Below are 288,358 nucleotides of genomic sequence, written 5' to 3' on the forward strand. Positions count from 1 at the left end.
TAATATAAGCTAAAACGATGTAGTAGCAGTGTTAACATAGTAGCATTATGATTCGTAATCAGAAACTTTTATTCCACGCTATTCAATACTACATTTTTGCTCTTTAAGTTAGAACTGGCAATATTTCTAGCATTAACTAGTTACTGCTATATTAACGTATAGTTTGAAGTGAAGCTACATTAGCATAGAAGCTACACAACTGCTGTTTAAGTAGCTGAGTAAGACATGCTAACTCTTTTTAGCGTAAAATCCACACAATGTGTGAACCAGCTTGTTTGAACCCAAAACTATATTTTCTCTATAATAGAGAAAGAAGCTAAGACGATAAATGACTTGTGTAAATTTAGTTAGTTAGCAACATCTATTTGTGATATACAACATGTTAGCGACTAAAAAATGCTAAGCTAACTGATTCAATCGCGACATGATCAAAACGTCTGGCACCGTTTTTTTTAAAAGCTGTCCAGAAAGATTACTGACCCGCAGGTCGGCGCTGAACCGGTCCCGGACAATACCAGGACGAGCTTCCTCGCGCGGCGGCGCTAACACTCGCGAGTTTGAGGAAAAATCTCCAGAGGACGGAGGAAGCTGACGGAGGGAAAAACAGCCCCGCGGTGAAGAGGTGGAAATGGGTGGCGGCCCAGGAACCGGGGCACTTCCTGCCCTAATCAGAAGTCGGAGAGTTTCCTTTCATTGTCGGTGCTGTGGACCCGTTAAGCCCTACGTGCACACACACACACACACTCACACACACACACACATGAAGCCGCATCACAACATGATCTCAGAGGTGCCCCCCCGACAAACACAACGACAAGATCAATATTCGTTCTCTTATCTTCCCCGAGAGCACTTTATGAAAAACCCGCCCTGACCTTCCAGCTCAGGACCTGGTCTGTCCTGGTCTTACCTGCAGCGACACGTCTGCAGCTGCAGGCTAATCTGACCGTGACGGTCAAAGGGTGTCCAGTTCTGCTGATTAGCTCTCGATCCCGGCGCCCGACGTCGCCCTGGTGAGAAATCCCTTCGACACCAAACATCCTCCTGGACTCGGACGCTCGGATCAAGAGGCAGGAAAATAAAGTCGTTCGACGACATTTTCAAGATCGTGTTTTTGATATTTGATTCTTCTGTAGCTTCACCGGAAAAAAAGGAAGATAAAATAAATGGGTGGATGGATGGTTGACTTAATAAGCAGATGGATGGATGGATGAATAGTTGGATGGAATTGATGGATGGATGGATAAATAGGTGGATCGATAAGTGGATGGACGGATGGATAGATGGATGAATGGATCAATAAATAGGTGGATCGATAAGTGGATGGACGGATGGATGGATGGATGGATGAATGGATGAATAAATAGGTGGATCGATAAGTGGATGGACAGATGGATGGATGAATAAATAAGCTGATGGATGGATGAATGAATAGGTGGATCGATAAGTGGATGGACGGATGGATGGATGGATGGATGGATGAATGGATCAATAAATAGGTGGATCGATAAGTGGATGGACAGATGGATGGATGAATGGATGAATAAATAGGTGGATCGATAAGTGGATGGACAGATGGATGGATGAATAAATAAGCAGATGGATGGATGAATAAATAGGTGGATCGATAAGTGGATGGACAGATGGATGGATGAATAAATAAGCAGAAGGATGGATGAATAAATAGGTGGATCGATAAGTGGATGGACGGATGGATGAATGGATCAATAAATAGGTGGATCGATAAGTGGATGGACGGATGGATGAATGGATCAATAAATAGGTGGATCGATAAGTGGATGGACAGATGGATGGATGAATAAATAAGCAGATGGATGGATGAATAAATAGGTGGATGGATAAGTAGATAGATGGCATTGACATGCCCGAAATAAACAATATTAATTCATTCATTCATTAAGTGGATGGATGAATAAAAAGCAGATGGATAAGTGGATGGATGGATGAAAAATGCGATGCAGGATAAGGGGATGGATAAATAAATAGGTGGATGGATGGATTAATAAATTGGTAGATGGATGGGTTACTAATATGATGCAGAACAAGGGGATGATAAATAGAATGTGAACAGATAGATGAGTGGATGGATTAATACATGGATGGATGGATGAATAAATAAGCAGATGGATGGATAAATAATGTGATGCAGGTTAAGGGGATGGATTAACAGATAAAATATACTGGACGGATGGATGAATACTGTAGGTGTTTAGGTCAATGATGAGAAACATAATTAGACAAATGGATGGATAAATAGATAGATGGATAAATAGATAGATGGATGAATAGACAGATGGATGAAAGGAAACTATGAATGAAATAAATGATGGTTTGAAGAAACTCATTAATTCAAGTTTGAAACATGTAAAGCTCATGCATGGTCAGCGGCCCCCTATTGGCAGCGAGAAGAACTACATGCCACACTCACTATGAATGTTACTTAACAAAACTATCTTGAGTTCAACTTGTGGAAAAATACTGTTTGACTATTTAAACACACTTTTGAAAATGTTACGAAACCAAAACTGACATTTGTTTTTACCACAGGAACGACACAAGTGAGAGTCAAGACTCTTGAAAGTGTTTGTATTTTAATATATTTAATATTTTAAAAATAATTACCTGAAGTCCAATACAGAAAGTAAGGACGTACAAAAGTTGTTGATTAAATTCAATTAATTTAAAATAAATGTTAGATGGAATAAATCATTTATATTATTAAGATGATATTAAAGTCAGGTTATGTTGAAATATTATTGGATTGAAATGGGATTAAACGATTGTTGTGGAGCTTTAAAAGGGTTCTGGTGGAAGTGGGTCAAAGCGTTACATAAGAACATTCTTCAACAGCACGACGGTGACGTCGTCCTGTAGCCGAGACGCGTTTGGAGCCGAGGTCCGACTTCACACGGACTCGTGGTGAGTTCAGGAGCATGTGGGACACACAAAAGCCAGGAATGCGGTTTTTCCAAAAAAAGAAAAGAAATGCTTTTATTGGGAGAGCTACGAAAAATGTACAGTACAAAGTTAACAGTCTCCATTTGTAGTGAACCGACTCCCCGAAAGAAAAAAAAAAAGAAAATCCAACAACAACAACGACTCTTGTTGTCTTTTTTTGTCCATTTGTTACATTCAAAAAGCTTTACTTCTGATAAAAGTAGTCAAAAGTACATAGTGCGCGTCCCCGTGTACCTACTATGTACAAGCCAACGAGAGATTGAAGGAGGAGGAGAGAGAATCTGAAACTACATTCATTTCAGCTGGTGTAGAAAAGATGCAAAAATACTTTTATTTGGTTAATTTAAGGCAAAGACGGCGGGGGGTGAGGGGTCGGGGGTCAGGGGGGCATAGAGAGAGACCCCCAACAGGCACTAATACTGGGACCGCTACATTCTCGAGCACGTGGCTGGAATCACAGTGCCAACAGAAGGAAATAGAAAAATACTTTTTTGGTTAATTTTCGTGGACTCTTTGAATCTAAAAAAAAAAAAAGAAGGAAGTTTGGACGGTCTGTACAACCACGGATACATTCTAGTGAAACTAAAAAAAACGAGGGAAGCTTCTACAGCATCGAAAAAAAACAGCAAATCAACTTGAATAACGTAAACAAAATTAATGAAATAAATATCACATACGTTTCTCTTAAATTAAGATTTGTTTACTCATTTACAATAAAAATAACCAAGTGAAGTTACAAAAAAAAAAAAAAAAACAGGAGAAAAAACCAAATATATATTACTGTGAAAAGAACATACACTCCACTTTATGCAGATTAATAATGGCGATCATAATTTAAACATAAAAGAATATAGATCTATTGCTTCATCATACTTGATAAATACAGTATGGACGACCAACGCAGCCTATACTTTTCGTGTGTTCACAAGATAATAAATAAGTTAAATAGTCCATAGTCAGTTTCTGCACCGCTATGCAAATCACTCAGCTAAAAAAATATATATTCAACCGTCAGCAGTGATTTCCCCCCGAACTCTTTCAACAAAAAAAAACCGAGCGAAAGCGAGCCCACCGACCGCTGGGTGGCGCCGGGACGAGGGAGGGTCTGGAATGGAAGTTTTTTTTTTTTAGTTTTTGTTTTTTTCCCCTCCTCTCCTCGGAGAAGGATTGGGAGGAAATCTGAAGCTTCTTCTTCCTGTCAAGTCTTGTCACTAATCCCAGGCTTGCCTGAAGAGCAGAGGGCGGCAGGCGGCTGTGACGCGAGGGGAAGGAAGCGTCCGGTGGGTCGTGGTGAAGGGGGGGGGGGTTAAAAAAATAAAAGGTGTAAAACAAATCAGAAGTCGAAGATTCTTGCACAAAGACCAAAGAAAAAAACTGATGAATTTAATGGATTTTTGGGTCGATCGCAGACATGACGAGTCGAGCCAAGATTCGACATGAAAGTGAATGAAAACTTTTCTCGTTGAATCGTCGTCGTCTGGGCTCGACTCGTCATGTCTGCGACACCTTTTTCATTCATCGTTTTTTCCTCAACTTGTGCGAGAATCTTAAACTTTGATAGTTTCACACCACGTGTCCCCCCCCCCTCCCCCATTAACCCCCCAAAAAACGGTTTCCAACCTCATACCGTGAGCCCTTGGGCAAGGCACTGATGGAATGCCTTCTGTTTGCTAAGAGTTTTTAATAATAGGACTATATTACATACATAAAGACACTAACTAATGCCAGGGTCAAGGACACTTTTGCTGCGGGTGACCCTCCACACTCTTGCCCCCCACCAGGGAGGTCGGAGCCGGGGCCACAGCAACCCCCCCTCATCCTGAGCTGGCAGGGGGTTTTGGGGGGGTTCAGGGATTCAGGCTCGTATCAAGTCCGTCCATAATCCAAGTCAGTCATCAGAAATCGACAGCCTGCTGAAGATCGGCAAACGACGCCCGGCGTCCAGACTGGGCGACTCGGACCCGCTGAGGCTCCCGGACGAGCTGAGGGACCCGCTGGCGTAACTCTCCCGGTCGGACAGGGAGTCCGGGGGGCTCGGCGGGGGCTCGAACACCGGCGACTCGTTGAGGCGCCGCAGCGCCTGCAGGTGGCTCATGTTGTAGGGCGGCGGGGAGGGCGGGCACACCTGCAGACCCCCGTAGAAGCCCCCCGCCGGGGAGTGCTGGTGGTGGTTGTAGCCGGCCAGGAGGGCCTTCAGGTCCTGCCCGGGGAAGGAGAAGTTGATGCAGGACAGGGTGTTGGGCGACAGGACCTCGTCGTAGAAGTTGGTGGTGGGCTGTGGTGGGGGGGGCGTGCGCGACGTGGGGCTGTCCAGCAGGGGGGACTCTAACCCGTGGTGGCTGGAGGAGAACCCGGAGAAGCTGAGGCTGTGGTGGAGCTTTGGTCGCGAGAACTGCTGCTGCTGGGGCAGGAGGAGGGCGTCCCTCTGGCCGAAGCCGCCCTGCTCGCGCCCCGCCTGGGCGTTACTGTTGCTGGGCGCGGGTCGGCGCTCGTCCGCGTTGTGGATGAAGTGGCACCGGGGCCCGTAGGGACAGAAGCCGATGGTGTGGAAGGTGCGGCACGGCTCCGTCTTGTACTTGGGGTGCCGCGACAGGCTGCGCAGCTCGTGGTAGCCGTGCGCGAACTGACACTTCTCGCCGTACTTGCACGAGCCGTTCTCCTCGAAGGGTCGACACAGCTCCGTCTTGTAGCGCGTGGAGTTGATCTGCGCCGCGGGGGGCTTCTGCGGGAGCGCGCCTCCGCCGCCGCAGCGCTCGCCGCCGCCGCCGCCGCCGGTCTCGCTGAACGCGCGGTCGCGGAACTTGTTCTCCTTGTTCATGAGCGGCGTGGTGTTCTCCTTCAGGTACGAGCCCAGGTGCGAGTACTTGTTGTTGATCATCGGCTCCACGTTGCTGGTGGAGTTCCTGCGGAAGAAGCCGGGGCTGAAGGGCCCCCCGGAGCCCGGGGACGCGAGCGGCGCGCCCACCGCCTTCTTATCCAGCAGGCTGTTGATGTGGAGCGCGTTCATGTTCAGGCTCTTCTCCTGCTGCGAGAATAACAACAAAAAAAAAACCCACATTAGACTCAAATAAAAAAAACTCTACATCCTCCCTTTTGGACCTGGACCCGGACTCACCTTGTAAAGCAGGTCCACGTCGTAGAAGGCTGACATGTCCCGGGTCTGCTGCTGCCTCACTGACTCTCTCATGGGGCGGCGAGATGGATCCCTGACGGGCGCTGGTCGGTGCCACGACTGGTTTGAGTTGGAGGGAGAAGAAGGGAAAGTTTCGGGGGGGAAGTAAAGGAGAAAAAAAAAAAGTGTGGCCGAGTAAAGTCCGCAGAAGGTTAAAAAAAAAAGTGTCGGCTGGTGTTAACTTCCTCCCCTGGAGAAGCTCTGGTGCTTCACTGTGAAGCTCCACAAGTTCACATGCGTATAAATGCCTGACGCTGGCCGGGGAGGGGCGAGCGCAAGTCGGCGCAAAACTTTGCGGAGGAGCCGCCTCTCACCCTGGCACGCCTCTCACCCTGGCACGCCTCTCACCCTGGCACGCCTCTCACCCTGGCACGCCTCTCACCCTGGCACGCCTCCTCGCCCCAGACACCCCCCTTCCTCCCCCTTCCTCCCCCCTCTCTCTCCTTTTGAAATCCAACCTCCTGCTCCGACTCCCGCTGCAGGGGTTTTTGAATCAAACCTCAGCTCGAGAAACATCATCATCTTTTCAAACAATAACAAAACTTTTATTTAAAACTTTTTTTTTTTTTTTTAAATACACAAAAACTTAATTTAAAACTTTATTTCCAAACTTGAGTTTCTCATCAGTTGCGAAAAACATGATCGCGTTCATTTCATATAGAAAATAGATGAATATACTTGTGTATTTTTATGAAGTTACTACATAAACAAGTGGAGTCAAGAGTTTTTTTTCTAACTTCTTCCTCTGACTGCAGGAATGTTCCGAGAGCCTGTGACTGCGGGGTAACACTGCCCCCTGGAGGAGAGAACGCGGGAAGTGTAAGTGAAATAGGGGAACAGCACCCCCTGTCTACGAAACATTGTTTTTTATTTATCAGTTACTTTAGATGCAGTTTGAAATATGACGTCACCAAAACATAAGACCTGGAAAAAAGAATCCTCCTCTCGGATATAAAATAGATATAAAAATAAATCTACTATTGTAGTTTTTTTTATAGAAAATATTATATTACCTAAAATTCAATAATCACCTTATTTGATATATGTATTTAATTTCAGTGAATAGTTTCTTGTTGATTTATTATTAGAAATAATATATATTTTATATTATTTTATTGTAGATTGGCAGAATGTATCTTTTACATTTTAAATGAGTGCGTAAGTATAAGTATTACAGGTGATATATTTTACTTTAGAATGGCTGCAAACAGCTTGTTAAACATAGTTATTCTAGTATCTAGTTTAGTCTTTTTTTAAACTTTTTTTTATTTCTGTCTTTGGTGTCACTTAAAGAAACCCTTTCTTTGTAATTACTTCTACTTCTACTACTAATTTTACTTATACTTTTACTACTAATTGTACTACCGTTTTACTAATTAAACTTAAACTACTCATTCTACTTCTACAACCAATTTTACAACTTCTTCTATTCCCACGACTACTACTTATTCTTCTACGTCCACTACTACTTTTACTACTAATTCTACTACTTATTCTACCTCTTCTACTCATACTACTACTTCTACCAATTCTACTACGTCTACTACTAATTCTACTTGTACTTTTACTACTAATTGTAGTACTGCTTTTACTAATTACACTTATACCACTTATTCCAATACTACTTCTACTTTTACTACTTATTCTTCTACATCCACTACTACTTTCAATACTAATTCTACTACTTCTTCTTCTGCTACTTCTACCACTTGTTTTTCTGCTACTTCTACTACTTATTCTACTTCTACAACTAATTTTACTACTTATTCCACCTCTTCTACTCATACTACTACTTCTACTACCAATTCTACTTCTTCTACTACTAATTCTACTTATACTTTTTTACTACTAATTGTACTACTGCTTTTACTAATTATACTCATACCACTTATTCCAATACTACTTCTACTTTAACTACTTATTCTTCTACATCCACTACTACTTTCAATACTAATTCTACTGCTTCTTCTTCTGCTACTTCTACCACTTGTTTTTCTGCTACTTCTACTACTTATTCTACTTCTACAACTAATTTTACTACTTATTCCACCTCTTCTACTCATACTACTACTTCTACTACCAATTCTACTTCTTCTACTACTAATTCTACTTATACTTTTTTGCTACTAATTGTACTACTGCTTTTACTAATTATACTTATACCACTTATTCCAATACTACTTCTACTTTTACTACTTATTCTTCTATGTCCACTACTACTTTTACTACTAATTCTTCTTCTGCTACTTCTACCACTTGTTATTCTGCTACTTCTACAACTAATTTTACTACTTCTTCTACCTCCACTACTACTTCTACTACTACTTTTACTACTTCTACTAAGTCAACTACATCTACTTTAAATTCTTTTTTACTTTTTAGTTATTATTATTGTTTTACTTCTTCTGACCTTCATTTTAAACGGCATATTTAAAAATTATTTTGATTAAAGAAAAACCTTTTATTTTGAAAAACATCTAGTTTACCATCAAAATCCTGTTTTCATAATGTACATTTAAATTGGGTAAGATAGAAATTAAGAAATATTCTTTTAAATATGGCTCAAACAAGTACATGTGTAATCAGTAGAATCCAGTACTGTTTGCTCAGTGACTCCTCATGTGAACCAGGTTCACTCACAGAGTTCATTCACTAAACTGCTGAGCAGACGTCTTGCTCGGGGTCCTCCGTGTCAAGGGGGGCGTTCCACTTTATTTTTACAACCAGATCTGGCAAAACAACTCTTACAAGCTCAAGTGGAACGCAGCACAAGGTGAGAAAGGTCGTGCGGTGGATCGTTGACCTCACTGGAGCAACATTAGCTCCGGCAGAGTTTCTGATTCCAAAATAATAACAAACACTAAATCACTTTTGAACCGACAGGAATCAAGTGATTAAAGTGTAGCGAGAGTTTGTTCAGGAGGAAAGATGTGTGGAAAGGAAGAAAAGAAAGTAAGTTTTAAAGCAGGAATGTTGGAAATGAAGAAGAAAAGGACGATCGATGCGTCACTAAAGGTGTCGCACACTTAAGGGACCGACGTTCTCATGGAAATAAAGTAGAAATACAACAGCATGACCTGATAAAAACTACAATTAAGTGCATGAAAATCAGCGAGATCTCAGGATTTGTTATAACAAGTTGTGTATTTGCATGTGTGTGTCTATTTATTTCTAATGTTTGTTTATTTTCATTTTCACTCATGTTTTCTCAGAGTAAAATCCTTTTTCTTTTTCTAATTTAAACACCTTTTAAGTAGTAATAATAAATAGAACATAACAAATGTCTCACGGACCGATACCGGTTCCCTGGGGTACACCTCAGCAAAAAAAAAATAAGAAGTATATTTACCTATTTATCTTTAAAAAGAGGTGTGACTGCGATATAGTCTTTTCGTTATTTGGTTTGAGTTTTATTCTCACTGTAAATCCTGGAATAATCGTATTATCTTAACTTATCTTAAACACAACCATCTTCATAGGGTCACGATAGAAACATGAACATTGATAAGATTCAAAAGAAGATGGACAGACGAAGAAAAGAGAGGAAATTAAAGAGAAAAAGACAGACAAGATAGAAAAGAGGAGAAGATGAAAGTTTAAACGAAACAGGAAGTGATGAAACGGTAACCATGGCAACACGTTTGCAAACCAAATATGTCTCGGTAACCAGTTTTCAAAACAGACTTCGGATTCGCTGACGGGGGAGTCGGAAAAATAGGGAAAAAAACAAGTGACATAAGAGTTTTTTGGAATCTACTACGAGCAAACCCTAAAATTAGACCGAGGGCTCGCCCCGGGGACCGTTTACGCTCGCGATAAAAAAGCGTCTAATGCGAAGGACAGACGGCGAAGGATCTCACCAACATGTCCCTCGTCCGCAGAAACCATCGCTCTGTTTTTACCGAGGAGAGGCATGTGTTCCCAAACATGACGTCAGCTGTCAGAGGGAACATGGTGACCGGGAGGGAGGGAGGGAGGGAGGGAGGGAGGGAGAGAGAGAGGGAGGACAGAAGCTCTTTGTACATCTGATGAAATGAGCAGCAGAAGAAGGTAAAACCAGGAGGAATCCTGCCGTGAACGTCAACGACAGGAAAAGCTTCGGCTTCATTTAAACTGTCGACCAGAAACATCTTCAGTCATGTGACCTCGAGCACTTGTTTACCAACAATATCACTTCAACCATCTTGTCTCACAAATTGAAGAACCTTTTTTTTTAAAATAAATACAATGAATACAATTATTCATAATAAAATAGTGTATATTTATTTGTTTTTAATTTATTTTTTAATGGTTAAAATACTTGAAACTGTAGTATAATAGCTGAAATAATTGTTAAATATACATTTTATTCATTAATGAATATAGATTAAATACATGATAATATAATAGTAACATTATTATAAGATTTTATTCTACATTAAAGGTGAAAAAATGCGATTTAAATAAAAAATAAAAGGCAAGTCACTTAAATAATTAAAAAGAAAACATTTAAAAATGACAAATATTGATGGTTTGTCTTAAATATATATACATACAATTGTTTTAAACCTAAAATAAATACATTGATGCTTGTTTTTGTGGTTTATTATTATTTTTATTATTATTATCATTTCTCTCAATCATTGTTTCCTTTATCACTGTTTTTATATCAAAATGTTTCCATAGGTTTTGTTGCATTTTATTTTGAAAGTTTTGTTGGTAAAAAATAATTGTCTCCAAATAAAAACGTCAGTGAAGGGTTTTTTAATTGATAAAAAAAGGTTTAAAAAGAAGAACATTCAGGTGCTGAGAGTTGGACCCACACCGGTGCTGGACTCATCCCTGCAGCTCCTCCAGCAGGTCCAGAGCCAGCGAGGCTCTGGTCCTCCTCAGCAGCAGCCGGGCGTGCTCCATGGGGCAGCGGAACTGCGGCAGGCCCGGCAGCGAGTCCAGAGCCCGGGCGGCGCCGAGCGCTTTGACCCGGGCCAGAGCCGAGAGCGAGTCCAGCACCTGGACCTGATCTGCGGGTGTTTGGTTCTGGTTCTGGACCATGGCGCGGAGGTGTCGGTGGAGCAGGTGGACCCACTGGAGCGGCTCGGCCCACAGGTTCAGGTCGCCCTTCTCGAACAGGAAGTCGTCCTCGTCCTGGCGGGAGAGACGTTTGCGTTGGATCGCGGCGTTGAACCGACAACTTTAAACAAACGAGGAAGGTCGTGGGCTCGGTGCCCTTCAGCGCCGCATCAGTGTGAGAACCCTGTTTAGACTGCCGACCCGATTACACTGGAACAACAGAACCGAGCCGATGTTGCGACACAAGTCGTTCCCACTGTCTTGTTTCCAACGACCCGATTAAACGTTCTGACTGTTGAAGAACAACTTCTCCTTGTCTGTAAACTTTTATCTATTTATATAAATCTTATTTTGTTTATTAGAAACACAACATGTTTTAATGTTTATAAACAAAAAGGTTTAGGTTTGAAAAACAAATTATTACTAAAGTATTAATTCAATCTATTACTTGTTTAAAACTTTTTTTTAGGACTAAAGTTAACATTTTTTCCTTTTTCCCCCCGAAATACATTTTTGTGATTTATATTTTAATTGATATAATAATTAAATAAATACATTAACATGCAATAAAATGACTTATAACGTCATGTACTCTTTACCATTAAATATGTTGACGAGTGACTAGTATACAGTATATATACTGTATATTTATACTGCATATACATATATATACTGTATATATACTATATATATATACACAGTATATATGTATATACAGTATATATACAATATATATATATACTGTATATGCATATATATACTGTATATTTAAGTATATATATATGTATACAGTATATACATATATACTGTATATATACAATATCAAGTATAAAATCAAGCTAAAAAAGATTATTGTTTTATTGTTTTCTATTTTTTAAATCCTTTTTTCCCCCTTATATTAACTTAAATCTTTTTGAGGGCCAACAAAAACTCACAAAAACGTGATAAAAATGGAGGAAAAAAATAAAACAAAACCCATGTCGTCACATTTAGAGACTCTGTCAATGAATAATAGAAAGAAACACTAAATCCATCTCCAGGATGTTTGACCTCATCAGGGCCACATTAACACAATCTAAGGGCCACACCTTGGTCTAATCTAGACGGAGAACATTCAGGTCAAGGTCACGTCTGTTGTCAACACTCGACTTCCATCTGTTGCCACGAGACTCGGTTCTTCTCACCAGAGCGGCCTCGTCCGATCCGTCCTCCTCGCCGCCGCCGTCCTCGTCTCCCAGCAGCCACTGGGTCAGAACCGCCGCGCCCGCCGGGACCCGCTCCCAGCGCTTCAGGAGCCCGCACAGGAGCCCCACGCCCAGGTCCAGGGCCACGGGGGGGCACATGGACACGCCGGCCACTTCTGGACACACAACCGAGCATCACAACATCAACACAATTTTGTGTAGTTGTGGAGGAAAAAATGTGTTTTCAACATGTTGTGTTGCGACACAAGCTAGCAATGCTAAGCTAGCAATGCTAATCCAGCAACAATTGCTGTGTCCAATACACTTCTTCAAGTTCTTGTAAGACAGTACACTTACTCAACAGTGTAGTACTGTCTCAAATCAAATTCTGCTGCTACACACTTACAGGAAATGACTCGACAGCTTCTTCTTCTACTACTTTTTAACACTGACAGCACTTTTCACCAATTGAAACAAGTTATTAAGCTGTGTTTTTTTATTGTGTTATTACTGTTGTTTTTGTGCTTCGTGACGTGACCTGTACTCTCTCTCTCTGCTGTGACAACCAGGACCAGGACCAGGACCAGGGACCGGACCACTAATGACGGGGCCGTACTCCGCGAGCGAGGGAAGAGGAAACCCTCGCGAGTGTGTTTACTGTATCCAAAATAATTACAGCCGACGGAATCTTTAAATTGAAAAAAATAAAACACAGAGAAAGTTTGTTTCCGTCTTTTTTCTCGCAGGAAATAATTCCTCCTGCCAAGGAGGACAAGTGTTTGTGTTTGTGTCTCCTGGTTTGGAAATGTCCCGGGGAAACAAAACTACAAGTCATATAGTAAACCGCCGTGAGGGTGTGTGATGCCGAAAATACACATTGAAACACACACACACCCTCACACACACACAAACACACTTTATGACTCACACGATTCATTTATCTTCACATGATCCAGTTTCACTCGCTCAAACTTTTCCTCAAGGATGTCCATTCTTACATCAGTGATAGTTTGTGGTTTGAGTTCCGAGTATCCGCGAGTCTTGTTCACGAGTGAGGGAGGGATTGCGTGAGAGCTGAGCCAGAAGCCAAAACTATTCAATGGATTCGGACTCTCCTGTGCTCACTGAAGATCACAGACATAAGAGTCTGGAGTCGATCTCTTGAGGGTAAAATAACCTGGTGGCCCCTGACCTTAATTTCTTAAAGCACTTACTTAGTGTTTATCTTTTATTTTGAAAGTATTGAAACAGGAAGGAGGTTAGAGAAGTTGCTCTCACGGCTACATCGTGTCATCTTTTCAAAACACGGTCGAATGATCGCAGAAAAAATCAGCAGAAGTCGGTGTCTGGACTCTCTCAGTCATCCAGGAGAGACTCGGAGTAGAACCCCTTCCAGGAGAAGAAGCCCACCCTCCTCAACTCAAACAGGAAGTTCGTGGAATCGACTCAAATATTGTGTCTACTGGTGTGTTACGGTGACACACTGGCCTTTTTTTTCTCACAGTGTGAACGAGGAGATGTGGCTGAAAAGAAGGAATGGAAGTGAAAACACCGGCGACCTCGAGTCACGGCCTCACCGTTGTTTACGGGAAGATCACGGAGAAGGCGAGTGTTCTTCACAGGAACGGACGACACATGTTGTTGTTGTTCGAGCTTTTTCATCCATCGAGTCGAGATTACACTGGATTCTATCTCGTAAATAAGACTCACGACAATCTATGTTTAAGTCACAACCGTATCCTTAATACATAGTAAAATACATGAGGGTGTGTCCTAAATCATGCACTTCTGCATTTACACTTAATATTTTGAGTGCACAAGTGCGTCCCAATGAGCAGTGTGTGAAAATGTAGTGTGCAATGAGCACTCAAATGGCCAGAAAATTGAGTGTGGATCGATGGACCCTTTCCATCCTCCGCCATCCTAGTGACGTAGATGAAGCTAAACTGAAGCTACGTCACTGACGACACGTCTTCAGAGCAGATACCGATGTATAAGTCTAAAAAAACCTAGTTATTTTAACACAAAACAACACAACAACATTAATAACACAATGAAACACAACTTAATGACTTGTTTCAATTGGAGAAAAGTGTTGTCAAGTGTCGGTGATATAGTTTTTAATGTCCGGTTGCGATGAGTGCTAAATAGTAGTAGAAGAAGAAGCTGTCGAGTCCTAGTTTTCAACTAATCAAGACCAAACTTATAAAGTTAGATTCATTTTCTCACAAATACAACTTGAACAACAACTTGAACTGAACTTTTATCATCAACAACTCTTTCACCCAAACCTAGATCACTAGAATGTAACTTTCATCCGAATATATCTTGAACTAATCCGAGCTTCCAAACATCAATCGCTTCTTACCGTCCCTGGATCAGACCTAATGCTAACCAGACTAGCTACTAAACAATCCCTCCATCTTAAAGTTCAACTCATGTGTTGATTTAAGTGCGTCTTAGTGACTCTATTGTATCATCAGTGTCTGTTTGTACAAAACTCTCTTTTTATTGAAATATTGACATTAGAAAATGATCTTAAGCCCCGCCCACTGAAAACACATTGTTTTTCTGGAGATGGACTTTGTTTTACCCAAGTAGACTTCGCTCTCGTAACCTCTCGTTCGCCGAGATCTCTGACGGGGGATACATTTATGAAGTAATAAGTTAAAAACATGGTCATAATGAGGAACTTACTGCATCTTGGAGAAGGAATACTTCAACGTTTGAAAAGTGAATCAGGAGAGTTGGATTTCCAACTTACCCCTTAACCATCAACTAACTGTAGCTTTTACCGACCGCTCGCCGATACCCACTCGCTTCTTTCTGTTAAGTCTAGTCTCTAACCAAGTCTGACCCGACATGACTCGTCGACTCGTTAAACCAGCGACAAACCTTTGATCCAGTTTGTTTGGTTTTTTTCCTTCAGGAGTCTTTTATTGTGTCTACGCTTGTTTGTTTAGAGGAGGAACACAACGGTCCTGGTGGTGTGTTTGTTACGGTAATACAACCACATCTACACACAGACACACACAGAGGTGCGAGGACGCACACTTCAAACATGGCCGGTGACTTCGCTCGGCGACTCCAGTTGTCGGTGCAACGACTCCGGCAGTCGTTCTCCCACCTTGACCGACGGCAGCTGACGCTCAGATAACAGAGGACTTCAAAAGGCTTCCAGAGCCACCGGCCTACACAGCATGGGAAAACAAGAGGGGGCGGTAGGGGGGGCGGTAAGGGGGGCACTTACAGTACCAAAAACACATGGATTGTTTTTCTCCGTAAAATCAGGGCTGAGTCACAAGTCTGCCCGGAAAGAACATTAAGAGTTTGATTGTGGCGCATTAGAGGAGATTTAGGAGGTTAAAGGACTTTCTCCTCGCTCTTTACAGTAACCCCCCCCCTGACCCCCACCGACCCGAACCGACCCCCTCACCGTTACAAACATGAAGGAACATAATAGGAAATTTTAGCTGCATTCAATTCATCCGGAGGTTTCACACATCGCTTAGCGCGATTTCCCTCCTTAAGATTTTAGAGTTTCTCAAGGGGATAGTCTTTCACACTGATGTGTGTGTGTGTGTGTGTGTGTGTCGCCACGTGAGACTCTTGTTGTTTGGAGTGTGTTTTCACACTCAGAAGATGTCGGTGCGATTGTATCTACGTGACGTTTGGATGGTTCAGCAGCTCTAGGCTCATAAACGAGTCCGTCGGAGGGATTTTTGGGGCGAAACTAAATACATTTTCTCGCTTGATTTCATTTCTGATTTAAAAAAAAACAAAGTGCTAAAAACATATTAGTCATAACGGTCGATATCTAACCCCATCTGACTGGGCCGGGTGCGGGATCTTCACAAACAGGAAGTGACTCATCAAACGGAACTTTAGCAGGAAATCAGATTGTGTTAGAAATTAAAACTCGCTCATCGTGTAAAATTAAGATGTTTATTTTAGCTTTTTGGGTTCATTGGGTGAAACGTTTGATTTCAATTCGTTTTAAGATCCACTTAATCCACTTTTAAATGCTCATTTAAATAAAATGTGAATTAAATCTTAAAAAAATAAACCAACGTTTCCAAACCAAGGAGGACCAGTGCTGATCCGGTAAATGTCCGTAATGATTATTAATGTCTGAAAGGTGCAACAACAACAACCAGATTTTCTCTGTCATACTTAAAAACTAAGTCTAACCAGCAATAATGAGTTAAATAAAAAACGTATTTTTGCAGAGAATCCAGTCAATTGCTTCTGCTGAGTCAGAGTTATGTTGACATGCATTTCCATGAAATTATAAAACGTTTTTTTTCTATTTTTTGCTCTTTATACCTGAAGGTCAAGTCGTGAAAATACTTGAACTGTCCGGACGTTCGAAAAATAAGTCCCTGTTCTTATAATGTTTCAGAAAAGATTCTTACTTTAAGTCTCCTGAACAACTCAGGACTATGTCGACGACCAGAGGACTCACTTCTACGAGCGGCTGAAAAACTCTAGACTGGAGCCGGGAAGAGAACGGCAGGGCGAGGTGTAAACGGAACGGAAGGTGTGAAATAAAAACACTCTTTACAGCCTCCACTTCCTCCGTCACCTGACGGGAACCATAGAGGTTCTAAATGCAACAGCAGCCGCGGACACATGAAAGAAACACAAACAACTGGGATTTACAGGCCTTTGGACCGGAGAGGACGGAGTGAGGATCTGTTGCTGGGAGTTTCTTTTTTAACCCCTCGATTGCTGCGTTATCAGCGAGAGGGAAAATAAACACAACATGATTTTAATTGGCAAGCAGAGGTTACTTGAGGTCAAGACACAAGTGACACATTAGAGCAGGGGTTGAGACGTCAAGAAAGATTCTATGGAAGATAAAATGAGGAAACTAGGGTCAAGTACTGACAGTAAGGTCATGAACAAGTTGAATTGTGCGATACTGTCCAAAGATTTTTTTTAGATTTACATGCATCTGTATGTAATTTAAAGATTCAGACTAGAAGTTATTGATTATATTTTGTCATTTATTAATTATTAAAGCATCTACATATGAACAAGATTATTTATTTAAATAAGAGATATTTTCTTTCTTTCACTTTATTCAGGGACAAAGAAATCCACAAATAAGATCATTTAAAATGTTAAAAGTTCTATTTAAATAAAGTAAATAGGTAAACAAACTTTGCCCGGGTCTGCTATAGATGTATACTCAACAGGAGCCGCTATCCTGTTATCATGGGGATGAATGGAAATGAAAGAGCCAAACATAAATTAAGTATTGTTCCAAAAAAGTTTCATAAGATCCCCACATTCTCTGTTTACTCAGCTTCGAGGCGCACTTTTGTAGCCTCTGTGTTAATTCAATAAGTCGCACTAAAGAACAGAAGATCTCTTCCTGAACGTTCAGCCGTCCCTGGGCGTGGACTTTATCTACAAAGCGGTCAAAATAAAACAAACTTTCTTTCAGGAGCTCAACTGTCTCCGGTGATAGAGAGTCAGTGGAGTGAAAACTCGCTGAAGAAAAGACTGAGGAAGATTAAACATTAACCGGGACAGAGTTGACCTCAAAACAAGTAGGTTAAGCAACATTTACGAGAAGTTAATTGGTGTGAACCGATGTGTGTTATTAAAGTACAAACAATATTCAACAGTGTTGTTCTACTCCCTGAACAACCAGCTGGAAATCTATACTATAGATGACCTCATTTCCTGTGACTTGGGGATTGTTTACACAACAATGGAAGCATCTTACCAACTGTTGTTTCCACAAATATATGCTGATTTAAACGTGGAAATAACTTCTCCAACTCAACCTGCTGCTGTGGTGTAGAAATCAAGCTCCTCCACCGAGTCGACCAGAACTACTGCTTTCAATTCTTAGGAAATATATACAAAAAATAGGCAATTTATTTTTGAGGATCTGAAAAACTATAAAAATGCATCGTTTTAAATTAACGTAACTATCCATTTTCAACCCCGGGTGATCATTCAGGGCTGGATATTTCCTGACACCTCCGATAGAAGCAATAGACGAACAGTCGTCAGGGTGATAGATTTGTGTTGATGGGCATGAATACTGACTATCATGCTAAGTAGCTGCTATAACCTATTCAGAGAGTTGAAACGACTGCCATCTTCAACTTGTTAAAACCTATATTGACACAGACAGGATTTCAAGTGTTATAACCTGTGCATATTTTGTAAGTAAGTAAGTAAATCATTTTTATTTGTATAGCGCTTTTCCAGACCAGGGTCACAAAGCGCTTAAACAATCAAAACAATATTCAATAAAGTATATATTTTAAAGATCAAGATAAAACTGATAACACAACAGGAGTTCCAGAAAATCAAGGAAAAGCCTGAACAAATAGAATATTTGCATAATTTAAATATTGGTGTATTTTTTAGGTTGGCTTACAAATCATCTAAAGAAAAGATATCATTTTATAAAAATGTAAAAAATGAACTGTATGGTTTCTAGATTACAAAAGACTTGATGTTTTAACTTTAATTTTAAAACTACATTTAGTTCTGTCTAGTTTCCATTAATGACTCTTTGAATGACTTTTTTCATTCGTATCGTTGAAGAAGATTTTATGTTTTGATTCACACATTTTTAACTTAACTAAGTTTTGAACAATTTGATTCTGACAAATTATTTTGTTGACGTCTTGTACCCTAATCTAAAAAAAAAACAACTGGCACACACCTGTAATCCAGGTACAAACAAAAGTTCTTCACATTAAAGTTTCTATAAATACTATATAAGTACTACTATAAATACAAACATCAAAGTCCTCTGAATGAAAAAGCTCTGCCTCCGTCCATCTTAATAAAGGTTAGAGGATTGATGGAGGTTCAACCGTCCTCATCAACCAAGAGCAGCATGTGACTCGGGTTTAACAGCCGAGTGAGCGCCTGCTGAACGTCCTTCAGCCTGACCTGCTTCCCATGCACCACCCACTGTAAATGAATGAACCTTAAGTGTAAAGTCATAAAAGTGCTTCGGCCCCGTGATGTCGACCTGGAAATGATCATGTCAGCTGGAATCTTCCCCTGAAAAAGGGTTGGTATTGGTCATCCACTTATCTGAGGTCTGTCTGTTTGGGTTTTGAGGACATAGAACGAGCTTCATTAAAGATCTTCTTCACCTCCCAAAAGTCTAAAATTTTGAAGTTGAGTTTTCTCTTTAAATCAGAGTCGTTTTGTTTTGAAGTGATATCCTGCTCAACCATCCAGTTCTTCAGCAGAAATACACAGGAGTTCCAGTTCCACTGAGGTATCGTCCAGGTCTGCCCTGAGACCTCCACCCACCTCACTCATACAAGAAATCAAAGGAAGGAAGGAAAAGGGAAGTAGGATAAGAAGGAAAGAAAAGAAGCAAATAATTACAGAAGGAAGAAGGAAGGAAAGATGGAAAGGAAGTAAAAAAGAAAGGGAAGATGGAAGATAAGAAGGAACGGAAGAAGGAAGCAAAGATTGAAAGGAATTAAAGAAGGAAAAAAGAGAGAAGGAAAGAATGAAAGGAGGATGAAAGGAAGGGAGCTAGGAAGAAAAGAGGGAAGGGAGAAAGATATCGAAAGGAAGGAAAGGATGTAAAATAGTAAGGGAAGTTGGACGATAAGAAGGAATTGAAGAAGCAGAGAAAGATGAAAATACTGAAGAAAAGAAGGAAGGAAAGATGGAAAGGGAAGGGAAGGTGGAAGATAAGAAGGAATGGAAGAAGGAAGAAAATAAAAAAAGAAAGAATGAAAGGAAGTAAAGAAGAAAAGAGAGTAGGAAGAAAAGAATTAAAGGAGGAAGGATGATAGGAAAGAAAGTTTGGACGTCTTCTTTCCAGTTGCTGCCCCCTCAACGCAGTAGAAGAATGAATGGATGATTGACTGAAAGATGAAAGGATGAATGGGTAGAAAGATGGAAGAATGGATGAAGCTACAGTCAGAGTGAATGAGTTCACTGTAGATCCAGGCTGTTCCTGATCATCTCTTCAATGACGGAACAGTGAACACTGGCTGATGATGGAGGTCCAACAAGCCCGTCAAGACCCAATTAGTCTGGAGGTATTTGGGTGCCGGTGATGCCCGACTCAGATCTAGGACAAAGGCTCCTCTGTGGGAGGAAGACCTCGTCTGAACCACTTCAAAAAAACCATCACAGGTCCAAGAGGGCGGAACCTCAACGTTACCTCACAACTCACACTGATCATCAATGATGTTGAATCTGGAACGTAAATGTGTCGAAGGTGTTCGTCGCCTCCATATCAAAGTCTCTGAAGCCCCTCACACCTCGGGAGGGGGGTCACAAACAAACAAACAAACTCATCAACGCTGCTATATTTGAGCTATTTCGGGAGTGAAAGTAATGACTGACCCGAGTTTTAATCTGTGACCAGTGACAGTTGAATTATTCATCGTCTCGCTGCTGTAATGATCAACGTCGACCACATGACTCCACGAGTCACGACCAGGAAACCAGCGCTCTTAGGAAACTTCTGTTGCTTCTCGGGGTCGACCTTTTGACCTCGGACATTTTGAAAGACACCCAGACAAGATATGAAATAATTTTTGTATCCACCATCTGTCGCTCATCACCCAACTGGTGGTGACATCAAGACTAGATCGATCGACCTCTAGTGGAGGAGCTGAGGTCGAGTCTCTCCTGGATGTCTTCACACCCTCTGTGATCCATCATATACTTGTGGTCATATTTAAGTCCAGTCCAGAAGGAGAAGCCTTAAGTCCAGGGATGGGCAATTACATTCAGTGAGGGGCCCTCAATCCAAAGGGACCAGAAAAAATATGATTGGGAAACGAAATCCACAAAGAACGAAATCCAGGTCTCCCCTATTTTTCTCTGATTGGGGTTTTTGTGAGAAATAAAACCCCCAAATGTTGTCGATTAAGATATAAAAAACATTTATTAATTTGATGTTGTGTCACTTTTTAAGTACTTAGAACTATTATGGCCTTAATGGTGTAATTTTAATAGTGTTTTGTGTGTCTTAAGAAAAATGAATAATTCAGAACCAATAAATACAAATTAGAAAGTAAAATAATCCAAAAAATAATTAAAAAAAGATTCAACATTTTCAGTCATCCAGACTTTAATGAAGGACACAATAATACAGTCAAAGGGCCTTATGTGGCCCCTTGGTCAGATGTTTACCTTTTTTAAATGTTTTTTTTTCTTCTGATTTTACTATTATTTTGATTTATTGGCTCTGAAACAAGAAGGATCTGTCTCGCCTTCAGTTAATACAAAACAAGAATTGTGACCTGCTCTAGTAGAAGAACTTACATTTCCCTCGATCCTTAAAACTCTTCACTGGCTGCCAGTTTCTTTCAGGATCAACTTTAAAATTCTGGTTCTTACTTTCAGATCTATTCATGGTCAGACCTTCCATCAGTGATCTGATCCAGACTTACACCCCAGCTCGGGCTCTTAGGTCCGTGGATCACAATCTGATCAAATCCTTCCTGTGACAGACTGGGGTCCTGTCCAGGGTGTCCCCTGTCTCTTTACCCTAAGTGGTAGTAATAGGCTCCGTGACATCTTAAGACATGAACTGGGTCAGACACACCCTTGGTAGAGTGACCCAGTTGGATTATTGTAACAGCACCAGACAGTATTGAGTGTGTTGACAGTAGCACACAAACACACACAGTTCCCAGTCAGAACATTGTGCGTCTTCTCAAGTGGTCGGATGACACGTCCGCTGAGGAATGTTATTTCTTTTGGGGTTTTTAGCGAGTTTCTCATTTACCCCAGGAATTTGTCTTTCCTGGTCCTGGACGCGCGTTTGTTTTTTTTAATTCCAGATTAGCAATTTACAGGCTTGTTTATTCTCCCGGTGTCGTCCGAGTCGCTCCCTCTGGGCGTACGACGCATGTTTAACTTAACAAGTGTAATTTTCCTGATCCTCTCGGAGGCTCCGGCGGCTTGGCAGAGGAGGCAAAGGTCACGCGGAGATGGTTGCACACAGGAATGGGCGCCGAGGAATGGAAGCGGGAGGAAACGGAGGCCGGTTTACGGGAAGTGGATCGACTCCTACACAACGAGAACCTCTGGTCCACCAGGGTGAGCGACAAGGACTCCCCGGTCAGACTGTAATTATGCCCATTGTGTTCTCTTCCTCCAGCAAACCTCTCAAGTCACGGTTCTGAGCCGCAATCCTGAAGGCTTATCGGACCCGGGCTTGTGTTTATGTACACAAAAACACACACACACACACACACACACACACACACACACACACACACACACACACACACACACACACACACACACACACACACACACACACACACACACACACACACACACACACACACACACACACACACACACAAAACATTCTCAAGAAAACTCACACACGTTTTCTTTGTTTGTGTTGTAACTATGGCAACAAATAGAGGTCCAGAGCAGAGGATGCAACCCTGGAACCCTCATCCAGGTCCAGGAGGACACTTTGTTGTGTTGTTGTGTACTCAGTTGTTGTGTTCCCGGATCTTATCGGACACGACAGACACAACAGCAGCAGCGGCCACTGGTTCTACCGGTGCGAGGACAGGAAGTCGCACAACTGGGGTTTTGACTCACTTATATTGTGATATTGTCATGTGTGTGTAGACGTCTAATTGTGTGGTGTTTTATTGCTAATGTCCTGACTTGTTAGTGTGTATAGTGTCGGCTTGAAACAATGTGTGTGTCTGCAGGTTCATTTAATTTGTGTAATAAACCTTACACTGTAATTGTGTTTGACAGTTCATTACAAGTATCTTATGTGGACTTGTTGTGTTCAACTGTATGATTGTGTGAACTCTCACTTTAAAGTGTGTATCAAACTTTGAGGCGCGTGAAACTGTGCGAGTCTACAAATACGTGTGTAAAGATGTGCGACTCTAACTTTGTGTTGTTGACTCGTAGAAAACCGATTGTTACCTTGTGTGCACTTGCATCGGTAAAGTTGTGTACACAAAGTAGGTGTGTGTGTGTGTAACAAAGTGCGTCTACAATTGTGAATGTTTAACTGCGCCGGGAGTTACTGTGTATGTGTTGTTAAACAATGCATGTAATTGTGTATTTGTGTTTACCTGCTTGTGCCTAGTAACATGTTTGCGTGTGTGTTTGTGTGCGTGTGTGAAGAAGTGTGCGTTGGCTGCATCGTACAATTATATAGAAGTGACCACAGGACTTCTCGAAAACCGGACACACAACAACCAAAAGGAACACACAGACACACACAAAGACAGACACACACACGGACACTCCTAACTGCCAGACTAGAATCATCCTTATTCCAGTAAATTCACAGAGAACATATGATGTCACTCACACATAAGGTCTGGCTGTTGTGCGTGTGTGTGTGTGTGCGTGTGTGTGGTTGTCGTCTCCTCCAGCAAGTGTCGTACCTTCACTGAGCAGATGCTCTGGCACGTTGGAGAAGAAGTCGGCAGCTGAATCTCTGACCTCCTGGTCTTCATCTTGAAGCAGCATGAACAGACTCTTCCAGAGAGACAGTGCGCTGGCAAGACCTGTAACACACACACAGACACACACACACACACACACACACAGTGTTTTATAACACTTCACACTCGCTCAGACTATTATAAACTACAGTGTCATGACTCACTAGGAGGGAGTCGGGAACCGGTCATCAGAGGGCTCGCACACTCGGACAGAACCCGGGCCGCCGTCAGCTTCATCTCCGACGGCTGGTCCTCGCCGCAGCACGAGCACACTAGCGCCACCCACTGAGGCAAACAACGTATGGCGTCGACATTCTGTGGAACAAGTTACACAGAAGACTTTAATAATCATTTCTTGTATGTTTGCTAAAAAAATGAAAACACAAACATTGTTGTATTTAAATAACTTAATGACCTTCAAATGATGTGAAGGTCATTTCCTGCTGAAAACTTTCTTGTGAGATCTTCATCTTCACCTTTAGAGGTTGTGTAGATTTTTTTTCCGGTGACATTTGTTATCCAAACAATAGTAAGAAATAACTTAATTCAACGGGACAAACCTCTGCCAAAGAACTCCTTTCATTTGACTATTACAATTTTTATTAAAAGCAAAACATTTCCCACAAACATAAGGAAAAGCAGAAAAATTAAATGACCTTCTTGGAGAAGGTCATTATGATCTTTGAGAACTTCTATACCTGAATTTAAGACTATAAAAAAAAGTCAATATATATTTATAGAACCACATTAGAAGCTTTAAAGCACTTTTCGTGAATTTATTTTTGGGATGTTTAGAAGATATTGTTACTGTCTTTATTTGTCAAATATTGTTCCAATATCACACTCAAAAAACACTCACAACCCAGACTGATCGACTCAGACGTTGGACAAATCACAAGACATTTACCTTGAGGTCAGAGGTCAGCGTCTGTACAAGGAGCTGAGAGAGCAGCGTCAGGGCGGCACAGTGAAGATCAACACTGAAATATAGATAACAATATGATGTCACATAAGATATACAAATAATAATAATAATAATAATAAGACCCACATGAAGTGAAAAAAAAACATGTCACATTCAGGCATTAATGTGATGTATGAAGTGAACGTGACTAGAACATTTTCCTGTCATAAATATGTAAACTTGATATTATAAAATATATTATTTCCTTTACAGTATTGACATTCTAATCTTAAACTCAATAATGATAATACATTTTACGAGGTGGTACGTTTCAGCTCAGAATGACTGCAGCTAGCATTGTTAGCCACAGCAATGCTAAGCTAGCATTTTAAAATATCCTTTTCTTTACTCACTTAACTATTTAAAAACATTTTTCTTGACCCATCATATGTCACAAGGTTGAAAAGTAACGTTTACAAGCCTAACTCGACACCAACATGAGAAAGAGAAAAATTTAATTTGTCTTCTTAAGACCGGCTAAAACATAAATAAAACAGTGTCGTTTCAAAAGAAGATCCTGTACATAAATGGTGATTTAATATAAGAAATTAGAGTTTTACTTTTTTTTAAACATATAATTTAGTATCAAGAGTCTCATTTAAACAATGTGATAAATCAAATTTGAATTTACACAAATATTTGAGGTGAAAATTGTATGTTGGACTTTCTACAAATGTTTTTTTTTTTTTTAAAAAGAGAAAAGATTTACAATGAAATTCCAATAAACATTAAAAAGTAAGGATACAGATCTTTATGTTCTAGAGGAAACCAGTCTTGGACTGACCGGTACAGTGGGCGAGGACAGATGTTTCGACCAAGAATATTGGAGGGAAAAAAAGTGATCTTAACGAATGAACTTGACTGTGAACTTTGACCCCGTCACGTCGCTCTCCCGCCCTTTCATCAGAACCTGTGAATGTCGTGTGAAAACCATCTCCTCCGCTTTGATGAGCGCCACAATAGACGCGTGCTCGCCACAACGGCACGGCCGCCATTCAATCACGTTGAACGAGGGGGTCCATAAAAAAACCCACTGGAAACCCAATCTGCACCTCCGCCCTGATGTTAATCAAAACCCCCCGGGGAGGAGGAGGGAAAGTGGATCTGCGGTGGTCGGAAAACACGCTCAAACACTTAATGTAATGTAATCCTGGGTCCATTGTCCGGGTGAGAAAAGTACATTGGAGGCTTGTCGAGGGGAGGTGTGCGCTTGTCAACCTTATGTAACCAGGTCGAGGGTCGGTGTGTGTGTTTGTGTGAAGGTACAGGTGTGACGAGGAATGAATATTTGCTGTGTCTCAAATCGCATACTACTCTTAGTATACTAGAAGCTAGTATGCATCAGTTTAGTGTACGTACTAACTAGTACGCAAATTCTCCACAGATAGTATGTCTCAAATCAAACTCTGCTGCTACACACTAACAGGAAATGATGCGACAGCTTCTTCTTCTACTACTATTTAATGATGTTTCAACCAGCTGTTTGAACGCTATCGCCACCTGCTGGCAGCACGTTTTGGAACTTTGGAAAAAGAAATAAAGAAAAAATATGAGAATCTAAATAAGCGCGAGATATTTAAGCTGGTATCAGAAGCGAAGACGTGTTTATCCTTCTACTGCTGCGGAAAATGCACCTGTAAGTATATGAATATATATGCATTTACTGTATATATGACGGAACTTCCGTTTAAAACAACACTAAGATGGCGGCTGTTTAGTGTGGTTAGTGTCCATCGAACCATACTCAGTTTTGTGGGCGTGTTAGTACGCCAATTTAGTGTGCACTAAATTTCGCATACTAAGAATTGAGACGCACTAACGCACTAAAAATACTAACTTTTAGTACGCTAGTATGCGATTTGAGACACAGCAATTGAATATCAACATTATTGTCGAGTCTCAAGGTCATCCCCAGAAGTCGGCGTTCAACTCCGACCTCTGCCTTCCGAACCGCTGTTTAGTCTGAGCAGCAGCTGTGAGTCTGAAGAGTCCAGATGTCGCCACTGACCCCTGCGAGCGCTTCCTTCCACGCACGGCGGCTCTGAAAGACGCCCGGCTGACAGCCCGGCATCAGAGTGTGTGTGTGTGTGAGTGAGTGTGTCCGTTTGTTTTCTCCTCCTCGTCCATCAGTCGGAGCGTTACGGGGAGCGTCGACTAAAAGTTGTTTTGACACCCGTGTCTTTGGGCTGTGAATGGAAGCCGCGGCAGGTCGATGCACGTCCTGAGAGGACGTCCGGATCCGCCGACAAAAGAGCTCGTCCTGAACGTGGGATGCATTTGAAATGGTAATTATGGACTATAACGACTGATCTGCACGACCTTACATCGGATGCATCCGGCACCGCCGTCATCGGAAAATATTTAAAACCCAAACAAAATACCAGAAATAGATCATGACAAAAAAAAATGTATCTTGTATTTTAACAATTAATTACGTAATTGTTTGAACGATTGATGAAGATGAAAGAGAAATGATGGCAAATGACTGACTATGTGTTATAAGGTGGAGGCGGCGTCGAAGAACTACAGTATAATTGAAATCAAATGCAAAATAAATTGTGCTTAAAGGAAAATAAATTGTCTTTGTTATTTTAAAAAAAATGTCTGATGTGTGCAAGAATCTATAGCTATTTGGAGATATGGGATATTACTCGTAGAAAAATACAGGCTAAAATGAATATATCTATGGAAGACTCTTGTTATAAAATCTGTGAGCAGAGAAGCAGATGCAACACTAATAGACTCAGGGTACTTTGTTATACACTTTGTTCTTGTTTTTGTGATGTCTGCTGTGAACTGGAACCCAATTTAATAAAGTCAATCTAACCTAATTTAAAATGCAGAAAATTTACTAGTGTAAGTAAGTAAGTAAGTACTTTGTTTTTATATAGTGCTTTTCCAGACCAGGGTCACAAAGCACTTAAACAATCAAAACAATATTAAATAAAATATATACTTAAAAGGTCAAGATAACACTGAGAACAACACACGAGTTCCAGAAAATCAAGGAAAAGCCTGAACAAATAAAAGTGTCTTAAGATGTTTCTTGAAGGAGTCAGTAGATCATCAAACACAGAGATGGTTCCAAAGCTTAGGAGCAACAGTCTGGAAGGATTTCTCTCCTCTGGTCCTGAACCTTGTGTGAGGAACCATCAGTAGATTCTGATCCACAGACCTCAAACATGAATATTTTTATATGGCCTAAAGTAAGGGCTTGACTTGAGACTTTGTGAAACATTTCGTCTTCTTGTGTGACTGTCATCTTTGTTCTGGGACATCTGATTGGAGATTCAGATCAAGAACTTCTATGATTTTTTCAAAACCTCATCAACATTTACATACACTCCACCTTGGAAATATGTGTGTTTCTTGGAGACAGTGATGGACTTGACGCTGGGACTGACCTGTGAGTGGAGTTCTGAGCCACAGTGAGAAGATGCTGCAGGACAACCTCCTCCGTCAAGCCCTGGTCCATCCAGCAGAGTTCAGAGCGGCCGCTCAGCACACACAGCACCTGCAGCACCTGAGGAGACACATCCGTCTTTTTAACTTTCCTTTATGATCCTGCCACTGACTTAAAACACATTCTTTGGCTAAAGGTGTGTGTTGCATTCTTTAGGAGCTATTTAAGAGACGGATTGAGCATCATTATTGTTGCAAAATACCAGGTTTTTAGCAGGTTTTCAGATAAAACCATAGACTGAATCAGAATGTAGTTACTGTAACGTCACATTACACAAAAATGGCGGTCATGGCCATCTTGGATAAGCGGCCTTCAAAGCCAAACTTCAGTAAAAAGGGTCATTTTAGCCAAACGTATTGATAAAGATTAGGAAGTGAAACAAATTCAGCTCCAGACTATGGTGAACAATAACTCGTCAGTCGAGTCAACAAGCTCCTTATTATGCAAATTAGGAAAAACAGATAAATGGGAAAATATTTAAAAGATTCAACCCCTGCAGTTAAATGTGTGTTTAAGACCCAACCTGGCTTTTGTTTGGGCCTAGACATGTAATTTACATCTTTATAAAAGATGTAAATTACATGTATAAACAACATTTATAAAAGTTTTTCGGCTTGGTGTGTGTAGGACATCCAGTCTTTCAGTCTTTCTAGTGGACACTCAATGAACTGCAGTTTCACACTTTCATCTAGGCCTCACTTTCTGATTTGGCTCTATTAAACCTAAAAAATACTTTTTCCTACAAAGCATACTACAAAAATAGACAAGATTCACCAAGTTTAGAGGTAGTTAAATTAGTTAAAGGGTAACTAATGTGAAAACCCAACTTTCCTGACTCACTCACAAGTTTGAAATGTCAAAAGTCTTCCTCTCCAAGTCCCTCATTATGAGCATGTTTTGAACTTATTACTTGATAAAGTTCACCCCCGCCTTAAGTCTCAGCGAACAAGAGGTTACAAGAGCAACAATAGAGGTACAAGATCAATTCATGAGTAACTCAAATCAACACATTAGTTGCTCTTTAAAAAACAATCCTAATCCTTGTTTTGTTTTAGTTTTGTTTTACCTGTTTAAGACTCAAAATAGTTTAAAGTCATAGGGCTGCGGCTAAAAACACCAGGACATCAACTTACAAACAGGCAGAAAAACTGAATAATAAAACCCCACGAGCGAAAGTTTATCATTGTAAATATGTCAAGTAGTTCAAATCCATTCTCTTAGTTTGATTATTCATGTCTGTTTTGATCTCTTTTGATTCACACAGTCAGTGTGAAATATCTCCATATATAAAAAAAACATAATTTATTAGTGATAAATAGACAAACACACTCGCTCACATCACATTTTTAACAATCCTCCAGCCGTGGAATGAAAATAAAGCCAGACCACCTGTGTGTAGTTGTGGCGGCTAAAGGGTTAAACCTGTGGAAAAGAGAGAGATTTCTTCTTGGCTTCAGACGTTCAAACAAACACGTGCGAGGTCGGTGGAGTTGGCGAGAGCGATCCATCAACGCGGCTCTGGTGTCCTCTTCACTGCTGTTGATAATGTATTTTTAACACACCGGCGGGATCCTCCCAGAACACGCAGGAACCGCAGGCGCACAGCTGCCACGGAGCGGGCGAGAGCGCCGATGCCACACCACCAACAACAACCGACGCTGTTGTTGTGACAAGTTAGGGAAAATGAAAGCACCAAACTTTCCCCCGTTTGGCTCACGGTGACCTTAAGACACACATGACTCAAGAACACGAAACCGGCAGAGAACATTCCGTGAAGCATCTCCGTGATGATCGTTTCTCTGCAGGTCACGACCTGTTGTTAGGGTTGTGTGTTTTCGTGTTGAAGACGTCTAGGGCCGGGGTGTCAAACGCAATCACACAAGGGGCCACACAAAACGTCTATTTGCCAAAAGTGTCGCCGAAACAAAGGCAGATTGTGACGTTTTCTTTTTCTTTACCATCAGTTTTACTCGTATTGGTTAAAATGGTTGATTTTCATTTCAAGTCACAACATCAACATGAATGTGAATCTAGTTTAACTTTGGTTTAACTTTGGTTTAACTTTGGGCTAACCATCCGGCGAGGCCACATAAAATGACTTGCCATGGTCTAGAGCAGCTGTGCCAGAACCACCAGTCCGCCAGGCATTTGATACAAGGCTGCAAAAGAAATATATATATATTTCATATCATTTAATTGCTGTTAAATGATTATTACTGTCTGAAAAGTGTATTATTTTGGAGAAAGTTTGGGGGATTTTCTCCAAAGTCCTATTAGCATATTAGCATGCAACTCAATACATGTCAATACGCTACTTTGGTCAAGAATTAATTAAACTAAATAGACTAGTAGAAATGAATAAAAGACGATTCAAGGGACAATCTTGTTTATAGACTCAACGTTGGTTTTTGCAGGTCATGCCATTTTATTTTTGACAACATTTTTCAATCTTGAGGTCCTGAAAAATAATGCCAACCAGTCCGTGGAGCTAAAAAAAGTTTCGGTTCAAGGTTTGTCTCAAACATGGCCGGGGGGCCACCAGAGGTCAATTCTTTTGGGTCACAGGTTGTGGGGTTGTTGTGTGTCAAATATGATTTATATTTTGTTGTTTAATGTTTTATGGATTTTTGTGTTGTTTCACTGTGAATTTGGTTATTTTATTTTATCTATTCCATCTTCTTCTTTTCTTTAAATTCCAAACAGAAATACACAGGACATAAAACAACATCAACAAAAGCAAAAATACAAATAGATAAAAAAAATAATAGGAGATAAATAAATAAATAAGGATACATTGAAAATATAATATGAATAAAGTGCCAGCATACAGAAAAAATGAAAAACATGTTCCAGTTTCCATGTTGCAGTTAGGCAATATATATATATATATATATATATATATATATATATATATTGTTTCAACACTAATAGACTCAGGGACACACTTATTCCTCGTGCTATTAGATTGCATAATTCTGAGTTTGGGGGCGGGATTGGAGTGAAATGATGAATCTATTCTATGTTAATCTTTGTATAATCTTGCACTTTCTTTTGTAGAATTTTCTTCTTGTTCTCGTTTTTTATGAATCTATCGTCTGTGTTGCTGTGTGCTGACTGGAAAAGTAATTTCCCGAAGGAGGTTGACATTGTACATCTTATTTCTTACAAGATAGACACATCTGTTCCACTTTAACTAAACCATTAAAGCTATACATTTGATGCGATGATCTTCATTCCTCAACCATCTGATGCTGATCAAAAGTGGAGTAAGTTTGAGTGACAATCTAAAAAGGTGGACAAAGCATCAGACGCTCCATCTTGTCGTCCACCTCTGCAGCATCTCCGCCGCTCCTCTCTTTACGAGCCGCTTTAACAAGCTCCCGTCTTGCTACACACTCCGCTGCCCACAGACTCCAACACACACACACCAAAAAAACAAACATGCCAGCTCAGACATGGACGACTTTCATATGGTGTCGCATGCAAATAAACAGCGACGCCCACCAGGCGGCGGACCAAACGTGTAGGGCCTCCATCCTCGCAAAAGAAAAACCCTGTAGGTGTTGCTGCTTTTTGGGTTTGTGCGGTGCCACACTTGTTCCTGTGCCCCGACGGCAGCGCTCCAGTTTATTACTGGCAATATCGTGCCTGTAAAAGTATTTTAGGAGCGACACGACACCACAGAGAAGAGGAAGCGTCAACATGTGTCCACCGAGACCACAACGACTAGATCAACACAACATCATCGGGATTCTGTCAAAAGTGGTTTTTTTAAGATCGAAAAAATAAATGATTTAATGGCTTTAAAAGTGTTATTTTTGTCAACTTTACAGGGTGAAAAGATTGGTCACAAAGAGACGTCGGCTCTTATTCCTCACTCCTGGAAGACTCGTCTCCTCCGCCACATTTATCTTGGATCGCGCTTCATTTCCTCAAGATCTTTGGAAGCGTCGCCGCAGTCGCTGCTGCTTTTCCTTCCTCGGCCTCGAAAGGAAGGCAAAGATGGCAACCGGCGTTGGCGTTTTCCTCGGAGCAAAAGGGCGGCTCCGCTTAATAGAGCCGACACTTTTAAAAAAGATTAACAGCTTTCGCCGTAAAAAAAAAGAAAAAAAGGGCACATCCACAACACAAACGTTGTCGAGACAGACACACACTAACACACCCTGAGTGTTAACGACGGCGGCTCTTTATGGAACGGGCCACATCTTCTCTCCTCCAGAACTTTGAGTGAAGAACTCATGAGCTGCTGTCAGTGAGACAAGTGGTGAGTCAGCGGTTTTTTTTGGTTTCTTGGCGAGATCTGAGGCGTACGATCAGCCTCTCACGCAAACCTCACGGTCGCGGGCATTTTACCCATTTGTCGTGAAAGTCAAGGTGACGCTCGAGTGAACGGACACAAAGAAAGATTATTTTCTACGACTATACGAAACTCTTCTATTAAACGCATCAGTTAAATGACAAATCGACCATGTGACACCCCTTTTCTTCTCCTCCTTCAAAGCACTGTTGAATTATTTTTTATACTCCAAAATTACAAAAACATTATTATTAATAGTACTATGTACTGAAGTGATTCATCTTCATGAAGAATTTCTCTTGAATATGTCTTATTATATTATTATCCTTTTATTATGTGTGTTCTTTTTTAGTCATAAATCAACAAAAAGGCGTTGAAATTATAGCAGATATATAACAGATTAATCTTCTTCTTTTTTGAATGTATTTTATATACACATGTATATTTATTTTATTTATTGTTTTTCGTAATTAAAACTTTGTATTTTTTTTCAAATATTGATTTTTGCCTTTTTTTTACTTTCTCGATGACAAAACTTATGGTTTTATTATATATATATATATATATATATATATAGTGTATATGTATACAATACATATACACAAAATATTTCAGTAGCATGTGTCATTACATCCAAATATCCTTAATATATTGTACAATCTTTCCACAAATAAATGACTAAATTGTACAGTTTTATGTTCGACAAAGAAATAATGATTACAAATTAAAAGATGTAATCATAGAATGTGGGCATAATATTATTCCACTAAAAATATATTATACGAATATATTAAGACACTTTCAGTATAATAATAACTATAAGTATTTCAGCATAAGGAAGATAGAAATAGACTTTAGGGTCTCAACAGAAACACCTCCATAAAAACAACCAGACACAACAACCAACAAACGCCTGTAATGTGAGTATGTTTGTGTGCGTGTGCGTGTGCATGTGTGTGTGTGTGGTCTCACCTTGGACAGACACTGGGGGTGTTTCTCTTGAAAGGCTGAGGTCGTGAGGTTGGTCAGGGTGGTCTGGTCCAGCCACTGGGGTCTTTGTTTCCGATCTTCCTCCTGGAGTCTCCTCAGGAGCCCGTCCAGGACCAGCTCCCTCACCTCGTACTGGGGACTCAGCAGGAGGCTCTGCAGCAGCTCGGAGCCGACCCGGGTGTCCCCCCACGGTCGGGGGGTCTCCACGCTGGCGCTCAGGGCGGTCCTGGACAGGCTGAGCAGGTACTGGGTGCTGCCGGGTCCGTGGGCGGCGGAGGGGTCGTCGGTGAGAAGACAAGATGACCTCAGGATGACGAGAGAGTCTTGACGGAGCTTCTTCACGTCGGCATCTACGAAACACAAGACACACTATTTTATTTAAACATATTTAAATCAAGTTACATATGCTTCAGTTTTAGCCATATATATATATATATATATATAATATTCTCATTTGATTGTCTTTGTTATTTTTATGTGTTTAATGTTGTATGTCTCAATATAATGCGTATAAAAGTTATCTCGTGAACTGCTTTACCCAATGATGGAAGAATAAAAGTTCATCAAAATCAAATTAGCTCAACTATGCTATGTTGCTAATAACAATACCATTCTTTTCCTACCATTTCCTCTTTTTTTGTTAAGCAACTAAACTACATTGGCCATTAAAATTGTAACACAAAAAAAGGGGCAGTTATTAGAGCAGTTTTTTAAAACACTGTTTAAAAAGAACCAGTTTGGCCCCCCATTGGATAAAACCAGAAAACAAAGAATTATAATTTGTATCTTGTTGAACACGGAGCATCAGCGACACAACTTTTGATCGGACACGATTCTAGTCGTACATTTGTCTGATGTGGAAGTCTCTTCGAAAAAAACAACTGGTTAATCTGGGATCTGATTGGTTAACAGCAACTTAACCAAGGTGATGAGATTTTTTTTGATACTATACATACTGTATGTTGTGTCTCAAATCGCACACTTGTGAGACAGTACTTAATTGCCCAGTGCTCAATTTTCAACAGCGTAGTTCTGTCTCAAATCAAACTCTGCTGCTACACACTTACAGGAAATGACTCGACAGCTTCTTCTTCTACTACTTTTTACCACTGATTGTAACCAGCAGTAGGAACTCCATCACTGACACTTGACAGCACTTTTACCTGATCGAAACAAGTTATTAAGTTGTGTTTTTATTGTATCTCTAGACATTTACGTCAGTATCTGCTCCGAAGACGTGTCGTCAGTGACGTAGCTTCAGTTTAGCTTCATCTACGTCACTAAGATGGAGGACGTTAAGGGTGGAAAGTGTCCATCGATCCACACTCAATTTTATGGCCAATTGAGTGCTCATTGTGCACTACATTTCCGCACACTGCTCATTGTGACGCACTTGTGCACTCAAAATATTAAGTGCAGAAGTGTGCGATTTCGGACACACCCATAGTTTGAACCAGTTGCTAGAAACACATTAAGGCTAAAACTAGGCTGGATTTTTATTTATAGACATAGCCTTGGCATTGAAATAAGTAGCTTTCATACAAAGGCTGGAGTGAAAGCATATTCAGAGTTTTTTTTCAGAGGGTCCCCAAACCTTTTTTATGCAACGTGGTCCAGTTTAAAGTCGACATATTCCCAATTGACATTCATACACAAAAATAATAAAATGAAAAATACATTCCAACATTGCCAGGATCAGCAGGAGCTCTGGGATTGTTTTTCCGAAACTAGATGATCTTAATAAATGTTGCTAGTTTAGAATAAAACGGGCGTCTTTATGAGTCAAGAGTCACGGTCGCTTGTTTTACTTCTGTCTTTTTTAACAAGAAAACACCTTTCAGACAGAAATAGTCGATAAAACAAATGGGGATTAAATGGATAAACCACGAGTGACCCCTGATGTAGAGAGTGTGTCGATATATTTCATAGGCAGATGAATCGTAACAGCCTTTTTCTGAACACTGTTCCTGTCACACACACACACACACACACACACACACACACACACACACACACACACACACACACACACACACACACACACACACACACACACACACACACACACACACACACACACACACACACACACACACACACACACACAAACACACACACGTGTTGCTCAGAGATGTCCAGAGAGGACAACAGATGCAGACAACAGACACGAGCTTCTATTTTCATGTTCCGAGAATAAGCTCCGTCAGTGTGTGTGTGTGTGTGTGTGTGTGTGTGTGTGTGTGTGTGTGTGTGTGTGTGTGTGTGCGTTAGGAAATGCCCAGCGCTCTGCCAGAGCAGCCACCTGTGAACATACACTCCTGGGAATGAGGAACGCACACGAATAAACACATGTGCGCGCACACACACACACACACACACACACACACACACACACACTTCCCTCTGAAACATAAGTCTAATCCACAGGCAGGGCGGCGACAGAGAAACCCAACGCCGCTGTAAAGCTGTGCTCCGCCCTACAGTACGGCCCTCCACACAGACCCCGCTTTGACAGCCAACTCAATTAGTTCGACACACACACACACACACACACACACACACACACACACACTATGGAACGCAACTCAATCTTACCCTGCACAGTGCGGCTCAAAAATATGGCTCGACAAAAGAGCGGGAAGTGCCGCATTCCTCCGGAGATGGGCCAAGGTTACCGTGGAGACGGGCCAGGTTACTATGGAACCCGATCCTTCAAAGCGGGGGCCGACTAGGCGACGTCTAATGGTTATAATGGGGGCAAAAAGTAATGACACAGATGATGATGAAGGGAGGAGAAAGTGGAGGACGACTGCAGGGGAGGGTTAGCGTGTCCGAGAGAAAACTGCTGTCCGTCACGGGGTCAGGATGGATTTTGTCTTCGGGTTGGAAAAAGATGTTTCTAATGTAATCATGGAAATCCAGCCGGAGATGATTCGTCACATTTACACAAGACGCTGTCGACCAGCTGTTACTTTAGTTCGTTTTGTCTCGAGAAATGGTCGATTCCAACACATGTCGTTTGGTTTCTCTTCACGAAACAAACCATATGTTGTGTGTAGTAAACAATTGTACTCTTTTTTTGGAGGGTTTTACCTACAATGCTTTTTTATTTGAATGATCAACAGGAAAATATTTCTTTCCTTTTTAACTTTTCCTTTTAGTTTGGGTGCGAGAGGTTCTTCACTAATCACAGTCTTTGTTTCTACCTCTTCTCCAGGAAATGTAAGACATTTTTTAGATGATCTCTTCTGCAATTATGTTTATCATGATTGTGTCGGTTATTTTAACGTATTTGTTGTAAATTCTCTGAATAGTTTCGGATGAAAAGCTTAAGATACATTGTAATGTTGGATTCTCTTTACCTTTGGTAGTTTATCCGTTTCTTTGCTATATGTTGGCCTCTAATCTTAAATGTTTTACTTTCTAAATGTTAGATTATCTCTTATCGGATGATTTTTCATTTTATTCGTTATTGTATTTTTGATCAATCATCTCCAAAAACATCATTAAGTTGTGATTTCTGTACTTCGATGTCTTGGACTCTGAAGTTAAATTCCTCCTGTAGTTGCTAATGTTAGATTATCGTTCAACATTAGTTTTAGATTAGATTAGATTTACTTTATTAATCCCTCTGGAGATCTCCTTCTAGAAATTAAGTTTCCAGTTCACAGCAGACGATAGAAGGTACAGCAAGTTTCGTCAAAGCAAAAACAAGACCAAAGTGCAAATTAAAAAAAAAACCAAGTGCAAAGAAGTGACAAAGTGCAAATATGAAGAGTATTTATTAAAGGAAATAACACAAAGACCTAAAAGGATAAAAACATAGAATATCCACTATGTCATTTCATTAGATTTTATTTTCAATTTGTTAAGTTTCCGTTCATTTATTACCTCAAGATTTTCTCTTCACCATCAAATATTCACTGTATTCTTCTGCTTTCCTTCACTTGTTGACCATTTTCTCTTCCCTTTGACATAGTTTTATAAGGAATATGTATGTTATTCGATCTCATTTTCAAAAGGGACGTATCAAGAGTTGTGTTGAAGTTTAAGTGGTACAGATTTCTAGGGTATTCGAAGGTAGAAAAACAAACATGACAGAGTATTGATTGAAATGCGTGTAGCTGCCATGTAACCACAGACAGGTCTGAGGCCTGAAAGTGTGAAGGCGTTGTTCCTGTGAGAGTCGTCTGAATACGATTTTTTTTCATGTCTTCTCATAAACAGCCATTGTTCACCCACAGCTGTGTTTACTCAAATCTCCGTCTACAACGCTTGTGTAGGTTTTTTTCTCAAGTAAGAACCTGCAGCTGGATTACATCCAGTGGCGTTTTTGATTCCTAGTTCATATTCTGGGATCTCGCCGGATTACAAAGAGAGGAAAGTCGTCAGATCTCTCAGGGTGTTTTGATCGCCTGCTAAATGTAGCTCGGGACGGATTTCCTGTCGCTAAAAATCGGTTTAATTACGTAAACAGGGCAGGAATCTAATGAGAAGTAGAACATATAAAGCCAGGGTTGTGAAGAGCGTAAACCAGCTGACCCCAAATGCGTCCCTGAAGCCTCCTAACAAAGAGCTTTGTGGCACAGTCATCGGAAAACAATGGCCACATCTCAGGGCTCCAATCTGCGTAATCCCTCACGAGCACTTGGTCTTCATGGTTGGTGTCAGAAGTGGCTTTTTTTCCAAAACCAATTCTATGCTTAAATGGCACCAAGAGCCCTTCAGCCAGAGCCAGAGTCCTCTTCTTTATATAGTCTTAAATTGCACTATATCACACACTTAACCTACAATTCCGTCTGACGTCCAAGTATGCAGCAAACAAAACATTTAATTACCATCCGCTGCTGAAACGAGACGACACGACCGAGGCATCTATGCGATTCCACCATGATAATGATGGTCGATAAAAAAAAAGAAGTGGACGAGGAAGGAGAAACAACAGAGCTCAACCCAGAACGCCTGAGAGTGGTCGGGCCGACGTCCACCAGCAAATTAGCGCCTGAAGGATACGTTCTCCAAAACAACTTCAAGTCTGAACTTTGGCATGAAAACTATTCTTTTTAAAGCAAACAATGTCCGATAATCGGGAGGTTGGACGTCCAGAAAAGAAAGGCCAAAAGAATTAAAAAAAAAAGGCAACCAAAGGTGAATATTCAAATGTTTTCGAAGCAAATCTGTTTCCATGGAGCAGAAATTAGTTTGAATCCCAATGGCATAGTGGTATTTTGATCCTTTAGAAATAACTAAATAACCAAGATCTATATTCTCGATGACACTCAAACATCACGTTACTTCAATTAGCAGTTTTGATACTTTACTTTTACTACTTTTTACTTTGATTTTACTTCCAGATCTCATGAAATGGAACAGACACATAATGCAACGTTTTCATAAAAGGGCCATTGAACCATTATAAACAGAGAACAATCATGCATGTGGAATGTGTGTGTGTGTGTGTGTGTGTATACATTTGGATCCACTATAACGCCGTCCACAGCCCAGCAAACTGCGGCTGTAAAGACACTTTGCTGTGTCAAGCTAAGAACCCGACTAGACACTCGCACGTGCTCTCACACGCAAGCACACAGCTGGATTTCACATCAGCTTCCACCGTCATTATCCAAACTGTGAAAAACAAGCCCCAGACGCTACGTGTGTGTGTGTGTGTGTGTGTGTGTGTGTGTGTGTGTCTGACAGGCGTAGAGCGCTGACCTCCTTCACGCTGATGGAGTTTTTACAATTTGCAGAGGTCCCTCCCTCTAATTACCCGACATATTGTTCCTACGTAAAGACGTTCGCCCGAAACAGAAACAACTGGTTAGAGACGACAACTTTAGCCTAGTTCACAACTTCCTGAACCCGCGTGTCTCGACTTTTACCACCTCGACAAATACATTTCTGCGTTGACTTTCCAAATATCTAATAAAACCCGTGCCTTGCTCCGCAACAGCGAGATTCAAGTTTGATTGAGATCGACACCATTACTACACAAAAAGACACTTTGTGTCTTTGTGTCTTCAGGTTTTTCTGAAGCAATTTTAACAATTTTTGAATCTTTCAGAGATTGATCGAAAAAGTGCATTCTTATATTTCATATTAGATGGATAGATACTTAATCCCTCCGGAGATTTCCTTCCAGTTCACAGCAGACGATAGTTTCATAAAAACAAGAACAAAGTGCAAATAAAAAGAACAAAGTTCAAAGGATGACAAAGTGCAAATATAAAGAATATTGATCAAAGGAAATAACACAAAGAAAAGTGTTCAGAGGATGACTGATGTATTAAGTAAGTGATTTAGTTAAGGTTAAACCTGGTCAACAGCTAGAGCAACTCAGTCTATAATGTTTTGCTTTAAACACCCATAAAAAACCCAGGGTTTCACTCCAGAGTGTAGGGTCAGACAAACCTTAAGTCTTAAAACTTTCTGTTCGACATCTGGAAACGGCAGTTTGGCAAAACATTCTCAAACACGTTAAGTAGAGAGTTTATACAGGTTAGCAGTAAAATGGATTAGTGACTCATAATGGTTCAGTGTGAATTTAAAGAGACTTCTCTTGATTCCAATTCCACTTACTCTCAAAGGCATAACTCGCAGAGGAAAAAACGTTCTAAACAGTTTCCTAATGAATTTCAGAGCGGTGACTCAATAGAAGATGCCACACCTCACACAAGTGAAACTTGTCCATTAGCGTTCTTAGCCACTGCATATCTGCCACCATCAGTCCAGCGACGAAGGTGTAGCGTTCCACAATCTCACTGCCTTTCGACAGCCCTGTGTCGAGAGCAGAGTTTTTTCTTTGGAAGACGGACAAGTCCATGACACTATCCACACATGCTAGAGTGTTGCAGAGTTGCGCACAATGAGCCAGTATTCGACAATCATTAAACCGAAAGAATACTAAATGTTAAGAAAATAGTAGCTTTCCTCATTCAGACTTACCTTCTGAACCTCAGAGACTCCCAAACCAAATAATCTCCAGGCTGTTTTGCCTGCTGGGCGTATTAAAACAACGTTTTTCTGAACAGCTGACTACAGAAGTCCGTTTGATATTTGATGTTAGAAACCACTTCGGGCAGCCAAACGTGGTGCTAGAAAGCTCACCAGAACTTCACGACCAACATAAATCTTCAAACTTCACTTGCCAGTAAACACATTTCTTAGGTGTTATGCCACTTGGTCAAATTTGACTTTCAAAAACTGGAAAACAAGTTTCTGCGCGAGCTGATGCTTTTCACTTCCAACCTAAGCAAAGTGGATTTGAACTAGACCAGGTTTTGTGTGAGTGTGAAAGTGTGAGTGGAGAGCTACACATTCCTTCATTCTCCCTTTTCTGGGAGACTCTTTTGTTTTACGCTGGACTGGTATTTCTACTTTACTGTAGTGCCATTGGGTTTTCGAAAAAGTTCATCAAGTTCGTCACATGTTTTCTCAAAGTAAGTACTTTTGAATATTATGATAGTAGACTTGTGATATCAAACTGGACTTAAGTGCTTCACTGGTACTGTTGTGCTTAAATTCGAAGTACAAAAACCTTCATAAAAGTGATATTTCTCAAATATCGAATAGAAAAATGAGGCATAATTTAGCAGATTAATTAGAATAGTGGGCCGTTTACCCGGACTATAATTATGTCTGTTAAAAAAATGGGATAAAAAACCCTTTTAAGTAGTAATACATAAGATCAAATGCATTAGATAGTTGTTATAAGAGTGTATTTGGGACAGTATAAACTGAAGGGTCTCGGGCTGCAACAGTATGTTACATATGTGATTCTGGTTCCACAATTTTACACGATGGTTTTCTTTTCGTTGGGGCTTTAAAAAGTACTTTCTGTACTTCAGCTGTAAAAGAATCATTGTCTCCGACCCGCTGTCGTTAAGCATCATTACAGATTCTCGGCTTGATGAGGCTGGTAAACGGGCACATGATTACTATCACTTGTTTACTATCAGTGCAGACGATAATATAAAGAACAACCCTTAAAGCGTGGGGCAAAAAATAACTTGGTCTGCAAGCTATTTGGAGAATTTCGGGTTTTTGCCTTCAGCTCATGCATGTGCCTGGCCAACTTGCAAACAAAACAACAAGTTGTTAGGATAAACAAACTCGTCCATCATGCGGCTCGTAGACACAAACACCGGAGGCTGCGTCACACACTTGCATCGAGCCCATTGACTGCGAGAGGACTGGAGTGTCTGCAGGAAACCAAGACAAAGTGATGGTTGCTGCAGACTTAAATTTAGCTACGAGGAAACGGTGAACCTGATCTGTGGAGAGTTATGAGATCTAGAGCAACTCGCTTCAGACCTCTAGATTCCTAGGAAGTGGTGTCATAACATGATCTTAAGTTTATAATCCATGCGATTGTGTCTTCTCGTTTAGACTATTGTAACAGTTTATTTTCATGTGTTAAGGATCTGTCTCGCCTGCACTTCAAACAAAACTATGCAGGCAGAATTCTGAGCTGCTCTAGTAGGAGAACTCACATTTCCCCGATCCTTAAAACACTTTTAAAGCATGTATTTTAACTGTGTATTGTTTTTCATTGTTTAAGTGCTTTGTGACCCTGGTCTGAGAAAGGTGCTTTAAGAATAATAATTATTTACTTTCTTACTAAATTAATAAAACTATTGTTATCAGCAAAAAGTCACTTAATGGGAAGAAAGGATTGTTGGAAAAATCTACAACGGAAAAAGGCATTACAACTCTGTCAATTCATTTTGAGATCCAAGAAATACTCAATTAACCCAAAAAAATGTCCTTAACAAGTTACATGAATAGTTGAACAACAAATAAAGAACAAAAGGCTAAGAAACTAAAGTCAATGAACCAGATGAGGCCTTGGGCCTACTCTTCTGGACTGGACCGGGCTCTAACCGGTTTGTTTTGCTTTTCAAACTAGTAAGGTACGTCGTTTTTACAAGTTACCTAGTGACGGCCACCAATAGGCCAGGATCACGGCCCTAAGGAGTCACCGGCACAACTACTAAAACAAAAAACGAAATCCCGCCATTTAAAAAAAAACACAACTGGAAGTGTACTGTATTTTGGTCCGAAAAGTTGTTTCTGGTAAGAAAACCATTGTATCCTACTTTTGTTTTTGTTTTGAGGTTCTATGTTATGACGGCTCCACCCACAGGGGCCGATGGAAACATAACACAACAGAGAAGTTGAATCGAATGGAGCACGAACTGTGTATAGATAAAGAACCATAAATGGTCGAAGACTACTCGCCCTCGCCAACTTCTAGGTAACAATAATAAAAAAAAACTTCCATCTCTGAGGTCTCCATTTTTAACAACAAAACAATACAATTCTCCTTTAAAGAATTTTCCTCAAGTGGGAACATTTTCAGAATCAGAAACTTCTATTGCCAGAGTTGTAAACACAACATAGGAATTTGTGTCTCTACAATGAAGTCGATTTTAAACAAGGAAGGGCAATATACAAAAAAAATAAAAAATTATCACAAAATACTTTTATGTTTCATTAAGAAGGATTTTTTGATGATTGATATTGAAATATTTAGCAAAACTACAACTGTTGAAACCCAGAACTGATGTCACATGACTGTTTCAATTTGAGAAAACTTGACCCGATACACGTGGAAAGAGACATTAACCCTAAATAAAGAAACGTATTAATTCTATATTGGACATTAATGGCGGACACAGACCATTTCTTTGTATCCTTCTCTAGGGGTTGCTTCTTGAACCTCCACATCTGGTTACAAGCCAACAGCTCCGTCACACTGCGGGTCACAGTTGCTCGGATCCAGAACCCGAAACTTTTATGACACCATTTCCGACACAAAACAGATTCTCTAATTTGGCTCTGATCTCACATCACAGGCCTGGAACGTAGCGCCGAGGCCGTAGCTTCGCCCGGGCTAAGCTAGCAGCACCAGTGCGATGGAAAGATGAGACCACAGACAGATTTATGGTAATAACACAGGCATTAGAGGTGTGTAAGCTGCAGGCATGCTGCTTATTTGGTTATGTAAGGAGCCAAGCCGCACTAGGGCCGAGCCGGGTCTTGAATCTAAAGCCTTGTTTTGAGAAATCCTCGGTATTTCCACTGTCAAATGCAAACATGTGTTCAGCACATGGTTGACTAAAAACATAAATGCCCCCCCCCCCCTCCCTTTTCTGCTCTCAGCGCGGCACCATAAACTGGGTCATCAGCACAAACCCACCATCTGTCAAAGATCTTGAGCCTTTGGTTTCACATTCCTCCACAGTGGGGACCCCCCGCCACCCCAAGCACATGTGAGCGGACCCGAAGCACCACGCCGGGGCCTCTGAACCGCCGAGCCATGAGGCAAACTTCTGTCAACAGGCCGCCCAAATGGAGGACCTGGTGGACAGCCTTGTGGGACAACCCTTGACGGCTGACTTAGTTAGCACAGCGGGTCCAGTTGGTGCTCATTTAGCTGATCATCGCCCGGAGACTTGCTGACATCGGCAGAACGTATAGGGATTCAGAAACTAAACTATCTAGGAAAGTTGATTCCAAACACGAATTGAACATTATGGTATCATCATGTGGATGTTTTCTTCTCTCCCACAGTGTAATTTTGCTAAATCCATGACTGGAAAACCATCCAATAGTTGAAGGTGAAATTGATCGGAATTAGAGTGAATGGAAGGTAAAAGCTTTTTGATTTACGAGGGATCAAGAGAACAGAAGCGGTCGACTTAAGGTGTGTCTGGGAAAGCGTTTAAGAGGAGCTTTGAGGGTGAGCCCAGGCGTCTCTGAGACGAAGACTCTTGGTGTTGGCTCTTCTCTGGACCGAAGGTTCTGAACTAAATGATCCCGATGGATACAGCTCTCCGGAGTTAGTGACCTTGAGTGTGTTGAACAAATGTGCGCATGTCAAACTTGATCCTTAGTTTGATCCGAATCCAAAACTTTACAAACTAAAATTTTTACAGACATAAAGCAAAGCTTTAATAAAAACAAGGCCACTGGCGTTATGTATCGAGACAAGAGGGAATGACTCGAAAATGGCAAACAAACAAAAATAAATCTATTTTTTGCTTAAGACATAGTAAGTAAGTAAGTAAGTAATATTTATTTATATAGCGCTTTTCGAGACCAGGGTCACAAAGCGCTTTAACAAACAAAACAATACTCAAAAAAGTACATACTTTAAAGATCAAGATAATACTGAGAACAACACAGGAGTTCGAGAAAATCAAGGAAAAGCCTGAACAAATAGAAACGGCTTAAGATGTTTCTTAAAGGAGTCAGTAGATCCATCAAGCGCTAAGAGAGAGAGAAGATCGTTCCAAAGCTTAGGAGCAACAGCCTGAAAAGATTTCTCTCCTCTGGTCCTGAGCCGTGTTCAGGAACCATAAGTAAATTCTGATCCGCAGACCTCAGAGCCCGAGCTGGGGTGTAAGGCTCTATAAACTTCTAAAGTTCCCTCTTGGCTCAACACATCAAGCCTGTGACTGCCCTGTAACACATTTCTGCTCATCAATAATTAATATTTATGCCCTTTTAATGTGAAATCTGTGTGAATATTGTCGGGAAAACGCATACATCAATTGTTTATAATGAATAATACATTGTTTAAATACTGCGGACACATAGAATACTAGCTTATGAGTGTCACTGACTACAAGTGATACAAAAATGTATTTTGGACTGGATTCGTAGAGATAAAGTGAGAAGTAGTAGTACTTTTCATTCCAAGATGAGAAAACATTTTTGCATCTTTTGTATCTGCTAAAGGCAACACACAATAGATCGATCTATCGATACTGTATAAATCCCTTTGGAGAGATCCTTCGGGAAATTAGGTTTCCAGTTAACAGCAGACGATAGAAGGTAGAGAAGTTTAATAAAAGCTAGAACAAGAACAAAGTGCAAAGAAAAAAAACGAAGTGCAAATTTAAAGAGGATAGATCATAGGAGATAAACACGAATATCTTAAAAGGATATAAATATTAACATAGAATAACAACATCCCTATGCCCCCAAACTTAGAGTCATAAAGTCTAATAGAACGAGGAATGAATGACTCCCTGAGTCTATTAGTGTTGCATCATGGGAGGACCGTGTCCTGCTCTATCTGGGTGTTCAGAAGACGACTGTCATCATCCATGATGGACAGTAGTTTGTTCAAAGACTTCAACGTTTAATACAAGTTAAAAAGTTTTAATTTCTCAAGTAGAAACAAAAAAATGCTGTTAAATATCATAAATGGTTACATTGATATAAAGTAATATTTCGTTTTAAAGCCTACTTTTTTAAGTTAGAAAACTTTAAAATGAACGAGAAAAAACTACTTCTGTAGGTGGCAGTGAAAAAAAAGCCATTTATTCAAATGTAATAAATTAATTGCAAATGTTTTAGATTACGTTCAGTTAGACTAGCAAGTAAGTGTCCTGGTATCTGACTTTATCACACATAAAGCATGAGGACGGCCTCTCGTTTTATAGTATGTCTCAAAGGTTGAACTTTGACTCATGGGTCAAGATGAAAGTCTTCTTCACTCACCGTCAAGGAGACAGATCTTCGGGGCGCACAAGCACTGCAGCACATCCAGGAAGGCGCCTCTCGTCACCACGCAGTTGTTGACTCTGAAACAACGACCATATTCAATGAATTAAGAATTGATTATTTGGACATTCTCTAATACTAAATAAAAACTACCATGATAATGATTCTATTCAAGCCTTTGAGTTATGTGTCCTTCAGCATCACAGTTTGATAAAAAGCTCCTTTAATAAAACTTTTTTTTTTAAAAATCCCCCAAAATCCGGTCTGTTAGGACAAATCCGTGACTGTGCAGCCTCCGGTCACCGATCATCCCTGTCCATCACAGGCGAGGGCTCGTTCCTGAGACGCTCACTTGTGCCTTCGAATATTAAATGATGTTGTGGTCCGACTGAAATGACGATGGGTGTTTATTTTTGGGATAGATTATCAGCGTGATCTCGATGAGGGAATCGGAAAATGATCACTTCATTATTTTAACTGCCAAGAGAAGACAGCGGCATTCAGTCTTGAGGCACTGTGAGTAATAGATTCACCAGATAAAACGTGGAATTCTCAGTTCACAGCAGACCATAGAAGGTAGAGACGTTTAAAAGCAAAGAACAAAGCGCGAATAAAAGAAAAACAAAGTGCAAAGAGATAACAAAGTGCAATTATAAAGAGGATAGATCAAAGAAGAACCATACAAATATCTTAAAAGGATACAAAGATTAACATAGAATCAATCATCCCTTCACTCCCCCCATTATGAGTCATAAAGTCTAATAGAACGAGGAATGAATGAATCCCTGAGTCCATTAGTGTTGCATCATGGGAGGAGTGTTCGTGCTCCATCGGTGTGTTCAGAGGATGACATGGAATTAGGCTGAAGAACTGCTGGGTAGAGATTCTGGCCTAGTAGTTCAACAATGGATCATCTAAAAAACACAACAAGGCAAAAGTTGTGTTGCTTGATAAGGAAGCATAGGCTACGACAACTATGACTGGGACTGTTCTTCCTACAGGTTTTCTCGATAAGATTAGATGTACTTTATTAACCCTCTGGAGATCTGCTTCGGGTAATTAGGTTTCCAGTTCATAGCAGACGATAGACGGTAGAGCAAGTTTCATAAGAACAAGAACAAAGTGCAAATACAAAGAACAAAGTTCAAAGAGATAACAAATTGCAAATATAAAGTTCTCCTGCCCCCAAACTCAGGAGTTTTACAGTCAAATAGCACAAGGAATGAAATGAGGCCCTGAGTCTATTGGTCTTGCATCTGTGGTGGTCTTTCTAAAAACTCCACACAGTCAAGTTGCCTCACTTTGGAACTCTTTGATTATCTCTTCTTCCTGTCGATACTCATTAAATGTCCATGATATTTGTGTTGTTTTCCGAATAAACGCAAATAATCCAGACAAAATGCATTAGAACAAAATAGTATATAAGAAGCTTTCAGAGCAAAATGCAACATTATTAATTAAAAGATAAACAATGGGAAAATTGTAAATATGCTAACAAAAAATGCAACTTGCATAATATCTCAATCTCTTTTTGCTTCTTCTTTCGTTCTTCTGAGATACTTTTGAGGTCCCTTATCTACGGAGCCCCAGAGGCAGTACAATTCCTGGCTGAGCTGGAGAGAAACTCTTCAGGAGCCATGAATGCTGATAAGACACTCTCGGCCAATAATATTGACCTCACTTACAGAATGCTCATGATCATTAGATACCAATGTTCACGAGATACGATTATCACAAGGTGCAAAAAATACTTTAATATATACATTTGAGATTTACAAATGTGTATATAACTAATAGTAAGTATGATTTTGATGTTGCATTTTCATTCGTTGAGGCTCAATTTATCATAATTGTCTTTATTGACGGTTTCATATGATAGTTCATGTAATTGTTTTAACATTTATTTTAACGTTACAGAGAAGTTCATTTCATGATGTTTTCCATCCTTTGAAGGGTTATGTGACTGTGATGGTCTGAGAGGATCCACGAGCAGTCACTTCCCAAAACAAAACCCTTCTGTTTCTACACACGAGTGACCGAATGTGTACTTAGATTTGCGGTCGGTTGTTGTAAACGGGCCAAGCGTGACCGTCACATGAGGCGCCCCCCGGCTGAGGTTTAAGCTCCTCACATAAACCCGGTGAAAGTTAGAAGATACTGGACCCTGACATCACACAAACATGGCGGAGAATCCACGGTGAATGAAGAGGAAGGACTGGTGTGTGTGTGTGTGTGTGTGTGTGTGTTTGTGTGTCTCCATGTGTCTGTGTGTGTGTGGGGTTTCAATCAAGGGTACGGTCGCTCTGCTGTGACAGCGCACAAATGTGTGTGTGTAAGAACAAGAGGGACTGTGTGCGATCTTGACGTCACGTTTCATCGCTCGGAGATTAATTACACACACGGCCGCACATCTCTTACACACACACACACACACACACACACACACACACGCCAAGATACGCACACATAAAGAACTGAGAAAGTCTATTCTTCACACTTGACACACACGCTTTCTAGCCTCAACTAACACACATAAAAACACACACACCTACACCCACAGACGTGTGTATGAATATATATGCATAACTACACACAATATGCGTAACAACACATTTAGAGACACACGTCCCAAGGGTTCAATAAAGTTCTATCTAACTAGTGTATGAATACACACATGTACTGTAAGTAATTCCGCTCTCATATATACACACACACAGTCAAAAACACATGTGCATAGAGACGCAGACACACACCAAACTTACATGCACACACACAAGCGCACAAGTAAACACACGTTTGTACACTTATACACACACACAAGTAAACAAACACGTGTACACTTATACAAGCACAAGTAAACGTACACGTATACACTCATGAACATGCACACACGCAAACAGACACCAGTAAACACGTGTGTAGATTTAAACACACACAAGTGTGTAAACTCATACACGCACAAGTAAACAGATGTGTTTACACTTATATACACACACAAGTAAACACTTGTGTATACACTTATAAGCACGCACAAGTAAACACATGCATGTACACTTCTACACACAAAAAATAAACACACATGTGTACAATCATATATACACACACAAGTAAACACAGGTGTGTACACTTATACACACACAAGTAAACACATGCATGTACACTTCTACACACACAAATAAACACACATGTGTACAATCATATATACAAACACAAGTAAACACATGTGTGTACACTTCTACACACACACAAGTAAACACATGCGTGTACACTTCTACACACACAAATGGACACACGTGTACACTCATATATACACACACACAAGTAAACACATGTGTGTACACTTCTACACACACAAGTAAACACATGCATGTACACTTCTACACACACAAATAAACACAAATGTGTACACTCATATATACATAAACACAAGTAAACACACATGTGTACACTTATACACACACAAGTAAAGTAAACACATGTGTACACTCATATGTACACACGTGCGTACACTCATATATTCACGCACAGAAGTACACACGTGCGTACACTCATATATTCACGCACACAAGTAAACAAAAATGTGTACACTTATACACACTAAAATAAACACACGTGTACACTCATATATACAAACACACACAAGTAAACACACATGTGTACACTCATATATACACACACAGAAGTAAACACATGTGCATACACTTATACACACACAAGTAAACACTCATACACACACACACACAAGTAAACACACATGTGTACACTTATACACACACAAGTAAAGTAAACAGATGTGTACACTCATATGTACACACACAGAAGTACACACGTGCGTACACTCATATATTCACACGCACAAGTAAACAAACATGTGTACACTTATACACACTAAAATAAACACACATGTACACTCATATATACAAACACACACAAGTAAACAGACATGTGTACACTCATATATACACACACAGAAGTTAACACACGTGTATACACTTATACACACACAAGTAAACACTCATACACACACACACACAAGTAAACACACATGTGTACACTTATACACACACAAGTAAAGTAAACACATGTGTACACTCATATGTACACACACAGAAGTACACACGTGCGTACACTCATATATTCACGCGCACAAGTAAACAAACATGTGTACACTTATACACACTAAAATAAACACACGTAAACACTCATATATACAAACACACACAAGTAAACACACATGTGTACACTCATATATACACACACAGAAGTAAACACACGTGCGTACACTTATACACACACAAGTAAAAACTCATACACACACACACACAAGTAAACACACATGTGTACACTTATACACACACAAGTAAAGTAAACACATGTGTACACTCATATGTACACACACAGAAGTACACACGTGCGTACACTCATACAGTATATTCACGCGCACAAGTAAACAAACATGTGTACACTTATACACACTAAAATAAACACACGTGTACACTCGTATATACAAACACACACAAGTAAACACACATGTGTACACTCATATATACACACACAGAAGTAAACACACGTGCATACACTTATAAACACACAAGTAAACACTCATACACACACACACACAAGTAAACACACATGTGTACACTTATACACACACAAGTAAAGTAAACACATGTGTACACTCATATGTACACACACAGAAGTACACACGTGCGTACACTCATATATTCACGCACAGAAGTACACACGTGCGTACACTCATATATTCACGCGCACAAGTAAACAAACATGTGTACACTTATACACACACAAGTAAAGTAAACACATGTGTACACTCATATGTACACACGTGCGTACACTCATATATTCACGCGCACAAGTAAACAAACATGTGTACACTTATACACACTAAAATAAACACACGTGTACACTCGTATATACAAACACACACAAGTAAACACACATGTGTACACTCATATATACACACACAGAAGTAAACACACGTGCGTACACTTATACACACACAAGTAAACACTCAAACACACACACACACAAGTAAACACATGCGTGTACACTTATACACACATGTACACACAAGTAATTGGATTTGTCCACACACATACTGTATACGTACTGTATGTACACAAACTAATACACACACACACCTACACACAGTCAAACGCACGTGTGGAGTAGATAATGTGCTCAGACTCTGGAATGAGGGCAATCAGAGAATCCTTGGATTAAAAAGATGCAACTATTGTCATCAGCTCAGTATCTAAATAGTTGCTCGGATCACAAGATAGCGTTCTTTAAAATCCAGCACGTTGACTTGTGTGTCACTGATCCGATCAAACAGACGGACGCTGGAGTCGCTCCGGCGAGCAAGAATGCTCCTCGTCATCTTAATAACGGCTCATCAGTGGAACCAAGCGGAGCCGAGAGCGACCCGGAGTTATCTGGCCCACAGTGTCGGAGCAGAGGAGACTGACCTCTGCCAGGCGGGACCCGGGCGACACCCTTATCTCAGGACTCATCTCCGGGCCCTGATTTTGAGTGAGAGGTCCAGCAGTCCAGGGAGAAAATGAGGGGAATCTACAGAGGGGTTTGGGAGGGGGGGGTGGGGGGCGCACAGCAGGCGGTCTCTTTGAAATGCAAGCCCGGGCAGGACACGGAGCGGACACGGACCGGGAGGGGGGATGACCGGTGAGACAAGGAGTCTTTCTTCTCGGCAGGGACATGAAAGAGCAGGAGGGATGCTTATCTGAGCGCGAGTGTGTCTAGGATTACCGTGAGGCGAGCCACATTCGCTGGTGGAGAGCGCTGCCAAGGCCGTTTCCTGCTGGCAGGGGTCTGTGGGAGTCCGACTGGTAGGATCGCAGCAGGAAGAGAACCTGGACACGGAACCACAGTTTAGATTTAGAACACAAACTTTTGATGCTAAAATAATGTTTCTTGACAACAAGTGTTGGTGGCAAACTGATGACAGAACAATCTTTACACTAGAATGCATACCTCTGCCAAGGAACAAAACAAACAACATTTCTTTGATAGTTCTTAGGGGTGTGTAAAGGCAGGAATCCGGCGATACGATACGTATCACAACACAGGTGCGATGTATTTGTAGTATTTGTCGAGTACTTGACTCTGGTGTTGTAGTATTTACAGACCACATGACTCTTGACGAAGTCGTAACTGCTTTCATTTGTTTTTAAAACCAAAATATGTCCAAACATCAGCTTTAAAAGCTGCTGGAGTCGACTGTATCCTCTTGTCCTCAGTCATCGCTGGGATCTCGTAGGATTTGTAGTGACTCATGTCTTCTGGAAGCGGAAAGTTTAATTGCAAAAAAACCCTGTTAATATTTGCATCTTAATTGTTAAATAAACTAAAAAGTCTAATGTAATTTTATACACATTTTATGTAAATATAAACTATAAAATAACTATCATAGAAAATAAAATAAGTAAGTAAAGGTTGTTTGTAAAGCACCTTTCTAGACCAGGGTCACAAAGCGCTTAAACAATCAGGTCTTGAGATTTTTCTTAAAGGAGTCAGTAGATCATCAAACACAGAGATTGATCCAAAAAAGCAACAGTCTGGAAGAATTTCTCTCCTCTGGTCCTGAAGCGTGTTCAGGAACCATCAGTAGATTCTGATCCACAGACCTCAGAGCCCGAGCTGGGGTGTAAGGCTGGATCAGATCACTGATGGAAGGTCTGACCATGAATAGATCTGAAAGTAAGAACTAGAATTTTAAAGTTGATCCTGAAAGAAACTGGCAGCCAGTGAAGAGTTTTAAGGATCGGGGGAAATGTGAGTTCTTCTACTAGAGCAGGTCAGAATTCTGGCTTCAGAGTTTTGTATTAACTGCAGGTGAGACGGATCCTTCTTGTGCACAGTATATTGTAAGTTTTGGAATAAATATATCAAGCTGTTTCTTTTTATCTGTATTTTCTTTCATTTTCAGTCACATATATACATATATACATATATATATAATATATATATATATATATATATATTGAGATTTATTGTTGATAAAATGTTTCAATATATCAAATACTGCAGGTATAATGATATACCACCCTCTTAGCTAGTTTGTAACAGAGCAGTTTTTAAATCAAGTTTTTTGATCAATAACTACATTTTTCTGAAAATTAATTAAGTACTATTCATTTGTTTTGGTCATTTCTCTAACAGACGGGTTGACAAGTCAATCACATATGGCTAAGCTAAGTTAAAAATATTGTATTTTTAATACTAATATTAATATAATCCATCCTATCTTGGATCTAATGGTGATCTGCTGACTCAGCACCATCTCTCAGCTCCACCTGCGTGTCTCGCTCCATCCTGGACGGTGACAAGTGTGCGATGGAGTCGCTCGACAGCAGATGTCCTGGTGGTTGAAAGTGTTCAAAGCCCGGGACGCTGGCTGGCTGGCTGGCTGGGGTGTATTCTGGGCCTCTGTAAGTATACTCTTTAAGCCCGGGCCTCGGCCACAGACCAGTAGGAAGCCATTCATTACGCTCTGCAGAGAAGGCAACATGGGGAAAAACCAGGCTGACCACGTAGCACCAAGCTTGGCCGCCGAGTCTTGGCCTACCCCCTTGTGTTCTCCTGCAGTCTCTCCACACCCAGGGCAACACCCACTGTCTCCAGGAAAACAGCTCCGAGGAGGACCATGCTCCTCTTTCCTCTCACACCTTTTTTATCCAGAGTTGGAATCAGATATTTTTGGTAAATGAGTCATTCTACGGTGACGGTATAGAATCAAATCTACACCAACATCACCAGCTAGTAGTGTTTTGACACTATTTCAATTTTTTTTTGTAATAGATCTCATCAATCAAACGAGGCAGCTGTCAAACCAGGAATTATGTCCAGATCACAATCCAGTATCACGCTATGGAGACAAAGCTAAAAATATTGTGAGTAAGAATTCCACGTTCAGGGAAGATGTGCGTGAGAAATAGATGTTAGATTTTAATGTTTTATGAGTCCAGAGTTAAGTTAGACATTTACCTTTAAATTAGAGGGATTTCTGAACTTCCGATGAAACAATAGCAACATTTTCTACAAGCAATCTGAAGTATTCTAAGACGGCTACCAGGATCAATCAGGCAAACTCCATATATTCATTTTATGACCTTCAAACCAGGCCTGGGCAACGTGTGCACTTGCAGAACTTAAGCTGTGTTGATGTGGCCCTTGAGAAGTCAAAGATCATGTGGAAACTAACAATTCATTTCTATTGTATATTACTAGTCTCTAAATATGTTTTTTTGTGTGTTTATTGACCCTCAAAATGACTGAATTAATTAAGAAAAATATTTGGAAAAAAGTACTTTTATATTGGAATATGTTTGCATATTCACCTGTATTTCAAAATTTAAATGGATACCATTTGTAGATTCAATTAAAAAAAGGGATTTAAAATTCATCACAACTAGATCACCTGCAACATATATGATTTTTATATATATATATACGGTATTAGAACTGGAAATTACAAGGTTAATACAGAAATTAATTCAATACAATTAAGAGCAGAAGAGCTGAATATGTGTTGAAGAACAATTATTAAATAACATTTTTTTTTTAATGAAAACTCTCGATTAATTTTTCAAATTGTAAAATACTATTTATTTTATCAAATACAATTACATTTTCTGTTTTTTTAATTTTTTTAAATGAATTAAGAATATCCTCTCTATCTACATAAAATTACGTAAAAGTACTTTAGGTTTTTTGTGCGTTTTCTTTAACAAACTGGGTTTAAAATAAAGGCTATTTAAGTCCGTATGTTTGTTCTGCACAAGCAGCCAGAGCTTGAATGAACGTCTATTTAGAAACAGACCATCTCCGGACAACCCTTAAAAAAAGTCAGAATGACTGACAGGGCGGTTTCCAGCGAGTGGCATCACTCAAGAGTCCGGTGGAGCCATTACTACAAAACTCAAGCTCCGACCCCGACACTGGCTGGATGTCGGAGGAAGCCGCACGTCTTCATTCCCTGTCATTCCGACTTCCCAGTTACACCTCATCCACCAGACTGGGAAGTCCCAGCACGGGAGACGCTTGCCGACGTACTCCGGCCCCGACATGGAGAGGAGCTGGAATATTTATAGAAGATGCTGCCTCCCTGTTCCGCCTCCCGAGCGGTGGAGACGTAAACTCCATGTGGGAAGAGAGAGAGAAAATCGGATAAAGGTCAAATCCACCGGCGGGAAAACTATTTAACACTTTCTTGAATCTTCAACACAAAGACGGTGGATGGATCTTAAACTCGAAGGTGTTAAACGTTCCGTTAATAAAAGTACTGGAGTGGGAGTGGGACGGACACTCGACCCGAGCGTCTATTTTTATGTGTGAACGAATGTTGCGACAAGCCTTCCTCTTTGGGACGGCAGAAAATAGCGGCGGTGAATGTGAGGTCCCTTCAGACTCTGTTATCAACGAGCTCCGCTGTCCCTCCCACTGCCGCAACCACCGGCTGACCACACACTGCAGCCAGTGCGCGCACATACACACACACTTACACACACAAACAAGTGTAGGATCTGCGTGTTGTTTTTTTTTTTCTGGTCCAAGTCATGCACTGGATTTTCTGGAGGATCAGACTCAAGACAACGTTTTTCTCAATCAGTCCGTTTCTTAGTGATTAAAGTCCAACTTCTGACTCACTCAGTTTCGTCATCTCAATAAAGTTCATTTCAAATGGAAGACACACCCAAGTTAAACATCTTATTTTAATATTTATGTCGAACAAGTGGTTTTGTTCTGTTGAATATTAGGGAAAGTTATGCTTTGGTGATATATTTTTTGTATTTTTGGCAGCTTTAAAACAAGTTGAATTATTTAATAATTTTTTGCTGATTATTCCCTTATTGTAAGTAAGTAAGTAAGTAATATTTATTTATATAGCGCTTTTCCAGACCAGGGTCACAAAGCGCTCTAACAATCAAAACAATACTCAAAAAAGTATATACTTTAAAGATCAAGATAATACAACACAAGAGTTCCAGAAAATCAAGGAAAAGCCTGAACCAATAGAAACGTCTTAAGATGTTTCTTAAAGGAGTCAGTAGATCCATCAAGCGCAAAGAGAGAGGAAGATCGTTCCAAAGCTTAGGAGCAACAGCCTGAAAAGATTTCTCTCTGGTCCTGAGCCGTGTGCGTGGAACCATAAGTAGATTCTGATCCACAGACCTCAGAGCCCGAGCTGGGGTGTAAGGCTGGATCAGATCAGTGATGTAAGGAGGAGTCTGACCATGAATAGATCTGAAAGTAAGAACCAGAATTTTAAGGTTGATCCTGAAAGAAACTGGAAGCCAGTGAAGAGTTTTAAGGTTCGGAGAAATGTGAGTTCTTCTACTAGAGCGGGTTAGAATTCTCGCTGCATTATTGGGGGGGGTCACACAGGGCTGGGGTCTATCCCAGTCTCTTAGGGCGACAGGAGAGGGACACCCTGAACAGATCACCAGGCCTCTCGCAAGACACACACAAACGTTTGCGCACACACACTTGTGAGTAAATGTTTGTGATTTCCAATCTTCCACTTGATATAAATACTTAAATGGAGCAAATTCTATTAATTTGTATTATTTATTTTACTAATAAACAACAACAAATATAAATTTTAACGTATAAAAATTCTTTATCACAGTTCAATTGTTGTGGAAAGATTAATTAATTTAACCCAAAAATAGTTATATTATATTTAAATTATATTTTATTAAAAAAAAATGCAGCCTGATCACAACGTTTTGAAGAACATCTCCCCCACCTTTATGTTTGACACACACTATATTCAAAGTGTTACCGTAACAGGCTAACTAGCTAGCATTGGTGTATTTTGGTAAAGTCAAGCTACCTCTAGATATCAATACAGATTCAGGATAAAATGTGGACTAGCTAGGATGAGTCACATGACCCTGATCCTTCAAAAATGGATCAGCACCATCTCTGCTATCTCGATGGTTTTCTGCACAAAGAGAATTCTCTTCGCTTCAAGTTCAAACACCGACGAAGCTTTTCACCGTCGACTTGCTGAGCAGCATTTTACGAGCAGGTCGTAATCAGACGTGTTTAATGAGTTTAGGAAAAGTCTGCAGGGTGGTACGGCCCGTCTGAGGAGCGCTGATGGTTTCCAGCTCTGTACTTGGACCGCTAACACTGGTTCCTTGACAATAACAGAGGAAGTCGCTTCTCCTCTAACAGCAAACATCTGTTACCACATGGACACAAACCTACACACACAGTTTTGACGGCCAAACACAACAGTGTTCTCCATGGACACACCTTTGTCTTTTGTCGCTCTTCTCCTGAAGGTGTTAACAACACCTGTCCATGACTTCAATAAGAACAAATAAATCCACTAAAATATTCAAGAATCCTATCAGATAAAATCTCAAAGTCTTTCAAATAACAGGAACTAAATAAGTCTCGGTGAATGATTAGTTAATTCTGATTTCAAGACATTTCTTTAGTTCGCAGTCATTTTATTTTGAAAAGATAAACCAGAAGAGAAGCGATGTGATTCAGTCTAACTTAGCAGACCCGGATGACGGTTCCATCCCACAATGCCTTTCTACACATTACTCCATTTAGTGACGGCTGATTGGTCGCTCACAATACTTTATATTCATTTTTGTATCCTTTTCTTTGTGTTATTTCCCTTGAACGATGTTCTATATTTTCTGGAACTCCTGTGTTGTTCTCAGTGTTATCTTGACCTTTAAAGTATATACTTTATTGAATATTGTTTTGATTGTTCAAGCGCTTTGTGACCCTGGTCTGGAAAAGCGCTATATAAATACAAATTACTTACTTACTTACTAACTATATATTTGCACTTTGTCATCCCTTGCCCTTTGTTCTTTTTATTGCCCTTGGTTCTTGTTTTATGAAACTATTGTATGCCGTTACCTGTGAACCCAATTTCCCGAAGTAGATCTCAAGAGGGATTAATAAAGCCCATCCATCCATCGATCTATGATCTATCTATCATATATCCCTCCCTCCCTCCCTCCCTCCATCTATTTCTGTTCTCTGTTGGGTTGGGTTGTTTAGAGGGAATGCATCTGGTATGTATTGTTAAGATTGCAAGTTCAAATAAATGTTGTTTAACTAACCAAGTGATATATCAAATAGTCACTATTGTGCGGATCTGTAACTGTGTGAGTCCTCGCCTAATATAAGTGTCTTATAAACTTGCAAACCACTGAATACATTTAAATTATCATGTAGATTACTGACCTCTCTGTTAATGTTTCAGAGAGCAGGGAGAGAGTATCAGGTAAAGGGAAAGGAAGCACAAGGGGAGCAGAAGACCTACATGAAGATCCAAATATATACACTTTTAATGACATTTAAACCCTGTTTATTAATTATTCCAGAGTTACAGCCCATTTTTGCCAATTGTAAGGGGGCGCAAAGGGGGTCAAGGAGACCCAAATGCGCGCATGAATGCTCCTCCCATGATGCAATACTAATAGACTCAGGGACTCATTCATTCCTCGTGGCATTAGATTGTTTAATTCTGAATCTGGGGGCAGGAGTGAAATGATGATGATATTCTATGTTAATCTTTGTATCCTTTTTCCTTTGTATCCTCTTCTTTGCGTTATTTCGGACGATTCATTCATTTAACCTGAAAATAGTTATATTATATTTAAATTATATTTTATTTGAATAATGCAGCCTGATCACAACGTTTTGAAGAACATCTCCCCCACCTTTATGTTTGACACACACTATATTCAGAGTGGTACCATAACACAGGATGAGAGACAGGCTAACTAGCTAGCATTGGTGTATCCGAGTAAAGTCAAGGTACCTCTAGATATCAATAGATTCAGGATAAAATGTGGACTAGCTAGGATGACTGTCACATGACAGTCCAGCTCTTTTTGCCAATTGTAAGGGGGCGCAAAGGGGGTCAAGGAGACCCAAATGCATGCACGAATGCTCCTCCCATGATGCAACACTAATAGACTCAGGGACTCATCCATTCCTCGTGCCATTAGATTGTTTAATTCTGAATCTGGGGGCAGGAGTGAAATGATGATGATATTCTATGTTCATCTTTGTATCCTTTTTCCTTTGTATACTTTTCTTTGCGTTATTTCCCTTGATCGATGTTCTTTATATTTGCACTTTGCCATCCTTTGCCCTTTGTTCTTTTTATTGCACTTTGTTCTTGTTTTATGAAACTATCATCTACTGTTACCTGTGAACCCAACTTCCCGAAGTAGATCTCAAGAGGGATTAATAAAGTCCATCCATCCATCTATCATCTATTATCTATCATCTATCATCAATCCATCTATAAAATTAAACTGTATCAATGATAAAATGAAGATTTGTAATCGATCTAAGTGGGACTTTCCAGTGAAAGGATCTTCTATGGCTTTGAAATAAATGTCACACAAAGATACCAAAAAAATTCCATAAACACTTCGCGAGGGAAGGGTCGGGTGGAAATGTAGGGTCAAGGGTCCGGCGTCCACTCCGTGTTTGACTATAAATCAGAATGTTGATGTAAAGTTGACCTGAACTACTGGGAATGTTTACAAAGCTGCAGAGCGACACAAGAGTGGAGTCGACGAGACTCCAGCACCTGCTGGAACATCAGGACGTGACGGTGGAACACACCAGTAGCACCGACATCCACACGAACAGGAGGAGATTTGAAAAAGTGTCCGAGGGTAGGAAATGAATGTGAAACAGACAGATCAGGACACATCTGGACTAACTCCACGCCGCTGCCACGACAGGAAGCTGCACTCTCTCTCCCTGAAGCGACCTCGAACTAGACCCGGGTGCTATCAAGATGAGGCGACCCCGCCGCACGCTCTCGCGTCCGCAACCGAAGGCCTGGGAAAGTCCCTTCGGCCTCCGCCTTCTGGCGCGAGTGTTGATATTACCGGCAGAGAGTTTGGTCGTGTTTGTCGGAGTGTGATGACAGAACTAAACACTGGTATTTACTCAGCGATAACCGCCTTGTCTGGACAGGCTCGGCGAGGAAGCGGGGAGTGTGGGACTGAGAGATAGTGGCCTGAGAGTCCATAAACTGATGTTTTTCTTCAGATAATCTGGACTGTACTCTGGACCGACCTGTATATTTTAATGCGTCAGCAATTATGTGTACAAATATATTTATTTAAGGAATTTGTTCTGTCAAAGTCAAAGTTTTTTACCAACTGTAAGATAAAACCTTTATGGGGTTCATGATACTTAAATGAACAGTAAGAAGCTTTTAAAACATTTAACAAGAATATACTACACACACGTTTGGAGTCCTGTGAAATAAGCTCCTTGGCTGAGGTATGTGTTGCTTCGCTACTTTTCAAGTCGATCTGACTCGTACACGAGTTGGTACTTTTTACTATTTTTTATTTTTCACGATACCGCATCGATATTCAACAGCACTGTATTGTGATCCTGTTATCCCATGGGATACCGGCGATGACTGAGGACGAGAGGACACAGTCAACACCAGCTTTTAAAGCTGATGTTTGGACATATTTTGGTTTCAAAACAAATGAAATCAGTTAAGACTTCGTCGAGAGTCATGTGGTCTGTAAATCCTTCAACACTAAAGTGAAGTACTCGACAATACTACACATATACTGTATACTTGTTATTACAGTATCACTATATATTGTATTGTCGCTACTGTATCGTGATACATATCCATATCCAGATTTTTACCAATACACCCCTGTTTGTTGAGAGTGTTTGCATATGTGTGTGTCAGTGTGCATGTGTGTGTGTGTGTGTGTGTCAGTGTGTGTGTGTGTGTCAGTGTGCATGTGTGTGTGTGTGTCAGTGTGTGTGTGTGTGCATGTCAGTGTGTGTGTGCATGTCAGTGTGTGTGTGTGTCAGTGTGTGTGTGTGTGTGTCAGTGTGTGTGTCAGTGTGCATGTGTGTGTGTGTGTCAGTGTGTGTGTGTGTGTGTGTCAGTGTGTGTGTGTGTCAGTGTGCATGTGTGTGTGTGTGTCAGTGTGTGTGTGTGTGTCGGGGTGTGTGTGTCAGTGTGTGTGCATGTCAGTGTGTGTGTGCATGTCAGTGTGTGTGTGTGTCAGTGTGTGTGTGCGTCAGTGTGTGTGTGCGTCAGTGTGTGTGTGTGTCAGTGTGTGTGTGTGTGTGCATGTGTGTGTGTGTGTCAGTGTGCATGTGTGTGCGTGTGTGTGCATGTGTGTGTGAGCAGACCTGCAGTAAGGTTCCATGGATGTGATTGTGCTGGATTCTAGGTCCTGGCGCCGCAGGAAGCTCCTCCAGGAGGGTCTGGACGGTGGACGGGACTTGTGTGATCATCACGAAGGGGACCAGAGCCCGAGCCGCCATCTCCCTGGTGCGGTACACTGCCGACCTGCCGCATCTGCAACACAAAGTGTCGGCCATGATGGGAAAAAAAACCTCGCTGAAAATGGCGTGTTACGCAACGTGCTGAGAGAATGGAGGAAGTTTTGAAGCGTTATTACTTCAGCGACCGTGATCTACTTCACAGCTGCTGGACTATAAAAACACAGGGATTATCGTTGCAGAATATTTTCATTTCGATATCCAGCTCCATTATGGACAAAATTCTCCCCGCGTGGAAATCCGACCTGCGATTCGTCCGTCAGTTGGCGGCTATTTATACTCAAACATTACGCAAGTTCTTTCCTTCTTTCTCTGAGTTGTTGCCTGAGCGGCTCACGGGCCGATGACGGACAAACCTCAAATCAATTATTCCCCAAAACCGAGGACCACACACGCTTTCTGACCTTCTTTTCTTCTTCGTCAATTGCAGGACGGCGATGCAGAATTTTGGCATGTCACGCTCAGGCTAAAATTAAAATTGTTTAGAAGTCGATTCCTTCTCTCGTGTCAAGGCAGTGGGAACGTTGATGTTTGGGAACGAGTGGATGAAAGAGAGTTGCAGGCAAACTCAATCTAGTCGGAGACAGTTTTGATTTACTCAGAGTTTGCCGAGTTGGCAGATTTCATTAGGAGAAACCAGTCTACAAGAAACGTATTAGAATGTTTATTCTTGCTTAAATGTCATTGTTGCTGGTTCCTATTGCAAGAATTAAGGGAACTAAACATACCAAAGTTGAAAAGTTAGCAAAGCCAAACTTAGATTTTGAAAGACTAAACCTGTTGCCTCAACATTGCAAAAAAAAAAATCCTTAAGGGGATAATTTAATCTGAAAATTAAATAAATAAACACAATTTGAAAGATATCTGTGTCCACTTACTGTAACTACAGCAGTATAACCAAACAAAACCTAACCAAGCCACAGCAAATAAAACATGATTTATGCTTTAAAGAAAACAATACATTTCCTAGTAATTTGCTACCATTAGTCACCCTGGAAAACAGGTAACATAATCAAAATATAAGTACTTTATAAATTAAAGTTTATTATGATTCATTTACAATCAAGCTGCAGTGATGAGTTCATTGAGAGGGACTGGGAGGAAAAGTGACTGGTGTTGGAAAGTCTGGAGCTAATTTTGAGCTTGAAAGTCAGACTGAAAAGTGATTTTATTTTAGTTATAAGACGGGTTTTAAAAACATTAATGCAACTTAGGGGGGGAATATTAGTTTCACTTCAGGAACAGTTTTAAGTCTTGCTGACTAATTACATTTAAGCAATAAAAAGTTTGTTAACTAAATGTGTCAAATAGTTGAAAATTCCTCACCCGAGTTAGATTACTCAGGTGTATTTTTAGTCATAACCACGTCGTTAAGTTGAGAAATGATTTGTGATTTTAAACTGTAATAAAACAGTCAAAACCCCACAATGATGTTACTACCAGATATAAAAAGTTAACATATTCGATGATTTCACAGCTATTAAAAAAAGAGATCAAAACTTCTAAAACATTGGGTTGATCAAAGGATTTGAAAGCCTGAGGGGAGTCACTCCATCCACACTCATCTAATGTCAAAAACAGCAAGAACAGAAGCAGAGAACAGAAGACGTGTGTGTGTTTGCGAAGCGTTTAACCAAAATCCCAATGAGGAACTTGTGAATCGAGTTCAGAGCTGCGAAGGATCACTGGATGAATGAAACTGGAGATGAACGATGAGGGGGTTTGTTAAAGCAACAAGTCAACTGTCAACAATTGGTTTTCCACCTGCTGCTGGCATGTCCCGCACACACACACACACACACACACCCACACACACACACACACAAGCAGACACACACTATGAGCCAACCAAGGACAATGAATCAAACAGGCAACAGTTTGCATTCCAGCGCCTCACGAGCCAGTACACGTACACTCCTCCACACATGCTCTTTCTCTATCCCTCCATCGCTTCCTTTCAGCACACACACACTCTTAATGACCAAAATCTCTGCCCATTCCTCACTTCCAAACCCCTCCCGCCGCCCATTTGGGCCCCATATGTGAACTATCTGTGCTAATTTGTCTCATTGAAACGCTTGCGAGAGGAAATGACAGTTTGGAAGGGTGTAATTTTAGCAACGGGGCCGTCCCTGGTGGGGTCAGGAGGCAGACTGTTGCCTGGCATGGTCGCGGCTCATCTGGGGCTCATTTGGGGGGGAATGGGTAGAATAGTTTCCTCCGCTGAAAAAGGAGGGCACGGTGAGTAAACAAGCTGAGGAGAGAGGGGAAAAAAGTCGGAGGAATGAGGGCGATTTCGGACGTGAAGCGGTGACACATTTCAAATATTCGGGGGCGAGATGATTATCGAGGCTGCAATGCGCTGCCGTTCGTGCATATTTCCTGTTTTTCCCTCAAACTCAAAGTCTGGCAACGGCGTTCACAAAAGTGGTCATTTAGAGGGTTATTAAACGGCCAGCAGCAGCCTCTAATACTTTTGCTTCTTGGCAGAGGGAAACAAGTGAACACAAAGAGAAACTCCAAATTCCATCTTTAACCTGAAGGACAATGGAGACGCCGATCCTTATCCCCTGGACTCACTTTTTTGCCGATATACGTCTTCTACGTCTTTTGTATCTCATCAAGAAATTGCTTTGAAATTATAATAACGCACAGATTAAAAAAAGTCCCCAACATCAGAGCTTCTCAGCTCAGGATTTGATATTTTGATCAAGCTTTTTTTGAGAGAATGTAACACACTATACATTGTCCAATGAATGGAAAGTGTTTTTACCATAACTATGTTAAGTTGAAAGCATTACTTTTCCTAGAATTGCACACATATCTGACAGGATCATCCCTGATCTTCAATGGGGGGCTTCACACCAAACCAGATTTGTGGCACAGTAACTACATATCGCACTGGTTACCATATATACATTTCAAAAAGATCTTTCCATTTTTCTGCCTGATAGAAGAGACATTTTGGGCCATAAATCATCGGGATAATGGAAAATGCAACTATGACTTTATCCTATCCTTGAGCCTTTGCCCTCTGCTCATTTACTACTGGAAAAATTACTGTCCATCATATATGATGACTGCCATCCTCTGAACACTGTCATAAGTGAACAGAGAAGCAGATGGCGTGCACAAAATGCTCCTCCCATGATGCAACACTAATAGACTCATTCATTCTTTGTGATATAAGGCTTTATAAATCTGGGTTTGGGGGCAGGAGTGGAATAAAAGTATGATGCAAGTACTGTAAGTCAGTAAGTAAGTAAAAGTTATTTGTAAACGCCTTTCTAGACCAGGGTCACAATGTATTCTATTCCATGTTAATCTGTGTATCCTTTGTATCCTCCTTTTTGCGTTATTTCATTTTGACCTATGTTTTTTTTATTCTGATCTATGTTCTTTATACGATTGTGTACTTTTTTTCTATCCAAAAAGACACACCAAAAATACCTCCATACTCCACAGGGCCCTCTTGTATTGAAGCCTCGACACGATAATTGTTCCGACAAAAAACTAAATATATCTATATATATCCAGTCATTGAGGGTTAATCCTGCTCATGAGAACTGATACCGGCAAAGTCGTGAACTGAGCCACCGGGAGTTTGCACAGGATTTACGCTGAACTGTGTTGCATCAGTCTATATAGACGTACATTTCTAAACCAAAGAAATGGGACATCTAGAGTCCATGAACGCAACACTAGAAATCTGTGACATCATTGTCAATCAGTCTAATGTTCGAGCAGATTATCGAATTATAAATAAAATATATAAAGTTTCCAAATATATCCCATATGCTTTAGAAGACAAAAGCTTCATTCAAGACAGGAACAGAGGAGGGTTTGAATTCCACCAAAAAAATGGAAAACGGGATGATCCGATACTAATGATTGTCAGGAGGGGGAACATTTAAAAGGGAAAAACAGATTGATGGACGTGATTCATTGTCAGGTCTCGTCTTAAACGAGCCTCTTCGACGTCACCGCGGGTGAAGGTGTGACGCAGGTGGGAGCCGGCCAGAGAAGGAATGTCAGATATGAGGTGGGGAGGGAAAAGACAAGAGATAAGATCCAGCACCCCGGGATAAACCTGATTCATTGCCGCTCATGATGTTCCGTCCGTCATCAGAAGAGGAGCTAAGCCAAGGATAATCCAGGGAGAAGCAGCTACGATAGTATCGGAGTGGGTCGGGGTGGGTGGGTCGGGGTGGGGTGGGGGGGTCAGATCTCCACCGACACGTCGACACACGTCCGTGGAAGACGGGTCTATTGAGAAACATGAGCCAATGAAGTCGAGCTATATTTAAACGTTTCCAACATGTGGCCGTCATTTGCGCGAATGCGCGACCTGCATAGCGAGGAGCGACCCGGCTAAGAACCTGTTAACTGCAGCCACAAGACCGACACGTTCACTGAAATACTTCAAAACACTTCCGCTGCGATAAAAGTTAGACGATCGTCCCCACAAATACTTGCCAGTTAAAGTCTGTGGTGGTTTCAATTGCCGGGTTTCCCACGAACGGAACAAATAAAGACGGATCTTGCGTTCAAATCGTAGTCATTCCACATTATCTTCCTATGTGTTAAAACACGCTAACATGTTTTATCTTCGTCTTAATCACTATAGAAATGTACAGAGTAACATTTCATAGCTTGAATAATAACTGGAAGTTTATACAATTGCAATCTTTGTTAGAGTTATAATAAATATCATACCTTTTTAGGAAAAAAAGAAAAATATCGGTCTTTAAAACGTTTTTTTTGGACATTTTGCACATGTTAAACATGTGTATCCGGCTACCATCTTAATTCCATAACTTGTTTACTGGGATGATAACTAGCAGAATTACTAGGGGTGTGTATTGGCAAGAATCTGGCAATAGAATACATATCATGATAGATAAAGATACACAGAAAATGCACATTATTATGCAATACAATGTGATATTGTAGGAACAAGTACTTAAGTACTTTATACATTTTGTAGTATTGTCCGAGTACTTGACTCCGGCACTAAAGTATTTACAGACCACGTGGCTGCTGACGAAGTTGCAACTAATTTCATTCCTTTTGAAACCAAAACATTTCCAAACCTAAAGTTAAAAAGTCGACTGTATCCTCTCATGCTCAGTCATCGCTGGGATTACGTTGAATTCCATTGCGAAAGACATTATAAATGCTGCCTTCTAGCAGCTGGAAGTTTATTGCAATAAAAAATGACGCAAACACATAGAATATTTGTATGTTAATTGTAAATAAAAAACTTTATTAAAATGTCAACCATTAGGAAACTATGGTAACAAATTAAATATGATTTGAAAATTGTATTTAAGTTATTATTCTTTCAGAAAATAGAGTACTATTGCATATCGAAACAGTATTGCGACATATCGAATATATAGATATTTTCCAAAATCCCTAAGAATTACTATTATAGTGAGACTCCATACTTTCATCAACTGCGATGTAATGTGAGTCGATTCAACCGATTCCAGGCCAATGTATATGAACAAAAACACACAATTTAGAAATAAAAGCCACTAACCGTTACACTCGACAACACCAGTCATCTTGAACATTAAACCTAATATCAATAAACTTTTTATTTAGACTTTTCCTTGCCATGACTGCAACTCACCACAAATAAAACATTGATATTTATTGACCTTTGTCTAAAAATGAGACCAACGGTAGCAAAAGTGAAAGCATTAGGCTTAATAGTGGGACTAACTGAATGAATATATTGCTTCACCTACGTGGCTCATCATGTGTTGAAACTCAGATCAATAGTTCTCCCTGGACTAGTGATCTCATCGTAGTATGAAACTGTAACTCAACAGTACAGCACACGCCTCTTTCATTTATCCTGCCCTGCACAGGAATCTGCTTCTGATCAAATAGATCACCGTCTGGCACGAAAGATTTACAGAAACCACGGAGATCCAGGCCGAGCTCAGGGTCAGTGATGCTGGAAAATGTTTGTCTTTCATTTGTGCGGCCAATAAAGAAAGTCCAGAGACTTATCCATTTGTCGGATCTGAGACGCGTTAAACAACACCAGAGCCGGCAAAACACCTCCGGAGGGTTTTTGAAAATACGAATAAAATAAAAGACGCGGTAAGTATGAGTAGAACCAGAGCAAAGACATGTTTTAATTAATATTTGAAGTTCATGTGATTTATAGAGAAAACAGAATTAAATAATTCAAGTTAAATATTCACAATGATTATATATTTAATATTAAATAAATGCCATATTAAAAGTTGTCTTTTAGAAGGATTTATTTTATACTTTTTTTAAATGTTATTATTCATTAATAATACAGGGTTTCAATGAAATCACTTAAAAAAGAGCAAATTAAAATTCAAAAAATAACAAACAAGGATTGAAGTACAAATAAGTTAATGTACTTTAGTCCATCAAATATTGACTTTATGTACTAATTATATTCAGTGTTTACTTAGTGAGTAGACTGTCCTATAAAACCTTCCCTTCATTCGCTGTTACTCTAGACACCACAGTTCTATCCACCTTGCCTGCACTCTCTTCTTCGCCTCTTATAAACACATGCTTACACTTTAGCATTTAGCTCCACCGTTTTTTTTATTTCCGTTCAGTATTCATCGCTTGATCTTCGCATGACCTGTTGAATGAACTCGATGACAGTTCAGGGCCTCAGAGATAACACTGATAAGACCGTGTGTGTATAAGTGTGTGTGCCTGTGTGTGTCCGGGTCAGATCTAATTTGCAGGTGCAATGTTCTAATAATATTTGTAGATTTCTCCGGCTCAGGAATGTGAAAAATGACGGCCATAACCGCAGCTTCCCATTCGTCCGACGATCCCCTCCTTTCAAAACACGAGTGGGAGTCCAGATAAAGGCCGACATAATCAGGCCGACCGGCACGACACGGCGTAAACAACAACAACGCCGAGCTCCCGGAGAGGAGCAGATAAAAGCCGGCAGGAGTGTTGTGGCTGATCAAGGACAATCAGGTATAGGTGACGGTTCAGGGAAGTGATGCACCAGAGGATCAACAAAGACAAACGGAGAGAGAAACACGTCTGTTGAGACTCTCCGCTGTTTTGTCTCGGAGATACCAAACGATACGGTGTCTATTCTTAGACGGGACTGTGGCTGAGAGAGCAGGTGTGTGACCCTCCGAACAACCGCAGATAGTGTTGCCGCGGAGACATATTAAAAACTCCAGAGATGTTTGGACAAACTCGGTCATGTAGGCTCACGACAAACCAGCTAATCATAGAAACATAAGACTCAAAAGGGTTTTATCTGAATCTAGTGCCAGACTGTAAACAAAAGTGCACAAAAACAGTGCTTGAAGAATGGAAAATAAAGGGGCAAACAACGATACATTACTCACAATCAAAACAATATTTGTCTAAATGTTAGATAAAGACTAAAATTAAACTAATGACACAACAGTAACGTCGTCTTTCGGCCATTAGCTGCTTTCACCGCAGATTTTGTTTCAACTTTTTCATCAAACTTTGAACGTTTAAATGCAATAAACTCTCAATAATGAGGATATTAATGATCTATAATCATGATCTAAAGTTAGAAATTCACAATATTAGAATGTTAGAATGGATAATCTTTGTGGAATATATTAGAATTGGCTAAATAAAATGTTCTAAATGTGAAAGTGAATTGTATTCTAGTATCATTCACTTGTATGGAATCTCACTGCTGCTGCTCCCACAACTACTATACTATAATACATACATTCTAAAACAACCAAATTACTAAAATAAATCAACTTTCAAGTGATTGTGGTGACAAAATTTGTTGATATTGTCAAGTCAACCTTGTTCACGTCGCAAAGTAGGACTTTGTAGAGACTTCAGGAATCTGGAATTACGACGGCTCACTGGTTCAATTCCTGATCAAAATGATAATCAAATTGATTGTGATTATATATTCTGTTACAGTAACAAATATCTGGGTAAACTAGTTAATTGCAATAATAATTAAAATGTGATTGGAAGGCACTTTGTGATAACATGACTTTGTACCATACCTGATTAAAACAAAAACAAAAAATAAAATGAATAAATTGATTGATAAAAAAGCAAAGTAAATGTATAAATAAATAAAAACATGGATTTCAGTAGAATAATAGTTTCATTAAGACTCTATGAGGGTTGAAAAAATCTGGGCAAAGGGTCTTATGTTGACCAGGACACAATTGGTCCAAAAATATTATCTACATATGTGAACACAAATACCTTTGTGTACTTCTAAGAACTAAAGTGGTTTATAAAAATATATATGAAGTGTATATACTGGTACTAAAAAGCCAGTTTAATGAAGGTGCTCTAATCCAGACCTGATAATGAAGGGCAAAAAAGGTGCGAGTCCCAGCGGCGAGGAGGATCCGTCCATGGGTGACGGGTAGAGTCGACTGAGCACCAGCAGCAGCAGGAAGAGACTCGGGTGAAGCTTCACATGTCCGCTGTCACTGTGGACACAAGTCGGTCACATCATCAGTCATCAAAGCATCAGCGTTGGCCCCTTAAAAAACTGATGACTCAGTGTTTATAAAATGCTCAAATAAATAGATGGAAGTGGATTTGAAGCAGCTGGACTATTGATTTATCCACCAGAGTGACTCAGCATATTTCGCAACACATCTTTATTGTGTTACGCCGGTTGCTAGGCCGTCGTACCTGCAGGCGCACATGTCGCAAATTCAAATATACAACAGGCCTCTTCCTTAATTGCGAACCACCCACTCGATCCGGCCGAGTCATCCGCTCGAGATTCCTCTCCTCTCCAAAATTCCGTTCGGTGCCAAGTGACTCAGGCTGGAAAAAGTCAGTCTCCTCCAGCGGTTTTTGAAGTTTCACTTATTGACATGGCGAAGGGGAAATGAGGACAGATCTCTGAAGACGATCGCTGTGTTCCAAATCACGCACTTCTGTACTTACTCTTATTATTTGATTATTATTATTTTGGGTGGACAAGTGCGTCCTGATGAGCAGTGCGCAAAAATGTAGTGCGCAATGAGCACTTAAATGGCCAGAAAATTGAGTGTGGACACTTTCCACCCTTAAAACACTAATTTTACAACAAAACAACACAACAACAGTAATAACACAATGAAAAACAACTTAATAACTTGTTTAAATTGGTAAAAAGTGCTGTCAAGTGTCAATGATAGTTTTTCATCAATCAGTGTTAAAAAGTAGTAGAAGAAGAAGCTGTCGAGTCATTTCCTGTAAGTGTGTAGCAGCAGAGTTTGATTTGAGACAGTACTACACTGTCGAGTAGGTGCACTGTAAAGCAGTGCACTTAGAGAATTGCACTATTTGAGACACAGAAAAAGAGATTTAATAGGAAAATGTAGTGACAGGTCAATGAGGTTTCATGAAACAGCTGGTGAGGTTTCACGATACAATGTTCTCAATTGCAAAGACTAGATGCAAGTCTCTTATCTTCGACTCTCACTAATAAATTAAACCTCATGTCATTTCAAAAGGGAAAGCGTCAACATTAAACTCTGGAAATTGATTTGGATGTATAGAGTTTCCACAATGTTTACATGAAATCAAAACTTTTTTATTCCTAAAGTACACAAACTTCCAGCTGAACTCTCCACCAATGAAAGTTGTGACGCATGTGAATCTCTGAGCTGTGGAGGTATTTGCTGAATCTTCATTTCTAGGTCCATACAAAGAGTGATCCAAAACTGTTTCTGCCAATGATCCACCGTAGATCCTTCACACTGATCATTTAAGCACCTGCTCAGCTGGAGTAGGGAACTCTCTGACAGGATGAAGAAGAAGTGTAACTGCATTCCTCAAATCCACGAGGTCCAGTCTAGAATCTGGTGCCATCTCTGCAACCTCTTCGATCACTGCTCAAAGCTTGAAGCAGCTCTTTTGTTATTAAAAACTCTCTTATGGAGGTTAAAGCAAAATCGAATAACTAAGTTACACCAGTTACAATCGTAGTTACTTCACATAATCATCTGGATTTGACACGAATTCTGAGAGTTTGTGTTTTCTAAGAATTTAGTTTGACCGCAAAAATAACACGCAGAAATATAAACGTATTGACCGTCACTAGTGTTTTTATACACGAAAAACAATATCATTATTCTTAATCAGAGAGAAACATTATAAACATTTTAGGTTTCTAACAGAAGTCACATTCGTTTGGCAACTTTTACGGAGGAGTTCCGGATTTTAAGGACTTTTTATTGTCATTCCATACACTAGGAATAGTGCAAAAATAATATAACCGAGGCCCAGTAAAGATGGAGAGTTAACGGCGTAAAACACAAGTAATAATAATAATAATTATAATAATACACTTCATTAACACCTTCGAAGGAGTACAAATAAATATATACAAAACTAGTGTAGTACTACTGTAGCACAATGCTAGCACTAGCATGTGATATAAACAACAATGACAAACCCTGCGCTGAACTCATAAGGGAAAGAAATGTGTTCCACATCTTACAGAAGATAGTAGTGTAACCTTCAAGCAATGGACGGCCGTCAGTTTGAACACCAACCTTTGATTATATACGCACAGAGTATCTTCCCTGAAAACAAGCACTTGTGGTGACAGAGCTGTTCACGCGTGTCACAGTAGAAGCAGTGTTTGATGTATGCACACTCACCTTTCTTACACACCGTCGGTGAGCCTGATATTTGCTTATGGAGATGTTTTCAAACCAAATGTTTTTTCGTTTTTTTAAAGTGGACACGATGTGAAATTGTTCCGGCTCAATCTGCTGCTGTGGTGGAGAAATCAAGCCCCCCTTCTGTGTCTCAACGTTGTTTTTAGAAACGTGAGGTTCGACATTATGGACAAACAATCAAACTTCTTAACTTCAATTTACTTGTAATTTAGTCTTCCGGGATGTGGGATATTTCATTTTGGGTTCAGGGAGTGAAGCGAATATTGAAACAGTCTGGAGACAACCATCAGTTACTCTGATTTATATGAAGATAAGAACCGCCCGAGGAACCGTGCGATGACTCACAAGCTTTTAGAACGGGAGTTCGGGCCGCGCTGACCAAGATAAGCGCCCATGAACCTCCGTGCTCTCCCAGAACAACTAAACAAAATCTTGACAAGACGGTTACTTCACTCTCGCTCTCCCCGTGACTTATCACGTGTCGACGGAGCCGAAGCCAACTGGGGTCGATTAAAGACGCCACCAGATGAAGCTGCTCAACCGAACAAATTGAATTGAGGATTAAGTGTTTGGATAACAAAAACGGGGGGAACTCACCTTTCCACTGTCGCCGCTGCTTCCTCCAGCTGGCTGAGGAGGAACGGATAAAGAGCAGGGAAGCGAGTGAAGAACTCTCGGCCCGTCATCCTGAGAAAGAAGAAAGATCGGTTGACATTTAGGTTTCTCTTGTAGGACTGTGGTTCGCTGAAGCTGGGGAACAGATAATTCAAAAGGCTCTGGAATGTTCCAGTAAGCCAGGTACCTGAATATATTAGCAGCTAGCAAAACAAGAAGACAGTACATATCTCCACCAATGACAGTGTTAAATAGTTGTGTAGCAAAGATATCGACACACTTAAGTATTGTGATAATTTCCATAAAACATCACTGTGTAAGTAAGTAAGTAAGTAATATTTATTTATATAGCGCTTTTCCAGACCAGGGTCACAAAGCGCTTAAACAATCAAAACAATATTCAATAAAGTATATACTTTAAAGGTCAAGATAAAACTGATAACACAACAGTTATGTTTGTGTTTTTTTTTATCTTTAGTTATATAGCATTTCATATTTTTTGTTTTGTGATTAAACGTCCGGCCACTAGATGGCAGCAGCCATTATATCCGCTGCAGCTACAGGTAAGTAAGTCATTTTAAATTCTGTGAGATCCAAGTTATGACTGAGGACGAGAGGATACAGTCACCTCTAGCAGCTTTAAAAGCTGATGTTTGGACATATTTTGGTTTTAAATCAAATGAAATCAGTTAGGACTTAGTCAAGGTCTGTAAATTCTCACAATAGGAACTGAACTGTTTATCTACGCCCCCCCCCCCCGTTCAGATTGGTGCACATGTGTACAAAAAAAGGGAATGTTGTGAAAGTAAAAAGAATGAATGATATGGAACTTTAAATCCCAGCCACATATAAAAGGAATGAGCTCTGACACCAAAAATACACATCCATAACAGTGGAACTGGTGCTGTTGAGGAGTGCCCTGATTTATAGTCGCCCAACTGACCAGACGTTGCTCAAACACAGCTAATAAAGATAACTTTGGTTTTTTTTTCGTCTGTGGTTTCCTTCGCCACACGTGCTTCATCTTACCTCGTCTCATCTCCACAGGCTCTCCTGTCGTCTACACATTATGAGCTCAATAAACCCATCTTTAATCACATTAATATGTTGACAAAAAACTGTGAATTCCATTGAACAACAACAGATAGAAGAGGCAACGTTTTTTTTGCTTTTTCCTATTAAAACATAAAGTGATATTGTTGTGTTCTGTCATTTTTAGCATGTTGCCAAATAACGTACGTTAGTTTACCATTCTTTATGGTCTGTATTGAACCCTGGAGATTTCCGTTTCACTTTTATCTGAAACGGAAACGATTGACCGGCCAGTCGTGACTTGAGCAGGAAGTGTGAGCAACAGCTGAGCGATGCAGAAACAATCGAATGACAAATCAAAACCTTCTTCAATCCAGATGTTAATCCAGAAAAACAGCCCAAAGCTGAATCATCTGGTTTCATGTCTTAGAATTATTCTGAGTTATTTTGCCCACAGACCGACGGATAAACATCCACGAGAGCTTCCTCGGCGGAGGTAATAATAGACACTAGTATAAACAAACTCATTTTATAATAGAAGACAATCAGAGGTTTGACTCAACACCTCCTACGACAGGTAAACACGGGCGTGTGCAGAGTTTGTGCGTTTGTGCTCCACAACTGGGACAAACTTTATATTTAAAAACGGGCGGTCCCACTGGGGTGACCACCATTCAGCCTGGAGCTCAATAAAGTTTTTTTTATTTAACTCGGCCCGAGTCTAAATCAAGTGACTCCTGGAGGGGGGGAAGAGTCGAGCACATGATCGCACGAGCGGCGGCTGTCAGTGCTGACTTACCAGCAAAGAACACACGAACACTCAAGATGAAGGGGGGGGGTGAGTCACGAGCGTCTTTAAACTGACCCCTTCCTCGCCTTCTGAGGATGATGATGTAATGCCAACGCATGATCATCGCTGGGATATGAGGAATTAAAAAAAAATAAAAATAAATGGAGATTCCACACTCCTAAACCCCCCCCCCCAAGTCCCGCCACCATCATAAGTCTCTCCGTCTGACAGGAGCCAAACACAGAGGTCAGAGGTCATGTCACAGCAGATTAGTTGGGGTAAAAGGGCAGAGGGTCACAAATGGGGAGAAAAGAGACAGTAGGAGGTGAGAGAGGCCGCCTGCTAAAGTTTGCTCGCAGATGTGTGTGTGTGAGTGTGTGTGTGTGCGTGTACATGTGTGTGTGTGTGTCCACTTGAGTACCAGGATACCTGCGAGGCAAATGGCACGAGTTGAGTTGAAGACCTAAACAGAGGTGGAATGTTGTCTCAACATATGTGAAAGTGAGGGTTTTTGTGGCACGAACAAAAGTGAAAGGTGAAGAGAAAAGTCAAGAATGTAGGAAACATTCTGTCCTCGTCGTGATTGGGTCGTCTTTAGAAAACCCGGCGTCTTCTTTGTACGGTCCATTTCATGAGCGTGCGAGAATGTTAAACCGTGACATGAGGAATCAAAAGTGTTAGTTGTGGTTGTCAAAACAAATATGAATACTTTTTATTTTTTATGATCATTTTTTTTCCACTGAAAAAAGTGAGCGACATTGTTAACTGAATGATGTACTTGCTAGCTTAGCACGTGGCTCACAGCGATAAACACTTACTTGTATCTTTGTATATTTTGAAAAATTATACTCAAAAAATGAACAGACTGGGGGCAAGATCTGGCCCTCATGAGGTCAAAGATCATGTAAACACTACTGATTATTATGTTTAGGGGTCGTCCTCTGCTTTTGTCATTTTTGTAAGTATGTATAGCCTCTTTAAAAGAACATCAACAAGCATTTATAAAGCATAATACGTTATATCAGATTATTTTAAAATATAAGTTAATTAAAAATACATAAAAAATATAATTTTAACATGTTATATGTATCAAATGTGGCCCCTGAGGCAATTTAATAACCCCTAACTGCTCCAAAACACATAAATCCAAAATGAAATGAACAAAAGCTGTTATTTCTAGTCAGCTCTATAACAGAAAAAACATTTAATTTTGTCCAATAAAAGCAATAGTTAAGTACATCTGGTCTCTTATGGTAGAAAAGATCAATTAAAAAACCTGAAAGATTACATTTGGTCTCAATAACAACATAAAAATACATTGAAATATCCATTTGTACTGATAATGATTATTACACCAGTGCTGTAAAATGTCCTACTAAATAAATAAACTATAATGTTCACCTGAAGGCATCCAAGCACGCAAAAGTCCTTTAAGACTGACATCAAGAATGAGCTTTAAACGTGGCTCACAGCATGTCTGGGAACGAGCTGCTTGGCACAGGTCTGTGCTCACCTATAGCTGTATATTCAAGCACCGTGATAGAGCCGTTCAAGAGAGGAAACCTTTAGTGTCCTCCGAGGAACTCGTGTCTTCCTACACGCGTGTTGATTCTGTCTGTAATTACAGCCTGCAGGTATGTACAGTACCCAGGTGCAACACTCCGCCGGCCCCGCATGCCGGGCCCGGCGATGACAGCGCGCCAGTGTTCGGTGACAGCGGATGATGTAAAATACTGTGTTTTACACCGGTTGCCGTGGCGACGGAAACAAAAACAAGGAGCGCTCCCCTTGATGGACGAGACCAGCCAGCGGAGTGAAGTGGCTGCAGTGTACACACGAGTCCAGATTGAATTAAAGTGATTGTGCAGTGAAACATATGTGCGTGAAATCTTGAATGTGTCGCGTCATCAGCTGCTGTAGTAACACAGCTGCTCGAGAGCAAGAGGCGGAGCTACACGTGGAGTCAAGGGACGCTACAACAGCGACCCCTGGTGGGGAAAGGCCGGCACACTTTGATACGATTTACAGTAAAGTCATGCAAGTGAAACCATTAGGACTTTGATTTTTTTTTACTAGAATCAAACCTGTTCTTTTTAGAGTGTTCGTCCTTCCCCTTCTTGACTCCAAATATTCTCGTGATCAGAGTACTGAAGAGGAGCGTTGAGGAGTTCCTCACCTGGAGAAACAAGATGACGCATCACAGTTCAGATATAAGAAGAGTTTGGACTTATTTATACTTCCTTTGAAATTAAGCAGATTTTTAAAATTCACTGCAAGAACGCACGATTAAGAAAATCGTGTTTAAATAAATTAAAATGGATTTCATTGCCATTTTCAAGCTGTATTTAACCAACAAAAACAGAAAAATAATCAGAGTTTAAAATTAATTCTAACATTTGGTTTGGTTGTTTAAAGAATTAAAAGAAAAATATACATCTTTAAACATAAATAATTTCCTTATTTATTAAATTTACCTAAAAAAAAAGCTTTTAAAAAAAAAAAAATAATATTACTAATCTTGTAGATACTAGTTTTTAGTTGATTGACGAAGCACCAGTTAGGAAAACCCATTTCTTAATAAGAGCCAACTTATTATTACTGGTTAAGTATCTGAAGGCATCATGGACAGTGTTTATATCGGAAGTTTTGGCTAAGATTTGATTAACTTAATCAATTTATAAAGTCTAATAGATTTCGGAAGAGAAGCTGGTATGTTTTGAAAACCCTCTTTGTCGTGTAGTTAAGTTTTACCCGACAGAAGGAATTCATCTTGACCTCAAGTTCACACATCACTCTTCGTCAAACTCACCGCCCAAACCGGAGAGGTGAATCCGAGAACAGCCGCCTGCATTCCCTCGGAGACGAAGGGGATGATGTTCTCGCCCAGACGGGTGTCCCGGTACAAAGCCCGGAGGATGTTGAGAGCGTGGACCTGTGGAGAGTCAAGACCAGAGTCACTATTAAACTCTAAAAAAGAAAAAAAAAAAGAGTCTGATGATTTCTTATTTGAAAAATATGACATATGCATCTAGTCGTTTGCACTGCATATATATGACTTTTCTCCCAAAATATTATCAATTGAATCTGGTCTTTGAGCAACATAGCACTGGAGAAATGTAGCAGAACATTGTAGATAATCACCATCAGATATTGCAAAGTAAAACTTTCTACCTACAAAATGACTCTCTAGATAATGGAAATCAAGGTATTTGTATTTAGTTATTTACTCTACAGTTCCAAAACAAAGCTAACGTGTATTTTAATAATATTTTCTGTCTTATGTCAGTCGTGCGTCCCGAGCAGACCTGAGGAACGGTGGAGCTGTCCGTGCTCTTGTCGGCTGTCGGCATGGCCAAAGTGATCAGTTCTCTCATGGTCATCTTCAGTAGGCCACAGCTGGACGACTTTGGCTCGGACGACAGGAGAGCCTGTGGAGATGAGACGAGGTAAGATGAAGCACGTGTGGCGAAGGAAACCATTGACGAAAAAAAAAAAAAAAGTTATCTTTATTAGCTGTGTTTGAGCAACGTCCGTGCAGTTTGCCGAGAATAAATCAGGGCACTCCTCAACAGCACCAGTTGCACTGTTATGGATGTGTATTTTTGGGGTCAGAGTTCATTCCTTTTATATGTGGCTGGGATTTAAAGTTCCATATCATTCATTCTTTTTCTTTCACAACATTCCCTTTTTTGTACACATGTGCACCAATCTGAACTGGGGGGCGTAGAAAAACACTTCAGTTCCTTTTGAGTTTTGTAAAGGGGTCACATATTATATCAATGTGGTCCAAGAAATCTTTAAATGTGGACACGTAACTATGATTTAGCTCTCATCACAACTTATAGCACTGTTGAGCAGTGGTCCCCACCACATGCTGGGGCCTGTTACTGGTCCTTAAAGTATTTGTTACCAGAGAAAACAGTATTACTAGGGGTGTGTAATTATTGGCAAAAATGTTGCGATATGATAGCCATCATAATACAGGGGAATACTATAAAATGTATTGTGATATATAGTGATACTGTAGATACAAGTACATATTTGTAGTATTGTCGAGTAGTTGACTCTGGTGTTGCAGAATTTACAGACCACTTGACTCTTGACGAAGTCGTAACTGATTTCATTTGTTTTGAAAACATGTCCAAACATCAGCTTTAAAAGCTGCTGGAGTCAACAGTATCCTCTCGTCCTCAGTCATCGCCTTGATCGTACAGGATAGCTGCAGGGGATGTAACGACTGCTGCCATCTAGCGGCTGGAAGTTTAATTGCAATACATGCAAAAACTGTGAATATTTATATTTTAATTGTAAATAAAAAAAATAAAAAATCAATCAAAATGATTTTATTTTAACACACATTTAATAAAAAATGTATACCATAAAACAACTACGATTTAAAAGCCAAAAAAGAAAGAAAAAAGATTTAAAAACGAAACAGTGCTGAATAAACATACAATATCATTAAAAAAAAAATGCAATATTTAAGTGTATTGATATTTTCTTACACCAGGACACAAGTGTGTAGGTATTTGTTACCGAGCTGCACAGAAGAAAAGAAAAAGGATTTCATTTTTGTTTTATGTTGAAAGGCATTTTATTTTGAAAAAATCCTTTCTTTAAAGTAACATTATCATGTGACGTTTGACATGTCGTTACACCCGTTTTTTGTTCAAGTTTAGCATTAAATTATCGAAAAACAAACTCTAAGTGGGACCATCTTAATGAAAATAGCCCAGCGCTCCACTGCTGGTCGGCCCCCTGAAAACAATGTCTTCGGGGTGAGAAAGATATCGGGGATCCCTGATTTAAAACACTCTGCCCTCCATCTTGAATGATTCACCGTCAATGAGAGAACATGTAATGACATCATGTGTGTGTGGAGCGGTGACAGCGATGGTCGGCCATGTGATAAAGAAATTCTTCTCCGAGCTGATGGGAGCCAGCTGTGTGTCGGGGAGGAGATGGAGATCAATGTGAGAGGAGGAGGTGCCTTTCTGAACCCTTCTGGGTCTGGAGTTGGGAGGAAAAAAAAAAAGGGAGGCGAGCTCTGCTTCTGTGAAGTCTGTGCCGGGTCGGACCAGCGAAGGCAGGCCACAAGTTTCTGCTTTACTCCCTTTTTTTTTTTGTTATCAGACACTTTGCTATCAGCTCTTCCTGCCTCTCCGGCTCATAAATCTCTGACGGTGCCGTGATGTATGGAGTGAGCATCGACTCCACGACACACTCCGACCGCAGTCAATTAGAGGAGAGGATTTTGAGGTCGATATGTGGCTCTGGGCTGTAAAACGACAGATGAAGTCAGAGGAGTCACAGGGTGTGACGCACCTGAGACCAGACGACTGAATCAGTGCCGATAAAAAGACTGAGGTTTGTCATGAACGTTGACATCAGACGAGGTGCGGTGGTGAGTCGGTTTGATCGCAGCACATTATTATTAGAGGACAGCGAGGGGTCAGCGAGAGGACAGTGTGTGTTCTTGTGTCTAAACAATTAGACTCAACTGCACAATGTTGTTCTGGACTGTGTGAATCTGCGTCACCAGATATTCATGTATCGTGTTGCTACACTGTAGATTCACACAAAAGTGTGTACAAGTACAGGAAGACACGTTTGTCGGTACAACTTGTTCACCTTGTTATGCATCAGAACAGATTTCATTCTAATAGTCGTTGTAAACATTCTTTCTGTATGTGTTAAAAAAAAGGAGTAAGAGTAGGGCGGGAGGGCAGCCAAGCAGCATCTCAGCAGGGGAAGAGAAGTGCCATGTTCGGAGGGATCTAAACGCGAGTCGCAGAGTGTAAAATACAAATAATAAGTCAACATTATTGTCAGTGTGAGATTCATTTTTCATCGTATTTCTCAGATTATCAAGGATATTAAATGATTATGTAATTATTGTTTGATTCCCTCGCAACTGCTCCATTCCCATGTTCTACTGACTGACTGATAGCCTTGAGTCTAAAATTAAAAAATTCTCAGACAATACATCAAGCTGTGCAACTTCGTAGTTGACCAAAGTCTTACCAAAACATTTTTACACAGAAAGTTGGTAAGTCAGCACAACTAGAAGTAACACTTGTGCTGTGTCTCAAATCGCATACTTCTCTTAGTATACTAGAAGTTAGTATTCATCAGGATAGTGTACGTACTAACTAGTGCGCATATTCTCCACAGAGAGTATGTCTCAAATCAAACTCTGCTGCTACGCACTAACAGGAAATGACGTGACAGTTTCTTCTTCTACTACTATTTAACGATGATTTCAACCAGCTGTAGGAACACTATCGACACCTGCTGGCAGCACCTTTTGCAAGTTTGGAAGAAGAAATAAAGAAAGAATTTGAGAATTGAAATATTCGTGAGATATTTAAGCTGGTCTCACCACCGTGGACGTGTCATCCTTCTACTGTTGCTGGAAATACACCTGTAAGTATATCAATATATATGCATATATATATGACGTAACGTCCATTTAAAACGTCACTAAGATGGCAGCTGTTTAGTTTAGATAGTGTCCATCGAAACATACTCAGTTTTGTGGGCATTTTAGTGCACCAATTTAGTGTGCATGGCGCACTAAATTTCGCATACTAAAAATTGAGACGCACTTACGCACTAAAAACACTAACTTTGAGTACGCTAGTATGAGATTTGAGAGACAGCATCATTTTTAAGAAAATTAAAGAATTTGCGGTGAGCCCTTTAGTCGAAAAATACGGTTACATCTTTCGTATTTTTAAATTCTGAAAACACCACAGGGAGCCTCTCCTCTGTGCAGCGCTCACCTGAATGTAGAAAGGTATTCCAGCGCTGCGTCTCGTGGCGCACAGTTTGGAAGACGGGTCACTGGTCTTGACCTCCTGCAGGACTTCAGTCAGCCAGCGCGCCGGGAGCTGCTGCAGGCTCCGACTTCCACTCCTTGTACACAAACACACCAGAGCATGTGTTTAACCGCAGAAATATTATGTCGAAAACACTGAGCTGACATCTGCAGGTGTTTTGATACATTAAAAACAAAAACATATGATTTATTTAGTAAGTTAGTTATTGGTTAATTTTAGATACACAACACTTTGATCCTCATACCTTTTTGCCTTTATCGGAAAGGTCAAAGGTCTTAGTTTTGTGCCATGAATCAAGTTTGAAGGAAATATTAAGCAATATTAGTTCTAGAAAGAAAAAAAACAAACATTTTGTTCACCTGTAGATCATACAAAATCTTTTAGCCACCAAAGTCCTGTCCTAAAGGATTTACCAGGAAGTATGACTATGATTGAGAAATTGGGTTTTTATTGTTGAAGGGTGAATGTATGTATGTGTGTGTGTGTGTGTATATATATATATATATATATATATATATATATATATATATATATATATAAATTCTCTGTGTTTGTCTTTCTTTATAAAAAAAAAAAAAAAAGAGCCAAATCCTTTTATTTAACATTATTTGTACTTGTACTACTAGTCTCTGTATGGTTGTTGACATCTATAATCTCACTTACTTATCTTAAACATTAGCATGAATGTAGGTCACCATAAAAAACATGAATCTTCTTTGATATGAACCATCCAGCGGGCAACATACGGTTGTGAATCTCAATAAGACTTAGGACTCTTGATCTTGGGTCGAAAACACATATTACATTTACCCAACTGTCTATAACAGAGAGTAAATTCCTTTCCTTCAACCTTAGTTTTACTTTAATTATCATCTACAATCTCTGTTCCAGAGATTTTATTAAACACTGACATTTCTATAGGTCAATACATCAGCATATCTTAGTGATGTATTCTTCAGATTAGTTTTGCCTTCTGTAATTTTATATTTTGTTGATAGTTTATTTTACATCTTAATATTGGTATAGTTTCTGTCTTTATACGGCATGTTGATTGTTATTTGTTGTTATTATACATTTATACATCCCTTTTTTTTCGGATAATCCCAGAAGTCTGCACAACATAGTATTTTTTTAATTTTGTTATTTTATGACGTTTCTAGAAAGATAGATTGACTTTATAGGGAAATTGGTTGGGTTTCCAGCTCACAGCAGACAGTAGAAGTTACGGTTTCTTAAAAACAAGAATAAAGTGCAAACGTAAGTATAAAGAACATAGACCAAAGGAAATAACACAAGAAAAAAAAGGTACAAAAATTAACATAGAATACAATAACATCATTTTTTCAATCAAGGAATGAACGAATGAATGATTGTTTATCTGTAATCGGTGCTGCTTGGATTGTGAATTTCTCTACGGAGATAAAAAGTATCCATCCATCCATCCATCCATCAACATGAACATTTATCAACTTTGATTTTGAACGAATCATCCAGCTCCACATAAAATAACTACTAGTTTGATACAATTGGTTGACGAAATTAAGAGTTCCATTTTGGTAGCAAGTATCAGTACTAATCCAAACTTGTGACTGAGAACGTATAGATAAATGGCCATTTTTTTTGGTCGTCACCCTCCCCCACTGCCCAACCTCTGAACCTAGGCATAAAAATTGAACAAAAAGATGATTTAATCTTTAAACAATGAACAACAGAGCGTCTATAACGGGCGACAGTGAACTAAAGAATCATTCATCGAACAGACTTGAGCGGATCAGTGATTTTACATGAACCAAGTTATCAGTTAATCTTTTAACAATGAAAACTTAGTGGGAGATTCTAACCCGTCAGGGTCTGGTTAAAACAAACGCTGAAAACCTCTCGCCCTGGAAGAATAACTGTTTAACGAGAGCCAGTCGAGCGAAGAGCGATTTATAGAGTCGTAAGAGCAGCCACGGGTGCGGCTTCGGATCTACGAGTTGAAAAGATATTTTTTTTAAAAAGTAAGGCGCGGTGAAATATGGAATGAATAAGAAAGAGTTAAAAAATGGAGTTAAAGATAGACGGAGACACAAAAGAGTGAGCGTAAAAATGCCAGAGCCAGGTTTCCAAAAGCAGAGCATCAAAAGATGTCGGTTAAACACCCCGCAATCAACACCCTATAACCCGGCGCACAGCCTGCATACCACACCGCTCTGCCCGTCTCGACAAAATAAAACGCACACACACATCCACACAATCCTGGAGGCGACCGACACAGCCTCCTCCGAGGGCAGCGTCGGTGTGCGAGAACAAAACAAGTGCATGTGATGGAGGCTGAAGGTCGACGGTCGCCCACCTGCTGCACGAGTCCAACACGGGAGGAAGAAAGTGAGAAACGACTTCTCGTCCCAGTTTAATTACTATTTCCACAACCAGACCGGTGATTATACACTAAACATAACTTCAAAACGTGTGCTGAAGGCTCCATCATCACACGCTTCTACGTCTACGTTGAAAATTTGCAACACTCAGTCATCCAAGAGAGACTCAAATGTAGACTTTAAACATATTATTAAGAGTGTTTTTTCTACCGACTTATCTCATTTTTTGGGGGTTTTAGACTTATTCTCATATTGGTATCATGTCCTATAGAGTAGTGATGTGTTGATGAAGCTTCATGAAGCAGTGTCATTATTTTCAGAGTCCACTAGATGGCGGTCTCTGCACTATTTTCCTTTGTTTTGAACAACTGTTCTAATGAAACGTCATTTCTAGACTGATGGCGCCACCTACTGACCTCTAAACTACATGACACTGTTTCACGAAGCTTCATCAGACCATCACTAATAAAGAGATGACAGTGTTTAAGATAACACGAGGAACATACATTATGGATGTCAACAGAGACTTTCAATAAGAGGGGATTCTTGCCAGAGATAATTTAGATACTGGAGAACAACCCTACCGGAATGATAATATCGCAATTAGACTTGTCGTTACATACAACTTTAGTTCAGCCCTTGACCTTGATTTCTAAATGAATTAGGTCCCTCTGGTCGTTGACACTCCTGGTCTACACACAGTCTTGGTTGCATCATAGTCTAGGCCGGTTTGGTCTCCTCAGAACCTATGCTGAAACCAGTAGTTGGCTCAGGATGTCTCCGAGGACCTGTAAGTGTATTCGACTGGGAGGAGGCCCCGGGGCAGACCCAGTTCCTCCTGGTATTGTACCATAATGATTTCCTGATCTGGACCTCTTTTACTTCAGCTGCTGCCCCCATGACCCGACAAACATTAACCACCGCAGTAACCGGTAAACGGTTGGTAAGGTTTCATGAAACAGTCGATAAGGTTTCATGATACAGTTCAGTCATTTCGGAGTTCAGTAGGGGGTCGTCTCGGTCTAGAATTAGGGTTCGACAGAATGCATGGTTTAGAGCCAAAGATTAAAGAGCAGAGAGTGCCCTCTAGGGGACTTTAAAAATTGAGATATTGTATCGTGAAACCAGATCAACTAATCAATACCATTAGCTTACACTTCACAATCTGGTCGCGCATTAGAAGTTGTAGATCTTCCTCGAATTTAATCAGTAGGACACGAAACGCAAATGAGATCCACCAGCAAATGTGTCAATAATTGAGCCGTATTATAGCCACAATAGCTCCTGAATGATCGTGTGATTAAAAAGAGCAGAAAATGTGATTCACATGATTATAAACCCTGGTGTGCGGACGATGACGACAAAAATCCGCTCAGTCAGACAAAAGAAAAGTGTTGAAAAACTAGTTTGAAGCAAGTATTGGCGTGTTTTTGAGCGAGTAACCAGAAAATACACGGATAATAAACTGTAATAATAAAAGTGTGATAGTAAGTAAATGTATCAAATAGTTTGTCGTCATCATCTTAGTTGGATTATTCATGTCATTTGAGATCTTACTGTATTCGTGAAGTTTAAATTCCTCTTTAAATAAAGGAGGTACGTAACGTTAAACTGTGATGAAAGGTCAAACACTTGAACATGCATCTCCAGACACAAATCAAACACTGGACTGTAATTTATATTCCCTGCAGGTCCACTGATCTGTCCGGCGTCTCCCGGTGATGAATGATGTCCATTTTTTTTCAAATGCCGCTGGAATTACAGTAGATCACGTCTGAAGCGCGACACCGAGATGACGCTCCGACTTGTTAATTACAAGGCAGAGGAAGGTTCGTCCTGACAGGGAGCCGAGGCCCGCAGCCATCCAGGGAGTATTATCTTTCAAACCCCGGTTGGCCTGGATGTAAAAACACACACCTGCACAGCATGTCGGTGAGACGCACAAAGCCCACATAAGCCAATTCGAAGGCGCCGCGGTGCCGGGACTGCAGGAGCTGCTGACGGAAGTACAGGCCGACCCCCTCCACCTGCGACGGAGAGAAAGTGCAAAATAACATTTTGTGAGGCAGGAGCTGTGATCTTTAATCGGACATAAAACACCGCAGTTTCCTAGATTCACCCAATTATACTTTGTAGAGGAGTTTATGGGCAAGAATCTGGCGAAACGATAACTATCTACACACTTGGACAACAACACAAAACTGTAGTAACAAGGATACATTTGTAGTACTGTCCGAGTACTTGACTCTGGCGTTTTAAAGACCACATAACTCTTGACAAAGTCTTAAGCCCTTGTGTTATCTCAGGGTCAAGATGACCCAGAGCCCCCCCCAAAAAAGTGTTAAAGTGTATAATCCCTTGTGTCACAATGACCTCCGATCCAATGACTGAGGACGAGAGGATACAGCGACTCTAGCATTTTATGAACCTAAAACGGACACATTCTGGTTTTAAAACAAATGAGAGAAGTTAACCCTTGTGTTATCTCTGGGTCAAGTTGACCCCAAAGGCCTGAAAATAATTGTGTTTATATTATCCCTTGTGCTGTCTTTGGGTCAAAGCAAACGACCTTCGCCACTGCAAATCTATGGAAGCCAGGGAAGTCGTTCACTTTGACCCAGAGACAACGCAAGGGATACCACAAACACATTTGTTTTTAGGTTATTTGGGTCATCTTGACCCAGAGATAACATAAGGGTCAACTTCTTTAATTTGTTTAAAGAATGTATCCTCTCGTGCTCAGTCAGGTGGTTGGGAGGGCCTAATGACTGCTTCCATCGAGCGAGAGTAAGTTTAATTGCAACAAAAAAATGAACAAACGCAGTGAATATTTGCACGTTAGTTGTAAATACAATAATTATGTTTTATACAAAAATAATTGAAATATAAAACCATAAACAAATATAATATTTATTTATTTTAACTATGAAAATATAATAACTATAACGGGCTGTTTTTTTTATTAAATTACAATTTGAAACACACTTTATTCAAATGTAAACCATAAAAAGGAGTAAAGATAAAAACACATGACACTGACTGACGTTTGTTCTCGATGATGTGACCGAAGTGAGTCAACATCATAACATCCGTCTTTGGTCGACTCACCAAAAAGGCTCCGGGTCGAGCACGTCAAGCGTGAGAGCGACATGTCAGTGGCGTGACAAGCGTGTTCAAAAAAAGGATGCTGAGACATCCACATAATGGCCACCGTCAGTAAAACCATCCAGTTAGTAATAGTGTCAGTAACATTATTCTAACTATACACACACACAGTGGCACACACTTGTGTGTGTAAACGGGGCGAGTGTGTTGCAGGTGAGGCTAACAGGGCGAGGCGGACGCGGAGCTCCGACTCCCTGTCATTAAGCTGTGGTTTCACCGCCACCACCGAGGCGGCCAGAACCCGACTTAGTCAGGGGTGGCACAGAGGGCACAGGGCGGGGGTGGCAGTAAGAAAAAAAAAGAGATTGCAGGGGGGTGTCCGTAGGGGATGTGGGGGTGAGACACAACATCTAAACTAACATAGACGCTCCACCACGGACGACCGGGATTAGAGACGCCACTGAACCCAGAAACCAACCCTTGGTGTTGGTGCAACGATGATGCAGGATCACGACGCCTTACGAAATAACATCATCTAGGACATGTTGGGTCGTACAGACATTCCCAAGCTAGAGTGGCTCTGTACTTTTTGTACTTTTAAGTAGGAAAATCACATGGTAATAAAAAAAATATATAAAATAAAAGGTTCAAGAAATATTTTCATTAAAAGTTTTGTCTTTTGACTACCAAAGTATAAATAAAATCATTTTTATTTACAAGTAACGTGCAAATATTCACTGCGTTTGTTTATTTTTTCGTTGCAATTAAACGCACTCTCGCTAGATGGCAGCAGTCATTAGGCCCTCCCAACCACCTGACTGAGGACGAGAGGATACAGTCGACTCCAGCATCTTATAAACCTGATGTTTGGACAAATTCTGGTTTTAAAAGAGGCGTTTTAAGGACCACATAACTCTTGACAAAGTCTTAAGCCCTTGTGTTATCTCAGGGTCAAGATGACCCAGAGCCCCAAAAAGAAATGTGTTTTTATATTATCCCTTGTGTCACAATGACCTCCGATCCAATGACTGAGGACGAGAGGATACAGTCGACTCCAGCATTTTATGACCCTAAAACGGACAAATTCTGGTTTTAAAACAAATGAAATAAGTTAACAGTTGTTTTATCTCTTGGTCAAGTTGACCCCAAAGGCCTGAAAACAAATGTGTTTATATTATCCCTTGTGTTGTCTTTGGGTCAAAGCGAACGACCTTCGCCAAATCTATGGAAGCCAGGGAGATCCTCCATATAAAATAAAATCATTTTTATTTACAACTAACGTGCAAATATTCACTGCGTTTGTTCATTTTTTCGTTGAACATTAAACTTCCTCTCGCTAGATGGCAGCAGTCATTAGGCCCTCCCAACCACCTGACTGAGGACGAGAGGATACAGACGACTCCAGCATCTTATAAACCTGATGTTTGGACAAATTCTGGTTTTAAAACAAATTAAAGACTCTTGTGTTATCACTGGGTCAAGTTGACCCAAAGGACCTAAAAATAAAATGTGTTTGTGGTATCCCTTGTTTTGTCTCTTGAACATGATGTTATTTCTCATACTTGACAGGCGTCGTGATCCTGCATCATTGTTTCGACTTTTATTTTATATTCCAATATAGTTTTTAGAAATGCAGCTTTTCAAGAAGTAAGTAATTATTCAAGCCAAGGAGATAATGTAATATTCTGAATGTCAATTATAAAAAAATAATTTGAAAACGTCATATTTAAATGGGATTGTAAATAAATGATGACGAAGAAAATAAATGATTCTGGTTCTAACTGGATCAAGCAAGGTTTTGAAGTATTTGTCACTGACTTCAGCACTAGCAAACAAAAAAGAACATTTTTAATGGATTATTGATATATTGATAAATGTAAATTCAACCATTGCTGCTTGAGTGGAGGAAAGATAAGATGAAAAAACACTTTTACACAGCAATTATTGTAACATATTGTGAAACATTTTAACGTTTTTCTTTACACACAGCTCCTTTTTCCTTTGATTTTAACTTGTGGTGAAAAAACTAGAATACAGTAACAATTTGTTTCTAATTTAGCTTCTGTTTGCACTTGTTTTGTTTAAAATAAACAAAGAAACACAATTATTAATACAGACAAAGTCAATAATCGATAAGACAAGAGACTTTTCTTTAAAAAGAAAAAAGATTCAAATATGGATAAAGGCACAAATAGTTTTTTTATTCCATAAAATGAAAATTATTTAAATACTTTAAATATGACCATAAATATAAAACTTAAATGTGAAACAGTTACAAGGGATTGATAGTTTAAGGGAAAATCTTCAAAACTTTTCAATTTTTAACAAATTGCTTCTTATTTCTTCTTTATTTGTTTAAAATAAACAGAGGAACACAATTATTAATACAGACGAAGAAAATAATAGACAAGACTATTAATTATAATGAATAATCATATACATCTCATGAGCTATCATCTAATATAATAATTAGTAGTAGACTTTGTATTTAAAAAAAATAAAAAATAAAAAAATATGGATAAAGGCACAAATAGGTTTTAATTCCAAAAAATGAAAAACACAAAACTTTTAATATACACTTAAATATAAACTTAAATATAAAACTTAAATGCGAAACAGTTACATGGTTTAATCGTTTTAGGGAAAAAGTTAAACTATAGTTAATGTTTAGAGTTTGTTTCTAAATGTCCGTTAAACAGACTTATTTTAACTTTTAATCAGTTTATAATATAATGAGAACAACAACATTTTATCACGCGTCATCCTACAATTAGGTTTATTTCAGGTATTTTTTTTCGGAATGTTTTTCGGAATGTCGAAAAAAAAAAGCCTGGAAATAACACTTTAGAAATAAACGTAATGACACCGTTCACTACACAACTGTTAAATCTACACAAACAACAATGTATAGAAAGAGCAGCCCTGCATAATTTCCAGTGTTGGGCTTAGACAGCCTGTTTTCTGTCCACATGACTGGTCAACAAACCGGGCCTGACCCAGCAGCCCCAAAGTGGACCAACTGAAACACCGCAGTACGGCTGGAGTGGACCGCAGCGGCACCGAGCCCGATGACTTATCACACTGGACGCCGGCGTGGACTCCCAGGACCGTCCTGACCTCACGCCGGGTAAAAACGGCAGTCGCTGTTAGATGGCCCCGACCGCTGCGGTGCTGAGCTGGGCCACGTTTCGGGGCCATCGCCTCGGCCCTATTTTAAGATCTGCCCCTGAAGGTTCCCGTCCGTGTAACTGTTTAAAAGGGCAGAGCAAGCTTCCTCTGTGGGAGACTTTATTTAGAAATCAACTTCCTGTTTGCAAGTGCGCCTGTTTTTCAAGAAAAAAAATTCCCGAGTGTAATTACACGTACGGCCGTGACAGTTACCCAAATAACCCTAATTCTCCCTCGACAGTCGTGGATGTTTGTTGTTGCTGCTGCACGAGTCGACCATCCACAGATGGGATTACATGCTCCAGAGTTAAAGGCAATTGGATTATATTATTCCAGCCCAGGCTGCTGTGAGGACTTCAGTCCTATGAAGGCACTTCCTCCTAATGTACGAAGCTTCAAGAGAAGGACCTCCCTAAAACCGGGTTCCAGAGTTTAAATAATTTGCTGTAATTTCCAACGCTTTCTGAAAGGATGGCAATAGTAAAATTCTACTTAAGGCAGCTGCAGCGGCGCTGAGTTCACTGAGAGGGAGTGAGACAGTTTGGAGCAAGTTTAGTCTCACATAAACATTAGGTCTGTAGAAAAAAATATTGATATAGTAAATGTCGCAATATTTCTTTCATGAAACTTGATTAAATATTTAAGAAATTTGTTAATTTTTGTGTTGCAATTAATCTGAAAATAAGATTTATACAGCCTGCACACAAAAAGTTTAACTTATTATACACTATTGTATAGTTAATAACATAACGGTCCAAAAATGTGTAAACATTACTCGTTTATACAAATAATCCCATACATTGCATTTGTTCTTTTGTGAAATACAAATAAAGATCCCTATATTTGAACTCTAGTAAGTCGATGTTAAGCATACAACAGCATTGTGGGTTAATTATGCTATGTAAGTGTGTAACAATTCAATTCTATAAAGAAAAATCGATATATTGTCGTTCCTACAGTACAACAAGATATGCAATTATATTGTATTGTTGCCGCTGCATCACAATCACGATTGTCTCGCCAGATTCTTGCCAATGCACACCCCGAATAAAGATGTGTACAGAAATAATATTCAGTTCAGAAACTGCTCCAAGTCATAGCTGGCTATGACTGTATCCTCTCATCCTCAGTCATTGGATCATAGGTCATAATGACTGCTACCATCTAGCAGAGGGGAGTTTAATTTCAACACAAAAACGAACAAACGCAGTGAATATTAGCAGGTTAATTGTAAATGAAAAGTATTTTACTTGATACTAAAATCAACATCTGTGCTCAATTTGTTTTAATAACTAAGGTTTTAAATCAACAAAAGACTAGAAAATCTCTCTGATTAGCAACAACCAGTGACTCCACTTGTTGGACGGAGATTTATCGACGGCTCACGACTCGTCATCCAACCCTTCGACTCAAACACATGACGAAACGGTGAACTCTTGTTGGCCGCTCGAAAAGACGACCTCATTCAAATGTGTCAGCTCGCTCGCTCCAACAGAACCGGGCCAAGGCGTGACAAAACAACCTGGATCCCGGCGGACCGACCACGGTGGTCCATTTACCGTCAGAGTGCTCTTTAATTTTTACGCCGCCCCTATCGTCACTTTCCAAATAATCTCCCTGCTGCATTAGCGAGATTAGTTTCATCCACGGTTACCACGGCAACGGGGGGGGGCGGAGGCAGAAACATCTGGAAACACAGGATGCGGTCCGGTCCAAAACCTGCTGCGACTTTATACAAACACCATCCACATGTGACATCATGAAGAGGAGCCATGTCCTGCTGGCGTCGTCCCTGGAGCTGTCACACACTCTTGGGAGGATAACAGCAGAAGAAGAAGAAGAAAAAAAAAAGAAAAAAAGTTGTGGTGAAGTCAGAGAGGAGCAGTTTTTTCCTCTCGCTCTGTTAAACTATGGGTTATGTAATCTGGCCCGGCATCCCAAAAGTACCACAGTGGACATCAGAGCCTCCAAAACATCACTACAAATTATCTTCCGATGGCACGGAGACACTGAGGTCACCGTTGTGACTTTTGTCCGACCTGGAACGTCTTGAGAACTGATGTCAGCAGGGCTTGACTTAAGAGTCTTTTCTTTTTTTCTTTAAAAAAGGCTAAAGTTGGCGAGAATTGACCGTCATAGAGACGCAGCAGACAATATTCTTCTTTTTAAGCCCAACACTATATTCTTTTTTATAAATAAAAATGATATGTATATCATTATAACATTTAATTTTTTAAATCATAGTTATTTTATGGTTTAGATTTTAATAATGTGCATGTTACTTGAAATTAAAAATGTTTTTTTATACACAAATAGTTCATTTTTGTGTAGCTATTAAACTTTTGGCCTCTAGATGGCAGCAGTCATTACGTCCTCCGCAGCTACAGGAACAATGAAATACTGCGAGATCTGGCAATGACTGGGGTCGAGAGGATACAGTGATTCTCCAGCAGCTTTTTAAAGCTGATGTTTGGACATATTTTGGTTTCAAAACGAATGAAAGCAGTTACGACTTCGTCAAGAGTCATGTGGTCTGTAAATTCTGCCAAGGAGTCAAGTACTCGACAATACTACAAATATATCCTTGTTAGTACAGTATCGTAATTTCTGAATATATAGCAATAAACTGTATCGTTGCCCCAGTATTGTGATATGTATTGAATCGTTAGATTTCTGAAAATACACACCCTTAGTCATATCTTATACAGTTTTGCAATATATGGTATTGTTGCACATATATTATCGTACTTACAGTATCGCAATATTCACCTCTATAACTGAAGAAGTCACATCCACCTTTTTATCTGACACCATCTTTCTCAGACTTCTGAGCAAAACTCTTAGAAACCAATATAATTGTGAAAAACAAACAAGACTGACTTCTCTGACGTCTCACTAACATCAGCTATTTTATAAAAATCAAACACGCCAGATTACAAAGAAAGACACATATTCAGCACATACTGACACTTCCGACTCTCAGGACTGTAAATGCATCGTCAACAAGCAAAAACACACACACACACATTCACACACACACCCTCCACTCCCTTCGCAGACAAACACAGCCCTCGTCTGGTACCCTTGTTATTATGGACGCGAACATGCTGAAGCACTCAGACAACTATTCCTGTGTGAGTCCGTCTGTGTGCCGGCGTGTGTGTGTGTCTGTTGTGTGTTTTGCTGCTGCTGCTGGTGGTGCTGGTGGTGGAAGTGATTTGGAAAGAATGCGGCGGGGCAGGGAGGGGAGGCGCGACCATTAAACCAGCGGGCTCAGGCCTTCAAATGAAAGCGCTAACAAGGGTGGATGCTAATTGAAGAGGCTTCCCAGCGTGGCGTCACAAACATCGATTCCCAGCATTCCCCTTTGCTCGGCACATGTACTGTCAATACATGGACGGTGGAGGGAGGTAAACGCTTTTTTTGAGGGGGGCGGGGGGAGATGGTTTCGGGTCACCGACCATCGACAACAGTTTGAGGTCATTGTGATGAAATGAAGCGAGTAACCATTACGGTAATGCGTCGATTTCAACACTTGTGTGAATGTTCTTGATGTTTGAAGGATTAGAAGAAACTACAAGCAGGCACATTCATGGGTTTATAATGGACTCGTGTGCTGTTCACTGCACATGTCTCTCTTTGGAACATGACATGAAGTGAACCCTGTATTTAGGTGATGGTCTGATGAAGCTTCATGAAACAGTGTCATAATTTTCAGAGTCCACTAGATGGCATCTCTGCACTATTTTCCTTTGTTTGGAACAACTGTTCTAATGAAATATCACATTTTTTAAACTGATGGCGCCACCTACTGACCTCTAAAAAACATGACACTGTTTCATGAAGCTTCATCAGCCCATCTTGTAAATATTATTTCTGTCTGGATGATGTTTTATTCTATAAAGAGACCAGATTTTCTCCAAAGTAAAATAACCCTGTGATTCCTGACACTTGTTTCAGTCAAATTTCCTCCAAGAATAAGCCTGTAAACCCCCCAAAATTGGTCAAACATAAATCTTTATGGGACCATTTGTGAAGACCCGCCCAGGGCTATCTCTGATCCCGCGATGTAGAGAGATGGATTTTTCATGCGCTTAATGTTCTTTTCTTTGTTGATCATGATAATTTATTAATGGTTGGTGACCGACTTGTCTATTGAAGTGGCCGAATGAACATTCAGTGCAACAAATAAGGATATATAATTGATTATTAAAGTATAAAATAATGTCAGTTACTTCAATAACTACAACAACAGACTCCGCCTATTAGTTGTGAGCCTGATAAAGTGACAAAAAACCTTATGGTTTAACCTTAAACCTATTGGCCCATGGTCAAAACACCTTTTTTGTAGTAATCAAAAAAACCATCCATATGTAATAACTACGTAATATAAACTTTAACACTGAAGTAACATTGCGTAAAATATGGAATTAATATCAGCTAATAATACAATTGTCAATAAAAACGTTTGCGTTTTTTTGAGTTAGAAATGATTAGCCAAATATTTTATTACATCTAATATAAAAAATAACATTTTATTGACAAAAATATTATTAAAAACATGCGTATGAAGTAGAATGTGTGTTTGAAAAATGATCTTCTCTTTACTGTTACTGTTAGTGGAAACTAGTGATGATCTGATGAAGCTTCATGAAACAGTGTCATGTTGTTTAGAGGTCAGTAGGTGGCGCCATCAGTTTAAAAATGATGTTTCATTAGAACAGTTGTTCAAAACAAAAGGAAAATAGTGCAGAGACGCCATCTAGTGGACTCTGAAAATAATGACACTGCTTCATGAAGCTTCATCAGAACATCACTAGTGGAAACACAAAGCTGCCGACACGACTCACATTGCTTCCGGTTAAAGAAAGTTAGGTAAATATAAATTGTCATAAACTGCTAAAACGAGTTGAGTTTGATAATCCTGATCTACCGACGATACCATCAGTCGCCATCGAAGCGCGATGAAGCCGTGGTCACATGACAAGACTCACTTGTTCCTCCGTGATGAGTCCAGCAGGCGTGTCTTCGCCACTGAAGCCGAGCGGCAAACTCTGACACAGCTGTCCCAGCAGCATGGACACTTCCTTCATGCTCCGCCAGCAGCACACCAGCACCATCTGGGCCGTCACCCGGTAGCCCTCGCCTCCCGGAGCACAAGCTGACCCCGAGCACATGAGACAGAGAAGACTTTTGAGAACGTGTTCAACATGTTTTTCATTGTTATTATTTCACACATAAAGACACCGATAAATGAGATTCATATAAGAATTTGTAGAACATGAATCCTACTGAAAAAATATGTCCATCCATCCATCCATATATCCATCCATCCATATATCATCCATCCATACATACATACACATATTCATCCATCCATCCATATATCCATCCATTTATATATCATCCATCCATCCATCCATACATACACATATTCATCCATCCATACATACACATATTCATCCATCCATCCATCCATCCATTCATATATCATCCATCCATCCATACATACACATATTCATCCATCCATCCATTCATATATCATCCATCCATCCATACATACACATATTCATCCATCCATCCATTCATTCATATATCATCCATCCATACACATATTCATCCATCCATCCATATATCATCCATCCATCCATCCATCCATCCATACACATATTTATCCATCCATCCATTCATATATCATCCATCCATCCATTCATATATCATCCATCCATCCATCCATCCATCCATATATCAACCATCTATCCATCCATCCAATACACAAAAAAGAATAGAAATGATTTTAATACATTTATAAGGAATGAACCAGTGGAGTACCAATATTTTCCCCCCCAGACAGACAGACAGACACACACACACACACACACACACACACACACACACACACACACACACACACACACACACACACACACACACACACACACACACACACACACACACACACACACACACACACACACACACACACACACACACACTTTTAAACTTCTGGAATAGTCTCGCTTCTTTATCTCAGAGATATTTACTTCTTTTTTTTTAAACGTCAAGCGCCACCAACAGGTAACCCAAGGTGGAGCAGGGAGGCATAACACTAAAACCCAGTTCCAAATCCAGTACTTTTAAATCAGTATGTATTCAATTTTTTTATGTTCCGTGAGTATTATTTGGGGGCTTAATTGTGGGGCTTTGCCAGACGAGGTCAGGTGTTATAATTCATGAATGTGACCTTTATATTAATATATGTTGAATGTCTTCATTTATATCAGGGGAAAATGAAAGTACAATGAAGCCCTTAACTCTTATTTCTGTATGTGCCTGTGTACTTCAGTTTGTCATCATCTTTGTCATTGTTGTTTCATCAAACACAAAGATTGTTGTTCAAGGAGGTCTGTGTTACCCACCTGGACCCGGTGCAGCCGTTTTCGTCGTCTGCGTTTGAGCGCCCTCTTGTGTCTCCAGTTCTCTGGCGCTGGTGAAAAAGTCGTTGGTGTCTCGGGGCTGGATCTCCTGCAGGATCTTCTGCAGGCCTGGCGACGCATCTACACAACGGAGACTTGTTTAAATCCTTCTCTAGATGCAAGCTGAATGTAAGCACCTGTGTCAGCATCCATTGGAATGAGTCCTTCAGGTGAGGAACTCTGGACGACGGGGGACACGACGTCCGACAGCCTGTAGCACATCTCTATCAGCTCCGACACCAGACTCCTCCACTGATCCGTGCAGCTCAAACTTCTACATTCATCAGACAAGAAGAAAGAGTGAGTGACCGGCGTCGAGTGATGTTTGGATCATGAGGAATCTCACTCCATGTTGAGCTGCTGCAGGACAGCAGTGATGCAGTGAGCTCGGCCGTACAGAGGACAGGACGCCGCCGCCTGCAGGAGGTTGGACTCGGCTCTGGACACCTCTGACCGCAGACAGAGCAGCAGCAACTGGATCACTGAGGACAGAAAACATATTCAAACACAATAATCTTCATAATTCTGTTGTTAGAAACATTCTGTGGAAATTCTTATTGATTGCTCTGTTTTCTCATTTTATATTTCTATAGGTTAACCTTCTCTAAAATATTCCAAAACTTAAACTCTATTTGCAGTAGAACTGTTCAAACACAGAGCAGATTCAGTAGTAGAAGTAGAAGTATTAGTAGTAGAAGTGGGAATAAAATAAGTAGTAGAAATAGTAGTAGAAGTAGTAGTAGAACTACAATAAGTTGTTAAAGTATAAGTAGAAATTTAAAAAAAGTAAAAGTAGTAGAACAATTATAAGTAGAAGCAGCAGAAGTAGTAGTAGAAGTAGTAGTAGAATTAGTAGTAGAAGTAGAAGAAGTAGTAGTAGAAGTAGTAGTGAGTAGTAGTAGAAGAATTAGTAGTAATAGTAGAAGTAGAAGTAGTCTTTGAATTAATAGTACAAGTACTGTATAATTAGCAAAATTAGAAGTAGAATTAGTAGTTGAAGTAGAAGTAGTAGAATTAGTAGTAGAAGTAGTAGAAATAGTAGTAGAAGTAGAAGTACTAGTATAATTAGTAGTAGAAGTAGCAGTATAATTAGTAGTATAATTAGAAGTAGAAGTACTAGTAGAATTAGTACTAGAAGTAGAAGTAGCAGTATAATTAGTAGTAGAAGTAGAAGTAGCAGTAGAATTAGTAGTAGAAGTAAGTAGAAGTAGTAGATAAGTAAGTAGGTAAGTAATGTGTCTCTAAGCGCTTAAACAATCAAACCAATACTCAATAAAATAGTAGAAGTAGTAGTAGAATTAGAAGTAGTAGTAGAATTAGTAGTAGACTTAGCAGTAGAAGTAGAAGTAGTAAATAAGTAAGTAAGTAAGTAATGTGTCACAAAGCGCTTAAACAATCAAACCAATACTCAATAAAATAGTAGAATTATTAGTAGAAGTAGTAGTAGAAGTAGTAGTATCAGTAGTAGTATGTAGACAAAAGTGTTGTGTGAATGCCTTCAGCACAATGAAAAAAATAATCCATAAAGCTAAAGATAAAAATATTCTATAAATCGAAGGTTACAAAACTTTAAATGATCAACTCACACTCAAAAGAAAACTTGTTCTGATGTATGTCTCAGTACTAACATTAACAACATGTCTAACCTGCCAATGCATTCAGCTCTAGCACGAGCGCCTCAGTGGGCTGCGGTGGAAGCATCGGAGGCTGGTACTGAACGCCTTGCTCCTGAGCACAGAGCAGCAGCGCCTGACTCAGCTGTGGCTGGTGCAGCAGCAGGTTGAGCAGGTGGGCTGCTGTGACGCTGTCGAACGGTCTGGTGCTGCTGCTCAGGTCCAGAGCCGCCTGGACCACTCCACGCATCCGATCCGGATCCTGAGCACAATGAGGGGAGAAGATATTGTGAGCTGGTAATTAACTGTTGCACAATGTTTCCGTTTATATTTCAACAGATTTTACATGACAATAAAATGGCAGAATGTGGCGCCATCGTGTGGAGAAAGAGTGGAACAACATCTACCAAACATCAAATGATTTCTTTATTTTAGACTTACCTGAAGCCCCACAGCTGATGGCGGCAGTTTCCATAGCAACCCTGAGGCTAGATTTTTGACCTCCAGGAAGTTGTTGGCGACACAGAAAAGGACATTCTGCGCGTGGTCAGAGGTCACGACCTCACCCAGGCCGAATCCTTCAGGCTCTGAGTGACGGAACAGAATGAGGTGATGGAGACGATGAGCATAAAATGGGTGCAACGTTTGTCGGCTACCAGTGTTGAAGGTGAAGATTGTTCCCAGCAGATCCAGCAGGTGAAGAGACATGAAGCACTTGGAGAAAGAAGCTCCAGGAGCCAGGGCCTCAAACAAGCACTCGCACAGCCACCGCAGGAACTCCTGCATGTGACAAGATGATTTCAATTTCTTTATGGAAGTATATGTATATATTTATTAAATAATTAAATACAATAATTTCTACATTAAAAGGTTGAATTAGTTTATTTTCTTAAGTATGTTAAATTTGAAATGTGAATGTACTAAAATAAATACAAAAAATTGATATAGTTGATGATTTAGGTTGTATTTATTAGAAAATAGCTCAACATTTTAAATCGTATCCTCTCATATTAGGTATTAGAATGTTGGTATAATAATGACACCATGATTGGCTGATTGTTTGATAAAGTAGCTCAGTACTCTTTTAGTAATGTCCTGTGGCACTAGTATACTTACATTTGTATAAGGAATTTAAAATGCTAAGAATAAAACGATTACAAAATTTAGAAACAACAACATTTCAATAAAAAGAGTTTCAACATTTGAAATGTTACATTTAACAATTCTGATGACACTGGTTTACTTCCATAAGTTCCATCATAAAAAAAAAGATTTGTTGACCTTGTAGAGAAGAAGCGAGTGCTGGGCTTCATCCCTCTGCTCCGGCTCCCTCTCCTGGTTCTGCTTCTTCTGCAGCAGCTGAGCTCCGTCCCTCACTCTGCTCAGCAACTGTGGTAAGATAAGTATTCTGTCTCTCTGTCACACACTCTTTAATCAACCTTCACGTCTCACACACACCTTCTTCATCAGGCTGACCGACTGCTGCCGGACTCCTGGCGATTGGCTATTGAGATTGGGAGGCAGGAAGTGGCGGACGAGCTCCATCTCCTGCGAGCTAAGGACTTCTGTACTGCGGTGGCTCTCGCACACCAGACCCAGAGCGTCCATCCTCACCTGAGAGCAGGTGATTTATCTTTACAACTGATATTCTGTTGAAGCGACTAGAGCTAAAACTACTTGTTTAAGATTTGAATTTGACATAGTGATTAAATAGTTTTAGTTTTAATAGATACAATGTTTTTTCCACGATACTGTATCGATATTCAAAAGCACGATTTATTTTTCAGAGGAAACAGTCGACTCCAGCAGTTAATGTTTGGACATAAATCATAGTTCTTTATTCTCATAGATTTGAATAATGTGCATGTTACTTGAAATTAAAAATGTTTTTTTATACACAAATACAGTAGTTCATTTTTGTATAGCTATTAAACTTTTGGCCTCTAGATGGCAGCAGTCATTACGTCCTCGCAGCTACAGGAACAATGAAATACTGCGAGATCTGGCAATGACTTAGGTCGAGAGGATACAGTGATTCTCCAGCAGCTTTTAAAAGCTGATGTTTGGACATATTTTGGTTTCAAAACAAATTAAATCAGTTACGACTTCGTCAAGAGTCATGTGGTCTGTAAATTCTGCCAAGGAGTCAAGTACTCGACAATACTACAAATATATCCTTGTTAGTACAGTATCACAATTTCTGAATATATAGCAATAATCTGTATCGTTGCCCCAGTATTGTGATATGTATTGAATCGTTAGATTTCTGAAAATACACACCCTTAGTCATATCTTATATCGCTGAGCAGAGGTTAAGTTTTAAGAGCCAGAATATGTATAACTTTCATCTCGACTTCTGCACCGATATTTATTAGAATGCCATCTTCAAATCTCGATTTAAAAAGAATGTTTACGCTGACTCTACAGTAGGTGGCAGCAAAAACAAAAAGCGGCCACAGACAAAACACCCATTACCCATTTATTTTTTGCTTGAATTAAAAAGTGCAGAAGTTTGTTTACATATTCCATTGGTGTCGCCAGTTTATCCATGTTTTTGTGTGTCATTTATAAATATTTACTATATTGTCAGTTTCAGGCATGTTGTGTTCTATGTTCTCTGTTATATAAGGTTTTTATTTATTTTTATTTAGTTTATTTTTATTTAGTTCCGATAATTTATTAAAATCAATTCATGACAACTAATAAATCTCATGACTTCTTAATATGGCTTAAAGGAAGGAGTGTTATTTGTTTGCTCTATCAAACGTGGTGTTTGTAATAATTATTTGTAAGTAAGTAAGTAAGTAATATTTATTTATATAGCGCTTTTCCAGACCAGGGTCACCCGCAACATTGGTAAAAAATAGAAAAGAAACAAAAATAAATCACAATAGCAGCGACCACGTCGTATGGTTGAAGAAGTCACCTGATCATGCTTGTGCGTCAGAGCCTTCTTGAGCAGAGAAATAGGAACCAGACCCCCCCACAGACCGTCCTCGGACGTCGACACCACTCCCTGAGCGCGAGCGGCCCGAAGGCAGGTCATCAGAGCTCCAAGTGCACCTCGACTTCCCGGTGGTCCTGCAATCATTTAGCAAATAGATGTTGGTTTTTAATCAGTACTACTGGAATATTGAATGAATTTACACATTTAAAACGTATTGTGGAAACTGAAGTTTCTTTTATTCAAATGATCAAGTATTGAATTTTTTTAGTCATTGAATTCAATAATATAGATTAAAATTGTAATTGTGATTTTTATTGAATAAATACATTAGAAAATGTTTATATGTTATATTTAATTGGGGGTATTTTGGCGCAGAGTTATTTATTATATTACCCTTAATTCACAACTTTTTTTAATTCAATATTTGCAGCCTTTTATCTGGTAACACTATTATGGTTATGAATTTAAAAACATTATATTTAGAAAATGTACTTTGAATTAAATGTCCAAGTAGAATGTCAAACTCTATGTGTGAAAAAAATAAGAAATAATCCACATAAATAATATAAAGAACTGAACCAGGTTATAACACACAGGGGCTTTTATAAATATTTTAAATTTCTGTATATAAATTGCATATTTTTGTGAAATAACAATTTCAAATCGATTTCTATTGTATGATTATTTAGGTATTTTATTAAACTCTTTTCTTGTGTGCTCTTGCTTATTGTATTTTTTCCCCTAAAACGCTGCTGTAACCAAAAGTCTCCCCTTGTGGGACAAATAAAGTAAAATCTAATCTAAACTAAAATATTTGTTGTATATGAATATATATATATATATTATAATGAATTCCAAGAAGAAAGAAAATAAATTCAATATTTCGATAAACTATTGCATTCAATTTTCCAAAAAAAATAATTAATTGCTAATAAAATGAAAGTTTCACCATTAAGAATATTAAAACATATACCAATCAATATTCTGACGGCAGTGATTTACTTCCATACGGGTCCAACAAACGTGCATCATGTACTCACCAGCTCCGCAGGTCTCCGTGTCCTGCAGCGCCCGCACCATGTGAGCCAGGCTGGACGGGCTGCAGCGCAGCAGTTTGGGCAGGAAGTAGTCCAGGATGTAGGTGTGCTGGTCCAGTCTGGTGCGACACAGCACCTGCAGCAGCGGGGTGACCCACATCCGGTGCCACCGATCCATCCCGTCCTCCGAGGCGCCGCTCTCCGCCGTCAGCTCCGTCTTGTGGCTGACGAAGAGTCTCTCCAGCAGGTCGCTGGCGTACGGGGCCACGGTCTGGTCGCACATCAGCTCCAGGAGTCGTGCAGGCAGCCCCGGCTGGACCCCCAGCAGGTAGCTGGCTCCGTAGAGCTCCACCAGACAACCCAGCGAGCCGTACTTCCCCCGCATGTGCCACTCCAGCTGCAGCAGACTCCGGGTCAGCTCCGTCACGTACGGGTCTTTGACGGGGTCGCCGCCTGACGAGGCGGCGCGCTGGTGGATCAGCAGCAGGTTCCGGAAAAGGGAGCGGGTTTGGTGGCGGACCCCGTCCAGAGGGTGCTCCCAGTGGGAGTAGACGTGCTGGAGGAGATGCTGCTGCAGGTCTGAGCCGCCCCTGAGCGACGCCTGGAGGGTGGGAGGGCAGAGCTGCGTCTCCCCCTGCAGGCAGTCCAGAGCAGCACCGCTCCAGAGCGTCAGCATGCGGGCAACAACCATCGCCGTGCTGGACTCCTTGATGCTGCGATAAAACATCTCAGAGTTTGAACCAGTGGTGTCAACAGTTGTTTCTCCAGTCGAGGTGTGTTAGCGTCATGTAACCTTATAATTGCAGTTGCATAATATAACCACTAGAGGGTTCTGTCTCCATTCTAACAACTCCTAATCCCATTAAAGCAAAGCCCTTCTAGTAGTTATAAGTAGTGATGGTCTGATGAAGCTTCATGAGATGGCGGTCTCTGCACTTTTCCACCTTTTTTTAATGAAGCTTCATCAGCCCATCACTACTTATAACTACTAGAAGGGCTTCGCTGTAATGGGATTAGGAGTAGTTAGACAAAAGAATATATATTCTTGAGGCCCCATAGTGTTACGCCTCACAGATTAATACTACAAACCTGAGCTATATTTTATTTTGTAATCTACAAACATTATACACCTTTTATAAGTACAATAAACACGTAAGTATGAATGAATAAAAGCCTGAGAGTCTGACTGTCAATAAAATCTCAACATTTTATTGACACCAGTGTCTCCCGAGTCACACATCACATGACCAAAACCCAAATGCTTCATTGGTCAATTGAAGCTCACGTGTAGGTATGTATACATTGGTGAGAAATAAACTTGGAGGAAGAAGACAGAAAGAAAAACCTGTCAATGGTTATTGATTTTGAGGTTATGATCTGTTGACGCCCCTCGTTTGAACTACTCTGACCCATAAAAAAGACGATCGTAACACATTGTTTCAACACTTGCCTGACGTCGAGGCCCAGAAGAGTGTGAGGCACGAGCAGCAGCAGCTTCTCCCAGTGAGCACCAGGTATGGCTCTCTTCCAGCTGAGCATGGCCAGAGCGCCGTGACACAGGTACAGGGACACACCTGGAGGGCGGGCCTCGGAACACAGAGCCTCACACTTGTGTCTCAGCCAAGGAGGGGCGGAGTCCAGACCTTCTGGGGAGCCCAGCAGCAGACTGGACACCTGGTGAAGAACGTGAATCGATGGATATTATGAACTTTATAACAAGACTCTAGAGAACCGGGGGGGCTTTATACTTGCTCAGGGGCCACATTTTATACAGCGCCTGTTGTGAGGCGCCGAAAGGCAAAAATAAAAAGAGCAAAAAGTATAAATCTAACAACAAAAACGGTAAGAATAGTAACAAAATCAAGCCAAAATACGCTAAAATTATTATTTAATAGTATTATATATATATATGTTTTTTTAATTATATTTATATAAAATACATTTTTATATTAACTTTAAAAAGAATTGCAAAAATAAACTCAATATAGGGCAAAAGTACTAAAACAAAACTATAGTCATATTTAAAGACTAGTAGACAATAAAAAATATATATATACTTAAAAGAAATTAGTATCTATTAGGGCCATTTAAATACAGTCCCGCTTGTGGCCCCCGGGCCACACTTGCTCAGGTCTTGCCCTCATCTCACCACGGAGGCAACTTCGTCTCCTGAGCCAACGACGGTACGGATCAGCAGAACCACCGCCATCCCTGCTGTACTCTGGACCGCCTGGACAAAATCCTCTGAAGAACCACAAAACAATTCACAAATGTAGCAAAACATATAAAACATTTACAAACTTGTGGGGCCGAACTTCTTCTCACCGTCAGTGACGATGTGGATGTAGATGCCCAGCAGGCCACCGAGAGTTTCCTCCAGCTCGGTCCGACCCTCGGCGTCACTTAAAGCGGCACCGATGGCCTCTTGAGATTTCTGGATGACCAGCATCGAGGTCTTCACCGCCGCCAGACACGACTGCATGAGCTGCGCCTGAGCGATGTGACGTCCTAGCAGAACCCTGGGAGGACAGCAGGGGGCGACAGAGGCGACAATTCTCAGAAACACAGTAACACGTGAAGGAGATGTGGAGGATTCAGAAACTTTTATTGCCATTGTGTTGTACACACAATTTATTATATTACATTGTATATAGTTTTAATATTCTGAGGCTGTTTTAAAGGGCTGCCAATAATTATATCTAAAAAAGCTAAGGTTTGATTAGATTCGATTTTATTTCATTTAATTTTAAATTCGATTTAAATAAAGTATAAATAATAAACAAAAACTATAGACAAAATATGTTTATTTGATATAAAGGTCATTTTGAAATACATATATTTTACTTTTGGTAGATAAAAAGAAATATATAATAGATTGAAACAATAAATAATAATAAAAATGGATAGATAAATGTGTTTGCTACTTATCAGAAAGAAAATCTACATCAGTTTCATAGTTTTACTCTGAAATGTCCTCATATATATATATATATATAGAGCACTGTTCTTAGGTCTTACGTAGGGACCTAAAAAATGGTTTTGGACACATGGACACATTTTATTAAAACATATGGTAAATATTTTAAATGTAAAATAACAAAAACAGTAAACATTATAATTAAAAAAAACAATAATTAAAATAAAGAGATCATACCTGTTCTGTTGAGGGACGTGACTCAGTCCTTCGCAGAGAAACCGCAGCACTGTCGACGTAGAAGGACCAACAAGGTTAATTAACCAAACAGCAAATTGAATCCCAGACGCATTACATTAAATATTACACGAACCTTGTGGCAGTAGTTGATGAATACATCTCTCACCTGAGAAGACAAGCAGAAGCTTTTAAGGGAATCATCACCAAATACAAATTACTTACTTACTTACTCACATTGGCTCATAAATACAATGTCTTTTTTGAAATTAGACAAAATTAAGCATACGACTATAAGTTTTTTCGAAAATAGAAATTTATTTATCCATTTAAATTTCTTGACACTCTCTCAGACTGACATTTTTGTGGTATTTATCCTTTTGTTAAATTATTATATATTAATATATAATTAATATATATTGTCTCGTTTTTATGATACTTTCAAATCCCTCTCCAAACTTATCACTTAAAAATTGTACTTTTATTTTATTTTAAAATTTTAATTCAGGTCTTCTTCTTCTTTTTCTTTCAATTACGGTATTCCTTTTTATTAGTATTATTTTATTTGTCTTTTTTAAATAATTGTTGTCATGCGTGTGTTTTTTTCCAAATATAAAAAGGAATCATTCTGTTGCATCAGTAAAATATTTGTTTTCTTGTAAACTACTTCTTATTCATATCACGGCTTCCATTAAAGAAAAATATTCATGAATGCTTATGTAAAATAATGAAGGTCATCATCTCACCGAGAGGGAACCCGTCCAGACAGGCAGCGATCGTGTCCAGGGTGTTGGAGTGCGTCTCGGGCGAGGAGTTGGACAAGCAGTCCGACAGCCGGGCGGACAAACGGGACACGGTCTGATCATGAAGCCAGGCCGGTACTGAGCTCAGAGCACTGAGTAGAGACACTATCAATTAAAAACTTTCTAAAGACCCGTGAACGCCTCGAAACGGGTCAGATACTGTACCTCGTGATGGCCTTTCTCAGCGGGTTCTTGGGCTGCAGTGAGGTGAACACGAGGGCCAGCGTGTTCAGACAGTCTCCCAGAAGAACCCTGTGACACTGTTCCTCCGTCAGCGCCTCCAACTGGTTTCCAGCCTATACAGCGAAAATTGTTAGAATCTTGAATAAACCCTTGTTTCTTATCGATATATCAAGATGATTAAAAAAAGATTTTGGACCTTTTTCACCAGCTTGACCTGCTTCACCGGCTCGTCCAGCGTCAGACACGTCTGCAGCGTGAGAGCGATGGCCTTGACCTCGTCTTCCTCTCCGTCCACGGATAAGGATGCTGACATATTGAGAGATGCATAATGTAATCGAGTCCATAAAGTTGTCACAAGGTTTTAACACATCAAAGATTCAAAGCGTTTTATTGTCATAGGTACTAAGTACCATGAAATTCTTACTTTGTACCCCCAACCAAAGTGCACAGTATAAACATATATATAATAATAATAATAATAATAATAATCTCTATTTATATAGCGCCTTTCTAGACCAGGGTCACAAAGCGCTTTGACAGCCATTCACACGTACTGATGGGAGTAAGCTGCATATACACATATATATATAAATAAATATATACACATTTGCAATAACTAAAATCTAAAAACACAGCAAGAAAAGTACATCTCCATCACTTTATAACACAATAGTATCATGCAGCAAGAAATGTTAACCACTCATTGTTTTTTAAGTTATAAAAATGGTGACAAGAAGACAATGTGTTCTTAATGGGAAAAAGGCACATTATATTTGAATGGAAAATATTACCTATTAGCTGCTGAAGTTTCTCCTCGTCCAACTCCAAAGCCTTCACTTTCACGGTCCTCTTCTTCACCACCATGATTCTGGTGGTTTATTCTGCATTGAAAGCGTGTTCAAATGTTATTTACATTTCCATTGTTTTTGTTTTGCTTGACTTAGAATTGGAAAGAGAACATAAACACACATATGCTGTTGCTAGCCTTCCAGCTAGTTGACAGGTAACGGAGTAGACAGTTAGTGTACATAAAGCAAGATGATTAATAACATTTTCTACGTTTAAAACATTCTTTTTTATTACTTAATGACGTTTTTTTTTGCTTGAAACCAGTTACCTGAATGCAGCATGTGAGTTTTCCCCTCAGCTGGAAGCGGCCCTTTTCCTAGTCATGCTGGAATTGGATTATTACTTCCGGTAAAGGCAAACCACAAAATAAAACAAACAAAGTCATCATCAACGAGAGTATACTTCTGTATCTTTCGCTTTATGTACACATTTGATAGTGCGAAAAATAACATACGCTTCAACGTCATGTTTATTCGTTTGGGAACGTCATGAAGTTCGATAATATATTTTGATTTGATTTATTTTGACGCAAAAGTTAAGTAACTGTTTTTGCACTAGTGAGCTTTACAACAAGAAAGTTCGTCACTTCCGCTGTCTACGTGTGCACCCATTGGTCCTTTCATGCACCAGCGCTCTTGTTGCCTATTGGTCAAGACCGCACGTCAGTCAAATATACACACTGGCGCGTCACTACCCGTTATTCTACAACTGCTCAGATTCCCTGATGTGGCCTTAAAAAATTATCAATACCAAAATAAGAAGATATTAAACTTAAAATCCGTATAAAAGAAAATACTAAATACTACTTAATACTAATCCAACTAATTCTACTATATAAAATATCTCAAGTCAATTGTAGACACAATGTAAATACATATATGTTTTTATTATATATACATTTATATTATATATGCATTCATATTGTATACATTGTATACAATACATGACATCTGTATTTTATTGGAATTTGATGTCACGCATTTTCCCTCACGGACGGATTCTATTCTAAATTTTACTTGTAAAAAGTCTGTTTAAATCCAATAGATTATATATGTTCTCAGAATGTTGTCTTTGTTAAGTAACAACTGAAAAACAAATACAGGATTAGGACTATCTCGCATACGTATACATCACTGCCATCTAATGGATTTTCTTTTGTACAAAAACATCCTATAATATTCACATGAAACAACAACAGAATCAGAATAATAAACGTTTATTGTCACTGTTGTAAATACACAATTGGTATTTTTTGTGGGGGCAGTACAGAATAAAATAATAAAATAAGATAACACACACATTTAGCAATAGAAAAACAGACATTGCTGTATAATACGTAATAAAGTTAGAATATTACCACTATACAACAACTACCGTACTCAGACATACACACAAACACAACTTTGCCATAGCATGCAATTGTTCATATAAAGTCGCCATATAAACAAATGAATAAAAAAAATGGTATAAGCCCAAATCAAAATAAATAATGCTTAAAAGTCATTAGTATGAAGCCACCGTGTTTGTATTATAGTTAATTTTAAAATAATAAAAAAGAATGAAATTAACAACATCGTTTTGATTGTTTTACGCTGTGCGGTTTTTAAATAAAGAAAAACCGCCCTAGAAAAAATTAAATAAAATTATTAAAAAAAAACTTTATCGCAAAACCGTGCAGCGTCAAAGCATTGACTCCCGCACATGCGCAGATCCGACACTGTACTGACAGGGCTTTCTTTCTTTCCCATGGCCCCGCCCCCTGACGACGTGATTGGCTGCTCGCTCGAAAACCACTCTGACTTTGCGACTGAAGTCTCTCTGGAAGTCTGACTTTATTTCTCCCAAATAAACTCCCGCAGGAATTATTAGCCTCGATGTATAAACGTCGCAGTTGGTATGTTGTGAAGTCGGACGTTTAGTTTCCACAGAGCGGTTTCAGGTGAGTGGAGATATTTTGATGACAATAAGAACGCTGACATCACATTAACGGAGTGTGTTGCCGATTAAATTCTACTCTATCCAAAGAAAAGTAATAGAAAATAAAATCAAGATTTTAATTCATATGTACTCTTATAAGACCTCGAACTGTTTTGTGTAGAAAGTTAGATTTTTCTTCATTCTTGTTGTGAAGTTATTAATTATTAAGTGTGGTTTCTTCATTTAATAACTATTTATTCACTTTTAAAAGTGCGATTTTACTATACTTTAAGATACAACCTTGCTTCCTAAAAAATAACAATCACCTTTCACTTCTGTATGTTGCGTAAACTAAATTTAAAAATAATTTACAATGGGCTTGTAAAAAAAAAAGTAAAAAAGACGGAAATTGATTTTATTTATTCATAATATTGATTCAAGAGATGACCTTGACAATGAGGTATATACGTCGATTGCAAATATGTTTAAGATAACAAAGTTTTATTATTAACTTTAGATCAACAAGTTGTAGTATTATGGTATTTAAGAAGAGCAATGATTAAAACTAAACAGAAGTGATGGTCCTGAACACTGTATACCGTTGTAGACTTTAATCCATCCTACTAATGACACCATTTGTTTGAAAAGTACACAAAAGAACAAGCGCTTCGTAAAATCAATTCCTAAAGTTGTCATTCGTTTGTTTGTTTTTGTAAAGAGCGTCAAAAGAAATATTTTACTTTGAAGTGAACTCGATTTTTTTGTGATGTGCTGTAATTCCATCTTAATTAACAACAGTTATATTGGTTTCTTCGCTTACTTTTATGGCTTTTCATTGTTGCTCTTTCAAGAACTAGAATAAAAATAAACAGATATGCTGACTTTATAAAACAGAGCATGTGTGAGAATCATTGAAATAAACTTTTAGTGACTTTTGGGTGACAAAACGTTGTTGTACATTTGACTAAATACTATTAAAAGACTTGGTTGTGGTATTACAATGTCTAAGATTCACAAGGGAATAGTTGTTTTTTTATTTCATTTTTAAGGTGTTTTTTTTGCCAACACAATTCTTAAATCTTTGTAGTTTATTTTATGTTGTTTTTATAGTCCTATAAGTTTTTTTTTAATGTCGTGTACACTCCTTGGCAGAGGTATGCGCTGTCTCAATGCTATTCTACTTCATCGCCGTATTGACTTACAGATCAATACTGTTATGAATATAGCTTAAAAAAAACACTTTCCTCCACATCTTTACATTTATTTTAGCCTAAAGATTGAAGCACAAAAGACCCTGAACGCACCACTGAACCCCGTCCCTGGTACTGACCTACAGGAAGTGAGAAACACAGAGTCCAAAGAAACGTGTCATAGTAAGGGGGGGTTTAAAAAAAAACATTTCCACAAACCACATCCTTCACTATCATGGCTGAGGAGGAGCTGAGATACTAGAGTGTGTCATCATCTGCCCTCCAAACAGTGGTGGGCCTTAATATAAGTAAAATTACTATCATATTTTCCATGAATAGCTTCTTAATAAATAATTTCAAATGGTTTATTCATCTCCTTTCATAGCTTTCCTCTGGTCGCGCTGCTTTTTAAAAATGAGTATTCATATAAGTAAGTTATATTAGTAGAGCGCTTTTCTAGACCAGGGACACAAAGCGCTTAAACAACTAAAACAATACCCAATAAAATATATACTTAAAAGGTCAAGCCTTCACAGTCAGTTCTGCGGGCCCTGAAGCCGAACCTAGGTGTCGATTAGACTGATGCGTCAACCAATCAGATTGTGAGTTGACGATTGGCTAATCACAGAGCACGCTAGCTAGCTACAGCAACCAAACTTGTTGTTAGCTGAACAAACAGAAATATAGAGTACGTGTGTTTATCTAAAACAGATTTTTTATGAAGGCCATTTTCAAGAAGGACCTTTCAAGAAAAGCTGAGCATTGTTAGCAAGTAAGTAAGTAAGTAAGTAATTTTTATTTGTATAGTGCTTTTCCAGACCAGGGTCACAAAGCGCTTAAACAATCAAAACAATATTCAATAAAGTATATACTTTAAAGGTCAAGATAACACTGAGAACACAACAGGAGTTCCAGAAAATCAAGGAAAAGCCTGAACAAATAAAAACGTCTTAAGATGTTTCTTAAAGGAGTCAGTAGACTCCATCAAGCGCAAAAAACTGTTGGGAAAGTTATGGTAACTCAGAGGCGAGTATGAGACAAGCGGTCAAAGGATTTGTTTACCACTTTTAGTCTATTAACTACGTGAGTACACGCAATTTTTCTGAATAATGTTGCTCTTTACAAGGTTATTAGTGATGCTTTTTGTGCGTGTTACAGCTGCAGCTGCAGTGTAAAGAGACGTATGTTTCCACACTAAAGGCATTTATTCGGGGCCACACAAGTGTCTGTCTGTGATGCAACAGCTCTTTCTACTGCCTTTCTGCATAATGGTTTCTTTAAATCGTCCATATGTAACTCTGGGGTGGGGGGGGGGGTTGACTCCACACAGTTCTCATTCCTGGGAGTCAAACGCATTATTGTGTGTCGATCACTGATGTAATCTCAAGGTGACGTAGCTGCTTTAACGCTGTTTTTCATCTGTGTTTTGTTTTTCGTCTTGACTAACTTTTGATGCAGGAAGCGAGTACTGTTGCCATGGAAACCACACAGACTGGTAGTCGCAGTGATGTTTTCAGTGATGCGCTGTCGTGGTGCTCATTTGATAATGCTTTGAACGTTTTATGGACCTATAACAGTGATCTACGCGGTGTATAAATAACCTTAAAGTAGTTATGTTTAAGGAGGTGGATTAATTGAAACGAGCACTACTTAAAACGTTTTTATTTGTTCAGGCTTTTCCTTGATTTTCTGGAACTCCTGTTGTGTTATCAGTTTTATTTTGCCCTTTAAAGTATATACTTTATTGAATATTGTTTTGATTGTTTAAGCGCTTTGTGACCCTGGTCTGGAAAAGCGCTATATAAATAAAAATGTCTTACTTACTTACTTACTTACTTACTTACTTACTTACTTACTGGCACTGGCCTATGTTTGAAACTCACGGCCCGACACTGCATCCATAGAGTCAGTGACTAAATCCTTGAGCGGCATCACAATAGTACGATGAAATCATTTTGTCATCTCGCTGCTTAAAAAAGCCACATGTGGAGGTTCTGATGTGACACTTGAGATGTCTTGTGGGGTAAAAAAAAATCTGTGACTCCGGCCCTGCCGTCGTGTTTACCACAGCAAACGAACGACAGAAATAATCCTTGTGGAAAGTTTATGGACTTCCTCCACACATGTTTGCAGTCGCTCTGGGCCGAGTCCAGTAATGAGAGGTTATTACTCGGAGGAGAAAAACCGAGGCGGCGTATCTTCTTCTGCTCCCTCCATCAGACGACTTCATCCCTTCACCCCCACATGTGTGGTGCTCGCGCCCCGTTTTCTCGACTGCCGCTCTGGAAAACACCAGGTGGTTCTGCCAAGCAAGGTGAAAACGCCCACTGGCCGCATTGGTCCAGCTGGGATCTACCCTGGAATATTCAAACTGCTGGCTTGCCTTGCGACACAACAAACTCTTTGTTTATGCGACTTGTGCGCCGTCACTGGCTGAAACTTGTGTTGCTGTCAGTTGATGGATGTGTTGTTTCACGAAAAATTCATGTTGACCTCTGGGAATAAATAGACAATATCGTACTCAGAGTCATACTTCCTGATTGATACATAGATAAAAGATTATTGCTTCTTGTGTGATTGATTTTAACAGCCTTAATCTAAAGGGTTAAGCTTATCTTTAACAAAGTATTATACATTTGTTTAAATACGGTGCAAAATAATGTTAATAAATATGTATATGGAAGAGAAAGTGGTAAGGATGAGGAAGGGTAATCTAGAAAAAGAATAGTGTTAATGGACAAGTTACCAATACATTAGTGTATGGTATATATGGGCTGGGATAATAATAAATAATAATAACCCTGTTCTCTGTATCCCCCTCTCTCAAACCCACCTACTTCATGTCCTCTTTCACTACATCCATAAACCTTCTCTTTGGTCTTCCTCTAGACCTCCTGCCTGGCAGTTCCAACCCCAGCATCCTTCTACCAATATACTCACTATCCCTCCTCTGGATCAAACCATCTCATTCTGGCCTCTCTGACCTTATTTCTAAAACATCTAACATGTGCTGTTCCTCTGATTGACTCATTCCTGATCCTATCCAACTTTGTCCTGGATACGAAACCTGATGATCACTCCTTCATTACCTCTATTTCCTGCACAAACATGTCCATTGAAGTCTGCACCAATTGCCACTCTCTCACCTCTGGGGATATTCTGCATCACTTCATCTAACTGAGAATGTTTCCTTCTCCTCTAATTCACGTCCCACCTGTGGGGCATAGCCACTAATAACATTTAACATCACACCTTCAATTTAAGCTTCGAACTCAACAGTCTATCTGACACTCTCTTCACTTCCAGGACATTCCTAACAAATTCCTCTTTTAGGATAAGCCCTACTCAATTCCTCTTCGTATCAATACCACAGTAGTACAACTTGTTGTAATGTGTAATATTGATAAAGGTGTTGGGATAAAAAGTTATTTTAATTTCTCCTACTTTTCTAACTAGTGTTGTTATGGTTAGTTTGACTTCATTTTTCTATTTTGTTATTTTTTTATATACAAATATTAAATATTTTTTACATGTTTGAAAAAAAAAATCCAATTAATTCATGTTATCCCATAGTTACGTTCATACTGTAGGAACTTGATAGAACTAAACATGTAGTTTCACACAGAAGAAACTCTTTGTTTCAAAGATTCAAGGGACATTATTTAAAAGTAAAAATAGAAGCTGGTCTTTGACCGCAAAAGGCATATTAATTGAGCACATTTAAACAGCTACTTCTGACCTGTGCTTTTCAGGGACATGAAAATAATAATAATAATAATCTTAAAAAGAAATACTCTAATCTAAGATAGTGAAGAATAAATACAAACAAACATAATACACAATATATCTAACAATTGTTTGTTTTTTTACTAAAATTCAGTGCAAAAAAATATAAATGTTAAAATGATGATGAAAAATAAGATTTAATCAAATCCTTAAAACTATTTCTATGATTACAGATTTGTATTCGGTCACAACAAAGTTCCCATAACAGGAATTAAACTTGCACAAATTGGCGGGAATTTGGCTTGTTTTAAAACACGTGTCACATTATGTCACATTATTTTAATTGTGTCAATTGATGAAAAACAGACAAACTCAAAGCGAAATTGATTTTTAATAAGAAAGTGAAGTCAATGAAACGTAAACTCATCGTGGATTAACACCTTAAAATAAAATTAAAATGTGTTAACGACCTTAAACACCATAATGTATTTAAAATATGTTTCTAGACAAAATAAATGTGGAAAAAATCAGACTGGGGAATTAAAGGATGCATAGAAATTTGGAATTTTAATCTCATATTTATTTATTTCATGCCGTAACTCTGCTGTTTATTATCTGTACAAGTTAAAAATAGTCCTACTAAACTGCTGACCTATGACCTCATCGTCACATGGGAAACAAAGAGCTAATTTTCCCACAGGAAATGACCGTGATCAACCGACTGTTCTTTGTGTCCCAGAGAGTTGCGATGGCGTCCGAGGTGGAGGAAGCCATGAGTCAGGAGGACTGGAAGGAAAAGTGTCTGGTCCTGGAGAATCTACTCATGAAGTTCCGGGTCCAGATCATCAAGATCCGGGAGCTGACGGCTGATAAGGTCAGTGGAGGTCATTTTGAAAGTTCCTTTTTTCATTCTTTCATGAAGAATTCTACTCTTTCAATGATCATAACTGAGTGGGTTGAAGATAAGGTGTCCTTGAGTTATCTTTTCTGGACCAAAACTAACCTCACCTGTCAGTGTGGGTTGTTAGTAGAACCGGTGTTGGTAGAGATTTTTGAACTGAGGGCAACTTTTTGAACTGAGGGGCTGGAAGGCTTGAACCTAAAAGTTATTTTTACTATAATAACTTATTTTACTATACTATAGATTTGTGAAAAATATTGTTAATTTTTTTTGTTTTTAGTAAAAAGTAAAATGTTCAAACTTTAGATGAGTTGGAAATAAAATAAGACCGCCGCACCTCACATATGGTAGATGGCGCTGAATAAATAAATAAATGGAAAAGTTGCTAAAATAGTTTTGATTCAATACGTCGTTTTTTTTCGTTAACTGCAAAAAACTGGTCATGGAGCGAAAAACTGCAAATTCTTGTCAAGAAGTGCCTCCATGCTGGGGGTCCATTTTCTAAATCACATTCAATTCAATTTTGTATATCAATGAGTTTGTTGTTAAATTTTTCATGGATTTCTGTGCCATTTTATCCATCTTTGTATATTGTAAAACTACTGTAACATGACCCAAGTATCGTGATACGTATCATGAGGTTCTGGACAGTCTGGACTCTCCCATCTAGTGGAGAATCGCGGGTATTACAAGGAGGCCGCAAAGGTTAATAAATGTTTTAATGCAAGATGTTTAATGCTGCTTTTAAAACTCAGGTTTAGCAATGATCCGCCACAAACCAGCAGTTAGCATTAGCTAATGAACCTAGCTCAACTGGACTTATTTTTCATGTTCAGATTTCTTGATTGAACTACACACATAAAGCTTATCTTTTCTCTGACTAATGTTCTTGATCCGATCACGTTTGGCTAAGAGGTAAAAACTAGTGATGTGTTGATGAAGCTTCATGAAACAGTGTCATTATTTTCCAGTCCACTAGATGGTGTCTCTGCACTATTTTCCTGTGTTTTGAACAACTGTTCTAATGAAACATCATTTTTAAACTGATGGCGCCACCTACTGACCTCTAAACAACATGACACTGTTTCATGAAGCTTCATCAACACATCACTAGTAAAAACATCTTCGCTATTCCATTTCCATACAAAACATGTATTTAAACCTCATAAGATACAACAGGTGGTCGGGAACACAATGGAATTTTTGCTATTTTCTTCTTCATTGACTTTGGGAAGTTACTAGTATCGTGATAACATTGTGTACGTTTCATAATATTGACTCATCACCGGTTAAGTTCAGTGGGAGCAGCAGGACTGTCCGGACCCTCTCCTGCCCGTCTGCACCGGGACGACCCAAACTTTTCAGTGGCCTAGTTCTGGAGCGGCTCTCCAGGGAGGCTGATTAGAGCTGTAATGTCAACAGAAGTCTGACCGCACTGCATGCTGGGATTTATCCAGCTCCAGTCAATTACACAGTCAAAAGTGAGCTCAGCTGCTCACGAAAACAAACCGGGGAGAAGCCAGAAGCTAGAAATATTGACTCTGCTGGTTCATGAGAATGGTTCTGACCTCATCCATCATGTCTGACATCACCTCACGTATCATAGCTCGTGATTTAAATAGAGCCACGTATGAATATTTTTAAGTCATCAGGTGGTTTGTTGGTCACCCTGGAAAGATTCAGTCCCATGCAGACGGAAAACTACTCACACCAGCGGACACATCACAGCCATCGATTGACCTTTAATTGATTCTGTCATTTGACGATTAAAATCAAACTAACCCCACAAAGGGTTCATCCTCAGCCGATCAAAAGGGCTTGAGCTCATATGATGGTCATTACGGTACCAGCAGGATCGCCCAAAATACAGACGAGATATTTTTGCACAAGCGTCAAGAGGTAAGCCGGCCTTTTTAAAAAGGATTACTAGTGAACAATGTATGGTTGTATTTTATTTTTAAATGTATAAATTAGCTAAATGTGTACTTAGCTGGAGGGATGAGTTCACTGAGAGGGAGTGAGACAGAAAGAGAGAACAGGTTTGGAAGTGAGTTTTTAATGAGTTTCACTTAAATATTGCAATTTTTTAACAATAGCGTATAGCATTGTGTTGATATTCATTGATTGTCTTTGATAGAATCTTTTACTTTTTATCATAGTTTTATATTTTAATAAAGTGTAAATACAATTTTTAATTAATTAACAACTAAAATTCAAATATTCACAGTGAAGTCTGCAATGCCAGAATCAGGTACTCCAGCAATACTTCAAATACATCGTTGTTCCTACAGTATTGCAATAAATCATAATATATAGTATAGTTGTATGTCATATAATATACTATACTGTAGGGTATGTATTGTATCCTCATACTCTTGCCAATACACACACAAATCCATAAAGAAATAGAACTTAAACTTGAGGAACTGTTTCAAATCCAACAGCAGTTAAACACATTGACTTGTCAACTGGCAGAACAACTGAAAGATAAAAGTCGAGGTTTGTTATTGTCAAAGTGTCAAATAGATCAAATTGATCAGCTGAGATTGATTATTCATGTCTGTTAAGAGTAATAACTATATTGTAAAGTTGAAAATACAGTTGTGTTTTTATTGTTTTCTCCATTTAAACTCTTAATACAGTCAAAATCCTCCAGCAAATGTTAAATAACAGGTGAAAAGGGAGACAGAAAAGTTTACTCAAAGTGTTTTTTAACATCCTACAGCCAAAGACATTTAAAAAAGGAGGCTGTATTTGTAGGCCTGGCAGGACGGTGCTCTATTTTATGGCATCACTTTTTGTTTTAAGCTTTAATAAGTCTTCTGTGAACCACCAAAAAGAGAAAGAAAATCAGTATTTGAGATGTTCAGGGGAGAATAAACCAGCTCGAACTACAGCGTGAAGTGTAGAGCTCCACAGTGAAGTGACTCATGTACGATGATCCTTGACCTCCTGAGTTCATCACGTCCCAACATCCAGTCTGATGTTTGTGCCCTGACCGCTGGAGCCTGTTGTTCTGAAGCAGCGTGGGGGGATGCACGCATGCCTCGGTAATCCCACCCCCACCAATAACTCAGTGTGGACGTGGGCTCGGACGCACAAAGAGGGACTTAATGAACAGTACTTTCAGAGCTGAATCACTGTTTTTAATGGTTCAGAGCAGGTCGGTTCTCCCGGCGAGCTCTTGTGCCACAACAGAAACAGAAACAGAAACAGAGACAGAAACAGAGACAGAAGTCTGACATTGAACACTACAGGTACAGAAGTACATCAGTGACATCACAATAACAATCATTTAGCTTTGGAATGATGACTTTCTTATTCTTGCAGGCTTTTCCCTGCTTTGCTGGGACTCCTGTGTTGTTCTCAGTGTTATCGTGATATTTTTAGTGTATTTTTTATATATATATATTATTTATATGGAGTATTTATTTATTGTTAAGCGCTTTGTGACCCTGGTCTAGAAAAGCACTCTATAAATATAAATTACTTACTTACTTACTTACAATAATGATTGGTTGAATTTAACATTTGAAAATTTTGAATTACTTTAGTAAATGTTTGATTTTAAATGCTATGAATTAAAGAAAAGTCTCATTTTTTTTTAATGATTTAAATTAAAATATCAAAAAATATGTGCAGAAAATATTGTTTTTTTTCTATTACTCAGAAAAAAACTAATTTAAACTTCAATATAAAAATGACTAAATTATATGATTCGATAAAAACACACTCAACCTTTGTGTTTGTTAAATTCACTTATTCATGAATTAATGAAAAACAACAAGAACATTTCAATAAAACAAGTTTTCAACGCCTTTTTTTAAGATAAGCCGCTTCCATGGCAACTAGGAGGAGGTCCAGGGAAGACCCACAACATGTTGGACAGACTATGTTGGCCTCAGTTTTGTCATTGACCCAAAATAGGTTTTTCTCAAGAGCAGAAAGTCTGGAGCTCTTTGCTCAGACTGCTGCCACCACGACCCATCGTTGGATAACTGGTTGGATGGATGATTTCTGAAATCGTCTTTTAGCTCAGCTCTAAGTCTTAAGATCTGTCGATTTAATCTCAGCCTCGATTCAACAGCTTTTCCAAATGAGATCCTAGTGTTTATGTGTTCTGGTCCTTTTCTAATCAACCACTGAGACATTTTCCTGAATAGAAAAACTACAGATACTTTAGGGGTCATAATGGCAACGGTGCTGTCTTATTTTGTGGGTTTCATTTCTTTCTTTGAGTCAATTTCTCAGATACAATGTTACAAACCTTCAACATATATTTGGCAAATCCCCTTATTCACTTCATCTTTAAGTTATTGGACACATTTTGTGTTCGATCTTTCGGCAAGAGTACCTGCATTAGATAAAAACCTCCTGTTCCTCAAAGGACTGAAAGGGAGAAATAGAAAGTCTCAGGAAAGAAAAGTGTGAAGATTGAGCAGCTCCTGGGAGGAAATACCAAGGTCATGAAAGTGTGTTTGTGTGTGAAGAACAGGAAGTGGAATCTGAGGCGTATCTGGGTCGAGTCATCTTTAATTAAAACGTGTGTGTTGACGGATCTTGAAATGAAAACAAAGAACAGTCGTTTGTTTTTCTTCCTCAGTTTATAAACCATCAGTTATTTGAACTGGATGGAAATAATTGTCCTTCATTTATGTTTTCTCATTCATTCATTCATTTTTTTAACGCTTTATCCCTTATGGGGCGTCGAGGGGAGACTGGAGTCTATCCCAGTTTCATTGGGCGAGAGGCAGGGGACACCCTGGACAGGATGCCAGTCTGTCGTAGGAAACAAACAGACAGACAACCATTCACACACAAACACATACCTACAGACAATTTCCCCAAGTTCTCAATAAACCTCTGTATGTTTTTGGACTGTGGGAGGAAACATCATTCGTTCCTTTTAAGCATTTGAAATACCATTGATAGCACAACACTCAATGGAACAGCAGGTGGCAGTAGTGTCCCGGAAATCACTTGCACAAAAGAATAAGAGCTTTATTTGTATTTTTTTAACCTTTTTTTACTCAAAGTTAATTTGGAATCTGTCCAATCATTTTTAAGGAATGAAATAAAAGTTTGAATTATTTGAGTTGTTTTAATAAGAGACAGATCTATAAATACTGTCTATAAATACCTCCTCGAAACTGTCACCAGAAAAAAGGTGTTTAAAAATGTTTCACGCAAAGTATATGTGCATATAACCTCGAATAAATATACGATGGACTCAACCTTTTGAAACAAACCCTAAAAAAAAGAAAAAGGATGATGCCCTTATGTCATGACATTTTACTACAAAGCTAAATAAGCTACATTGTTATGTTAATCTTTACCAAATAAAATGTGAAAAAAAAAAAAGAAAAAAAAAATGCTGTTATGTATTATATATAATGTTATTGTTTGATATGAGATGAATCATTTAAAAATATAAATAAAATTGTTGGTTAGCTTTCACACCGCGTGTTTCCTGGGTGTGCCCTGGACCTCCGCCCAGTTGAAGGACAAGATTCCACCTAAACCATTCTTCGAGAGGGACGTAGGTTCTACTCCGAGTCTCTCCCGGACGAGTCAGCTTCTAATCACATATCAATGAAGTCCTTTGTCTTCTAGCTCAGCTCTTAGTTCAAGCTGAGGAACCAGGTCTTTCCCTCACTCGTGAACAAGAGCCCAAAATACTAAAGCAAGTGTTTAATAAACCAGCGAAAACCCCCTAAATTGTTTCCGTCCATTAACGTTCTCCTAAACACTATGATTTGACGGAGCATTCTTGGCCGTGGATTAGTCTATATTTGGTCAGTGGCGGGCGCAGGTAACGGAGTCGATAAGCCCGGCGGGTCAGCAGCAGAAAGAGTCTTTGTGAGCTGGCTGGACGGGGGGGGAGGAGGGAGGAGGGAGGGATGAGTTCAGACCGAGGTTGACTACAGAGCTCCAGTTGTGGAATTCTAGGAATGGAAGGGAAAGTCGAGAGGAGTCAGAACCAGAGGAACGTGTGCGGCTGCTCATCCTCCTGATGCATCATGGGACACTCCTTTGATCTCATGAAACCATCATCTTTTTCTCCTCGACGGCGGCCTTGTCATTAGCTCCGGGCTAAAATTGAAGCGACGTGGTCGGTCGTCATGGTGATCCACGCCAACTTTGTTGGATCAGAAACAAAGTTCCGCGTAAATGTCAGTGTCGAACTCTCGATTTCATTGTTGTTATTTTTAACACCAGATTAAACTTTTGTGCCGGAGGGCATCTCGGCGCGAACAAAAAAAACAAAACAGGGTGTGGTGGCATCTGGACCCAGGCGGGTCGCTGTGTGCCAGTCTGGTCAGGAAGGGAAGCCGAAGTGGTCCAGACGGACAGAAATAACTCACAGAAACATACAATCATAGAACGTCTACTCTGGGACCGACAACACTCTCGCTACACAGTGGTCGGTACACAATATATCGTAATATTTTTTTTCCCTTCCAAACCTGAAGGAACAATGAAATCCTTGCGATATCCGAGCTATGACTGAGGATGAGAGGATACAGTGAGATTTAAAAGCTGGACATATTTTGGTTACTAAAGAAAACAGTTACGACTTCGTCATGTGGTCTGTAAATGTTGTACTAATTTAAGTACTCGACAATACTTCAAATATATCCTTGTTACTACAGCATCACAATAAATCGTATTGTTGCAATGGTATTTTGGTATATATTGTATCGCCAGATTAAAAATATATATATTACTACTCATATCTTGTGTCCGAGTGCAACAGGTGGAACAGAATATGCATATTTTTTAATCTTTACTTCTTTTTTTGTAGCAATTTTTGCATTTTTTAATTTAATTATTAAAAAAAACATTAGTTTTTTTGCTTAAATATAAAACATTCTTCGCATAGTCACAAGTGTTTATGTTTCTTGAATCTTATTTTCTGCTAACAATCCAACCACAGAACTGAATGGAAGACACCAGTTACCACACGCACCTTACTTATCGTGCCAAGTGAACTCCCATTTTTAACTAGTAAAAAAAGATTTACTAGATAGACCAGTGGTCCCCAACTTTTTCCAGCTTAGGGCCCACTTTTAAGTCTCAATAACCTTTGCGGCCCACCTGGGACCCCTTAAATACGAAGGCATTACAATACTTTCTCATTTCGTTGTCACGTGTATAATACTCGAAGGAAAAACAATGTAATGAAAATAATATAATGAAAATGTTTAATATCTTTTAAACTTAACGAGTTTTAACATTTAAAACTTTATTATGTGTATTTTTATTTTCAAAAAAAAAGGAAATGACCATTTTGGAAACGATTTCGCGGCCCACTTGCAATACCTTCGCGGCCCGCAAGGGGGCCAGGTGGAGGAGTTGAGAATCACTGATATAGAGCATTTAGTTACTTTTCATTTTAATAACATACTCAATAAATGGTGTGACCAGGGTACACATTTAAGTTTGTAATAATTATGTTGGCAAAAAGTTGTCGTAGTTTTGGTTAAACTTTTTAAAAAACGTTTTTAATTCTTTATATTTTATTTAAATTAAAGTATTAAATTCCCGGCTGTACATCAGTGATAGAGTAGTAAGCGAGAGGCTGGAATGATGCTGTCATGACTTCTGCTCGTCTATAAAGAAGCAAAACTATTTATTTTGGTTCAAGTGTCAATCATTTGATCCCACTGTTGCTGCGTCAGCCACGTTTCCCTGGAGTGCGACCGTACGTGCGCACAAATTCAAATTCTTCCTCAGAATTTCCGCTGACTTTATTTTTCTTGGTGAAGGTTCGAGGTGGAGTTTCTTCACAGTTCAGTCTCGGCTTCCTCCACTTTGAGCTGCGGAATTCAGGAGGAATGTTGCTCATAAAGACATCACTTTCACCGTGTGTGTACACAAGCTGTGTGTGTGTGCGTGTGTGTGCGTGTGTGTGTGTGCGTGTGTGTGCGTGTGTGTGTGTGTGTGTGTGTGTGTGTGTGTGTGTGTGTGTACAAGCTGCTACACAGCTTGAACACACACGACACAAAGACGGAGTTGTGCTTGTGTAGACGGCGAAGTTTGTAGCAGCTTTATGTGTGACACACAACACGTGTGTAGCCGTTAAAATCCCCTCATCAACACACGAGGTGTGAAGTGGAAACACACGGAACTACAACAACAACTTCCTGCTTCATGTTTACAACAGTGTGTTGTTTATGGGAAAAGCGTCATGTTTTTAATCAGTTAAACAATATTTTTGTCCAAAATTTTGTTTTTATAATTTATAATTAATTTTAATCAATCATTTATTCGTCTCACAATTACAATAGTTTAGGTTTGTTTCTTTACAATGTTCATTATTTTATTTTCAACTAATTTAATCTCATAATATCTTCATAATATCAAATGTGTCATTTTGTTTATTTATTTGGTTATTTGTCTTTTTTTTTCAAAACTGTTTTTTTCTTTAACTTTCAAAATTAATTATTTATTTATTTTTAATTTTTTTTTAAAAATCTTTTATTTTAGCTTCAGTTTACTTTTCACTGCAATTTCTATCATACTAATAAATGATATATTGTGTATTTGAATTACCTTTCTATTGTACTTTTTTTTTTATTTATTGTTTTCAGTTTTAACGTAAAAATCATTTTTGAATTGTTTAACCTTTTGTTTTCATTCTATGTGCCTGTATTGGCCTTTTTTGGTTGATATTTCTTCTTTTCTTCTTTCTCTTTATATATTTTGTGAAGTTTTTCGTATTTTAAGACAAACATTTATGATTTGTGTTTATTTATATTGAGAAAATCTACATTAAATACATATATATACTGTATATATATATATATATATATATATATATATATATATATATACAGTATATATAAATTATAAATGTATATATAATTGTGTATAATCTAATACATTTTTTACTAGTAAGTTCATTAAAAAAATCTTATTTAAGATTTTTGGCTAGACCCTCAAAACCTACGATGGTCTGATGAAGCTTCATGAAACAGTGTCATTATTTTCAGAGTCCACTAGATGGCGTCTCTGCACTATTTTCCTTTGTTTTTAACAACTGTTCTAATGAAACATCATTTTTAAACTGATGGCGCCACCTACTGACCTCTGAACAACATGACACTGTTTCATGAAGCTTCATCAGCACTAGAAGTTCTTCCTGATGTAGAAAGTGATGTCATCAACAGATCCAGCAGTTGGAGACTCAGGTGGTGGACTCGGAGAAGCGAGCGTTCACGGCTCAGCAGCAGGTCAGTCCACGTCTCCACGCGTGTCCTCGAGTCCTTCAGTCGGTCACGCGTGTGTCACGCGTGTGTCACGCAGGTCCAGTGGATGGAGGAGAAGCTGCAGGCGGCGGACGGTCAGACGGCAGAGGTGAGTTTGTTCCAGCGCTGCCAGGAGCTCCAGACGCTGGTCCAGGAGAAGGAGGAGGTGGTCACCAGGCTGGAGCAGCAGCTGGAGGAGCAGGTATGACGCCCCGACTCCTGGGTCCGGAGTCGAACTCATGATCGTCATCTTCTCAGAAACAGATGCGGCTTCAGGACGCCAAGACGGTGGAGGAGAAGGCGGCGAAGATCAAAGAGTGGGTGATGGTGAAGCTGTCGGAGGTGAGAACTATATTTTTATGATTTGAATTTACAACTTTAATTAGGGTTTATTAACCTATTCTGTTTTTTAAATTTTCAACTTTGGATATATACAGAATCTAATGTCTTTCTTTCACCTTTTGTTTAATAATTATGCTTTTTATCACATGTTAAACCTCATAAATGTACTATTAAATATGAATTATTAGTATGTCTTGATGTATTATAATTATCTAAATCTATTTTAATAAAAATAATTATATAATATAATATACATTATTGTTGTTTTGTTTTTCCTTTGGGGGGGTTAAATAAACAATTTACTAATTTTCTATTAACTTTTTTAATTAGTCTGTGTATTATTGACCTTATTTAATAATGATTAATTGTTTGAACTTTACAAATATGAATTACTTTCTTACTTACATATATTTTACAGTATTACTTTTTGGTTTTAAAAAGTTTAATGTTTTTTAATGTGATATTTTCAACTTCTGTGATTCTTTTTTATATATAAAGTTGTTTTTTGTTTTTATTTATCTGTATATTGTTGTTTTCACTTCCTGTGTTTTCTCTTGGTAATTAAGTTTTTGCTTCATTATCGTTGCTTTTGTCAACAACATTTTTATTGATTTATTATTACACCTTTGAACTTGCAAAATTACTTTTCATGAAGACCTTTTCATAACCATGACCCTATTTTTAATGACATTATAACATGTTTAACCTCAAAATCTATGAAATATAAATATATATAATCAGGATATTATAATATGTTCAATATAATGTGTATATACAGTATATATGTATTAATTAATATTAAGCTTTCTGATTTCATTATCATTGATTTTATTGAATGTTCGGGCCTTTCAATTATTATTCATTTTATAATTGGATCTTTTTTTTATTAACAATGTGCTTTTGTCATATAATATTTCTAACTACTGTTGTTTTTCAATATATAGTATAAAAAGTGTTAATCACGTGGTTTTCCTTTCCTGTCATTTTCTTTTCTTGGATTAATTTGTCACATTGTGTCCAAAATTCCACTTTTCTTATGTCACAATTGGTTTAAAACAGGATGAAACTTTCTTGTTGCCTTCGGGTCTAAACTGAAGTCGTCTCGTTGTTTCAGTTCGAGGTGGAGAACGCGGCTCTCAGAGAGACCAACAAGCAGCAGCAGGATCAGATCTCGGAGCTTCACAAGCAGATGCAGGGTGAGAGTCCGGTGTCGAGAAGTGTTGATGAAGCTTCATGAAGTGTCATGTTGTTTAGAGGTCAGTAGGTGGCGCCATCAGTTTAAAAATGATGTTTCATTAGAACCGTTGTTTAAAACAAATGAAAATAGTGCAGAGACGCCATCTAGTGGACTCTGACAATAATGACACTGTTTCATGAAGCTTCATAAAAACCATCACTAGTGTGGAGATGTTGAGCTGCAGCATCAGGACCGGGTTTGTGTCGGCAGAGTTGGAGCAGCAGAAGTCTCGCGGCGGAGAAGCGTCTCCGGGTCGACCCGGCGAAGCTCAGCGCCTCAGCAGCCTGACCTTCGGCTGCTTCCAAGTGAGAGGCAAGAGTCCACAGGTGCTCACCGGGCCGGCGCCGTCCCAGAGGATCGTCAGCTCTCAGGGCGAGGCGGAGAACAGAGCCAGGGCGGGAAACAAAGCGGATCACGGTCGCCTCCTGGACCCCCCTCTGGAGGAGGACGGCCCCTCGGAGACGGAGACCGCGTCCGAGGGCTCGTGCCGACCCTGCAGCGAGGCCTACCTGACCGCCTCGGACGACAGCAGCTCCCTGTTCGACGACGACATGCAGCGGGCGGAGGGTCTGGGGTCCTCGCAGGAGTGCAAGGACAAGGCGGAGGACAGGACCTCGGAGGAGCTGAACAAACGATTCCAGTCCCAGAGGCTCGACTCCAAGCGCCCGCCCCAGGACCCCAGGGACACCCCGGCCTCGCCCAAGCAACCCCGCCTCAGGACCCCGACCGGGTTCGGGCCGCTGAGCGTGTCCGTGGCGAAGAAGCACCTGAGTCAGCCGCCGGTGGGCACCGACGCCGCGCACCGGCAGACGCGCAACGCCCTGAGCATGCTGAGGACCCCTCACCCGCAGGAGACCGACCTGGACCAGGAGGTGGTCATGGAGACCGGCAGGGACAACACCGCGGCCTCGGGATCGCAGACCGCAGACGTTCCCTCAGAGAGCAGCGAGGACGGTCAGAACTCAACGCCCGGCAGCAAACCCCCGACCCCCCCTCTGCACAGACTCCCCTCCTGGGTAGGTGGGCTTCAGTCCAGTGGTTTAGTTTCAAGACCACCAGGGTGTTAAGAGTAGACATAACATTGTCATAGTTTATACTTAATATTAAAATCCATCCACGATTTATATTATTATTATTTTTAAATGTTTTTTGCACATATTCTTTTTAAATAAAATTGAATTTTATTGCAGCTTAAAAAAAATCATTTTAGGTTTTTCTCTTTTGCAAAAATAATACATTTAAATACTATTGTTTGCTCTATTAAGTTTTTGATCATTTAATTGTATTTTTTTGGTAATTATTTCTCACAATTTCACTTTTCTTAATGTTTTTATTTATGTTTCTTAAGATCTTACTTTTGTTCTCCATGAGTAATATTTTTTTTTTTTACTTTATTTCTGTTATATCTGGGTCATCTTGACCCCTTGTGGGTGACACAGGGGATAACGCAAATACATTTGTTTTGGGGCCTTCAATTCACCTTGACTCAGAGCTTACACAAGGGTTTAAAAAAAATAATAGAAAGGTTATATAAAAATCCAATGTGAAAATTAACAAATGTTTATATTTTATGTATTTTAAGTAATAACATTCTATATGCATATATGTATTTTATAAAATATGTATTTGATTGTTCTTCCCTGGAGTTTAAATAATATGATAAGTCACATTTAAATATATGTATGTTTTTATTTTGTATCATTTAATATTATTTGTCATATTATTATTTATTACTTTTCTAAAAAGATCTTATATTTATGAATTTCATTTTTATATTATAAATAAAATGTTAAATAATATTTTAATTGATCTGATTAGAAAAAAAATACTCATGACAAGGAAAATTAATCAAAAAAGTAATAAAGTTATAATAATATTAAGAGGATAGTAGTACATATATTATATAGTAATATATATTTTTGATTTAATCATTAATCTATTGGCCTTTAATTGTTTGAAATACTTAAATATTTGTACATTTTTCAGTCAAATATTTTCTTAGATTTTACACATTTTATATATTTTTATTGTCAAATCGTTGTATTTTTATTGCAGTAAATGTGAACCAAAAATCTCGTCCTTTATGGAGTAAAAATAATTCTGGTGTCAAACTTTCCTTCACAGGAGAGTCGGATCTATGCGGTGGCGAAGTCCGGGATCCGACTGTCGGAGACGTCCTGCTCCGACCCGACCAGCAAAGGTGTGTCTGGACAATGTTTTCAAAAGCAGGTGTGAGACGGTGATTCTTCTTCCAGACTCGTCCCTGCAGTCGTCCTTCCCCGCCTTCGTCATGTACACGTCCCTCATCTACCGGAACATGACCACGCCCGTCTACACCACCGTGAAGGGGGTGAGTCCACCTCGCCCCGGTCCTGACACAAGCGTCAACTTTCCCTCCTCGTTCTCCTCTAGAAAGCCACGCTGCTCAGCGCCGGCCCGTTCGTGGAGGACTCGTCCAGCTCCGAGGACTCGTCCAGCTCGGGTGAGGAGGACGGATCCTTCTGCGGCTCCCACAACTCGTCCGGGTCGCACAAGGACGGCAACCCCGGGAGTCCGAGGTCCCTCAAGAGAGGTACCGGCAGAACGTCGAGTCCCTCGTGGCGTCGGGGAGAACGGATGCGAAGCTAAGAAGATGCTTCATGTAGGGATGTGTTGATGAAGCTTCATGAAGCAGTGTCATGTTGTTTAGAGGTCAGTAGGTGGCGCCATCAGTTTAAAAATTATGTTTCATTAGAACAGTTGTTCAAAACAAAGTAAAGAGACGCCATCTAGTGGACTCTGACAATAATGACACTGTTTCATGAAGCTTCATGGTCAAATACGTATTTTTTTGGGGAAGAGTGTCTGTCCCAGTTAGTCGGGGTAAGAGGGACCCACCGGACCCTGGTCATCCTGGTACAATTTTTTTTTTTTTACTTCCTTTTTGGAGATAGATTTTTTAATGTTATCTATTGATTGATTTATTTTATTTATTTATATATCATTCATTTCTTAATGAAATAACATATATATACTGTATTTATATACATATACAGCATATATAGTATAATAAAGTATATCTAATCTTTATAATTAAATATTTATTTAATTTGAAAGAAATCTTTATTTTAATTTTTTTAATTCTGGGAAAGAGTGTCTGTCCCAGTTAGCCAGGGTCAGAGGCGGGGGACCCACTGGACCCTGGTCACCCTGGTACGATTTTTTTTTTTTGACTTCCTTTTTGAAGTTGGATTTTTTTTTTTTTATGTTATCTATTCATTTATTTATTTAATTCATTTATATATAATTCATTTCTTAATGGAATAACATATATATACTGTATATATATATATATATATATATATATATATATATATATATATATATATATATATATATATGTTATTCCATTAAGAAATGAATATATATATATATATATATATATATATATATATATATATATATTCAGTATATATATGTTATTCCATATGTGTGTGTGTGTGTGAGTATAAACAGTACATATACAGCATATACAGTATAATAAAGTACATCTAATCTTTCAATTAAATATTTATTTAATTTAAAATAAATCTTTATTTTCATTTTTTAAATTATGTTTAGCAATATGTGCATTATTTTTAACTTCTATCTTTTTTACCACTTGATTTCCTTTTCTCTTATTTAATCTTTTCCTCTCCGTAAAGAACTTTTTCACTTGAATCATTTGGAGTTTGTCATTTTGTATCATTTTGATAACTTTTTGTTTCCGAAATTCCACTTTATAACTCGACAACGACTTCACTTTCTCAAGTATTCTGCCGTGAAACAAACGTTTTTCCTCCCGCAGCCGTATCCATGTCGTCCATGACGTCGGAGAGCGACTACGCCATCCCGCCCGATGCCTACGCCACCGACACCGAGTGCTCGGAGCCCGAGCTGAAGCTCCCCAAGACCTGCTCTTCCGCCAGCGACAACAGCAAGAGCGTGAGTTCAGAGGTCACGGTACAGAGGAGGTAGAAGGTAGAAAGTATAGAAACTGATTAGCGCAGAAGACGAGGTCAGTCGCCAGGGATCAGACCAGGTAAAACAAGGGGTAAGATGATGAGATGATTGACGTCGAGAAGATCCGCCGAAACCATCAGGAGTTCTAGTCGCTGCCGCAGGTGACGACACGTGTCGATGCAGGAGCCGATGGAGAAGTCGGGGTACCTGCTGAAGATGGTGAAGACCTGGAAGAAGACCTGGAAGAGACGCTGGTTCGTGCTGAAGGACGGAGAGCTGCTGTACTTCAAGTCTCCCGTGAGTGATCCTCAGACCTTCTGGATGGTTGTGGTCTCACTCGTGGACTCTTGGTTCCACAGAGCGATGTCATCAGGAAGCCTCAAGGGCAGATCGAGGTCAACGCTACGAGCAGCATCGCTCGAGGAGAAGGGAAGCAGATCCTCCAGGTCAGTTGTAAGAAAATGTATCTAGAAAACACACATTTATCCTTTTTTTTTCGTTTTTAATATTAATATGTCAATCTATTAATACTGCATTTCTTCGATTCTAAATCTTTTTACCGGAAAAAAAACCAAAAACAATGCGTCTTAAAAGACTATGATATTTGTCCGAAGTTCCATGATATTACTCGGCGAGGCTCATTTGTATCGCTCTGTGAAGTTCCGTGGTATTACTCCGAAGGTCTGTGGTATTACTCTGAAGTACCGTTGTATTACTCTGCCAAATACTGTGGTATAACTCCGAAGTTCCGTGGTATTAATACGCGAAGTTCCCTTAGTATTACTCTGAATTTCCATTTTGTTACTCTCTGAAGTTTCATAGCTTATATACTGTATACCACGGGAGTCTCTGTAGTAATACACTGCACTCCAAAGTTCAATAGTTGTATTACTCAGCGAAGTTCCGTGGTATTACTCCACAATCCTCCATGTTATAACTCTACAAGGCTTCGTAGTATTACTCACGAGGCTCCATGTTATTACTCCGCAAGGTTCTGTAGTATGACTTGCAAGGCTACTTTTTATTACTCTGCAGATTCCGTGGTATTACTCCACAAGGCTTTGCGGTACTACAACGAAGCTCTGTGGTATTACTCTACAAAGTTATCTTGGTACTACACCGAAGTCCTGTGGTATAACTCTGTGAAGTTACCTTGGTACTACACTGAAGTGCTGTGGTATTACTCTACGAAGTTACCTTGGTACTACACCGAAGTTCTGTGGTATTACTCTGCGAAGTTACCTTGGTACTACACCGAAGCTCTGTGGTATTACTCTGCAAAGTTACCTTAGTACTACACCGAAGTTCTGTGGTATTCCTCTACGAAGTTACCTTAGTACTACACCGAAGTTCTGTGGTATTCCTCTTAGAAGTTACCTTGGTACTACACCGAAGTTCTGTGGTATTACTCTGCGAAGTTACCTTGGTACTACACCGAAGTTCTGTGGTATTACTCTGCAAAGTTACCTTAGTACTACACCGAAGTTCTGTGATATTCCTCTGAGAAGTTACCTAGTACTACACCGAAGGTCTGTGGTATTCCTCTGAGAAGTTACCTTAGTACTACACCGAAGTTCTGTGGTATTATTCTGCGAAGTTACCTTAGTACTACACCTGAATTCTGTGGTATTACTCTGCAAAGTTACCTTTGTACTACAACGAAGTTCTGTGGAATTGCTCTGTGAAGTTACCTTGGTACTACACCGAAGTTCTGTGGTATTACTCTGCGAAGTTACCTTAGTACTACACCAAAGTTCTGTGGTATTATTCTGCGAAGTTACCTTAGTACTACACCTGAATTCTGTGGTATTACTCTGCGAAGTTACCTTTGTACTACAACGAAGTTCCGTGGAATTACTCTGTGAAGTTACCTTGGTACTACACCGAAGTTCCGTGGTATTACTCTGCAAAGTTACCTTGGTACTTCACCGAATTTCCGTGGTATTATTCCGCAAAGTTCTGTGGTATTACTGTGCAAGCTTTGTGGTATAACTCTATAAGGTTCTGTAGTACTCTGCTCGGCTTCATAGGTTTGCTCTCTGAGGCTGCTAAACTACTCAATGGTACTACAGAGCGTTGCAGAGTAATAACAATAATAATACTTTTATTTTAAAGGACTCAAAGTTACAATGCTATGAAAATGTACCTGTTCATTGATATTGAGCCTCTTTGTAAAGAATGCAATATAATAATAAGAGTCTGTGTAAATGTCTCAGGTGGTGACGGGGAAGCGAGTGACTTACCTCAAGGCCGACTCCCCGAACCTGCTGGACGAGTGGTTGCGGGTCCTTCAGTGCGTCCTGAGGGTCAAGGCCGCCAGTCCTCTCTTCACGCAGCCGGACGTCCGACCCGGCATGAAGGGTCTGCTCATCAAGGTCAAGCACGGCTACTCCAAGAGGGTCTGGTGCGCCCTGATCGGGAAGACGCTGTACTACTTCCGGGGTCAACAGGACAAGGTACGTTCCGGGAGGGTTGATGATGTCATCAGGCGGCGCCGCAACCGCTGCTTGTAGTTCCCTCTAGGTCAGATCAAGCTGTGGGAGGCCCGGGTGGAGGAGGTGGACCGGTCCAAGGACGAGCAGCTGAAAGAGTGCGGCTGGAGTTCGCAGGTCGCGCCCTTCACCCTCGCCGTCCACCCGCAGGAGCAGGAGCCCACCTACCTGCTGGTGGAGTCTCGCCACGAGAAGGTGTGCCCTCGCTCCACGGCGCCTCCTCTGGCGGCAGAGAGTAACTGTTTCGGTGTGTGTTGTGGTGGCAGGAATCGTGGTTGTACCATCTGTCGGTCGCCGCGGGAACCTTGATGGGGAAAGTCGGTACCGAGTTTGAGCAGCTGTCGGGTCAACTCTTTCAGCTGGACGGAGACCCGAGTGAGTACTTTTCAAGTGTTACCTAGTTACATAGTACGGATCAAGATACTGGGGCAACGATACCATATATTACAATATATTGTGGTACTCTCAGAATAGATATATATTGGTTGTTACAGTCGACAGTACTTTCATTTGCTATGAAACCAAAATATGTCCAAACATTAGCTTTTAAAGTTGACTGTATCCTCTCATCCTCGGTCAGCCATTGCGGCGGAAGTTTAATTGCAACACAAAGCAATAATATTTGCATGTTAATTCTAAATTAGAAATGTCGATATATATTTATAAATCTATATCAATAAGTGTACTGTATGCTGTATATATTGATATTTTATATTACACCTTATTCAAATAACTGTGATCTGTTTTTTTTATTTTATATTATTACAGTGATGTATAGGTACAATATTGTAAGAAGATATCTTGATATTGGATTGTATTGATTTGCAACTTAATTGTAAAACAAAGGATGTAATTATTTTTATTTTATACACATGTTATTAAAGTATAAAACATAAAATAACTACCAATATGCTTACAATAAAATATGATTTTGAAAACCAAAACACTTTTATTTTTTAAGATTTTTTATTATGGATACATTATCGTAAGATTTTTTTTATATATATTTAATTTTATCGATACTTTCTCACACCCCTAGTCCAGACTAGACATGGCTCAGGGACATGTGACTATTTTCTACCAGAATCCCGCTTGAAACTCTCTGCCTCCATCTAGTGGTTGTAGTGTTCAACACATCTGGTCAATGTTCAAGATCATTGTTCTCACCTGCATGTTCTTCTCACCTCCTCCTCCAGACTCTCCCGTGTGGAAACATCCCATGATGTGCTTCAGCAAAGAAGCTCTGTCGTCTCCGCTCACCACGCTACCCTCACAGGCGCTGCAGACCGAAGCTGTGAAGCTCTTCAAGGTGCACAAAGTGTTATTATTATTTTATATTTAAGAATTTATTTATTTTCCCCCTTATTATATCGTCATTTTCATCCTTTTAATACATTTCTAATTATTTTTATTCTTTAACCCTTGTGGTATCTCAGGGCCAAGGTGACCCGAAGGTCTGAAAACAAATGTGTTTGTGGTATCCCTTGTGTTTTCTGTTTTCTCCCAGATATAACATAAGGGTTTACATAGAACATTAAAATATAACCGTGATGTTTTTTTGTTTTCATCATTAATTGAATCATATTTATCAAATATATATATTAACACTTTACACTTTTTATTTATATCAATTTAATTGTTTTTATTAAAACTTTAAATTAAATCGTCAAATGTCACTTTTTCGTCTTAATATATAATTTGTATAATTTGTATTATTATCATTATTATTGCTGTTAACTTTGTTCATTCATTAATTTATTCATTTTCTTCTGCTTATTATCTTATTTGTATGATTATCATCATTGCAGAAATTTTTTTTTCTTCCCATTTCATATGTTTATTTTCATTATTCCTAATTTTTCTTACATTAAAAAATCAAAATTGAATATGCAACATTGTTATATTATATCATTTAAATCATATTTACATTACCAATAATGTATTTTTACTCGTGTTATTCTTGTTATTTATATCATTGTATTTATTTTAAATGAATTATTTTGACTATTCTGCATTACTTACTTAGATGTATTCATTATTTGACTAATAAAACTTGAAATAAAACAGATTTTATTAAGACAAATGTTTAATGTCACTTTATTACTTATTTTCTGTCACCATTAACTATATATTTTATTGAGTATTGTTTTGATTGTTTAAGTGCTTTGTGACCCTGATCTAGAAAAGCGCTCTATAAATATAAATTACTTACTTACATTAAATGTATTTATTAGATGTGTTATAATTAAGTAATTTGTATTTATAGAGCGCTTTTCTAGACCAGGGTCACAAAGCGCTTAAACAATCAAAACAATATTCAATAAAATATATACTTTAAAGATCAAGATAAAACTGATAACACAACAGGATTGTTTAATGAATATTTATTAATTATTTTATATACAAACGTCATTCGTGTTCTTCGTGTCAGACGTGTCAACTCTTCATCAACGTGGCCATCGACGCCCCGGCCATCGACTACCACGTGTCTCTGGCCCAGAGCGCCCTGCAGGTGTGTCTGACCCACCCGGAGCTGCAGGACGAGTTCTTGTGTCAGATCATCAAGCAGACCCGCAAGAGGCAGGGCCAGCCCGGGCCGCTGCAGGTACGGGGGTCACCGGCAGGGGGCGGCAGAGAACCGTGATGACGGCACTAGTGTCTAACTGCTCGTGTGTCTTGCTCAAGGGCTGGCAGTTCCTGGCCCTGTGCGTGGGACTGTTCCTGCCTCACCATCCGTTCCTCTGGCTGCTGCAGCTGCACCTGAGGAGACACGCCGACTCCAGGTGACGTCGGAGCGTCCGATTGGTCGACTCGATTCAGGTGTTTGAACAGCGTGTGCACAGGACCGAGGTGGGCAAGTACGCCATCTACTGCCAGCGCTCGGTGGAGCGGACACAGCAGAAGGGCGAGCGTCAGGCGCGACCCTCGCGGATGGAGATCCTGTCCATCCTCCTGAGGAACCCGTGTCACCACTCGCTGCCCTTCAGCGTGCCGGTGCACTTCCTCAACAACACCTACCAGGTGACGCTGGAGACGTGATCTTCATGTGACACGTGGGATTGTTGTCGAGCGATTACACACGTGTTTGTGTTTCTGTCATCGCTCACACATGCACACGTACACATACATAAATAAAAGCACTTACATACACATACACATATACGTACAAAAACACACAACCACATAAAAGCAAGAACATACACACAAGCACGGACACACACATATATACAAAAACACACAACTACACATACATACAAGCAAATACACACAAGCACGGACACACTAATGTACATACAAAAACACACAACCACACATACAAACAAGCACATACACACATATACAGACAAGCACACAAACATGTGTGTTGATATTTTAAAGTTTATATTTAAACTGTGTATTGTTTTTGTTTGTTTAAGCGCTTTGTGACCCTGGTCAAGAAAGATATTTACAAATAAGATTTACTTACTTACTTTATTTATACACACATACAAACACACACATACAGACAAACGCATACACACACACATACTTGCAGACAATTACATACACACACACAGACACACGCACACACACATACAAACACACACACACACACAGACAAGTACATACACAAACACACGCACACATACAGACAAACACACACACATAAAGACAAGCAGACACACACACATACTTGAAGACAATCACATACACACACACACACACACACACACAGACAAGTACATACACAAACACACGCACACATACAGACAAGCAGACACACACGCACACACACACAAGCACAGACACACACACATACAGACAAGCACATACACGAACACACACATACATGCAGACACACACACACATAAGCACAGACACACACACATACAGACAAGCACATACACAAACACACACATACATACAGACACACACACACATAAGCACAGACACACACACATACAGACAAGCACATACACAAACACACACATACATACAGACAAGCAGACACACACACACATAGGCACAGACACACACGTTTTACCTTACACACATACAGACAAGCACATACACAAACACACACACACATACAGACAAGCAGACACACACACACACAAGCACAGACACACACACATACAGACAAGCACATACACACACACATACAGACAAGCACACACAAACACACACATACAGACAAGCACACACACACAGACAAGCACAGACACACACACATACAGACAATAACACACATGGACTCACCTTACACACATAAATACTTGCGTGCAGACAAAGATATAAATACACAAACACACACAAATACCTCACACTGTCGAGGACAAAGCAACACAGTGAAGTAAAAAAGTGCTGTTTATAACAAGTGATAAGAAAATGTAACAATATGACGACTGATGACAGCATTTATTCTGAGGAACTGATGAACTGTGATGTCATCAGATCTTAACTTCTGATCTGATGACATCACAGTTCATCAGTTCAGATGTTAAGATCTGATGAACTGTGATGTCATCAGATCTTAACATCTGAACTGATTACCTGTGATGTCATCAGATCTGAACATCTGATCTGATGACCTGTGATGTCATCAGATCTTAACCACAAGTGTGTCTTCAGGTCGTGAGCTTCGACGCCTCCACCACGGTGGACGAGTTCCAGACTCGCCTGAACCAGGACTCGGGCGTGAGGAAAACCGGGCTCTCGGGCTTCAGCCTGTTCACCGACGACCCGACGGGCCGGGACCTGGAGCACTGTCTCCACCAGGGGGCCGTCAAGGTGAGCGAGGGGAGCTCGACCTTTGACCTTCAGAGGTCAACACGCGTGCGTCTCTCCTCAGGTGTGCGACATCATCTCCAAGTGGGAGCAGGCGTCCAAGGAGCAGAAGAGCGGCAAGTCTGAGAACGCCCGCACGGTCCGCCTCACCTACAAGAACAGGTTTGATGACATCATCAACCCGAGACCAGATTAATGTTTGATCTTCAGTTACTCTTCAAGTGGAAACATCGACTTTGAACACAAACAAGGAGACAAAGACGTTTGAAGTCATGATGAGAGAAATAATTCAATGTACTTAAGTAAATATGATTTGTCTGCAGTTGTTTTAACGCCTTCAAAAATAAAAAATAACATAATTAATTATTATAAAGAGCTGAAAATAAAATAAAATGTATCAAATGGGAAATTTAAGAAGAATTATTTTTGGTAAAAACAAAGGAAATGTTGAATAAAACATACATAAATACATGAATAGTAAAATAGTATCATAAAATAATGTTTATTTTGAAAAATGTGTGATTTTATTGTGTTATTAATATATATATTATTTGCATTATTCCACATTTTTCTTACATTAAAATACAAAATTTAATATACAATATAGTGATATATATATATATTCACGACTTAAATAGAATATGTAATCATGAAAGATTATTTAAAATATTAAGAAGATAATATTTAGTTTTTTCCTTAAAAAATATGTAAATTCCCCCTTAAAATGATCAAATAGTGCATTAACAGTATTTAAAATATATATAATTGATCTTAAAAGAGTGAAATTAGCAAATATGTGTTGTTGTTTTTTTTACTGATAACTGAAATATTAAAATAAGAGATGAAGTCGTCAAATATAATAACAAATAATAATAATTTAAAATTGTCAAAAGTACGTTGATTTATCAAAAATGGGAAAATTAGAAATCTGAAAACTTATATTAAATATTGTTAAATATAATTTAGTGTGATAAATCTAAAAACTACTTTAAGGAATAATTTAACAAAATAAATTTTAAAAAATTGTGAAAAATAAGCAACATAAGTTTTTTAATTAAATTAAGGAGATTTTAACAGATACAATTGATTTAATTACATTTTTAAATAATTTTAATCATTATTTTTACTATTATCTTAAGTCTGTTTAAACTTTAAAATAAAGAAATATTTTCAAAAGGAGAGCTTTGTGGCGATGTGTTGGTGAAGCTTCATGAAGCAGTGTCATGTTGTTTAGAGGTCAGTAGGTGGCGCCATCAGTTTAAAAATGATGTTTCATTAGAACAGTTGTTCAAAAACAAAGTAAAATAGTGCAGAGACTCCATCTAGTGGACTCTGAAAATAATGACACTATTTCATGAAGCTTCACCAGACCATCACTAAAGAACTTCCATTTTTTTAAATAAAGTTAAATTCAAATCTCATCCTCCTAAACTTCTCAGGCTGTACTTCACGGTCCAGGCTCGAGGGGAGTCTGAGCGCGAGCGCTGTCTCCTGGCCCACCAGACCAACGAGGCCATCGTGGCGGGTCACTTCCCGGTCAACAAGGAGCTGGCTCTGGAGATGGCCGCTCTGCTGGCTCAGGTCCGAGGAGAGTCACCTGTCGTGTTACGAACATCTGCTGCAGCTTCTCCTCTGCTCCTCCAGGTGGAGTTCGGGGATTTCGAAAGACCGCTCTTGGCCCCCGCGTCGGCTCCCGCCAAGACCACCCAGACCCTGAAGCAGGTGCTGGACCGGTTCTACCCCAAACACTATCGCAAGAGCACGACGGACGAGCAGCTGAGGTACCTGGACCACGGTCTTCACCTGAGAGCGAGAAGGTTTCTCCACTCACGTCTTCTTCCCAACAGGCAGCTGCTGCAGCGTCTCGCCGCTCGCTGGACGTCGCTCCGGGGTCGGAGTTCATCCGAGTGCGTCAGGATTTACCTGACCGTGGCCAAGAAGTGGCCTTTCTTCGGCGCCAAGCTGTTCGAGGCCGAGGTGACGATGACTTTTGAATGTTTTTTTTAATAATGTTGAACATCTGCTCGTCTCACCCCCTCTCGGTGAACTCATCACGCAGCATTTTCCCGCCGACAGCAGGTGAAACGATCTGTCTTTGTGTTTACAGTCCATCACTTCCTGTCCGGAGCAGAGCACGCGAGTCTGGCTGGCGGTCCACGAGGAAGGCGTCAGTGTTCTGGAGCACAACTCCATCGTAGGTTCTTCTGTGATGTGTCACGTCTTACAGTTTCAACATAAACTCTCTTTTTATGGTCACTGTGCATCTTTTTAACTTTCCATTTTAACAGTTTTTGTTAATTAAATTTCTGTTTTTAATGAAAATAAATTGTTAAAGATGAAGCTTCATGAAGCAGTGTCATGTTGTTTAGAGGTCAGTAGGTGGCGCCATCAGTTTAAAATTGATGTTTCATTAGAACAGTTCAAAACAAAGGAAAAATTGTGCAGAGACACCATCTAGTGGACTCTGACGATAATGAGACTGTTTCATGAAGCTTCATGAAATTTGTTGTTTAGAGTTCAGTAGGTGGCGCCATCAGTTTAAAAATGATGTTTCATTAGAACCGTTGTTTAAAACAAATGAAAATAGTGCAGAGACGCCATCTAGTGGACTCTGACAATAATGACACTGTTTCATGAAGCTTCATCAACACATCACTAACGTGGAGATGCAGCATCAGGACCAGGTTTGTGTCGTTCATCAGAACATTACTAATAAAATAGTCTATTTACAAACGTAGATATATACATTATTATCATATTCAGTTGGTGTATTTAAATTAGTATCGTTATGGAAATAATGTGTATGAACAAATTTAAATTGTTTAAAAGGAAACTGTCAACTTAAACGTATTATAATCTTATTATTAATATGTTTGCAGATCTTATTTAGATTTTATGTTGTTTTTTTTTATTTTCAGGCTGACATTTTGTTTTTGTTTTTTAAGGGTTTGTCTAAGTTTACCTTCTTGGAATCCTTTTATTGACACACTCAAAAAGAATAAAAGAAAATTGTAAAATTAAAAATAATTTGGTAAGAGTTAAAGAGGTATTTAAAAGATAACTCCATTTAAATTGTCTTAATACAAATAGTGTTCTTTAGTGAAAAAAAATTAAATAAATATTTAATTAAAAAAAAAATTGAAATATAATTATTTAAGTATATTTATATATATATATATATATATATATATATATGATAATATTATCATTAAATATATATATATATTTAATGATAATATTAAGTCGTTTCGTTTTGTTTTAATTACTTCAAAATAAATAAATAAAAAGTACTTTTAAATAAGGTTTAAATCAGTAAAATATATAAGTACGAGTTTATTCATTTACATTTAAATTAAATTAGTATTTTTTTATGAAACTGAAATGTAAATAAATGTACATTTTAATGAAAAAAGAGAATAAAAGTGGCAGTTAATGTGTTTTGAATCGTGCAGAAGCCTCTGGTGTCTCACCCGTACAAGAACCTGGTGACGTTCGGCGGCTGCAAAGACAACCTGATGCTGGTGGTGGCGCCGAACAACAGGGAGAAGTCATCGGAGAAACATCTGTTTCACATGGACGTGTCCAAGGTGAGCGTCATGCTAAAGTGGCATGTTCATGCTCACCTGAGTCTAGTTCTCTGGAGGTTTCTGCGTCACTGTTTTGCCTCGTTTCCGAATTTTTTCTTGTTAAAGGTTTTTGAAATTGAAAATATTTAGATTTTTTTTTTAAATTGTTAAGTAAATAATCAGATCAAATTATATTATTAACCTTTGTATTATCTCTGGGTCAAGGTGACCCGAACGTGACTAAGTTAGTCATCTGACCTCCAGGTCACTCTGATCCTGATATAAAACAAAGAATTAATAATATAAAGTGTACTACTAAATAATAATTAAATACAAGTTAATTGAGCTAAATGTAAAATTAAATTGAAAATTGCTAATATTAAAACTTAAAAATAGAGAAAAAAAATTCTACAGAAATTTAAAATTAGGAACGTGAAATTTTTTTGTATTAACGATAATACATAATTAAAACTTACAATAATATAGATAGATATGTAATGACAACAAATTAATCAAATCAAATCAAATAAAATAAAAAGATGTCCAAAAATATTATTTTTTAAAAATGTATTATTGTTTTGTTGTTGTATTATTTTATTTTAATGCAAAAACATGTTTTTAACAATAATAAATAGTCATTTTTGATGATCAATGAATGAAAATAATGAGCTATATTAAGAGATTATTGTAAAATGATATAAACGTGTAGTCGTCACTGCAGATAATGATAAACATGAACGCTCATCAAGAGTTGAATCTGCCGAGTCGTCTAAAACTCTCCCCACGCCCGGTTCTGTTGCCCCAACAGATCCGCGAGGTGGCCCTCCTCATCTCCGGTTACATCAACAGCGCCCACCAGCAGAAGGCCGCGGCCCACCACCTCTCAGCTCCGGCCCTCATGGTGGCTCAGCCGCTGGGACTGAAGGGCAGGAAGGAGCTGAGGAGCAAGTCTCCGCCGGGTCGACCCAGTCAAGCCCCCACGCTGCTCTGAGGACGGACCTCCACCACCTTTATTTATTGATCACCTCAGTTTTTGTAGTTCTTGGATCAGAAGGTGAATACAGGAAGTCTCTCGGTCCAGGATCAAGTTATGAAGGACACAGGAGCGAGTGATGGACCCAGAAAGTTGGTGATGAAGAAGAAGAAGAAGGAGAATGATGAACAAGGACATGAAGGAAAAATAGAGGAGGATGAAGATACGTGAAGATGAAGGACTTCAAGAAGTTCTAGCAAAGTTGTGAGATCAGTTTTAATGAAATTGTATTTATTGATGTAACGAAACGCAAACAGCAGGAAAAATGTAGTTGATGGTTTGATGAAGCTTCATGAAACAGTGTCATTATTGTCAGAGTCCACTAGATGGCGTCGCTGCACTATTTTCCTTTGTTTTAACTGTTGTAATGAAACATCATTTTTAAACTGATGGTGCCACCTACTGACCTCTGAACAACATGACACTGTTTCATGAAGCTTCAACTACTTTTCACTTTTTTTAAAAAAGGTGTTTCCACCAATCAGAGCCAAGATCTGACATGTGAGGGAAATGATTAAACTCTGAAGCAATTACTAGTGACGTGTTGACAAAGCTTCATGAAACAGTGTCATGTTGTTTAGAGGTCAGTAGGTGGCGCCATCAGTGTAAAAATAATGTTTCATTAGAACAGTTATTCAACACAAAGGAAAATAGTGCAGAGACGCCATCTAGTGGACTCTGAAAATAATGACACTGTTTCATGAAGCTTCATCAGCATATCACTGGTAATAGCATTTCCTCAGGGGCCACTTTATAAACTGTAACTGACCTATGGGGCCGCAAAGCAAATAGATAGAAGGAACAAAACCCAAAGAATATAAAAATCTAAAATATTATGCCAGTAAATTTTATAACAAAGCTTCACATATTTCTATGTAAAATATGACTAAATGTTTTTCTTTCTATTTACTTCCAAAATGATTTGGAGGAAAGAAAATACTTACAAAAATGACAAATAAAAATGAAGGGAAAAATAAAACATGTTACTGTGATGTTACACGTTGAAATGAATAATGGAAATAAATTAAAGTTTTTGTTAGCTATAAGAAGAATTTCCGAGGGATTAATTGAATTTTAAGAGCTTCATTTCAAAATTCCTGATCGACCATTTAGATATTTCACTAACTTTAGACCCCCTCCCCCCTGCAGATTGTTGCCTAATAGCGCTGAATTTTCACAATTAAGGAGATTTTTACTTGGTTTTTTTTTGGATCTAGGAGTTTTTTTGGGAAGTATTCTTCGTTCTGCGCCGCATTTTCTCCTTCACTTCTACTCTGCTGTGTGTTGTGCAAACGAGTTCTAGAACAGTGATGTGCTGTGTCTCAAATCGCATACTAGCGTACTAAATGTTAGTATTTTTAGTGCGTTAGTGCGTCTCAATTCTTAGTACGCCAATTTAGTGTGCATGGCGCAAATTCTAACACGCCCACAAAACTGAGCATGGTTCGATGGACACTAACCACACTAAACAGCCGCCATCTTAGTGTTGTTTTAAACGGAAGTTACGTCATATATAAATGTATATATATTCATATACTTACAGGTGCATTTTCCGCAGCAGTAGGAGGATAAACACGTCTTCGCTGCTGATACCAGCTTAAATATCTCGCGATTATTTAGATTCTCATATTTTTTCTTTATTTCTTTTTCCAAAGTTGCAAAACGTGCTGCCAGCAGGTGTCGATAGCGTTCAAACAGCTGGTTGAAACATCGTTAAATAGAAGTAGAAGAAGAAGCGGTCATGTGATTTCCTGTTAGTATGTAGCAGCAGAGTTTGATTTGAGACATACTATCTGTGGAGAATTTGCGTACTAGTTAGTACGTACACTAAACTGATGCATACTAACTTCTAGCATACTAAGAGTAGTATGCGATTTGAGACACAGCACTGGTCTTGATGAAGCTTCATGAAGCAGTTTCATTATTTCCAGAGTCCACTAGATGGCGTCTCTGCACTATTTTACTTTGTTTTGAACAACTATTCTAATGAAACATCATTTTCAAACTGATGGCGCCACCTACTGACCTATAAACAACATGACCTGTTTCATGAAGCTTCGTCCACTTTAAAACAACACATGTAGAAAGTATGAGGTTCGAAGAAAATTCTAATCAGATTTTTTTTGGTTTTGAACAAAATACTAATTCTTGAAGGAAATCTCTTGATGATTTTCACGCCTCTGTTGTTCACTATCTTAAATCTTAGTATTGGTTATTTGAATTGAGAAGATAATTATTATTGATGTTTCTCGGGTCAATATTTGAAAAGCCAGAAAGTAAAGAGTGATGGACTGAAGGAGGATTAAAGGCTTGTTGCTTGTGTGCTTGTGTGGTTACTGAGTAGCCAGGAGTGGACGAGACTCGGTCAATTATTCCCACCTCAGGGCGAGAAAACTCACTCCCGGCGTCGAGGGAGAAACTTGTCGTGATGTTTTAAAAAACGTTTCCGCGTCCATGAGTTTCTGCTTCGTCTTCATCTTCTACAGAAACTGGAAGTTACTCGGGATGACCAGGAGCCGCCTGATTGGTCGGTCCGTCAGCATGAAACCTTTTTACCTGACAGGAAGTGACACACCTTCATTCCAGAGGGAGGGGGTGGCGGGGGGGAGGGGCGGAGAGCGACACCTGAGACCCGACCTGTCTGAACTAGTCGGAGGCTTGTCTTTGTGTGCGTCGCCGTGGCGACGGCGAGGAGCGGGAGGGCGGGGGAGCGAAGAGCCACAACAACAAAAGTGGTTCTGTTGAAAAAAAAACAACAGGAAGTGAAGTCATCGGGATTTTTTCAAAGGAGGGGAAAGAGAGCATTTATTTCTCTGTGAACTCTGGTTTCCTCCCTCAGAAATTGTGAATCCCAAAACCACAAATGACAAAATGGGACGAATAACAGGCATAATCCAGATTACAATCTGGATCCAGGAATATTTTAAAGGGATTCATTGTTTTGCGGGGAAACAGCTGCTGCACTATTCTTCTTCACCTCTCATGTGTGTGATGTGCGAGCGAGTTCTAAAATGTTACCTTCATCTACTGTCACTTCCATTGATGATAGTCATAAAAAAACGTATTTACAATCAAAGGTCAAAGAACGTTGCTCAAGTAAATAAAGGCATAAAAGGTGAACCTAGTCTCTCGGACTAGTGATGATTTCAAGTGGGTGGAGGCCCCGGGGCGGACGGGCTGGAGCCGGAGCTGGAGTCACTTTTTATTCTTGAAGCCAAATGACACGGAAGAGAAGATGAAGCCTTGAAACGATGATGAAATAAGATGTTAAATGATAAGTTAAAATATGAAGATTTATACTTAAATACTTAATACTTTTTCGGGATAATAAATATAAATACTAATTTAAAAAAAAGTGTTTTTTTTACTATTTAATTGTGAGTTAATATTTTTATGAAAAGGAAATGTATCTCTCGTGGTCCAGGGTCAAACTTGTAGAGCTGCGAGAAGTTGTGTCTCGAATCGCACACTTCTGCACTTACAATTAATATTTTGAGTGCGTCCCAATTAGCAGTGTGTGAAAATGTAGTGCGCAATGAGCACTCAATTGGCCAGAAAATCGAGTGTGGATCGATGGACACTTTCCACCCTTAACGTCCTCCATCTTAGTGACGTAGATGAAGCTAAACTGAAGCTACGTCACTGATGATAACACTAATTTTTACCTCAAAACAACAATAATAACACAATGAATCACAACTTAATAAGTTGTTTCAATTGGTGAAAAGTGTTGGAGATAGAGTTTCAACGTCTGGTTACAATCAGTGTTAAATAGTAGTAGAAGAAGAAGCTGTCGAGTCATTTCCTGTGTGTAGCAGCAGAGTTTGATTTGAGACAGAACTACTGTTGAAATTTGAGCACTGCGCTAGTAAATCTACTTTCTTACAGTGTACTGTAAAGTAGTGCACTTAGAGAAATGTACGATTTGAAGACACAGCACCGGCCTCTGGACAGTGACTGCTGCCCCCGCAACCTGACTCCAGGTTAAACGAAGATAATTCCCGGATTATGATGGTTCACTGGCTTCTTCAGTCAATATTTATTATCATCTACATAAAGATTCTCTTCGAAGCTTTGAGACTCTTTTATTTACGTTCCTCTGCTTGTCCTGAACCTTTCGGTCATGAGTCAATGAATCAGAGTCATGTGACCACACACAGGTGTGGGAATTTAGTTTCCCTGCGACATGTGTGTCAGAGATACACAGTCCACACGACGGTGACAAAAACATCCGAGGATCGTCTTCTCGAGGCCGATGACGCCACAGGCTCCTGAAACTGCTCGGGCTTCTGGCCGGACCGGTCCGCCTGGTTCCGACGCCCCAGATGAACACACACACACCGTTTGTTCTTAATAACTGCTGTGAGCCGACGACTACACAATATAAGTTGTGTTGTTGTGCTGCTGAGCAAATTCCTACGTTTTTTTCCTGCCAGGACACGACCACAGCGATGCTGTTGCTCAACAGATCCGTGGGTCACAAATGCAACACTAAAATCTGTGTTTAAGTATGATTTTAATGTTTAAACACGATTTCTAATGGTAAATATTTTATTTTTGACTACATTTCAAGAGTTAATTATCTTGGGATCTTGTTCATAAGTGAGGGAAGGATACAAATGGCAGGACTTAACTAGTTAAAATCCAAAATAAAAAGACAAAATATAGTTTTGGGACAATCTTTAAATGAAAAGATAAAACTGACAAATAAAATTGATTTAAAATCTTGTGCAAAACATGTTAAAATAAAGTGTGTCCCAACATGGAGTAAAAAATAACATACCATGGACATCAAGGTAAAAATAAGTTAAAACAAGTTAACATTGAGAAATCTTAACCCATATAAATGCATCTTAAACAGTAGAGTCCAGGGTTAAGCTCCTTTATTTCAAATATACATGCACAGTAAAATTCCAAAGCTCTTCCATCAGCGACCACACCCATTCAGGTTCTCATGTAAACAAGCTTATTTTACCTGCTCTTCAGGTTAAAGCCGAAATCCCACAATAAAATTGTTTTTAAAAAATCTCGACTCAAAAGTGAATTTTTACAAACTTTTTATTAAAAACGTCCACGGCAACAAAACACATCGGTAAAGTATGAAACTGTACAGTGTACACGAGTTAAAATCAACCAACATTTAAAATGTGCCAGAGCACGGTTCTTTATGGCGCGGATCGGGGGGGGGGGGCGGTGGTGGCGGGAGACGATTTATAAATAAAATGGCCGCCCGGGAGTGGTGGTAGCCAATGGTGGTAGCCAATGGTGGTGGCGGCGGCGATTGTTCCACGTCTGGATTCCTCAAGTAAAAATGGCAAACACCCACAACAACTATGTTCATCTGAGATAGTTAAAGATCCAACTCCCTTTACATGGGATCCATCTCTCTTTGCTGTGAAGGAAAAGCAGACGTTAGGGGGCGCTCTGACCGTCAGACAGGAAGTTCTGAGACACTCACCTGAGCTTTGTTGTATCTCTGCTTTTGGCGTCGCTGCAGGAAGAACTGAGGATGAAAAAAGAAAAGAATAACGGTCAACACCAGAGAGATTTTACTTTTATTTTGGCGGGGTGGGAGATTGAGGGACTCACCAGCGCCAGCAGACCGGCCACGACCGCCAGGATCACCACCACAATGACCGCGATCACGCCGCCCGTCAGGTTCTTCATGCTGAAGGTGGGCGCCTCCTCGTCCACGTAGTAGACCACGATGTTCTCCATCTCCAGCTTCTGCGTGTCCACCATGGGCTCAAACTTGGCCGGGTCGGTGAACAAGGGCGACGCCTTCACCTGCGAAAAAGGAACCGAGTCGTCAGCGAATCGTAAATTCAAATCGCCACGAAGAAGAAATAGTAAAACGCAGACTTACGTCTTTCTCCATGTAGTACGCCATGTTGGCCAGGTTGGTCTTTTTCTCGCCCTTCTCTTTCTTCACGTCCACGACGATGGTGCGGGAGTCGGGGTCGTACTGTGGAACCACAAGAGTTCAGTGATCGGAACTTCCACAGCCCAGATTACAATTTAAAATATTACTTCATGATATTTTAGATGGACCATGGGAGATCACATTTGAGTTCCTCGTTGTCCAAGTGTCTACATTATTCAACTGGTAGATTCGTTCATTTTAAAAAAGTAATTCAAAACCTAGCCTTATGGCTAAAGAGATCATAGTCTTGTATCTTGAGTTTTCAAAGATATGTTGGTTGCATAAGATTGATATATTCATGTAGCCGCTTTTGGGATAAGAAATTATGAGCTAGTAATACAAGATAAGATTCCAGTAAACAAGAATCCATCCGTCTCTTAAGTTTCAGACGAGTACTTCTTGAATAAAATGACCAAATAAGTCGTCTCTCAACACCTACCTCGATCTTGTCAACCATATCCTTGTTGAAGTTCAGGTAACGCTTGTTCACGGCGTCAGCGATGGCGCTGGAAGTGAAAAAAACAAAACAAAATAGTCATGAAAAAGTCTTGAAAAAACCTGAAAAAGGTGCAGACGAGCTCCAAACACTTACGTCTTCAGCTTCTTCTCGTCGACCGGTTTGGTCACGGGTTTGTGTTTCATCTGCAGACGGACCCAGCTGTGGAATAAAAAGAAGGTGAAGTTGGCGGTAAGGGGGACGGGGTCCAGGTCTTGAGAAAAAAAAAAAAAAAAGGTGTGTTGTACTCACTAGGTCTCCACCAGCTTCTCGCACTTCAGGTTCTTGTCTCCCTTGTCAGTGCGTCGGACTCCGGCGCTGTTGACGCACCAGCACTCCTCGGTGTTGTTGCACTGCTTGGCCTTGAACTTGCCGTCGGCCTCGCAGTCCGGGTCGTAGATGCCGTCGTTGTCCACGAAGGCCGCCTCCACGGGCTTCCCGCCGGTCCTGGTGTCCTGGCCCTTCGACTTCCTGTACATCTCCGCCTTCATCAGGAAGCACTTGGGGACAACTGAGGGCGTGAGAAGGTCAGAGGTCGTTTTTAAAAGAGTAAAAGATTAATAAAAAAAATAAATCCAATGCATACGTTTGGTGCATTCCAGGTTCTGCTTGACATTGTTGCCCACCATGAGGTGACATTTACAGGGGGTTCCGTCACAAGTGGCCCATTTCATGGACGCACAGGTACCTGAAGGGGAAAATAAATCATGAAACAAAGTCATTCAAAGTTTTTTAAAAACTAAAAAAAACTAAAAAAAAATCGTTTGTTTCTCGTTTGCGAGTCTACAGGTAGAGACATGGGCGTTGGTTTCTCCAAACAGAGACGTCCCACAGGAGCGGGTCTAAACCACCCCACCCCCAACCTTCATCGAAACCAGCTGCGTTTAACGTAGAAATGCTCATTTTAGGGACATTAAAAAAGGCAGAAAAAGTCCTAAAACATTTTCGAAATCATCACCAATGCAGGTGTTTAATACAAATATTAACTACATTTAAAATTTCCAAAAAAAACCCCCAAAAACAACTTGAATGCTCGTCATAAAAATCGACTTTAAAATCCACTTACATTGAGCTGATGCTCCCGCCACGAAGGCGGCGAGCACGAGCAGAATCCACGTCTTCATATTATTTTTCTTATTAAAATCTCTTTCAGCCTCTACCAGGATCCGTGTGTCGTCCTCAGAGGTCGCGGGTCGAGTGCAAGCCTACAATGGTTCCGTCTGTTCCGCAGGTGTGTCCTGGTCAAACCTGTTCTAGGAGGGGAGCTCCGCGGGGACGCGCACAGGTAGATGCGCGGCAAGTCACGAGCACGAGCAACGACGACGAGAGAGTGGGGCTTGGTTTCCTGTTCGTGTGGAATATTCCGCGGATCTGATGCTGTGACCGCGGAGGTGAACTTCATTTATAAGTTTGTAGTTACCTGACGTCACTTGCGTGAATTGAGAAGGGGGCGGGGCTTCGAGGCGCGCTAACCATTCCCGGTATGACCATATTTGGATTCGTTCTGTAACCAAACCTGAACGGAGGCTCATGTTTCAAGATTATTTTAATAGATAAAATAATAAAAATAATAACGGATTAAATTCTACAGCATGAAAGAAGAAATCTGTGAGGTCGATGAATTACTGCGCATGTTCACTCATAGTAAAAACACCTTGAAATAATAGTCATAAATATTATTTTTTAAAAACATGACGATCCGATACAAAATATAAAATCAAGAAGGTAATAATTGTCTCTTATTACATTTTAAAAGATATGTAAACGCTCTCCTGTCATTATTTTTAAGGGTAAAACTGCACGGAGTTTTGATGACGTCATGTTGGAATATGTCAGACAGAAACTCGATGTCGTTGAAGTTCCAGTGTTGACATGAGTCACTTAACTTATTGATGAGTCACTGCTTCTGACTCTGAAACTCAAGGGTTTCACATGTAAACAAGTTTTGTGGAACTGGTTTGAATAATTATATTTTTATGTTTTTGTTGATGTTTTTCTTATGGATTTATAAGTGAAAAATCGAAAATAGTGATTAATGAATATATATAAACACTGATTCCTGATCACTTTAGAGAAAAAAAAAGTGAAACTAACACGTTAACATATGACACAGTTTCATAAACAAAAAATAACCTTTTTTTCAAAATGTCTCACAACAATTCAAACTATGTTGCACAACAATGTTTTCAGGTTTGAAACTATTTCAAGGGACGGACCCTGAAAAAATTCCCAAATGATAGGAAAATAACCTAGAAAAATGAAAAAACATAAATTGTTATTATGATTTTGAATAATAAAACCAGTATGTATTGCATTTAAACATAAATAATAAAAGAATACAACATGTAAATACAACATATAGACATTTAATACGTATATACATGTTTTCTTTTATTTTCTTTGAAACAATTTTGAGAAATAAACACTTTATAACATTAATAAAATAAAACATTATTCCAATATTAAATTCGCTGTTATAAACATTTCTACGTAATCCATTTTTTTTTCATCTTAGAGGCAGGTTTTTTTGTTCTATTTGGACCCTCTTGTTCCCCCAGAAAAGGGTCTTGGACTTGAGGAGGAAGCACAGAATTTAAGCAACAGATGACCCAACATTGACGTGTCTTCATGTCCTGTTTACGCTGAGCTGCGACTCACGGAAACACAAAAACACTTGTTGGCAATAACACTTGTGTCACAATAATTCAATTAAAAGTGTCATCTCAAATATTCCAGAGATCCAATGGTGATTTGGCAATTTATGTATTAATTCATCTGAGCCACTGACAGCTTTGAGGCCCATTTCTAGCAAACTAAATGTGTTTTTAAGCAATTAATGGGTGAAAAACAAGACAAAACTTTATGAAAACATTTATTAGAAAATAAAAATCACATTGTTGTTAAAGAAAAGGTGTGTAACCGTCATTAGGTTGTTGATTTGTATGCTTAATTGGAATGTTATTAATAAAATAAATGGGTTAAATAACGGGAAACGTTTATGATTCAAAATGAATTCAACTATTGGCGACAACAGCACCCAGAGAGTGCAGACCTCTGCCATGCTGCTTCTTTACACTTTGATTTTCTTACCAAATATTTTCTCTAAATGTGTGGTATGTATGTTATTCAGTATCTTCATAATCCTTCATCCATGGGACAACAAGTGGCAACGCAGTTCCCTAACTTGTTCCCTCAGCAAACCCAGTAGGAGTGATGAAGAAAGAGCTGCAGCTCTTTTAGCAGAGAGTAACATTTAATTAAAACATGATGTGGATGAATGTGATTCAGAAAAAAACAACACCTTATAGCTACCCCATTGTTAATATTTATTTGTAAGAAAACCTTGACCCAGAGACAATACAAGTGATACCACAAACACATTTGTTTTTTCAGGCCTTCAGGTCACCTAGACCCAGAGATAACACAAGGGATACCACAAACACATTTCTTTCTAGATCTTTCGGTCACTTTGACCCTGAGATAACACAAGGGATACCACAAACACATTTGTTTTTGGGGCCTTCGGGTCACCTTGACCCTGAGATAACACAAGGGAAACCACAAACACATTTATTTTCAGGCCTACGGGTCACCTTGACCCAGAGATAACTAGGTTTAAATCTTAAAAAAATAATTTTGTGTAAAAAAAACAAAAAACAAAAAACATTAAAACATTAAAATTGCTAAATGAAAGTTTTTCGACAAAAAGCATAAAAAAAATATTCAATTACAATTCAAGGCCAGATTTGTAAAAAATCACATTGTTTTTTTTCAGACCTTTTGACTCAATTCAAAAGTCCACATACCAGACCTTTATTTTGAAAGTCTTTGAAGAGATAAAGTGATTTCCAGGTAACATGACGGTCGCGCTTGACAGGACTAGATTGTAGATCCGGGTAAAAAATAGACTTCTAGGATCACTCACCTAGGACCTACTTTGAGTAGTACTTTCAGAGAAAACAGTTGAAGTAACTCACAAATCTTGTCAGGACATTGGGAGGAGGCCTCGGGACGGACCCACGACACTGTGGAGACTCAGAAATAATGAAATATAAAAAATAAATCATGAGGAAAGTCTGGACAACTTCATGGATGAACAAATCATCTCCGGATCTGGACCACGTTGACTTAATATTTTCAATTAATATAATAGTAATGACATTCTTTCTGAGATGTTGTGGTAACGTAAGAAGTCTTTCTATAAAAAAAACTTTCCACCGAAGAGGACAAACGGAAGCCTCCAGGGGCCGGTATTGTGTGAGCGCTGACGCTCAACAAGGGGAATATGGGTGTTCCCCTTCCCAGAGGTCTACAGTGTCAGGGCAGAGCACGGTATGGTGGAAGTGGTTCTTTAGGGGGGGGGGGTGCCCGAGACATGGGTGGACCAGAAGAGACTGGAAGAAGACAGACATTTTCAAAGTCAGAAGTGAGAGCGAGATCCTAAGGAGGGGAGCCCAGGACCACCAGGACGAGGGGAAATATGCGGTGAGTGACGTTTTTAAACGGCTGCCAAAAGAATCTCTGATGGATTTTCGATTGTCACATGTTCTGGTCGAGTTCAAAGAGGAGGTCGGTTTAACACAATGTGTTTTCGTAGATATCAATACAATGAAAAATGACACAAAATGTTGGAAAAACAAAATTTTGCTCATGTGAGGAAAGCAACTTTTTTTGTAACCCAAACAACCAAGTGATATTTTCAAAGACATGTATGAAATGAATAGCCTGACTTACCCGAGCATTATTTGTCAATGCATTTCCATTTAGGGAACACTTTCTTTTGGACTTTTAAAAATGAACAAAAATGGAGATTTTGAGCTGTAGCAAATCATGACATCACGCTAAGATGTTAGCCACGTGATGAGCATTTCGGTTGTAAATGTATATGGCCGCCTGGATTACGTCTCTCACTGTCTATCTGGAACGATCCACCGCTCACACAATAGGGGCCACGTCGCCATGAGGCGACTTCGACATCAATATGGACGTCAACACAATCAGAGTGGAAGATGGACCCGCTCACCAGAAGATATTCTATTACTTAAGTAACCTTTTTTATGGTTTAGAACTCAAAGTATTCGTAGTCAAGAATGGAAAAATGTTTATTTTTACCAGGCATTTTTACCAGCAGAAATTCTATTCACAGTCGGTGGGACAGATACAAAATGATTGTGTCAAATGTGTGTTTGATTGTTACTATTATTGTTTTCCTGATGTCGTTGCAGGTTCCCGCTCCTCTGGTTGGGGACTCTGTTTGCAGTGGTGAACTACTGCAGTGCAGGTAAGACCTCATGTTCCTGAGAGAATCTTGACTCACATTTATATCACACTTTAAAATACTGTATTGCTATTGTTAAACATGGTCAAACGTATGATTTCTGGATGCTTGAGTTGCCTAGGACATCTTAAATACTCATACCAAGTGGTGGTTATTACTGCCGTTAAGGTATCCAAGAGGTTGAAAAGCGAGTCACCTGGACTGTGTAGACTGAGCAGGATGTAAACTGACCTCCTAACAGCAGCTTATTTGGAACAGAAGAAGTTCCTCTTCCACTTTTCAACCTTTACGTTTACCATGACCTGGATGAATGAGAACCTTCACGGACACACCGTTAAGGTTGTTTTGTCATTTTTAGCATCAGTGCCATCTGGATCCATGACTCTTTTGAGGGATATGCCAAATCGCACATTGAAAATGTTTCTAAAATTGATTAGTGCACCGTCAAATGTTTAAAGGGCACCTAATGTGTTGATTTAAGTGTGTCTTAAGTTGTTCTAGGACCTCTATTATACTCATCAGTATTTTTCTTTCTGCACAAAACTGTCATTTAATAAATATATTTACATTAGAAAATACGCTTAAGCCCCGCCCACTTAAAATGCCCCATTTTGGCTTACAAGAAATCTCGTCCAAGCAACCACGCCCACTCTGCTCTGATTGGTCACAAAAACACGAGTTAGATTTAAGGACTCACGTAAATTTCAAACTCACCCCTAAAACTCCCGTTTTATACATTAAAAAGGAATAATAAAAATAAGGTTTGCTGCTTAATGTACACATTACAAAAACACCTAAAGGCAGAAGTAACTCTCACCATGTTTACATAAATATTTATTTACTTATGTAGGTACTTAACTGATTTAGGGCTTCTAGGGGAGGACACCTGCACCAGGGTGACGTTAGAATGTATCATTTAAACCGTGATCTCGTTTGGCGAGATTTCAGACGAGAACTTTATTAAGTAATAACTTTAAAATGGATCAACGTCATGATGAATGAACTACTGCATGTTGAAGAGGACGACTTCAACATTTACAACGTAAATAAGTCAGGAAGGTTGGGTTTTTTCACATTAAGTGCCCTTTAAGAATGACTTAAGAAGTTTTGTCTTTTGTCCGTCAGTTGCTGACCGGAAGGACTGCGAGGCGGCCGGAAGCAAGTGTGACCCGGAAGCCGAGTGTCTCAAAGCCCAGAGCAACTTCACCTGTGTGTGTGGGATGGGTTACCAGGGCGACGGCCTGTACTGCAGCGACATCGACGAGTGCCTCAGTGGTCTGCACAGTTGCCACACGAGGGCGCGCTGCAACAACACGCTGGGCAGCTACAGTTGCTTCTGTCTCGGCGGGTTCACTGGCAACGGCCACATCTGCCAGGATGTCGACGAGTGCAAAACAGAAAACGGAGGCTGTCACCCGAGCGCTCTCTGTAAAAACGTGGAGGGTGGACGGAACTGTAAATGTAAAGTCGGATACATGGGAAATGGCTTCGAGTGTACTGACATAAACGAATGTGCCAATCAAAGAACTTGTCACTGGAACGCCACTTGTACCAACAACCCTGGATCTTACGTTTGCACCTGCAACGCTGGATATAAGGGGAACGGGAACTACCTGTGTTTGGACGTAGACGAGTGTTCAGAGACCCCCCGCATATGCTCCTCCTCACTGGGCCACAAAGGCTGTAAGAACCTCCCGGGAACCTACCGATGCACGTGCCAAACTGGCTTCGTGAGCAACGGACAAAACTGCGTGGACATCAACGAGTGCACGAGGAACATCTGCAGCCTGTACGCAGACTGTACAAACAATATGGGTTCCTACTGGTGCACCTGCCAGAGTGGGTTCTCAGGAAACGGTCTGACTTGCGCCGACATCAATGAATGCACCGTGGGCAACTCGTGTGACCCTAATGCCATCTGCATCAACCGACTGGGTGGTTACGAGTGCTCCTGTTTCCAGGGCTACGTAGGAGACGGCCGGGTGTGCAGGGATATAGACGAGTGCTTATCGCAGACCATCTGCCCCTCCACGACCACCTGCGTCAACACCGGCGGTTCGTTTTACTGCGACTGCGGCGACGGCTACATCTTCAACAACTCCAAGTGCCAGGACCTGGACGAGTGCGCCGCCGACATCTGCAGCCCCTTCGCCAACTGTGAGAACACTCCGGGGGAATTCTTTTGTCAGTGCGCCACCGGCTTCAGCGGGGACGGCTTCTCCTGCGAGGACGTCGATGAATGTTCTTTGACTCAACAGTGTCACTCCAACGCCGTGTGCCTCAACCTACCGGGCACCTTCAACTGCACTTGTATCGTGGGTTATTCCGGGGATGGGTTCCTCCAGTGCAACGACATAAATGAATGCCAGGTGGATAATGGAGGCTGTAGAAACAGGGCGGAGTGTATCAACAACCAGGGTTCTTTCTCGTGCGTCTGCGAGTCCGGTTTCTTGTTGGTTAACCGGACTTACTGCCGGGATATCGACGAATGTGAGACCTTAGACAATCCATGTGGGGTGAACGAAAAATGCAAGAACATCGACGGGTTCTACGAGTGCCCTTGCCAGGTGGGATTCTACCGCCCCGGTTCCAACATGGGATGCATCGATATCAACGAGTGCAACAATGATCCGTGTCACGTGAACGCCACTTGCCTCAACACCATCGGCGCACACACTTGCACGTGCATTGGAGGTTTCGCGGGCAACGGCAGCACGTGTGCGGACATAGACGAGTGTCTCCTGAAGGATATTTGCAACTCAAACGCTCTTTGCGCCAACGTGGTCGGGGGCTACCACTGCTCGTGTCAGCTGGGTTTCAGCGGCGACGGCTTCTCCTGCCAGGACGTGGACGAATGTTCCCTCTTCCCCGACTCCATCTGTCCCGGTTTCTCCGAGTGCGTCAACTCTCCGGGTGCTCACGTCTGCTCGTGCCTTAACGGCACCGTCGCCCTGAACGACTCGTGTGCGTCGCCGTCGCCGCTGTGTGATCCGTCGTGTCATTTCAACGGCCTGTGTCACCCCTCGCCCGCCGGACACCAGTGTGTGTGCGACCTGGGCTACTTCGGCGATGGACTCACCTGCTCGGACATCGACGAGTGTCGGAAGGAGGATATCTGTACACAGAATGACACGGAATGTCTGAACGTCCCTGGATCGTTTACCTGTGCGTGCAGGCAAGGATATTCACTCAATGGAACACAATGTGAAGGTAAAAAAAGTGTATTTTAAATAATTGAGAGTTGCAAATAGCTATATTGAAAAGTTCTTTGTTTGAAATTACTTGGTTTTTCTTATTTATATGCCATTTTTTGGGCTTTTTTAAGCATAAGTTTAGGATTTCTTGCACTGTGAAAATGTTTGACCTTTTAATGACAACAATTCTTTGTATGTGTCCTGGGTTTATACCAGTGGTGGGCCGTGCATTTCACACATAGGCCTTCATTGACGCAGGTTTGAATGAATCCACCTCTCAATAACTACTCTAAGGTTCTTTATAAACCACAGGGATCTGACCGTGTACTGTTATAGGTCAATAAGACGTTTAGATCATCATCAAATGAACACAACATCAGTGCATTATATCAAAATATCACTCGGACTTCAGTCTGTGTGGTTTCCATGGCAACGACACACACGTGTCTTAAAAAAATAAATGTATTTTATGATTATGTTTAGTCCAGCAGAGAAGGTCTTGCTGGCCCTGACGGCCCGCCACTGGTTTATACTATGACTTTAATGCTGGATCTGACTTTCATGATGATGTCGCTTCGGTGATAGAAAACGGTTCCTTTTTACTTCTACTTTGCTTCCCATTTAATTTTCACGAGCTGTGTAACAAAATAACCATTTATTGTATTTCCATTTCTGCTACAAGAACGGTAGTTGACATTGTTACCCAACTATGGCTGTTGGCATGTGGTTTATCAAAGAAAAAAATATTTTAACATGTTGACAAAGAAATGTAAGGAAATTAATTCAACGTATTAAAGAAGTCAATGAAAATTAATTTAATGTATAAGTAAAATAAAATAAAAAATGAGTTCAGTGTGTACAAAATTAAAATTAAAATTGATTTAACATATATTTTTTTTAAATAAAAATTAATTCAGTGTATAAAAAATGAAATGAAAAAAAATGTATAAAAAATGAAATGAAAATAAATAAAATGTATAAAATTTTTTATTAAATAACTTAAATATATACAAAATGAAATGAAAAAGAAATGTAATGTATTAAAAAATTGAATAAAAATAAATTCAATGTATAAAAAATGTAAAGAAAATTCATTCAATGCATAAAACAATTCAATATAAAATGTTTAAAAATTCAGTGTTATAAATTCATATTCAAAGTCTGATTTACTTCCATACTTCACTTCACTCGTAAATAAACATATTTAAATGATCTTCAAACACAAACAAAAGCATATTAAGATATAATAATTCACACTTCTCCAATACTTCATCTGGTTTTGTGTTCTTGCCCAAGTTCAAATTTGACTAATGCGTTCAAAGACAAATCTTTCAAACATCTTTTTGTTACTCTGTGTTTTTCATAGACGTAAATGAATGCGAGTCAGCCAAACATGACTGCAGTGAATTCGCCAAGTGCATCAACGAGGACGGAGGTCATTCCTGCTTCTGTCTCAGCGGCTTCACTGGTGATGGAAAGACCTGCTCTGGTAGGTGTTTCTTCACCGTGAATCTCTTCAAACTTGACTGTCTTGTGAGCTTTTCTTTAGCTTCGTTCAGGGCTGTTTCCTTGACACTGTCCCATTTTGGATGAATTATAGACATTGATGAATGCGAAGTCCAAAACGGTGGGTGCCATCAAGCCGCCGGCTGCACGAACACGCCTGGATCGTTCGGCTGTGCCTGTCCTCGGGGCGCGGAGGGAAATGGTTTTCAGTGTCGAGATGTTGACGAGTGTGTGGAGAACTCAACAATACCTCACAACTGCAGCGATCAAGCTGCATGCTACAACACCGATGGGTCCTACCTGTGCACGTGCCTGGGAGGATATCGAGGCGACGGCTTGGACTGTGAAGATATAGACGAATGTTTGGCGGATTCAACCTGTGACAGAAACATGACATGCAGCAACACCCTTGGATCCTACAGCTGCTCATGTGTCGTGGGCCTCGAGTATGACCTGGGCACATGTGTGAGTCAAGCCAACTGCGTCAGCAATGATTCTGGCTGCCATCCTTTGGCCGATTGTGTCGCGCACAACGGCTCCTTCTACTGCCAGTGCAGGAAAGGATACCAAGGCAGTGGCAGAGACTGCCAGGATGAGGATGAATGTAGCCATTTAAACGCCTGTCCCTCCTTTTCTCATTGCCTCAACACAAATGGCTCCTACCTGTGCGACTGCTTTCAAGGATTCTCGGACAACGGGACGCACTGTGAGGATTTGAACGAATGCTCGACGGGAAACTTTACCTGTCCTGACAACAGCACTTGCACCAATGTAGAGGGGGGCTACAACTGCACCTGTGACACTGGCTTCTCAGGAAATGATGAGCTTTGTTTGGATATAGACGAGTGCTCTCTCGATCTTGTCCGGTGTCCAAATTCCTCTAACTGCCTAAACACGATAGGGTCTTACTTCTGCGAATGCTGGGAAGGATACCAAAGCAACGGTACAGACTGTGAGGATACAGACGAATGTCTGGTGAATTCAACCTGTCCTCAGTACAGCACATGTCTGAATGTCATCGCTAGCTACCAGTGTCATTGTGATCCAGGGTATTCCATGGAGCAGGGGTTTTGTACGGATGTCGATGAATGCAACAGCACCAAGAATCTTTGCATCAACGGAACATGCGTTAACTCTTTCGGATCGTATTACTGCGATTGCATCAGAGGATTTTGGAGTAACGGTACAGAGTGTCTGGATATTGATGAATGCTCTGATCTCTGGAATACTTCGGTCTGTCAACCAGACTCGACTTGTATCAATGCCGTAGGGTCTTACCGATGTCCTTGTAATGCTGGCTTTGTTCTGAACGGAACTAGGTGTCAGGATATTGACGAGTGCCAAGAAATGAACCTATGCCCTGAGAACTCTTTCTGTGAAAACACCGAGGGCTCCTTTCAGTGCAATTGTTTTCTAGGATTCGCACCTACTCAAGGGGCCTGTGAAGATATAAACGAATGTGAGTTCAACACCACCTGCCGTTTCGACCAAGTGTGCACCAACCATCCAGGACGATACAACTGCTCCTGTGTGGAGGGTTACCATGAGCAGAACCAAACATGTGTTGATACGAACGAATGTGAAAATTCCCCCTGTCACGTGCTGGCGAGGTGTTGGAACTCCCCTGCCTCCTACTTCTGTCAGTGCCCACTGGGCTTTGCTGGTGACGGCCTGATGTGTGAAGATGTGGACGAGTGTACCGCTCTGACCAAACCGTGTCATTCCTTAGCACACTGCCACAACACCCCAGGTTCCTTCTTGTGTGTGTGTAACCCCGGCTATATGAGCATAGGATCTCTGTGCACGGACTTTGACGAGTGCCAACAGAGGAACGGACCCTGCCATCCTGCCGCCACCTGTTCCAACGACGCAGGAGGTTTTAAATGCCTCTGCAGTCAAGGCTGGATACCGACGTCGGACAATGGTCGAGGAGAATACGGGTGCATCGACTTCGATGAGTGTTTGATACCTGGTGTATGTCCCGGACAAATGGCTTGTTCCAACCTACCTGGATCTTACACCTGCCCCTGTCCAAAGAGTAACCCCTTGTGCAAAAGAATCATTGAAGAGGGTTTGCTATGCTTTTACTTCATATCCCTATCATATAGATAGCAACGGTTTACGGCAGTCACAGCTATGAAAAAATGATTTTCTGATGTAAGTGATAACGGGACGAAGACGTATTTCGCTTGACATAAGGATCTCTTGCGTAGTGGATACATCATTTGCGAAAGTCCAATATTTATGACAATAGACTAAAAGTACTTTTGATTGTACTGAAGAAACAAAGCCTTATAGTTGATAAACCATATTTAGATTCATTTATAGGTTGAAGTTATCTGGGCCATTTTTTTTAGATTTCAGGGGTAAATGTCAAAGTAAAACTATGGTATGTACAGTATATATTTTATTTACAATTACAGAAAATTGGAGCTTTAAATTAAGAACAATCAATATGTTTATAAAATACAGTTACACAATTGTCTAGCCCTGCTATGGAACAGAACTGGACACACTGTTCAAATATCAGTTATGCTAAGCTTAGCTGATAACAATCTCAACATTGCTTAAAAAAATGGTTAAAAAATAACTTAAGAATACTTGAGAAGTTTTTCAATAATTTGAATTTCTCTTAGATAATTTCTTAGATCCTTTGAGTAATTTGTTAATGCAAGGAATAGCAGCAAGCTAGTTAGCATGCATGCTGGAATAATCTTTGTCAAAGAGTAATATTATATTTAAATATATTTTTAACATACTTAAAAGTTCCCTCAGTCTTTAATTGTAACCTCTCTTCAAACAGAGAGCACCTTGTTCCCATTCGGAGGCGAGGTCGGCGACGAAGAGCTAAAGCTGGACGCAGCAGATGGATACTCTCCGTACATCCGACCACAAATTGGCTTTCCTTTCATGGGATTGCTGTACCACAGAATATACGTGAGTACATTTATTTAATTAAGGTTTATATGTGAAAAGGAAATCCACCATTTGAGTTAGTAATGTATCTGTGCGTGCCAGAATTAAACAGCAGTTTAGGGACAAAGAGGACAAACTCTTTTAATAACTTCTTCTTTTTACTTTTTGACTCCCGCCAAGTTTACAGACAACGGTCTGATCGAGTTTCAGTCCTTCTCTGAGAACCAGCAGCTGCTGCGTCCAAGTCCTTTGGCCGCCGGCTTCCCCGCCGATGCCAAGCTTCTGGCCGTGTTCTGGGACGACGCTGACGCGACAAAAGGGGAAGGAAGGCTCCTCTATCAGGTTCTAGTGCCTTCGTGTGACAGCATCGTCCGGGTCTAACACGTGTTCCTCCTCCAGGAGTACCACGAGAAGCACCTGCCCGACATCTACTCCGAGATCGTGTTCAATCGCACCACCAACGATGTGAATAGATTCTTGGGGAGGTCGATTTTTAAACCTCGCTGGATCCTCAAGGTCACCTGGGACAGAGTTCTGCCCGTGTCGTACCAGGACACGAACTACTCAGAGGTCAGAGAAGTACTTTAACGAAACCTTCTTGCACAATCACTGTGTGACTTTGAAATGCCAACGACAAACTCACAGACAGAAACATATCTTTCTTTCTTTCATGGATTTTTTGAATAAATGTAATAATTTAATATATTGATTCCCGTTGTACTTATAGACCATGAAATTAATTATGTGGTCTACTACTGCACTCAAAAGAATTTCGGTAATTTCTTAACTTCGAGGAAAAGTCAAACAGTCTTTAATGACAATAGTCCAAATAAATACAAAACATATCCAGTCACGTATAATGTGTGGGTAAAAAGCAAAGATTCCAATTTTTACAATTGACATGGAAATGTTCACACGCTTTGTTCCTTTTTCTTTAGCAATTAAACGTACAGCCGCCATGACTGAGGACTAGAGGATACGGTCGACATCAGCAGCTTTAAAAAGCTGATGTTTGGACATTTCTTTGATTTCACAACAAATTACAAAGTGCTTACAACTTCTTCAGTCACGTGTACTTTAAATACTGCAACAACACAGTCACATACTCAACAATACCACAAATATATGTTACTACACTATCACAATATATCAGTCATAAACTTGTATTGCCAGTCTCTTTTTTTTGTGGTGTCAGTTCAGAATAAAATAATGAAATAAGATAACACACAAAATAAGCTGTAGAAAAACGGAACCAAGCACCAAAGCAGCCATAATCAGATTCTTGCCAATACACAGCCCTAGTATAGACTATAAATGTCAATATAATAGCTTCTCACTACCAGTAATCTTAATAAAAGGGTTCAGTTACATTTAATTTCTACAATCAAGCATATTCATTTAGTTAAGAAATCCTTTTAAGTTATTGACGCAAACATTCCAATTATTTCTCGGAAAAAAATGAATTAAAATGGGATGTTCTGACCTTATCTTGTTCCAGTTTGTGTTCATTTTCTCGATGAATCAATGGTTGTTTGTTACGGTTAAAAATATTATATTTATCGTTTACACGTGAAAGCAAAATACGTCTGTTGGACTCGAGCACCCCCTTGTGGCTGTTTAAAATGTTGCAAAGGCTTGAACCAAGAGATCAATGTCAGTGGAATGTTTAAAGTTTAAGGTTTACATAGATAGTTATTCTGAATAATGCAAAGTTGTTATTAAATAATTTAGTTGTTTTTTCTCTGCTGTAATGCGATTTCTTCAAATAAATGACAAACATGTTTTGGTTAGTTAGTTAGTTTGTTTGTTTGTTTTTTTATATATTTTTTCAATTCACATCTTATGGTTTGAAAATTGACTTGATACAAAAGACATGATCCAACTGATGACGACAAGAGATTATGCAATAAATGCTGACAAACAAATACAAAAATAAAAATAGAGGGCCATGAATACAGTTTGTGTTTGCCAGGATCTGGTCAAGAGTTTGAAAAACTGTAGTTTTGCTTCTTTCTTTTGGCTCGACTTGTTTTTGAAAATCAAATTATAAAAGTAATCTACGGTCACTGACAACTGTGCTCATCTTACACCTGGTTCTTGTCCTCGATGTAGACCAACACCTTCCAGTGTGTCCTGACCACGGACGGCGTCCACTCCTTCGCCTTCCTGCTCTACGGAGACATGAAGTGGGGCAAAGGTCAGAGACAGCACCACGACGCTCTCGTGGGCTTCACGGACGGAAAGTTCACGGAGAAGAAGGCCACGGTCCCGGCTGGCAACCTGTTCGGCCCCGGAGGACGGTACCGGCCCCAGGAGGTGAAGGGGACTCTGGGGAAGTACGGCCAACTGGTGTACGACCTGACCGGGCCGCTGGGTTCCAACATGGACGCCGGGGTCACGTGCCAATCGTGGGCCATGAAGGAACCTGACCCTTCCGTGTGGACCTCCGAGCTCATCTCGTGTCCCTGCACCCGCACCCAGGCCCTGGAGGACCCCTCCTTTATGCAGGACAGCACCTTCCCTGGTCCCAGGGTGGAGACGCTGAGGGGTCAGAGGTGGGGCGGTGCCGTGGGACACACCTTCAAGTCCATCCTCGCCAACAAACACGGCTCAGGGAAGAGGTGCGTGTACGACCCGGAGGGCCCCCTGCTGGCCGGATACAGCGAGCGCTACTTCCTGAACCAGCAGGACTATATCAGTGAGTACAACAAAGAGGACCTAGTGTGTCACAAAGTCCAACAAATGGCAGATGAATTTGATAATCACATCAATAACTAATGGTTTTAAAAGGCAGCTTCATTTGTTTTTATATTTTGACTGGACTATACTTTCAAAAGGTGAATTTCTAATTTTTATTATTATAAATATGGCGGCCTCACAATTGAAAAATGGACCGAACGAGAGTCCTACCATCCTTAACCCTTGTGTTGTCTCTGGGTGAAGGTGACCCGAAGGCCCACAACCTCCCTGGCTTCTTTAAATACATATGCAGAGGTTGAAGTTGTTCACTTTGACCCAAAGAAAACACAAGGGATACCACAAACACGTTTGTTTTCAGGCCACCGGGTCAACCTTGACCCTGAGACAACACAGGAGTTAAAAATGTATATTTTTTAAAAATGGAACCTGTTAAGAAAAGTTGTCGCTTTTTTTGAGAATGTGTTAAAAAAAACAAACATTCGACAACCTCCCTGAAATGCACTTTTTGTAAATATATTTACTTTCTATTCTTTTTCTGGAGAAAACGTTACATTGATGTCACTGAAGACCTAGTGCTAACTTGTTAGCGTCATGCTAAAGACAGTCACTAAAGGTATCATGCAATGAGTGGTTAATGTATTTAATGAGATATTTTGTCTAAGAATTAGTGATGTGTTGTTGAAGCTTCAAAAAGCAGTTTCATGTTGTTTAGAGGTCAGTAGGTGGCGCCATCAGTTTAAAAATGATGTTTCATTAGAAAAGTTGTTCAAAACAAAGGAAAATAGTGCAGAGGCGCCATCTAGTGGACTCTGAAAATAATGTCATCAGACCATCACTACTAAGAATATAAATAAAATGTTGAAAGCTTTGAAAAATGAACCTAAGATCACATGATTCCCTCAGGGGCCACATTATATACAGTGTTGTAAGAAACCATAAAGCCAAAGAAAAGAAGGGAATAATTAAAGGAGCTTTAATATAAAGCTAAAAAAATTGTAAAAAATATATATAATTAAAACTTGAGCAGTAATTCAATTGCATATTATACAATTTTATTGAATTGTATTTAAAGAATTATAATGACCATAAATAAACCAAAAAAAGCTAAGGCTGTTATTGTGTAATATTTCCTTTTGAATACGTATGATATAAAACCAGAAAATTTTCCCCCGAAAAAGGACAAACAAAAGTAAAGAGGGAAAAAGTCATTAAACAAAGATAACAATTAGTTAAACAATATTATGATAAGCCATTAGAAACATTTATAAATCATTATAGTTTTACTGTGACCACATGATGGCTGCTTGTGATGGTCCGATGAAGCTTCATGAAACAGTGTCATGTTGTTTAGAGGTCAGTAGGTGGCGCCATCAGTTTAAAAATTAAAAAATTAAAAAATGTTTCATTAGAAAAGTTGTTCAAAACAAAGTAAAATAGTGCAGAGACGCCATCTAGTGGACTCTGAAAAGAACGACACTGCTTCATGAAGCTTCATCACTACACAGTAAAAGCTGCTAAAGCTTTTTAATTTCTTTCTTTGGTTTTCAACTTGCTTGACCTCCTCAGATAAAGACCTGCTGCCGTTCCAGTGGTGCTGCATGGACTCGCCTCTGTGCCATCAGTACCTCAGCAAGAGGCCCCTGGACCGCTGTAAAGGCTACAGCTGGACGACCCCCGGACAACACACCCCCGCCGAGAAAGGCACCCAGGGAGTCGGTGAGAGACTCGGCTCGCGCCGTCACGTCGACTTCCTATAACTCACTTTCCTCCTCCGGCAGCCATGGTGTACGGCAGCCTCCACTTCATCACCTTCGACGGCAGCGAGTACACCTTCAAGGCTCTGGGAGAGTTTGTGATGGTGCGTCTCTCCTCCTCCAGCGGATCTAATATCTTCACCCTGCAAGGACAGACTGAGAGGCAGCACTCAGACGCAGAGGGGATCAGCAGCGTCCCAGTGGTGGCGCGCTTGGCTGGCTTCTACCAGAGCATCGGCAAGGTCAGTGTGTGTGTGTGTGTGTGTGTGTGTGTGAGGAGGACGTGCGAGCATCAAGGAGTGAGTGTGTGTTCTCTCGACAGTTCTTCCTGTTCTCACAGCAACACATTTTCTCCTCTGCTTAAAGCATCATCGACCTCTGTTGTGAGGAGGCCCGGACGCCAACATCTGCCTCCTGAAATAGATGTTTTCGGCTTTTTTCAAAATTCCCTTTGAATAAAAATGGGCTTGTAGTCATTTGAGAATTGGCAAATGTAACAACACAAACCTCATTAAAACCCTGTTAAGAAGGTGGTTTAGATGATTTTAATTAGTATTTAAGTATTCTAAGGACAACTAATGTCAAAGAACGTTTCAAATGTTGACGTCTTCCTTCTCCAAGATGCAGTAAGTCCCTCATCATGGCCATGTTTCCATGTTACGTGGCTCTTCGTCTAAAATCTGGGCGAAGGAGAGGTTACGAGAGTGGAGTCCATTATGATGTAATGACGACTTCACTCCTCCTCCAGCCAGCTGTAATCACCCCTGCTTTGTTTATACAACGAGTCCCTTGGAGACTTCCGGGATTGATAAAAGGCAGTGATAAAAATTGATGTTTGACCAATCACAACGTGTGTGTGGTTATGGTAAACAAGATTTCATCTCCCGAAAATAAAGTGTTTTCAGTGGGCGGGGCTTAAGATAATTTTCTAATGTCAATATTTAAGTGAAAAGAGAGTTTTGTACAAAAAGACACTGATGATACAATAGAGTCCAACATCTATTTAAGACTCACTTAAATCAACACATTAGTGTAACTTTAAGTATTTATCGGGATTACTTGGGAAGAAAATCCTAAATCTGATCTTCTGTAACTAATTCTTAATCTCAGATTGAATGGCGCTGTGCAGACACAGAAGACGGGCTGAAGGTCTTCGTGGACGACACTGAGGTCCCGATCACGATAGGTAACGGTAGCTTCCGTCTGATCGGCTCGTCGTACGTGGATTGAACCCCAGTGTCTCCAGGCCTGGTGCACCGAGGCGACCGTGACTTCGCGGTGCGCTGCACCTCCGTCAACCGCTGTGCGGCGGTCTACCGTGGCGGGCTCTACGTGGTGGTCTGGAGGGTGGAGGGCTACCGGCAGCTGGCGTCCATCGTGGAGGTCCCTCAGACTTTCTACAACCGGACCGTGGGCCTCATGGGTCTGTGGAGTTCGAACCGCTCGGATGATTTCCTCATGTCGGACGGACGACCTCTGACCTCTAGTGACCTCAACCCCCCTCCCGAGAGCAACCTGCACGACTTCGGCCTCTCCTGTGAGTGGATGTGGTCTCAAGACTTCAGTCCCTTCTGATCTGATAGAGTGTGTGTTCAGGGGCGGTTCCTCTTCCAGAGAGCCTGTTGCACTCACCGCCCCCCCTGGTGCCTCTGGACCCCATGACCTCCGAAGACCTGCTCAGGAGCATCAGTCCTTCGACGTTAGAGGAGCTGAGAAGAACCTGCAGAGGCGTCATGCAGTGCGTCCTCGACTCGGCGGCGACCGGGGACTCGGACCTGGGTCTGAAGACCTTAGAGGCCAAGAAACGGTTCCAGGACTTGGCCAAGATCTACGGTGAGCCTGAATGAATGAAAGACGTTCAGCGAAGATGAAGGAAGTCCTTGATTCAAGTCTTTTAGGACTTTTTGTTGGTTTTGTTAAAAGAAAAGAGAAGTACAAACGTGTTAAAAACAGGGTTAAAAAAGGTAAAAATAAATATAGTGGGACTTTGTAGTATTACTCGGCGAGGCGTATTACTGTGAAGCCTTGCTGATAAATACTAAGTTGACAAATGGAGTAATGCTACAGTGACTCACGGAGTAATACTACGGTGACTAGCAGTGTAATTCAACAGGGACTTGTGGAGTAATACTACGGTGACTAGCAGAATAATATTTCAGTGACTTGTTGAGTGATACTGTGGTGACTCGCGAAGTAATACTACAGTGACTCGCTGAGTAATACTATGGTAACTTGTTGAGTAATACTATGGTGACTCGCTGAGTAATACTACAGTGAATTATGGAGTAATACTATCGTGACTCATGAAGTAATACTACAGTGACTCGCTGAGTAATACTACAGTGACTCGCTGAGTAATACCACAGTGAATTATGGAGTAATACTATCGTGACTCATGGAGTAATACTACAGTGACTCGCTGAGTAATACTACAGTGACTTGCTGAGTAATACTACAGTGAATTATGGAGTAATACTATCGTGACTCATGGAGTAGTGACTTGTTGAGTCATTCGACAGTGACTCGCGGAGTAATAATACAGTCACCCAAGAAATAATACTACACTGACTAGCCGCACTGACTTGCAGAGCCGATTGTAATTTACCAACAGATTTTTCAGTGTCATGTACACCATAAAATGGTTCATGGTCAGCACTGACAATTTTGAAGGATTAGGTTAAGAGTGCATTTTAGTCAGAAAATGTTATTGAAGTTATGTAATTTATATGTTATGTTAGCTATAATTTAGTAACTATTTGAAGTTGTTCATCAAGATTAAAGATATTTCTCTGATAACTACTGGAAGGGCTTTGATGTAATGGGAATAGGAGGTGTTTAAATGGAGACGGGACCCTCTAGTGGTTATATAGCCAGCTGCAAGTATCTGGTTTCACAGTGGACTTACATTTCTTTACATTTCTCTGGCTTATTTTGTGGTTTAAATGAACTCCCAAGTTTGAAGAGCAGTCTTGGAAAGTTGGTGACACCCATCAGTGGAAACTAGTTTGTTTTGTGACACCTGTACTATCAACGCTCCTCCAGGAAACATGCCTCCGATCGTGACAGAACCCACCATGATCCAGGCTAAAGTCAACTTCACCAAAGACATTAAGGTCGTTGCTCAGGACCCGAACGGAGACCCCATCACCTTTTCCTTGCCCTACCCGAGACCACCACAGACCTCCATTGGCAGAGGTGAGACAAAAACATATCCATTTTATACTCATTTGGTGTTTTAAATAGTCAAAATCAAGAATAAAATACAATACAAATAATGCTTATCTTCTCTTAAGCACTTAGACATATCTATACGTCACCATTTCAACGTTGATGTACTTTGATGACCTGGCAAATCTTCTGTGTGGGACATTTTCCAGCCGACGGTTACCTGACCTGGAGACCCCTCAGCATCCAACCAGTCCTGCTGACCATCAAAGTCAGCGACGGGAAGACCAGCTCTCTCTTCGTCCCCGTCCTGAGGGTCTGCAACTGTCTGAACGGAGGAACCTGCCAGTTCGACAGCGTCACTGAGAACCATCAGAAGGGGAAGTTTCAGGTACCGTGTGTTGATGCCCTCAACTTCGTCATGTGACGGTCTGGCCGGAGTATTTTTCAGTGTTAAAATCTGAAAATCAATTCTCATGCAAATATATCTTATCTTTCTCCATAGAAAATAAACAATAGTGAGTATTTTAATTTTAATTTAATTATTTTTTAATTTTAATCTAATACGTATTTATATTTATTATTTTTCTATTTTTTTTCTATCTTCTGTGACAGCTATAATTGCCCCACTGTTGAACAAATTAAAAAATATTTTATTATCTTTTGATTATGATTACTTTTGCATTTACAATGTTTAAAACGGAAATGTATCATGTCGATTTATTAATTCATGAGGAGTAATACTACTGTGATTTGTGGAGAAATATTACAGTGACTTGTTTAGTATTACTACAGTGACTCACAGAGTAATACTACAGTGACTTGTCGAGTAATGCTACTGTGACTTGTGAACGGATATTACGATAAATAGCAGAGTCATACTACAGTGACTTGTGGAGTAATACTACGGTGACTCACGGAGTAATACTACAGTGACTTATGGAGTAATACTACAGTGACTTGTGAAGTAATACTACGGTGACTAGTGGAGTAATGCTAACGTGACTTGTGGAGTATTGCTACAGTGACTTGTGGAGTATTGCTACAGTGACTTGTGGAGTATTGCTACAGTGACTTGTGGAGTATTGCTACAGTGACTTGTGGAGTAATACTACAGTGACTTGTGAAGTAATACTACGGTGACTAGTGGAGTAATGCTAACGTGACTTGTTGAGTATTGCTACAGTGACTTGTGGAGTATTGCTACGGTGACTTGTGGAGTAATACTACGGTGACTCACGGAGTAATACTACAGTGACTTATGGAGTAATACTACAGTGACTTGTGAAGTAATACTACGTTGACTAGTGGAGTAATGCTAACGTGACTTGTGGAGTATTGCTACAGTGACTTGTGGAGTATTGCTACAGTGACTTGTGGAGTATTGCTACAGTGACTTGTGGAGTATTGCTACAGTGACTTGTGGAGTAATAATACAGTGACTCGAAGAGTAATACTACTAGTTGATTAAATGTACACACTTATTAAGTAAGAAAAGAAGAAGAAAAAAAAGTCACTAACCTGACTAGCGGAGTAATACTGCAGTGACTCGAAGAGTATTACTGAAGTGATTTGAAGAGTTATACTACAGGGACTCAAAGAGTAATACTACAGTGGCTTGTGGACTAATACTACTACCTAACATTTAAAACATGTACAACAAATATATCATGTTTATTTCAAGTTTTGTCAAGTATCTTGAAATATGATTAAGATCAGTTCACTAATGTGAAACAATAGTCAATACATATTAAAATCTGTAATTCAGGACAAGCTTTTTTTCACGGCACTTATAAACTTCATATTGTAGAGAAAAAGTGAGTAGTTGATTAAATGTACACTCTTATTAAGTAAGAAAAGAAAAAGAAAAGTCAGACCGGGTTAGAACCAACAACCCTGGGATCATTGGACGACCAATAGGTAAATCACATTAATTCACTAAATTTGAATCTCAAATGAAGGTAAATTAAAATTTAAACCTTATATTGTGAAAGCTCAGGAGTAGATGGGGGTCAAATAGAGGCCAATGTTCAACCGTTGTCTTCTCTCACCTCTCAGGTCGTCGGCTGCATCTGCCCCGAAGACTTCAGCGGGAGGTTTTGTGACAAGCTTGCCGACCCGTGTCGAGGCCGGCCCTGCTACAGAGGCGTGGAGTGCAGCTCCCAGTCTTCGGGGTTCACCTGTGGACAGTGTCCTCAGGGCACTGTGTCCGGTGGGAGGCCGGGGTACAAGTGCTTCAAGCACGGTCAGATACTTGACTTTCTCTCTCTCTCATTCCACTCCAAGCAGAAGGTCACTCAAAGACAGTCACGAAGCACCTTTAAACTTTACACCTGAATACTGAGCGACATGAGAGGAATCGTCCAGTCATCCGTTCACTGCTTCAAACTCTGCTGCTACACACTTACAGGAAATGACTCGACAGCTTCTTCTTCTACTACTTTTTAACGCTGATTGCAAACGGCTGTTGAACGTAGCAATCAAAAACATCCATTAAATCATAACAATCGAATTAAATGAGCTAATTCCGAAAGTATGGAACTTGGTAAAAATACACACACAAAGACAATTATAAAAAAATATATATCTTATATATTTAAGTTCTAATTTCAACAGAGAATCCTTTGTATGATTTGAGTATCCAGATAATAAACAATTAATCTGAAATATATATATTTCCTGTTTCATGTCCGATTAACCAAATCTTTTGGAAATATTTAGCTACACAAACTAATACATAACCTCCTTGGCAGATGTATTTATAAAATTAGTGATGGTCTGAAGAAGCTTCATGAAACAGTGTCATGTTGTTTAGAGGTCAGTAGGTGGCGCCATCAGTTTAAAAATGATGTTTCATTAGAACAGTTGTTTAAAACAAAAGAAAATAGTGCAGAGACGCCATCTAGTGGACTCTGAAGATAATGACACTGCTTCATGAAGCTTCATCCGATATAAAATGTTCAGAAAAATAATGAAGCATAACTTTCGTCAACTTCCATGAATCCCTGCAGACATGTGCATGCCTCCGTTCCCCTTCCCTTGCCACGAAGACGCCGTCTGCAACAGCACCAAGGAGAACTACACCTGCACATGCAAGCAGGGCTACTCGGGCGACGGCCACGACTGCGCAGGTACGACAACAAACCCAGACTTCGAAACACCTGAACCAGAGTCAAGTTTCGTCTCCCGCCACCGCAGACATCGACGAGTGTCTGGACCTGTCCACGTGTCCCAACGCCAAGTTCGAGTGTGTGAACAAGCCCGGCTCGTGGGAATGTTCCTGCAGGTACCAGAAGACCAAAGGCACAGACGGATGCGGTGAGTGTGTGTCAACTGTGTGCCCGGCGTGGATTTGAATTATTCAGATTTCAGTTCAGACTGCTGCGCTGCAGGATTTGACACACAAATGGTGGATCAAACCATTGGATTTGAATGTGAAGAGTTTGCTTTGAATATTTGAAATAGAAAGTCTCAGGGTCACAACAAGATGAACGTTTGTGTTTAAGCCACGTTATTTGTGAAGGTTTACAGATATTGCCACTTTTGTCAAATCTTAAAAATCACATTTTTTTTACAATAACATATCGATATTTAACAGCAATGTATTCATATTTAAAAAATAAATAAATAAGTTATTCTTTTTTTTTCTATTAAATCATATTTTATCGATTTATATTTTTATTTTAGTGTGTGCATACAATCATTACAAAAAAATTCCAGCAGCTAGATGGCAGCCATTATTATGTCCCGTGATCACTGAGGACAAGAGGATACAGTCGACTCCAACAGCTTTTAAATAGTGATGGTGTTGTTAAGAGGTCAGTAGGTGGCGCCATCAGTTTAAAAATGATGTTTCTTTAGAACACTTGTTCAAAACAAAGGAAAATAGTGCAGAGACGCCATCTAGTGGATAATTACACTGCTTCATGAAGCTTCATCAGACCATCACAACTTTTAAAGCCAATGTTTGGACATATTTTAGTTTCACACCATATTAAAGTAGTAACGACTTTGTCAAGAGTCACGTGGTCTAACGCCAGAGTAAAGTACTCCAGAATACTACAAATATATCCTACAGTAAGTAAGTAAGTAATTTTTATTTATATAGTTTTTTTCCAGACCAGGGTCACAAAGCCCTTAATACCCATGTTTCGTGATACGTACAACATGGCCAGATTCTCGCCAATACACACCGCAAGATTCCATGTCACATGTTTGGATCAGGAAACTCAGCTTTGATTGACTTCTTTTCTCCACAGGTGAATCTGCGAACCCTCCAGGTAAGCGTCGCTCTTCTGTCCTCCACGCGTTAACATATGACCAGCAAAGATCACAGCTCTGTGTCTTCAGGGGGAAACGTGTTCAACGTCCAAGTGGACTGGAAGAAGAGCATCACTGAGGGCCTCCAGCAGGTGTGTGTGGATCATGTAGCAGTGTCATTATCTTCAGAGTCCACTAGATGGCGGTCTCTGCACTATTTTCCTTCGTTTCAAACAACTGTTCTAATGAAACATCATTTTTAAACTGATGGCGCCACCTACTGACCTCTAAACAACATGACACTGCTTCATGAAGCTTCATGAAGCAGTGTCATGATGTTCAGAGTCCACTAGATGGCGGTCTCTGAACTATTTTCCTGTGTTTTGAATGAAACATCAGATCATTTATAAACTGATGGCGCCACCTACTGACCTCTAAACAACATGACACTGTTTCATGACGCTTCATGAAGCAGTGTCATGATGTTCAGAGTCCATTAGATGGCGGTCTCTGAACTATTTTCCTGTGTTTTGAATGAAACATCAGATCATTTGTAAACTGATGCCGCCACCTACTGACCTCTAAACAACATGACACTGCTTCATGAAGCTTCATGAAGCAGTGTCATGATGTTCAGAGTCCACTAGATGGCGGTCTCTGAACTATTTTCCTTTGTTTTGAATGAAACATCAGATCATTTATAAACTGATGGCGCCACCTACTGACCTCTAAACAACATGACACTGTTTCATGAAGCTTCATGAAGCAGTGTCATGACGTTCAGAGTCCATTAGATGGCGGTCTCTGAACTATTTTCCTGTGTTTTGAATGAAACATCAGATCATTTGTAAACTGATGGCGCCACCTACTGACCTCTAAACAACATGACACTGTTTCATGAAGCTTCATGAAGCAGTGTCATGACGTTCAGAGTCCATTAGATGGCGGTCTCTGAACTATTTTCCTGTGTTTTGAATGAAACATCAGATCATTTGTAAACTGATGGCGCCACCTACTGACCTCTAAACAACATGACACTGTTTCATGAAGCTTCATGAAGCAGTGTCATGACGTTCAGAGTCCATTAGATGGCGGTCTCTGAACTATTTTCCTGTGTTATGAATGAAACATCAGATCATTTGTAAACTGATGGCGCCACCTACTGACCTCTAAACAACATGACACTGCTTCATGAAGCTTCATCAACCCATCACTACTGTTGAGGCCTCGACTGACACGTCTCTCCTGCGCAGATGGTGGACATCATGTCGATGGGTTTCCAGAATAAATTCTACAACGCCAGCAGCAAAGGCCAGAGCTTGGCCCAGCAGCAGCTGTCGGAGTATCTCATCAACGTGTCCACGGACACCCCGCACTGGTACATCCGGGAGTACCTGTCCAGAGTCAGCACGCACTACGACATCCGGACCATCGAAGTCAACGGTAACCTGTTGGGGTTTTTTTCTAACGAAAGTGATTTCTAAATCTTTTTTGTCCACAGATCTGGATGAATGCGAGGCCCAGGAGGTGGCGTGTGTGCATCCGGCCAAATGTATCAACACCTACGGAGGCTACAGGTGTGTCTGCAACGGCACCACGGATGTGGACAAAAGCCAGTCGTGCGTTTTAGGTGAGTTCACCAGAGAGGTTGATGACGCTGATTTAAAAGTGTGAAAAACTATAAGAACGATTGTTGAAGCTCCCTGTGCTGCTGCGGTGGAGAAATCGAGTCCCCCAATGGGTCAATCAAAGTACTCATGTTGGCTTGTGCAGGTCTTAAAAATGTAGCTTTGAAAAATACCTAACCCTTGTGTTATCTCAGGGTCACCTTGACCCTGAGGTAACACGAGGGTTAAAAACTAGTGGTACCGATGGTCACCAACTGTAGCTGATCACGGCCCAGACAAAGAAACTTATATGACCTGACGTTGGGCTTCGCAGAAACGAAGAAATCGAAGGACGTGAAACTGGACCTGATTCTGGGTCTGGTTCTGGGCATCGGCATCCCTCTCCTGCTCCTGCTGCTGCTGGCTGCCATCGCCTGCTTCTACTGCTGCAGGAAATCAGTCTCAGGAGAGTGAGTAATGTCTCTTTTTCTGGTTTAAGTGGCAGAGAGAACACAGAGCGCCTCATGGTCCAGATGGCGCGCTGATTCACGGCCTACTGCCATCAGTACGTGGTGGTGCTGGAAAGCCACATTTTCACGAGCCAATCTCTGACAATTTTCTCTTAAATTCAACGAAAAAAAATTTGGTTAGGCTGAGGTATCTTGTCATAACTTTCCGTCACTCAATGTGAAACATTACAAGGTGCTCGCTTTGAGAGTGTTTATGGGCAAAAGCCAACTAGCTAAGTGTAAAATTTAAAAACATTTTAGTATTTAGTGACTCAAAATGTGTCATTGATCTGTTTGTGTTGTTAATTGACTACTATATTGGTGCTCGTCCACCGAAAATGGAAGTTTTGGTTTTGGTTCAATCTACCCAAATGAAAATTGTCAAATGTTTTGTATGCAGTATAAAACTTACAGAACATACAGTAGACCCAGTTTGTTGCTATGGAAACCTATTTAAAGCATACAATTTTATAAAAACTTTAGGAATGTCTTTAGCCTTCATCCTCCGAACACTCTCATCAGTGAACAGAGAAGCAGATGGAGCACGAATGATCCTCCCATGATGCAACACTAATAGACTCAGGGACCCATTCATTCCTCGTGTTATTAGACTTTATAACTCTCAATTTGAGGGCACGAGTAAAGTGAAAGAGTACTTTTCTTTGTGTTATTTCCTTCGATATATTTTCTTTATATTTGCACGTTGTCATCCCTTACACTTTATTCTTTATTTGAACGTTGTTCTTGTTTTTATGAAACTATCGTCTGCAGTGAACTGCAAAACCCAATTTCCCAAAGTAGATCTCCAGAGTGATTAATAAAGTCCATCCATCGATTCCTTGTGTTATCTCTGGGTCAAGGTGACCCGAAGGCCCGAAAACAAATGAGGCATATTTCTGGAAGTAAAGGGAGATCTTTCACCTTGAACCAGAGACAACACAGGGGATTTGTTTTTGGGGCTTTGGGTCACTTTGACCCTGAGATAACAAAATGGATAAGCACTGTTTTGATAAAGTGATGGTTATGCTTTATGAAGCAGTGGCATTATTTTCAGAGTCCACTAGATGGCGTCTCTGCACTATTTTCCTTTGTTTTGAACAACTGTTCTAATGAAACATCATTTTCAAACTGATGGCGCCACCTACTGACCTCTAAACATCATGACACTGTTTCATGAAGCTCCGCAGACCATCACTAGTTGTAGACAAAAATAAATCCAAATTTATGCAAATCCCTCCATAATACTCATCTGTAACTTGTGTTGTATTAAATCGCCAACATTCCCAAATTGTTCCAAAATGTATTTTAAGGTTGTTTGTACCAGAAGCTCCAAGTATCTCAGGGTAGACCTCGAAACCGATAGACCGGGATCTTCCGCTAAAAAACATGTTTAAAATAGGACTTACAATGACTTTCTCTTGTCGAGGCTTCAATACTAGATGGACATTAAAGAAGAGCAGCATGGGTAGTTTTTTAGTGTGTATTTTTGGCCGAAGAAAAGTGATCCCGAGTCGCGACCGTCATATACTTTTCTGTCTGTAACTTCAAATAGAAACAGATTACTCTGAAAATAATCCCAACCATTAGTCGACATGAGGGTGAGTAGAAAATGAGTGAAATCAGAATTCTGGGTGAACTTTTATTTGAAGTACTGGCCTTCGCTTCTTTGGTCCTGAGTCTCTTGGATATTCTGATGGTAGATTAACGATTAAAACTGTGGTGATGCATGAGACACATGTGAACGACAAGACTTCCATCCAGCGTGACGTCCAGTGAAACGGTCATGGGAACCTCGTGGCTCCTGCCAAGTCACGGCGTCGATACCATCTCTTTATCTTCTGAAGATTAAAATCGGTTGCAGCGTTATCTCGCCCGCGGATGTTCTCGCCGCGGATGTTCTCGCCGCGCATTTATCGGAACATTTCATCCCTCGCGTGATCGGCGATTGGCGAGATGTTGCGGCGCCGTCGCGATGTTTTCCCGGATTTGTTTTCCCTTCATCTTAAACTCGTCGACCTTGTTGCGAGTTCTTCGTTCCCCCGGATAGTTTTCCCGCCGCTCCAGAGATGGAGGCACTTCCTGTCTCCCCTTCTCGACTCCGGTCTCATTAGAATCGTTTTGCTGCATTTTTTGCAACAACAAAAAAAAGAAGGATGTTTAATAAGCGGCAAACATGCGGGAGAACACGACCTCCCTGGAGATAGCTAAAGTGTTTCTAGGTAGGTCAGCAGCTCCTCTGGTCAGGGTGAAGCAGGGTTCAGTGCAGCTCACAACACTGGGTGGAGAAGTCGTTTTGAGAGTCTAATCACACGCAGGATTCTTGCGACTTCGTAACCAGGCCTCTAAGTTGGGGGTACTGATGTATTTTTAGATGTTTTTGAGAGGATACAAAGTCTTTAAAGGCCCACTGGAAGATTTATTTACAATTTAATAATTATTCAAAATATTGATAATGTCGATAACGGGCGAACGACTCACGGCAAGAAGGTTGTCGGTTCGCTTCCAGGTCCGGAGGTAGGAAACTAGGTGACCTTTCAGTGTGGAGTTTGTATGTTCTCCCCCCGTGCTGCGTGGGTTTACTCCAGGCACTCCGGTTTCCTCCCACAGTCCAAAAAACATACAGGAAGTTGATTGATATTGATATATCCCCAAGTTCTCCACTTACGGGGAAAAAGTCTGTAGGTATGAGTGTGTGTGTGAATGGTTGTGTGATAGACTGGCATCCTGTCCAGGGTGTCCCTCCAAAGCTCTCCCCCGAAGAAACAAGGATAGGCTCCGGCCCCCCCGCGACACCCAGAAGGGATTAAGCGGTAGAAAATGGATAGATTAATATCGATAATGGGAACAAAAAAGACATTTTAGATTAACTTTTAATGGTGTAATTCATTTTTCAAATGCTTAAAAATGTACATTTTAAATCAAAAAAATGCCTTGCAATAGTAATGGGGGAAAACACATTGTATATAGATTGAAATGAGCTCCTTGGCAGGGGTCTGTGCTCTTACACAAGTAGCGGAGAACGCAACACTTTTCGCTGCAACCTTTTCTTGACACGACCATCGTTCAAAATTCTGATCTTCGACGACAAGTCGCGGTGCATTAATTCATCCGAGCCCAGAGGACAGGGATGTACCTCGAGTCTGTGGTCAGCACTATCTGTGGAGGTAATAATCTTCTAGAGTGGTTGTCAAAAAAGGGGATGTTTGTTCTCACACAGATGTGCAGCCTAATCCCACCAATGACTGTCCTGCTTTCTTTCGCCACTTTGTGCGCGACCCTATGGATTTACTGGAGCACCATTGTGGGATTATATAGTTTGTGATGGTATGGATGAAAGAGTCAAACGACAAGGACAAGAGGTTTAGGATTAAAGTCTCCTGTGACTCTCCAGAATATATGTGATGAAGAAGACGCTGAGTGTAGGTGAAACAATATTTAAAATATATATAATTCACGGCAAATAAATAATAGGACATCATTTTAACAGTATTTATGGATGTATTATTGACCCTTGTGTAAACTCAAAGGTGTCTGTGGAATTCCTTTAGGTCACCTTGACCCAGAAACAACACAAGGGACACCTCAAACACATTTGTTTTCTGGCCTTTGGGTCCCCCTGACCCAGATATAACATAAGGAATACTTCAAACACTTTTTTTTTCTGGCCTTTGGGTCACCTTGACCCAGATATAACATAAGGGATGCCTTAAACACATTTGTTTTCTGGCCTTTAGGTCACCTTTGTACCAGATATAACATTAGGGATACCTCAAACACATTTGTTTTCTGGCCTTTAGGTCACCTTTGTACCAGATATAACATAAGGGATACCACAAACACTTTTTTTTCTGGCCTTTGGGTCACCTTGACCCAGCTATAACACAAGGGATACCACAAAAACACTAGTTTTATGGCTTTCGGCTCACCTTGACCCAGATATAACACAAGGGATACCACAAACACATTTGTTTTCTGGCCTTCGGGTCACCTTGACCCAGATATAACACAAGGGATACCATAAACACATTTGTTTTTTGGCATTCAGGTCACCTTGATCTATATATAACACAAGGGATACCTCAAGCACATTTGTTTTCTGGCCTTCGGGTCACATTCACCCAGAGACAACACAAGGGTTAATCAATTGAAACAATTCTCTTTTGTTTGGGAAAAAAAAACACTAAAAGGTGATTGTATTATTGCAGTAACAATAATAATGTACTAAATAACAATATATAAAGCATGAAACATAAATTCATATGAGTAATATTTAATATAAACTTCAAAATGTTGTGTTTATGCTAAAATAATAAATTAAGACAAAATAGTAATAATAAATATTTCTGATGGTCAAATAACGATCACAACAACATGTTTTTTAAATATTAATTTCTGTAAATATAATAAGGTCCTAGTTGAAGTTCCAGCTGAAATAAAAAATCTACAAAAACAGGATCAGACAACAGAACGTTTCATCGTCGGCTCCGAGAGAATCTGTGCAGGCGTGAATATTCATGAGGCCGAATGTTCCACAACAACTTCTGCCCGTCCGTACATTTACATAAATGACCTCATAAGATGTCTGTTCACTCGTGACGCTCTCAGTCGTGGAGAAGAACTTCTTAAACTTCAAAAGAAAGATCGACGTTGAAGTTTCGTTTATTAACGAAATGATGCGACGGAAAATCCTGATCAGCTGAAGTTTGTAGAACCTGGAGCTTCATCTTTAGACATTTAGTCGAGTGGAGGAAGAAGAACTCTTTCATTTCAAGAGCTGACAATATGGAGTACCCAGAGTACCACAATGAAGCGGGAAAAAAGACGGTCCTTTAAATGGCTATTGTGAAATAAATACTAGTGATGTGTTGATGAAGCTTCATGAAACAGTGTCATTATTTTCAGAGTCCACTAGATGGCGTCTCTGCACTATTTTACTTTGTTTTGAACAACTGTTCTAATGAAACATCATTTTTAAACTGATGGCGCCACCTACTGACCTCTAAACAACACTGTTTCATGAAGCTTCATCAGACCATCACTAATAAATACACACGTGTAAATGTGTATATCAATCGCAAAATACGTACATTTTGTGTTTAAAAAACTGCAAATTGCTTCAAACTTTTTTACCAAATTGTCTATTTGCTCATCTCGTTTTACCTCATAGTGTGCCACGATTCGGAAAATAGAGAATAAAAGTTACACAATTTATCTAAATACTTTAAACTGCATGTAAATGGAGTTGAATGGCTATTATGAAATAAATAATCGCATAAAATGATTTTTTTAATGACTGAATTATGGAAAGCACACAGTGCCATAGTTGGGAAACAAACAAGCGATTAGAAATAGAGATATAGACATAAAAACAAGTAAAATGTTTGTTCATATGGATATAAAAAAAATGTATTTAAATAAATAAATATGAATATCCGATTTATTTTCTGCATTTCCAAAAAGCAGAACCAAAGGTAGAAAGAATAAACACTATTTTAAAAGGTCTAGAAATTAAAGCTTGAGCGTAGTGTGTAAATTGTCGATAGAAAAAGAAAGTGTAACAAAATTCTGACGACCTTGACCCAGATATAACACAAGGGATACTACAAAAACATTTCTTTTCGGGCCTTTTGGTTACCTTGACCCAGAGACAACACAAGGCATAATAATTTGTAACAGTTCTCTTTTATTTGTGCAAAAAAACACTAAAAGGGGATTGTATTATAATAAGTAAATATATATATATAAATAAATTAATATGTATATCCGATTTATATTTAGCATTTCCGAAAATCAGAACCAAAGGTAGAAAGAATGAACACTATTTTAAAAGGTCTAGGAATTAAATGTAACTTGAGCATTGTGTAAAAAATTGTTGATAGAAAAAGAAAGTGTAACAAAATTCCAACGACCTCGACCCAGATATAACACAAGGGATACCACAAAAACCTTTCTTTTCGGGCCTTTGGGTCACCTTGACCCAGAGACAACACGAGGGAATTGTGTAGAAATTAAATGTAACTTGAGCGTCGTGTAAAAAATTGTCGATAGAAAAAGAAAGTGTAACAAAATTCAGACGACCTCAACCCAGATATAACACAAGGGATACCACAAAAACCTTTCTTTTCGGGCCTTTGGGTCACCTTGACCCAGAGACAACACAAGGGAATTGTGCAGAAATTAAATGTAACTTGAGTGTCGTGTAAAAATCGCCGATAGAAAAAGAAAGTGTAACAAAATACTGACGACCTCGACCCAGATATAACACAAGGGATACCACAAAAACATTTCTTTTCGGGCCTTTGGGTCACCTTGACCCATAGACAACACAAGGGAATTGTCTAGAAATTAAATGTAACTTGAGCGTCATGTAAAAATTGCCAATAGAAAAAGAAAGTGTTACAAAATTCTGTCACACAAACGATAAATCGTATTGTTGATATTTACTTGTTGAACCACCAACTGGTCTTTTTAAAGGTCTAAACCTCCATCGCTCACGTCTTGTTTCCCTCCTCTCTCTTCAGTCTGCCCTACCTGCTGCCGGACCACCCCCGGGACCAGTACCCGCCGCCGCCCCCCTTCAACCACGCCGACCCGGCCCTCCACTACTTCACCCACAGCAGCCCGCGGGTCATCGACGACTACGCGCCGCGACAACGCTACCGATGACGACAAGAACTCTCTTAATTTATGACCCTGAATAAAAATCAACCATCGTTTCAACCAGTTTCCTCCGCAAGTCCATCTTTTTATCCCGTCCTTCCCGCTGAAAGACGAGCTCCCCCCCCCGGGTTTGATCGGGAAGTTTTTCTGGCGGGCTCACTGTTTACCGCCGGAGTCTGACCCAGCAGAAGCGAACAATCTCTTGGCTGATGGCTGATGGGAACAAAAACACTGCAGTGGTCTTTAGTTTCCAGCTGAGTCCGAGCCAACAGACTTTCTGATCCCAGCATTAGCTGGTGATAGAGGACCCGGTGTCAGACTGCTGACTTGTACTTCTGTTTACGGCGCCCCAGCTCCGTCCGGTCCCAGGTTATTGTCACGGTGATTTAAAGGTGCGAATGAAGTGTCCATTTTCAAACTGCTGAGCAGCCTTTCCGGTCGCGCGGAACTTTGTGAATCACATTAGAACTGAATATATGATCCATAGAAACACTGGCAAGAGAAATACATTTTCAATTTCTTGGAGCTGCAGATTTTTAAGAACATTATTCTGGTTGACCTTGTGCTACTGCCCCCTGCTGTCACAGCTCATTGCTATCAAGGTTATTTCAAATGCCGAAAAAGCTTGTAAATTATACAAATAAAATGAAAAAAAAATTCACAATATTGGGGTAAATGAGCAGCTGCGTGGTAGTGATGTGTTGATGAAGCTTCATGAAGCAGTGTCATGTTGTTTAGAGGTCAGCTAGATGGCAGCCATTATTATGTCCCGTGATCACTGAGGACAAGAGGATACAGTCGACTCCAACAGCTTTTAAATAGTGATGGTGTTGTTTAGAGGTCAGTAGGTGGCGCCATCAGTTTAAAAATGATGTTTTATTAGAACATTAAAAATAGTGCAGAGACTGCCATCTAGTGGACCCTGAAAGTAATGACGCTGCTTCATAAAGCTTCATCAGACCAACTCTACTTCGTGGAAGTCTCTCTGAGTGCTTGTAGTTTGTGTAAAACCACAGATCAGTACACAAAATGGCCTCCTTAATGCTAACCGTAGGTAGAAGCCCGAAGATACTGTTTATTCTGTTTTTACACTAAATCCGCTAAATAAACAGTAATCCTGCTATAGTGTATATTAGTTGTGCCAGTGATGGTCTAGATGAAGCTTCATGAAACATTGTCATTATCTTCAGAGTCCACTAGATGGCGGTCTTTTCACTATTTTCCTTTGTTTTGAACAACTGTTCTAATGAAACATCATTTTTAAACTGATGGCGCCACCTACTGACCTCTAAACAACATGAAGCTTCATCAACACATCACTACTTAGCGCTAGCTATCGTTAGCAAGAATAGCTAACATTGTGTTGCACTAAATAAACCCATTGAAAGAGTGAGCCATTTAAAATTAGATTCTGTGGCGACGAGATGTAATATTTTGACGACACCGTCAATGACCAACACAGATACATAAACTTTTTTTTTTTTTAAAACTTGTAAACAGGAAGTGACATGATTAACTGAAGCACACTTCTACTGTAAATCAGTGGCACATTGATAACAATAATAACAATAATACCATAGTGTGTCTGGTATGTTCCTTTTAGAAGACGGTTGTTCTTAAGCAGTTAATGCAAAAGAAATGTTGAGGTTGGACTGAAGGACAAGTTTATACATGGATTGTAAGTAAGTAAGTAAGTAATTTGTATTTGTATAGCGCTTTTCCAGACCATTGTCACATATTGTGCAGCCGGACCATCAAGGTCTCCTGTACAGAACCGACCCACGTGTGACCCGTTTCACAGACAATCACTGGAAACGGTGACTCAACATCGGACAGGGAGGAGCGGACGGATGAGTCGAACCAGTACCGTCACCGGGCTCAAGGTGTCGCGGTTTGTGAACCCGGTCGTGAACACCTTGTTCCGCCGGCGATGGATGTGTCTGACAATTTGCTCATCAGGAATAATCACAGTTCACAGCGAGGGCTAACGTGCGACGCCCGACTGGATGAGTCTGGCAATAACCAGTAATCTTTCAATTACACCCCGACAACCTCGGAGTGAGCCGCTCCGCCCCCTTAATGGATGCTTTGGTTAGAGATCCAGCACCTTTACGAGGCTGAGTGGAGGCCGCGCTCATTAGAAGGAGGCGAGAGTTTGTAGAACATGATGGTCTGTTGTTTCATGGGTGGTTCTATAGGAAGACATGTATACTGTGCGCTGGAAAACATAAGAGATTCTCATTATTTAAGACATTTGGGGGAAATTCTTCTTGTTGTAATTATCTTTTCATTGACAGTCATTTTTAATAAATTCAATTTGGGACATAAATGTCAATTAGGTTTTAGAAATAATGTTTTTTGTTTCACCAAAATCCCTTTTTGAAAGTTAGAAATTTAAGGAGGCATTCTTGGACATTGTATATATCATTTCATATCATATAAGAACGAAATAAAACGAAATAAATTATTAAAACATAAATACATACATTGTTTAGGAACTTGCCTGCTTAAGACCGTGGCTTCTGTATATGTTTGAGTGATGGCTTGTGTGTGAATGTTAATTAAATACACGTTTTTGGAATATCATGGAGTATAATATAATATTACTAATATTATTGTATATACTAAATTACTAATATTATATTATATTAGTATATAATATTACTAATATTATATTATATTCCATGATATACATTATATTCGATGACATATGGCTTCATATCATTATTGTTTGACTATAATTGTTTTGACTATCGCTATCTTTGTTTGTCTAATCTCATTGGTTTTGTTTTATTGTCTGAAGTTCATATTCTTATGGACCTACACATGTTCGGAATAAAGCATTCATTCATTCATTATATTATATTAATATACTCCTAATATTATATTAGTATTAAGACCATTACTCTATTTTTTTTTTAAAGTGGAACAAATTATTTATGTTCTCATTAAAACGATTTGTTTTTTTCAGGTCACACTTTTTTTTCCCTCCAACATTGTTTTTATATAAAAGGTACATAAAATTTAAATCGACTATGCAGTGATGCGTCTAGCTGTAGTTTCAAGGATCGCCGGCAGGTGTCAGAAGTGAGTTTTGCACACATGGCAGATCAATCATTATGAGTAGGCTTACACACACACACACACACACACACACACACAGATGACTGGACACCTGCTCTGCAGCCCTTCCATCTGAACGTGTCCTCAGCCTGCGGTGCAGCAGCGCCCCCCTCCCTGCAAGAAAAAATGAGCTCATCTGAGCGAGGCAGTCTTGCGGGTCCCAGCCACTGCAGAGACAGAGCGGGGGCCCACATGACAGCCAGGGGTCAAGGACGGGCCGCCGCTGAAAAAACGCCGCTCCTGTCACTGCCTTATTTGTGGCGAGGTAGGACGCTCACCCGCACCGCTGCCCCCGCCGACCTCCGCAGTGCCTCTCAGCTTTCCTTCCCGTCGCCGCAGTGAAACCGATGGAGAAAAGTTCTGTCGAGCTCCGTCTCGGTGACACACTTTTTTTTCGAGAAGATTCCACGCGTCGTCCCATGTGTTGCCGAAGGGCTGCGGCGTCTGGACTCCTGACTGCAGCAGACAACCTGGAGGCGCGCCAGCGAGCGAGAGAGTGAGACGCACATGAGTGCTAATGAAAAGTGAGGCAGCGAAGATCTACCGCAGGGAGATTATTCGACAGCCTGTAAGTGGTTCTGTCCCCCGGATCCCCTCGGAAAAAAAAAAACGGGGCGCAGGTTAGCAAGTCTTTTCGCCGTATCCGTGTCATCGTGATTGGAGGGGGGGGGGTAAAAAAAAAGAAGGCCCGACGAAATCCTCTTATCAGATTTGAGGCCATTAATCATGTCTGTCTCATGATGTAATTTTGGGTCATTTCACCGTAACAGGTACATGCCGGTGGGATCTGTACGGCAGGCCCTGGTGAGGGATCTTATCGGCTAATGCCTCGTTGTGCGGCTGTAAATCCATTCAGGCCTGAGAGGTGTGGTTGGCTGTCAACTGGGATCCTGAGTAGTAGTTGATGTTGAGCAGCTTTTATCCAGGGCCTGGTATATCTGAGACCAACTACCAGTAGTACCTCAGCCCTCGTCCGCAAGAAGACCCAACTGTTTCATCTGCTCGTATTTTTTAAGTATCTTGTTCAGGTTATTAATAGGAAAGATGAAGGGCTTATTCATTTATTTACCTCTTATTCCCTTATGGGGGGTTGTGCTGGGGGGCTATCCCAGATTCTATGGGCGAGAAGGGAGGGAACACCCTGAACAGGACGCCTTTCACAAACACTAATATCTACGGACAATTTCCCCAAGTTCTTAATCAACCTCTGTATGTTTTCGGACTGCGGGAGGAAACCGGAGTGCCTGGAGTAAAACACACGGGGAAGGTCACAAACTCCACCACAGAAAGGTCACAGGTTGGCTCCTTCCTGACCCTGGAAGCGAACCGGCGACCTTCTTGTTGTGACGCAACCGTGCTAACCGCTTAAAATCATTCAAATAGTTGCAGTGTTTTGTTGTCATTAGTAGTACTTTAGTTAGTCAGCGAGTTTTGCATAGTACTTATTTTTAAAATTCCCTATTGGGTTCGGAACCCATTGTTGCCTGGATGACGGTCCCATTTACATGGTGATTACTGAATCTGATTTCTATAACCATCGAGTTTCAACGTTAATCCAAGTCTGTGGTGTCGATAAAAAGGTCTTCTTCCCATGGTTGGCGCTTTGAAAGGCTTCTGTCCGTGTCCTTTGCGGTGGTGAGGATTCTCTCTCGTCTTTCCAACGTTTTCCCTGCGGAAATTTGGACTCGAATAGTTCTGACCGTTAAACATTTCCTTCCGTAAGTAATGTGGGTTTCTAATTGTGCGTCGGAGAATGAATGACCGCTGCACGAGTGTTCATACTGGGTTCTATTGAGAATTGTATAGATAAGAAGTTGTTTCCAGCAGGAAGTCAGATAAAAAATGCTCTGAGGGCCACTTCACAAATCTGCATTTGATCACCACAAATCCTAACTTACCGAAAAACTACTTCTTACTGATCCCAGGAAAGACATCCAGGAACTAATGTAGGTTAAACCAAGCTTGGGGAGCGAACCTAGGAGTGGTTGATCTCCTGGTTAACTAGAGACTTGTGTGGGCCCCACTAGTGATGGTCTGATGAAGCTTCATAAAACAGTGTCATTATTTTAAGAGTCCACTAGATGGCGATCTCTGCACTATTTTCCCTTGTTTTGAACAACTGTTCTAATGAAACATCATTTTTAAACTGATGACGTCACCTACTGACCTCTAAACAACATAACACTGTTTCATGAAGCTTCATCAACACATCACTAGGCCTCACTTACTCATCAGATTCTGATAATGAAGGAAGAGTGAGAAAAATGTTCGGTCATAGTTGTAAACCTGCAATTATAGAATCTTTCAGCTTTGACTAATCCATTCCTTAGGTATCATGAGACGTGTTAAGGGCAGAAGATCAATTAGTAACACACTGCATTTCTCTTTATGAAACCAGGCCAGTATCCAGAGAATCGTGGACACATCGCCAACCCATCGAGAAAAAAATAAAGATAAAAGAGCAGAGATTGCCAGAAACCTCCAAGAAATAGCAATCATCAGACAGGTTGTTATTACAGGATTGCATCCAAAATTGTGCTTCCAACATGATTAAGTAACTCCAATGAATTCTCACTGAAAAAGTGTTGCTGGAAGGTAAACCCAGCCAAAACAAGAAGCTAAGAAAAAGTCTCTCCATTTGTCACTTGCCAGAGTGACCGGGTCATGGCGTCTCAGTATCAAGAACCTCCTCATAAAAGCATAAAACGTGTGCAATGATTGAGAGACTTATTGCAGAGTCATTGCTCAAGAGACTCATGAAGGTCCTTCCAACCTCTGGGTCCCAATAGCAAGCCATCAGAGAGGCTTTATTTGGACCCCCTGCTGTTATTTAGACTTAAGAAGTCATTGTTAATTGAACTATTGTTCCCTAGCTTTGGGTAATGACACCAGTACTTTCATAAATAAGGTTACAAACCAGATTCCGGACTCGCCAAGACGGTCTACTTCTTGAGTCACCCAGAGTTTCTTGGAGCTCCGATCAATGGCGTCTTCTCAGTTCTATATCCAGAAATGTGATGCTTCAAACAAGGAAGATCTTTACTTTAAGGAGCAACATTGTTTGTTTTCCACTTCATACAACAAGCATAAATTTTAGATTCTAAACTCCGAGATATTGACTCCCCGTGGTGTCGAGTTGTTAAGCCTTTGAATGCAGCTAAACTGCACAAACAACCTTCGGTCAATCGCGGAGGTACACACCACACCACACATAAACACAAGAACACACCCTCTCCACGTAAAGCACACACACTGTTAGCTAATCTGTCATCCGAACATGTGAGTGGAAGCTTAGGCAAACACATCAACCGGTGTATGTTCAGAAGGTCTTTTCACCGACGCTAGCACGAGTCCGCCAAGCACAGGCGAGCCATTCTCTTGGTCTGAAAGCCGATCCGCCGCGCTGGCACGGAACCAGCAGGTGCATTACAAAAGCGTCATTAATAAATAACGCCGTCCACGTCTTTCTGTTACACAGGTAAACATCGTCTCGTATTTGTCGCCGGGTGCCTTCGATAAATTCAGCTTTTAGAACATGACAATCTCACGGCGTTTTTTTTTTTTCCCCGGGCCATCAGCGGGAGTGATGTCCGCGGTGACGTTAATGGTGATGGAGGGGTGACTTTAGTCGTAGCCTCTGATGAACTGAAATGACCTTTGACCCGTTTCGGCGAGGGAAAGGAAGCGGTTTTTATAGAAATGCGCGGTTGGACTTTGACTGATAAGGACTCATTAAGTCGGGATATTACGCCGTCACGGTGGTTAAAGGGCACTAAGGCCGAGATTAAAGATTTATAGAAGTAGAAAAGTAAACATTTCGTCGTTTGGTGTTAATGTTTTTTTCCGGTTTTATGAAGCCTTACGTCATGTCTCAAGGGTTCCAATATCGTCTTCACTTCACCATCACCTCTGACCCTCAATGGTTCCCCGGGGACTCGGATCATTGAAGGGCATGTCAGCCGACTGGAAAAGTGCAGATTCTGCGGTTTCCATCCAACATGTCTATAGACCAAGAAGTCAACAGTTTATGGGTCGCTGTAAATCAGACACAGTGAAGCCGTCGTTTTTTTTTTTACGTCCCAGTACAATTCACACATGCTCCGGCTTATCTGCTTCTTGTGACAGATTTAAGTGCCACCTTTTGTCATTACGTAATCTCTAAACTAACGTGCTCCAGATTAACCAGGTTACAGAAAAAAAAGCGGCTCAGCTGATCGCCGGCACCTCGTCGCAAAAAGAAACTTTCTTTTTCGCGCGAGATGTTAAGATGGAAGTCGTCAGTTTCGTTGAGTATTACTGGAGATTCTTTTTTCCTTTCAAGATTCTCCTCACACACACACACACACACACACCCCGCCCACCATCCTCATCCTCCTCTTCATCTCCCACAGGAGCAGCCAGAGACAGGTGGTCACTGGGAGACAGGGAGGCAGTCAGGCATGAGGAACCGTGCTACCAGATACCCCCATTCACACCGGCAGCATAATTACACACTGACAGCAATGCAGCACACGGTCATAGCAACCGCTCATCTGTTGCCAGGCCGGTGGCAGCGGTCACCCGGCAACTTCTGCAAGTCCTGGAGGTGTCATTGGAAATATCTGCAGATTCTTACATGAGGTCCGTCTTAGCTGGTCTGAGACTCCTCACTTTTTTTTTTATTTACTTCCATCTATTTTCCTCCTTCACACAGCAAACGTGTTCACTGTTGAGAACTGTAGCCAAAGTAGTGAAGTGCTGTATGTCACCCACAGAAAAAAGCATTTATGCGAACTATCAAGGTGATGTTCCTCTCGCAGGTGACCATGGTTCTCCTCAAATACATCAATATAAGACATTTATCGCGTTTTACATATTGTTAATAAGGGCCATTCTGTTTAGCCATTGCGTTCGTAGTGAAAGCAAACGCACGGCTTTTCCCAAATGCTAGCTACCACCACCAAAGAGGTGGTGTGAAAATAATCGGAATTTATTAATTTGTGAAATAACTCAAAAACAGATGAACACATTTCAATGAAACTTTCAAGAAACTCAAGGCTTTGTCGTAAACTGTAGATATATAAATATATACTGTATATATATATATATAAATAATTTAGAATATATACTTGACTAAAAGTGCCAAAAATCTCTACGACTCTACGACTTCAATTTCGAACTTTGAGTTGTGGTATGACTTTCATAACCATGTACAAAAGGCACCATAAGTGGGAAAAGTGCAGCTCAGGGGCCACATGTGGCCCTCATGAGATGAAAGATCATGTTTAATCAAAGAATGTTTCTGTATTTAGATATTATAGATGGATAAAAACGTGTTTCTATTCATCATTACTAGTCTCTAAATATGAGTTTTAGTTTTGCCAGTATATATTGGCATCAAAATGAATATATATATATATATATATATATCATATTTTTAAAGGTTAAAGAGTTAAATAAAATACAATAACAAACAATTTCCCAAAGGAGACCTCCTGAGGGATCAATAAAGTTTTACCTTACCTTACCTTACCTTATATATTTGTTAGTATATTTACTACTTTTTTTTAATTTATTTTTTTATTCCCACTTAATTTTGTGCTTCAAGACACCTTTGCAACATTCACTGTATAAAATGTGGCCCCTGAGGATATGCAATTACCCACCACTGCTCTACAAACGTTTGGACCCACAGACAGATTCAACAGATGCATGTCTTAAACTCTGGGAGGAAACCAGAGTACCCGGAAAGAAAATAAAAATGCAAAGTCCACAAAGACGGTTCGAACCCGGAGTCAGAACCCTCCAGTGGGTGTGTGGCCCGTTTCATACTCCGACGTTCTCCTGTGATTGGACACCGGGGGCCCCTCGCGATTGGCTGATGTTTGTCCCAGAGGAGTGGTCCTTCCTCTGCAGCAGATGTGGACCAATGACGAGGGGCCTCTGCTCCAGGAGGGTGGCTCCTTCCGGGGAACTTCCCGTTACTCACCCGGGCAGGTTGTGTACATGTTTTATGATCTCGATGAGGAATTGTGCAGCTTCAGAGACACACACGAGGACACAAACCAACGTGAAAATGTACCGAGCACCAAATCATTAAGACTATAATAAAGACACGTTGACCTGTTATTAACGCATCCGCAGTTGATCAAAAAATGTTCTGGTTGAAGATGCAGAGCTTCAGCCTGATGTCTGCGGGAAAGAGATGCAGACCAGGGAGTGACGCATTGCAGGTACAAACCGACCAATCAGAGAGCGCGATTCCTCTCCGCTACGTGCTGCGTCTCAGCACGGAGCAGCAGCACGTATCCCTGCGCTGCAATATAGTTCTCCCCTAAATCCCACATCCAGCGTATTTTCCTATTCCTCAACATCACCAGCGACTCAACGCTGTCGTAAAGTCACCTTATCGATCACGTTATAGATCACGTTTCGTGATTAGGTGATCGTTTTAGTGGATTTAGCGGCGGCGAAATAGAGGAAACCGGCGGAGGGATACGGGAAAGAGGCGGAGTCTCGACAGCCATTAAAGGCGAGCCCGGCTTCCTCCTCCCGCCGTGTTCACACAGACAGTCGGACTACATCCTGGCAGTAGGCGCTCCGCGGATCTCTTCGTGAACCACCACCACATCCATCTAATTCAAGAAAAAATGGTAAGGGAAAAAAACAACATTTCAACATCTTCTCGGTGCGTTTCGTGGACGCCGCGGAGAGACGTCACTGAGGGTCTGGAGCGGAAGACAACAGTTTTTCTCCCGCAGCGCTGCGTTTTAAAAAACGTCGTTAAAATGATTTTAAAATGCGGAGATTATCTGTTTATATACGTGTTCTTGTAAGTCCTCGATCGTTTGGTCAAGAGGCGTCGATGCACTGTCGATAATTCACTGCAGTAGATTCATATTAATTTGAGTAAATTTCTTAACTATGACTATGCTATTTTTTTTAGTGTTTGCTAACGTTAGCCCCGCGCGCGCGGTCCTTTTTTACCGCCAAAAAAACCCGCGTTGATTTAAAAAATGGAGCCGACGACGATGATGATGATGGAGGTTGTTAGTACATCTGCAGCCACCCCCACATCATAGGTGCCTGTTAATCCTCGCGCACAGATTAGTTTGTCTCCCGGTAAACGGGTGACCCCAATTTCTAAGGTCAGACACGTCGCTGGGGGGGGATTAGTGGCTGCTGTCCGGGTCCGAAGTTCTCACTTTTAATTGTTGTGTTTTTTTTTTCTTCTTCTTGGGTTCTTCCAGGCCGATCAGCTGACAGAAGAGCAGATTGCTGGTAAGACATGGCTGCTGTTCATCTCCTCCTCCCCCCTTCCTGCTCCAGCAGCACCAGCCTTATGGATCTAGTGGATTTATACCTTTTTGTGGGGGTTTTTAAAGGCGCTCCGCAGTGCAGAGGCTGCTTGTAATGTGGGAATGAAAGGACAAGTTGGACGTCTTGATGGATCCTTTTTTTTGGTTGTCATGAATGATGTAATCTGGTAGAGGGTGGGGGGGGGGGTTAATGGCGGAGAGGGAGGCAGCGGCCCTTTGCCCTGGGTGTGTTCCCGTTAAACTGGAATGCTGTAGGTGCAGTCGGGGCGCAAAAAAAACGGGCCTTTAGGGATAATGACGCCGTAATAAGTCTGCTTAGACACTGTAATCTGTGTTTATCTAACCGCTCCTCCCAGTTCCTTTTTTATGATTCATATTTGAGCTCCTCCATCTTGACTCTGAGTCTTAAGTGAGCAGATGGTCCCGTTGTTGGATCGGGTGGTGAAGTGACAGCAGGACGTCCCGTAACAAGAAGGGTGTTGCCCCGACCGTTTGACCCTGCAAATGGTAGAGGGGGTGGGTGGGGAGGAGGGTTCGCTGACAAGCTGCTGCACGCCACTTCACGTCAACCACCGGCCTCATCGCACTTGATGAGCGTCGTCCCTTGTGGGTTCCCCCCCACCCCCTGAACAACAGTACCTCAAGTCTGATGTTGGGAAAGAGTCTTCTAGTGTCCGTTGTCTTGAGTGTCTCCGTCTTTCTCTCCCGTCAGAATTCAAGGAGGCATTTTCGCTCTTCGACAAGGACGGCGATGGTACCATCACCACCAAAGAGCTGGGCACAGTCATGCGCTCTCTGGGTCAGAACCCCACCGAGGCCGAGCTCCAGGACATGATCAACGAGGTGGACGCCGACGGTGAGCGCCGACTTTAGCTTCGCGTTAAATCTTCCTCCGCAACAGTCCGCGTAACCTTAAGTGTGTGTTTTCTGCGGCCTCCAGGAAATGGAACGATAGACTTCCCAGAGTTCCTCACCATGATGGCGAGGAAGATGAAGGACACAGACAGCGAGGAGGAGATCAGAGAAGCATTCCGAGTCTTCGACAAGGTAAGACTTGTCTTTCTCCCGGGGGGGGGGGTGGTGGTCCCGAAACCTGCTGACTCACCGCTCTCACTCCCTCTACCTCCTCAGGACGGCAACGGTTACATCAGCGCCGCCGAGCTGCGTCACGTGATGACAAACCTGGGGGAGAAGCTGACCGACGAGGAGGTGGACGAGATGATCAGAGAAGCAGACATCGATGGAGACGGTCAGGTCAACTATGAAGGTGGGTCGTCGCTCGTTTCGGAATCCCTCGCCACATTTTTTTTTTGGGGGGGTCCCACTCTAAACCTCCGCTTGTGTTCTTCTCCCGCAGAGTTCGTACAAATGATGACGGCGAAGTGAAGGCCTTGTACAGATTTCGTATATAAATAATTTGCCTTTTTTTCTTTGTGTAATTTATCTGTAAAATCTTAATAGCCCCTTCGTCCCACCCCCCCTCTGCTGTCCAAAGGAACTGCATGTAAACTGCATAGGCTCTTGTCCCCCATGTCCCTTTTCTTTTGCTGTCATGGTGTTTTGGAGTGACGGAACGGTCAAACAACCAGAAGCCCGCGGAGGAACCTGGCGGTCGAAGAACTCCGAGTCTTCCCGTCTTGTGCTCGGCACCCTCCACGCATGGCGACATTGGAAACCTGTCGGCTGGTTGTCACTTGGCAACACTGTTGGCATGGAGACGATGTAGAGGAGCGGAAACTCTGCATGGACTACGGACAAAGTATATATGGAAAAATCTCTCAGCATTGCACTACTGCAAAAAAATGACACGGGTGTATCTCCTCGGTACTCGTACAAACTCTTTTTGTATCTGCTGTTCTATATACCAGGAAGTCGACTAATATTACCATGCTTTTAAATGTTTTATTCACTACTTTAACTTTTATTTCTTTTTTTTTTTTTCTTTTTTTTTAATGGCCTCCGGTCATGCCTCAAATAATCCATTCCAAGTTGTATATTTTTGTTTTCCAATAAAATTTACAATCTACTCAGATTTGAAAATTTGTCTTGTTTTCTCAGCTCTTGACCTTTGTAACGATGTTCCATGAATAATTCCCGTTTTTGTATTCAGGACGAGGTTCTATTTGCTCACGAGTTTGTTCACCAAGTTCGTGTCCCTCGGGCACTGAGGAGCGAACCGACCACGTTTAAAAAAAAAAACAACCCGCCAGGCTCTTTCAGACTTGTCTGGTTGCCATGGCGACGGCGAACGTGTCGACTCCTCACACCTGCTGCAGGTGGAACTTGGTGTGAATAGAAGTGTACCTGTTCTTGTTTCACTTCTGACTGAGTTTGTTACAGTAGCTTGCCGAGATACTGAGTTTGTTATTTTGATGAATGATGAAATAAAGCTCTATTGTGGACCCCCTGTGCTCGGCCTCACTTATTCTCCTAATCCTGCACGTGTTTGGATTAAATCTTGCTAAACCACGCCACTATTTTTCTTGTCATCCGGTCGGAGGGAGATTCTTTTTGGGATGGAAAGTCGACATCTTGGATCCGAATATGCATCAATTTAAATGGATTATATTTAGACCAGACGTCCTCCAGCACAGATCAAAAATAAATATTTGAGAAATATAAAGAGGTGATGACATAAGCAGCAACTCATCTTCCAGATTGTCATTTTGGATCTAATTTAAATATAAAAAATGTATATATATTTATTTGGGAACAGACCACATTTTAAAATGTCAAATATTTGTTTAACGCAAAGAAACTTTGTCTTTAATCTATTAATAAATGTATTTTATACCACTTTAATCTATTATTTATAATGTATTTAATATTTAAAATGAATACATTCTGGATACAATGAGTAAGTTGATTAAGAATATTAAGAAATTAAATTATATTAACAAAATCAACCATAAGAGTGAGGAAAAAATATTGAAAAATATATGTCAAAATAAGTTAATTAAAAAAAAAAAAAAACCAAAAACCCAACTGTATGATAATTTAATAATAATTTAAATATCATTTTTTAAAACATGTTAAATAAAGACCTAATGTACGTAGTTAAATAAAAAAAACAAATCAGTTATTTAATAATTACACTGTCATGTAGTTGATGTTATTCTGTTATTACCTTAACTTGGGCGAATAATGTTTCTTTTTTTTTTTAAAGAATATTTATCACACAAATATGAAACATTTTCACGGATCAAGTGAAAAACATATTGTTCGACACAAAGGTTCAACAAGAAAAAAGAAAAGCGACAAAAATCCAAACATGCCACCGACGAGCCAAAATAAAGCTTCTCTTGTCAAAGCTAATTATCACCAGAGTGAGGTGTAAAGTGAAGACACACACACACACACACCCCCACACACACACACACACACGTTCACACTAGATGTGCTGCTCCAGTCTGACCTAATTCCCCGTCTGTGTGTGTTTGTATGTGTGTGTGATGTGATGTCATGTGTGTGTCACCTCGTGTACTTCAGATGGGAATTCTTCGACAGGCGGGAAATTATCTTCCCGGTTGCTTAGCAACTGCACTGTTGCACTTTTTACCGCCAGAGTGAGACTTCAGCGGATGCTTCATTTCCCCCCGTCTTGTTCGGTATCCATGCGGCAGTGCTCTTGAGCAAGGCAAAGGTCAACTAATATAAAAAACTCTCTTGACTCCTTATGTTTCAAATCTTGAAGTTTCCTCTCCAAGATGCAGTGAGTCTCTCATCAGGACCATCTTTTGAACTTTATAAAGTTCTCCCCCCTGTCTGAAATCTCGGCGAACAAGAGGTTACGAGAGTAAAGCCCTTTATGATGTAATAATGGCTTCACCCCTCTTCCGGCCAGCTGTAATCACGCCCCGCTTTGTTTATACAACGAGTCCCTTGAAGGTGGAGATTTCCAGGATCAATGACGTGCAGTGACAAACCTTGATGTTTGACCAATCACAGCAGAGAGGGGGTGTGGTTATGGTGACCAAGAATGAACCTCCAGACAATATGAAGCGTTTTCAGGGGGCGGGGCTTAAGATATTTTTTACTTTATGTAAATACACATATGTAGTGTGTGCGTTTGTAAATGTAATACTTGTAGTTATTGTTCTGTTGTTTATATATTTAGAATTATTAATAATTTCCCCATTATTATCATTATTATTATTTTATAGATTTATTTGTAATTATCTTTATTTATTATTGTTTGTGTTGTTATTAAATGTACTGCTTTAATGTAGGAAGAATAAATCTTTATAAAAAATGATGGCTTTTATCATAAAATGAAAAAAGAAAAAATTACATTAACTAAGTAATACAAAAAAATATACATACATTTCATTAGAACATATGTAAACATATATAACAATTAAGGGCGTGTAAAATTAAATCAGCTGAATTTTTTATTATTTTTATTACGTTTTTTTTTATCTTCCTAGCATTTAAAAAAGGTCCTAAAATTCTGTAATGGACAAAATACCCCTTTGTAAAAGTCTCCCGTTAAAAATATTGCGATAGAGATAAAACTTCATCACCAAAAAAACTAGTTAACCCTTTATGTTGCAAATCAAACTAACAAAAAACTCAATAAGCAAAACAAAAAAGCACATTTTGTTCATAAAAAAGAAGCGATAACATGAAAAGAAAAGTGTCGAAGAAGAGAATGCTGACGTGGAGGATCGAAGGTCTAAACGTGGAAACTAAAAAGTCACATTTCTCATAGGGAACATTGAGCGACCTTGAGGACGGCGAGGGAGTGAAGGTCTGAGAGTTCCTGTGGATTCACTTCCATACGTACCAACAGCATCAATGATTGAAGACGAGAAACGAGTCTTTCTCTCTTTCTCTTCTTCAAACCTCCGGCTCTAAATATAGCCTCGCAGCCGCTCGCCCTGTTGAAAAATTGATCGTTGCTGCTATAGAAACAGTCCTGGTCACGCTGGTCAGGTGTCGCCCTAGTCCAGGACCGGGATCGTGAGGGCGGCGACGAGCACGACGCAGGCCCTGTGTCACACACCCACGACCCACTGGAGCGACGGAAGCGGGTCACATGGACGGGGTGAGGCTCGTGTCGGCACCAAAAAAACTTAAAAACTCTGATAAAAAGTGATTCTGTGTCTGCAGGGCGACGTGGACCCTAGTGGCCGTGGGAGCTGGTGGACCGGATCACTGAAAGTAGGTGCTGTCACCTGCCCCGGACACAATTAGACTTCATGGGTGGTGGCGCCCTCGAGGGAGAGGTCCGGGATCCGCCGACAATTGTAGCTATGCCTACGTTTAAAAATGAAATCGCTGAAATTAAGAAATTAATTCCTGGGTTAAAGTTACTCATATGTGATACATTCATGAATGACTTATATTCAAAGATAAATTTAAAAAAAACAACGTGTTTTGGAAATTTTACGTCCATTTTTAATGAGAATTCTCAAAAACAATAAAAAAAAATGCTCTAAAGAAATATGGTGAAAATAACAACATTGATATGTAATGTAGAATAAAGACAAAAACCTCCTGAAAATAAAGAAATTAACCTTAACTGTTCACCTTGACCCAGAGACAACACAAGGGATACCACAAACACATTTGTTTTTTCAGGCCTAAGTAAGAAAAGTTAAGAAAATAAAGTGCTTAACAACATTCATTCTTAGTATGTATAATATAATAGATATAATATAATAAATATAATATAATAAATATAATATAATAAAGCTTCACTGAAAAAACAAAAATCTAAAAGGAAAATATTTTTAAAAGGAAACTTTAACAGTGAAAAAAAAAATTGCCCCAAGAAAGAAGCAGAAAGTTAAACAAAACTAAACGCTTTTTTTTATAAAATTAAAAAAATAATCCATCAATAAATTCTCAAATTTTAAAGTTTGTAAAAAAGTATCGCTTTAGAAAAAAACAGAAATGGAAAAATTAAAGTTGTACTTCAAGAGGTTCGCTGTAGGAAATATATGAGTTTCCTGCAATATAAAAACAAAATAAATTCAAGGTTCTCTGGGGTTCAGAAGATGTGTCGGTGATTTCAGAACACACCGAACCCTGGTCACTACCACACCCGAGACTTCATCGAGGAGGCAGATCTGAACCCGGTCAGGAAGACCTACGGCTTCAAGGGTCCGGGCAGATCCGTAAAGACCCCCTTGGAAGCGAATCACAGGGAGTTCCTCCCGCCTGTGACCCGCGAACGTGTGGGGGTCCCGAGGCCGTCCTGCTGTTTCAGAACCTGCCCTCGTCCTGAAGTCCACACCCTGGGTGTTCGCGACAAGGTGGGACCGTAGAGCCTCCACTTCTGACCTGAGTGTGTTAGAATCCCTTTTGTTTTGGTGAGTTGGCTAATCTGCTCAGACTATATCGGTCTCAGGAGCGACGCCAGGAGCTGATTAGCTTAGCGTAGCGTATGGACTTAATACAAGGCTGACATCTTGGCTTCAGGTTCACGAGTAAAAATACACTCAGTAATCATGCAGGTTTATTCTGGGAGAAAAGACTGCAGTGATCTGTTTAGTGATGGATGGATGGATGGATGGATGGATGGATGGATGGATGGATGGATGGATGGATGGATGGATGGATGGATGGATGGATGGATGGATGGATGGATGGATGGATGGATGGATGGATGGATGGATGGATGGATGGATGGATGGATGGATATATGGAAGGATATATGGATGGATGGATTGATGGATATATGGATGGATGGATGAATAAATATATGGATATATGGATGGATGGATGAATACATATATGGATATATGGATGGATGGATGGATGGATGGATGGATGGATATATGGATCTAGGATGGATGGATGGATGAATAAATATATGTATGGATGGATGTATGGATGGATGGATGAATGGATGGATGGATGGATGGATGGATGGATGGATATATGGATGGATGGATGGATGGATGGATGGATGGATGGATGGATGGATGGATGGATGGATGGATGGATGGATGGATGGATGGATGGATGGATATATGGATGGATGGATGGATGGATGGATATACGGATGGATATATGGATGGATGGATGGATGGATGGATGGATATATGGATGGATGGATGGATGGATATATGGATCTAGGATGGATGGATGAATGGATGGATATATGGATGGATGGTTGGTTCAAAGGATGGATGGATTGATAAATGGATGGATGGATGGATGGATGAATATATATATGAATAGCTTATGTGAGTTTAATAATTTCCACTTTTTAACTGTTCATTTTTCCTCATCGTTTCATTGATTTTGCCCAAAAACAACTTCTATCAAGCGCTGACTCAGCATCTTCCGAGGACGTGACCCTCGGCGTGACCTCTCTCTGGGTCACCGTCGCTGACCCTGTGGTCTCCTGCCCCCCTCAGCAGCTGGACACGTCTCCGGACCAGTACGACGTGACGCCCGGACCTGTGGAGTCGACTCCCTGCACGTAAGAGCGCCACCTAGGACGCAGTCTCGTCGTCACGCCGCCTCCTTCTCTTCTCGTCCTCTCAGGCATGTGATGTTTCGCTCCGGCGTGCGGCGGATCGTCTTTCCCCCTGTAAGTATCTGCTCGCCATTATCCCGAGCGTTCAGTGTTTCCACGGCTCACAAAAAGAACTTCATTACCCAAGACTTTTTCAAAAGGTTCCGGTTACACGGGATGACGGACGTCAGCTGGTTATGACAATTACAGAAAGACGATCCACCGGCGTGTGCCGAGATCCCGTAGCTCAGCGTGACCAGTCGGGTGAACTTTTAGTGTTTTTCCCAGCAGCTCCATTAGGTCAGGTCACAAATTAGGTGTTTTATTTTAATTTTGTTTCTGATTTGTATCAGTGATTTAACATTTTTTTTAATATGGTGAGTAATATTGTATATATTTATATTTTCCCTGATATTCCACATTTCTTGAGCCATTTCTTGTAGTTTTTTAACTAAAAAATGTAATTATATTTTTCCTTAAAAGCAATTCTTTTTTATTGTCTTTTTTTCTGCGTGTTTAAAAATATTTTACTCACATTTTTCTTTCTTTCTTTCTTTTCCTTTGTACACTTAAAACTAAAACAAATGTCTCCTTGTTTTCCTTATAGTTCTTTTATTAATAAATGTTTTTTGTTGTTTTTTTTACCTCAGAATTTGGTTTCTACCTCTAAAATATTTTCTTCTAAACTTACTTTACTTCTTAAATTCTTTGGCCACTTATATGTGGAATTTTTATTTAAAATACAATAATATATATTTTTTAAATAAATGGTTTAAATATTTTTTCTTTTTTAATAGAGTAACATTTTTTTAAATCCATTTTTAAATAATCTTTAAATATTTGTTATTCAATAGACGCTCTGAACCTTTTCTTATACATAACAAAGCAAAAATTAATATGAAAATCAACTAAAAATCTTCTTTCAAACATTGAACAGAGAAGCAGATGGAGCACGAATGCTCCTCCCAAGATGCAACACTAATAGACTCAGGGACTCATCCATCCATCCATCCATCCATATATCCGTCCATCCATCCATCCATCCATCCATCCATCCATCCATCCATCCATCCATCCATCCATCCATCCATCCATCCAGCCATCCATCCATCCATCCATCCATCCATCCATCCATCCATCCATCCTTCCATCCATCCATCCATCCATCCATCCATCCATCTGTAACAGATTGACACAGCGACACACTTTTTCTACCGTCGATGCATTTAAAACCAAATCTGCTCTCTCCGGTCTCACTGCCCAAATCTAATGAGTTTCTTGGCGACCCCGGCGTCACCTCTGGATCACGCTCGTAATCCCGCCTGGCGACAGATGTGGCGGCAACTCTGACCTCTTTATTAAAGATGTCACATGACCACACGAGTGTCCTAGTATCTGAAATCTACTCTCCTGTAGTTTTGTTATCCTTTTTTGTGTGTCGAGATCAAAAGTCCACGTGCTCCAGAACCCGACTCACAATGTTCCTGTGACTCGTAGAAAGACGGACCGGCGCCGGGACAGTACAGACCAGAATCACGACCCGGCAGAAGCGTCACTTCCTGCTTTAAATCCACGACCCCGAGACTTTTCCACGATGTCTCTGTGAGTTCGGAACAAGAATCTGTGTCAAAGTTTCTTTCCTTTTATCATCTATTTATTTACATTTCCTTATTTATCTTTAAAATCCACTTTTATTTTATTTTAATTGAAGATCATTATTCTGAAAAGGAAAGTCGAAGCCTTGTATTTACTTAATTTAATGGATTCTTAAGCGATTATACTTTATTTATTTGATAGTTAGACATGTTGATATTCTATTTATTCTTTCATAATATTATATTTTGTTTAATCAAATATAAGTCAGTTGTTCTTTACCTACAAAGTATTATTATCTATTTTAATTTCAATTTTGAGTGTGTTTGAACTCTTTTAATTTATGACTTCAGTTGTGTTCTTCCCCTCAGGACACTCCAGGACCAGGAGCTTACGAACCCCCGTGGAAGTCTGGGGACCCGGTGAGCAGCGAGAGTCCCGTCCCTCCCTCGTTCAGCCTTTACTTCCGGGACATCCCGGATACTTGACTGTTGTTCTCGTTTTTGCTTTTCTGATTAACTGTTGACTAGTGATGTGTTGATGAAGCTTCGCGAAACAGTGTCATGTTGTTTAGAGGTCAATAGGTGGCGCCATCAGTTTAAAAAATGATGTTTCATTAGAACAGTTGTTCAAAACAAACTAAAATAGTGCAGAGACCGCCATCTAGTGGACTCTGAAGATAATGACACTGCTTCATGAAGCTTCAACAAACCATCAGTGCTATTGACCTTTTAATGCCTTATTTGTTATTTCCAAACAATTTACTTAATTAAAATACTATTTTTCTCCTTAACCCTTGTGTCGTCTCTGGGTCGAGGATGCCCCAAAAAACAACACTGTGATCAAAAATTGACACAAGGGATACCTCAAACACATTGTTTTCGGGTCAAACACCAGAGGTTAAGATAATAATTATTTTTTATTAAATAGTTTTTGTTTTTACAGTTCCTTTTATTGTGATTAAGTTAGTTTTTTTGTACTTTTTCTTTTTAACAATGTTGTTGTTTTGTTGTCAACACACACAAAATGTTTTATTTTCATCTTCTCTCAACTTTGACACTTTCAGTTTGTTATTTCCCCCCAAACAAAAACTTAATTTCATCTGAAGAGCTAAAGGAACGTTCAATTTCTTTGTCCACCTCCACGAGAGTCTGCGATACTTTCCTCTAGTGATGGTCTGATGAAGCTTCATGAAACAGTGTCATTATTTTCAGAGTCCACTAGATGGCGGTCTCTGCACTATTTTCTTTTGTTTTGAACAACTGTTCTAATGAAACATCATTTTTAAACTGATGGCGCCACCTACTGACCTCTAAACAAAATGACACTGTTTCATGAAGCTTCATCAACACATCACTACTTTCCCGCCTCCGATCAACCTGGTACTAAAGACTTGTGTGATGATCCGTCACAAGGAGATACAAAAGTGAACAAACACATCAGAAGGTTCCGACGTGAATAAAGACATCGCCCGACTGCAGCGATGATTTTGAAGTATCCTCGTACGACTTGTTCTGGTCTGCGGTTCCTCCGAGTCCAGCTCTCTGACGTCAGTGGTTCTGGATCCAATTTACTGTGCCAGACCTTATCAGAACCTGGCCGCCTGCAGGGCCTCAGGATCATTAACCTTCCCGGTCATTACGAACCTCTTTAATGTTCTGCTCCGACTGCACCGGCGCTCGTGGACCGGGAGCAGAACTTGTGGTCTTGCAGCTGTGACGCAGGCGAGGAAGCAGAAGCGATCTTATCTGCAACAAAGAGAGCTTCACTCCACTTAACTCGACGTGATTCTGACTCCGACTCCTTCTCCGGGGTCGTGGGCAGTCGGAACTCCTTCGCCATCCTAGCGCCGCTGCCCTGTGCTGCACCCAAGGAGGAGGAAACGTCGCTCGCGGCTCGCTGCACCTTCGGATGGCGAGGAGTCGACGCACAGTAACCCGTTTATTCTTATCTCGACCTACTCTGCGTACTCGGACGAACACGGGGATGGACCCGCGAGGAAACAAGAGGGACAGATCACGCTCTCGAACAGGATCAGATCAGCAACACCATCCTGAGCGCTGCTCTCTCATCGAGGCCGGTTGAGTCACCAACACCTTCAGGCATGTGAAGCTTTCTTTTTTTTTTTGTCTCACTCCCTCTCAATGAACTCATCAAGCCGGCAGCTTTTAATGTTTACTTTTAGAAACACATCAAAGCTTGAAGAATTGTATCAAACTTTCATTCGACTTCCTATTCCTGAGGCTTTTATTTTGTACAGTCTTTTCTAGGGGTTTTCCTGTGTTTTCGTTGCTCTCTCGACGGTCGGTGAGAGCGATGCTCGGCAAGATCCACGGCTGTCGACTATCAGTGACTGTGAGTATGTATATCATACCATAAATGTATTACTGACAAGAGACGAACGAAAACCGAAGAAACCCAGGAATAGACTGTACAAAATAAAAGCCCCAGGAATGGGAACAAGACTGATGATTGTTTTTTATTATAGATATTTTTTATAATGACTCCAAGATAACGACAGATGGCGTCTATTTTTCTTTTTTTATTTACTTACACTTAAAAATAAATCTACAGTTCTGCCTCCACGATCCACTATTTTGACCTTCCGCTAACACTAGACCCCCGACAGATTAGCTAACTTCTCTAGATGAACTTGAGAGACGACAGGGAAGTCATCTAGTGGTCGCAATCCATCGACCAAAAAAAAAAAAATTGGTTGTTTTGTCACCGAAATCGGTTCTAGTGTGAACACACAGCACCAGTGGAGCAATGCATGCTGGGAAACATTTACATAACTGGTCTAAAATCCAAAACATAGGAAGAAGAAAATACACATTTAGTAAATATTAATTTATTGTTAAATGAAAACAACAAAACAAACTTTTACGTAATACACATTTACAAACTTGTTTATGGTATTTACATAAAAAATAAAGTTTCCTCCAGTTTTAAATATTAAAAATGTCATTTTCTTTCAGTCGAGGTGTTGATAATTTGAAGAACTGTGGCGTGAAAACACAGTTCGAACCTGGAAACGACGTAAGTGTTGATCACCTTAGTATAGATTTTCTAGCACCTGCAGTGTCAAAATAACTGGGATAACACTGTGAAATTAACACTTTCCATTTATGAGTTCAACAAGAAGGAAACGTGCTACTGACTCCTGTTGGTGTCAAGGAGGGCAGTCCCAGCTAGCAGGGGTGAAAGGCAGTAGCCTCTTATGCTTTTGAAAAGGGGAAGGAAAACCAGAGAAACAAAATCTCACCAGAATGTTCGGAGGGGGAAGTGAAATCATACGTCAAAATACTGCAGGGATCAGCAGCCGAGACAGAATTGTGCCGGCGAGTAAATCCCTGACCTGAGCCTGAACTCGCGACTGTTGTGGAAGAAGAACGTTCACGACCAACAGTGAGTCTGAGTGTCAGGAGAAGAACCAGAACGTTCATGACGTTCAACGTTTTACTTTTACTACTTTTACTTCTACAACTAATTATACTGATTCTACTACTCCTACATCTACCTCTACTACTAATTATACCACTTGTTCTACGCCCACTATTACTGGGGTGGAAATGTGTCCAAGAGGAGTGTCAACAGGTTGGACAGGTTGATCAGGAGGGCTGGTTCTGTGGTTGGAATGAAGCTGGACTCACTGGTGACAGTTGCTGAGAGGAGATCATTGAACAAACTACTGTCCATCATGGACGATGACAGTCATCCTCTCAGCACTGTCATCAGTGAGCAGAGAAGCAGAATGAGTGCACGAATGCTCCTACCCAGGTGCAAAACAAATAGACTCAGGGACTCATTCATCCCTCGGGCTATTAAATTGTACAATTCTGAGTTCGGGGGCAGGAGTGGAGTGAGAGTATCTGGATGTTCTGTTCCATGTTAGTCTTTGTATCTTTGTCTTTGTTGTTTTTCTTTCCTTGACCTATGTTCTTTGTCTTTGTCTTTAGACTTTAGATTGTGTCATCTTGTTCTTCCTCTTTATGTTCTTCTTATTTTATTTTTTATGTATTATTTTTTATTGTTTATGAAAAATTGCTGGCTATTGTAAAAAAACAATTTCCCAAAGGAGACCTCCTGAGGGATCAATAAAGTTTTACCTTACCTTACCTTACCTTACTACTTCTTCTACTTCTTTTACTTCTACTACTTATTATACCACTTCTTCTACTTCCACAACTACTACTTATTCTACTTCTACTACTAATTCTACAACTTCTTCTAAGCCCACTTTTACTACTTATCCTACTTCTTCTTTTTAATTCTACTACTAATTCTACTTCTTCTTCTACTACTTCTTCTACTCCCACTACTACCAATACTTCTACTACTTCTACTTCTTCTACTACTTCTTCTACTCCCACTACTACTAATACTTCTACTACTTCTACTTCTTCTTCTACTCCCACTACTACTATTACTTCTACTACTTCTACTTCTTCTACTCCCACTACTACTAATACTTCTACTTCTACTACTAATCCTACCACTTCTTCTACTTGTACTACTTCGACTAATACTTCTACGGCAAATTCGACAACTTTCTTCTTCTTCTCTTTCTTTCTATCCTTCTTCCTTTTCTTCTGTTTTTTCTTTTTCAGTTTATTTCAATGTTTTCACGTCAGTCTTTTTCTTTTATGCCATAATTTCAACTGATTCCACACGTTTTTACTAGTGATGTGTTGACGAAGCTTCATGAAGCAGTGTCATGTTGTTTAGAGGTCAGTAGGTGGCACCATCAGTTTCATTGAAACAGTTGTTCAACACAAATGAAAATAGTGCAGAGATGCCATCTAGTGGACTCTGAACATAATGACACTGCTTCATGAAGCTTCATCATCACCATCACTACTTTTTACTTTGAATACTAGTAAAATACTTGAAAGTATTCTCCACCAGGAACATCATGGTTTAAAGAGAAGCCAACAGATAAAAACGTTTAGACGTTACAGACGAGCATCAAGAAGGTGTTTGGAATGTTTTTAAGTGTCTTTTTTGGACGAAGATGAAGACGAAGACAACTGAGCTCCATTAAAATGAAGACACATGAATCCCAACCCTTAGCCGACATGAGGGCGAGTAGAAAATGAGTGGAGTTGGATTTTTGGGGAAACTTCTAATGGAATATCGGAAAATCTGGTTTTCGTTGTGGGGCGATTTTCCGTTTTCAAAGGCATGAAAGAATAACTCATTATAACTCCGAGTGCGGTTGAACAGTAAATTCGGGGTAAGAGTGAAGAAACGGTCAGAAAGTGAAACTCATTTCTTTCCCTCGTTCTTCAAACCTCGGCATCATTAGACGACTCGATAGATTCTCGGATTCGTGGGACGAGCCTCGCGAGTCTTTGAAAGTGTGATAAGACTTCAGGGAGGCGAGGAAACGGATACTGAAAATAACCAGGCAATCTACTTCCCAATTCTTATTGACTTCAATGGAGTGTTTTGTTTGGTCAATGGAGCCGCTCGGAACAACATCAGACACGGGATGCGTTCGCGTCTCCGCGACACTCGAGCGCCTGGAGAGGTTGAAGAGCCGGAGCTCTTGTTCCCCGCGTCATTATTCCGGAGACAAAAGCCGCGCTACACAAGCTTCCTCCCCGAGAGGAAGGCAATCTTATTAACGCTGCTTTTGAAAGGCCGCCGATCCTGAGAGGGCGGCGGAGATGGAGCGTCGACACGTGGGCTCTTGGAGAGGGATGAGCAGAGATTCCTGCCTGTGGTCGGACCACCAAGCCCCCCTCGGTAATCTCTGCCTCTGTGGAGCCCGAAGCCTTTCCTACCCCCTCATCCCGGTGATCCGGAGTCCAGCCTCTGACATACGCTTCATACCGACGACTTAACGCCCTTTAGATTCTGCAGCCTTGACCACAGGCCCCCCGGGCAGAGCCTCCCCTACCCCCTGTTTCGCAACTGTCACCCGAACCCTGATTCGCAAAGGGCGGATTCTGTCCCGGGTCAAAGGTCATTCTGCTAAAAAATCTGCGAACACAAAACTGGACGGGCTTTTGGTCCTGGCTTTGAGTTGGATTTTCATACCGACTTCTCTTAGAGAGTACAGGGGGGATATTTTGCCAGAGGCAACACGACGCATAATGTAGGGTTTTCTAAGTGAGTTTGATTGAGATGGTTCTGCTGATAATAAATCCTAAAACTATAGGATCAACTGGCCAAAGTAGGTTGTTAAAAGTCTTGGGTCCGAAGTGTGTGAGACCCCAAATATTTCCACGAAAAACCAGGTGAAATCAAAAGCTGCATTGGTTTAAAGACTTGTAGCAGTTCGAGAGACGTTCGAAACTGCAGGTCGTTCCTCCGTCAACTTCAGACTGGAAAGGTTTAAGCTGTAAATAAACTTGCTTTCAATCCCTGAACACACTCCGTTGTATTGTGAGCACACACGCCCACCCGGGTAGACACACGTTGGCAGTGACTGGACTGTCAAGAAGTGGATCATCTTTGTTTTTTCTAGAAGGAACCGCAGTGTTCTTGGGATGTAACATGGCATCTATGGAAATGACCAGCATGTAGGAGTTCTAGGAATGTTCTGTCGGTTCTCTTTTACGAGGGATCGCTTACAGTGGGTCGGTTTTAACAAGAAGTCCAAGTGAGGGTCTGACGTGTCCTTAACTGTTTGTGACCCTGGTCTGGAAATCGCTATATAAATAAAAAGTACTTACTTAAGGTAAGGTAAGGTAAAACTTTATTGATCCCTCAGGAGGTCTCCTTTGGGAAATTGTTTTTTTACAATAGCCAGCAATTTTTCATAAACAATAAAAAATAATACATAAAAAATAAAATAAGAAGAACATAAAGAGGAAGAACAAGATGACACAAGACTTACTTACTAAACTGGCCACTTCTAGACAATCCATTGTGGTGATAACAAAACTAGCATTGTCACGTATTAAGCTAACTCTTTACATGCTGTGTCAGTCAAATCTACTCTCCTCAGAGATTTATCATGGAGGCGTTACGGTGATTTATTATTTACAAATCTTAGATTTACAAATCTAGAAGTGATTGTAGTGATTGTTACTGCATATATAGGTACTTAACCAGTTACTAGTGATGTGTTGATGAAGCTTCATGAAACAGTGTCATTATTTTCAGAGTCCACTAGATGGCGGTCTCTGCACTATTTCCCCTTGTTTTGAACAACTGTTCTAATGAAACATCATTTTTAAACTGATGGCGCCACCTACTGACCTCTAAACAACATGGCACTGTTTCATGAAGCTTCATCAACACATCACTACCAGTCATTTGTAAATGTTCAGTCAAAACTCAGACCTGAAGGTGTATTTTGTTGAAACGCAGACCAGAAGCAACTACAAAATAAAACATTGATGTGCATTATTTTGGTAGGGAGTTAAGAATCTACCATAGAAAAAGAAGAAGGTTAAATATCAATCTCACCCGATCCTATCAATACTAATCAATACTAAGCCTGTGAGTATATTCAACCGTTAACCATCATATGGCTCAGCAGGCCTCATTTGGTTTTGGTCTTAAGGTGTAGAATGTTAATCCGTAACGTCTGAACTTCTGGTTCCGGTCCAGAGTCGGCGGGTGATTTAAGATAATGGCAAGAGTGGAATGACACCATCTAAAGGTCAGGAGAACATCTGGTGTCGGGGAACCAGGCGTAGGCAGACGTGCAGTTTTTCCAGGAAGGTTTAATGTGAAGCAGCCACCGTTGAACCGATGGCGGCGGCGTCGCCAAGATTCTGGGACCGACTCTGGCTGGTCAAGACCGGACCGAGGGTGTCGAATAATCGAAGACTCAGATTCAGCGAAAAGGTGACATTTGTCCGAAAAGGGGTTGGAATTTTCGAAAGAATGTGAAGCCCGCCTGGAAAAAAACACCCAACGCTGACCAGCGGACACACAACAAAGCAGCCATTGTTCGCCTTCAGAATCCTCCTCCGCCGCACGACTCGAGCTTCCAGCTGAGAGGTGGCGGCATCGGTGACTAGACGGGGGGAACGTGGCGGGCATGGAGACGCACCGGGAGGGTTGACCAGGTGTCCTTTTACCCCCCGATCGAGCCGCTGACAGGCGACGTCGGCGCAAGATTACGCTTTTATTAAATGGCACGTTAAAGTTTAATCGGCTCCAACTGTCGACTTTTGGCCAACCGTGGGGGGTCATTGTTTAAGTGGCGCTGGCAGCGGCGCCGCCGGTGGCCGCGGCCCAGCGACGTGGAAGAGTGATCGAGTGAGTGATGGATCACGTCGCCTGCCAAAGCCGCCTTCTAACGCTCACCGGGTTATTATTCCTTCAAACAGGAGTCAGAGTGCCAGCGACTGTTGTGTCAACAGATGGAGAACAACCGGTCGATGTGGCTCATGCAGTCACGAGGTTTTTTTTCTCTGATGGTTACGTCCTGCGGCCTCAACACACTCGACGCGTTTGTAGACTCAGACATGAAATTCAAGCTCAAAAATGTGACAATGAAATTGTAAAAATGATAAGGAGAAAAATGTGGGAGGACAACGCTTGATAGAGTTGAAAGAAGATCTTTAAGATAGAGATTGAAGACAACTAAAAATGAAGGTGCTTTACTTTTCTTACTTACTTACAAATAAAAATCTAACTATAGAGATAAAATATAAACTCTAAATACAGATAAAAGACAAACTCTGGATATAGATCTAAGGCAAAGTCTAGGTAGAGATAAAAACACACTTTACATAGAGATAAAAGACAAACTGTAGCTATATATATAAACCATACTCCACATAGAGATAACAGTCATACTCTAGATAGAGATAACAGTCATACTCTAGATAGGGTTTTAAATAAAACTTTATATAGAGATAAAAGACAAATTATAGATGGAGATAAAAGTCAAACTATAGATAGAGATACAAGACAAACTATAGATGGAGATAAAAGACAAACTATAGATGGAGATAAAAGACAAATTATAGATAGAGATCAGAGTCAAACTATAGATAGAGATCAAAGTCAAACTATAGATAGAGATCAAAGTCAAACTATAGATAGAGATCAAATACAAACTATAGATAGAGATCAGAGTCAAACTATAGATAGAGATCAAAGTCAAACTATAGATAGAGATCAGAGTCAAACTATAGATAGAGATCAAAGTCAAACTATAGATAGAGATCAAAGTCAAACTATAGATGGAGATCAAATACAAACTATAGATAGAGATCAGAGTCAAACTATAGATAGAGATCAAAGTCAAACTATAGATAGAGATAAAAGACAAACTATAGATGGAGATAAAAGTCAAACTATAGATAGAGATAAAAGACAAACTATAGATGGAGATAAAAGTCAAACTATAGATAGAGATAAAAGACAAACTATAGATGGAGATCAAAGAGAAACTATAGATAGTGATAAAAGTCAAACTATAGATAGACATAAAAGTCAAACTATAGATGGAGATAAAAGTCAAACTATAGATAGAGATCAAAGTCAAACTATAGATGGAGATAAAAGTCAAACTATAGATGGAGATCAAAGAGAAACTATAGATAGAGATAAAAGTCAAACTATAGATAGAGATAAAAGTCAAACTATAGATGGAGATAAAAGTCAAACTATAGATGGAGATAAAAGACAAATTATAGATAGAGATCAGAGTCAAACTATAGATAGAGATCAAAGTCAAACTATAGATAGAGATCAAAGTCAAACTATAGATAGAGATCAAATACAAACTATAGATAGAGATCAGAGTCAAACTATAGATAGAGATCAAAGTCAAACTATAGATAGAGATCAGAGTCAAACTATAGATAGAGATCAAAGTCAAACTATAGATAGAGATCAAAGTCAAACTATAGATGGAGATCAAATACAAACTATAGATAGAGATCAGAGTCAAACTATAGATAGAGATCAAAGTCAAACTATAGATAGAGATAAAAGACAAACTATAGATGGAGATAAAAGTCAAACTATAGATAGAGATAAAAGACAAACTATAGATGGAGATAAAAGTCAAACTATAGATGGAGATCAAAGAGAAACTATAGATAGAGATAAAAGTCAAACTATAGATAGAGATAAAAGTCAAACTATAGATGGAGATAAAAGTCAAACTATAGATGGAGATAAAAGACAAATTATAGATAGAGATCAGAGTCAAACTATAGATAGAGATCAAAGTCAAACTATAGATAGAGATCAAAGTCAAACTATAGATAGAGATCAAATACAAACTATAGATAGAGATCAGAGTCAAACTATAGATAGAGATCAAAGTCAAACTATAGATAGAGATCAGAGTCAAACTATAGATAGAGATCAAAGTCAAACTATAGATAGAGATCAAAGTCAAACTATAGATGGAGATCAAATACAAACTATAGATAGAGATCAGAGTCAAACTATAGATAGAGATCAAAGTCAAACTATAGATAGAGATAAAAGACAAACTATAGATGGAGATAAAAGTCAAACTATAGATAGAGATAAAAGACAAACTATAGATGGAGATAAAAGTCAAACTATAGATAGAGATAAAAGACAAACTATAGATGGAGATCAAAGAGAAACTATAGATAGTGATAAAAGTCAAACTATAGATAGACATAAAAGTCAAACTATAGATGGAGATAAAAGTCAAACTATAGATAGAGATCAAAGTCAAACTATAGATGGAGATAAAAGTCAAACTATAGATGGAGATCAAAGAGAAACTATAGATAGAGATAAAAGTCAAACTATAGATAGAGATAAAAGTCAAACTATAGATGGAGATAAAAGTCAAACTATAGATAGAGATCAAAGTCAAACTATAGATAGAGATCAAAGACAAACTGTAGATAGAGATAAAAGTCAAACTATAGATGGAGATAAAAGTCAAACTATAGATAGAGATAAAAGTCAAACTATAGATGGAGATAAAAGTCAAACTATAGATGGAGATCAAAGAGAAACTATAGATAGAGATAAAAGTCAAACTATAGATAGAGATAAAAGTCAAACTATAGATGGAGATAAAAGTCAAACTATAGATGGAGATAAAAGTCAAACTATAGATGGAGATCAAAGAGAAACTATAGATAGAGATAAAAGACAAACTATAGGTAGAGATAAAAGTCAGACTTTATAGGGGTACAAATCATACTCTAGTTACAGATCAAATGTTTTCTACAGTAAGTCTTAAAGTAGAACTTTATTGATCTCTCAGGAGGTCTCCTTTGGGAAATTGTCTTGTCTATATGTGCTCAGAAGTCCCAACAGGGTGAAGGGTTTGAATCCCATAAGACGTAGCCAAACAGACTCTCTTCTACGAAGGCATGAGATGATGGTGCCACAGGTGACCCCGATGACCTCGGTCACTCTTGTCACCCACCTGTGACTCCTCGTCCTTGTTCGGCCTTCACAATGACGGTTTTTGGTTTCTTGTTTGGCACCGTGTTGCTGCGACAGCCAGCTCTTGCCCTCCGTGTGCCCCTGCAGTGTTGGCACCCACACACACCCCCGACCTGAATACCAGGGCACACACACACACACACACACACATACAAACAACTTTGTTTTTTCTGTGTACTACTTCAACATTGAAACTGTACTTGAGTGAGAAAGTCACACATGAAGAACTTTATCTCAACAGATTTGATTGATCGTCTGAAAAACACGCAGCAAAACATCATTAAAATACTGACCTCATAAGAAACCTCTATTGACCTTAACATGACCTTGATTTGACCACTATTTGACCTTTGCATTCTTTGCTTTCCTCCAAAATGTGTATGACTTAATGCATATTTATTGTTTTAATATGACACTTGACCTTTTTTGGATATTATATTTTCTTCTATTTTGACAACTTTTATAATCACTTTTTTGTATTTTAATTATGTATTTTGAATATTTGTTTTTTCAATTTCATTTTAATTTCTAACATTTTCTTTTCTCAGATAGTGTCGCATTCCTGACAGTAATAGTCAAAATTCTCAAATAAAAGTCACATTTCTGAAAGTCAAAGTCAAAATTCTCAGATAAATATTCATGTTTCTCACACTAAAATAAATACATTTCAAATAAGAGTCACATTTAGGAAATTATAAGTAAAAGAATTTGATAAAGAGTCACGTTTTTAACAGTAAAACTCAAACTTCTCAAATAAGAGTCACATTTCTGAAAGTCAAAGTCAAAATACCGGATGAAGGAGTCACATTTTTGACAGTAAACGTCAAAATTCCCAGATAAAAAGTCATGTTTCTGATAGTAAAAGAAAAAAGTCAAATAAGAGTCACATTTCTTAAAGTCAAGTCAAAATAAGAGAATAAAGAGTCACATTTTTGACAGTAAACGTCAAAATTCCCAGATAAAGACTCATGTTTCTGATAGTAAAAGAAAAAGGCAAATAAGAGTCGCATTTCGTAAAGTAAACGTCAAAATTCTCTGATAAAGAGACACGATTCTAACAGTAAAAGTCAAAATTCTCAGATATAGAGTCACATTTCTGGCAGTAATAGTTGAAATTCTGAAATAACAGTCACATTTTTGACAGTAAACATCAAAATTCTCAGACAAAGTGTCATTTTTCTGATAGTAAAGAAAAAAAAGCATCAAATAAGAGTCACATTGAGGGAATTATAAGTAAAAATAATGGAATAAGGGTCACATTTTTCACAATAAACATAAAAATTCTCAGATAAAGAGTCACGTTTATGACAGTAAACTTCAAAATCCTCATATATTCTTATCCTTCAAGAGTCATTCTTGTCTGAGATCTTTTTCTATTGTAGCTACGAAGTACACTATAAACATGAGAGAAACAAAACTGATTTAAATTTTCAGTCCGATAGAAAAGAGTGATGGTGGCAACACTCTCAGCATTGTGTGTGTGTGTGTGTGTGTGTGTGTGTGTGTTATGACTCTGGATCATCTCAGGTGTGTTCTGCATGTTCTCGCTCCAGTAAATTGAGCTTCATCTTGTCATTCTGAGCAGCTCTGCAGTCTCTCTCGTTAATCTATCTCCTTTTACCAGAGCTGTCACCAGTGTGTGTGTGTGTGTGCGTCCGTGTGTGTGTATGTAGGTGTGTGTGTGTGCGTCTCTGTGTGTGTGTGCGTGTGCATGTGTGTACTTCCCTCCTCACACGGCGAGATTAGACCATTCATCTCCTGGAGCGCCACAGTAGGTGTCACGTCGCACTAATGAGCAGAGGACGAGTAAAGAAAAAAGGAGAGGGAGAGAGAGAGAGAGAGGGAGAGAGGGAGCAGCCGATCGATCGGGAGTATCGACGAAGGAGGGAATTCTCACTGGGATGTTCTCTGAAGGCAGGTGGACTCCCCGGGATCTATCAGAGGAGGCTGGGACGAGAGCATGGGAGACATCAGACATCAAGGCTGGAGAACAACAGGAGTTATCAGTGTGTGTTAGGAGTGTGTGTGTGTGTGTGTGTGTGTGTGTGTGTGTGTGTGTGTTTCTCTCTCTCCCCGGTTACTCCAGCGAGGGGATGGCTGCTAGGCAACCGAGCCACATCACATCACATCAGGCCGGCCCGGAGAGAGAGAGAGAGAGAGAGAGAGAGAGAGAGAGAGAGAGAGAGGCGTGGGGGAGACGGAGGGAGGAGATGGAGGGAGGAGATGGAGGGAGGAGGTGGAGGAGTGAGCGGCGGCGTTACGTAAGCCGGCGGCTTCGCTCGCGCCGCTCACATTAATGTGCTCGGGCACTCGGAAGTGATGTCCATTAGTCACAAGTGACGGGGCAGGTGAAGACGCAGCGTCCAGCAGGGATTTTAATGGAGGGCATTACCAGCCCATGAGTAACACACACAAAGACACACATACACACACAACGGCCATGATGAAAGAGGTGAACCCCAATCACACAAACCCACACCAGAACCCTTGTTAAACACACTTATTAGACTGAGGTGAAAACGATCGACCGACCCCCGTCCAGAAGGTCACAAGTTTTTGTGTTGGTTATTGTTAGTGTGTAGAGGTTTACTTTGTTACTTTTAAAGTGTAAGGTTATGTTTTGCTGTAAGTAAGTGAATGATTTTGTTGAATTGGTTTTTGTTTTTATTGTGGGTGCATGTTGTTTTTAGTGTGGTGTGTGACCGGTGTGTATAAAATATTGTTTAAGTGTAAGATTTTCACCATACTGTATGTTTGGCTGTGATTTAGTGTGGGTGTATGACTATGTTCTTTGTGTGCGCGTATGAGCCGGTGTGCATTAAGTTGCGGGTTTAAGAGTGTGTTTAGTGTAGGATTGTGACCCTGTGTGTAGGTGTGCTTACGTGTTCGACCGGTGATAGAAAATATAATCATGTGTGTCTTTTAGGGTGGGTGTATGATCCTGTGTGTGTTTAGTGTGTGTGAATCGTTTTGTTTTTATTGTTGTTCAATGTGCTTAAGTTAACTTGTTTACAAATGTGTTTTTGTGTAAGATGTGTGTGTGTAAGACCCTTTGTGTAGTAATGGGTTTTAGTGTGGGTGGAAGATTGTGTGTGGAAATGTTTGTGAGTGTGATTTAGTTTGTGTCAACGGCCCTGTGTGTTCTTTGTTTGAGTGGATAATTCGATTTTCACCCTGTGTGTAATTGTTGTTTAGTGTTGGTGAATGAGTGTGCCTTGTGTGTGTATGAGTCAGTTTAAGAATGTGCTTTAGTGTATGATTTTTCCCCTTTGTGTAAGTGTGTTTTAGTGCTGGTGTATGAGTGTGTGTTTTGGTATAAAATGATATAACCCTATGTGTCCTTTAGTGTTTGTCTATGATCCTGTGTGTAGTTTTAAGTGTAAATTATCATGAGTGTGTTTAGGATTAAGTGTGGATTGATGAGTGTGAAAAGAGTGTTTTGTGTAGGTCTTTGTCTTGTGTGGAAGCGTTTATTTATGAGTTTTCGCTAGTGTGGTTTTTAGTCTAAAATTATAACCCTGTGTGTCTTTTAGTGTAGCTGTATGACCAACTGTGTGTATTTGGGTTTAAGTGTGGGTGTATGACTATGGCCCTATGTGTGTAGGTGTGGGTTAATGAATGTGGTAGTGTGTTTTTGTGTTGATGTATGTTTGGGTGTTTTGTGTAGGTTTATGTGTGTATGTTTTTGTGGAGATCTTGATGGGTGTCTATGAGTCTGGTGTAGGTGTGCGTGGTTTGTGTATCACGTGTGTTACATTTATTGTTATCTTCAGGTCAGGACCGTGTTTGTCTGTTTGAGATGTAGGTATATTTACAATTGTGTAGGTTTCTCTAGGTGTTTGTGTGTTACGTTTATGAGCAGCATGTAAGCAAACAATCTGACGTATAAACACAACAAACAAAAAGTCACAACACAAATGAATGATTAGCAGCTGAGTTCAGTGAGGTGAGCCGGTTCGAGTCCATGTCGCCGCACAATAAATATACTAAGTTCCTCTTGTGAGGCTGAAACAAACAAGTCTCTTTGTAAGTCCAGTCGGGTCAGAGCGACCCGGCCCGTCACAGCTCCCGGGGGATGACGCCGAAGGGTCTGACGGGGCAGGTGGCCTCCAGCTCCAGGGCCGTGAGGAAGTGCTCCGGGGCCTGGCTGCACCCGCGCGCCTGCAGGGCCTCGCCAAGACCGCTCCAGGCCTCGTGGGACGTGCTGTGGATCTGGACCGCGTCCCGAAGGACCTTCTCGCCCAGGTGGACCCGCCCCATCTTCACCATCAGACGACCCTGGACACACGACGACGATGATGATGAGACCATGTGACCCGATGACGCAACAGTGGTTGATTTGTGAACAGATGCTGATTGTTTGGTTTTTTTAATCCTGGATCAGAGCTTCTGCTCTCATGTGGTCACTTTAAAAAGTGACCTTTGCCATCGCAAGTAGTGCTGAGCTGTCAATCACAGCAGGGGAGTGACACCAGAGGTCACTTCAGGTCTGGAAACACTGCTCTGATCTTGTGTATTTATCTGTCTTTTGTGTGTTTTATTATGGATTACAAATAGATGTTTGTCTTGATGTTGCTCTATTAAATCCCAAATTAAATGTTTGTGTCTTATCTCTGTATGTCTTTGTGTGTTTTTAGATGCATGTCATTTTGTGTATTTCATTTTGCATTTATTTAAATCCAGTGTGTGTTGTTTTGCATGAATTTATGATTTCCTTGTGTAACTGTATGTTTAGTCACATGTCTTTTTCTCATGGTGGCTTTTTGTGTGTCTCCATATGTGTGTTGGTTTGTACTTTATTTTCTTGACCATGACTCTTTTTGTGTGTCTCCATATGTGTGTTGGTTGGTACTTTATTTTCTTGACCATGATTATTTTTGTGTGTCTCCATATGTGTGTTGGTTGGTACTTTATTTTCTTGACCATGATTATTTTTGTGTGTCTCCATATGTGTGTTGGTTGGTACTTTATTTTCTTGACCATGATTCTTTTTGTGTGTCTCCATATGTGTGTTGGTTGGTACTTTATTTTCTTGACCATGATTCTTTTTGTGTGTCTCCATATGTGTGTTGGTTGGTACTTTATTTTCTTGACCATGATTTTTTTTTTTGGTGTCTCCATATGTGTGTTGGTTTGTACTTTATTTTCTTGACCATGACTCTTTTTGTGTGTCTCCATATGTGTGTTGGTTTGTACTTTATTTTCTTGACCATGATTCTTTTTGTGTGTCTCCATATGTGTGTTGGTTTGTACTTTATTTTCTTGACCATGATTATTTTTGTGTGTCTCCATATGTGTGTTGGTTTGTACTTTATTTTCTTGACCATGATTCTTTTTGTGTGTCTCCATATGTGTGTTGGTTTGTACTTTATTTTCTTGACCATGACTCTTTTTGTGTGTCTCCATATGTGTGTTGGTTTGTACTTTATTTTCTTGACCATGACTCTTTTTGTGTGTCTCCATATGTGTGTTGGTTTGTACTTTATTTTCTTGACCATGACTCTTTTTGTGTGTCTCCATATGTGTGTTGGTTTGTACTTTATTTTCTTGACCATGATTCTTGTCGTGTTGCTTATCATCTTATTCTGAATTATTTACACAGAGTGTGAGTTTTTGTGTGTTGTTATTTTTGTGTGTTTTACTGTATGTTTCTGTTTAGAAATTCTCCTTTTTCATGGATTATGTTCATGTTTGGTGTGTGTGTGATTCTGAGCGACCTTTTTCAAAATCCATGCTTTTTGTGTGTAACTACTGTTTGCTGATTGTGTGACGACAGGTTTTGAGAATTTCAGCCTTGTGCACATGTGTGAGTTTTGTATTGTGTTTGTTATGCGTATAACCCTATCTTATTGTTTATTTCTTTAACCTAAATCTCTTTTTGTCGCATCTTTTTGTGTCTTTGTGTGAATAATGTGTGGGTTTTGTGTGCATATCCTTTTGTTATCTATCCATATATGATTTCTTTTGGTGTGTGACTTATACATGTTTGTGTATTTTATGCATTTCTGTATCTAAACAATTTTTTAACATGTTTGTTAATTTTTAGAAACCACATTTCTGTTTGTTATGCTCCGGTTGCCACGGCGACGTCTCCAAACACACACACAAGAGAGCAGACAAAACTCTCGATTGTGTTCGTGGCAATCATTGTCGCTGCGGTGACACAACACTGACACTCGTTGACACAACACTCCGGCGCTGCACAGTCACCGCTGGTGAACCAGCAAACATTAGCTGCAGGAGGAGCAGCAAACACTGGAGAAGGTTCAACATGGCTAGAAAAGTGGGAGGAGCCACGGCGCAGGTGAGTCGTGGAGCAGAAGAGGAGAACTTCATCGTTGATTCAACAACTCGACACTTGCTTGTAGCTCCAGGCGCCAAAGTTAATATTGGTTATTAAAATCGACTTCCTGCTCGACATAACTGCAGCGACTGAATCAACACGAGTGAAAAAATACCAGTTGTGTTGTTGACTTTTCGTCCATTCAAACCTCACAATGATGAGGAAAAAACTGCAGATATTGAAATCGCCTTCAACTTTATATTATTGTCATTAAAAGAGATAAAACAGAAGTCGTGCGTTGACTTTTTGACTCTTCGTACGACTCTAAACTTTGAAGCTGTCAGTGCACAGAGGAAGTTCCTGCAGTGGAAAGTGGAAAGAACTTCCGTGTGACACTGTGTCGGTGCTGGTGTCGTGCAGTAATGCTGCTGCCTTCGGCTCTCCTGATAACATTGTTAACATGCAACCTATGTGTGTGTGTGTGTGTTTGCTTGTAGGTGCGTGTGTGTGTGTGTGTGTGTGAAGGTCATACTTGACCAACAAAGACCTTCAATCAACAAGAATTGATTATCAGAACTAGAGTCATATTGCTGTCAATGCAAACAAACTAGCTCTCAGTTAGCGATCTGCAGTCACACACAAGTTAGCATGACAAGCACACACACATACACACACACACACACACACACACACATGCTTAACTGGCCTCAGGTTGGACGAACACTTTTGTCGTTTCTCACAAGCTCCAAATTAATTGGGCTGAGCTCACTTTGCTGTCCTGGGGCTCAGATGCAACTTTCAGTAAGACCCACACACACATGCACGCACACACACATGCACACACATACACGCACACACTACAAATATTCTTGGATACACTTTCCTATCTTCCAATGTTTCTTTGCAGTCGGAGAACGGGGGAAAACCAGCTCTTGCCGGGATCCAACGCTACTTCTGTCAGGGCGACTCACTGCGAATTGTGCGTTTGACGTGTGCGCACACACACTGAAGGAGTAACACAAGTCCCTTGATTTCTACTTCACAAAATTGACAGACGTATATGGATCCATAGAAGCTTCATCAATCGAATGCTGACTCCTATTTTATTGATGCTTAAAAGAATCGTGTAATTTACAACAGAAACTACACACTTGAGCTACTACACAAAAAAATAGAAATGACTAATTCAGTTCAGTCTCCAAGTTACACTCTATTGAAAAAGAAATGTTACTGTTTTGTTAGTTGCACTATAAGTCGGTAATTTGTGTCATTTGTTACTTTTATTGTCATGTTCACTATGTTTTTGTGTATTATTTGCCACCAGTGTGTATTTATTTGTGTGCTATTTGCAATTTAGATGGAAAAAGATGCTTCTCTTCGGTTCTTTTTGTGTGCATGTTATAGATTGTGTGTCTCTGCTTGGTTCATGCTTTGTTGTGTATAATTTGCATGCATGAGTTTAGTGTGTATTGATGAGAGCACCTTGGTGTCTTGTTCACAGGTGAGGGTGTCATTAGGAAGAAAGAGTGTAAAAGTCAGGAGAGGCTGGAGGTGGTTTCATATTTCCAATAATAGTCGTGTCAAAGTGAAAAAAAAGGAGGCGCTCGTCGGCCGTGACACAGCGAGCGCACGGAGGGCGGGTGTACTGTAACTACCATCTGTCTCCACTTTTACCTCGGATGATCTTCGGCTTGGTTTTCTCTCTGGCTCTGCCATTTCAAACCCAACTGATCTGAGCTCAGCCAATCTGCGGAAAGGCCAGCGTTTTCTCAACTCTGAGGACGAATTTAGGCTTGAAAAGCAGCGAACGATCTGAGGAGTCGTCAGCGGAAAATGTCACAAGAGTTTCAGGGAAGTGGAGTCGGGTGTTGGTAATGTTGTGGTTGATGATTTAAGCTAAGCTAACGTCTGTGGCGGTGTCATGGCGTTACATGTGGGGGGGGGGGGGGGGGGATAAAATGCAGTTTTTTGAAGGAAGGTGTTTTACTGTATCGAATTGTGAAGGTATGCATGCTATAGGTGGATATATAAACACAAAATTGTCGTCATTTCACTCACCGTGTTTGTGTACTTCTTCTTGCACCACACCTTGTTAATGTTGTGACAGGATTACAGCGCCACATACAGGCCTGGCATGTGTCCTACATGGTTTCCAGTTATCTGACCCGCTAGTAACAACAACATCTCCGACATCACAAACCTGTTCCAGTAAAACATACAAACTGCTTCCTGTAAGGCTTGAAGCAGCTGTTCTCTAAATTTAGTAACTGTTGTAGAACGTGTTGCTAACCAAGTTGCCGAAATTCTCAGTGAACGCAAAAGCTGAGCTAAGACCCGTCGTTGTTTTAAAAGAGAAAATTAACTTTGAATTTCTATTTTTCAACACAGTGCGACTCAGTAAGGAAAGGTCACTCCCTTGCTTAGACGGTGGTTGGCTGCATCCCCAACCGCTATTCTATCTTTTGTCATCGTGCTGACGTACGTGAGTGGTTGGACATCAGACTAGCAACACATCTAACAACCAAAAACCAGCATAGCAACATCAAGATTAGCTACAGAGAGTCATGGCACTTTTACACCACAGAGTCCCTGCCCTTCATGACTCAACACCACTCTTTTGGTGCTGTGGTTCCACTGGCCTCGCTACCTACCCTGAGGGACGGGGACAAAATAACAGAGAGCCCCAAAACTTAGAGACAATGGTGTACTTAGCAGACACAAAGAGGTCTGGACCCCATCCAAGCACCAGGAACAACTATTTAGAGCGAGACATTGTTCTTCTTCTTGCATTGTTTTTTATATAAAAATGAATTGTTTCTCGTATTGGGAGTCTTGCTGCTGACTCTTCAGTGCCCGGCAGTCGGTCACCGAGTGCCTTTTTAGTACCTGCTCGGCTCGCTTGGTACCGAAGCAGAGCAGGAAACACTGAAAATAGGATCTGCTTCGAGATACCCTGTTGGTGGAAACGCAACAAAAAGCCGGTACAATCGAGCCGTGTCCAGTAGAGCAAGGGTTAGTGGAAAAGGGCCATTGGTTGAAGATTGGTTGCTTGGTTGGTTGCTATAGATACCATAGCATCGCACATATAATGGCCAGTAGATGCGCCTTGTTTAGCTGTTCTTTTCAGTTAAAGAAATGTTTTAAGCTTATCTGCGATGTGTCCTAAATCGCACACTTCTGCACATACACTTAATATTCTGAGTGCACAAGTGTGTCCATGTTGAGCAGTGTGCGAAAATGTAGTGCGCTATGAGCCCTCAAATGGCCAGAAAATTGAGTCTGGATCGATGGACACTTTTGCACCCTTAACGTTAAGCTAAACTGAAGCTACGTCACTGACGACGCGTCTTCGGAGCAGATACTGACGTAAATATAATGAGAAAACACTAATTTTAACAAAAAAAAACCCACGACAACATCAATAACACAATGAAACACAACTTAATAACTTGTTTCCATTGGTGAAAAGTTATGTCAAGTGTCAGCGATAGTGTTTCAACGACTGGTTACAATCAGTGTTAAAAAGTAGTAGAAGAAGAAGCTGTCGAGTCATTTCCTGTTAGTGTGTAGCAGCAGAGTTTGATTTGAGACAGAACTACACTGTTATAATTTGAGCACTGGGCAAGTAAGTGCACTATCTTACAGTATACTGTAAAGCAGTGCACTCAGAGAAGTGCGCGATTTGAGACACAGCCCTGGTCTTGGCTACATTCATGAATCACCAAACTGGTGTCAAGCTGGTACTGCTGAAGTACTGGTGCTCCAATAACGGACAACAAATTGTGTGACACGAGATTGAAGACGGAGAGCGAGATGACAAACTGTTGATTAAAAAAAAAGATGGCGATGAAAGAAAAAAGCAAGGAAACGTAAACACGAGCTCATGTTCGCGAACCCTCCTCCATCTTCACGCGATCTCACGGACGTGCGACCGAGTTAATTCGGGAGGGAGAACGAGGGCGTGAGCTCGGCCTTGAGAGCGCAGAAGGAAAGTCGAGATCGAGTGTCTAATGGGACGAGGGGGGGTTTGGGGGGGCTCATTAAGAGTTTGAAAAGCAGCCAACCTGGCGACGGGACGAGCGAAAAGGGCGATGCATGGAAATGAAAATGGCGGCGTCGACAAACAGAAATAAGTCAACCCAGATGAGCCAAACGGAGGTTTTTGCGGCCAACTCCAGATAGTTATTTCCAGTCCTCTCTCTTCTTCTTCTCCCTCCACTGCAGGTCTTCCTCAACAGAATACATTTCTCCCGGTTGCTAGGCGATCCCATGGAGCAGCGAGAAAAACGAGCGTTATAAATAATGCATTTGCATGATCTAATCAGTCGACGCGAGCGCGAGGAAGATGGCGAGCGTCTGATAATTGGGACACAATTAATTCACGAGTCCTCGTCCTTGAGAGTGTGTGTGAAGTGTGTGTGTGTGTGTGTGTCGGTGTGTGTGTGTGTCGGACGAGTGTGCGAGGCTGACTCAGAGCAATGTGGAGGATGTTGGGAGTGGGTCAGATTCATTTCGTGCCATCGCCGGAAGCGAGACTGGACGCATTTCAGGATCAGCTCCCCATCTGAGCGCCGCACTCGCTCACACACACACACACACACACACACGCACGCTCAAACACATGCACCGTGTGCCTCAAATACACACCAAAACACTTACCATAATGAGGTTAAGGGGGGGGCAAATGTGTAAAAGCTGACGAGGCGGACAGCCTGACAGACGACCGGGATAGGTGCTCAGATGTGTCCCGCGGGCTGGGAACAAACAAACACACACACACACACACACACACACACACACACACACACACACACACACACACACACACACACACACACACACACACACACACACACACACACACACACACACACACACACACACACACACACACACACACACACACACACACACACACACACACACACACACACACATACCAGAGTGTTGCTGCCTCCACCACACCCTCACCCATCCTAAAATACCAGCAGCTGACCAGAACTGTGAGTCCACTGTACTTCCCTCACACACTCTCTAAAAGCCAACACATAGCGGCCGAGAGCTAAGTGGTGCGTAGTGAATAAGTGAACATGTTGGTCGCCCGGTTATTATGGGCTGCACCTCGGGGTCTGCTTGGTTTCTACATGACTTCCAGTCATGGGCTTTTCCATCCCCTTCCCCCCCCATTTCTGTGAACCGAGGACATCTTGTCACCAGTGTTGTGTTCTTCTCTTGTGTACACCGTTGTGTATTTTCTTTTGCTTTACATTTTCATTTCCTTGTTTTTGATTTTATCCTGCCATGTTTTTACAATGTGATATGACTTAGTTTGTTTTCCTTAAGCACTGGTTGGTACACATTTTGTGTATTTTAAGAATTTCTATTTATATATATTTTGCTGAGATTGTGGAGATTTATTGTGTGTTAATAGTGCTTTATCTGTGTAGACTCGTTTTTTTCACTGTGAGTTGAATATTGTATTTACCATTTGCATATGTACACTCCTGTGTGTGTGTAGATGACAACATGAATTTGTTTAAATGTTTTACTATGGTTACACCAAATGTTTTCACACACTAAAATATACATTTGTGTTTCATCATCCATGTGTGGTTTGTAAGACTGTGTATGGTTATTTTAGTTAGCTATTATTGTTTTATTTTGTACAGTTTGTGTACTTTCTTAACACGTCTTCTTTAAATTCAGTCCATTTGTGTGTTTTGGTGTGTTTTATTTGTGTTTATTCCTAACTAATTTATCCTACACAATAAAAACAAAGTGAGAACTAAAAATGAAGACAGTCAATCAACTGATGACTAAAATACATGTTTTTTTTGCTCATTATTTTTTGTTTATACCTGCTGTGTTTTGTGTGTTGACATCAAATAATAAAGCACTGATTTATCTTCGCTATAACAACACAGGAGCATAATCCAGATAGGAGATGACGACAATAAGAGGCCATCTAGGAGCTTCAACATCCATCTGAGACGTGGAATAGACAGCTGCCTCACAGAGCCATGTGGCACATGAAGCCTTGTCGCCTGGTTACACCCTGGTTGTATTAGATTACAGCGCTCTTGAAAACCACGGCTGAATAAACTACAGTTTCCAAACTAGAACGGATTCTCTTTCACAAACTCATAGGCGACTCCGAAATCTCCATAAATGTCCCTCTTTTCCAGAACAAAAGCCGTTGCTTCTATCATCTGTTGGCCTAATAACGATCGGATCTCCGGGACGCTCAAGGAAAAGTACAGTATGTACTTTTGCGGATCTCCAGTGGAAGAATATCAACCAAGAATATCTTCCGAATCCCCCTCAAGGCGCGAGAGAGAGAGAGAGAGCGCGATAAATGGGCCACCGGCACATAAAGCGTCCGCGGCAGATACAGCTTAAAAATACATGCGAGCAGCCAGGGCCGCCAAGAGGGAAAGAAGCGACTGTAGGTCGGATTCTGGCAGGATGATGCAAAGCCAGAAAGATGGGAAATGCTCGGAAATGAAATGTCCCGCACGCTCTCCCACCACGGCTTGTTGCCGCCGTGCACGGACGACAGTATTAGCTACACTTTAATCCTTAACACAGCGGGTCCACTACTGTGTCGTCAGCATGTAGTTCATCCAACAGTCGTCGTCTGAGACTAGAGCAGCGACCGTGCTGAAGTCTCACGAGAGCTGCCACGACTATAAACAACAGCCTTCTGTTCCAGGTGGCAGAAGTAGATTTGAGAGATTACGTCGACTCTCTGGCTCGGGAATGTCTTGCAGAACACAATTTTGAAATAATATCTACACCCTGGAATCAGTATTCCTGTCCACGCCATGGCTGTGGGTCACAAAGGCTTATTTGACCTGAAATGCGCCCCCTAGTGGTTCACGACTAATATTTTGTCTGCTAACCCAAATTAATTTACTTCTGATATGAAACTATAAAGAAGGAGAAAAAAACAGATATATAATATAATAAAAATTAAACATTTTTAGTGATAATAAAACATATTTTAGGAAAAATTGCTTAATAAAAGCTACAGAAAAAAATATTCATTATATATTAATGGCCTAAAACATATTTTTACATTGTGTATTTTAAATCATAAACAAAACAGCAGAGAAAGACAAAATTAAACGATACACATCCTTGGCTAGAAGAGCTTCTTCAACCCACTCATTCACATTCTTGATAGTAATACGTGCAATGGAACTGCTTATGATATTGAAAGACATTGAAAGAAAAACACTTTCATGTCTTGTAAGAAAAGCCAAAATCAAATAGCACGAGAAAAAAATACTTCTGTTTCCTTTGAAGAGACATTAGTTCAGCTTCAATTACCCCAAATTATTACCCTATTGGTAGAATATTGTAACTACACACAAGTGATACAGGATTCTTCTCGTCTTATTATCAAGAGTTTTTATCTTGTTTTGAAAAAAAAATGTAAACACGGAAAAGAGAATCTACAGCAAAGCAGTGACACTATAAACAATTCATTCATTCATTTATTCTACTCCAACACCAGGGGGAGGCAGAATCACTATTTTCAAATCTACGGACAGGGTCTTTAACATTCATAGTCAATTCATATGCATAAATACTGTATGTATATTAGGCGTATCATTGAAGTATTCCCAGTAGTACTTGGATTATTTAAAGGATTTTAAATGCATGTTATAGTACTTTTTTTAATCCCCAATTTTTTTAAACCAAATATTAACTTGAAAAAAACAAAATTAAGATCATAAATGATGATAAAAGAATGGCTCATTGGATGGTGAATGGATTCGTACGATTCATAATAATAGCCGAGTTAAATATGTGGTTCAATGAGGGCGCAGACACACACACACACACACACACATACACACACACACACACACACACACACACACACTGAGAACACATCTGCCCTGTCAGAGACCCAGTGTAGAAGCTGCCAGCTGGATTTGTTTCAGCATTTCTCCCCCTGGGATTGGTTCTCTCAAAGGCCAAATATGGAAAAGACGCATATCTGAACTACACTTGTACACACACACACACACACACACACACACACGGTGACACACACACGGCAACGTGCACAGCAGCACTATCCTTATGTGGTCACAAGGTGGCCGGCATTCAGAGTGATGTCTTCACTCGCGGTCGTGTGTGTGTGTGTGTGTGTGTGTGCGAGGTGGATTTGAGGAATATCCCTCTTTCACCATGACAACAGAGAGAGGTCAGAGGTCAGAGCAGCTGCGGTTAATCCACTGGATCATCGGCAAGACAGACTCGGAGAGACTGAGCTGGCGAGTGGGCGGACGACGTGGGCAAGAGAGAGAGATCTTTACAGAGCGCAGGGAAGAGGAAGAGGGTCCGCTCCGATCAAAGAGATGTGGGGGAGAAGCTGGACTCCATCTTTTTTTTTTTTTTTTTCCAAATGAAAAGTTTTCCCAAAATAATTTGCAGGTCTTAGCGATGAAAGCAGAGTGTGTGGTGTGAGCGAGAGAAGAAGGGATGAGGTGAGAGGAGAAGAGCAAGAGAGCTTTTTATAGCAGCTCAGCCATTGATCTGAAGTCTCTGCAGAGTGAATCACAAACTCGCTGATGAGACGCACACCACGCTATCGTTGTGCTTCTCATTAAAGCGTCGCCGCTCACGTCCGGAGACGTCGGGCGGAGGTCCAGGTACGGACCGGTGTGAGCATCACTGCGGTGACAAGTGTAAACTCCTGGGGGTTGTCTATGTTTTTGTGTTATTTTTGTTTTCTGTTTTTCATGAATTTTGTACAGTTGTTTATAGAGTTTATGACAATTTGGATTTGTGTTTATAGTGAACACACTTGTCTTTATTTTGTACATTTCTAGTTATATTTTTGCGTCTCGAATTCCAGTTGAGTATTTGTATGTGTTTCATATCTATGTATGTTTTGCGTTTGTATGCAATTAGAAGTTTTCTTTGTACTTTTTTGTGTTGGTTGTATGTATGTTTTCAACTATTGACTATGTTTTCTGTGTTTTTGGTAAAAACTTCCTGCAGTTTTGGTTGTTTTTGGTTTATCTCTGTTTATTATATTTTATTGTGTTTTTAGTGTGTATTTTTTAAAGCATTTTTTGTCTATTTTTATCACAGTTTGAAAAGTCACCATCGTTTATTGAGGCATTGATTCCATTTTATTAAATTTGCAGCTTTTTTACCTTTGTGATTTATGTCTAAGTACATTTTTTGGTTTGTGTATTCAGCATGCTTTCTTTGTATTTTTTTCAGTCATGTTTGGGTATTTTTTCCACTTTTTTCCTCTAATACAGGAACAAAATATTTTCAGCCCTGATGGAACGTGACAAGCCGATCAAGTATTTATAAAAATGTTTTAATTATTAAACCCAATCAAAACAATGTTGTGTAACTAATTATGAATCTCAAATATTGGTTAATCTCCAAACAGTGATTTACTTCCATCCCATAATGACTGACCTTGTTCCGCTCTTCTATGGAAGGACCGGCGTACTGACGTGTCTACGAATGAATAAAACGCGCAACAATGTCTTCGCTGGGAGGAAGCGGTTCGATCGATATCGGGTCTCACCCGGACGATCCTGTGATTGTCTCTGCCGCTCGATCAATAACCAACCAATACCTCATTAAGCTGAATCGGATGAGGCGCAGGAGGAAGTGAACCATCGGGGAAGAAAAACTTGGAAGAGACGTCTCACTCCGGGTCATTTGTCGCAAGATAACATTGATACATAACGATTGATCAGGTATTTACGAACCACCCACGACGACGCGTCTCTAAGGTTCTCCAGGCGTTGTAAGTAGAAATATATATATTGAAGTCAATGAGGTAGAAACTTGCTGAAAAAACATCATACAAAGAAGGACGAGTATAGCTACGATGTTTGTCCAAGAACTGCCACAATTTAGTGTATTTTGCGAGCAAGTTAGTTGTAATGCAACTATTGTCATCCCTCTGCTATCAATCACATTTCAACTCCTATCACATTTCATAAACTGTATTTTTCGGGCTATAACACGCACTTAAAATCCTTTAAATTCCTAAAATCGTACAGTGCGTCAAGTCTGAAAATACACCCAAATATACGCCTTATTTAAATATAGTATGTATGCATATACGTATATTATAAATGTAAAAGACCCCATCTGTAGATTTCAAAATAGTTATTCTGGCTCCCCCTGGATTCGGAATAGTGTAACTGCATTGCTGTAGATTATTTTTACTCTTTTTAAATTTTTTTCAAGTTTGCAATTATTCACAAAACTAGATAAAAACTATTGCCGGTTTCACATTTCATCTTCAAAAAGTCTGTGAAGCAGGTTAATAGTCACGTAAACAGTCTTAGGGCGGGTCGTCCGGACAAGGTATGTTGAAGAGCATTGTTTAAATAATACTTCTAAGTGTTGTACTGTTCAAAATTAAACTAATCACAATAGAAACATATATAAAAACAATAATTGTACAGTTATAATTATCGTAAATTGTCCAATATGTAACAAAATGTTACATAGTGTTGCTTTAATATGAAACTACATCTAAGTTCAAACCTAAAACAAAGAACCAAACAAAACATTTAAACACAATTATAGTGTTTTTAGGGCAGTATTGCATCCAGACCAGTAAGGATCCACAACTATGAATAAAATTGAGGAGGAAAAAAAAAAAGAAAAAAGTGAGACTTCCTAGATTCTAAAACCAAAAGTCACTCACCACGTGCACCAGGATCCTCTCTCCGGTGGGATGGATGGCCAGGGCTTCGTCGTAGAGACCCTTGGCCTCGTCCAGTTGGCCCCTGAGCTCGGCCAGGCGGCCCCGCTGCAGCAGCACCGCGTCGGCGTTGGGGAAGAGCGTGCTGGCCTCGGCCACGCAGAACTGGGCCTCCCTCAACCTGCCGTCCGCCATGAACATCTCACCTGCAGGTGAGAAGAAGAAACCGACGTCACCGGGCGACCCTTGACCTCTGGTCAGCTTCTTCACCTTAATGTGTCATGTGAGTCTTTGTGTTTGTTTTGCAGCGGAAAACATATTGACATGTGTCATGGTCGACCCATATTTCACCTGTGAGTCTGATTCTATAGGTGTTTTTTGTGTTTTTTTAAATTCACATAAATGCATGAGACAATTTCTTTGTATACTTTAGTTTGTTTTGGTTGGTGATGATAGTGTAGTTTTTGTGGTTATGTTTGTTCATCATGTGAATTTTGTAAATATGTACATGTATTTGTGTGTCATTATGTATTTGTGTTGTTGGTTTTTTTTTCTTCTTTTTTTTCTTTTTTTGGATTCGTTTTTTGTGTTTCTTTGTCCTCATGGTTTTGTGTGAATTTTGTATTATTTTTTATGTGTGTTATTGGTTTGCGTGAAAACCTCTAGATTTAAAGTTGATTTTGTGTACTGGTATATTCATTGTGTGTACCTTTCTTTGTGGTACACCAGTTTTACAAGCATGTGTTTTTTTGCATGTGTTCATTTTCAGTGTTTATGAATCTATGTATGTTTGTGCGTTTGTTTGTAATCAGTATGTTTTCTTTGTATTTTTTCGTGTGTGTTTGTATGTTGTTTTGTTGAGTTGTATGAGTTTTGTTTTGTGTCTAAAATAGCGGCATTTTCACTCATATGTGGAACAAAATATTTCAAGCACAAATGGAACAGGACAAGTGATCAAGTTTTTTTTTTAAATATTTAACGTTTTTATTGTTAAATTAATTAAATCCATGTGATCATCTGGTCACATAACTAACCCACATGTACTGTAGTTAGATCTCAATATTTGTATACTGGTATGTTCATTTTGTGTGTTTTTCATTGTGGTATAATAGTTTTACAAGCATATCTGGGTTTCTAGGTTTTTTTTCTTCTTTTTTTCTTGTCTTTAAAGGATAAATATGTGTGTATCTGTTTTTTATAGATACATTTTTATAGATATTTATATCTTTTTTCAGTTTTTTATCTTCTTAGTTAAACAGGCATAGGTGTGTTTTTTTCCAGGCAAATTTACTGTTTTTTCTTCTTTGTGTCTCACTAGTTTTACATGATTCTAATGAATAAAATACTTTGCTCAATTATTTACATAACAATGTATATTTTATTTAGTTTTTAAATTAAACATGGTAAAAAAAAACACGTGTTTTATTTCGTGTACACGTGAAAAAGGGGCGTGGCTGTATCATTTTAATAGTGGCTGACGAGATACGGATGCTTGTAAAACACCTAAACTTAGACTTAACCTAAATTATGCAACGTGTTATGATGTAAACTGTGTGACGCTCGAGTACACAAAACATGTCACTGGGATTCACTCACACACACACACACACACACACCCCCACACACACACACACACACACACACACACACACACACACACAGGAGCCTGGGAAGTCCTGGAACTCTTGCCTAAATATGGTCATAGCATTCTCAAGCTGCGCTGCGACACACACACACACACACACACACACACACACACACACACACACACACACACACACACACACACACACACACACACACACACACACACACACACACACACACACACACACACACACACACACACACACACACACACAGACGTGAATGACAACGACCAATCACCATGAGCTGACATTTCTCTCAGGTAAACACACGAGTCGAGTGTGCTGTGCAAAGAGAACGCACACACTTGTGTGTGTGTGTTTGCTTTGGATGTTTTGTTGTGCGAGTGAGTCAGATGCACAGATGGAGATCCTGCATGTTCGCTTTCTGGGCCGCATCGAGAGAAGCCGAAGAGGTTCGTCTACATTTCTGTGAAAGCTTTTACATGAGCTGCAGGTGAGGAGGGAGGTCAGAGGTCGACACAACTTCCTCGAGGGAGAGTCAGAAGTTAAGAGAGGAAACGTGGGGAACTATTAACCCTTGTGAATTCTCAGGGTCAATGTAAGAAAACAAATGTGTTTGTGGTATCCCTTGTGTTGTCTGTGGGTCAAGGTGACCCTGATATAACACATGGGATACGATCTGTGCTGACAAAAAAACTAGGGAACAGGACACAAATTAAGTGCCAAAAAAACTTTATTTTTTTTAAATGAAATGGAAAAGAAATAAATATTTTAAGACTAAGATGAGTTATGCAATTTTAAACTATTCTTTCTATACAAAGGAAATGATTAAAGATAATTTGGAAAAAACTGTTTGAAGTTTTACTGAAGAAAAAAGACTTGGCTCTCAAAAAATGAAATTTCAAAGATCTATACAAAATAAATAATAAAAATATGATGTCAGCCCCAAAAAGTATTAAAATAAACACACTTGATACAACCGAATGACTAAATGAATGGCTAAAAGTACATACTTGTCCAAAAAATATTTGCCAGTTTCCTCCACAAAAAAGGTAAAGTAAAAATTGTGACTATTACAAATATTAAGACAGTAAAAATAAAATAAAAAATTGAAACAAAAACAAGATCAGGCTGGAAATATGATCATAAAATAAAAAAAAGAACCGGAATGAAAATAAATATAATTTTTGTAAAGTGTGTAAAAAGTGTGTAAAACAAAAAAAAAATCTAATATAAACATTCATAAAATAATAATAAATTAAATGAAGAAATAAAATAAAATAAAAAAATCTATAATTTTTTTTCGTCCATGTTTTCTATCTCTCTGTGCTACGGCATGCACACATTTTTGAGGAAGTGACTGCTGGACTCAGGAATGCTGGGAAGAGCGAACAGATCAGCTGACGGCCTGGAATCAGTAGATACGCCCAGCGGCGCCGACTGGCATCGTCACACGAGCGCACAGTTTATTCTATTTCATTCGGTTCTCAGCACAGAGATAACGCGGTTCAAAGGTCGGGATGAGAAAATAACAGCGGACCACAGAGGACGTGACCCTCAGTTCCCCTCGGTTTCCCCTCAGTTCCCCTCAGTTTCCCCTCCACCCAGTCCCGCCTCCAGTATGACGCCGGTCGCAGCATCTTTCTCGCCGCGATGCTTCCTGTGAAGCTTCGCACCTGAAGTCACGTCAGAGAGACGGCAGGAGTCGCAGTCGCCTGGACGTATCTGCTGATATCACACGAGGCTGAGAACGGTCATGTGATCGCGGCGTCGGAGAGCAAACGTGCACAAACTCTCGTCTCCCGAGAGACACGGAAACACATCTGAGCGCGGAAGCAGGTCAGTGAGCAGGAAAGTCTTTCGCACGAGAACTTGCACATCTGGGAGTCGGCGCTTCATTCAAAAAAAAGAAATCGCAGCTTGTTCAGCGACGATGATAATATCACGAGTACTTTCACTGATTATTTCATATACAGGTTCATTTATAGCCGGATAAAATGTTCTTGATTCTCGGAAGACCAAGATAAGTCAATTAAGTTGATATCTTTTGTTTGAGTTGTGTTGATGAGGGAGTTAAATCTGGTCAATAACCAGAGCGACTCCCATCTATTAGCATTTTTTTGCTAAAACACCAGCTAATCACATGTAGCAAATTGAATCCACTAGTTTCAACATAATAATTCACAACAACTCATAATTCCATTGGGCTCACTACTTCATACTTCATTTATTTGGTAAACGACGCACCGAGCCTTCCTAGTTTTGCCCTCGAGGGCCAGAAGTATTACTCTGCAAGTCCTCTTAGTATTACTTGGCAAGGCTCCTTAGTATTACTCCATGAAAAGTTGGATTAATTTACAAGGGTGCAAGGCCCTGGAGTTTCATTCCAGGAGGCTTCGTAGTAATACTCTGCTAAGCTTGGTAATATTACTCCAGGAGGCATCATAGTATTACTCCACAAGTCTTTGTAGTATTACTCTGCAAGGCTCCGTAGTATCACTTCTCAAGGCTTCTTAGTATTACTCCGCAAGGCTTCATAGTATTACTCCATGATGGTTTGTAGTATTACTCCTTGAGGCTTCGTAGCATTACGTAGCAAGGCTTTGTAGTATGACACCACTAATCTTAGTAGTATTAAGTTCGCAACGCTCTGTAGTATTATTATGCAACGCTCTGTAGTATTACTCTGCAAGGCTTCGTAGTATTACTCTGCAAGGCTTTGTAGTATTACTCTGCTAATCTCGGTAGTATTAATCTGCAAGGATTTGTACTATTTCAGATGATGATCAGATTTGTACACAAAACTAAAAAACTAAAAACCAACTATAAATAACAAGTGGTGTAAGAAGATCATGTTCAATATCTGCACTCGATGAAATAGTGTTGTTGGGACACATAACTCTGATTAGTCCTGATGGTGAACTGAAGTGCTGCGTCGCAGCCTACTCCCACCGCTGTGGTAGTGTGTCGGTAAACATGCCTGTAAGTGGCTTCGGCGACGTCGTCTTCTAAATGAATTAATGAAAATGTTTGTCGGGTGTTTTATAGAAAAGTTTTAACGACCTGATGTGACGTACCAGCTTGTAACCAGATGTACTCCAGGGTGGTCCAGACGTAGGCGGGTCCCTGGCGTCTGACGGAGCTCAGGTCGGAAACGTCGGACAGCGCCGCCTCCAGGCGAGATGCTGCCACTGAGGACGGGCTCGGGGAACCTGAGAGCGTCAAGACGGAAGGATTTCAAAAGAGTACAGATTAAGAATAAAGAACAAGCATTAGCATAGCATGTTTGACCAATCACAACGGAGTGGGTGTGGTTATGGTAAACAAGATTGAATCTCCAGAAAAACGTATTTTCAGTGGGCGGGGCTTAAGATACTGATGATACAATAGAGGTCAAAGATCAAATTAAGAAACTAAAATCAACACATTAGTTGAACTTTAATATATATGTATACAGTGTTATTAACTGAACGTGTTTTTGAACCTTGCGCCAAGTTCAAATCTCAGGGGGGCAGCATGTTAATGGAGGATAAAACGGTGACTCAAGGTGTCGCGCTGAACTCTGCTGGAGCGTAAAAAAACACTTGGCAGACCTGTCGCCACGTCCCGGAAGTCCGGCAGAGTCAGTTGAAGGGAGTGTTTTCGGGCAGCAGGGACCGCTTCGGTCTTGTCCGCCTGCGGGATGCTGCTGCTCTCGTCCGTCTCACTGCGCCAGAGCAAGAAAGAACACCGACATTTAATAATAAATAATGATGTTATTTTCACTCTATAGCTGATCACAACCATTAAATAACATACTTTATGATGGATTTACTCACTTTGTGTACTTTTGTTGGACTCACTTGTGGACACACCGGCACTGTTGTTGAGCTAAGGTCAATTATTTCTAACATGACAGTCGCTCGCCGTGAGATTAGGCGACTGGCACTAACCCATGCATGTGTGTGTGTGTGTGTGTGGTGTTTGTTGGCTGGTCCTGGAGATGAAGCAATGTCTGTTTATGAGTTGGTTACAGTGATGACAGCGGTCGTCCCTGCAGCCTGCGAGCCACATACACACAAGATTAACACTCGGAGGTTTGGTGTTTCAACTCGGATGTAATATCTGTTTGGTTCTTCTTCCGACCGCAGCGTTGAATCCAGATATTACATTTGTGTGTTGTGTTACATTTGTGTGTTATATTACATTTGTGTGTTATCTTATTTCCTTCTCTACTGACAACAAATCCCTATGTTGTTTTTACAATAATGGCAATACAAGTTTCTGATTCTGAAGAAAATACCATGATCAGCAAAGAAACGTTAAGTACATGAAAGAGACATCCCATCATAATGCTAAATCAGTAAGAGCCTTAGAGTGTTGCAAAACAATGGTTCCATATAGAGTTTATTTTTTACTAATTTTTGCTAGTTTACCCGTTTATTTCTGGAGTAAAGTTGACTAAACAAGCATCTTCAAGCAGCAAATATTCCTCAGAAATGTTGTTTTTCCAAAATAAAACATGATAAACCAATTCCAAAAAATTAGAAATAAAAACGTTCTAAATATTATTATTATTAATTTACACGTTTATCAAATTTAATACTACGCTGTGCCACCAGACAGTATTAAAAGAGTACCGAGCTAATTGACTAAACTTCTGCAATTTGAAAGTTTGAGTGAGTGGCTCAGTGCTTTTTAAAATATATATACAGTATATATATATGTTTCTTAAATCAACCTTTCAATATAGATATTATTAGATTCAATTATAAAATAAAAACAATTATTGGCATATAATGTGTTGATTTAAGTGTGTCTTAAATATATCGTTGACCTCTGTTGTATCATCAGTGTCTGTTTGTAAAAAACTCTCTTTTCAATGAAATATTGACATTAGAAAATGTGCTTAAGCCCCGCCCACTCTGCTGTGATTGGTCAAATATCCAGGTTGGACATCATAAATCCAGGAAGTCTCCACCTCCAAGGGACTTTGTTGTATAAACAAAGCAGAGCGTGATTACAGCTGGCTGGAGGAGGAGTGAAGCCATTATACCTCGCTCTCGTAACCTCTCGTTCGCTGAGATTTCAGACGGGGGAGAACTTAATAAAGTAGTAAGTTCAAAACATGGTCATGATGAGAGACTAACTGAATCTTTAGGGGAAGACTTTAACATTTGAAACATGAGAGTGAGTCAGTTGCATCTTAAAAAAACAACATATAAAAATAAATGAAGTTTCAATATTTGAAATGTATTTCATCCATCAATGATTCCGCTGGCGCTCACTCCAGGCTCATTAAATATTGGTGAACCGCACAAACGTGAATATTTCATGAATACACAACAGGTAATCCATAACCTCCTTCAAAGCAGATCTTTGGACCAGAGAGACTTCGCGGAGGGTCCGACTCACTTGTAGCGACCGGCGTCGTGGCGGCTCTGCCATCGCTGCAACATCTCCTCGCAGGTCTGCAGGGCGGCCGCCGGGCCGAGCACCACCTCCTCCAGCTTCACCTTGGTGAACAGCAGGCTGGAAGCGAGAGATTCAGGAGATCATTCACATCTTACGTCTCACCTCAGATGTTTTGGAAAGCACGAGTTGTGTCAAGTGTAAACTAAATTGACCCGAATGGATGTTTGGACCCAGTCAGACGTGCTCCTGTTGACACTGTTCACACAGAGCAGCAAACATCGTACATCTCTCATGACGTCTCACACACCATAACACCGCTGCTGCTTGATGGTCGCCATGGTTACCGACCATGGCTTCAAGGGAGTCTCACGTTCTGTGATAACAGTGCAAGGATCAACGATTTTTTTTTGGAGGGGTTTCATCGGCGTTCCTCAGCTGTCTGGTCACAGTTACGAGATCACAGATACAAGATGTATCTCTGCAGGGGTCTGAAGCTCTGTCATCCAGGAGAGACTCGGTTTTAAAAAGCCAGATGAGGTGTCAGGATGTCCTCTGACTGCTGCCTCTGTGACCCAAACCCAGATTTGTCCATCATGGATGATGACAGTCATCTTTTGAACACTGTCATCAGTGAGCAGAGAAGCAGAATGAGTGCACGAATGCTCCTACCCAGGTGCAAAACAAATAGACTCAGGGACTCATTCATCCCTCGGGCTATTAAATTGTACAATTCTGAGTTCGGGGGCAGGAGTGGAGTGAGAGTATCTGGATGTTCTGTTCTATGTTAGTCTTTGTATCCTTTGTCTTTGTTGTTTTTCTTTGACCTATGTTCTTTATCTTTATCTTTATCTTTAGACTTAGATTGTGTCATCTTGTTCTTTCTCTTTATGTTCTTCTTATTTTATTTTTATTTATTATTTTTTATTGTTTATGAAAAATTGATGGCTATTGGAAAAAAAACAATTTCCCGAAGGAGACCTCCTGAGGGATCAATAAAGTTTTTACCTTACCTTACCTTACCTTAGATACCAGAAGAAAATCATTTATTGTTTTTTTTTTTTTTTTAATAATCCAAGGTTCTTAATTAATATTATTATTTTCTCCTCCTTTCTGTCATATTTTTTAGTCATACAGTATATAAAATATTTTCTAATTATTAATGTTTTAATTATCTGTTTAAGTTTTTTTTTGTTAAATATATCTCATAGTTTAATCCCCAAAAAACATTTATGTGTCTTTGACCATTAACATGACTTATTACTATATTTTTCTATTTTTCTATATATTATTTTTACAAATAATATTATTTTTACAAAACGAAAGCTATCTCATTATTATCTTATTATTACACATGTTTTCCCTAATTATATGTATTGTTTAATGTTCTAATGCTTCCTTATTTTTGTTTGTATTTCTGATACTATTTCTGATTTTTATTTCACATTATCATATTTATTCATCTCATTTTTAACAATACAACAAAGTAAGTGTATTCAACATTTTCATTACATTTCTTTTTACCTAATGTTAATTATTTTATTACATTTTCCAATATTTCCTTGGTTTAATTTATACTCGCGATGTTACTTTAAGTTTTGATTTATTTTTATTTTAATTTACCTTATTGTAATTATTAATAAATATATTAATAATTCCTTGTTTTTATATGTATATTTGGATATTATATCTTATTTCATATTTCAATGTTTGTCCCTTTTTAACAATACTTATATTACAAAAAACAGCTTCATTTTTTTTCTACATTATTTGATTTACAATAAAAGGTTTTTAACTCCCTGTTCTTTATTTGTATTTCAATCCATTTTAACAGGAATTTTTTTTCTACTCCCAGGAAGTGACTTCTGTGTCCACATGTAGGTTCTGCTACTGTTGCCAGGGAAGTGCAGCTTCACTGATGCATGAGGTCTGAGGCGAACACCGATCAATAGAAAACAGAACGGGGGTAAAGATAGTCATCACAGCAAGCCTTGAGTGTGTGTTTCGTATATGTGTGTGTGTGTGTGTGTGTGTGTGTGAGTAGTGGGTTGAAACGTGGATGAGTGGCGACTGTGCGTGAGTGTTTCCGCAAAGCCCTTTTAGTTGAAGACAACTGGTTAAGTGATGTGGGAGTCTCTGATGTGAGTGTGTGTGTGTGTGTGTGTGTGTGTGTGTGTTGTAATTGCCAGAAGGGGCTCTCGGAGGATGCAGTCTGTCATGGGCATCACTCATCCATGAGTGTGAAGGGGGAGAGAGAAAGGGAGACAGCGGCGCTCGTCACATTTGACGCCCGCCTGCCTAGCTGTCCACGGCCTCCTTGTTGTTGAAGGCTCCTCCAATTATTCTGTACTCTGTCAGCATGTGTGTGTGTGTGTGTGTGTGTGTGTGTGTCGGGGGGGTACGAGAGAAAATTGTGCGAGTGTGTGTGTTCAGATCAATAGCTGAGAGAGACGAGCTTGTGTCAGGGGAGAAAACTCTTAGTGAAATGTGCCTCATTACCGACTCATGGGTCGCTGGACATTTGGGGGGACGAGGGCGTGTGCACGTGTGTGTGTGTGTGTGTGCGAGTGTGTGTGTGGAGTGAATAACCGGCAGAAGATTGTAGGACGGTTGGTTAAAAAAGTGAGAGTGTGTGTGTGGGAGGAAGAAGGTTAGATTCTCTGATGTGTGGGTGACAAGTGCTGCCAAGGGACTGTGTGTAAGACGTCCACCTTCCCTTCCAGTAGGAGTGTGTGTGTGTGTGTGTGTAGGTGTGAGTGTGTGTGTCTCCAGGCTCCTTAGTACCAGTTTGGCAAAGCGTTTACAGGCGTGAAGCTATCCTGGCGTTAAAAGTGACAAGGTGTGTAAAGTACTGACGTCTGGCTGTGATATGAGCTTGTTATTAAATTTGCCGCTCGGATAGCGAGACTTCCAAAAATGGCTCGTTACGTAATTAGTGTTGGGCTTGTACGTGATTCGAGCGCACACTCGCGTCATGCTCTTTCAGATGCGATTTCAATCTCAGGCATTTATAGAACATATTCTCTTATATACTCTGTATCCGAGAATGGTGCCTTAGATGGATGGAAGTGGATACGACATTTCTTCTGATTGGTTGAACTTCGTTATTTCAAGTATTAAAAGACAACAATGTGCTAGTGTTGTAGCTAATAGTTGAATGGGGAGTAAACTGTATATTTTTTTGGCATCAAGTTGTCAAAAAGGCCAGAGTGTGTACATGAATTGTATTTGGCCTATACTTGTGTCTGATGACCTTAGTTTTATTTGTTCAGGCTTTTCCTTGATTTTCTGGAACTCCTGTGTTGTTCTCAGTATTATCTTGACCCTTTTAGTATATATTTTATTGAGTAATGTTTTGATTGTTTAAGCGCTTTGTGACCCTGGTCTGGAAAATATATACTATAATATTACTTACTTACTTATAATTAAGTCAAAGAATTGGGCACACTTACGACGAGCCACCAAGCGCAAGCAAAGTTCAGTTACTTTCCTACACAAGTGCTACCACTCTATGGTGGGTTAGGTTAGGGGGCGTCAAGAAATTCTAAATGGGGGTTTTACCAAAATAATTAAATTATCTGTGAAGAAAAAACCTTTAACTGATGACAGTTACTCACTGGTGACAGTTGCTGAGAGGAGATCATTGAACAAACTACTGTCCATCATGGATGATGACAGTCATCCTCTGAACACTGTCATCAGTGAGCAGAGAAGCAGAATGAGTGCACGAATGCTCCTCCCCAGGTGGAAAACAAATAGACTCAGGGACTCATTCATCCCTCGGGCTATTAAATTGTACAATTCTGAGTTCGGGGGCAGGAGTACAGTGAGAGTATCTGGATGTTCTGTTCCATGTTAGTCTTTGTATCCTTTGTCTTTGTTGTTTTTCTTTGACCTATGTTCTTTGTCTTTGTCTTTAGACTTAGATTGTGTCATCTTGTTCTTTCTCTTTATGTTCTTCTTCTTATTTTATTTTTTATGTATTATTTTTTATTGTTTATGAAAAATTGCTGGCTATTGGTAAAAAACAATTTAATAAAGTTTTACCTTACCTTACCTTACCTTACCTTAAGTATTGATTAAATATGGTATGAATTTCATTGATATTAGAGCTTTTTTTAATCTTCAAGGGAGGTCTTCAGCTTCCCTTTGCACTCCCTTATAATGAACAAAGGAACAGAAATTCTGGAAATCCACCTATATGTTTTAAATTCATGATATGTTTCATGTTTACATTTTAATGGAGGGGTCGGGTCTTCTCAAGTTGCCCTTTCCCTTACAGCCTTCACCAATAACTCAATCATCAAGATTCAAATTTTCAATTGTTTGGGAGTCTATAAAACAAGTATTTATGTTACCTTTTCGCCTTCACATTATGAAGTCAGACTGATTACGATAATCTCTATTAATATTATGATATTATATACGGCATTAGACAGGGTCAGACGGAGAGAATGCAACAGCAAAACAAAACTATAAGACCCAAACCACAAACCTCAAGACCAATCTGTTGAAGTACATATTATTTGGAAAAATGTATTCACATATTATTTATTTGGGATTCACACACATTGGTAACTGGGAATTTAGGTCATGATTTATTCCCTAAAATGAAGCTATGTTTGGGGGTGTTAGAAAATATCGATATAGCAATATATCGCAATATTCTTTGCAACGATACTGTATCGATATTCGGCAGCACTGTATGGTTTTTTTTTGTTTTTATTCTTTTTTCTTCAATTAATTTGCACCATTTATTCATTTTTGATGGGAGCAGTTGATACGTCCTCCGCAGATAAATGAACACTGAAATTCCTCGAGATCCCGCAAGATCCCAGCCATAACTGAGGATGAGAGGATACAGTGACTCCAGCAGTTTTTAAAGCTGATGTTTGGACATATTTCAGTTTCAAAACAAATGAAAGCAGTAACAACTTCATCAAGAGTTTATAAACTCTGCAACAGCAGAGTCAAGTACTCGACGATACTCCAAATCAACAGTATCGCAATATATATCGTATCGTTGCCCCAGATTCTTGCAAATACACCTCTAGTTATAAGTGACCTACAGATCAGATCGTAGATTGTCAGAGTCTCCCTGAGTGGATGTTTCAAGGAAACAAACATTTGTTTTTATCTGCACCTTCGTAACCGTGATGTGTAATAAAGACAAATATTCGCCAGATAGAAAGAAACTCAAAAGTAAAAACCTTGACTGTTTCACTGTAAGTCTCTCGACAAGACTCACAGTTACATCACAAGTGATGCAAGTCAAGCGAGGAAAGGCTATTCCATCTTGCTTCTTTTTTTTTTTTTTCGACTCTCAATCTCCGCACGCGTTTCCCTCGGCGCCCACGGTTGCGAGATTGATTTCATCAAGATTACGACAGTCCAAACTACACCTCCGATTACAAGACTGTCATTCCTCCGGAGAGCGTGTATCTGGGTGGAAGTACTCGGCGGTGGCCAGCATCGGCGTGCCTGAGTAAACCCTGTATAAAAATAGCTAATAATGCTCCGTTGAAAAAGTGGTACATCTACTGCATTAGTCATTTCTGCACGCCCACTGATCAGAGCGTCCAACGACGACTACACACAGGCATGCACACTTGCACATACTGTATGCATGCACACGGCACGCATGTGTGCACACACACTCATGCTGTGCACACAGAGAGATTAAGGAAGGATGTGCAGACAGGCCTGCTCTTTGTGTAACAGAGCATAAGCTCGTGCAGACCAACACACACTCGCACACAAACGTACTCCTGCTGCAACATCCCGTTAGATGAATGCAGAATCAAAGGCTGGGATTAATCATTCTCTTTAGTACAAACTGTGAGACTAGATCACCCTCTCTCTCTCTCTCTCTCTCTCTCCCTCTCTCTCTCTCCTTCACTAACACACACCTCCCCCTCTTTTCCACCTCTCTCTTCTCTCCAGTCAATCTGGAGCAGAATCCCATTTCACGTTGAAATGCAGGCCTGTTTACGGGGTGATTAAAATTTCAAAGAAAAAAAAAAAACGAAATGAAGACCGAGAGATGAAAAAGACGAGAGGCAAAAAAAGGAGAGTGAAGAGGGGAAGACAAGAAGCTGAGGGGAGAGGATGTGGAAGAAGAGAGGAAGGAGAAATCGGGTATGCTACAGCAAGCTGACAGTTTGCTGTGGTGCAGGGAGGCAGTGGCTAACAAGCATCACACACATGCTTGCACACACACACAAACTGACACACAAACGTGCACGGGCAAGATTACGATCTTGCACACACACACACACACACATGCTCCTTCACCTTAAGACGTTCCTTTACAAGCACACGGTGACACACATGTTTGAGACGCACACACACACAACCCTCGACACACACCAACACCGCGAGCTGTCGGAATGTCCAACACACCGCGAGCTTTGATCTCTGATTCTTGCTCACACATCTAAAGCAAATGATATTCATCGAGCTAGTTACTGAGAAAACACACCCCCCTCTCTCACTTTCCGTCTCCATTTCTCAGTGTTGATCTCCCAGAATGATCTGTATTCAGTCCGGAAAACCAAACCGAGTCGACGACTGAGCCACGAAAAACCACACGATGTTTACTCGAAACTTCCTTCACTCAACAACGTATATATCGCAGTTTGAATCCGAAAGAATATCGCCGTCGCACTTGGATTGTGTCGGTTGACGGTGTGTCTGTGTCGTTCTCTGAGGTTGTCGGTTTTAAGTTCTGGCAGTTGGACAACGTGCCACAGCTATCTCCGTCTTCCTCCGAGCACGCTTGTGATCGGCTGTGACAGTCCTCTGTAGACAACCACGCCACCAAAGCAGCGACTTCATAAGAGCTCATGCTCAATGCTGTGAGTCTTCACACCCCCCCCCACCCCCACCCCAGAGGTGTGTGTTCCTGCAGTTCCGTCGATCTGTTGTCCATCACACACCATCTGTACATCGACAACACATGGTACTCGTCTCTCCATATCGCTGACGTCCCTTACACGAGGGTTAAATGATTTTGTCCTTAGTGTGGCTTCAGATGGGCCATGATCCCACTTCCGACACCATTTGCAGAAGGATCAGCACAGCGACCAGGGTGTTTTATTTATCCAAAGAGGGACATTTAAGGCACATCATTGGGTGTGAATTTGCCTCTTAAAGGATCTCCTGTAAATGTCATCCTCCTTTATTCTAGTCTTCCTACTTGAAAGTGCTGGATCGAGACCAACGAGAGAGTGGATCGATAGCAACCTACTTACTCAAGAATGTGATGATTGTGTACTTGCATGACAGTTGGAACAATAAACCAGCAAAAGATCATTTGGCCAGTACCACCAATGTCAACTTTCTCTTTTATCGACCACTATTCCTCGTCCATCTTATCAAGCATCAAGTTGCACCGCTTTCAGCTGGTGTCTTGTTGCCCATGTAAACCATGGTTTTGTTTTATTTTGGAATTAACCAAACTTTTGGTCAACAGACTTACCTTAACTGATCTGCTCTCTAACCTATATTGTCTCTAGAGCAGTGGGCCCCAAACACCAGTCGGGGGACCAGTACCAGTCCATGAGACATACAGGTCAGATATAGAAAAAAAAATCTTTATCTGAAGAAAAATGTTGATTTTATAGTCTCTTAATTGGATCTTGGACCTCTATTGCACTCATCAGTATGTTGATTGTCTATTTACAAAAAAACTATTTAAATTGAATTGTGAATGAAAATGTGCTTGAGCCCCGCCCACTGAAAACACTTTGTTTGGGGTTAGGGACCCATGGTCTAAGCAGGGGTGTCAAACTGGTCCAGAAAGGGGCCGAGACGGTGCAGGTTTTTGTTCCAACCACTCAAGTACACATGAGTTAACCAATCAGGTGTCGGCTTAAACAAGCAACACCTGACTGACAATCAATTGATTACTGTATCCAGACGCCTGATTGGTTCAACTATATGTGCCTGAATGGTTGGATCCAAAATCTGCACCGTCTCGGCCCTTTTCTGGACCAGTTTGACACCTGTGGTCTAGATGATTCCAGCGCTCCTGGCAACCTTTAAAACATAGCATTGCACACCGGGTGGGAGAATTCTTCTTGACTTGAGTCATTAGCCACAGAGAAGTTTTTGAGAAACGGGAAACTCCACTGCTTATGCTAACTGAGATCGCCTTCCTAAAGTACTACCCTTCATGGATGCACCCAATGCCAGAACAAAACTGTGACCCAGCATCTGAGCCAAAAGGCGCTCAAGCATGTACCTCCACATTTAGATCTAACTTAAATTAAGGGTTTCTTTCAACCAAATTCTTCTGACCTTCTCTGTCAGTAATCTCACACAAGACTAGGATAAAGGTCGGAGTCTGATGGTTTATTGGTTGGTTGGGTTGGTTAGAGGAATAAAAAAGAAGCGGAATTGTTTTTGATTCTTGGTGATGAACAGAGAGAACATTTAGGTTGTGCTTCTTTTCTTAGATTGTTTAAAACTGATGATTGAAAGCAAATAAATGTTCACACGGATAAGAGAGAGAGAACACTTCTGCTGGAAAACTGTGTTTCTCAAGAAGTAAAAACAACGTCACATTACATTCCTCTTTGTTATCGTTAAATAAATAATGGCAAACAGCTCGAAGGCGCTCAGTGCAAAATAATTTCCAAATGTCTGTTCTGCTGATTTTGTGGTTCTCTCTCTCTCTCTCGCTCTCTCTCGACTCCTGACGCTCCATAACAACAGTTTGGAAACAACAAATGATGCTGTTGGCTCTACCCGTATGACCTCATGGTTACCGGGGCGATGGGGATTCCTGGCGCACAGCGAGATTGGCTGAGCAGAGAAAAGAGCTCTTAAATGGGTCAAAGTAGTCAAGTGTCTCCATGGATGAGGTGTGTGTGTGTGTGTGTGTGTCTACAGGAGAGCAGATTTCATCTCCCAATCGGACGTGCAGAGGCGAGCGGCAGCAGAGCTCATGCAATCACACACCCGGCGACTTTCCAGTCCGCCCACCCGGCTTCCTTCCTCCTGTCAGGCTCCCCGTCCTTCCTTCCGTTCAGTTTCATCAATTTTTCTTGTTATTCCTTCAGTCCCCTCCCTGATGCGAGAACTACCCACGGGGACCGGTGGAGGCCAACACTGACCCCACATGGCGGCGCGCAGAAACGCTTCCTGTGCTGTGTAATAGAGAGTAAACACATCAGAGCGATGATGCAACGCGCTTCCATATCACTGCTAATGTGAAGTAAATGGCCTGGACGGTTATTGTTTTCGCACTTATGCAACAACGGAGCGTCTTTTGCAACAAGTCGTCCTGTTTTCCAGCGTTCAGATGGTTTCAGACGGATCTCTAATCAGTAACTGGCTGGAAAAACCCTACGCTTGAGATCTGACCGAGGACACCAGCAATGTTCCTGAGCCAGGGTGAAGATGAATCACACCGACTTGTTCTGTGGTCACTTTGCAGTCTGGACAGTAAGAAGGAGTAATGCGTCTGTGGGATGATCCGTCCACTAATCCACTCTTCCCACTCGTCCGTGGTCAGGTTGTGCGGGCAGGAGTCGACCCAGACATAAGAACAGTACTGTCCTTCAAACAGGTCCATGGACGCCTACTTGATCGATATTGAAATATATAGAAATTCAAGGTAAGCAGGCGGCCTTAGCAAACGGTATGTAATAAAAAAATGTGTTTTCCTCTGAACATATATGAGTTAAGGTTGCTAGACTGTGATAAAGTGTTCGAACTGGAGATCTTGAAGTTAGAACCAAAAACCATGTCAACAAAACATCCTATTGTTGGACACATTCATAATCTGTGTTCATTAGGATGACTCTGTCACCGAATCTGTCTATAAAACAGACAAGAGGTTCTCTTCTTCCGACAAAAGTCATCTTAAGCGTCCAACAAGCCCTTGGGCTGATGAAGCTTCATGAAACAGTGTCATTTTGTTCAGAGGTCAGTAGGTGGCGCCATCAGTTTAAAAATGATGTTTCATTAGAACAGTTGTTCAAAACGAAGGAAAATAGTGCAGAGATCGCCATCTAGTGGACTCTGACAATAATGACACTGCTTCATGAAGCATCATCAGACCATCACTTCTTTTAGGCACCATGTGTGGACCATGGATGTTTGAGACAGAAAAGAGGAAGATAACCCCAACATGGTACATGAATGTGTTGATATGAAGGATTGTGACAAGGACGGATAATGATAGATATGAAGGTCTTGCTGGGTTAATCTCTAAAGGGGAATAATATAAAGCTAAGCTAAGCTTCATGAAGCAGTGTCATTATTTTCAGAGTCCACTAGATGGCGGCCTCTGCACTATTTTCCTTTGTTTTGAACAACTGTTGAAACATGATTTTTGATGGCGCCACCTACTGACCTCTAAACAACATGACACTGTTTCATGAAGCTTCATCAACACATCACTACTAATAGGTTAATATACTTCTATACTTCTAATTTAAAGATAGAAATGATTTACAATTAAATGTAAAATTATAAAATATTTGTGTTTATCTATTGTCTCTATAGTGTATCAGGTTAAAGTCATTCTTGCAATATTATTTGTATAAAAAACAAGTTATTCGTGAGGGCAGTGAAACCAGACCATTGAATATTAAAACAATAAGCTTTACATTTTAGGTTAGGTTAGGTTAGGTAGAACTTTATTGATCCCTCAAGAGATTTTATACTTCTCTAGTTATGGTTGATGATGGGAATCAATACATGCTTGAAATTGGTGTTCAAATAGCAGTAACTGTTAAGATAGTTAAGATTGGGTAACTGATGATGACGAGAAAATAGAATGAAAAAATACCCATAAAGCAGTTATTATACAACAATAATACACTTGTACACAGAATCTAAAAATAAATCCTATTTGAATAAAATATATATCAACTTATAATATATGAACTCGTGTTTTGTGTACATTTATAAACATGCTTCGAGGAGTAAAAGAAAAATGTAAATTCATGGTGATGCTTGAAATAAACGACATCCAGGAGGAACCACGAGGGATTTGGACAGAGTGCGGAGATGAAAGAGCGAGTGAGGGGCAAAAAGGTACCGCAATGCAGGGCCTTCACTCAGCCACGACTAAATAAGGTGTCGAGTTTGTGCGAGTGTGCGCTCGGTCTCCAGCGCGGTGGAGCTGAGACACCCAATCCCTCCAGAGATGACTGGTGTTGGAGCTGCACCTCTCACTGGACTGAATTACACGCATTAAAGAGACGGTTCTGAAAGGTTCCCCCGTGCAGCAGTGCTATCCTCAACCCACCTACGATCAGTGTGGCGTGCGCGAGTGGGAAGCTACAGTGGGTTTTTTTACTTGAAGTTATCCGGGTGCTGGCTGAGGGCCAGTCCGAGGGTGTCCAGAGCCTGGCGCTGGTGTTTCTGAGCGCTGAGGAGAAGGGTCAGCAGGTGCAGCGAGTGCAGGTCGTCGGCACGGAGGGACAAAGCCCCCTGCAAGGGGTCCATGGCCGCCGAGACCTGGAGGACATGATCCCTTTTGGTTACATATTAAAGGGTGAACTTAAAACATACTGGCATCTATACCTGTCGAACAAGGGCCAGCTGGAGAGCCAGGTACATCCCTATCTGAGGATCCAGGGGATCTAAGGAGTGAGCTCTGTCGAGAAATAGAAGAGATATAATCTGAATAAACACTTTAGAATTAGGTAATTATATTAACAATCAATTATACGTGTAATAACAGAAAAGTTGTCCTGTATTAACCACCATAAACCCCCTTAATAGCATGATATTAAAGAGTTCACTCTGAAAAACAATGACTGATTTTTAACATGAAATCAAGAAGTAACTAAAAAGGAAATTTGGTTAAGAACTAACTTCCCTTATTACTTGTAAGTACAATGAAAGTAATTCACTATCAAACATACAGTGTCTTTCAACAAAAGGCACAGGTGTAAAAGTATCAATAGCCTCGTGATTAATCAAAAACAAGTATTTGTGACGATGTTCCATATTCTAAAGAGGCAGCAAAATTCATCAAAAATGTTAACAGTCTTTTTCTACTGGGAAATGACATGTATCTATGACTATTAATAGCTTCCTAATTACCTTCAAAATTCCCAATTACAAAGACTTATGTTTGAGTAATTAGGATTCTATTAATAGTAGCATAGTTACGGCCTTTTCCCTGAACACATAAGGTATTATTAAAAGTTTATTACTAAGTTTACTACGTTTACTACTCTAGTTATGAATTAGTCTACTACAAACTTTGATGAAGAAAGTATAAAACACAAACGCTGTTTTAAAAAAATGACCTTCAAATGGACGTTCAAAGTGGGAAAATAATGGTGAACAAATCTTTATGCAAAAACAAAAGCGTCTGCAAGAAATCAGGATTAAAAAGTAACATAAATAAATAAAAATTTAAAAAATAAATAAAAACCAAATATTGTCGAAAATAGTTGTGAATATATATATATATATATATAATAGAGAGAGAGAGAAATATATATATATTTTTTATTGTTTGCCAGAGGAAGGTTTGATCGAGGGGGCAGCACTCCTGCACAGAGGAAACCCCTTCTTCTGAATGTATCAGCAACAATAATAATATTCAGCAGTTTTCTGATTCAGGGATTTTTTGTATTTATTTGAAGACGTACTTGCTGAGTGCTTTCAGCGCTTTCTTGTTGAGTTCATCACGTTCCGACCTCAGAGGAGCTGAAGAGAAAGAGAAGAAATAATCTTTTCCAGGGAACCACAACATTAAAATTAAAATCTCCTGTTGAAACATCTACCATGTAGTACAAATGTTATGAGTCACTTTGACCCGCATTAAGAGTAAAACCTACAAACTCAGAATGCGGGAGGAAACCGGAGTACCTGGGAAATCCACTACTTTAGGAATTTAAAGCAATTTATGACACAAGTTTTCATGTGTTTACCGTCAGACGACTGTAAACTGAAGCTGAGACCCAGAGCCAGGAAGGCCCTGGGCAGGAACTCGGCAGCTTCCTCTCCCATGGCCACGACGCTCTGAGACAGACGCTCAGCCTCCTGCAACTAACCAGACAAAAAAAAAGCGTCGGTTAAGATTCCGAAAGAATGTTTCCTGGTTTGCATTCTGTACACGGATCGCCTTGTTCCGGGCGGGGAGACGTTATCGGCGTGAGAGAAGAGCTTTTTATCGAGTGGAGTTGAAGGTCAGCAAGGAGTTTGCTAAAGGACGACGCAGCAACAGACAGCAGGCGGCGTGTCGCTGGATTGTGTCTCTCTGTGTGAGGCTGGACGAGGAGGTGGGAGGAGAGGGGGATTATACCTGTGGTGGGCACCGGTGGTGCACCAGCGGGACCTAAACTTTGTTCTTCATCTACCTCCCACCCCTCCTTCTCTACCTCAGATTGCACGAGAGTCAAGACAAGCCGAGATCAGACGATGATTTGCAACGCTTACGATCTTTGGTTTTTAGGAAGTGGTTGGAAGTGAAATAGTGTTCTATAGAAATATAAAAGACGGAAGCAGAGGGACTTCCCTTTCCGGAGCGACCTCTGAGATATCTGTTGCGTGTTGGACATGCCACAGACACAGCTGATGTTCTGCTCTTAGTCATTTCACCACATTTGTTGAGCCACTCACAACAAAGTGGTCGTTAGTTTCCAGTGAGAAAACCACCTCCTGCCATCCCTTAAGTAGCATTTTTAAAAAGGAGGTCAATTAGCTGGGGGTCTAAGGCTAGTGGTAGGTTAAAATTGCTGCTCAAAGAGGCAGAATTCATTCATCTTTTTTGGAAGAATGAAAGATGTGCTCTCTGGTCCATCAGCTTATTGGTCTTTTATTCTTCTTTTTGGTTGGAAGAATTGCTAGAAGGGTCAAGCAGGTGCACCTTTTTTTCGAGAACCACGGTCTCAAATTTAGACGCCCCTAAATCCTAATGGGGTTTTGATCCAGACTGTATCTTGGTCGAATGGAGCCAACAGATCTTGAGGTCAACAAACTGCATTTTGTTGTAATCGTACCACCGAAAAAGGTTATTTTTCGGTTATGACCCAGAATTCATAGTCAGAGGTGAGACCGGGGACAGAATTGATCTCCGACTGAGCTCTTGATTCCCTAAAAACAGTTGTATTGCCAGATTATTTTAGAGCGGTAACAACCTGAATAACGTGTGTAAATGTGAAATTCGGTTCCAAAAATATTGACCTGCTCTTCAGGAACTCGGGGAAAAGCTGCTTTGTTTTTGGGTTTTTTTGGCCCCAGTCGGCGCAGACGTCACACGCCCAATGGCCGGTCTCATCGGTGGGCCTCGACACAGACAAAAGCACTGTACAATCACTGTTGCTGGCTGGATAAACGTCCAGACCGTCCAGCTGATGTTGGCCCATTTATGTAATGCTCCACTGTCGCCATAGTGTCCCATTGTGATTAAAGCTGTAAGCTCCTTAGTGCGTCCAGCCTGCCATGATCTAGAGCCCCCGACAGATGTGCTCTCTCCACCCGCCCTTGTTAGCTCCTCTTCTCTAATCTGACCCCTCTCTCTTTCTCACCACTGTCATCCGTTCTCCCGCCTTCTCTTCCTAGCCTCTGGTGCCATGACAACAAAAGCTTTAGAGTGACTTCTAGCTGCCCGAGTGACCGAGTGTCAAACATTAGTGACACAGCAACCGCTTTCACAACCTCCCCTTCAGATGCAACACGGCTAAAGCTAGCGAAACACGTTTTAACCTCTGATGCTTGTCTACATGAAGAGGTAGAATATAAATCCTAGCTATCATTTATAGATTCAGTGGTTATTTCAGGGCCTTTTATATTAACACTAAGTTGTATTTATTCATGGCTGGAGCAAAATAACATGGTAGCTGCTGACAGTTTCACATTAGTCTGATCTCATGACGACAACTTTTCTCTGTAGCAGGTTGTCACACCTGAAGTCGCTAAGAAATACATCTCTGAACGGTTGTAAATGTGACTTTTTTTGACCCGATCAGTTCATTTAAATCTAATTGTTTTATTAGATTTATAAGACGTTGGAGAGAAACTCGAAGAACAAAAATGCTGTCTGAAATTTTTGTTTTTGTTTTTATCATCTTTGCTGTGGCACTATTCAAACTAACAACTCCCAAGAGTGATATTGAAGATTGATCGTATCTACAAATAAACCAATGGGCTGCTTTCGAAAGTTCCGACCTCGGAGTCTGAGAGCTCAAAGACTTGATAAGCCAGCTGTCATTGAAAACATCTGATTTTCTGTTTCAAAGATTGTTGGATGAAACTAAAGAAATGTTATGATTGCATCCATGAAAACTGTAAACAGTGTTGTGTTGTACGTTGTTGGCTCATGAATGGTACATTCATTGTAGATATAAGTCAATATATTTATAAATAAATATATGTTTTGCATTATTGTAGATCATTTCGACTTTTATACATGACAGTTTCTAAGTTACTTACTCAGAACCAGACATAAATACATAAGTTCTAGTTCAGTTTAAAGTCCTACCATAGCAGCTAAAAACACCTGGACATTAACTTGTCAACCGGCATAATAACAATAATAGTTTGTTGTTGTAAATATGCCCCAAAATAAATAAATATGCCCAAAATCTTTATCTCAGTTTGATGATTCGTTTCATCTCTATGTTACTACCATGTTATAAAGTTGAAAAATCCAACTGTTTGATTTTAACTTGACTAAGAACTACAGGAACACCAAGGTCACCTCTATACGACTCTTGTGATAACGGCCTCTACGATCAGCAAATGCCCCCTTGGCCAGAATCTGAACCTGCCCAACTCAAAGAAAAGGAAACGTGGCCACAGGAGATATATGTGTTGGCATGCTAAAAATGTCTTTCATGGCACCCCATAGGAAGTCATTACACAGCTGAACAGACAACAGCGCCCCCTACAGGAGGACAAAGGGCGAGCATATCCACCTGTATCCCGGCAACAAGTGGGTCTGGGAAATGGTGTTCTCTTGGTAAAACTATCCGAGGTTGTGCGAGTGTGTGTTAGTGTGTGTGTTAGTGTGTGTTCACCCAGTGCAGTTGGTTGATGCAGATTTTAGCAGCCAACAGTGGCAGCGACGGGTCTTCTGGTCTCATCCGGGCGCATTCTTTGAATACAGATACGGCAGCGACACCCTGGAGCGCACACACACACACACACACACAGACACACACACACAAATGTCAATGACAAATTAGTGATTCATGTCCACACGGTTATCATGCAGAGTCAGGCGACACGGATCGCCTGTGAGCGAGTGTATCAAACATGAGCTCCTCCTGCAGAGTCCTAATAGACCCATTTAGGCGTCACTTAATACATTTGTGTCAATCATTAATGCAGCACACACACACACCGACACACACACGCTGGTTTAAATAGAAGGGGTCTGACGACACCGAGGCGCCGCCTTCTCCTTCTAGGGAGCAGCCTATTTCTAGAGCTCTCCATTGATCTGCAGTGTCACTTTATACTGTCACCGGGATCAATGTTGGTGTCGCATGCATGCACATGCTAGCTAGAAAGAGTCAGCAATTTGGGGGCGGGGGAGGGGGTTAGGGGGGTGTCGGGTGAGTGAGCTTTCACGAAACATTAGTGCGTCCACTGATGGTTATTAATTATCTCTGCATCAGAAAGTGAGCGATGACTCTGGCAGCGGCTGCTCTGGTCTGGTTACACATTTAAAAAAAAAAAAAAGTCTTCTTTGTGCCGTGATGAACGACTCGCATCAGGAAGCTTATCTGCGAACACTATTCGTTACATGCCTCGACAAGAAGGTGAAGAAGGAGCGGCGGCGGTCGGACGAGACGGAGGCATCGGCGGGGACATGGATGTGCGGCGTGCGGTAAATAAGGAGCGATGAGCTCACCTTCCCGGCGGCCATGAGTGACAGTCCCAGCTGATGCCACAGGTGGAACTCGTTGAAGGAGAACTTCATGGCTCGCTCCAGACACTGGCGAGGAAGGAAGTCACAGATTAGGAGGATAAAGTGTTTCTTAAATGTCAAACGGCTAATCTTATTGGCTAAGTGCAAGTCACCGCAAACTAAACTCTTATCATAAAAGGCGGTAATGGTTTGATTAAGGAGAAGCAGCGCCGCAGTGACGGCACCGAAGAAACAACCTGCCCCCTTATTTATAGTCGGGGATAAAACACTTAATGGTTTTGGCTTTTAAAAGCCCACACAGAAGGTGATTTGTGACACTTAATGTGGCCCCGGTGTTTAATTTCAGTCGACAAACTCTCCTAAACTCAGCAGCCCGGACCAAAAACATAAATTGAGTCTCAAATGAGTTTTTAAATATTTTCACCCGCTGTAACGGCTGCAACTTTGTCATATCTCTGATTCATTAGATGCAGTTATGACTTTCCTGCCAACTTTTATACACTTTTCATTATCACGAAAAGATTGTTTAGAAATAGTCAAAGTGAACTAAGATGTTTAAACAGTATTTCAATCAAGCAATGCATAAATAAAACAAAATTTAATGTTTAAGTATTTTTGTAAATAACATGATTAAATCCACATATTTATCTTGTAGTAGTATCTTGTAAAGCTCCCCTTTTAATAATAAAGAGAAACTTGTTAAATATGGGAATTAAAAATATATATTTACATTGTTTCTTCATAGTTTTAATTAGTGAGGACCTGATGAAGCTTCATGAAGCAGAGTCATTATTTTCAGAGTCCACTAGATGGCGTCTCTGCACTATTTTCCTTTGTTTTGAACAACTGTTCTAATGAAACATCACATCCTTTCTAAACTGATGGCGCCACCTACTGACCTTTAAACAACATGACACTGCGTCGTGAAGCTTCATCAGCAAATCACTATTAATTATTACACCTATAAAAATATAAATAATATTTCATAGACTTCAAACAGTAAATTAGATTTTTGAAAGTTTAAAACAATTTATTGTCAGTGGTCAAACAATTGCAGTGGATTATCAAACACCCACAAAAGGGTTTAAGTAAGTAAGTAAATAATTTATATTTGTAGAGCAGTTTTCAAGACAAGGGTCACAAAGCGCTTAAACAATCAAAACTAAAAACATATACTTAAGTCCTAAAAAAAAAGGTGATATTTGTCAAGTCAGACCAACAGATGCACTTTACAGCAAGAGATTGTTGTTTGAGACACATTCATGAAATGGCCCTTCTTTGTGAAAGTTGCAGCAGATTACCAGACAGTAATTCAGGAGCGTAATAGCTACAGAAGACTCTTTCTTCAACAACGATCATTTAGGTTTTTATTTTTACTTTCATCAGCACTAAAATATGCACCTGAAAAGCTCGGGAGAGTGTTTCTTCTTTTCAAAGGCAAGTAGATGAGAGAAAGTCTCAAAGATTCAAGCAGCTAGTTGACAGCGTGTCTTAAGTCTGATAGTGTTAGTCATGTGACATCTTGTGGTTGCACAAGAGCACTGGCCCTAGTTTACCTCTTTAACGCCGCCCCACCTCTTTCAAATCCCCATTTAACCCTGTTTCGCAGGCTAATCTGCCGCATAAAGATAAAGAGTTTGCAGGTGAAACAAAGTGTTTCGTAACAAAAATGTAGCGACAGGAGATTAAATTCGTGTTCTGCCTCATCGTAGGAACAGATGTTCTTTAATAGAGTTTTTTTTCTATCTGGTCTTTAAGGACACGTGTGACAGGATGTGCGAGTTGACCGACTGATAACCTTTAGCCTCAAATCACCTGCTTCAGTTCCAGTTTCGTTTTCTCCGCAGGTGTCTGGACTCTATTTTTAAAGGTGCGCTTACACCAACCTAAACATAGTTTCATGGACATTTATCTTTACTTAAAATGAATGGAGCGAAAACAGTTTCTGTTGTGCGTTGATGATGTGATTTGAGCGGAAGGTTTAGGGCGACATCTTTAATATCAAACTCTCAAAATAAAGAAACTTTTTTTTTTTACTTCCTCATTCCCGTTAGTTAAGAAGCTACAATTCTGCCTCTCCGATCAGCCATTTTGACTTTCCACTAACTTTAGACCCTCCCCCGTCAGACTTCTATTTTAAAGTAAGTAAACGTTGTCGAGTAAAAAAAACAAACCAACCACTAACAAAAATCTCGCCATATCGCAATGTGTGTAAACAGGCCTTTAGAGATAGAGACTGTCATCCATGAGAGACTCAGAGTAGAGCCTCCACATTGAGAGGCGCTAGTTCAGATAGCTTCAATCTTTTACACGGCTACAAAGAAACTCCTCATAAATCACTGCTTGTCGCCCCTCTTAAATATTTGTATCTGTCTTCTAGGATCATCTATTACATATGAGCATCATGTCAACATCGTTTTAAGTTATCATAAAGTCGATTCCGACCAATCTCCACCCGGTCCCACCAACAACCCGCCCCACACCTGGACAGCGGTGACACCACAAGGGTAAACTGTGCGAGAGTGGAAGCGGGTTTTGTGATTCTGCGAGACAAACAGCAGGCAGATTAAAAAGAGACGTTTAATCTTCTTTGCTCAAAGTCAGTCGGACATTTATTAAAAAGTTTTGGCAAAGGCAAAGCTCAAACTCCAGGAGTGAGTGTGTGCATGAGAGTGTGTGTGTGGCAGACCTCAGACAGCATGGAGTACTGCCCCCTCCTGGCCATGCCGATGGTCAGCAGGTCGTAGACGCTGGTGGCATCCTGCAGACTGGCCTTCCGAGCGTCCGCCTGGTCAGGCATGCGACTGATGACTGCATCACCGCTGGCCTGAAGTGTGCGACACCAGTCAGGAAAGGTACACACTGAGCGTGTGTGTGAGAGTGTGTGTGTGTCTCACCATGGACTCTGTTATCAGCAGCAGCAACACGGCCTCTTCCACTACGTCTTGAGGACAGAAGCAACTGCCGGAAACAGAAGAAAGTACTTTTTAATGCACACACACACATAGAAATACACACCACTACACAACGTGTGTGGAGTGTCCGGTTTCTTCATCACCTGAGGCTGAAATATAACACACACCACTCCAGGAGTATCAGCACACAGCTCAGGTGTCACATCTACACTAACACAAATGCCAACAACAAAACACACTTTTTTTTTGTGAATGCACACACAAATATTATCTTACGGATGCTAGTCTTTTCTCTTTACACACTCGAATAGGCAAACACACACACGTCATCAACACATCTTTCTACTCTAATGCAAATTCATGCACACACACACACAACCACAGTTGTGTACGACTTATGCAACTTAATAGCAGCTGGAGAACACAAACTAGCAAACACATGGAGACAAAGCCATAAGTAGACAAACACACAATCATACATGTACATTCTATCTTGAATTCATGCACACAACAATTTCAGACAACTGACTCACACACCAAACACATACACACTTGTAAACACACTTTAACATAAGGTTTATAACACCTTAAACACACACCTACACACACAAACCAGTATCAGTAAACTGACGCACACGTGACACTTTAACTTAAGTTTGTCAGACCACACACACACACACACACACACACACAACATCATCTTTCCCACAAAGGTACATGACGACACATGAGCAGGAGCGAAGATAAAGAGCGGCGCTGGTGGGTTCTCCTCTTCCTCCTCTCCTTCTAATCTCAGACATGGATTTAGATGGTTGCCGGTGATGGTGTGGGCAGGATTAGTCATGTGGCGCTGACTCAGTACGGCTCACAAGGCCCGAGCAAAACGGCCCAGGATCCCGGCTCACAGGAAGAGTTGCGACGGATGGTGCTAGTTTGGGCTCCGTCACGGTCAAGTGAGTAACACGATGTGATTGTTCTCTGCCACAGCAGAGCAGATCTGTGACTGAGTCAGCATAAGTAACAACCTTGGCCTTAACTGAAAAAGAAAATTTAAAAATATGCTACATCGCGCTAGCTTGCTTTTATACATAAGTGCTATTAAATATGGTGTAGATAAAAACACTGCTCGAATCTATACCTAAAAAGAAGGGCTGTAGCAATACAATCGTTTCAATATACAATTGGAAACGATATATCCATGCACGCAATAATATTCGATACGATATTTTCAGCTCACGATACGACCCAATACGACATATTCGATTCACGATATGTTATATTCAGCTCACGATACTATTTAAAGCGATACATTGGGCTCACGGTACGGTTCGATAAGTTGTATTCAGCTCACGACACGATCCGATCCGATATATTCAGCTCACGATTCGATACAATATATATTCAGCTCACGATTCGATACAATATATATTCAGCTCACGATTCTATACAATATATATTCAGCTCACGATACGATTCAATATATATTCAGCTCACGATTCGATACAATATATATTCAGCTCACGATTCTATACAATATATATTCAGCTCACGATACGATTCAATATATATTCAGCTCACGATACAATACAATATTTATTCAGCTCACGATACGATTCAATATATATTCAGCTCACGATACGATCCAATATATATTCAGCTCATGATACGATCCAATATATATTCAGCTCACGATACAATACAATATTTATTCAGCTCACGATACGATTCAATATATATTCAGCTCACGATACGATCCAATATATATTCAGCTCATGATACGATCCAATATATATTCAGCTCACGATACAATACAATATTTATTCAGCTCACAATACGATCCAATATATATTCAGCTCACGATACGATCCAATATATATTCAGCTCATGATACGATCCAATATATATTCAGCTCACGATACAATACAATATTTATTCAGCTCACGATACAATACAATATTTATTCAGCTCACGATACGATTCAATATATATTCAGCTCACGATACAATACAATATTTATTCAGCTCACGATACAATACAATATTTATTCAGCTCACGATACGATTCAATATATATTCAGCTCACGATACGATCCAATATAAATTCAGCTCACGATTCTATACAATATATATTCAGCTCATGATACGATTCAATATATATTCAGCTCACGATTCGATTCAATATATATTCAGCTCACGATTCTTTACAATATATATTCAGCTCACGATACGATTCAATATATATTCAGCTCACGATACGATTCAATATATATTCAGCTCACGATACAATCTGATACATTAAGCTAAAGATACGATACAATCTCATATATTCAGCTCACGTTACGATTTGATATGATATATTCAGCTCATGTTACAATTTGATAGGATATATTCACCTTTTGATACGATTAGATACAGTATATCCAGCTCACGTAGCTCACTTATGCTACATCATGCTAGCTTGCTTTTACACATAAGTGCTATTAAATATGGTGTAGATAAAAACACTGCCCGAATACCTAAAAAGAAGGGCTGTAGCAATACAATCATTTCAATACACAATTGGAAACGATATATCCATGCACGCAATAATATTCGATAAGATATATTCAGCTCACGATACGACCCAATACGACATGTTCCATTCACGATATGTTATATTCAGCTCACGATACAATTTAAAGCGATACATTGGGCTCACGATACGGTTCAATAAGTTGTATTCAGCTCACAACACGATCCGATCCGATATATTGAGCTTACGATTCGATACAATATATATTCAGCTCACGATTCGATTCAATATATATTCAGCTCACGATACAATTCAATATATATTCAGCTCACGATACGATTCAATATATATTCAGCTCACGATACGATTCAATATATATTCAGCTCAAGATTCGATTCAATATATATTCAGCTCACGATTCGATTCAATATATATTCAGCTCACGATTCTTTACAATATATATTCAGCTCACGATTCTTTACAATATATATCCAGCTCACGATACAATACAATATTTATTCAGCTCACGATACGATTCAATATATATTCAGCTCACGATACGATTCAATATATATTCAGCTCACGATACGATTCAATATATATTCAGCTCAAGATTCGATTCAATATATATTCAGCTCACGATACAATACAATATTTATTCAGCTCACGATACGATTCAATATATATTCAGCTCACGATACAATACAATATTTATTCAGCTCACGATACGATTCAATATATATTCAGCTCACGATTCGATTCAATATATATTCAGCTCACGATACAATACAATATTTATTCAGCTCACGATACGATTCAATATATATTCAGCTCACGATTCGATTCAATATATATTCAGCTCACGATACGATTCAATATATATTCAGCTCACGATACGATTCAATATATATTCAGCTCACGATACGATTCAATATATATTCAGCTCACAATACGATTCAATATATATTCAGCTCACGATACGATTCAATATATATTCAGCTCACGATACGATTCAATATATATTCAGCTCACGATTCGATTCAATATATATTCAGCTCACGATACGATTCAATATATATTCAGCTCACGATACGATTCAATATATATTCAGCTCACGATACGATTCAATATATATTCAGCTCACAATACGATTCAATATATATTCAGCTCACGATACGATTCAATATATATTCAGCTCACGATACGATTCAATATATATTCAGCTCACGATTCGATTCAATATATATTCAGCTCACGATACGATTTAATATATATTCAGCTCACGATACGATTCAATATATATTCAGCTCACGATACGATTCAATATATATTCAGCTCACGATACGATTCAATATATATTCAGCTCACGATACGATTCAATATATATTCAGCTCACGATTCGATTCAATATATATTCAGCTCACGATACGATTCAATATATATTCAGCTCACGATACGATACAATATATATTCAGCTCATGATACGATTCAATATATATTCAGCTCACGATACAATCTGATACATTTAGCTAAAGATACGATACAATCTCATATATTCAGCTCACGTTACGATTTGATATGATATATTCAGCTCACGTTACAATTTGATAGGATATATTCAGCTTGTGATACGATTAGATAAAACATATTCAGCTCATGATACGATTAGATACAATATATTCAGCTCACGTAGCGATCCAAGAGGATATATTCCGGTCAGAATACGATTCGATACCACATATTTAGTTCCATCATTTTTAGGGGACACTGACTTTTATTCGCATCTTGTGATTGTTTCACTCTCTATTTATTAAATTATTAGAACAAAAAACTAAAATATGTCCAAACATCAGATTTAAAGCAGCTTTAGCCAGCTGTATTCTATCTTGTGGGATTTTATTGTTCCTTTGGTCGCGAAGGACATAATGGCTGCTGCCATCTAGTGGCCGGAAGTTCAATTGCAACAACAAAATGAAGAAACTCTGTGAATAAACATGGTAAAGATAAGATAAAAGCCAAAATGAAAATGAAAATGAACAAAAAACAATACATTGCCATGCCAATCGATAGCTGTACCATTAAAATAAATGAAATCTGTGAATCAATTTTACTACAAAGCTGCATAGCACCGACAGGCCAACTATTCTACTTGGGAAAGAGGACAGAGGGGAGGGAGGGCAATATGGCTGTTGATTGTACAATAACCCTTGTGTAATCTCAGGGTCAAGATGACCCAGAGGCCCCAAACAATGTGTTGTCTCTGGGTCAAGGTGAACGACCTCCCTGGCTTCAATTAATACATATCCTTTAAGAAACATCTTAAGACGTTTCTATTTGTTCAGGCTTTTCCTTGATTTTCTGGAACTCCTGTGTTGTTCTCAGTATTATCTTGATCTTTAAAGTATGTACTTTTTTGAGTATTGTTTTGATTGTTTAAGCGCTTTGTGACCCTGGTCTAGAAAAACGCTATATAAATAAATATTACTTACTTACTTACTTACTTATATGCATTAATACATATGACCCAGAGACAACACAAGGGATACCTTAAACATATGTTTTTAAGGCCTCTGGGTCACCTTGACCCAGAGATAATACAAGGGTTAAATGATATTGCTAATGGCCCACAGCCTTTATAAATGACTTTTGTTGCGAAAGATTATTTCCAACGTCTTCTTTTGTGGTTTACCAGACGGTTATGAAAGGCTTTATTTTGGTAAATATTTAGTTTAGATTTGTTTGCAGAACAAACCAACAAATCCAAAGACGATGTTCTACTCTATACATAGAGTGTGATATAAATGTAGCCATTAGCTCACTGATGAAAAGCTTCACGTGAGCACCTTAATCTTGACTTTAAATAACAAGTTTAATTGACTTTAACTTCATGGAGACACACCTGTCCGTGGAGTAGCGCAGTGGCGGTCTCACGGTCGGGTAGATGGCGTCTTTCGAGGCGGCGGCTCCTTCTCTGTGCAGCCAGGCTGTCGGCGGGGGTCCCAGCGGGGGCCAGTAACTGTCCTCGCTCACCGAGCTCAGCAGCACCTGCGCTAGCTTCCTACCCGCCGACTAAAAACATTGAATACACACGGGGATTCAGTGACCCCGACCAAAATGTGGATTCTTGCGCGGCGGTCGATGCTTGTGAACAACTTTTAGCGAGCGGCTTTTGATGTGCATGTGTTGTAGCTCACTTTTCTGAAGCTGCGAGACCCTTGTGACTCCACCACCCTCAGCACCCTACGCAGCTGGTGAGCTCCCTGTGCGAGATGACTAAGAGAAACACACAAACGTCGAGAACGGCAATAGTTGTATCATAGTCGGGAAAAAAAAAGAAAAAAATCCCACTTACTAAACATGTCTTAAAAGTCAAACTAAGGTTATTGAGCAATTTGTGTTGAGCAGTGGGTCTTAAGAGCGAGTGGAATGAAAACGCAGACAACAGTGACACCTGCTGGTCAAATCTTTTAAGGTACAGGCGCGACATCGTTTCTAAAATGAGCTTTAAGTCAACTTACTTGGTTAAGATAAAATAATCTTAATAACTCGTATTGAGTGTAAAAAAGAAAAATTGTTTTAAAATAATATTTTATTTTTCAGTTACTTCTCAGTTACATCTAATAAAAATAAACATGTTTTTCCAAGACATTCTGACATTATGTCTATAAATTGTCTTCTATTATAAACAGACAAACTCAGATTTACTCGTCAATCTAAGTGAAGACTTCCTGTTGTGTCAGACGGAGCATCACAGCGGCAGCGTAGTGACCATATAAGGAAGTCTGAGCTTGGAAGATTAAAACAAAAAAAAAAAGTGTTTATCCTGAAGTTCTCTCCGACATATAAAAAAAATGTTTGTGAGTGTCTGTCAAGAGTGTGTGTCCGCGCTCACCCTCGCTGCAGCAGACACAGGTAGGCGCTCTGCAGCGCCGCCTGCAGGAAATATCCCAGTTCCATATCCAGAGGAGGAGTCAGACTGTTTTTGCCGGTTTTTCCCGGAGTCGTTGCCGCCTGGAAGCACAGTTGTTAGCCGACATTAATTATTCAATGATCGTCACAAATCTTCTTATTTATAAATAAACCTGTTTATATTTAATTTCTAGTCTTCTTCTCTTTTTCCTCTCCATCTAAACGTTTCTTCACCGTGCCTGCACTATCTTCTTCACCTCCTTCATCTGTGTGTGTCGCTCCTTCTCAACTGAATGAAATGAAAACATTAAAATAAAATGAAAAACAAAATGGCAAAAGGTTTGTTTTTCTTCCTGCTTTGTGATGCAACTAAGAAGCGTGTACTTATATCTGGTAACCTATACTGTGTCTCAAATCGCATACTAGCGTACTCAAAGTTAGTATTTTTAGTGCATAAATGCGTCTCAATTCTTAGTATGCGACATTTAGTGCGCCATGCACACTAAATTGTCGTACTAAAACGCCCACAAAACTGAGTATGGTTCGATGGACACTATCTACCCTAAACGGCCGCCATCTTAATGACGTTTTAAACAGAAGTTACGTTATATATATATGCATATATATGCATATACTTACAGGTGCATTTTCAGCAGCATTAGAAGAATGACACGTCTTCGCTGCTGATACCAGCTTAAATATCTCGCGAATATTTTGATTCTCATATTTTTTCTTTATTTCTTTTTCCAAACTTGCAAAACGTGCTGCCAGCAGGTGTCGGCGATAGCGTTCAAACAGCTGGTTGAAATCATCGTTAAATAGAAGTAGAAGAAGAAGCTGTCGAGTCATTTCCTGTTAGTGTGTAGCAGCAGAGTTTGATTTGAGACATACTATCTGTGGAGAATTTGCGTACTGGTTAGTATGTACACTATCCTGATGCATACTAACGCCTAGTATACTAAGAGAAGTATGCGATTTGAGACACAGCACTAGTCACACTTTTATTAACACTTTTAATTCCTCACACGTTTTGGTTTCACCACCGCAGTAAACTCACCTTGTCGAGCTCCTGCAGGTAAGACAGGGCGGCGTCGCAGGCCCTGAGGTAACAGGACAGACTCTCCTCCTCTCTCTCGGACAGCCTGACCCGGGACACCGCAGACACTGTTTGGTGGTCCAGAGACAGTCCTGCAACACACACACACACACACATTAGGGTAATAAATCTGATGTTCGGAAAAAGCCTTAAAACCTTTTAAGAGGCTATAAACTCCCAAGTTGAAGTGCTTTTTTTTTCGCTGTTAAACAAGAGCTCCAGCTGGCTGAGAGGGCCAAGAGCAACCAACAAGGCTTTAGAATTCTTAATATTATCAATAACATTGAGTCTTTATGAAGAAAAAGGACAATAACTTCAATAAAAATAAAAATAATACTCACAATTGTTTAATAATACCTCGTTAATTGGTGGAAAATATTTCCAAATAAGACAAACGTGAATTAAAATAGCTAAATATACGTTTTTAAAAATCTGCCATTTGAGCGCTACACTGGTGGTTGTCTTCTTCCCAGCTTTTTGAATATTGCGCCCTCGTGGAACCAAATGAAACAGCGATCCCATGTGGCGCAGCAACACATTGCAACAAAAGTCTAACGTTTTCGCTCGAACCGTTTCTATTTAAAAAACCAAACCTTTAAAGCTCTTGTTCGTATACTTAACTGTTTTTATCCTTTTTAAGATAAAAAACCCCATTTTAAATTAAAAAGTTATTAGTAAGTAAGTAATTTGTATTTATATAGTTGTGACTTGTTATATTAATACAAAAAAAAATTGTTGCTAAACAGTTAGATTAAAGAGCAAAGGATAAACATTGTTTGTTTCTGTTACAGGATATTTTTTCTTTCTGCTTTAAAATAGTATATTTCTATTGTTATATTACTATATATCAAGGGTATTTTCCATAATGAGTGTATTACATTACATTAATGAAATATTTCCTTCCCCTTTAAAAAAGAAAAAAAGCTACTTCTTTCAAGTTTATTAATGTTTTTATTTTCTGAATTTCCACAGTTAGTCATTAGTATATTAACAATGTGACAATGTTATATTAAATTTAAAAATTGATTGTGGTATTAATAAGCACCTTCACTCTCAAATAAAACATTATCTGTTGTTTTTGAGAATTCTTTCCCGACTCTGTGGACCGCAGACGTCGACTTTCTCACGGCATCTGTTCTATTTCCTCCCCTAACCCCTCGGACGAGAAAACACGACCTCCTGCTGGAAATACAGTTTCGGACGAGAACCGGGCCGTAACAGAATCAGCCGAGGATGAGCTCATCTCCGCTGGTTAGTGTAATGACACGATAATGACGGTAATGATATTATCCAAATCTCTCATGGGACGACTGCTGGGTGACCTTTAAACCATTCCAGCGTAAATATTTATTCCCCGCACCAAAACACCACCGGCTCAACGTTGCAGGGATGGAGGATCACGTCTTCACGGCGGAGGAAACAAAAACCTCTTGTCTCTGAAGCCTCTGCCAATGCTGTTAAATAAGTGGAAGCCTCGTTCGGCTGAAGACATCCAGGCCCGTCAAACTGATACGATTGTATTTCTGCCTCCTTCATTAGTGCAGCAGCTCCATATACGGGTTTTATTCTGGGAAACTCCTCCACATGATGGTTTGGATCCTGACTGGACCAGGAATTGACACCAGATGAACACAGACAAATATTTCTACACTAAAACAGTAGAATAGTTAGTTTCTTTTTCGTGAAAAAGGAAGGATCCATGAAGGACAGTTAAAATGTGTGACACACCTTTGCATGTTCAAGCATCTATTATATCATAGTGCGTCTTGATCTCAATGTGTTTATGTTTTAGTCTTTATAAATGTCTCTTTTCCATTTCTGCATGTGTCTTTTTATATCATGCTACATCTTTTGTGTGGATATACTTTACTTTACTTATATTGTGTTCATCTGCTGCCGGTCGATACCACGTCTGTCTCTTTTGCTTTAACCTCTTTAATGTGGATCTGTTTGTGTATTTATGTGTACCTGTGTCTTCTCTCTGTCCACATTCAGTGATTGTTAAGGTGTTGTTTTTTAAGAATTGAACTATTTCGTTTTTTTAAATAATTGATTTAAATATGTTTTATATTCAAAGGTTGCATTTAAATTCAATTCAATTCAACATAATAAATCAATGAATTCAATACATAATTAAATGCAAAACATTTCAAAAAGAGAAAAAATCAGTTTTTAACATTTGAAATGTTTTATTTAACCTCTTAATATTCTTTAAATACTTATATACTTCCATATTTTCCTGTGTGTCTGTATCTCTGTAAGTTAAGTTAAGTTTATGGTTAGCTCCATGTGTGTGTGTGTGTGTGCGTTTGTGTGTGTGAGTGTGTCTGTCTGTCCTTATAGCTGTTTGTATCTCTATATGGTCAGCTCTTTGTGTGTGTTTGTGTGTTTGTGTTTCTCTGTCATTGTAGATGTTTGTCTGTATCTCTATATGGTCAGCTCTGTGTGTGTGTTTGTGTGTTTGTGTATGTGTGTTTCTCTGTCATTGTAGCTGTTTGTCTGTATCTCTATATGGTCAGCTCTGTGTGTGTGTTTGTGTGTTTGTGTATGTGTGTTTCTCTGTCATTGTAGATGTTTGTCTGTATCTCTATATGGTCAGCTCTGTGTGTGTGCTTGTGTGTGTTTGTGTGTGTTTCTCTGTCATTGTAGCTGTTTGTCTGTATCTCTATATGGTCAGCTCTGTGTGTGTGTTTGTGTGTTTGTGTTTCTCTGTCATTGTAGATGTTTGTCTGTATCTCTATATGGTCAGCTCTGTGTGTGTGTTTGTGTGTGTGTGTTTCTCTGTCATTGTAGATGTTTGTCTGTATCTCTATATGGTCAGCTCTGTGTGTGTGCTTGTGTGTGTTTGTGTGTGTTTCTCTGTCATTGTAGCTGTTTGTCTGTATCTCTATATGGTCAATTCTGTGTGTGTGGGTACGTGTGTATGTCTTTGTGTGAGTTTGTCTTCCCAGTCTTAATATTTGTGTTAAAATCTCTATACGTTTAGCTTCATGTGTTTGTGTAAACTGGTGTTTGTGTCTATATGTGTGTGTGTTTCCCTGCCCTATATATCCGTGTGTCTGTATCTCCATATGTTTAGCTCCATGTGTTTGTATATCTGTGTGTGTGTCAATATCTTTGTATCTTTGACTGACTGGTGTTGTGTTTGTGTCTCTTTGTGTTACTGCACGTCTGTTGTCTATATTTGAATATTTCAGAGTGTGTATCCGTGTGTGCAGTGTGTGTGTGTCAGTGTTAGTGGAGTTGTTCACTTTGTTGTCATTCAACACAAAGCCGTGTGTGTGATCTTTGACCTTTCATGACGAAGGCTTCGGCCAGCAGACGCAGGTGGTAGGTGGGCTGGTCCTCCTGGGTCAGCTCCTCCAGGCCCACCCGGGCACACATGCCCTGAGCGTCCCGGTAGCGTCCCTGGACGTAGTGGACCTTGGCCATCAGCAGCAGAGCCTCGTTCAGGTACCTGGGCTGCAGCGGGACGAGGCATCAGGGGGGGCGACACGGAAGCTCGGGGCGGATCTTGGATCAGGTCAACCCACCGTGAGACGTCCTCGACTCAGGATGGTGTTGAGGTGACCTTTGGCCCGGTGGAGTCTGGGCTGGGTCTTCTCCACGAGCGGCGTGGCTCGCCGGAGGAGCTCCATGTTCTCCTGCAGACACTCCTCCAGCAGCGCTTCGGCTAACACCAGATTGAGGTAGTCGTCTGTCGAATCAAAAGTGAGCCGCAGGTCAGAGGTCACGATGTCGTACAATGGAAGCACATGTTCCAGGTCCCTCGCATGGAGCCCTGGACAAGCTCCTGCACCAAATCAAACTAAATACGAGCCGTGTTTACCTTCAGTAACGTCTTGTGTACACACACTTGACGGGAGCGTTCCTGTTCACATTCCCGCCGTGTGTGTTCTCACAACAGCGTTCGTACTCGCCACGTATTTACCGGTTCAATCAGGAGAAGCGAGGACGCCACTATCAGCGGGAACACAGCCTCGAATATCTTCCTCAAGTTCACGGCAGAAAACATCATCTCTCACGTCTTCATTACACCTCCTTCTCTTTCCTTCTTTTACTGTCTTTTCATCGTGTTTATGTCTAGAGTTGTGTGTTTCTTTTTCTTAAAACCTCTGACATCGTGTGTTATTTCTCCATGTCTTGATCCTCAGTGTGTCTGTAGCTCTGTGTGTCTACTCTTGTATATGTTTCTATCCCTGTGTGTCTGTTTCATTCTGTGTTCTGTACATCTACGTTCTCACGATGTTGGCTTCATAGTTAAAAAAAAACAGACAGAAGGACAGAAACATACAGATAAAAGACAGAAAGACAACACAGCAGATCGACACATCGGCAGGTATATTATATTGACTGACAGGAACAATAGAATAACAGACATGTAGGTGAAAAGACAGACAGACAGCTACAGACAGAAAGACAGGTAAACAGCTACAGACAGATAGACAGACACAGACAGACAGCTAAAGACAGATAGCTACAGAGGGACAGACAAACACAATCCATTTAAAGACAGACAGACAGGCAGGCAGGCAGTCAGTCAGTCAGTCAGTCAGTCAGTCAGTCAGTCAGTCAGTCAGTCAGTCAGACAGACAGACAGACAGACAGACAGACAGACAGACAGACAGACAGACAGACAGACAGACGGACTCCATTTACAGACAGACAGATAGCTACAGACATACAGACAGCTACAGACAGACAGATACAATCAATTTACAGACAGACAGACAAATAGCCACAGACAGACAGCTAAAGACAGATAGCTACAGAAAGACACAATCCATTTAAAGACAGACAGACAGATAGCTACAGAAAGATAGACAGACAGACAGAAAGAATCCATTTACAAACTGACAGATAGCTACAGACAGACAGACAGCTACAGAAAGTTAGACAGACAGACAGATAGCTACAGAAAGATAGACAGACAGACAGATAGCTACAGACAGACAGCTAAAGACAGATAGCTACAGAAAGACACAATCCATTTAAAGACAGACAGACAGATAGCTACAGAAAGATAGACAGACAGACAGAAAGAATCCATTTACAAACTGACAGATAGCTACAGACAGACAGACAGCTACAGAAAGTTAGACAGACAGACGTATACAATCAGTTTACAGACAGACAGACAGATAGCTACAGACAGACAGACAGACACAATACATTTACAGACAGACAGACAACACCATAGACCAACAGAGATATAGATACAGTAGATTGGCGAACAAACAGAAACTAAATGATAGAAAGAAGAGTCAGTAGATCAACAGACAGAAAGAGAGATCAAAGACAGTAGATAGTTGGACAGACAGACAATGTCACAATAAAGCAGACCTGGGGGCCAAAACAGCCCCTTTGACTGTATTTATGTGGCCCTCGTGAGGTCAAAGATCATGTCAAAACTAAATTATATTTGTATTTATTTTCATTATTCATTATAACTCTCTAAATATAGTTGTTGTTTTTTTTTACTTTTGTACTCTTGTAATTTTTGATTCTGTTGTCTTTCTCTACAATAAGATTTCAGTGAATATAAAAATAATATTTTGATTTTTTTTTTTAAATATCTCTTTTTTTCTCCTCCATTTTCACTTGACGGCCCCTCACGACAGCCACTGTATGAAATGTGGCCCCCGAGGAAATTAAAATCGCCCACCCCTGCAATAGAGACTTTATACTTCACCAGCAAAAAAAAAAAAACTGTCTATAACAAAAGCATTTGAAGTTTATGGTGGTACTAAAGTAGTTCTGCAGAGCGGCCCGACAATGATTTACCGCCGGCAGCACATGCTGGCGTGAGCCGAGCCACCTGAACCCATATTTACTCATGTGAGAGGTGCGAGCGCCACGACCGAGGCGGACTCTAATGACAGCACTTAGTGAGCGAGACCAAGGGCGGCGAAGAAGAAGAAGCTCTTGCTGGAGAATCAGTGAGAGACTCGGAGCGGAACCTTCTCCTCATCAGACTCTCGTCTCTCTCCTGTTATATATGTCTCGTGCTGGGGTGGAAAAAGTCCAGCAAGATGAAGTTAAGGACCTTTAAAGTAAGTAAGTAAGTAAGTAATTGTTATTTATATAGCGCTTTTCCAAACCAGGGTCACAAAGCGCTTAAACAATCAAAACAATATTCAATAAAGTATATACTTTAAAGATCAAGATAAAACTGATAACACAACAGGAGTTCCAGAGAATCAAGGGAAAGCCTGAACAAATAAAAACGTCTTAAGATGTTTTCTTAAAGGAGTCAGTATTTTGTGACTTTGTGACCCTGGTCTGGAAAAGCGCTATATAAATACAAATTACTTACTCACTTACTTACTAACAAAAAATACTTAGAATGGAATTGATTGGATTTTAACATCCATTAAGATACATGTCGATTGCAAAGAATAGCGATTTAGATAGAGCAGTGACAATGGGATTAATTAATTAATTAATTTTATTTATTTTTTATTTTATTGTCATTTTTGTTACCATTTGTATCAAAGAAAAAAAAGAGCATATACATTGTGTAACGGATGTACCTGCGGGTTGCTGTTGTCATGTCATGTCATGCTCAATAAAAAATATTTTGAATCAAAAAAATGGAATTGAAGTTTTCTGTTAGTCGGAGACCTTGGTGGTCTACCCAGTGCAGGACTCGGGTATCTTGGAGTTTTGTTCATGAATGAGTGGAAGGTGAAGCTCTGAAAACTTTTATTTATATTTATTTTGTTTTGTTTATCATTGTAATGACGCAATAGTTACCAACAAAAGAATAAAAGTCAAAAGTGTTGCTGACTAAACTTTTCAGTCAGATAACACAACACAAGTCTAAAGTTCATCCTGGTGACGAGTCTAGTCTTCAAAACCTGTCAAACTACATTTTAAACGAGAAAAGTTTAAAAAGTCCAAAGTCATCCGGGACCACTTAATGCGGACCCCCCGCAGGTGAAGGACCACTCACCGTCCTCGTGGAACTTCGCCGCCTGCATCTGGTCCACGATCGTCGGCATGCGGTCCCACTGGCACTCGGCTCGGTACCGCTCCAGCTCCACTTCCAGGCGGACTTGGGTGAAGGAGACTCGGGCGGTCATGGTGGGTCTGTCCCGGTGGTGGTGGTGGAGGTGGTGCGAGTATTCCCCGGACACGATGGGAGTAACTGCGGACTGGCAGGAGACGCGGAGGAGGTGTGACGTCAGCAGACGCTCAAACCCCCCCCCCCCCCCAACATTACTACTTTCTTTTGAACGTGGAAAAACAAACAGAAATAACTGATTTGAAAACTAAAAAAAGATGGAAATAAGTTAATAATTTGTGGCACCATAGGAAATAAACGTCATGTTTTTTTGTATTTTAAATACACTGAGGGGGGAATAAAAGTTACAAACAAAAAACGCTCAAGTCTAAAAATTAGTTTCGTTTATTATAAAATAAGTTATTGTATTATTTTACTGTAAAATAAACAAAACTTTTTTTTTTAAGGTTTGGATACGGTGTAAAATGAATGAAATACATTTACACACAAAGTAAGTTAGTGACTCGTGCTTAAACATAACTAAAACTTTTAAAAAAAAAGTATGATAATAATAATAAAAATGCATTGTTTAAAAAAAGGCCTGTAAAATAAGAACCAGGGGCATAGAAAAGCGCTCCAAAAATATTACTTACTTACAATGTTTTATCGATGTTTAATGCTTAAAAATGACAAATAAAACCACAGGAAATAAGTTATATTTTTAGTATTTATATTTTGGTGAATGGTATATATTAATTAGTTTACTTATGTCCATTTCCAATCTCTTATCTGGCTTCAGGTTGTCAGGGCAGCAGCTCCTCCCTTTCCAAAAATCTTTTGAAGGAATACCGAGAGAATCAAGGTCAACTGAGAGAGTCCTGGCTCTGACCCGGGATCTCCTCCCAACTAAACACATCTGTATAATCCAGAAGGTGTCATTTTCATACATATTTAATGTATTTATATTTATAATACACACAAATGGTATTTACTAATTATTTTATTGCGTCTGATGCAGAGTTTTTCCGACACAAATGTAAAACAAATAAAAGCTTGGGTTGTGTTTTCCTCGGACACACGCGCTTGATCCTAATCTTTCACTTTAACTGGATCAAGAAGCTCAGGAAAGACACCGCCTGAAGGAAAGCCGTATTCACGGTAGTAAGTGCGCATGTTTGCAGCATTTAAATCACAGTTTTGAAAATAGAAGAGTAACATTGCTCGCTGACATTCGATGACACAATAAAACAAGAACAAAACATGAAATACTTCAAACTAAAGGTGAACTACAGCGTGAACACGTCACTGCAGGTGGACTTTCCATCAAATCTAATGACGTCACAGGGGACACGGAGGGACCACCGGGGGGTTTTCTAGGAGCTACTGTGAGACACTGAACTCCACCTCGAGTCTCCTGAACAAAGATTTCGCGGCGTCATTTTCCTTTTGAAAGTTTGACATTTGTGCGTCGGAGAATCACAGCGCGCGTGCACGAGCGAACGAAAAGACACAGGAGCGCACCTGTGACGCGCATACAAAGAGTGGGTATTAGGTCAAGATGTTTCTCGATAGATTGCACCTATTGTAAGTAAGTCATTTTTATTTATATAGCGCTTTTATTGTCAATGGAGGAACTAACTATACTCATAAAATAATCAACTAAATGCACGTAAAAAAGTGTTATTTGTTCACATTATTATTATATTTTTCTTAATTAAGGTTCTAAGTTCCTTCTTCAACAAAGAACAAAATAGCAAATAAATTAAGCAAAAGGAAAAAAAAAAGGTATTACTTCATAAGACATATGGTTTAATCGTGACGTGTACTGTCTTTATTTATTGGTTTAAAAGAGAAAAACAGTTCGTTAAACATGTAGCGTTTGAGTCTGCAAAAGGTATAAACCGTTATCGGATTGTCATCCTATCGAAACTGTTTGCTCTTTGACAGGCTGAGCCAATCAGAACTCGCTGTCGTGTCCAAGAGTAGCTACGGAAGCCGCTCGTTGTGAACGCGCGGCGAACATCACTGACTGCACAAGTTACGGACAATAAAACTAACAACACCGTCAGGTAATCTTTTTAACCAGCTATTAACTTATCAATTCCACCTGTTAGACGTGCGTTTGTGGCTTATTCTAGCATGCAAGGTCACGTGTTGCCATCTTGCGATGTTTGATTGTTAGCAGATGGACCTTTAGTTTCTCTCAGTAAATGTCATGTTTTTTAAAGGTTTTAAATCATGTTAAATATATTGTTTAATATGATTTAAAAGCTCATAATTAAGGTGACATTTTGTTTTACGTGTGACTTTGAAAAGAGACTAACGCGTTGCTCTTTAACATACACAATGTTTATTATTATTTGTGTAAATACAAAAGTGACGTCACACAGTTGTTTTACACGCAGGTTGGAGGAAAAAGGTGTTTTTCATGTAACATATGTGTAACATAGGTTCAGTGTGACTGCTCGACCCACAGAGATGAGTGGAAGATGCGGGGTACACTTCGGGGTCCTCCTCCTGTGCTCGGTCCTCCTGCCAGCTCACAGTCATGTGGACCAGAATCTTCAGCCTCCCCCGGACATCGTGAGCGGGGCTCAGATCCACGGTCACGGCCGCCTGGACAAGAACATGGTCCAGGACAAAGAGTGGGTTTGTTTGCTCGGGCCGGGCGGCTGGACTTTGACAGCTGCTGACATGTCTCTCTCTCTCTCTCTTGAAGCCACATCATGGAGCACCTGGACGGGGTGATCGATAAACCCGAGAAGGAGATGACGCCGCAGGAGCTCCAGCTGCACTACTTTAAGATGCACGACTACGACGGCAACAACCTGCTGGACGGGCTGGAGCTCGCCACGGCCATCACGCACGTTCACAAAGAGGTGAGACGCCTCGTCGTCAAGGCGACACGTCATCGTCAAATTGATTTAGAACGTGTGAAAAATAGACATTTTCTATCACTCCCTCTGTCATCTATCATTTAACACAAGTTGACTTGTGTTTGTTTTAGCTTTAAAACATTTTTAACATAATCGTGAAACAAATTTACAAAATCTTTAAAGGGAAACTTAAGTAACTCTCGTCATAAAGTTCTTCCCGTCTGAAATCTCGGCGAACAAGAGCCATTATGAGGTTATAATGGCTTCACTCCTACTCTAACTGTAATCACACCCGCTTTGTTTATACAACGAGTCCCTTGGAGGGCGAGACCTCACTCCATGTTTGACCAATCACAGCAGAGTGTGTGTGGTTATGGTAAACAAGATTTAATCTCCAGAAAAAACAAAGTGTTTTCAGTGGGCGGGGCTTCTAATGTAAATATTTAAATGAAAAGAGAGTTTTGTACAAACAGACACTGATGATACAAAAGAGTCCAACTTATATTTAAGACACACTGAAAATACAATCTACAAATGATTGAAGCTAATTACAAACCTTGAAAGATATTTAGAAAATCTTTTATCAAGTTCTAATAATCTTGAAGCTAATTTGAACAAACAAACATTCACAAATTCACAAACTATTGTAGCTTATTCACAAAATCTTGTAAACTCCTGCAGGATATTTATAAAATATTAAGATAATTTACAAAATCTTGAAGCATATTTACAAATTATTGAAGCATATTTACAAAATCTTGAAGCATATAAACAAAATCTTGAAGCATATTTACAAAATATTGAAGCATATTTATAAAATCCTGAAGCATATTTATAATATCTTGAAGCATATTTATAATATCTTAAGACATATTTATTAAATCCTAAAATAATTTACAAAATCTTGAAGCATATTTATAATATCTTAAGACATATTTATTAAATCCTAAAATAATTTACAAAATCTTGAAGCATATTTATAAAATCTTAAGACATATTTATAAAATATTGAAGCATATTCACAAAATCTTAAGACATATTTATAAAATCTTGAAGCATATTTATAAAATCTTAAGACATATTTATAAAATATTGAAGCATATTTATAAAATCTTAAGACATATTTATAAAATCTTGAAGCATATTTATAAAATCTTGAAACATACTGTATTTATAAAATCTTATGGCATATTTACAAAATCTTGAAGCACATGTACAAAATCTTGAAGAGAAATTACAACCTTATCCAACAAATCCTCAAAGTTTCTGGAGTTCAAATCTTTTTTTCACTAGTTTGATCATTTAATTTAACTTTCAACCCCGCTAGCAAAGCGACTCCACGTTTACTTCTTAAGTGGTGCGTAGTCTAAGTAAGTTCACCACTGCTTCTCCATTTCGCACGAACTAGAATCCTCGTCTGCCTTGAACATCTTTTGCAATAACTCCCTCCGTCGCTCAGGAGCGAGGAGAGAACAGTCAGCCCATGAAGGAGGAGGACCTGATCGCCCTCATCGACGACGTGCTGAAGGACGACGACAAGAACAACGACGGCTACATCGACTACGCCGAGTTCGCCAAGTCGCTCGAGTGAAACCGGAACTCCTGAGGTTTGTGGAGGATCGTCTCGGTCGGGAGCCCACAGACGTGGAGCAGGTCACATGACCGGTGGATTGAGGGTTATAACTTATTTGTGTGTGTGTGTGTGTGTGAAGAGTCACACACTTACAGTTGGTCCATCATTTCACAACACTGAGTAAAACGACAACAATAAATAAAATATTCAAATAATTAATTTTATTTAGTCAGTTAATTTAAAAAACTACTTTTTCTTTTGAATTATTTTAACTCGTCAATATTATTTAATATAAGTTGTATTTTATACGTAGAAATATGAATTTAAAAAAAGAGTAAAATATGAGATTCATCAAGTTAAATGAATCAATTTGTCGGTCAAAACAATCTCAATGTTTGGTATATGGAATTATTTCAATAAATAAAGAGTATATCTAAAAATGTTAAATATATATTTTGAGTTTAACGATTAATATTGAAAGCTTAGTTTATTGCAAATACATTTTATTTTTGTATGCAATGAAAATGAAAGACTTGACCAAATACTAGGGAAATTGATTTGTAAAGAAAAGTCAGTATTATTGGATTTATTTGAATATATTCTAATAACATTTAACTTTACATTTATTTTATTCTTTAATTCAGCTTTTTGTTTTGTCGACGCTGCAATGTATTTATTATTTTTAAACTGAGAGTCCTCAGCGTCTTCTGTCTACTGTGAACCGACGGAACGTTTGTGAAAACTTCATCACTGTAGCAACAAGCAGGGTCACATGGTCTCGGCCGGTCAGCTGACCCCGAATGTACTTCCTCGTCACTGGAAAGTTCGAAACTTGAAGGAGAAACTTTCCCTCATCCGCTGCCTTTTGAGGTAAAAAAAAAGAAGATGTAAAATGTACAGACTTTCTTACAGATGTATTTTTGCCAGTCAGTGTTGATTCTGTTATTGAAATAAACGTGTTCGATTGAGTTTGTGTGTTTGATGGATCACGTCGTGACCTGCAGGGGGCAGTGACGAGCATTTTCTACTCTGCTGAGAACTCGCATGAAGAAGAGCGACAAGAAAAGAATCACGTTCAACATGGAAACAAAAATGAAGTTGTAGTTTTTTACCCCTACGTCTTGTGTCGATTTTGCCAATGGAAAAATATCCCACCCTGCGACACGTCTGCCCGAGAGGTCATGGATAAAATCCACCAGGCTATAATACAAACGTGCCCTTGAGCACGACCAGAAAAACATTAATCAGATTTTGGTTTGAATCCAACTTGTAAGAAGTACTTTTTATAAACAAACGGTTGCTTGTTCAATCACAATTCAATCCAGAATGCTTTTGAGCAAGGTTAAGTCGTACACGCTTATTAATTGAAGCAAGTTGTGAGTGCGAATCCCACTGTGCTGTTGACCAAGAGCATGAACCATCTACTCTACTGTTGTCCTTTGAGCAAGGCGGACACTCAACGAGCGTCCACTTTTTCGCCAAACTGGAAGCTTCTGCTTCAAACGCTGCACTCTACCGATGTGCCCTTCAGCAAGACTCAAAGTGAGCCGGTGTCGGGATGAATCCTTCTAACTGTGGAATTGTCTTCGATTTTCTGGTTTAATACCCTGTGATTGTAAACCTTTGAGCAAGGATGATCGTTTTTTGAATAGTTAATGGTAGTGAGGGTCTGATGAAGCTTCATGAAGCAGTGTCGTGTTGTTTAGAGGTCAGTAGGTGGCGCCATCAGATTAAAAATGATGTTTCATTAGAACAGTTGTTCAAAACAAAATAGTGCAGAGACGCCATCTAGTGGACTCTGAAGATAATGACACTGCTTCATGAAGCTTCATCAGACCATCACTAGTTACTGGTTCAATTCCCAGGCTCTGTGAGGGGAAACCTGCCCTGCAGAAAGCCACATCTACATGTGGACGATAGCATCTTGTTTGTTGAGCAATTTTGACTAGTGATGGTCTGGTGAAGCTTCATGAAACAGTGTCATTATCTTCAGAGTCCACTAGATGGCGTCTCTGCACTATTTTCCTTTGTTTTGAACAACTGTTCTAATGAAACATCATTTTTAAACTGATAGCGCCACCTACTGACCTCTAAACAACATGACACTGTTTCATGAAGTCACTAGTAAAAGTCGGGTCTAAAACAAAAAATGAATGCATCGACAGAAATTTAAAAAAATGAAAAATGAGATTTTATTTACAACATAATTTGACTGATAATCACAATTTAAGAAAGTCTCCGAGAGTTCAGCTCCAGAGGGAGCTCGGGTCGAGGCCCGTCATGGTGCTCAGCGAGAACACCGGGGTGCTCATGTTGCTCCTCAGGTGACTGTACCAGTCGTCGTGTTGGGGCTGGACCGGCTGCGAGGGGATCCCCTGGCAGGAGAACTGGGGCGCCGGACCCGGGTGGTGGTGGGAGTAGACGCCCGCGGGCAGCACCTGGGTCAGGTGGGGGATGTGGGCAAGCGGGGGGGAGTAGTACTGACAGGCCATGCTCGGGGGGAGTTGCATCCCTCCCAGCAGGGGGCGGTGCCCGGACACCAGGCCCAGGACCGGCTGGGCCTTCTGTGTGACCCGGTCGCTCTTCCTCTGCTTTGCCCGACGGTTCTGGAACCAAACCTGAAGAAAGAAACATAGGTTTTGTATTAAACTTTTATTTTTCACCACTAGAGGGCAGCTGTTTAAGTTAAGACTCAACCCAGCAAAACACACCTGGATCCGGGCCTCGTTGAGCTTGGTGACCTGGGCCAGCTCCTCCCTCATGTAGATGTCTGGGTACGGGTTCTGAGCGAAGGCGGCCTCCAGCTGCTCCAGCTGTTTGTGGCTGAAAGTGGTGCGGTGGCGCCTCCTGGCGGGCGACGTCCTGCCGCGCACGCCGACCTCCGCCGGCGCCGCCCTCAGCGACTCTCCGATATCTGGCGAAGAGACACGAGCGTTGAGATTCTCGGACCCTCCAGCTATGCGATGGTGCAATTCCCCAAATTGGAGGCGGATTAAAACGCCGCGGCGTTCCCACTGACTCGCGGGAACACGAGCTCTTGTGAGAAAACCTGCCGCACAACTGCAGGGATTTGAACCAGATTACCGCTCGCTAATGACTAATCTGCTAGAAAGCAGCTGCTGGAGTTTGCTAACAAAAGGGTTGCTGGTTCAATCCTGGGAACCAGGAAGACTCATTGTAAGGAACTGACAGGCATTCAGCAAGGCGCAAGACATTCCAACCCATATTCTAAATTGTATTCACCTATTTAGAAAAGTTGCTGGTTGAATTCCTAATATCTTTTTAGCATTGTTTAACTGCTCTTGAGCAAGACACGGCTTCACCTAAGCGGGTACCTTCAGGTAATCATCTTGACTGGATGCTAGTAGAGGAAGTTGCTGGTTGAATACCAGGCTTCTTCTACGATGCAAAGTTCCCTTGAGCAATACATGCAGCAGATTCGGGTTTGAATCTTGACAACCAACTTTTAAGATGTTGTCCCAAATCAAAAGGTTGTCTGTTCAACGCCCAACATTTGTCATTTATCGCCTTTTGAGCAAGGTCGAATTTGACCCTTCGTGGAAAGAATAAAGAAATATTTTATGCCTATTCCGATGGCTTCATATGAGAGTTGTAGGTGCAAATCCCAGCCTGCTGCTGAGAAAGGGAATCATCTGCACCCTCACTTGATTCATTCCCTTGCCTTTGAGCAACGCAAACAGTCGATGAGCTTTAAGATAAAACATTTCTGCACTGAAAGTTACTGGTTCAAACGCTGGACTCTACCAACGTGCCTTTCAGCAAGAAATAAATAAAAAAAAGGTGGCTCAAAAAGATGAATCATTCTAACTTTGGGCAGGGGTTGAATCCCCTGTGAGGGTTCACCCTTGAGCAAGGTTGACAGTTTCTTATTAGGTAGTGGTTCAATCCCCAGGCTCTGTGAGGGTAGCCTGCCCTGCAGCAAGACGCTAAATGACATCAATTGTAACACAATGACCAGCTGATAGTGAGAGGTTGCAGGTGCAAATCTATGCAGTTTGTTGAAGTATTTGAGGGTTTCTCTTGTTGAACTATATCTTGGATATTAAGTACTTACAATAAAACGATGGAGCAACAACAATCCAAACCAAAATGATTTATGAACATTTTATAAAGTAACCAGTGGATGGTGTAAAATAACTTTAAATTTAAATGCATTATTGTGTATTTTTCTGTAAAATAATTCAACATTTATCACAAATCATTGTCACGATATCGCACATCATATGTTTTGTATATGTCATGTTAAATTAGTTTTTGAGCGTTTTTTTGGACTCACCTGCGCTGGAGCTGACCGTGGCCATGTCGGCGTAAAGTTCTTCAAACTCCTGCTGGGTCTCCACTGCGTCTACCAGGAGCTTCATCTGGGCCATGTCTGCTGGTCCAGACGCCGACAGGAGTATTTAAGTGCGATGCTCCACCTCCGCCTCCGCCTCACCTGTCGGAGGTGTGTCTGCCAGCGTCCTGGTATGTAACTGCTGATGTCAGGGGAGATGGCGTGAGTTTGTCACTTTTTTTTTAATACATTTATTTGATATTTTCTTGACTTGAAAGGCTTTCATTCTACATTATCTGCATCAAAAATATAATATTGCTTTCTCAGATCTTTATTATTTTTGATTAAAAAACAGATTTTTCAAGATAATTTCTGATTTGTGTTATTTTTTTTATATATACTCTAATTAATTTCACTTTATTTTGGTCAATGGGGACGAATCATCAAATCAAGTATATACTGTATAATCTAATATTTACAAATATTAGATTGGAAATTTAACAAAACTTCATGAAAAATAAAAATACATACAGTATAACATATTTATTTAACATCTTAAAAAATACTTTTGTGATTATTATAAAAAATGTTTTTCCCCATTTGGGATGATTAGTCTTTTAATGATTCTAATCATAAAGTTTAGTAATCATTACATTAAAATTGACATAGTAACAAAGAGGTATATATATATATATATATATATATATATATATATATATATATATATATATATATATATATATGTATATGTGTTGTGTAGTTGTTGAATATTTCCAATATATTTAGAAATTTCAAGATATATTTAGTATTCAAGATAGATTTTAACACACAAATATTAAACTTAACTATTTTAATATTTATGTTTTTTTTCCCACTTGTTTAAAAAGAAATACACTTTTGATCAATGAATACTAATTTAATTTAAAAATAATACTAATAATAATTGGCTGTCAGAGAGTCAGTTTAAAACCCCCCACAGCCCACAGTTTTTTTTTTTATCTTCCCTCGGAGACACAAAACAAAATCACTGATGTCCTGCTTCCCTTCCCCCTGACGACAACATCCCATAACTCCAGTGACACGACAAGCTTCTCTCTTGTCTTCTGTTCTGGACGTCCTGGTGAAGTTTTAGAGGTCAGAGGTTATTACAGGCCGTGCTGTTGATTCCGAGGCTGAATAAGTGGAATTAAAATAATGATATTTTTAGGTGAAGATCTGATGATGATGACGATGATGATGATGATGATGAAGATCATGATGATGATGATGATGACGATGATGATGATGATGATGATGATGATGATGATGAAGATCATGATGATGATGATGATGATGATGACGATGATGATGATGTTGAAGTGAGACAGGCCAGCATTAACAGTGAGCTAGTGATCCGTTCACGTTCATTTCAACAGTGTTTGCATCAGTTGACATCGAGCAGTAATTGAGTTTGGGGCGTTTGATGGTCTAAAATTAGTGGAATGTTTGCTAAGGCTGTTGTGTTGAGGCTGCAGCAGCCGATTGGCTCGTGGAGCTCGTCTCTAACGCTGAACAAACACGCTTCGTTCGGGTCCAGATGATGCTCGTTGCTATTTTCTAAACTGACAAAACTGACACTGAGATACTAAGTTTAGTTATATAGATAATCAAAGTCATCAGAATAACATTTTCAATTTAAAATTGTATGTTTTGGAACTTTGATTGAAATTTCTTTCAATTAAAAAAAAAATACATTTTAATGGAAAAAAAATCCACATTAAAAGATTATTTTGTTATATATACAACATAAAAATATATAATATCTTCTGAATAAATACATTTTGGTGTTAGACATAGAGTATTGCAATTGCAATTTAAAAAAAAACCAACAACATTTATTTCTTTTTGCTTAGCCTTTTAAATTCACTATAGAAAATATAATTCAAATTGAATAAAAATAAAAGGCTATTAGTTTTTTCTTAAATTAATTTCGAACCGAACTAATTATTATTGGAATTATAAATCAGGCTCTCTATGGTAAACACAATTTATTTAGATATTTTCGAATTTGTTTATTTAATTATTAAAACGAAACAAAAAAACCGATTCAACTTTTCAGTATAAAAAATGATTGAATTCAATGATTCCCCCAAAAAAACTATCCAATGCTTTAAAACATTTTAATGCATACAATTTAAAAGGTTTTACTTATTAAACTTATTTAAACTCTTCACGGAATGTATTGAATATTGTATTTTTGGTATTTGTATTTCAACTGCTGATGTAGTGCAACATAAAAGTCAATTACGATCAAAAAAATATTATTTAAATGTATTTTAACACCAGTTTACCAATGTAAACACCAAGATGCCATGATGTGACTCTGTTTAGCTACTGTCATAAGCTAGCATTATACTAAAGCTAAGCTAGCGCTAGGCTAACTAGTTTAGCTAAGGCTGAGAATAACAGATTTGTATATTAAAACTTAAAGCCATGTTTGCATATTAATGTTTTTTAATGGAAAACAAATCACATCACAGTGTACGTCACACAACTTTCTTTGACTTTTTTCTTTTTTTTTTTTACATTGCAAAGAAATCAAAAATAAATAAAAATAATAATAATAATACAAAGATAGAAGGAAAACAAAGGGGCAGCACTATCTTTGACTCGGTAAATATCCAACATACAATTTTCAATCAAAGTATTATTATATAACATGTCAGTTAAAGACGTGGACGTGGGGGGTCATCGGGGTCATCAGGACGGGACAGAAATACATTGATTTTCAAGTTTCTTATGGTTCTTTAAAGATCCCTGGAGAGGAACTAACTTGCATTAGTTATTCAAACAATCCCGTGATGGACAGTGTTGTTGTTGTTCAAAGGACTCATACTCGTCTTCAAACATTCTAAAATAAAAATAATTTAATTGTTATTTAGTCCTTGAGTAAAAGTACCTTATGAGTATGACAAATCCTTAAATATTTGTCAGGAAGTGCTACTTTAATTAACTTTTAAATTATGACACTAAAATTATATTGTATTTATGATCATTAGAATAAGTATATTTATTCACAAAACTGTCTTAAATAATGTTAAAAAAAAAAAAAAATCGAGTTCAAGTCAAGTTATTTTACTGTCAAATATGCATGTATTGAGACATACAGCATAAATTAAATTGTGGTCCTCTCTGACCCATGATGCAAAACATGAAAGACATTAAACACTTAAAACAATTAAAGACATTAACAGTTAAAGACTTAAACAGACATTAATTGAGACATTCAAGAAAATAAATAAAAATAAATAACCAACAAAATGAAATAAATAATCAATAAACTTAAATAATCAACTAATAAACTGAAATTAAACAAAAAAACAAAGAACAAAGGTAATGCACAGATATGTACAAGTTTAAAACTAAAGAAAAATAACCTTTTGTGACTTTGTGAATAACCTTTCATGAATAAGGGATAATTTAATATCAATTTCTACTTTAATCATTATTCGTTTCTTTCTTACAGTAATAAATTATCGATATTTTTTGTTTCTTTAATTTGTTTTAGTTTATTTTTTCATACGTAACAGAGGTTTACCCACGAATTAAGGAATATATATGTGACATGTTTTTTCTAATGAAAGTAAGAAATGGTGTTTTTTTCCATCCTTCATATCTGCAGGAAGGATCTGAGGAATAAATCAGCCTCAGTATTTTAACACACCTTGACTTGTCCCTTTTGTCGGTTACAGTCCTGGGGGAGGAGCCCATGGTTATCAGATCAAAAATAAAACACCCATTGATTTCCACTGTCAGTGTCTCTTCAGAGCAGACTAGCCATTCATTCGAAACAAGGGGGTTTTGAGAGAGAGATGTAATCTTTTTATTAAGATTTAAAAATCATACACAAGTTTCTGATTAATTATAGAGATGTATGTGAGAGATGATGATCCATTTATTAGGATTAGCTGCACTATTTATGTAAGTAAGTAAGTAAGTAAGTAATTTTTATTTGTATAGCGCTTTTCCAGACCAGGGTCACAAAGCGTTTAAACAATCAAAACAATATTCAATAAAGTATATACTTTAAAGATCAAGATAAAACTGATAACACAACAGGAGTTCCAGAAAATCAAGGAAAAGCCTGAACAAACAGAAACGTCTTAAGATGTTTCTTAAAGGAGTCAGTAGAGTCCATCAAGCGCAAAGTGCATTTGTAACATCTGTTATGTTTCAAATCCCTAATGTTTGTACATTTTACATGTGTTTATATACTTTTTATTGTTTAAATATAATTGTGTTGTTGTTTTTAATGTGACCCTGAGATCGAACCGTGGCCACTGTGGTAAAATCTGTCAAAAACTACTACTGATTATCAGTGCTAATACGTTGGGGGGAAATATATGAAATATATTACATACAATTACATAAATACAGTAGAAAAAAAAACGCAAATAAAATGAATGAACTCAATTTAAAGACATTTTTTATTGTCCACCTACTGTATATGTCAGCATTTATTTATGTCTAAATTTAATTAAAATACGTTTCTGAATTATGGAAGTTATTTATAAAACTAACACGAATAAAGTGGATTAATGTTTAATTTTGATATATTTAAAAAAAAGATAATAATGGACAGAAAATGGTTGTAACAAAAAACAAGAAAATAATGTTTCATCTTGTTTGGTGTCCTTAATTGTTGTCAACAGGTGTCTTCTATTTCCACTTCATAAAAACAAACAAGGATTTCTTAAAATGTATTTATATCAGAATATCACGCGAACTATTTTGCAGTCTACACTAACGGCCACTGGGGGTCGCTACTGCTTCAGTGGCCAACATCCATTGTTAGCGATAAACGGCGATATAGATATGAACAGCACTTTAACTTTACGAAACATTAACACAATGACTGTGTTTGAATCTCACCTGAAATTCACTCATGTTTGAACTGGCGTAAACCGGTTTCCATGATCCATGTTAAAAAACGTTTTAACATTTGTACCTTACTTAACTTTTAAACTCCTGTCTTACTTTTGTCTTATTCGATGACGTTTTAAAATCTATCGTTATGATGTCCTTGTTTGTTTTGAAAGGCGCCTTGTATTTTTTTCCAATTATTATTCATGATATTTATTGAAAATAAAATGTTTTCAAACCCTTCAGATGACGTCACTGCGATGTGATGGGCCCCATTTAGAAGTACATATTTTTTTAGAATAGAAAAATAGAAAATATAAATTGGAAAAATACACAGTATTTTACTAATAAATTTCTCATTTCAAATAAATAAAAAATGCAGTTTATCCTACTAAAGTTTACATATCACACTTTTTTTAAAATTGACACAAAATGTCAATTCTGTAGAGATGAACAGGAAAATATCAAACAATAATTTAATGACTGCCTTAAAACAAGAAAATACTGAGGATTAAGAACTCTTTATTAGAAGAAACTTTAGCATCACTCTAACTTTTAAGTTAAAATACATAAATTTAATAATTTAAAAGAAAAGTACTCTAAATATTGACATTTTCGTTTTTGAACCGAAAAAAGTATATTGAATGTATTAAAATGATTAATTATTTATTAATTATTTATATGATTTACTCAAGGATTTGTATTTAAAAAAAAGGGTGTTTTTTGTGTTGCTTTATCTATTTATTTTTGTGGATTTCTTCAACTGGTGTTGTGGAAGTGTTTCCGTTGTAAGTCAATGTTTATGTTTTTATTGTATGTTGACAACTGTAGTTCTTGCAATTCAACATCTGAATCCACTGTTTATGTTTTCTGGCAAAATATTTCTGATTTTATCATCATAATAACTGATTTTGAATTATTCTAGACAAATGTTCAGATTGACCCGGCAACTTTAATTTAATAATAATTCTATATCCACAAATCAGAATTGAACTGAATTGGATTTTCCACACCAAGTCTTGAAGGTCTACTTCACGCTTGTTCTGCCCTCTAACTCGGGTCCTCACGAGGGCCCCCCTGCTGTAACCAATTGGACGCTGAACTCGCTTGAACTGCATCGTGGCGACGCTCCATCTGCTCTAAACACTCAATGATGATAAACCCGGGCCAGGGTTCAAGCGGAGGAATGACTCCTACTGAATACTCGGAAGACGTTCGCTAATGTTGCACTCAGCACCGGAGCCATGACAGGAAGCTCTGCCGGACTATATTTAATGAACAATTCGGGCGCTCGCTGGAGAATGCTCACTCAGCAGAAGCCGTTACGAGTCCACCTGTCGCTGGTGTCTTGTTAACTAATCGCGTGTCGCGTACTCTCTGTGACGCTGTCGTCTGCAGTCCAGTCAGATGGACCAGGAGGGATTTAAGAGGTACCTGGTCCTCCTTTTTTACCTTGTCCTGGAAAAACCTCACGATGTTGTTGAACTACCGCGAACACGTCTGTTTCCATTTTGTACTTTGTATTCAGAATTGCCCAAATAAATGAACACATTTTGGGTGACTTAGTCTGTCAAGCTGAGCCTGAGAAACCTGGGTGTTGTATTTGACAAAGACATGATGATGATGACAAACTGACCACAAACTGTTTCCTTCAACTTAGAAAAATCTCTAAACTTTGGAAAATGTTTTCACAACATGATCTGGAGCTTATAATCCATGCGTTTGTGTCTTTTTGTTTATACTATTGTAACAGTTTGTTTTCATGTCTAAACAAGAAGGATCTGTCTCGCCTGCAGTTAATACAAAACTCTGCAGTGAGAATTCTGACCTGCTCCAGTAGAAGAACTCACATTTCTCCGATCCTTAAAACTCTTCACTGGCTGCCAGTTTCTTTCAGGATCAACTTAAAATTCTGGTTCTTACTTTCAGATCTATTCATGGTCAGACCTTCCATCAGTGATCTGATCCAGACTTACACCCCAGCTCGGGCTCTGAGGTCTGTGGATCAGAATCTACTGATGGTTCCTGAACACACTTCAGGACCAGAGGAGAGAAATCCTTCCAGACTGTCTAGTAACGAATCCCATCTTGCAGCACAACTCATTTATCGCGGGGGTTACATCCTAAAAAAAATCCCAGACCTTAAAAGAAATCTTTACTTAATCGTAATCTAACGGTTACTTGACTAGTTCCCGTGGTGCTTTGCCGCCCAGCCAACCAATCCCAGCTGACGATCACGACAGACGTAGATTTTTAAATAGAGTATTGTGGCGACCAATCGCCCGTCACTTAATAGAGCACTGTGTAGAAAGGCATCATGGGAATTGGATATATTGTTGTTTGCGGTAAGTAGTAGTGATGGTCTGATGAAGCTTCATGAAGCAGTGTCATTATTTTCAGAGTCCATTAGATGGCGTCTCTGCACTATTTTCCTTTGTTTTGAATAACTGTTCTAATGCAACATCATTTGTAAACTGATGGCGCCACCTACTGACCTCTAAACAACATGACACTGCTTCATGAAGCTTCATGAACTGTGTCATTATTTTCAGCGTCCACTGGATGGCGTCCCTGAACTATTTTCCTTTGTTTTGAACAACTGTTGTAATGAAACACAACATTTTTAAACTGATGGCGCCACCTACTGACCTCTTGACAACATGACACTGTTTCATGACGCTTCATCAACACATCATTAGCAAATAGTGCCTCACACTAATGTTTATAACAAGAGAGTTAAAAAAAATATGTTTTCAGTATGGATTGAAAAAAAATAATTTGTAGCACAAATAATGATTACTTACTTATGTTCCCCCTTTAACAGCTACATTAGCTTAGCCTGTTTAGCTAACTGGCGTTTCATCAAAAATCATTACCAAAAATCTCTGACACGTTTATTCATTTTAGTTTCAAATGGAGAATTGTGTTGTTGGCCATAACTGGAAATATATATATATTTATTTATAGATTGATTGATTTCCTCCGAATCATCCGTGTGCGTAACCGACCAGCTTCGGATGAACAATAGTTTCACGCGTCACGACCGTTGACCCTCGATGATTCACCGCAGACTCTATTCTTCAACGGCGAAAAACTTCTGACTCACGCGTCGCCGCCTTAAATAGCATCCGCCGCTCTCCCGCCGTCATGACTCGGTGCTTTAGCGGGAACATTAGCGGGCGCCGGACAACAATCGGCCCCGGCGTCCTCGGCGTGACTGAGCGAAAGCTCCGTGACGGATAGAGAGGTCCTGGCAGGTAACCGGTTCAGCCCAGGACTCTGGAGAGGTTCTCGCTCGACGGAGCAGAATGTGTTGATGGACGGAGTAAAGAAATAGACTTTACGGTTCCCCGTGGGACACGTTGTCCGTCAAACGCCGGTTCATGCGGCGGCGTGTGAGGTTTAAATCCCAGGTATTTTTCCCTCGACACCTGTGGAGCGACTGTCATGAGGGACTTCTATGAAACTGTCAATACAAGTTTAAAATACAGACTTGTGTCGCCGCCGCCGCCGCACGGGGCCACGAATCCGATACACACTGATTTATTGTCTTCAACACAACGTGTTGAGTCAAGTTGTGGAGGCGACACGTCACGTGACTGTCCTGCGTTGATCCCGTCTCGCCACGAAACCAGCGTACCGGGGTTGTCTACACCTTGAACAAAGAAGAAGATACTTTGTGTTGATTTAGCGGTGTTTGCTTTGACGCAACCCTCGGATACTTTTTGTTTTTTTCAAACATCATCTTTAGTCTGATGAGAGAAATGGTTGATGCAACAGACAGTGACGTGTAAGGATTTGTTTTTACTCTGGTTTCAATCCTAGGCTTCTTGAAACGTAAACAATGGTAAACGTACAAAATTTACAATAGTAAAAAATTGCCAAAATAAAGTTGGTACTTCTGAGGTAACGTGCCGTTAAGGGAGATTTATACCCCACGTACCCATTTTAGGGCAATTTCATGTTAAGGAAAGTGAACCCATGACCTCTGTAAGTCAATAGACAAGAACTTCACAATCACAAAAAAACAAAATTGTATGATGGCTAGGAAGAAGTTCTGAACGGAATTAGTACTTTTTGTAATTGCAATTGGACTTTACATTTTTTCAAGACTTTGTATTGTTTTTCAAAA

General features: G+C 40.0%; 10 protein-coding genes across 11 annotated transcripts; 5 read left to right on the plus strand and 5 right to left on the minus strand.

The window, feature by feature from the left end:
• Nucleotides 1–3,000: 3,000 nt before the first annotated feature.
• zfp36l2 (ZFP36 like 2 zinc finger CCCH-type) lies at nucleotides 3,001–6,433 on the minus strand. Its single transcript, XM_087802711.1, has 2 exons — nucleotides 6,095–6,433; nucleotides 3,001–6,004 (listed from the first exon to the last, which is right to left on the minus strand). Exons 1-2 carry the CDS (start codon nucleotides 6,164–6,166, stop codon nucleotides 4,868–4,870), a joined length of 1,209 nt encoding a protein of 402 aa, XP_087658837.1. The 5' UTR covers nucleotides 6,167–6,433; the 3' UTR covers nucleotides 3,001–4,867.
• Nucleotides 6,434–10,887: 4,454 nt separating this feature from the next.
• thada (THADA armadillo repeat containing) lies at nucleotides 10,888–107,367 on the minus strand. Its single transcript, XM_087802567.1, has 38 exons — nucleotides 107,355–107,367; nucleotides 107,029–107,118; nucleotides 106,434–106,543; nucleotides 106,220–106,350; nucleotides 105,998–106,146; nucleotides 105,388–105,420; nucleotides 105,255–105,303; nucleotides 104,426–104,619; nucleotides 104,250–104,344; nucleotides 103,551–103,774; nucleotides 102,104–102,813; nucleotides 101,043–101,197; nucleotides 99,575–99,730; nucleotides 99,398–99,505; nucleotides 98,773–98,896; nucleotides 98,558–98,703; nucleotides 98,150–98,378; nucleotides 96,850–96,985; nucleotides 96,641–96,777; nucleotides 96,447–96,584; nucleotides 95,022–95,188; nucleotides 85,672–85,781; nucleotides 81,338–81,470; nucleotides 77,858–77,980; nucleotides 77,362–77,484; nucleotides 76,637–76,728; nucleotides 72,713–72,802; nucleotides 69,791–69,922; nucleotides 61,290–61,458; nucleotides 51,858–51,961; nucleotides 46,068–46,150; nucleotides 33,537–33,904; nucleotides 28,209–28,327; nucleotides 24,748–24,820; nucleotides 24,005–24,155; nucleotides 23,781–23,903; nucleotides 12,385–12,560; nucleotides 10,888–11,275 (listed from the first exon to the last, which is right to left on the minus strand). Exons 2-38 carry the CDS (start codon nucleotides 107,099–107,101, stop codon nucleotides 10,967–10,969), a joined length of 5,742 nt encoding a protein of 1,913 aa, XP_087658693.1. The 5' UTR covers nucleotides 107,102–107,118; nucleotides 107,355–107,367; the 3' UTR covers nucleotides 10,888–10,966.
• A 1,526-nt stretch (nucleotides 107,368–108,893) lies between these two features.
• plekhh2 (pleckstrin homology domain containing, family H (with MyTH4 domain) member 2) lies at nucleotides 108,894–143,811 on the plus strand. Its single transcript, XM_087803363.1, has 28 exons — nucleotides 108,894–109,025; nucleotides 114,659–114,793; nucleotides 123,994–124,056; nucleotides 124,130–124,273; nucleotides 124,330–124,413; nucleotides 125,528–125,609; nucleotides 125,861–126,666; nucleotides 127,775–127,850; nucleotides 127,906–128,000; nucleotides 128,063–128,222; nucleotides 129,477–129,613; nucleotides 129,815–129,928; nucleotides 129,991–130,077; nucleotides 131,848–132,087; nucleotides 132,145–132,318; nucleotides 132,390–132,498; nucleotides 133,320–133,432; nucleotides 134,555–134,728; nucleotides 134,809–134,906; nucleotides 134,967–135,144; nucleotides 136,735–136,893; nucleotides 136,955–137,052; nucleotides 138,330–138,471; nucleotides 138,535–138,671; nucleotides 138,738–138,867; nucleotides 138,998–139,084; nucleotides 140,343–140,477; nucleotides 141,265–143,811. Exons 2-28 carry the CDS (start codon nucleotides 114,668–114,670, stop codon nucleotides 141,445–141,447), a joined length of 4,131 nt encoding a protein of 1,376 aa, XP_087659489.1. The 5' UTR covers nucleotides 108,894–109,025; nucleotides 114,659–114,667; the 3' UTR covers nucleotides 141,448–143,811.
• Nucleotides 143,812–146,529: 2,718 nt separating this feature from the next.
• Nucleotides 146,530–149,282, minus strand: epcam (epithelial cell adhesion molecule). Its single transcript, XM_087802944.1, has 9 exons — nucleotides 148,975–149,282; nucleotides 148,495–148,596; nucleotides 148,161–148,419; nucleotides 148,005–148,070; nucleotides 147,852–147,918; nucleotides 147,356–147,454; nucleotides 147,079–147,276; nucleotides 146,948–146,992; nucleotides 146,530–146,881 (listed from the first exon to the last, which is right to left on the minus strand). The coding sequence occupies exons 1-9, from the start codon at nucleotides 149,030–149,032 to the stop codon at nucleotides 146,858–146,860; spliced, it is 918 nt and encodes a 305-aa protein (XP_087659070.1). The 5' UTR covers nucleotides 149,033–149,282; the 3' UTR covers nucleotides 146,530–146,857.
• Nucleotides 149,283–152,388: 3,106 nt separating this feature from the next.
• On the plus strand, nucleotides 152,389–181,463 carry LOC148069171 (uncharacterized). The gene is made up of 25 exons (XM_087803263.1): nucleotides 152,389–152,393; nucleotides 153,134–153,189; nucleotides 154,312–156,396; nucleotides 157,747–157,869; nucleotides 157,981–159,957; nucleotides 160,690–160,823; nucleotides 160,983–161,144; nucleotides 161,202–161,372; nucleotides 162,915–163,500; nucleotides 165,069–165,218; nucleotides 165,281–165,498; nucleotides 166,367–166,442; nucleotides 166,503–166,793; nucleotides 166,853–167,089; nucleotides 168,299–168,451; nucleotides 168,634–168,812; nucleotides 170,480–170,666; nucleotides 171,433–171,552; nucleotides 171,620–171,739; nucleotides 172,681–172,701; nucleotides 172,772–172,833; nucleotides 173,935–174,124; nucleotides 174,183–174,328; nucleotides 174,631–174,758; nucleotides 181,319–181,463. The coding sequence occupies exons 1-25, from the start codon at nucleotides 152,389–152,391 to the stop codon at nucleotides 181,461–181,463; spliced, it is 7,722 nt and encodes a 2,573-aa protein (XP_087659389.1).
• Nucleotides 181,464–191,094: 9,631 nt separating this feature from the next.
• Nucleotides 191,095–194,280, plus strand: calm2a (calmodulin 2a (phosphorylase kinase, delta)). The gene is made up of 6 exons (XM_087801994.1): nucleotides 191,095–191,212; nucleotides 191,810–191,840; nucleotides 192,591–192,734; nucleotides 192,819–192,925; nucleotides 193,010–193,145; nucleotides 193,236–194,280. The coding sequence occupies exons 1-6, from the start codon at nucleotides 191,210–191,212 to the stop codon at nucleotides 193,262–193,264; spliced, it is 450 nt and encodes a 149-aa protein (XP_087658120.1). The 5' UTR covers nucleotides 191,095–191,209; the 3' UTR covers nucleotides 193,265–194,280.
• A 2,636-nt stretch (nucleotides 194,281–196,916) lies between these two features.
• stpg4 (sperm-tail PG-rich repeat containing 4) lies at nucleotides 196,917–201,430 on the plus strand. Its single transcript, XM_087803264.1, has 6 exons — nucleotides 196,917–196,925; nucleotides 196,991–197,041; nucleotides 197,899–198,138; nucleotides 199,249–199,313; nucleotides 199,379–199,424; nucleotides 201,314–201,430. The coding sequence occupies exons 1-6, from the start codon at nucleotides 196,917–196,919 to the stop codon at nucleotides 201,428–201,430; spliced, it is 528 nt and encodes a 175-aa protein (XP_087659390.1).
• Nucleotides 201,431–212,061: 10,631 nt separating this feature from the next.
• ttc7a (tetratricopeptide repeat domain 7A) lies at nucleotides 212,062–271,754 on the minus strand. The gene is made up of 21 exons (XM_087803265.1): nucleotides 271,683–271,754; nucleotides 270,531–270,732; nucleotides 267,109–267,272; nucleotides 266,869–267,037; nucleotides 263,537–263,667; nucleotides 262,463–262,581; nucleotides 261,765–261,843; nucleotides 261,470–261,639; nucleotides 256,042–256,105; nucleotides 255,834–255,971; nucleotides 253,127–253,210; nucleotides 252,288–252,392; nucleotides 249,198–249,315; nucleotides 248,916–248,973; nucleotides 247,834–247,906; nucleotides 247,607–247,767; nucleotides 236,296–236,412; nucleotides 234,495–234,607; nucleotides 233,979–234,113; nucleotides 229,295–229,497; nucleotides 212,062–216,584 (listed from the first exon to the last, which is right to left on the minus strand). The coding sequence occupies exons 1-21, from the start codon at nucleotides 271,752–271,754 to the stop codon at nucleotides 216,366–216,368; spliced, it is 2,694 nt and encodes an 897-aa protein (XP_087659391.1). The 3' UTR covers nucleotides 212,062–216,365.
• An 821-nt stretch (nucleotides 271,755–272,575) lies between these two features.
• On the plus strand, nucleotides 272,576–275,999 carry mcfd2 (multiple coagulation factor deficiency 2, ER cargo receptor complex subunit). 2 transcript variants are annotated; one of them, XM_087802619.1, is made up of 4 exons: nucleotides 272,576–272,650; nucleotides 273,058–273,226; nucleotides 273,301–273,460; nucleotides 274,917–275,999. In XM_087802619.1, the coding sequence occupies exons 2-4, from the start codon at nucleotides 273,060–273,062 to the stop codon at nucleotides 275,046–275,048; spliced, it is 459 nt and encodes a 152-aa protein (XP_087658745.1). In that variant the 5' UTR covers nucleotides 272,576–272,650; nucleotides 273,058–273,059; the 3' UTR covers nucleotides 275,049–275,999. The 2 variants fall into 2 exon arrangements, with proteins under 2 accessions (XP_087658745.1, XP_087658744.1); XM_087802618.1 differs by having other exon boundaries at nucleotides 272,586–272,650; nucleotides 273,038–273,226.
• A 1,277-nt stretch (nucleotides 276,000–277,276) lies between these two features.
• Nucleotides 277,277–279,421, minus strand: prop1 (PROP paired-like homeobox 1). The gene is given in 4 exon segments (XM_087802950.1): nucleotides 277,277–277,648; nucleotides 277,742–277,933; nucleotides 278,107–278,135; nucleotides 279,328–279,421. Coding segments are annotated over 4 exon segments (687 nt in total).
• Between the last annotated feature and the right edge of the window lie 8,937 nt (nucleotides 279,422–288,358).

Source organism: Callionymus lyra, chromosome 11 (genome assembly GCF_982586985.1).
Source record: "Callionymus lyra chromosome 11, fCalLyr1.hap1.1, whole genome shotgun sequence".
Taxonomy (NCBI): Eukaryota; Metazoa; Chordata; class Actinopteri; order Syngnathiformes; family Callionymidae; genus Callionymus; species Callionymus lyra.

What these genes read in the sequence shown, in the direction of transcription:
- plekhh2 (XM_087803363.1), top strand. Translation starts at nt 114,668, where the DNA reads ATGGCGTCCGAGGTGGAGGAAGCCATGAGTCAGGAGGACTGGAAGGAA. An exon ending in CTCCGACCCGACCAGCAAAG is followed by an intron (nt 127,851 to 127,905) that starts GTGTGTCTGGAC and finishes TTCTTCTTCCAG; the next exon opens with ACTCGTCCCTGCAGTCGTCC. An exon ending in CCAAGCTGTTCGAGGCCGAG is followed by an intron (nt 138,868 to 138,997) that starts GTGACGATGACT and finishes TTGTGTTTACAG; the next exon opens with TCCATCACTTCCTGTCCGGA.
- stpg4 (XM_087803264.1), top strand. An exon ending in GGTGGACCGGATCACTGAAA is followed by an intron (nt 197,042 to 197,898) that starts GTAGGTGCTGTC and finishes CGGTGATTTCAG; the next exon opens with AACACACCGAACCCTGGTCA. An exon ending in GTGGAGTCGACTCCCTGCAC is followed by an intron (nt 199,314 to 199,378) that starts GTAAGAGCGCCA and finishes TCGTCCTCTCAG; the next exon opens with GCATGTGATGTTTCGCTCCG.
- epcam (XM_087802944.1), bottom strand. Translation starts at nt 149,032, where the DNA reads ATGAAGACGTGGATTCTGCTCGTGCTCGCCGCCTTCGTGGCGGGAGCA. An exon ending in GACGAGAAGAAGCTGAAGAC is followed by an intron (nt 147,919 to 148,004) that starts GTAAGTGTTTGG and finishes TTTCACTTCCAG; the next exon opens with CGCCATCGCTGACGCCGTGA. An exon ending in TGGCCGGTCTGCTGGCGCTG is followed by an intron (nt 146,993 to 147,078) that starts GTGAGTCCCTCA and finishes TTTCATCCTCAG; the next exon opens with TTCTTCCTGCAGCGACGCCA.
- thada (XM_087802567.1), bottom strand. Translation starts at nt 107,101, where the DNA reads ATGGTGGTGAAGAAGAGGACCGTGAAAGTGAAGGCTTTGGAGTTGGAC. An exon ending in CGGTCAGCCTGATGAAGAAG is followed by an intron (nt 99,506 to 99,574) that starts GTGTGTGTGAGA and finishes ATCTTACCACAG; the next exon opens with TTGCTGAGCAGAGTGAGGGA. An exon ending in TCACCTCTCCGGTTTGGGCG is followed by an intron (nt 76,729 to 77,361) that starts GTGAGTTTGACG and finishes TTGTTTCTCCAG; the next exon opens with GTGAGGAACTCCTCAACGCT.
- ttc7a (XM_087803265.1), bottom strand. Translation starts at nt 271,754, where the DNA reads ATGCGCACTTACTACCGTGAATACGGCTTTCCTTCAGGCGGTGTCTTT. An exon ending in AGCTTCTTGATCCAGTTAAA is followed by an intron (nt 270,733 to 271,682) that starts GTGAAAGATTAG and finishes GTCTCCTGCCAG; the next exon opens with TCCGCAGTTACTCCCATCGT. An exon ending in CGAAGCCTTCGTCATGAAAG is followed by an intron (nt 263,668 to 266,868) that starts GTCAAAGATCAC and finishes TGTGTGTTGCAG; the next exon opens with GACTGTCTCTGGACCACCAA.
- LOC148069171 (XM_087803263.1), top strand. An exon ending in CAATGGAACACAATGTGAAG is followed by an intron (nt 156,397 to 157,746) that starts GTAAAAAAAGTG and finishes TGTTTTTCATAG; the next exon opens with ACGTAAATGAATGCGAGTCA. An exon ending in ATCAGAAGGGGAAGTTTCAG is followed by an intron (nt 168,813 to 170,479) that starts GTACCGTGTGTT and finishes CTCACCTCTCAG; the next exon opens with GTCGTCGGCTGCATCTGCCC.
- mcfd2 (XM_087802619.1), top strand. Translation starts at nt 273,060, where the DNA reads ATGAGTGGAAGATGCGGGGTACACTTCGGGGTCCTCCTCCTGTGCTCG. An exon ending in AACATGGTCCAGGACAAAGA is followed by an intron (nt 273,227 to 273,300) that starts GTGGGTTTGTTT and finishes TCTCTCTTGAAG; the next exon opens with CCACATCATGGAGCACCTGG. An exon ending in TCACGCACGTTCACAAAGAG is followed by an intron (nt 273,461 to 274,916) that starts GTGAGACGCCTC and finishes TCCGTCGCTCAG; the next exon opens with GAGCGAGGAGAGAACAGTCA.
- calm2a (XM_087801994.1), top strand. An exon ending in GACAGAAGAGCAGATTGCTG is followed by an intron (nt 191,841 to 192,590) that starts GTAAGACATGGC and finishes CTCTCCCGTCAG; the next exon opens with AATTCAAGGAGGCATTTTCG. An exon ending in CATTCCGAGTCTTCGACAAG is followed by an intron (nt 192,926 to 193,009) that starts GTAAGACTTGTC and finishes CTACCTCCTCAG; the next exon opens with GACGGCAACGGTTACATCAG.
- zfp36l2 (XM_087802711.1), bottom strand. Translation starts at nt 6,166, where the DNA reads ATGAGAGAGTCAGTGAGGCAGCAGCAGACCCGGGACATGTCAGCCTTC. An exon ending in ACGTGGACCTGCTTTACAAG is followed by an intron (nt 6,005 to 6,094) that starts GTGAGTCCGGGT and finishes TTATTCTCGCAG; the next exon opens with CAGGAGAAGAGCCTGAACAT.